Consider the following 246,850-nt stretch of genomic DNA (forward strand, 5'->3'; position numbering starts at 1 on the left):
GCCTCCCTCGAGATCATTATAGACACTGTTTCCAGACCTCGACCTTTGGGGATAGCTAATGCCTTTTTGGTGTTTTAGACGTGTTCTGCTTCAGTTGAAATAATCAGACTAACTTGAAATCAATGAAAAGTTTAGGACAGTAGGAAGTATCTGTAATAACCTTGAGTGAGGTGGTCACCCTAATTAGTGAATGCATTCTGCCTTGAACCTGAAGCTGAATGTTGAATACCAGATTTACCAGGCTACACATTTACAAGAGCACACCCTTTTGAGCAACCAGAATCTCAGTATTGGAAAGTGCTAATGGAAGTGCTCCTCTTATTACTTACAGGTAACTTCATTACTACGAGTCCCCCTCTCGCTTATTTCCATTAGACAGCAAGGCACAGAAGCCTCAATGTGTAATGAAAATGAGCGAGAGGGACGAGGAGGTAATGCACTTCTGTATCCTTAGATACCAGTGATGGTTAGCATCAATCTGAGATTAGAATCTGTATAAACTCAACATTATTAGTAGTTAGTATGAGAAACAGATGGTACAACGCGAGCAGATGCATGGTTAAGGCAGTGCACAGTCTAGCTGCCGGAATGGGTGGAAGTGGGAAGGATCGGGAGAGGACACTGTGAGGTATGTCGGGCCAGGTTTTGGGAGGGTCGGGGTAGTTTTCAGGGCTGGAGGGGTTGGGTTGCTTCCAGGGCAGGAGGGTCTGGTATGTTTTTAGGGCTCGGCGGGTCGGGTAGTTTCTAGGGCTGGGGGATGTGGCGTTTTTAGGCCTTGGGAAGTTTTTAGGGCTCAGGGGCGTTGGGTAGTTTTTTAGTGCTTGGGGAGGACAGGGAAGTTTTTAGAGCTATGGGGAGGGTGTTGGTTTTCAGGAGAGAGGTGGATAATGTTAGGTCTCAGGGCGGTGACTTGGGAGGCCATTTTAGAGGTCAGGGCGGACAGCAGGGATCAGGGTACTTTTTAGGGCTTGGGAGCAGGGAAGTTTTTAGTGCTCGGAGGGAAGGGGTTGTATTGATGTCTCAGGGCAGGGGCTTGGGGGCCGATTTAGAGCTCAGAGCGGGGCAGGGATCTGGGTACACTTAACTGAAAAGGTTTAACCACGCATATGTCTTTGCCATACATGCTGTTACAAAGCATATTGTGTTGTAAAGGCAAGCGTGATAAAGGTGTATGCATGGTTAATACTTGCGTGGTTTAGACCACGTGGAACCTGCATGCATGGTAATTGCATGTATGGTTCCATCACACAACCGTGAGTACTGCCCACCAGAATGATGAGTTCTTTTCCCCCTAGCCATGGCAAAGAGTCCTTTGCGAGGACCAATGTTAGACAAATATCTGCTACTATAAATTATCCTCCCAGTTACCATAACAAAATATGAGTATGAATTACTTATTTTCAGGTTTGTAAGTTTTTGTGAACGCATGATTTTTACAATATGCTTCCATAGAAATTATATGTAAGTGATGATTACTAATGCTCTTAGGGCCATATGTAGGTAAAAGTGAAATTCCAAATTCATAATACCGAATTTTACCGATTCGGTATTAAGAATTCAGAATTTCCGATGTAGGTAAGTATTCGGTAATTTTTTCCGAATCGGTAAAATTCGGAAAAAAATTACTGATTTCTCAATACCGATCGGTACTTACCAATCTGTAATATCGAATCGGTAAATACCGAATCGGTAACCGAATCGGAAATTCAAAACACAAGCAAATGATAATTCAGCCAATCCTGTGCATCCACCCCACCTCCCAACCAGGAAGTGGCCACACCCATGCAGGTGCACTGAATCAGAACCTTCTGGAGAGGCTGGGAGTGCAGAGGAGAACAACTGAGCTACTGGGTGAACTTTTACTGCAAAACCTGCACAATGGTTAGCAAGGACACAGACAGAGAAGGAGTGGAAAGGAAGAGGAAGCTGAAATTCAGAGAAAGGGAGCTTCATGTCCTGGTTGAGGAGGTGGTAAAACAACATACCAAGTTGTTTGGGAAGCAGTCCCTGCAAGTGGCTGAATCAGAATAAAGGAAGATCTGTCTGGGAATTCAGGCACAGGTGAATGCCATATGAGTGATCCCCCGGGACATTTAAGTACTCAAAAAGAGGTGGTATGACACCAGGAGCATCACCAAAAAGAAGATGGCGGAGATCAAAAAACAAGCCAGCCAGACCGGAGGAAGAAGGAACAGGGCACCTGCCCTGACTGCACTTGAGCAGCTTGTGGAGTCCACCATAGAGCCAGAAAGTGTCTGCCGAATCGGGGATGCAGACAGCTCAGCCAGAGCTGCCACCAAACAAGGTAAGAAGCATGCACACCAATCTGCACCCCCCTCCTTCCCTATCCCCATTCCCCAATGAGGCTGTGTGAATCCCACTCCAGTACAGGTTTTAGTGAACACCAGTAATGCATTATGGGAGATGTAGTCAGTGAAACATGTATCATGACCGTCATCACACTGAACAACAAGGCATGTGACAAGCAAGCAGAGGACATTAAGATAGTGTGCCATAAAAATGAAAATGTATTATTGCTCTGCAGGGCTGCCGGACTACTGAGCTAATGTACAATTTCTGTCCACAGGTGAGACATCGCACAGGTCTCCTCAAGACAAGGCAGGAAGGGCACCCCGGAGGGAAAGATCAGAGGAGGCCAGTGCAAGTGCAAGGCACACCACACCACTACCACCAACATCACCACCACTGCCTGCCACACCACCACTGCCAGCATCACCACCACTGCCAGCGTCACCACTACTGATAGCATCACCACCACTGCCAGCCTCAGAAGTACTGCTAGCATCACCAGCAGCAACACCACCTGCAGTGGCAAAAACCAGGAGGCATGTTGTTGCAACACTCCAGGAGATGGAGTCATCCTTGGAAGACACCAGGGGGGGAGCTCAACTGTGCCAGTGGATGGCAGTAATGCTGGGTCGTAGTCCACCTCAGAGGGAGCACACACAGGTGCCAGACGCCGCAGGGTTCAGGAAACCAGTCCACCTTCCCAGGCTGAGGAGCAGGGTGTCTTCACAGTGCTGGAGGCAAACATGGTCAAGGTGCAGCGCTTGCAAGGGAAGGCAATTCAGTCTGTACAGCGGCAAATGAAACACCTCAACAACAACATGGTGAACATTTAGAAGGGCATCAGCACTATGACCTCCACACTGGCTGAGGGCATGAAAGAGATGGCTGAGGGCATGAGGAGCATGTCCCAGTCAGTGTAGCTGCTGTGCAGCAAACTTGAGGAGGACAGGATGGCACGGTGCAGGGAGAGGCAGAGGATGGAACACCACACAAAGGCAGTGAACCGCCTATCAACTGCCACTTCTCTGCTCTGCAGGTGCTCCGTGGGCATGCAGAAGGGGCTGGCACACTGCAGCTGTGATGTCTCTAGGGGCTGGTCAAGGTAACAACTGCACTTGAAGTGCTGCTGGCAGCTCAGTCTGCCAATACTGGTGCTGTTGATGTGGGGGAAAGTGAGGAGACGACCAGTTGCAGCAGCATTACCCCCCCTGCAACTAACACCCGGAGGAGCAGCAGATGGCATGGGGCTGGCACTGCATCCACAGCCAGTGAAGATGCTGATGGCATCCAGTAGTGTTGTGCGTGGCCGCAGACGCTGATGCAGCCCACACTTTGTGCACTTAATTGGGTGAAGTAACCCATGACATCCTCATGGGGTTGTCACGATTTGAACTGGCAAGTTGAGCCATTAGTGTAGTGGCGTAGTGCCCTAATATTAAAACTATGTCATTTACATACAACAACTGGCTGTGTCTCCTTACTTACTTAAAAATAGTTGTATGTGACCTCTGCCCGTCTTTGTCTACCATCTGGTGCTGGCGCCACTCCTGCTGCGTTGGGCTCTGGCTGCGAAAATTCATCATCATCGTCCTCAGTCAGTTAATTCAACTTCTGTTCCTTTCTTAGTGGCAAGGTTGTGCAGCATAGCACAAGTTGCAATGATTTTGCAGCAGATGGTGGGTGTGTACTGATGTGCGCCTCCGCTTTTGTGGAGGCAGCGGAACCTGCTTTTCAATAGTCCAAACGTGCGCTCCACAACATTGCTTGTTGATTTATGGGCCACATTGTATCGTCTCTCACTCGGGGTTGATGGGTTTAGGTAGGGAGTGAGGATAAATGACTGCACGGTATATACGCTATCGCCTAGGTGAGAAAGAGAGTGCCATTAATTACCTACACCAACACATTCATCTGCAGTATCTATCAGGGTGTGTCACAGTGATTTACCTAGCAGGTATCCTTCTCCAAATTCTCCCGCAGCCAAGCGTGTGTAGATCCCACTGTTCTGGAAGATGTATGAGTTGTGGGTGTTCCCAGGAAATTTGGCCACAATGTCGGTGATTATGTTGGCAGCATCGCAGATTACCTGCAAATTTATGGAGTGGGTGGACTTTCTGTTCCTGTAGATATACTCAGTGGCTGCAGGTGGGCAAATTGGAATGTATGTGCCATCAATACACCCTATGACATGTGGGAACTGTGCCATTTGGTAAAGTCTGTCTTGGTTTTCAGCAGTTCCGCCTGTGGGTTTGGGAAGCTAATGTAGTGATGTATTCTCCGCATCATGGCATCCAGGAACTTCTTAAAGAAACGGGACAGGCAACTCTGTGAAACCCTACCTACTGCAGCTATCACCCCCTGGTAACTGCCAGATGCATGTAGGTGTAGGCTACAGAGCACCTGCACATGTGGTGGTATGGCATGCGCTCTTGGTGTTGGGTGCTCCAGGAGTAGGGGCAGGTCCCTTATCAAGTGTAGGATGGTGTGGGGGTGTAGCCTGTACCTTTCATGGATCTCAGCCTCAGTCAGTTGGAAGAGTGTGATGCACTGTCTGTAAACGCGCTCCTCCCGTCTCCAGATCCTCACTTCTGCTGCCTGTAGCGGTAGCCGCCTTGCAATCACATAGAAAGCCGCCATAGTGATCACACTGTTGCATTTTAGGACTGCTTATATACATTGCAGCCGATTACCACCTTCTTTCAGTCAGTGTTAATTACCGACTCCTAAATACCGAATTTCATGAAATTCAGTATTTCCGAATTTTCCTAAATCTCTTTTATCATTTTTATCATTTTTACCGTTTCTTATTTACCGATTCGGTAAATTAGGAATCGGTAATTCAGATTTGGTAACTTAGAAATCAGTAATAAGGAATCAGTATTTACCGATTCCTTTTTACCGAATCCTTCCCTACATCGCGCATGCCTATTTACCGGTCGGTAACGGTGAAATTTACCGAATTTCACCTTTACCGACCGGTAATGGACCACCTACATATGGCCCTTAGTGAGCAGTGAAATGTACAGGACAGTATTGTGGCTGTAATGTGCAATTCACTCACCATTTTCTCATTACTTCTTTGGTACAAGAGCAGGTAATTTCGCATTGGGCCTTATGTTCGTACAGTGCATTTGGTAAAAGTGGCCGCAATTTATACACCAACTTTTACTGAATGCATATTTTTTCCCTGAAACCGACATATGTTGAAAGATGTTGATTCACAAAATTCCAATTCTTAGGTGGTCGTGATTTGACCAAACTAATTAATATGCATGAGGTAGGTCGTAAATTGCTGCCCACTACAAATTGCTGCTATCGCAGGGAGTATGGCCTGCTGGGTTCAGCAGACCACCATGTCTGTGATTGCTTTTAAATAAAGCAATTTTTTAAACCCACTCTGTTTTCCTTGAAGAGAAAAAAAGGATGCATTAAAAAAAATGTTTCACACCGCTACCTTACCCCCGAAAAAGTTTTTTTACAACATTTACAAAGGAGAAGGGATCCCTAAGGGACCCCATTTGCAAGTGGGTTACCACCTCCTTTGAGGTGACGATAACCTATCAATGATTTGCGGCCACAATTGGGGTCGCAAGCCTTTGATACAAACTGTGGGAAATTGGAAGGGATGCCCTAAACACGCCTCTCTCAAATTCCGATTCTGTAGGTATTTTGCAAACCTATTTTGTATTTCAGTAACAAGTTACTGAATCGCAAATTGGGTTTAAAACATACAAGCCATTTTGCAGTTGCAAAGGCTCCAATTTTGCGCATCATGGCCTTTGCAATCGCAAAATAGTTTTAAACATAGGCCCATGATCTTTACCCGCTGCAACAGTGTATAAAATGTAATTCAGTAACTGCTAAGGGGAACAGAAGAAGATGCTAGGGGCACCGGGATGCTCCGAGGAACATGAAACCGGAACATTGCAACATGAGACCTAAAAGAGGCGAGGGCTTGTGGATATTTTTCTAAACATCAGCAGAACCGATCATGCAGGATTATAGCACTCCGTTGTTAAAATGTTTGGTCGCTTCTTTTACTTATTGCTATCTTGATTCTTGATTACACGCCACTTTCTATGTTCTGGGTTAGTGTGTAATAAAGATTTGCAACTATATTTTGGTGGTACTGTTTGGTTTCTCAGAAGCCAGAAAGAAATAACCCTGAGGTTCTGACCGGTTCAGAGTGATTCCATACATGCCCAAACCTCCCAATTCAGGCAAGATATTACCAATTTCAAAGATAGTCTCCTGCCTCCTGATTCCTGCATGTAAAAGCCTGATTACTCTGCAGACTTCTGTGAAAAGGACTGGGCTTGAGAGGCTCGGAGTGTGCATTACTATAACTTGTTCAGGCCAGTGCAGTCACGCTTCTCCCTGTCTGCCATAGCACTTTCTCCGTGCTCCTGACAGGTAAAGAAACAAAAAAACGTGTATTTGTATTTTTGATATCCGATCCGATCCTGCAGCAGCACACTTGCAAGTCCCACGCTGTCAATAGACCCGATTCAGGCCTCAATAGAAGTCAACGGGGGAAATACATTCTCCCGAATATTATTTTTAAAAACCTCCCACTTTCCTCTTCTAAAATGTTGGTCATTTCGATACTGTGGCTCTTTGATGGTAGGCAGGTGCTCATTTGGGTGGGTGTTGGCTATTAGGCTTAGCATCAAAGGGTGGTCCGTTTGAGCCCGAGAGTGACCTCCATCCCATTTCCAGCACTTCATGCTGCACGTTAACAGACTATCCTACAGTGTAGTGTAGAGGTGGGGTTGAATGGCACACAATTACGATTTAAATTGCGTGGCATTCAGTTACAGGATTGGCACTACAGCTCTACATACATGTGAACCTTTCCGACACTAGAATAGTAGTGGTGACTTTAGAAGCCCCTTATCTCACTTTTTCCCATATTAAAAGTGATGCGCCAAGCCCCTCGGTTTCCATGTAGAGACACTGGAATGTGAATGGAGTGAACACAGGAATGGCAATGGTACATTGCATATTGGGGGTCCATGTGTCTTATGGAATGGCTGGGGGCACTGTGCATTACAGGTATGGCAAAGGTCTGAGGCAATATGGAAACGGCTATGGAATGTATCTTTTATATAATAATATCTGGCTCAAGTATCTGTGACCTGGGGCCGTACAATGAACACCCTGAGAGTAATAAGCTATTGCATCAGTCATCGCATCGGGTAAAAGAGTATTTACACCCTGAAAAGCCACAATGGCAGAGTGAGAAGCCCTTTACCGCACCCTTTCCTTTTGACTATCAGTGATTACCATTCATATGCTGATTCAATTTGCTCTACTCTGGCTTATTTAAGCGGCGCACATCTCAGACCAGTGTATTGGACACATGTTATTCTTAGCAGCATCCTAGAATACTTGTTGAATACCCTTTTGTGATTGGCCTCCCTCCAGAAACTTTGAATACCACTGAGAAACATAAAGCAAGTATCATAGTTTGCGGTGCCAGCACATTTGCATGTTGCTGTGTCAATTCAGATGGTATTTTTTCCAGCCACATAAATGATCATGAGTTGTTAAATGGCATTTGGAAATTGGTAAACATTATTTCATGGCACTTAGGTTACATAAAACAGAGTAGCCCTTTAATACGAAGACGCCTTGGTTTACATATGTCTCAGCAAAGCAATGAAAACGGATTCTATTTCACCTGGCGCAGGATTTCAAGGGGGTATTCGTAAGTTGTTACTCACTGTACTAAAAGGCACTTATTCTCCCATTAAATATTTTCCTGCTATTTATCTACTGTTTTATATCAAATACACGTTATAGTTTCATGAGTGATTTGCAGCTACAGAGATATAGTGTTACCTGCAAATTTATCGCACCGTGCCAAAATAAAGAATCGAACTGTAAGAACTACCTTTGATTTCCATTTTTGCCCAAAAAGTTTTGAGTAATTCAGCCTTATCCCAAGCTCACTTGCTTACTCAGTGCTAATGTTAATGCGATGCCTTTAGTCCAGCCCTCCTCGCTCCCCTATCTAGAATGCCTTGTTCCAGTCTGGGACATTGACTCTAAATCACATCTCTAATTCTTGGTCCAAGAACATAGGTGGACAACTGCTTCCTCACCTTCATCGGGCACCAAGGACACCTGCATTTAGCACCTGACTCTGACCCAGCTCTACCAGCCTTTAGAGCTGGCTCTGAAGAAACCTCTTAATGTCCGCATGCCTCTGCTCAAAGCACTCCCAGGTAACATCAAGCATGTGTGCGGTTCAGGGAAATGTTCAGACTCACTTAGGGGCTTATTTACACAGTGGCAGCTCCTCCGCTATGGCGGAGGAGTATCGCCCCACTGCTTTTTCACACTACAAGAAGCAAAAATATAAAATGGTAATAACTTTTACTTATTACCATTTTATGTTTCCTTTGCCAACCTGCGGGTAGGGGGCTGCCTGCTTGCGGAGCAGGGCAGGGGAGGAGTGGCTTGCCAACTACTGAGTGCGCAATGACTGTTTGGTCGGCTCTCTCGAGCCGCCCAAACCATTCATGCGTACTTTCCCCTTCTGCATGTAGAACATGTTCACCTTTCCAGCCCCTGGCTGAGTACTGTGTCACAGCTCTCAGACCAAATACGCCTGCTGAGCGCAGGTCATACATAATACGTCTGGCATAAAATGGTAATAGTAATAATGATAATATCAGTGTTACTGTAATAATTATTATAATGACTGTAATAATTACGAGCATTTAAATAACTCACACTTGCCACTGCTTTAACAATTAAATTAAAGCCCTTCAGAGTGTAAACAAGGGGGCGTAATGAAATTCGCAGCAGCCACGTCATAATGCTAGAGACAAAACATGTGAGGGTACAACCAGCCCATATGTCTTCTTCTTCTGTGCACCAAGGGTTTAAATCCCTATCCTCCTCCATATCAAGCACTGTTCCATTCTCACTCACTGCTGAAAGGAACTGAAGTCCCATCTCTTCAGTGAACGCCTCATGCCCCACTGTTACCAAACTTGCGTTCAAAGCCACGCCCCCAAACTTAACTTCCAGTGCGACTGCCCCCCACATGTATGTTCAATCATTCCTCCTCTGGATCCTATGCCCGTGCTTTTACTCTCCTCTACTTTTTATACCAACCTTCCTTATTATTAGCTGCAGCACGCACTGTGTCCTCCTCTTCTGCACAGACTCCAAGGTGTAGCGTACTCTTGCTATGTACGGGTGTTTGCAAGAAGTAAAACCGATGCATCGATGTTTTCATTATGCGATTCAGTGCTATTCATTTTATCCACCTCAGATGGATGAAAGTCTGAGAAGGCCCTACCAGGTTCTGAATTTGTGACCTAAAAGTTACCAATAGAGCACTGTAGCAGAATACAGGCAGCTGGGATTTATGACCACATTAACAAACTACCTGGGTGATAGAAACAAGACGCTATTTCCCAGACATGTATGCTAGCATGGTCTATGAAGGTTCCAGAACAGACACTTCTTATGTGTTTGCCATTGAGCAGTGAGTTGTGCTTTTGGAGGAAACATTGAGAAGAAGAGAAGAATTAAATAAATGTGCAGAGCTACAGTTAAATAATGGTAGTTAAATATATGGGCCTAGGCAATAATTAAATATACATTAATCAAAGGTCAGGAGCATCATTAAAGGGGTAACTAGGTGTAGCAACTGCTGCTACTACATGTGTGTGTATTCTGAAAGGCATATATATATATATTCAACATTTGTAATAAAGATCTCTATATATGTGTGTGTGTATATATATATACATATAATGTCTTTCGAATTTGAACTTTGCACTGAAGTAATTAATGTGTGAATGTGTGTTGTGTGTCTTTTGCAGTACAATTGGTCCCCAAAGCTATCTTTCTATTGTCTCTCTAATTTAACCTTTGCACTGTAGTAATAAATGTGAGAATGTGCGTTTATTAGTACAGTTGATCTGAACAACATGTTATAAGGCAACAAATATTTTCACTTCTATCGACCAACTGTAATATATATATATATATATATATATATATATATATATATATATATATATATATATATATATATATATATATATATATATATATATATATATATATATATATTATATATCTATGCATCAACAGCAGTCTCCCACCACACCGCCACCGCGATAGTGGTGACCACGCAAATCCAGCGTATTTCTTCGGCAAAAATATATTTATTAGAGTAGAGTAACTAAATCCGCCCTTGCTCACAGATATATATAGATGTGTTTATAGATATTTATTTATGTATTTTTCAAAAGGAACATGTAATGTGATGTAACTTCTGGTGATGTCACCAAATATCGAAAAATGACAAACGTGTAATATAACTTCTACTGCCCCACGACTTTGGGAAGAAGGTATCAGCCTATACTTGCTGTAGTGTAGTTCCAACACATCTTAAGGCGCACTTTAAACGCTGCCCACTCCACTCTTGAACTGGAATGTCCCTTTAAGAGGTGAGGGGCAGCGGACCCCAGTCACCTTTGCCAAACTGACTGGCTGCTGACTGCAGTGATGCTCCTGTGGGGAGAATAAAAGGACTTTTCCCCGTTCACCAACTATTTTGCTGCAGCGCTCCAGAAAACACAACAGGACTACTTGCCTTTCAGTGAATTGCTTCAGCATAGTTTGCAGAGCAAGGCGAGCCTATTTATCTCGCTTCCAGACAGGTATACTCCTCAAAATATGCCTGCGTGCCGCTTCGCCATCAACACATCCCTTGCATCTTGAGAAAATACGCATATCCTCTGGGTCCTGCTGGAAATTAGTTTCTTGGGGGTCAACAAAGCAAAATGAGTGTTTTACATATGGCAGGCTGGGGCCTGCCGGAAACTAATAGGCAATTGCGGCGAAAAGGCTTGGCGGCAAGAGCGTGAAATGGGGAGAGAAGTTATCACTGTGGAAAGAAAAATAGTCTTCATGCTGGGATCTCAAGCTGGGGGGCGCCCCATCGGAAGGAGCCGGGCATTGCCAACGCGGGGCCTCCATGTTTCTCCGTTTACACCAATGGCTACTTGGCGGTGGGTCCAGGCGTGCAAAGTCTTTGCTTATTGCATCTGTCGCACAGAATTTTTGTAATGTGCCAATGCGGCCCCCCTGAAAGGGCGTAGCCAACCACAAAGAGGCTTTTTGGGCCCAAAACAACAGGTATCGTTTGCCACATGTGACTGAACCTCCTGGCCCCTTCCTGTGCTGTGGGGTGGTGCAGCTTTTTGAACTTGTTTGTATAGGGAAAGCTGCTATGCCTTAAGTTATACAGGTTGCCGACAGGGGTGTGAGTGACACAAGCAGCCGCTGCGGCGTGGGGGCACGCGGGTGTAGTGACGGGCTGGTCAGTGTTCAGCGTCGGATTGGTAAGACGGGCACACGGGCAATGCCCGAGGGGCCAGTGTCCAGTTCCAGTTGTGGGCTGCTTTTTTGAACAGTCTGAGGGGCGATTTGGCGGTTTCTGCGTTGTTGGATGCCCCCAGCGGCCCAGTGGGAGCCTGAGTGGCCTTTCTGGAGTCAGATGGGCTTCAATTACCTCCCTTTTATCAAAGGGCAGAGGTGTCATTCCCTTTCTCTCGCTGGGCTGGCCCATTAATATATGCATATTGAGCGGGTCAGGGGGCCGGAGCAAAAGTGGCCTCACTTATATTCAGGTGTGTTTCACCAGTGTAAGCTAATCCGTGCATTTTTTTACCACCCCCCTTTTGTTTTAATAAAACTTTGCCGAAACAGTGTTTAGCAAAGGCAATATGCACATGTGGGCCACTTCTTTTTTAGCGTGCCCAGGCCGATTTCTAATCCCAATCCAACCCTGTCACTATTGTAGTGTGTATGCCTTTATCAGCCACTTCCTGAAGGTTGGCTTCCACCCTCACCCTACGTCCATCCATCACAGGTGTTGCAGGTCATGTGACCCTGTCAATAAAAGGAGCCGGGCGCATGTTCCAGATACTACGAGCCTGTATCAGTTCCACCGTGAGCATGCTGTGCCACAGTGTTGACACGCCAAATGCAGGAAGCAGTGGCAAGAGTGCTTGAGTGGCCGCCCACCTGCACCCAGGTCTGTCAGCCCGCACAAGAGGCAAGAGTCGCGGGTTGGCAGAGGATGTCTCTTACTGTGAGCCTGCTGCCGGCAGCAGGTACTTCCCTGCAGGTAGGAGATGCAGGGCTGGAGGCGAGGCCATGCCTGCACAGCGTTAGACCCCGTGCGGTCCGGGGGAAGGAGGGACTGCCAGAGAGGAAGGGACAGTTGTGGCGCCAGAGAGTGGCGGAGTGATGTGGGGCAAGGAGGATAAGAAACACTGCCCCAGGAAAACAGTTGCAGTGCCTCTGCACTCGAGGTAGCAACATGGCCAAATAGTTGCAGAGCCCCCACACTCGAGGCAGCAACCCAGCCTACCTGCATGAGTGGTAGGCCTGGCTGGGAGGTCCCGCACTGCTGCTCCAGTGGGGGCAGCCCAGGGCACAAGTCCTAAAAAAAGAAGTGGGGGGGCGCTGACGTCACTACAGGAAGTGACGTCAGGAAAGGTGGCTTTCACTCAGTTGCAGTTTATAGTTATCGAGCTCCCGGCAAAATAAGTGGGGGGACGCCGTCAACCCGCGTGGTAGCCCGACTCGAGCCCTGGGGTAGCCCCTAGCACCTGCATATGAGAGGTTCAAGCCCAAGATGTGAGGGTCAACTGCTGTGGCTGGTGCAGAAGAGTAGAGATAAGCCTCCTGGTGGCTGTGGAGAGACACCGCACTTGGCCGTTTTAAAGTGGCAGTACTAAGCAGGAAGGCCAATGGCAAAGCTGCAGACCGAAGTGACTAGACCCTATCATGTTATGTTTGCAGGAAGAGTAGCACCCCCTCTGAGGGAATGGGCGGAATGGACATCAGGGGAAAAAGATGCAGGAGTATAGAAAGATGCTGCAGTGAAACCTAGTCGCCATGAGTGTTTGTTGCAGCAGTCAAGTACCCCCGTGGAAAAAAGGCAGCAATGCAATGAGGGGTACTGCAGCCCTGAACTGCAGTGGTGTTAGCACCAAGGGAGGCTCAAACTGGCAAGGAGACGGGGCAAGTGGGTGCATATGCCACCCCATATTAGCTGACTGTAGTGGGCAGAGATGAAACAGTGCAGTGGCCCATGGCACCTCCCTTGGTGCTAACACCACTGCAGCCCTGAACTGCAGTGGTGTTAGCACCAAGGGAGGCACAAACTGGCAAGGAGACGGGGCAAGTGGGTGCATATGCCACCTCATAATAGCTGACTATAGTGGGCAGAGATAAAACAGTACAGTAGCCCATGGCACCACAGCAATGTCTGGCCAAGTGGACAGCCAGGCATTTTCAAAAGGGATTTTCTGTAAATCCCAGCAGGTACAGTCATGGACAGCCACAGACTGATTGCCCGGGAGTAGGCTGGAGGAGTGTGAGTCGGACCACGGAGGCCCCAGACCACCGAAAGGCTTCAGGAGATGAAGGTGAGTGATGAGCGCCTCCTGCGGTCATATATATCACCACTGCATTAAGGAGGAGAGCATTGACATGCACAGCACATGGTGAAAGGACAGTCATTTACAGTCACCAGAGGAAGATGTCTCTGAAAAATAATGTGCAAAAGCTTTAGAGAGAGCTATTATAAATAGTGCAACCAATGTACGCACTATCTACCCGTTTCGGATCACCACGGAGTGATGAGGATCTCTCAGGAACGCTAAAAGCTATAGTGCATTGAGTGCACCAACCATCTACTGAATGTGTGAGGCCGCCAAAAATATACCAAGTCTGTAGTACCGCTAGAACCCACTGGACAACATAGTGGGGCAGAGTGGTCCTGTCCATTTGTGTATCCTGCTATTGTGAGAAATAGTCTGAATAGCCCAAAGTATATGTGGACACATCTATCATGCTGGGTGTCTGAAAGAAACTGCAAAGTTTGGTCATGGCGAAGACCAGAATGATAATATACTAATAGTCATGTCTTGTTCATAAGACTTAGCTCTTCGACTATCAATGCCACCTGGCGGAGGCTCGCAGAACCCCAGCGCCTGGAGACCCCTTCCCCCCCTGGGGTGACAAGTCGTGCTTTACAAGACCCTCCTATTGAATGCTTGATATAAATACAAATGCTAGCCTATCCAGAAATCAAACAATGATTGTATACACCGTGGTCCTGACCATGACCATACTTTGCAACCCCACTGTGTTGTTCAGTGGGTTCTAGATTTATTAGAGGTGTGGCTATTTTCAATGGCATTACACATGCAATAGATGGTGGCAACACACAATGTCCACTGATTCCAAGCAAATTCTACTGTAACATAGTGTTCTCCTCATATGCTACTGTGTTATCAAGTTTCAAAGCAGCCTCCATGTTCGGTATGGGGAGACCATCCTCCAAACGGGACACGCGCTCTTTAGTGGAGTGTAGACCTTCTGCCCAATCTAATGCTATACTCAAGGTAACCAACATGTGGGTGGAGCCTAAGGCCCCATTTGAGTACTGTTTCTTGAAGCTCTTTGTCTGTTGATCACATAAGGTTAAACAACAGTTGCAACACCAAGCCAGAACTAAAAGCAGGATAGGGCAGGTATTACAAGCAGCTGTAGATCGTCATTCTACAAAACAACTGCCAACATCTGTCAATTATTTGAAATCAAATGTTTCTAAGGAATCCTAAACAGTCAGTTTCAACGTTTTGCCAAATTGGGTCCGAGTAATGTCGTGCTTGAAGGTACGGGTATCAAAGGTTTACAAATCACTGTGACACCTGAGGCCCAGAGGGTTCAACTATCCCTCCGCTCTCTGGCTTCCAAAACTTCAGTCCGTTGCAGCTGGCTTTTGAAAGATGTGTAGTGTGGCACAGTGATGGACGTCTCAGCCTCATCACTGCTCTAATTCCTGCCCCCATAGGACCCGAAAGCAGCTACAAAAGAACAAAATGGTAACTCTTCTTCAAATACGTTTCAGTTTGGATAAAAGCAGCTTCCTAGAGAGCCTAACAGCACTGGAAACCATGTCTGATCCCAGCTGATTGGCCTGCATACCATCGTAGCTCAGAGAATGGCACTGCATGTCACCCACTGACAAAGACTGGCACAGCTAACCACCACACACAACTTCACGAGCACTGGGCGCTTGTGTCTCAACGCAGCTGTGTTTTTAGTTCGAGCCTGGGCAGTGCATGTGTTGCTCTGAGAGTCATGCTGTATTCAAGTGTGGACTTGAAGCTCTGCCAACTCTACGCTCATATTTTTCATTGGTTTGTGTCATTGTCCCTTGTAAATGCTGGCTTCAGATTCGTTCATAGGCTTGTTAGTCCCTCTTTAGTACCGCCTTGTCTTCATTTGTAACCTCCCATGAGGACTGGCCCTTTTACTTCAGTTGTTACACGGTATGTCTTATTTAGTCTGTAAGCACTATTTTCTTTAATACACTTCTCTTACTGCAGGCATGACCAAGGGCGGCTCAAGGCTCTTGGTGGCCCTGGGCAGGGAGCATGGTAGGGGGCCCCGGAGGAGGTGATCCGGGCGGGACGGAGCGCGGCGGAGGCCAGTGAATTGGGGTCTGGTTGTTTGGAAGTGGAACAGAGCCACAGGCCACCAAACCCCGGCCAGGGGCCGCCACGCAAATATGTAGCCATCCTCAGAGGATAATTATATTAAGGATATATATTGGCCTGGTGGCCCCTGGGGTTTGGTGACCCTGTGCAGGTGCACAGCTTGCACATGCCTAAGGCCGCCCCTGGCATGACATACATGTCTGCAACTTTCAGCCTGTCATGCACGCTTTAACTTTCCAATTAGCTCGGAACAATGGAATTAGAGGTCTCGAATTTACAATAGTTTCAGCTATTGGCAATGTAAATTACAATGCCTTTTATTTATGCGTTAATTATAGAAATAGATAAATAAAAGGGATCCTCATTTACAATGCCAATAGCTTAAACTCTCACAACTGCGAGACTTATTGCATTGCAAATGCTTGTTATGAGTGTTGCTAACTGGCAACTTCTTAGTTGTACAGTTACAAGACGCGCTCAGAATGAGGCACAGCTCGAGTGCCGCGAGCTTCAATTAAAAGGCTCGAGTCATGAGTTTCACCTCTATCTCCTACGGAATCTGCATCCTCACTCAGGGGCTTCTCGTGAACGGGCGCACGCGCATTTCCAGCCAGTAGCTACAATACAACGCACGCGTTTCTCAGATAGAAGACCCTGGACCAGTTGCCAGACCGCAGCCCCCTCCATATCTGTGATTTAAAAGCACGTGTATATGGGGAAGAGCCGGACCAGAGCGAAGGGTGGGCCGGCTACAGCAACAGGCACACCGGCTCCTCCGAGAGCGGCTGTAGTCATGGCCAGGGGTGCAGAGGAGGCTGCCCTTTCAAGCCTGCATGTTGAACAGTGGATGGTCCCTTCAGCACCAACGATGCCCAGGATCACAGGCTCCTGATTGTGTCTTAAAGCTGGCATGCATTGATGCCAGGCAGGTTAAGGTCTCTCTCCATGGAAGGGAGGATTGTGCTGCTGTCATCACCTTCGAGTGAACCCCTAGAAAACTGAGCTAGTGGTTTCTTCCATGACCACCTCAATTCTTGATCACCAGTAAGCTATGGGCAGGGTTTTTCTTGCCCCATTAAGTGGCATGAGAACAGCAGGGCATCTGCCAAAGGGGTGTGGCTGGAGAAGGGTGCTTGGGAATCTTTTACAAGAGATGAGGCCTGTAAAATTGTGGGCGTGGCCTGCTTGTATCTGTGCTTTCCATTAGTGGCTACAGCTTCATTACACAACAATGAACAGACACACACCTAAAAGAAGCCAGACCTATCGGCTCTATCAAGGCTTGTTAGCCCCCCAGTGCCAGATACATAAGTAACTCACATTCTTCCCATCTCGTCGCTTTCCTACTAATTTCTCTCTCTACTCATCCTTTCTCTCTGCACATCTTTCTGAAGTCTTCCAACTATGTATCTCACTTCCTTTCCTTCCTGGCCGTTGCTGTTTTTTCACTCTCTTGATGGGCTTTCTTTTCTCTTTGCCACGCCCACATCCAGCCACTTATTCTCCGGTTTCCTTTCCTTTGGTGCTGTCCATACTTCCACAGTTGGGTATAATCAGAGTTACAAGTGGCCATTGGCCAGTGTGCTCTGCAAAGAGGCTAAAGGCTGAATGAGCATTTAGTCAGAACACCTTTATTGCACAGCGAAGGGCACTGCATACAGCATCCACTCAGGCCTCTCAGTCGTGCCCATGAACACCCATCCACACTTTGAACACACCCAGGCAGCTAGAGGTGACACAAATTGCAGTGTGGGCAACACGAGACTCACAAGCGCAACCTCTGGCTGAATAAAACAATCGTAGTAAAAAGGGTCACATATACCATGCAACATGAAGCAATACATGAATGTAACAAGAGACTGCAGAACTGACATGCATAACCTTGAGGGTTCTTGCACACACAGTCTGAAAAAATCAATTGTTTTTATTCTAGTTAAGTACATGAACACGGGGTCTGGTCCGGATCAGATTCAATGTTTTATGTTCAATTACTGCCAGTGCTCCTAATTACCTGTACCGGACCCAGCCTAAAGCTCTGGTTTCTCGTACCTTGCTGGAATGTCTTCCTTTACCGTTTGTCACTGTGCCCTCAACATGCAGCCCCACACTGGCAAATGTAGGTAGTAAAGCACACATGATGATCTGAGGACGTTTGTCAATGATTTTGAAATCTGTCATCTGGACAGAAGGAGCGCTGTGTCAGTAGGGTTCATGGATTCCTTGCCGGCCATTTTGAAAGGATTTCTGCAGACTGCCTGCAGATGGTTGGCTTGCTAAAAGGGCTTATGTATCCAATATCCAATGTTCTGCAGTTCATCAACTCCCAAGAGATCCTAGGGTTAGGACCCTATGCTATTGTTCAACTGGCCTGTCCGCTGTATAACTCTTGTCCAATCTTTTTTACTCTCCAGACTGGACTACTGTAATTCTCTTCTTGGAGGCCTCCCCGAGAACCAATTGTGGCCCTTGAAATCCATACTCCACTTGGCTGTGGGCTTCTTCTAAGGGGCCAAGAGTAATGACCCTATCACATCTTTGTTGATAACTTTTTGCTGGCCTCCTATTGAAGCAAGAACCATATACAAGACTGCTTGCATCACTCATAAAGCCATTCACACCTCCACTCCCTACTACCTAGCTAACAAACTCAATTTATCAGGTGGCTCTAGACCAGCGGTCTTCAAACTTTTTATTGCAGCGCCACCCCAGTATAAAAAAAATTATTGTCCCCCCCAAATGTTTCACAATTATTCTATTGAATTTGCAATTTTTAAATATATCTAGACTTATTTAAACACTACAGCCATGTTAAACCTTTTAATAATGCAATCAAATGCATCATTGCCAAACATACTATTCTGGTTAGCTAGGCCTTACTAACGTGCAAAAGTATACACAGTGTGTATTTCCAAAATGGGGCGGGGAGGTTTGAAAAATATTTGGAGCCCCTTCCCTTTTCGACACATACTCCCGCCCAGATATACATTACACGAAATGCTGAGAATCTGCTGCTCAACCTCCAAATTTCAAAGGCACAGTCGTTCTCAGGTAATGCTACTAGAATTTGGAACTTGCTCCTTCCACCATCACCTCTTTCTGGGTCTTCAAAATAGATCTCAAAAGTTAAAACTCTTCTCTTCCATAGACCTTTTTCACAATAACACTCCTCGCCAAGGTCCCCACAAGGCATACGCCCTCTCATTTGATGGCATGACCAGGACTGTTTCATAACACCCATGAGAGCTATAACTCTGTAGCTTAACTTGCATTTAACTCAGTAATATTTATCTGTGTAACCTAAATCACTTTAATTTTCTCAATTTGTAACCTCTTGTAGGAAGCTGGCTCTGTATATACTATACCAAAGTACGGTATATAGTGCACAGAGTCCAATGGATCCCCAGAGGCTAAAGTAATTAATATCGTACTCTCTTTTGTGGTAGTGTGGTTGAGCAGTCAGGCTTATCAGAGGATAGTGTTAAGCATTTGTTGTACACATTCAGGCAAGAAAAGATTTCACACATTCAGAGACTGAATCCAGACTAATGGTTTGTATAAAAAAAGTTGTTACTTTGTTATTTTTATTTCTAGAACCAAGATTTACTTAGGAGCAGGTAAGTGATACTTTCAACACAATTATATTTTTCAAGATACAGTGTGTGCTGTTCTTGCAGTAGAAAAAATGGCTAGTAGGCACTTTAGAATACTTGTAATTACTTTTAGATGACTCTGTAGTTACTTTTCTAGTTTGGAGTGAAACAAACTAATAACACAGTCTAAGCATCACAGTACATCAGCAAGCAGGTTAACTCTTTTGAAGACAGGTAAGTAAACGGTTTTGGTAACTGAGTTTTGGGGGGTAGAACTAAGGTTCTCCAAGGTTCAGGTTAGCACTCCAGGTGCACCATCAGCAGCACTAGGGCAGCCTGGTGCAGAGTAATGGGTGCCAATGTTAGCTAATGAAGCTAGGGGGCACCTCGGTTGGGGACTGCCTCCTGGGGTTACTGTGAGGGGAAAAAGGGGGTCTCAGGTCAGCACCAAAACTATACCACCAGCGGGGCTGGGGCGGACGGGTGCAGGGTGCTTGGGAGGTGTTGGGAGCCCAATGCGTTCCTATGGATATTGCCCCTTGAGGAAAAAGATTGCAGGCTGGAGCCAGAAGACTGGATGAATGAAACCAACGACTGGAGGATAAAGTAGGAGAGTTGCTGGACACCAGGACAGTGCCAGTCAGGCACCTCATTATTGCGGGTGTAGGGGTGTCTTTTTGTTTCAGGTTCTTCTAATCGGTTCCAGTCGCAATAGGTGGACCCTTTAGGATGAGGCTGCAAGCATTGAGGAGAAGGTCGTAGGAGGTTGTTCTCCACTGGATCCCAGATCAGGATCGCTGGGGGGACCACCCTGGGGTGCTGTGCCACTTGGGCCATGGGTGTTGGGCACAGAGAGGTGAGGACTCACATTTCCACCTGGATATGGAGTTCTGGCTTGAGTTGCTGTTGGACAATTTCAGTGTCCACTGGCGATCAGAGTCTTTTGGGAAGGCAGGGCAGGTTCCCAAGATTTTTGGAGGCTGCTGGCTGCAGGTCGGGCTGGTTTCAGCTTGCAGGGGTTCCGAAGCAGGAGACAGGCCGGGAGGACTGGGGCTAAAGGAGTTGTTATCGTCCTCTTCTTCTGCAGCATGGCTCTTCAGTCCTTCTTCTTCTCGTTGATTCAAATCTGAATTCTGGGTTCAGGGCTGCCCCTTGAATACAGTATTTAGGAGCGTTTTAGAGGTCTCGAGGTAGTAGCAAATGGGCTACTGCCCTTAGGGTGCTCATCCCACGTTGGGGGGGACCATCCCTATCCCTGGTTGGGGGTGCCTGCCATCTACAAGATGGGCCCTAAAGAATGGGCTTCACCTCACCTCCCCCACCTGAGAGGTGGGGTCGGCAGAGGTGGGCACACCTTCCGGGCTGTTCTACTTTTTCCCTCCTGTCTTCCCACAGAGAAGAGGGTGAGACAGGAAAAGCGCTGGCTCAAGATAGCAGGAGAGGCTGAGGGTTGTGTTGCAAAGGTGGCAAGGCCTTTGAAGCTACCCTGCCAACGATGGCTCTTCCTGACCTGGGGGAGGTGTGAACACCTTCACTCAGGATTTGATTTGTTTCTGGGCCCAGGAAATGAAGGATTCCACCCCAGTCACAAAACTTGTCTTGTGGTGGCAGGTTGGTGTTCACCAGTCAGAAACCCACCAGAGGTTGTTTTGGTTCAGGGGTACCCTCTAGAAGGGACCCCTCAGTGCAGGGAATAATGACACTGGAATCAGTGCAGGTTTATTATTCTGAGATGTTTGATACGAAACATCGTAGGATTCAGTAAAGCCATTATGGTGCTAGGAAACTTGTTATGACCGTTTCCAGACCATATACTCAGGATAGCTTTACTAAGCACTTATAATATCTGAGATTAGCCTTAGATATTATAGGGGACTGTCTGCTCCTGCAGATAGGCCCTCACATGAGACATAGTGTACCTTACCTTAATGGTGACTTACCTAGGCCTTATGCAGTGCTGGGCAGGCATGGCACACAAGGATGTGACTCTTCACTTTTAGCTGCACCAAAACATGCAGGCTGCAATGACAGTGGTGCATGTCTGTGGTGAGAGGTCTCTGAGGGTGGGATAATACATGCTGCAGCCCTCAGAGGCCTTTCTCTGGCTACCATGCTCTTGGTACCATAGGTACCCCTTATAGGGGCTTACAGGTGGGCCAGAGTTTTGCCAATTGTGAAAACAATGGTACATATTAGGGAAAGAATGAATGAATGATCAGCAAGAGTGTCCCGACGTTAATAGTCAATAGTACTAACCAAGCACACCCCTAACCATGGAATAACCAGGTTTTTAGTCGTTTCTCAAAGACAGCCATGTCAGTAACAGATCTGAGGGTTACCGGGAGCAGGTTCCAAGCTTGGGTTCCCAGGAACTTGAAGGAACTCCCTCCCGAACGGGTTTGGCATATTCTAGCAACGCAGGACAGGCCCATGGAGGATGACCTCAGAGTTCTGGCCGGCATGTAATGGCTTACTCTCTTTCTGAGATAGCAAGCGCCCCTGCCTTGAAGAGCTTTGAAAACAGTACCAGAGCCTTTAATCTGATCCTCTTTCTCACAGGAAGCCAATGTAATGCCTTCAAGTGTGGGGACATATGAGTCCTGGGCTTAAGCATAAGTACCAGTATGGCAGCAGCATTTTAACCACCTGCAAGAGGTGGAGAAGAAACTCTGTGAGGCCTAGCTACAAGACATTGGCATAGTCCAGTGTGGAAGTAACCAATGCCTGGACCACGGTTTTCCTGGTATCCAATGAAAGTAGTGGAAGAAATGTCCTAAACATTCGTAATAGGACAAAGCAGGTGCCTACTACGGACTGGACTTTTGATCTCATCGATAGAGCACTATCAATATAGATATCCAGATTTTCTACTGTGGTTTGAGCTGAGAGTGGAGGAGACATATCCTCAGGCCACCAACGTCCCCACTCTTCGGAGGGCAGGGTGCTAAAAAAGATAATATCAGATTTCTCTGAATTGCATTTCAATTAGTTCCTCCTGAGTCAATTGAACACGTTAGTGAGGCAAAATCTAATCTTATCACCCTCAAAGTCAGCTCCCTTATCACAGGTGAAAATCAGCCAATATCATCATGGTATGACATTTTTTTTGCCCCACATGCTTCCGCGAGTGGTACATGGGGCGACATATATAGATTGAAAAGGGCGGGGCTCAATACAGATTCCTGTGGGACCCCCACTTTGAAACTAGGAATGGAGGGTGCAAAGGGAGGAGTTCAATTTTCCTGACTTCTGTCCTCAAGAAAGGTAGTCAACCATTCTAACGCAGAATCGCCTATTGCAAGGTCCCTCATTCTATCCAGGAACCTGTTGTGAGGGACCGGCCCAGGAAACCTGTTTGGCAGCGACCCAGGGCACACTCAGTCAAATGTAATCAGGTATCTGGCAAAAAAAGTTAAGGGCAACCATGCAGAAAGGGCACTTTTAAACACCTGTAATTGATATGTAATTTGTAAATACTTAACTCTCACCATGAATAACCGTAGTAGCTATACATATTGTCTCCTACTACCCGGTTACTTTCAGTTTCTCATGTAACGTGCGTATCTCTATTGTTAAACGCTTTGACACCTCGGGGTAATACCCATGCTATATAAAATAGCATACATAAATAAATAGATGATATTTACTTGGTTAATGTGTTTACATAATGCGGTCATAGGAATATACCAAGAAATCATTGATACTCCTACATTTCCTTGTCAACTCTAAACACAAAAATATATGCAATATCTTACAAGGCAAATACAATGTTAACTGTGCAAATCTGAGACAAATATCCATTTCCAAATGTCACTTTTCTGTTTGGTTGTCAAAAAGAAAATATTTTACACATGAAGAAGCCGGTTTCCGAGAGGACATGCACAAGCTCCTCTCAGCCAAAATTCCAGTGGCGGCTCCTACACATCCTTTTATTTTTCATTTGCCTGCTCAGAGCCAGCTAGTGCATGGAGGGGCGGGGCATGGGAGGGGGGAGGAGGAGGGCTTGTGCACTCCCTAAGTGCACATATGCATTTGGCCGGCCATCGCAGGTCAACCAAAACACACATGCGCACTTAGGTTTCTCCAGCATTCAGCGGCTGGACTGGAGAAACCCCATAGACTCCATGACTTGAGTGAAGTGTCTTTCCTGCCCGCCCAGGCCAATCCCTGCACTGCTCTGCCACACAGGGATTGGATGGGAATCTCTCCCAGGGCTTGCTAGGACCAGAAAGAGGACATCAGGAGCGACGCGAGAGGTGGCCGGCGGCTCCAGGTAAGTAAAAAAAATATTATTAATGCATCCCCTCCGCACACTCTCCCCCCTGCGCTCCCCCCACCCTTTGCTAGTGGCGGCTGCCACTGCAAAATCCCCACGAGGAAAGGCCTTAAGGAAGGCTGCTTTCTCATTCCATTGCTTTTCAACTCACACCTTGCAGATCTGAGCATCCATCTTGATGCAGCCGACTCACACCCTCTCAGAATGGCCCTCCAGTCGGTCACTTCATCTGAGCATGCACACAGCGTTGTCCTCTTAAGCTTAACGAGGGTCGGCCTTCAAAAGCGCTAAAAGGGCTAGGCTTTTATTACAAAACAAAACAAATGGCTGTTAACCAGGGCTGGACAGGGCGTAGCCGGCACCAGGCGTTTCCCCAGTGGGCTGCCAGAGTGGGGCTGGTTTTGGACCCCTGGGGGCCGTTTAGGTTACTGGGGGGCGGTTTTGCAGCATAGCTGCAATATCGACCCCTAGTAACAAAAGCAGCTGCAGTGTTTTACATGCGCTTCCCACCTCCCACCCCAAGGCTGTCCCGACTCAATTGCCAGGGCCGGTTTGCGTTCCCATTTTGGCCCTGCTGTTAACCCTGAAAAAACAAAAACAGTTGTTTTTGGAGGAAAATTAAGAAGAAGGGCTGCTAGCATTTGAACGAAAAGTGACTGGATAAAAGCAACATATACAAATACTTGGGGTCTGACTTGAAAATCGAGGGAGACACTTACTGCATTTGATCTCAGTTCAACAGAGGACAACCTCTTTACTTTTTGCTTGCCTGATTTTTCAGTGCGGGACTAACAACCCTGCCAATCCCCGAAGTCGAAGTGCCAACACCAAAGCTTATCCCAACTGCTGTATACGGCACAAAGGCATTTCACAATAACTTTGGGCCTTTTCTAAACATCACTAACAATTCAATATTACACTGGCACTTTTTTTAAGTTCCCTCAACACTTGTCATAGGCACAGATAAGATTAGAACTTGACTTAATGGCTCAACAAATAGTCTGGAAATCAACATTTATAAACTACATGTATATATTAAAACATGCCCATAGCTCGACGCTGAAATACCCTAACTGGGAGGAAACTATATCAGGTCTAGCGACCAAGAGGAACACATGGCTCAAACTTAACTGGGAGCAAATGCCATGTGGGATCAAGATCTCCTGTGTGCCCTTTTAAGAAACTAGTGAACGAACTGGTTAAGCAATATCTTTAGCAGTCAACAAATCAACTTTTAGCAAAAGAATCCAAGCATGGCTAGTAATAAACATTCACAAAGCACTCCGGCCACAGAATTACTGGGCAAAAACATTTAGGGCCATATATATGACCTGGTTTGCTTTGCTCATTCACCATGCAATGTGGTGCAGGAGCGACGCAAACCTTAATTCATATTTTTATAAGTCAAACAAAGCCACTTTGCATGGCTTTGACTAGCGCCAAAAATATGGAGTAATACACCGCAACACAAATTGCTTAATTGAGTTACTCTGCCCTGCGAAGGCATTCCATGAGTGTTGCATGTGTGTTCCAACGCAGTTCCCATGGTTTTTGACACATTCCCAGATTCACAAGACCATGTAAACATGGGAATGCACCAAAAAGAAAGGCCTCCCAAGGGGAGGTGTAACAAGGAGAAATGTGTTTATTTCTCCTTGTTTTTAGGTTGAGCTTGTGCAGCGCATGTGCTGCTCTGCAAGGCATGCTGTATTCAGGAAGGGACTTGAAGCTCCGACCATTCTCGCCCATATTTTTCATTGGCTTGTCTCATGGTTCATTGTAAACAGTGGCTGTTCATTGGTCAATAGGCTTAGTAGTCCTTCCTTAGTATCGCCTCGTCTCATTTCGTCACCTCCCATGGTGACACCCCCTGTTTTTGTGTTGTTACTCAGTAGGCTTTAATTACAGCCGCTGAGCACTATTTTCTCAAATAGCTTTGTCCTGCCTGCAGCACATTTGCAATGCAATAGGTCTCACATTTGTGAGAGTTTAAGCTATTGGCATTGTAAATGAGAATGCATTTTACTTATCTGTGTTAAAAACAACACATAAATAAAAGGCATTGCCATTTCCAAATGCCAATAGCTCAAACTCTCGTCAATGCAAGACCTATTGCATCGCAAATGCTTGTTTCCTCTTTCTATGTGTGCTGAATTCTTCAGCACACACAGAAAGAGGAAAACCCATCTCGGGATTATTATTGTGGAGGAAGGTGCCCCTTACTACACAAAAACAATTCTGCTTCCAACACAGGCACCCTTGCACCAGGGTGCCTGCGTTGGCGCTAGATTGCCAAAACGGCGCCTGAGCAAGAGAAAAGGCCATAATGCGTTTATTGGATTAATGCAGCACATTCCTGTACTTTCCCAGTGACCCAGGACAGTGCAGCAAGGTGACTAAAGTCGTAAATATGGCCCTTAAAGTCTATTTAAAAAACAGGCTCGTGCAGTTTCACTTTGGGTTTCTGCCACAGCTGGACTTTATGCCGAAATGGATGGAAAACCACCCACGCAGGAATGCCGGCTCTGTAATAAACCAAAGGAGACTCTGGCACACCTGCCGTGCACTTGCACAAGCTTGCTTAACGAGCGCAGACTGCGGCCACGAAACGTTTCCCCCAGTTCGGCACCCGTACCTGTCGTCATGCTATCATCGTTTGCTTGCTGGGAGCCCACCTGCAAGCAGTGACTCGCCTCATTAAATATATCACGCAAAGAGGCAGCTGGCGAGGATACCAACTCCCTCGACCCCCTGACTTTTTGGTATGCCACAGGGACTACTAAAGAACTGCTCTGCTCACAAGAGAAAGAGTAGAAGTGCGTTTCGACCCGCTATCCTGTCACCCTCTTTCTAAAACGACTTGTGCAAGTAATCTTCTTGTATGTGCATGACAAAGGATTTTAATCCACTGCTACTTTTTTTAGACTGTTTGTGATATGCGAAATGGTTTTAATTAACCGAAATGAAATAATTACTTATGAACTAAAAATTGCTTACAAGTGTGAATCCCGGCCTCGGCACAAGAATCAAAATCGTGTGACTGGGCAAATCCCTGAACCTAAATATGTGTAAAATGTACTTGTGTATTCGCTCCGTTGCTTTGCAGCTAGGCTCGTGCTATATTTGTGCCCTCGTGTAACGCAACCGGTGCTGTGTACAGCGCTCTGATACACGATACCGAGTCAAGCTCGCGCTATATAAAATTCCGTTAAAAAAAATATATATATATATATATATATATATATATATATATATATATACCAGTACATACATATCTATTAAAATGCGAATCTGGCTGTGAAGCAACCAAGCGTTGTACATTGCAAACACTTACTCCTGTTTTAGATGGGAGTACATTTGTATGCACGGAGAAAGGTTAAGAATGCCCATATATAAATGAGTTCCATGATTGCTCATTGTCTTTTGCAGATAGGTCCACCCGGAAACGCTTACAAACCACCCCCGGTCTCAAAGGGCTGGATTTGGAAATGCAACGAAACTGGCAACATTTCTGAATTCACAAATGTACTTAATGCGCACAATTTCGCCAATCCGTATTCTGTGACTCAGAATTGGGAATATACTGTACGCGTATTTTGCACCGAAATTCACTCTCTAAACATGCACTAGGAAAATAAACAGCGGCAAAATCATGAAAGCCAGTCAAGACATTCTGATGTAAAAGAGCACATGCCCAGTTCAGAACTGCTGGACACTGTACATACACTATAATTACACACTTTCGAGTTTCATGAACCGATAGTACACCGTGAGTGCATTACAGATTCACAGTTCAGAACCCATCGCCTCTGCAGTCACGTTGTAATCACGGCTTCTGTTTAGCTTCCTTCTAATAACCTGTGTGACTTTGGGCGGCGCTTTATTCTCTCTAGTTCAATAACACACACTCAACTCCCAGAAGCCCCTGGGAGGCGCGCTCTCTGTTCTGTCCCTTAATGTATTCACGTCTGTATCAGAAACGGAAGCAGGTCAGAGCGGGCACTCTTTGCCGAGCGATTCATACACATCGGTATTGGAAAGCCTGCGTTCAGCAGAATAAACATATAGCGTGGAATCTATGGTGATGCTAAATAATGCATAGATCAGAATTCAGCATTGCATCTACTGGGGATTTAAAGCATAGATATTCAATGAACTTTGATGGCTCGGCGTGCATACATTAAAAAAGTGCAGCGTGGAGCGAAATATGGAATATCGACTGCAAATCATAGCCAAGAATAGAGCATCATGTTCCACAGGGGACAGAAGTGCATCTTCTGAGACCTTGATATATGAGCACATATGATCCGAGCAAACATCAAAATGTATGGACTTCACAAGAACCGTGCATTCAGACAAACCCTTGCAAATAGTTGTAGGGTGTTCAAGGCCAAAATAAACATCATCTGGAGACCTACGCTTTGTTGACCCATGATTCTTTTTGAAGTATTCTTTCCTCAGTTAAATCAGGGTCGCCATTGGACCAGGCACCACCTAATATTTTAAAATTGGTAGTGCCTACAATTACCCCCACAATCATTGGCCTGATTAACGCTTCCCTCGTATCAGGTATAGTCTCCCCGAGTGGAGAAAGGCAATGATAAAAACATTGCTAAAAACACACATTTGGATCCTGCGGATCTGGGCAATTACCGTCCAATCTCGCTGCTCCCAGGAATTAGCAAAATCGCGGAGAAACATGTTAATCACACACTCTCCGCATTTCTCGAGTTCCACAGCCTGCTCTATCCCTCACAAACAGGCTTCCGCCCGTCAGGGTACAGAGACCACCTTATTAGGGGTTGTGGAAGAATCAAGAAAGATCCTGGATGCAGGAGGCTCTGCTGCCATAATTCTCCTCGACCTGAGCGCAGCCTTTGACACAGTGAACCATCAAATTCTGATTCACCGTCTCAGGAGTATCGTTGCGACCGGCACTGCCTTACTATGCCTTCAATCTTTTTTTGAAGATAGACTTGTCCAGGTTTTCGAGGGCGACACCTGCTCAAAACCCATCCCCCTTCGGTGTGGAGTCCCCCAGGGCTCATCCCTGAGCCCTACCCTTTTTAATGTTTATATGTTCCAGTTGCCGGATATCACCTCCCCCTTTGCGATTCATATGGTAACATATGCTGATGACACTCAGCTCATCGCATTGAACCAGATCAACCAGACGTCCACTGATCTCCATTACTGCCTTGAAGAAGAGACCAAATGAATGAGTTTATCCCATCTAAAACTCAATGGTGATAAAACCAAACTGCTGTTTTTAGGCAACCATCTAAGCTGTAAATCAAACACCATGTGACCATCCTGTATGGGGCCGGCACCTTCCCCAAACACAGAGATCAAAAGCCTAGGTATCTGGTTAGACCAAGACCTCTCATTCAAAACCCAAGCCAGAAAGACGGCAGCATCTTATTATGGGCTTCTAAGAATGATACGTAAAGTGCTTCCTCTCCTACCCAGTGAAGCCAAAAAACTACTGGTCCAAGCTTTAAGTCTGTCTCGGATAGATTATAGCAATGCCCTCTACTTGGGTGCCCCAAGTTCAGTGAACACAAAACTACAGATCGTGCAGAACTCCGCTGTGAGGCTGCTTGTGGGGACCCACAACCGCTGCTCAGCAAAGCCTGCTTTGCGCGCTCTCCACTGGCTCCCGGTGCAAGAAAGAATCCATTTTAATGCCTTGTGTGTTGCCCATAAGTCCCCAGGAGGGAGCGGACCACCTATAATAAAAAATATGAGCCATCCTTACAAGGCCAACAGAAGACTACACTCAGATGAGCTCCACCTTGCAGCAATACCGAAGATCAAGAAGGCTAAATGCGGGGGACGGCTCTTCTACAACGCCGCCAAACTCTGGAACGCCCTCCAATTGGACCTTCGTAAAGAACCCAACCACCTCACATTCCGAAAACATCTGAAGACCTGGCTCTTTCCGTAGAGGCTCACTTCAACTCTAGTTACTGTCACAGCGCTGGGATGCCTCCGGGTAGCCATGCGCTTTATAAAAACTCTTTTAATTGAATTTCATTTTGCATCGTAAAACACAAAGGTGATTGGTGGAATGCTTCGATTGATCTCAGCCATTGATAATTGCTCTGAGCCATATTCCAATCCATCTAGGGTGACCAGATTTTGGAAACAAAAAAACTTGGCGTTCCGCAAAAATAGAAGGACTACACTTTTACATCAACCCGGGTGTACAGAATGATAGCGCTCATCAACATGGAAACACAGACACAAATGTGATATAGGAACAAAATACCACTTTTAAACCCAGTATCAAATATGTCAATTCATTTGCTTTCTGATAAGAGCTACTCACAGGTCCTGCCTTAGAACGCATAAATATGTGCCTCTCAAAACCCGGAGTCCAAGCATATCCTGGGCATCTGGTCACCGTAAATACATCATATTTTTCTGCTCCCTGAATACAAAGAAGAGGCACCTTCCAACCCCAGCACATGCTCAATTCAATGTACCATTACGTACAAATATTTCAAAAATCCCAATCTGTGTTGCAATCTTTTTACTCAACCTGTCAGCCTCTTCTTTCTTTTTTAGCCAACACATGTTTAGTAATTTAGGGGGCGTACCACATAACTACATCAGGGCTAAAGAAAACAGAAAACAATTTTAATTGAAGTTCTGCACATTCATGTACCATATTTTTTATATATCCAACCCGATGTCTAGATTCGTATCTATTGAAATTTTTATTGATGATAATCCATGGAAACCCATGCACAAGAAACACATTTATTTCTAATAATTTTCTTATATAGCATATCATGTACATTAAAGTTCTAAGGTTCTTGTGACACCTCAATTACTGTGTACTGCCATCCTTGATGCCATTAGATTGTGATTAATGCCAAGCATCAACCTATGCGAGTTTGTCATAGTGCAAACCAACATCTCACTCTACCACCAGTTTCCAAGACCATATAAATGAGGTACCTTTACTAAACAGTGTTCGTCCTACGCGTGCGCCTGCAATGAGAACAGAAACTATCATGAGCAACTAAACATCTCAAGAGGTAGACTGAGTCCTTATTGTTAACTACAGGATCTGCCTACCTCAGTGCCGGTTGTAATTCTGTCCCGGATAAAATTAACAGTCTAATGCTCACAGTCGTTTACCTGTATTTATTAAAAATAGCCATCTGAAGTTTATTGTGAACCCACGTAAACTTGGGTGAATTCCAAAGCATTTCATAAATTACTCACCAATAAATATGGCCAAGCATCCTAATCCCATATCTTGTATATTCTTCAAAAATAAAGCTTCTATAGGTGTCTCTTGAATTCAGAGATGACCTCTTTAATATCTGTTGGTACTGTAAAATGAATACAATATCAGGATACCACATATCCAAAGAGAGCATCTCTCCTAGACTAGCCCCATAAAATTCACACGTTAACTCAAAAGATTTACAAGATCACCGATGTCTCCACAGTACAAGCGAGTAGGCTCTAGTCTCGCCGTTCTGCACAAGCGCCATTGCCGGCACTGGTATTTCAGTAACCTAGGGCATACATCAAATGTGAAAACGATTAACCCGCACTGTCCAGTTATTACTTCACCAATTATTTCCTCCCATACGACTGTCATATTTGAGAGTTTGAGAGCCCTATTCAATTAACCCTCACAAGACTAAAAGCAAAAAGAGCCACTCTCACGCAAATCAGACTTTGTTATGCTCCAGAAGGAATAGTCTGCCCAAACGTGGGGTCCCCTCTAAATGTGAAAAAAAAAGCTTTTACGTGGTCAGGATAGGCCTTGGTAAGAAATTCCAGCAATTACATGCTCACATTTCTTAAGTTGCCTTCTCTTTTAAACACAGTGCCTTTTGACATACATTTGCATGTGTCATAATGCAGGATAACATTCTCTGAATCTGCATTGCTTGCATTCCCACTTCGTAGGGGCGCTATAACAACACCTTCAACATTCAGTATAACGTTCACTGACCAAATATCATCATTGTTATTGTCCAGTAGGCGACAAAATTGTCAAACTAGAATAAACAATTGCGACCTGACCTGACTGGGGTTTCGACATGGACACATGGGTGCTGTTTATTATATATACAGAAGCACTTCCTTGTTTAGATCAGAGGAGCACTCAGCTGACACTGTGAGGTGACTGCATCCCAGAATACGAGCTCAGCTGATTCAGTTTTTCCTGACACACAGGATGTCCAACTCTGCACCAAGACGGACAGCCTGATGAAACTAGCCTGCAGGTAAAGGGGTAAGTTAGACGACCCGGCAGGGATTTGGCAGATCACCCACCCTAGGCAAAACTAGGTTCGGGAGCGCTAAGTTGGAGTACACTACACACAGTATTTTTATGTCAGCAAATATTCACTGCTTTAGCATAATGGTGCAATCATTCATCTTTTTCACTATTCTTATAATGTTAATTACAAAACTCTTTCATTCTACTGATTGTTGCAGTGCACAGTCAATACAAGAATTACAATGCTTTAATAAATATTGAAACGCCTTGAAGAGCATTCCTTGTGTATGTCTTTCGGTATGCATGAGAGTCCAAATGAAAAGGTCTAGACCTGTTACCACAATTTCCTTGGGGAGAAAGGGTTATCATGTTCTAAGGTTGCACACACGTGTTGCCCTGTAGGGTTAGGTGTACAGATTGTGCACTGTGGACTAGCAGGACTATATGCCAACATTTCCTGTTGGGGTTGAACTATTCCTAGTGGAGTAGGACAAAGACTGATTTGCATATGCCTCGCCTCTGTCTAGAGTAGCACAGTAGATGAAAGATAATAGACTGGAATATTGCCAGTGTCTGAGATTAATTCAAACATTTCTTCTCTTTATTGTTTGGTTGAGCTCATACTTTAAGTGCAACTGGCACACCCAGACATGGGTCCCACTCACTATACCACAGGACTCAAGCTATTCTTCAATGAAGAGGCCAAGGTAAGCTGGGATTAACCTGCTGTTGCTTGTGTTCCCACCTGAAGGGGACCTAGAAGTTTTGCCAGACTGTCCCTATCGAAGCATGAGCAAGCTGATTTGCAAATGTCTTGCCCCTGTTTAGAGTGGCACTGTGGATTAAAAACAATGGAATGGAATGTGCACATGATCCCCCATGGCTGAGATTAACTCAACCATTCCTTTAATAATTTCATTTTTTTTGTGAAGTGTGTATAAAGAAACAAACTGCATGGAGAAGTTACTTGCCTTTGACAATGCTGTTTCTGTTGGATGCTCTATGTAACTGCAGATTACTCACCTTGTGATTATACCCACAGGCACCAAACTGGATCCAGAGGTTTTTCACAGCATTGCACCCATTCACCAGCAGGTGGGGTCATATGGCTCCAGGTCTCTGTCATCCTGCCCTGGAAGAGACGCCAAAGCCACAAATATGCAACACCCCTGTGCGCTGACATCAATTTCTTTTGTGCCTCTGTCCGCACCTTCGGACACAGAAATTACTAACTGGTCAGCTATAACAGTGTGCAGCACTACAAATTGGGATCTTCTTATGTGTGTCGAAAAGACCATTCCACAGACCCGGTATGGATGGAAGATAGGGAGGAATCTGCGGTTGGATAGACTATCTACCAGAAAGAGTGTTAGTGAAGATAAGTAACTTGTTCTTTTGAAGCATACTTCTAACAACCAACTCTTCCCCTTGTAAACATAGCAACGTAGTACCTCCCAAGGTGGTGGGTCTGTAGAATGGCTCAAACCAGAAAATCTAACAGGGCCGAATGGAAAATGTAGCCCACCTGCCTCACTTGGATATCAAAACACACAAGGTGATGGACGGAATATTGCACATTGGCAAAACATTCACCCCCAGTCAATGATCTGGGTTTAATCCATCGTTATTTTGCTCACCACGCCACCCCAATTCAGACATGGCCATATGCAAATCAGTCTTGACCCTGTGCCTCATGGAACAGTCCAGCCCGAACTGCCAAGCCATGTCTTCCCTGGACCAGAATCAAGCTTCCTAGGACCGGTTTCTGGCTATCAGCCGTCATCAGCCAGGATAGCTTGACTCCAGTGGTGTAGTGAGCATGGGACTCACGTCTGGGCATACCCTTCCCACATAGGGCGAACAGCAAAACACACAAGGTGATGGATGGAATGTTGCACATTGGCAAAACATTCACCCCCAGTCAATGATATGGGCTTAATCCATCGTTATTTTGCTCACCAAGCCACCCCAGTTCAGACATGGCCATATGCAAATCAGTCTTGACTCTGTGCCTCACCTTGTGTGTTTTGCTGTTCACTTGGATATCAAGCCAGTAGTGCTTTGTGAACGTATGGAGTGATGCCCACATCACAGCCTGACAGCTTTCCAGAACAGGCACGCTGTATGCTAATGCAGTGGAAGTAGCCTTAGCGTTGGTCAATTAACCTCTCAGACCAAACAGTGACTGTGTGTTGGCTAACTAATAGCAGACGTTTATGTGGAGTTCTATCCACCGTGATAAGATCATTTTCTGCACTGTCTTACCCTTCTTCACCCCAATAAAACCCACAAAGAGCTGATCGTTCTTCCTATGATCTTTGGTATGATAGATTAAAAAGTTCAAAGCTCTTTTGGACTCCAAGCAATGGTGCTTCTCCTCCTCTTTAAAGAGGTGAGATGGAGCAAAAAATACTGGAAGGGTAATGGATTGACTGACATAAGAGGGCATCATACCATTTGGGAAAAATTCCATCCTAGTCGGCAACACCAGTTTGTCTGAGAAAAAGGTGGTGTACTGATGTGTAGTTCCTATATAGCCTATACAGAATATGCACGTTCGGATAAAATACGCTGTAGGATTGGTGGCAGACTAACTCTGAGCAACCCCACCGAGTATGTTAGCCTGTTTGCATTAGCTAGCTCACAGTGACACTAGAATCTCCTCTTATCGGGGAGACAATCGTTTCTGGCAACCTTAGAACATGACAACTCTGATCCCTCAGAATCATGGAAACAATGTACTACTTTTCGCTCAGTCACTCGTGCTTACTTACTTGGTCTCAGAGAGTTACACAGAAGAAACAGTTGGGCATGTTATAATAAGAATTTATTGCACAGTTGTTCTTCTAGTGTAAAATAGATGTGCTGCGCAACCGTTAAATGGAGGCAGATATATATGATTAACAGTACAGTGAATATAAAAGGATAGTACAGTTCTACCATCTTGCAATGATCATAAATACATACATGAATATAAAATGCATGATAAAAAAGTGCATACTCCTACGATGCCTATTACCTAAATATACCTAGAATGTGAGTTGGTGTGAAGCCAAGAATCCCGCTAGGTTTAGTCTAACCTCCTTAGCTGAAGCAAAGAGTGTGGGATCCCGTCCTGGTCTCGAGTTGGAGACCCCGCGAAAGATGTGTCAGACCACTGTCAGCTGTTGCATCTGCATGCAGGAGCCTCAGCGTCTCTGGTCAGTGTGTCGGCCTGGAAGTCTTTGTTCCCTCATGCTAACACTAGCAAGATGTGCTGTATGTATACAGAAATTATCTAGGGTTGCTTTGTCCCTTGTTTCTTGTATTAGCCATTGTTGGATTTGAAGATGACGTATGGGATGAACCTTGTAGGTAGATATTATGCAGGTGGTGTAGTCCCTGCCTGGTTTCCAAGAACCCTTATAAAAATTCATTCATACTGTATGAGTCTATTGATGAAGTTATAGGACTCTATTGTTCAGGACAAACCCTCCTTCTGCACCCAGGCCTAGAACTAGGTAAAGGTACAATCCTAAAAGGCTTGTTACTGTATAGTGTAGGGGAGGTAATGTAGGTTAAGGGGTATGATATTACCCTGGCCCATATTAGGGTACCTATATTAAACTTAACAGTACCGTGGATGAACAGACAACTTGTATCACACTCATTCAAGAAACTGAGTTTATCGCTATGAAGAATAGTGCTTTGAAAGTCAAAGATGCACCTGTGCATCAGCTCAAACGGGATACACATCAAGAAAGTGAGAACCAAACGAAGGAGCCATTGTGGCATCACAAAAGTATGGTTAGAATGAATCTAATATGTTGTTTAAACTATCTACAATAAACAAGACCAGCTTGTCATTTACTAAGTTTATTCAAACATATTCATGAAAACATAGGCTTTGGAACTTTATTTAACAAGTATTAGAAAATGTCATTAAAGAAAAGTTTATTCAGCATTTATAAAGAGAGCTTGATTTAAGAAATATTATTCATTAACAGAAATAAGTGAAAAAGAGCATTTCCAAACCCTAACTAATTCCCTGTCTCTACCCTCATTGCCTGAAAACAAACGGCCACATGCATCATCCCGGCCGTTTGCGAATTCCAAATTGCGAAAAATAGGGAATCGCAATTTGGAATTCGCAAAATGGGATGCATGTATATTTTCGCATAATATTTGCGATTCGGTAAAAATCGCAATTTTTACCGAATCGCAAATATTATGCGAATTCTAATTTGGGATTTCGCATTTCCCATTGATTCCTATGGGCCAAAAGGCCCATAGGAATCAATGGGAATTGTGAATCCGCAAATTAGAATTCGCAAAATGTTAATGCATTCCATGGGAGCAGGAGGGGGGCCAAAGGGCCTCCCCCCTGCATCCCTGAAATGTATTTTAAAGTGGATGTTTCACACACACATGTCCTAAGGACATGTGTGTCTGTAACATGACAGTGTTAAAAATGCTAATTTGAGCATTTTAATTCTTTTTCGCAAATTACCACGAGGTTCACCCTCGTGGTAATTTGCATCCCCTAATTGCGAATTCGCAATTTAAAAAAAAATCATGCATTGCTTTTAAGGAATCGTAAATTTGCGATTCCTTAGAAGCAATCACAATTTTGTAAATCACTAAAAATAGCGATTTTGCCAAAAATGATTGATGCATACTAAAAAAGATATTTAGGAATCGCAAACGGCCGATTTTACCGAAACGCACCGTTTGCGACTCCTGAATACCTTGATGCATGTGGCCGAAAGTCTTTAAAAAGTCTCCTTTCCTTACGTGCGTTCGTCAGAACACGACCCTCTGGAATCAAGAAGCGTAGGCAAAAAATCTGCTCCTTGAGCCAATTCTTATAGCCTAAAACTAAGGCTAAACTAACTATTTTCACATTCCAACAGCTGAATTCTGGCTCCCCATTGGCTGAACCAGCTCATGCCACAGTAAATTGTGACATCTTCCACCTCAGGTCCGGGCTTTTACACAAAGCCATTGTTCATGCACAGAGTCCTGGCGGCACACCCTTAGGCTGCTACATTTTGTAGCAAAGATGTTCATGTAGTGCACAAAAATGCCACGACTCACATCCTGGCCTTGAGCCCGTCCGTTCTGAGCTTCTCGTGGGCACAATAGCAAACCTCTCCACAGTGTCGAGTCGCCTTTTGCAGTTCTTTTTCAAAACTTTTCACAATAAAAGTTTATAGGCTTCTCATCTTTTTCAAAATAAGTTTTCTCTTGTGGCTTTACTAAGTGTGGGCGGCCAGCTACGCTCCGTTTGCGGAGTGTGCGTAGTGCCGCCTACTCCGCATTTTGCGGAGCCGGCGGAGCCAGGCGGCACTACGCACACTCCGCAAACGGAGCGTAGCTGGCCGCCACCCGCCTCCCTCCCGCCCTCCCTAAATACTTTAAAGTAAAGGAATAAATTAATTTAAAACGCACTTACCTTGCCGGCCGCTGCCCGCCGCGTCCCCGGGGCTCGCTATCTTCCGTCTTCGTCTTCTTTCGTAATGCGCATGCGCGGGCGGCCGCGCATGCGCATTTTCTCGTGAGAAATGCGCATGCGCGGCCGCCCGCGCATGCGCATTACGAAAGAAGACGGAAGATAGCGAGCCCCGGGGACGCGGCGGGAAGCGGCCGGCAAGGTAAGTGCGTTTTAAATTAATTTATTCCTTTCATTTAAAGTATTTAGGGAGGGCGGGAGGGAGGCGGGAGGCGGGTGGCGGGGCTGGCGGCCGGGTGGTGTTTGCGGAGTGGGGCTACGCGGAGTGCGGAGGTGGGCGTAGTTTCTCGCCCACTTCGCGTAGCTCCGCGAAGCCCCACTCCGCCAACTCCGCCCAGGGTTAGGCTTTACATCAGCAGGCCTCTTTTCAGAAAGCGCCAATTTTTCTGCGCGACTTTAGCTTGCGTCACTTTTTAAAAATGCATTATTTTTCTGCAGCCAACTCTATGCTTCTTTTGTAAACTATTATTTAAACAAACACAAAACATCAATTAATTAAAGAATTGACTTTTGTTCTGTTACCCACCCCCTTTGCTAAATGTTAACCCATTAATTATGTTACCTAGCAAAAGCACATTTAAGCAGCATATATTACCTTTGATGAACCAATCCGATCTGGAACTGCATTTATGACAGAAAAGGCAAGACAAAAGCACATTTAAAAAGCACATGCTATTATTTTTGACAGCAGCAGTTAATATATGACAAAGACAATAGACAACAATTATTGTATTATTTCTTTTGCATTTTGCACAAATAAGCATAATGTTAGTTCCATATGTTCATGTTGCACAGTTTATTGTAGGTTGATTTAATAACATGCAGCAAACATATTAGTTTTATTAAAACATTATGGAAGACTGACTTCACAAGCCTGAACAAAATATTGTTCATTAACCCGCTCCATCAAGGTCTTAAAAAAACATATCACAACAGGTGATTTAATTAGGGACGGTTTCCGGGCAAAAACAAAAAGACGAAAAGGGCCAGCAAATGACTTTTAATGGTGCTCACAGTAAGTTCTTGGCTCAGTTAAAGTCTGTACCAAAATCACATCCGACAACTTTGCGTATAAAGGATATATATGGCAGGAATTACAGCAGGCCACAAACTTATCCGAGCATCCAGCATAAAAAAGTTTTTGTAGATGGATGCCTGGCTGCTAAATTGGCATCCACTTTGGGAAGGAGATCAAAGGCAGTCAACTGTTGCTGCTCAATCTCCACGCATAGAGATGTGTGTTGTGCAGGCAATGGTGCAGTACCCTGTCTGTTGCTCCAACAGAAAATCCTCCCGAATCAACAGCCTGATCAGAAGACAGATGCTCATGCTCAGCAGTTCTTGGTATCACTTTCTCCTGGTCCAAGCCAGAGACACTAAATGACTTGGGCACAGTCATTTGTGATCTTCGTCAGAACACAGGGTAGGCATACATGAGGCCTGTGCTCCATTCCAGGTGGAATGCGACCCCGAGAGAGTCTTCTTGTGAACCCCAGAATGCAGACCTGATGAAGCTGTGCATTCTCAGCACCGGTGAACAACTCCAGCAAGGGCACTCCCAAATGCTGGAAGATGCCCTTTCCCCACCTCCATATGTAGCTGTCATCTGCGATCCACTAGGCATCGCCATCTGAGTTTGTCTACCCTGGCATTCAAAGAATCACACCAGGTGGTTTACAATGAGAGAGATGTACTATTGATTCAGCGAGTTCCAGAACCCAAAGCCTCCTGACACAGGAACCAGGACCAAACTCCACTCTGTTTGTTGCAGTACCACATGGTGGTGGTGTTGTCCAAGAGAACTGGAGCCAGCTTCCCTTTGACGAATGGTAGGAACACCTTCAACACCAAGCGCACGGCCCACAACAGCGACAGGGTGATGTGGAGGCATGTCTCTGCCAGAGACCAGAGTCCTATGATCTCCCCAACCCAACAATGATGCATCTTTCACCACCGATAGCTCTAGGGAGTGGGGCCTGCAACTGGTTTAACTGCAGGGGATCAGCCACCACTGCAGATCTTTTGTAGTCTCCTTTGAAACCTGCATGGAATTTGATAGGTCCCTTTGGTGCTGACCCCACTGAGACTTCAGATTCCACTGCAAAGCCAGCATGTGCCACTGGTGTAGTCAAAAGACAGGATGCCAGAGGCAAAGAATTCTGAAAGTCACTTTCATTGACACCAAGGATGGAAGTTGAAACATTGGGATCATGGCCTGAATGTCGTAGACTCATCAAACCTGAGGAAAGGCTGGAAACGGCACCATATCTAGGATGGGTTAGATGAATGAGGGCTTCTACGAAGGAGTCAGGTGTGACACATTGATTGAGAACCCCGAGGATGTTGTGAATGACTGGAGGAGGTCTAAGACTGGCTGTGGTGAGCCTGCCTTCGATAGTCAGTTGTCTACTTAAGGGTATCCACAGCTTCTGAGGGTGCGCTACAATCACAGCCATCACTTTTGTGAACACTCGAAGGGCACTATTGAGGCCAAAGGGGAACACAAAGATCTGCAAATGCTCTTTGCCCACCTTGAACCACAGGCAATGCCTATGGGATTGCTGGACGAGAATGTGAAAATGGGCATCCTGCAGGTCCAGCACCACCATCCAGTCTTCTGGATCTAGGGCAGATAGAACCTGAGCCAATGTGAGCATCCTGGTTTTGCCCTTTTTTATGAAGCAATTGAGAGGGTGAAGGACTGAAATAGAATGAAGGCCTCCATACCTCTTCAGTACCAGGAAATAACATGAGTAACATCAATCCCTATTTCTGCTGTCCGGACCCTCCTTTGTCCAAAAGAGCTTTAACCTTTTGTCACAAAATGGTTAAATGGTCCTTCAAAAGCCATCTTGATGTACATAAAATATTTGGTGGGTCTAAAGGAATGGTAGGCATAACATTGCTGGCATTTTGAAGCACCATTTGTCAGATCCTTTGGGGGACTATCAGCAAGACCTCGCTGACCATATCCCACAATAATATTGAGTGCCGTTCCAGAAGGCATTTGGCATTTACTGAGCAGACAGTGAGACTAGCAGAGAAGACCATCCTTTTCTCTAATGCCTCCAGGTATTTAGATTACATATTGGGAGACACAGTAGAGAAGAAGTTGTTTTTTTTGCCCAGTTATCTATATTGCACTTGATCCAAAGGAATAAGAGCACTTTACATGAGCACTAGTTACATTACACAAGGTCACATTAATTTTTTTAGGCACTGGGAGATTACACGATTTACCCAGAATCACAGGATGTTGAGCTGACGCTGAGGCTCGAACCTGGGTCCTCAGTTCCAAAGTCAGAGGCTCTGGCCGTTACGCCACATCCTCAGTTAGAATTGAGCATACTTGTGGATACCTTGACCACCAAGCTTTCAGGCATAGGGTGGTGCATGATGTAAGGATGAATAATAGGGGCAGATCTCTCTCTTATGACAACCTATCTGTTAACTGGCGGGCAAGAACAAGGTTTGGCCCAAGTGCCTACCAGTGTGTCCGTCAGGGCTTCATTAAAAGGGAAAAGTAGTTCTGTGGAAGTCTGCCCAGGTTGCAAGACTTCTGTCAGAACTAGGGGTGGGCGCAATTCACGTAATTTTCTGTAGTTCAATAACGCTAAATTACAGCAACATTATGTGAGAATATGCAGAATTGAGTAACATTGGTTACATTGTGGTGTTTATACCGCAATACCTTTACAACGCGGGTATTACAACGCAAGTCAGTACAATGACTTTCGGTGGTTGTCGCTCTAACCTAAGGAATGGTATGATTTACTATTCAAACACCTTCCCTACTGTACATAGACGGGAGTTGGAATAGTAAATCATACTATTCCTAAGTCCAGCGCCCTCCAACGCAAGTCGTTGTAACGACTTGCCTTGTAATGCGTGCATTGTAAAGATATCACGGTGTAAACACCACGCTATAACGTCATAAATTCTGCAGAATTATGTGAAGAGCGTAACCCAGCATTTACTCTGTTTTCATATCACTCAATGCATCACTTTGTTCAAAATGGACCTGAGGATTCATTTTGCACTAAGAAAATAGAGCTAAACGTATTTAATTTAATTAATTAATTTATTTATTTTAACAACTTATAAAGCACACAAATACCCGGAGGTGTCTCAGCGCTATATGCTGGACAGGTCGGCTGGGGGGCAAAGCCTATTGCTTAAAAAGCCAAGTTTTTATTTGTTTTCTGAATGACCGCCCGGACTCGCTCCTGACCGGTTGCTCCTTCCTTGCTCCTCTCCCTGTACTGCTGCTATCTTGCTGGGGATCGCACTGCTACATTCAACCTCACGGTATCGCCTGCATTATTTATTTATCTCAGTGGTATCGCCTGCATTAGAGTAAATAGCGCCGTGTTTAAAATCGGCTCGCCTGCTTTTCTCAAACTTGCGCAGTGTTTTGTTTTATCTCATTGCTATCAGCGCTTGTGACTATAGCGCCGCCCGCCCTGCACTGCATTCCACCTGGCAGCAACGTGCATTATTAGATTAATTTTATTCGCTGGCGACCTACTGCCCCTGCCTCGCCTCCCCTCTGACCTCCATCTTGTCTGCTGTTGTTGTTTTCCCTGCCCCTCCTCCCCGCTACCGCCTCCCAGCTGCTGACCCTCCCACCCACGTTCACAGAGCCTACCTCGTCCTCTCAGCCCCTGTGACCGCCCGGACTCGCTCCTGACCGGTTGCTCCTTCCTTGCTCCTCTCCCTGTACTGCTGCTATCTCGCTGGGGATCGCACTGCTACATTCAACCTCACGGTATCGCCTGCATTATTTATTTATCTCAGTGGTATCGCCTGCATTAGAGTAAATAGCGCCGTGTTTAAAATCGGCTCGCCTGCTTTTCTCAAACTTGCGCAGTGTTTTGTTTAATCTCATTGCTATCAGCGCTTGTGACTATAGCGCCGCCCGCCCTGCACTGCATTCCACCTGGCAGCAACGTGCATTATTAGATTAATTTTATTCGCTGGCGACCTACTGCCCCTGCCTCGCCTCCCCTCTGACCTCCATCTTGTCTGCTGTTGTTGTTTTCCCTGCCCCTCCTCCCCGCTACCGCCTCCCAGCTGCTGACCCTCCCACGCTCCGCCCCCTCCACCCTCCATTTATGGCCAATGCCTCCACGCGCAGCGTCCACGCGCTACGTACACGCCGAAGGTGCGCCAAAGGTAAGCCCGTCTACGCCCGTCCGCGCCTGCACCGCGCCCAGCGCCAGACCCCCTGCCCCTCGCGCTCCACAGCCCTCCCGCATTACCTATGATGCCGCCACCCTCCTAGCCCTTGACCCCGGTCGCGCCCCCAACTGCGTCCAAGCCGCTCCTGGACGCACCCATGGACCGTTCTCCTGCTTCTCCTGCAAATTTAGCGGCACCAACAACATCTCCGCTACGACCACACCACAGATTCCCGACCCCAACCACCTAGAATGCATCCTTCTCAACACCCGCTCGGTCCACAGGCACGCCATTGACCTTTGGAACCTACTAGACACCATCTCTCCTGACGTCGCCTTCCTAACGGAAACATGGATGAACGCTTCCTCCGCCCCTGACATCGCCATCGCTATCCCTGATGACTATAAGATCACGCGCAAGGACCGCACCGACCATACAGGAGGTGGAATCGCTATCGTCCATAAGAAATCAATCCGCATCTCAACCAGCTCTGACGCCAACCTCGCTAACTCCGAACACCTTCACTTCCAGATCCACATCGACCCCAAGACCACACTCAGAGGCACCCTCCTCTACAGACCACCTGGACCACGCGCAAAATTCAGTGAAGACATCACGGACTTCATCACTCCACACGCGCTCCCCTCCAAAGATTACATCCTTCTGGGAGACCTCAACTTCCACCTTGAAAAGATCAACGACCGCAACACCGCCACCCTCTTGGACAACCTCGCCAACCTCGGACTTAATCAACTGGTCACTTCCCCCACCCACATCGCAGGTCACACTCTCGACCCCATCTTCACCTCCAGCAACCATGTCTCCTTCAGCCACACTACGGATCTCCTCTGGACTGACCACAGCTGCGTTCACTTCATCTACAACAAGCCGAAACCCATCAACCACCCCCAACCAACTCTGCAAAGAAACTGGAACAAAATCACCACAGAGCAGATCTCCACATCACTCCTTCAATCCTCCCCAGCCCTCTCTTCTAACGCCAACGAAGCCGCCTCCAACCTCACCGTTTGGTTATCCAACACCGCCGACAACTTAGCACCACTGAAAAAACGTCAACACAAACTTGGCTTCAAGAAGGCCTCATGGTTCAACGACGACCTCAAGAAATCCAAGAAATTGTGCCGCTCCCTTGAAAAGGCCTGGAATAAAGACCCATCCACCAGCAACAAGGACGCCTTCAAAAGCGCCATCCGTACTCACCACCAACTGATCCGAAAAGCCAAGAAAACAGCATTCAAAGATCGACTTGACAACAACGCCCACAACAGCAAGGAACTTTTCAACATCGTCAAGGAATTTTCCAACCCCTCGGCCAACTCCAACGACATCACCCCCTCTCAAACCCTCTGCGATTCCCTAGCCTCTTTGTTCCACAACAAGATTGCTGACATCCACAACAGCTTTGACAACCAACCCGGAAGGCAACCCACCCTACCATCAGCTGACCATCCTCCCCCCGTCAACACCCTTAACGCCTGGAACCCAATCTCCACTGAGGACACCATCCGCCTGATGAATTCCATCCACTCTGGATCCCCCACAGACCCATGCCCTCACCACATCTTCAACAAAGCAGACTCCATCATAGCACCGCACCTCCGAGACGTCATCAACTGCTCCTTCAACTCCGCTACCTTCCCAGAAGACTGGAAACACGCTGAACTCACCGCCCTTCTGAAAAAACCAACAGCAGACCCCACCGAACTCAAAAACTACCGCCCCATCTCACTTCTTCCATTCCCGGCCAAAGTCATCGAGAAAGCTGTCAACAACCAGCTCTCCGCCTTCCTCGAAGCCAACAAATCACTCGACCCCTCACAATCTGGCTTCCGAGCCAAACACAGCACTGAGACCGCACTCATCGCAGCAACAGACGACATTCGAACTCTACTGGACAATGGAGACACAGTCGCCCTCATCCTCCTCGACCTCTCTGCAGCCTTCGACACAGTCTGCCACAGCACCCTTTTACAACGCCTCAGAAACATCGGAACCCAAGGAAAGGCACTGGAATGGATCACCTCGTTCCTCACCGGAAGAACCCAGAGAGTCCGCCTCCCACCATTCAAGTCCGAGGCCTCTGAAATCATCTGCGGCGTACCACAAGGATCCTCACTCAGTCCCACCCTCTTCAACGTATACATGAGCCCCCTCGCGGCCATCGCCCGCCAACACAACCTCAACATCATCTCTTACGCGGATGACACTCAACTGATCCTATCTCTCACCAAGGACCCCAGCACCGCCAAAACTAACCTACACAAAGGAATGAAAGAAGTCGCCGAATGGATGAAACAAAGCCGTCTGAAACTGAACTCAGACAAAACAGAAGTCCTCATCTTAGGTAAATCCCCCTCTGCATGGGACGACTCCTGGTGGCCGGAAGCCCTCGGAAATGCACCCATCCCGACAGACCACGCACGGAACCTTGGCGTCATCCTGGATTCTTCACTCTCAATGAACAGACAAGTCAGCGCCGTATCCTCTTCTTGCTTTAACATTCTTCGCATGCTCAGAAAAACATTTCGCTGGATCCCCTCCGAAACAAGGAAAACAGTCACCCACGCTCTAGTCACGAGCCGACTGGACTACGGAAACACCCTCTACGCAGGTACCACCGCTAAACTCCAGAAGAAACTACAACGAATCCAAAACGCCTCAGCCAGGCTCATATTAGACATCCCACGCAACGAACACATCTCTGGTCACCTTAAAGACCTCCACTGGCTACCCGTCAATAAGAGGATTACTTTCCGACTGCTTACCCACGCACACAAATCACTCTACGACATCGGACCAGATTGCCTCAACTCGCGAATGTCCTTCTACACCCCCTCCCGCCAACTGCGCTCTTCCAGCCAAGCCTTCGCCACTGTACCTCGCATCAACAAGACCACCATGGGAGGCAGATCCTTCTCATACCTGGCTGCCAAAACATGGAACTCACTCCCCGCTTACCTTCGCCTCACCCAGAATCACCTAGCGTTCAGAAAGCAGCTTAAAACGTGGATATTTGACAAATAATCCACCTCCCCTTCCTAAGCGCCTTGAAACCCTCTGGGTATGTAGTGCGCTATATAAGTGTTATGACTTGACTTGACTTGACTAGCAGCATGGGGCAAGCCTTGATCTGCATGGGAAGATAATTCCATAATTTGGATGTGGTAACTATAACATTCCTGTTGCCCCAGTTTTCTTTTTTGGTTTCCAGGGAAAACCAGAAGTTTAGCATCTGCTGAACGAAGAGATCTGATTGGCGTGTAGGCCAAAAAGGCTGCTAGTGTGCTGAGAACCACCAGAGATGGTGAGCTTTTCTGCGAAATAAGCAGGGTTTCTGGTCCTGATGGCTTAGTAAATAATGGAACTGGTTTTGAGGATGGTATAAGCCAGCATGGGGCGCCAGTGAAGTTCCATAATCATGGGGGTGATGTGAACATATTTCTCCAGGCTCTCGATGAGATATTTTGTGTCATGTAGGATGTCCTTAAGGGAAGCCAGTGTGGAGCTGGGAGGCCATGAGCAGGGCGTTACTGCTATTGAGATGCAAAAGTACGAGGGCTTGAACAGCAGTTCTGATGTCACTTTCTGGAAGATATGTTTCAATTTCTTTAGAAGAGAAATCTTGAACCACCGGCGTCTTTGTTTTAAAAAAAAATATGTTCCTTGGAAGTGAGGTTGGTGTCCAGGATGAATCCAAGGGACTTGTCATTAAGTGAAAGTTGAGGGTCGAAGCAGTCAAGGTTCATCATTGCGACAGATTTGTACTGTTTATTGTCTGTTGTTCTTGCCACATAACCCGAATTTTGTCTTTTTTGGGCTGAACCTCAGACAAATCGGTGAGGTAACAAAGGCATCTGCAGCACCTGCAGTGAGGGTAGGGCCCCGGAGCTCCAGGAGACCCCCTCAGCACTGCACCTGGGTCTGAGAGCTCATAAGCGAGTCCAGAGAGGGGGGCCCTCCCTGTACGTTGCAGTGGGCCCCCTCAAGTTTCCTTACACCACTGAGGTAAATGCTGGACATGTATGTGTGGATGACGTGCAGGCAGTATCTGAAGCAAGGGAGGCTTTCATGTAGAGTGGTGTGTCATTGGTAAACTGGTGAATCTTGATGCTGTAATATATTAATAAAACTTGTGAGAGGGTTAAGGCCCAGTGTAAAGGTTGAAGATGACAGGAGACATTATAGAACCCTTGAGGCTCCTCAGGCGATAGGGATCTTTTGGGGCCTGGAGTTGCTCGTGTGAACAAATTGGTGCTGGGCTGAAAGGTAGAAGGAGAACTGGTGAACCCATTCATTACTCCAAGATGTGTATGAGGTGGGATGGTCGGCAGTGTCAAAGGAAACAGAGAGGTCGTAGCAATATTAGGAGGCAGAGGTCATCATCATTTGCAGTCAGGAGGGCATCATATACAGTGTGTCAGATGGTGTTTGCTGGGCTGCAGTGTGATCTGAAACCAGACTGCTAACCATGCTGGGAATGGTTATAATTTATGTGATCTAGAACACAGACCAATTTTTCAAAGATCTTGCCACGGAATGCTAGTGAGTGATGGAGCCAGGAGTTGGCAAAGTCATCAAGGACTAGTGTAGGTGTCTTTAAGGAGTGGGACGATCTGGCCGGTCTTGTGAGCTTCTAGGAAGATGTCTTGAGTAAGGGTGGCATTGACAATGGTAAGTAGGGGAAAGAGAGCATCACCAGATTGAGCTTTGAAAATGTACGAGGATGAGACTTCATCTTCATAACAAGTGGATTTGCGGGATTTGAGCATGTCGGTGAGATCTGTGAGAGATAGGGCTTTGAAGGCTGACCATTGTAGGATTCTACGGGAAGGGATGAGTGTAAGAGTTGAAGTGGGCATGGTGTTGCCAATGTGTGGTCAGGTGTTCTGTATTTATTCATTGAGAAGAGGATGATGGCATTGCACTTTTCTGAGGAGTGAGAAATAAGAGGATTTGGCACAGGACTGATGCATTGCTCGATTTTCTTGAAACACATTCTTCTGTTGGTGGCTTCATTGATGAAATTGGTACAGTACTTTGCTTTGGTTGATGTCATGAGCTGTCTGCTTGTTGCATGGAATGACTTCAGTTTCATGAGTTCATCAGTTCTGCTTTACTTTAATTTTTATTTGGGTCTGTAGATGGACCATTTATTGTCAGCAAGGTCTTTAGAGTACCAGACTGATGAAAGCGTTGTCTTGAAATTCTGTGTTTTAATTGTGATGTGTTTGTTCACATTGTTTTCTAAAAGGTGTTGAAGCTGTTTAGAATGGAGTTGGAGATGATAGGGTAAGAGATGAGTTTAAGCATTAGGCTGTCGAAGAAGAAGTCCTTGAAGGAAAGGAAGGTTTGATATTCTCTTTTTGGTTAATCTTAGTTTGTTGGTAGCATATTGAGTAGGGAGATAGTAATATAAAGTGTTCAGAATGTGCTTGTAAAAAATTACATTGCCTCAAGAGTAATATAATGCCCTTGTAAATACTGAGCAATACGTCAGCTGTGAAAAGATATGTACTTGTATAGTTGTAAATACTCAACTTCTCTACTGCAGGGCATGTGTGGTAGTGTAGTTGTAAACATGTCACTGTGCTTGCAGAAGAATGTGCAAAATTTGAGACACTGGATTTTTTGTATCAAGTGGAATGTGCTGTACTTATAAATACTGTTGCAATTTACAAAGATCACTGGGGACCTTGGAACCTTGGGGAAGCACATGTCCAAGAAACACTGGTCCCACAGTTAAAAACAATACAATCAATAAAAAGAAGCCCAAAACAATGAGAACGAGGGCTGAAAGTAAAAATAATAAACCAAGTTCAGAAATTACAGGGTTACATTGCGAGGTGCAAGTCTTTAATATTGGGGGCCAGATTTTCTAACCTTTCACGCAACACAGTGCAGCGAGGCAACTTGGTGTGCTGCATTGAGGGAGAGGGAGAGAGCAAAAATGCACCATATCTATTAAGGTATGGAGCACTTCTGCTCTCTCACAGCACCAGTGCAGTGCATGTCAGGCAGCCTAGCATCAATGCAGGCACCCTTGCATCATACTGCAAAAGCGCTGGCATTCCAACGAGTATTGTTTTTGTGCAGGAAGGAATGCCTTCCTGCACAAAAACAATCTCTTGAGACATTTTCCTCTTTTCATGTTTGTTTCAGATTGCAGCACACAGGAAATAACAAGCAGAAAAAAATGTGTTCTCCTTGTTACGCCATCCTATGGGAGGCGTTGTGATTTCACACAATCTCAGATTTACAAACCTTTGTAAATCTGGGATTGTGTGAAATCCATGGGGGGATGCATGGGATCGCCCATGTTCTACCCATGTAACACCGCCCAGAATGAAATGAAATGAAATGCAATGCAGCGCAAGCCACTGCATTAAGTTACATTGTTTTTTAACAAAGCCACACAAGGCAGCGCAAATATCTACTAGCATGTTGCCCCATGGATGCTCTACAAAAATGATGCAACCATGACGCAAAATGTTAGTAAATGTGGCTCAGAATATATATTCACAGAGTTAAGATTCAAAGCTTATTTGGGAAAGAAGGCGGGTTGTCCCTAAAATAGAGATCAGTTTTAAATATATAGCCGCTAGGAAAGAAGTGTGGAGAACAAGCTGTACCCGAATCCTGGTAGGTCTAATGAAGAGGTAATAACATTGTAACTGTGATGTCTGTCCCACTGGAGTATGGCTGAAAAAGACAATTATAACAAGCATTGGCATAGCTAATAGGTCTAGCCTTTGGGATATTATAAGTGTTTAGCCAGGGACTTTGGTAATGTTTTTAAGGTATGGCAAATTACGGCCAGTACACAACAATAAATAATGCAGCATAAAGCCCGGCTCTGGGGCCCGATAGTTGTTTCCAGAAACAGATCGGACAAACAATGAGGCGCACTTCTGCACAGCTAGTGGCAGGAATCTATCAGTATGCCATGACAACTGACCTATAATAAGTGTAGCTTCAGAATCATCAAATACCAAAAAGTCAACAAGACAGCTTTAACTGAAGCCCAGAAAACCCATCAATGCCGATGTAGAGGGCTTTTTTGCTGGCTTCAACCCAGGTGCTGGCTGCAGGAACTTTCGCCATTTCGGTTAGGAAACTCCATTAAGGATTAGACATCTATGTATAAGTCTGATCTATATATAGCGAAGAGTTCTTCTATATTTTCTTTTCACAGATCGTCAAATAAGCATGGAGTAAATACTGGGTGAAGAAGAAGGAATGATGGCATGGAGAGTGTATTTCTCAAAAAATACTCTGAATACTTGGGGGCAAAAGTGGCAGGCTCTCTCAATCACACCTGCACATGCCAAAAACTGGGGCACAAATGCATGCAGGAAATAAACAGCCTGGTTGCACTAAAGTTGCATGGGAGGACCCGTTACTACTGCGGAGATAGTAGTAAACCCTCTGGCTGCTGGCTCTAACCCTACAAGCAGACGAGCTGCAAGCACTGCCGCGGGGATTTGTGTGGGGCGCCATGACAAGACAGCACAAGTTTGCTTTGTGTGTCTGATAACTAGCATGAGCAAACATGCTTGTTTTATGTTTATTGTACTGTGTGAGCGGTTTCATACTCCTGAATCCAGCTTGGAGGGCTTGAATTAAGCAAGTAATGTGGCAGGAGGGTTGAGGGGCAGGACAGGAGCTCCGGGAGGGGCTGTGATGCCTTATGGCTCCACGGAAACTAGGAGCAATGAAAAGCTGCGAAAAGTAGAACAATGTACAACTAAACTCATGCTGTGAAATTAACTATTTCTAACCCCACGATATTTACAAGACGGGCCCTTCTAAAGAAGAAGACATGAGCTCAGACCTTTCAGTGCCACTTCAGGAGCAAGAGCTGCTACATGTTCACTGCGCCATGACTGAGCATGTCTCCCATCTGGAGAACCCTTTAGGAGTGCATGGACTCCTATAGAGCTCTCAATGACACTCAGAGCACTTTGCAGCCTTGTCAGTGAAGCGCTATATCAATATGGAAATACATGACCACATGAAAGTTTCTGATACCTGTTCCTCGCCAGCCTGCCTAATGAAAGTGTGTGTCACAGAAGCAGCTAGACACCAACGCAGAATATGCAGAGCTTAGCAGACTTTACAGATAATGAAGCGCACTTTTAGGTCAAGCAATTGTTCATTCTGTGCACAAATGGAATGTCCAATGCAAACAACGCAATCCCCTGTATTCACCTGCGCACAGGTAGATAATGCGGTTTAGGATGTAGGACGCCTGAGTTGTAATCATGGCTTCCCCATGTGCCCATATTGTGTTCTCCGTGTCAAATCACTTAAGTGACTACAGCTTCCCCACATCTGCTAAAATGAGTAGGCTTCAAAAAGGGGCAGACCAGGGGACTAAGGGATGTGTAAATACTGGGCAATCATGTCTCGTGATACCCAATAATTATGGAAAAGAGTACCAATTAGATTAATTTATCTTATATGGCTATCCTGAAAACAATGCCTGGACGTGCACTGGACTTCACTTTCATAACTGTATTGCTCAAAATGAAAATGGCATTTTCAGAAACAAATTTGCAAACGGGGAGATCACTTTGAACTCTTGGCTCCACGCTCTGCTCAAAACGGTGTTAATGCTTCCCCTGCCTTGAACCACGCAGCTGAAAGGTGGGACATAAAATATGGATATTAGCGTGGGCTGGAACAAGCGGCGATGAATGTGCTGGACTTGGCCAGGCGCGCGTGCTAATCAAGGGAGCACAAGCCTTTCTTTTCTTAACATGGTGCCTAAAGTAAATAAAAATAAAAAAAAATAAAAAATCCACAAAAAACAACAAGCGCAGCCGCTAAAGTGAAAGCTACCATGTTTAATTAGTAACCTGATCCACAACGAGGGTGGAATGCAGCTGCCAGCCTGTGCGCCGCTGCTCGCCCCGAGAGCAAAATGCAATGGACCTTCGGAGGTGGGACATGCACTAGCCTTTGGCCATTGGCGTGCTGAAGGACTGGGTTATTTAGAACCCAGCGGTGCCAGGGCACAACACCTGAAACCTTCGTGGGTAACCTGCTCCGGCGTACGAATCACAGAGACACGGGACACTTCCTTCGGCGTCAAAGATTCAAGGTTTATTTGCTGCAGGGAAACACACAAATCACGGAAGTACAACAAGTGTAGTTCAGAGTGACTGCTTCAAATTGGTTCTGTGGATCGCTCCTTTTATACACGATTTTCCCATAGGTTTGCATAGCAGACAAAAGTTTACAACCCGGTCCCCACAATTATCCCCCAGAGGGGTCGTTTTGGTCACTTTGATTCACATAAGGTCCGGAATATAAGTGCGAAAACATTTGGCAGTTCCCAACTGTAAAAACCCATCTTCAGTACATTCCAATCAGCAGTAAAACAGATCGTAATAGGAACAAGGACAGGTGCAGAGGAAGATGGAGACAGTGGGGAGATCGGAAAGGGTGTAAAAGGGGAGGTATCGGGAAACACGAGATACAGGCATCAAAGGGACATGCCTAATGAGATGCACGGCTGAGACAATAAGCCGGCCGCTCGAGATGGGCCTCGAGCGGCGCCATCTGCCTTACAGTATCATCCCCCTCATCATAAAGACACTTACAAGGGACATGTGTCTTCCGCAAATATCTTGGGAGTCCCAGGGTCGCGAAGCGGACAACGTCCGTTCGCTGGCTACTTGAGGGCAAGAGACAAAATGGTTGCCATATCTAAGATGGAACCCGTGGGTACAGATAAAAATACCCACGTAACAGACGAACGGTTTAGGTTAGCACAGCGAAACTGCGTACACCCATTAAACTCGTCATTTGCGGTTCATAGATACCAGACTCGACTATATTCGTGCAAGTCGAAAACACCACTTACAATTGTCACGGAACCTCAGACGCTCCTTTTGCCCTCATGTAGGCAAGCACTAGTCGGAATCATACTCGATATTCATCAGACCATCTAGGTGTTGCTGTAGCATAGCTCTGTCCAACCGAGTTCCATTGGTAACAGGCGGCTGTCTCATACACGTTGTAGCACAGAGGCCACATAAGGCAGGACCGCACTGCACACAAAGGCAACACGTGAACAGGAACGCCACGACAACTCCGACGATCATCAGAATCTTCCAACCCCAAGTCGACATCAGGCCCCAAAACCACCCAAGTAGCGTCCAATCCCCTACATCCACGTGTATGGATTCGGAGATCTTATGCAACTTCGAGATGGCTTGATAAACGGTCGGAGCGTTATCAGGAATGAAAATACAGCAGCTCGAATGGATCACCTTACATACCCCACCTCGATCTGCTAAGATCACGTCTAAAACCATACGGTTTTGTAACGTCATAAGTCTATCCGCCTGAAGTTCTGTGGTGATATTACCAAGGGCACTGGCAGTAATGTTAGCTGTCGATTCTACCACTCGAGTCAACTGTCTCAGGTTCCTACTATTAACCATAGGTCCCCAAAACGGGAGGAAACCCTTGAAAAAGTCTCCTGCCTCTTGACCGGCAGTATCCTCTTCGCTAATTACGCCTCTCACAACTCTAGTCTTGTGATAATCTGCATCTACAGTAAACGTCGGGGGCAACAAATTTGCGATAAAACATGAGCCCATGAAGTCAGAGGGCAACCATGCATACGCACGATCATGACAGATAAAGTATGTACCCTTGGCAGCCAGAAACACAGGGGACGAGACCATCGGCAGAATGTAATTTTCAGTGCAAGCACTCTCTCCAAGTCGGGCTTTCGATCTTCGGCCTCGACCCATTAGACAAAAATTACCAATGTGGGGTACGACCCATATCGGAGGCGAGCTTTTGAGCTGTTTTTCACTAGTGAACACACTATACTCGCCTCTACTCAGGACCCTATAGGCTTGTACCTCTTCTTCTGGAATAAGCGAGGGATCATAGATATCGCTATCTAAGTCCTCTATTGCTATAGACAAAGGTTTTTGATACGAGCTAGGACCCGAGTAGGGGGAACGTGGTTCCCGAATGGGGTGGAAGCCTAGTGCGCTTCGAAACATTGTTTGAAATGCTCGAGCAGACCCTTGGGAACTATACGGTAACACCAGATATGGAATTCCCTTATCCGTAGTATGTGGCATCAACCCGCACACCCAACAATTAGTAGTGTTAACCACTAACTGATGCTGGTGAAGGAGCTGAATAAAGGAATTGTTGCGGAATTCTGCACGTCTAGCCCGCTCGTGTTCGGGTAAGATGTGAAAGGAATGAGGAGAAACAGTGGAGGTAAGTTTAGGATCAGGGATAGGAGTAGGTATAGCAGAAGGTAAGAAGTAAGACATCGTGTAATACACCCCACCTGCCAATAATGCAGAAACAATCAAAAATAATACAAATATTTGAAACATAAAACATTTGGTACGACTAAGTTGTTGCAACTTGAACCTTTGCGCCTGAGCTTCTTCCAAGTCCATCAGCTTTGAAAACGCCATCCCCTATGACCGTCCGCAACGTTTCTTGACGCACTTCGTTCTGTGTAGCAGTAGTCAATTCCCAGGAGTTCCCAGGAACCAACGGTCTTTAACCTAGCGTCAAGACCTACTAACCAGAAAGAAGTACGCGCGCGGCCCTACGGCCTTTATTTATAATCAATGTCTCTCAGCTGTGGAAGCAAAAAGTATAAGGAACAAAACTCAATATATATATATATATACAAGAATAATCACAATAATACGAATGTTCAAACTGATCACGGAAAGCGGGATAATGCAGTTGTCAATGAATCAACGCAGGATCTTTTATTAGTCTTTAGTGCTAGATCGCAAAAAGTATCGGGTTTTCCCAGGATGTGTCTGTTCGTCGAACAAAGGATCCTTTGAAGAGACAACGTCCTGCTGATCAGTTGAGTGTTCTGGTCTTGAGTCTTTTGATGACAAATGTACAACAGTGTCTTTCTGCTGCACTGAGGATTCTCCGACAGGTTGTGCGTCGCTAAAAGGTACAAACGCCGGCAATCCTTCGGTTTCAGTTGATGCAATGCCTCTCCTCACCCACGGGTCTGCCGGCAAAGGGATAGGGACTTTCTTCGTGTGGGTGACGTGCACCCAGTTCTTCCGTCCCTCAAGACGAACAGCAGTCCTCGTGGCGAGGAGAACCTGGTAGGGTCCAGTGAACCTCGGATCCAAATTGTTCTTGCGCGAAAAGTTCCGCGTCACCACCCAATCTCCGGGCTGGAGCTGGTGGCCTGGACCCTCCGTCTGCGTCGGCAGTGCTTCGTAAACCTGTTGGTGAATTAACCTCAGTTTAGCTGTCAAGTCATGAAGATAATCGATCAACATTGGATACTCAAGATCACAGAACGCACCAGGTCTAGGAACCCCCCAAACATTCGCAGGACGACCGAACACTATTTCATAGGGACTAAGCCCTACTCGGGAGTGTGCAGTCGCCCTAGTTGACAATAATGCTAAGGGTAAAGCGTCAGGCCACGAGAGACCAGTCGTAGCCTGAATCTTTGCCAGCTTTAGTTTAAGGGTGCCATTATACCCTTCAACCAAACCAGCTGACTGGGGATGATTGGCACTATGGATTTTCTGATTAATTCCAAGGCCCTTGCACACACTCTTCATCACACTCCCCACAAACTCACTTCCGTTATCTGACCACACGACTCTAGGCATTCCGTACCGAGGAAAGTATTCCTTCAGTAGGATTTTCGCAGTAGACAAAGCAGTATTGTCTTTGAGAGGATAGGCCTCAATCCATTGGGAGAACGCGCAAACCACTACTAAAACGTATTTCAGGTTATTGCATCGCTCCATATGGATGAAGTCCAATTGAATCACCTCAAAGGGACATGAAGGGGGAGCAAAACTGCCAGGAGGAGTTGGGGTTCCCTTACCAGGATTATACAACATGCACATCATACAATTCTTAACCAAGCGTTCAGCACATTTCGTGATACCATCATTCTTCCACACAGGGGACAGCAACTTACAAATACCTTTTGCGCTAATATGTGCTAACCCATGCGCCATTGTCACAACGGCCAGCACATACGCATCAGGCAACATCCATCTTTTCTGATCCGATAGATCAATCCAACAACCACTTGTATCCAGCTTTCCCGTACTTTCTTTCCACTTCGTCTTTTCAGTCTCGGTGGCCTCATTCTGAATTTCTTTCACACTCTCAATAGTGTCTTCACACATACCCGACTCTGCAGGCCACCTAACCGAACTCGTCACATACATTCGAGTGAAAGGTTCCGGGCAGTCTCCTTAGCAATCTCATCCGCAAACGCATTACCACGACCAACATCATCCGTCACCTTACGATGCGCACTACATTTAACAATTGCTACCTGCTTAGGCAACGTCAGTGCATCCAAGAGATCATTCACAAGCTGGCCATGCTGAATCTTCGTACCATGCGATGTTAGAAAACCTCTCTCTCTCCACAATCGTCCGAAGCTATGGGCGACGCCAAACGCATATTGGCTGTCGGTAAACACATTCACACGTTTCCCTTTCGCTAACACACACGCTCTGGTGAGAGCGATCAGCTCTGCAGCTTGGGCAGAATTCTGATTCAATCTTGCAGTCTCAACAACAGTATTCAACGTTACAACAGCATAAGCAGTAGTCACATCGCCGTTCGGCAACTTAAAACATGAACCATCCACATACAGCGTTCCATCTGGGTCTTCCAATGGGGTGTTTTTAAGGTCCACTCGACCTTTTGTTTCCTCTTCTGTCCTCAAATAACAATCATGTTCTGTTATTTCATCTGACTCTGAGCTAATTGGTAACAAAGTCGCCGGATTCAGAACATTGCAACGTTTTATTTGGATATGACTTGCCAGCAACGTCAACTCGTACCCAGACAATCTCGCACTCGTCAAGTGCTGAGTTTTCGTACGATTCAGAAGAGTGTCAACTGCATGCGGAACCATCACCGTAAGCATATTATCCATGACCAATCCTGCTGATTGTCGGATGGACACCGCAGCTGCCGCTGTTGCTCTCAAACAACTCGGCAATGCTCTAGCTACCGGGTCCAAGGTCGAGGAAAAATATGCACATGGATGTTGCTTACCACCAAAAGGTTGCGTTAAAACACTCAAAGCACAACCTTCTCTTTCGTGAACATATAATGTGAACGGCTTACTGTAATCAGGGGTACCTAACACAGGGGCCGAACACAATGAATCACGCAATTCAGAAAAACTTTTCTGACATTCTTCCGTCCATGGTAAAGGAGTTGAAACATCCTTGCACGTAAGGGCCACTAATGGTTTCGCTAGCAATGAAAAATTAGGAATCCATTGCCTGCAGTACGACGTGATACCTAGAAAGGCACGCACATCTCTTTGGGTTTTTGGCACAGCCATTCGTGCAATTGCAGCAATCCTCTCTGGGGTCAACCGCCTTCCCGCCTTTGACAATAAGTGACCTAGATAGGTTACTTCTTGACAACAATATTGGAGTTTAGAAGGTGACACCTTGTGATTTAACTCACAGAGATGTTGCAGCAACGACACCGTAGCAATTTTGCAAATGTCCTGAGTATCAGCAGCCACCAATAAGTCATCGACGTATTGGATTAAGGCCGCACCAGCCGGCAACCTAAACGCATCCAGTTGACCCTTCAAGGCTTGACTGTAAATCGATGGACTTTCACAGTAGCCCTGAGGAGCGCGTTTAAACCGGAAGCTACGTCCACCGAGAGAGAAACCGAAAAGGTCCCTGCTCTTCTCTGCAATCGGGATGCTGAAGAACGCATTCTTCAAGTCAATCACCGAAAACCACAATGCAGAAGCTGGAATCAGAGTCAGTAGCGCCGTGATGTCAGGCACAACGGGGAACTGAGGAATCACAATTTTATTTACCTCCCGTAAATCGATAACAAAACGATAAACAGGTGGCTTCGAAGGATCAGTACATTTAAGAATGGGCAGTACAGGGCTGTTGCACACGTTTCCCCGAGTCTCCTCAATAACGTCTTTCTCGATCAGATCATAAATGATCGCTAACAGTGCACGTTCACCATCAAGGGAGATACGATACCGGGGAATACGTGGCAACCGCACATTAGATTTCAACTGAACAACATAAGGGGAGATGTCAAGCAGGCCCACATCATTGGGACCCGTTGCCCACAAAGACGCAGGAAGAGAACTCAATTCCGGTGGAAGCTTATCGAGAGATAAGTACATAGGAGAGACAACCCTCTCTCCCAACGTAAGCTTTACACCCGCAGGAGAACAATACAGAGTTGCATACAAACGTTTAAGCAAATCCAGGCCCAAAAGATTTTCACCACAACCAGTAGTCAAAATCAACGGAGCTTGGAGCTCTCGAGGCCCAATTTTAAGGGGCAAAGGGCGCAAAACTGGATTGCTAACAGGGGCGCCAGAGAATCCAACGGAAACATTTGTTAAGCCAGACAAAGGTGCGCCAGGGAGTTTCGTATGCATAATAGAACTTTTCGCTGCACCAGTGTCCAACAGAAAAGGCTCAACGACGCCCGATGTAGCAACTGCGACGTAAGGCCCTCTCTGATCAACCGGAACTGATACCACTCCCTCTACTTGTCTTTGGCTGTCCTAGTAATTACTGCCGTCAGTTCCCTGATCGACGTAATAATCGTCTACATTGTATTGCGCGGATCGTCCTTGCGATGATCCACGTTGATCAAAACAGTTATTAGAATTTGCTGAGTTATCTGAACGATCATTCTGAGCACCACGACCTCTACCACGTGACGTCTGCTGTGAACCACCACTACCTCCTCTAGATGAATTACCACTATTGCGATCGTTCAGAACAGGACAATTGAATTTGATATGACCCTCCTGTCTACAATAGGCACATTGATTGTACCCTAACGAGGATCTTTGGGAAGAGGAGTCATTACGAGATTGTGATCGGTTCGACTGCGGCTGTGATCTATTCTGTTGGGGTGCATTCTGATTCGAACGTGGGGGATAGGCCTGCTGTAACAACACTTTAGTTTTAAGCTCTTTCGTCTTTTTCTCAGCACGGTCGTTCTCCTCTTTCTCTCTATTCTCATAATATTGTGCTGTGGCCAATATCTGAGCTGAGGTAGAAACGGCCCACGCACTTTCTGAATTCTTTAATTTGTTGCTCAAATCGGGCAATAAGTTTGAAACAAACTTATCCACGAACAACCGCTGACCACCCTCAGTACCCATATCCTGTCCACTATGATCAATGAATGCCTCCTCGAACCTCGTAAAGAAGTCAGAGACACTCTCGTCCTTCTTCTGTTTACAAGCTGACAATTTGTCCCAGTTCACCCTCATAGCTGGCATAAGAGTTTTCATTAACGTTATTATTCTTTGGGGAAGATCGGCAATCAACTGCTCGGGTTTAGCACCACCAGTTTGTCGACCATCCGCCGCTACAATGGCAGCCCAAGCACCACCTAATTCATTGGGATGGTTTTCCTGACGAATCTTAGCCCATACCGGTTGCGGTACGACATTGCCGAACAGCATATCAATATCGGCAAGATTCATTATCGTAGCATCTACGAGCTGCGATAATTCCTTATAGTACCCTGTAGGGTTTTTGCGAGGGTCAGGCAAAGATTGCTTCACCTGTAACACTTCTGAGCGTTTCCATGGCAGATGTATCCACACTCTCTGGAAATGTGCCAATACCGGGGGGTTCGCCCCAGGATTAGCTGGCATCCACACTGGTGGAACCTCTCGCATAGGAAATTGACCAGACTCATCTGACTGTCTTTCAACATCCTCAACAAACAAGGCTTGGGGTATAGGAGTGGGACGGAAAGATAGCAACCGCTCAACAGCACGTCGAACGTTAGTATCCACTATCAGTCCAGTCGAGAACTGAAGCTGTAGATCAGACAAAGCGGTCAGCACCTCGTCAGGTGCGTCGGCCGATATCTGATCACGAAGGGCCTTACACATTTCCTCGAACACAAATCTCTGGGTTGGTATATTGAATTGACAAAATGTGTCGAGTACGACACGGGAAGGATTTCGAAGAGGATGTGTCATCCAACCCATCGCCATATTGTATAACGAAGCGCGTTCTCTGTTACCAGGAAGCTGACTACGTCTCTGAGGACCATCGGAACCAGCGGACCCAAAAACAGGTCCGAGCGAATGAAAGAAGCTAGCCGCAAGAGGAGAAGTACGACTAGGAGTAGAGGGAGAAGTATAAGACACAGGACTAACAAGTGATGGGGTAGAAACAGTAGCAACAGCAGGAGTTAACAGAGCAGGAGCAGTAGCGGGAGCAGGAGTATGTGGAAGCGGAGGGGCAGTAGGGATAGCAACGGGCAAAGTAGCAGGAATAGTCGGGAGAAGGGGTGCAGATTGAGGAACAGGCAAAGGAAGAATAGGTGGAAGAATAGGTACAGGAGGAACCACAGGAACTGCGGCACCCTGTACGTACGGAGGTGGCGACTTCATAAGATAGGACATTAAAGAATCCTCAACTGCCTCTTCCTTCTTTTCCGACTCCGTAGGCAAAGTAGGATAACATTTATCTATGGACATACGCTGTAGCCTATCAAACACTTCCTTTTCCTTATCCTCCTTATCACGCTGAAATTGCTCTGCTTTCTTTACAATGGTAGCAACACCATCTCTCTGATTTCGTTTAGTCTGTCTGATTTCTTTCTGTCGGGCTTCTTTACGCCACAACCGAAAGGCATCAAACATGACTTTTTCTCGAACAATTTAGCCTCTAGATTATCTAAGATTGGAGTCTCAAAGCTACCATGAGGTGGCCAACTAAGGACACCATCCTTCTTAGTATACCGAATCCAGTAATCATTAAAAGTAATCGGGCCCAATCCGTGCTTACTGTACAGTTCATAAGTGGGAGTTCCAACCGGAGGTATCGGACACGAGTCCTCCAGTCGGGAATCCGTACCACAACGTCTGAAATAACTAAACAAAGTACTGCGACTAGGCATCTTGCACACTAGCCGAGTTTCACAAACTTCAAGGGTTACGGGATTTACCAAGTCCCTGTAAAGAACAAAAACCCTCGGTTTTTGGCGGCTGCAGTCGTCAAACAACACAACAAAGGACCAAGAACTACAAATGCAATGGAACCATGCAACCACTAAGCAACCACAACCAAGAACTCTGGGAGCGACCCACAAATACTTAACTCAAAGATCGATGGCGTCACCAGGAAGGCCCGTCAATCGTCTCGCTCTACCAAGGTCTACGCCAGGCGCCAAAACAGGTCTACAGTCAGGGCAGCAGTCCGTCGCAGCCGTCGGGAGGCGGGAATCTTCGCGGGAAAAGTCCTCGGGCCACTTATTTCGACAACAGGATCGATGAAGCGGAGTGCACCTTCCCTCGGAGATTTCACACGAAGCTCCTCACAATCGTCGGGCTTGGACCGGTACCACTGATGCAGCCCCACGTTGGGCGCCAACTGAAGGACTGGGTTATTTAGAACCCAGCGGTGCCAGGGCACAACACCTGAAACCTTCGTGGGTAACCTGCTCCGGCGTACGAATCACAGAGACACGGGACACTTCCTTCGGCGTCAAAGATTCAAGGTTTATTTGCTGCAGGGAAACACACAAATCACGGAAGTACAACAAGTGTAGTTCAGAGTGACTGCTTCAAATTGTTTCTGTGGATCGCTCCTTTTATACACGATTTTCCCATAGGTTTGCATAGCAGACAAAAGTTTACAACCCGGTCCCCACAATTATCCCCCAGAGGGGTCGTTTTGGTCACTTTGATTCACATAAGGTCCGGAATATAAGTGCGGAAACATTTGGCGGTTCCCAACTGTAAAAACCCATCTTCCCATCATTAGTACATTCCAATCAGCAGTAAAACAGATCGTAATAGGAACAAGGACAGGTGCAGAGGAAGATGGAGACAGTGGGGAGATCGGAAAGGGTGTAAAAGGGGAGGTATCGGGAAACACGAGATACAGGCATCAAAGGGACATGCCTAATGAGATGCACGGCTGAGACAATAAGCCGGCCGCTCGAGATGGGCCTCGAGCGGCGCCATCTGCCTTACAGTATCATCCCCCTCATCATAAAGACACTTACAAGGGACATGTGTCTTCCGCAAATATCTTGGGAGTCCCAGGGTCGCGAAGCGGACAACGTCCGTTCGCTGGCTACTTGAGGGCAAGAGACAAAATGGTTGCCATATCTAAGATGGAACCCGTGGGTACAGATAAAAATACCCACGTAACAGACGAACGGTTTAGGTTAGCACAGCGAAACTGCGTACACCCATTAAACTCGTCATTTGCGGTTCATAGATACCAGACTCGACTATATTCGTGCGAGTCGAAAACACCACTTACAATTGTCACGGAACCTCAGTGCTTTTATTATTGAAAGACACACACAAAGGCTAATCCAATGTGTGGGAGGAATCAGACCCACACGGAGAAGTTTGGAGTAAGTTTGGAGTGCTCACAAGAAGCCTCCCATAGTGCAGGGCATGCGCGCTGCGCTGGGCTCGACCTAAAAAAGGAGGAAAAATGTCTTCAAGTGCCCTCACTTATGAGAAACTTATCTCAAAAGAAATCCACGACCTTCAACAAAGAAAAATCTTCACACCATACAACATTTTCCTAGATGAACGCAAGACTGAGGGCCACATACATCAAAGAATGAAATTGCAATTCCTAAATAGCGATTTTTAGGGAATCGCTATTTAGGAATCGCCATTCCTTATGCATATAGGAATCGCCCAAAAAATTGTGAATCCTACAAATTCCTTAATAGCAGCTCACAAATTGCGACTCACTATTAAGGAATGCTTTTCCATTCATTCCTATGGGCCTGGAGGCCAATAGGAATGAATGGGAAGTCATTTGCAATTTACGAGTATCAAATAGGTACTTGAAAATTGCGTATGCTATTTGAAGGGTGGTAGGGGGCTAAAAGGCCACCCCGCTGCACCCCCAAAATTTGCATGTGTGCACATGTGGCGCACACATATACCCTAAGGGCATATGTGTGTGCCACATGGTACTTAGAACATACAATTGCAAAAACGTAATTTGCATTATGAACTTTCCTTCTGGATTAAAAAGTTTGGAGGGTGAAGATAGAGTATGAAGCAAAGACCTACACCATTCTTCGGCATCTCAAAATTATGGATGCAACAGCCAGTTCTGATCTCTGATTCCGGCATCCTCTTGAAGCAAAGGATACACAAATGATGGAGGGAATGCAGAACAAATAAAAACATTCACCCCCAGTCAAGAGATCTGGGTTAAATCAATCATTTGTTTGCTCACCATGCCATCCCAGTTTAGTCCCAGCCATATGCAAATCAGTCTTTACCCTGTTCCTCATAGGAACAATCCAGTCTGAACGGCCAAGCCAAGTCCTCCCTGGACCGGAAACCAGCATCCTAGGACCGGTTTCGGGTTTACCCCTAATCAGCCAGGATAACTCGAATCCAGTGGCACAGTGAGCCCTCCTTATGGCTGCCTTAGCCAAGAGCCTTACTTCACCTTAGAGTATGGACAGGTGGACCTCCAGAAGGTGCTGAGGTATGGGTGGCATAGCTGGTGGAAAGGCAAGTAGGGAGGGAGTAACCATGCTCCACAATTTGGACCACCAATTGGTTGGATGTGATGCTCCTCTATCTCGGGAGGTGAAAGGCGCTGTGCCCTCACACAGAGTAATTGTGTAAAGGTGAGATGACCGAACATGGTTTTGCGGCACCTGTTGGAGGTGGCTTGTGTTTGGGTAGATTGTTGCCCTTTGGGGTCTGGACACTGTCGGCCTGATCTCCTGCCTCTACCTCGAAAGGACTGAGCGGCCCGTAGTTGCAGGGCTGCATTCTCTCCTGAAGCCTTGAAATGGGTGAGTTAATTGGGGGTACTACCAAACGGGTAGAGCTTCGCCAATAGATCAGGTAATAGCCTTGGTCTTTTTAAGCCTCTCACAAGGCTGAGTCTGCTTTTGCTACAAAGAGCCAACAGGCATCAAAGGGTATGTCCATTAGAGTTTGCTGGGCATCATTTGAGAAGCAAGTGAAGTTAATCCAAGCTTGGTGCCCACGCTCCATACTAGTTTGGCTGCCCTACCCATACAGGTGGCAGTGCCCAGGCCTAAAGTATAGAGGGCTTCTTGACCATCCCATAAAAATGTTTGTTAGGTTTTCGAATGCCCTCAGGGATAGATGGCAAGATGTCTGCCACTCTATCTCACAATACATGCAAGTACCTTTACAGAAGGTAGCCAGTTTAGACTGGCCAAAGGGCAAGCCTGTTAGAGAAAAACACGTGTTTGGCAAATGTTTCAAAGCATTTTGAATCTCTATTAGGTGAGGCAGTTGGAAAAGCATTAGGTATGATCCTGTTCCTGGATGTCTGCACTACCAAGCTTTCCAGAGTAGGATGTTGCCAGAGGAAATCTGGGTCTTGGGGACAGGTTTATGTTGCCTCGCTATGTGCCTGTTGACTGCCATGCATGATCCTGGTTTTGCCTAGGTGCCCATCAGCATATCAGAGAGAGAGCCTCATTAAAAGGTAGAAGAGGTTCACAGCTCGTTTGTCCTGAGTTAAGGATCTCTGACGGGACCTATGTTTTTACTTCTGTAATGTGTAAGCTGAGGTTTAAAACTTCTGTTGCTCTCCTAATTACTGTTGCAAATGAACCAGAATCCTCTCTTACCACTGCAGTATTAGGAAAGAAAAGGCCAGTGTCCAGATGGGTACCAAAAATCTGGTCCATGGCCAAACTCAGGTTACAGAGCTTTTGTGACCTCGCCGATGGACTGGGATAATCAGGAGTAGGGTTTGAATTGGTTCTGAAGTAGAGGAATGTATCTGCAGCCTACAGGTATCTTGGGCATCATGCAATTCCGAATAGTGGAGGTGGAGGTATGAGGGTGAGTCGTGTTTGAACTTCTTTTCTTTTTTGTATTATTTTTTTACTTACTTGAACCTCGTGATTTCAAAGACAATTGATCGCAAGACCGCCCTCGCAAGTGTAAGGACATCTGTGCCCTTTGCTTCAACCGGGACCAGGTCTTCTTTTACTTCCTTTAAAGTTCCCCATTAGAAAGTTTGGCTTTGCAGTTGGGGATGGCCTTACACTCCATCTTTGCACAACACTCACACAAATCTAGTTGTGCTTGGAGCTAAAACACCAGAAGCAGCCATAGTGGGTGTCCATCAAGGACATCTGGTGATGACAGTCCCTTCATGGTCTAAAACCAGTGGTTTTAAGAGGGAACATTCCTTGCATACAGAGAAATAATTTGAAAGAAAATAATTCTGTTAAAACTGACAGGGTAGCTCCAGATAGGAGTCGGATGGCATGGAACAAAACGAACTGATGTCATACGAAGAGGTGCTTCAGATATAGTGGTCCGACATCACATCTTGTGCGGAATAGATCTGACGCAAAGGGGCACCACATCACCTACTGACATGCAAGGCAATCAGTATTTAAACATTTCGGGATCCAGTCTCTGGTACCAGGAGATATTCACAAGGTGAGGAATCTGAGGTTAGAAGCCACTATCAGAATTGTGAAAAATACACTGTTTACAGAGGAACAAAATTATTAATTAGCTGCAAGGGTTAGTGCAAAAATATGTAGTGCACAGTACTTTCAGTATCCCCTCATAAACAAGAATAAACTAAACAGTGTCTCTGCGGTGGAGGCATGCACAGAGAAGTGTGAGCTAACCCTCTGCAAGTGATTTTTTCATAGCTCACTAGGCTACACTGGGATGCATTCACACAGAAAAAAATTACTCATCTAGATTTAGACACATGTAAATCTACTCCTGCATCTAGCTTAAAATCTACACTTTCTCACTATTTGAACATTTTGAATGTAAACGTACATGTTTCCACCTTCTCATTACAGAGGGTGGATCCATCAAAGACTGAATTTGTGAGTGTAAAGTTACCACTAATAACATTTTACATGTAGGCCGAGATCTCTGCCAGAAGGGCAAAGATCTTCCTGTGGCAAAGTGTAGGGAAAAATAATAAAGTTTATTATTATTTTTTTTAATACAAATATTTTAATGTTAAATAAAAATGTACATTAATTTAAAATAACCACTATTATTCTAGAACTAATAAAATAAAATGTTACTGAACATTCACTCATCAAAATACAGGTTTATCAAATAATAACAGGATTAAAATATAATAATTTAACAGACATATTTTCGGATAAAGATGTAAAAAAACACACTAACATTTTAATATTTAATTAATATTTGGTCACGTGAATTAAAAGTTGAGTTTTTTGTATTCATTCAAAATTTTACATTTGAATTACGTTTTAAACTTTTTTTTAAATTAACTAAATTATTACTTTTTAAAATCATAAAATATTTAACTGTTAATTTTATCTAACTTTTAACACAAACAATTCCATATACATAATTAGTTTAAAAGCTGAAATGATTTAATCTCTTTAATATTATTTCTGTTGGGGCATTTATATTAAGTCCATGTCTCCATTATTTTCTATAGGAGTGAGTTGCATTACCACAAAATGGCCATGTGTGGTACAAGACTTACTCCAAGGCTCGGCTGGAGTAGATTTACTACACTTTTGTGAGGGTTTGGGCTATACTAATTTGTGAATAGCAAGGGTCTTACTCTTTTGAGTGTATGACTATAATAGCCTGCTTAAAAGCCCACCTTATCCCTACCTAAACCCATATTTGTTCCTCCCCAAATTGCTCCCACATAGTAGTAAGTATTCACCATTTTCTAGCCACTCCTCCTTCCCCTCCACAGTTGCACCTAAATCCTAGGTTTACATGTGTGGAGATCTCTTCCATTTTGGCAGAGACCTCCTCAAAGAAAAGATTGGAAAGGCAGAGGTAAGTAAGTACTACTGCTTTACTACTACTTTATGTATTACAAAATGCAGTTTATAAAGAGGCCATACTATGCTCAGAGGTCACAGACAACAATCACAAAGTGCATGTGCAAGTGAAGACAATCCAGGGTATGGAGTGGCCTTTTCTGCTGATGATCCTTGCAGAGATATGAATACGGTTTTCAGAGGCATGCGCTATGCATGTGAATATGGAACCATGTGGTATTTGTGGTATAAATACAGTCTGAGCACCCATAACTGACGATCTTCAGCTAATAACTGAACATGCTATGAGAGGGCAAGTTATGCTGGCAAGCTATTGTTATGAAAACACACACTAGGTAATAGAGCATAGAGTTAGGATTTCTTTTGGCTGCAGCTTGTTGAGGAACCATCAATTTCTAGCTGTAGTAGCACTGTGACATTGTCAGATATAGGGGTCGTTGACCGCATGGAAGGCAAAAAGAAAACCACTAAAAAATATAGTTCCACACATTTTATTGTTCTGTTTATACACAACAATTACAGTTTAGAGGACTGCCTTTGTGGACTGTTTCCGTCGTCACCAAGAGTCTTTCTGAGTGTGGGGAGTCTGCTCTTATCTTCACCTTCTGTCCTTGGCGTTCAGTCTTGGTTTTAGGGAGCAGCCCGAGCACAAATAAAGAAAACAACTAAACAAAAATTAAATCGGGTCAATGCTTAGGAAGTCAATATTTCCTTGTTCAGGGAACAGGAGAGAGGGAAGTAGTCACTGCCAGTCCGTCACCCAAGTGGAGCCCGCCGTGACCTCCCTCATTACATACCCCTCCCTCTCCCGTGCCCCTTGAGCCCCTGAAATGTCGCCCGTGCCATAGCAAGCCATCCTCTTCCTAGAGAGTGGCTGGGCGAAGTGCGGTCTTGTGGACCTCCCGGCTGGAGCTCCTCGTACACAGCAGTGGCTCTGGGTTTGGCATCCTTCTCCAGGGGGATTCTTACGGTCTCCTCTGTTATTCCCCTTCCTCCTTCCTTGCCAGTCCACGCCACGAGCTCTTCTCCTTTGCGAGTTTCAGCTCCAGTTCGCGTTCGGAGGGTCGGCCCTCTTGTTTTGCCCGTCTGCTTCTCAGATAGGTCGGTGTTGAGTCACATCACGGGCCACGCCTCCACAGATTCTTCTTGTGGTTTCTTAAAGGGCTCCAGACCTGCCTGCATAGAGGGGGATACGACGTCTGTAATTGCAGTGTCCGTATCAAAGGGCAGTAGATTTAGAAGTTCATTATCGGAATCGTGACACACGTCCCCCCCTGGATTTCCCCGATTGGGGGAAGAGGGAACCGGGACAACTAATCCGCATTACCCTGTTCGATGCCCTTACGGTGACGTACCTCAAAGTGAAAGGGCTGAAGTGACAAAAACCAGCGAATGACCCCATCATTAGTACCCCTATTTCTTTGGAGCCAGGCAAGAGGGGCATTGTCTGTATACAAAATAAAGGATCTTCCTTCTAAGTAGTACCTGAGCTTTTCTACACTCCACTTCAGGGCCAGACATTCCTTCACTATGGTGGAATACGCTGTTTCTCTAGGGAAGAGCTTTCCACTGATATACAAGTTAGGGTGTTCCAACCCCTCACTATCTAGTTGAGAAAGAACAGCTCCTAACCCCACCCCTGAGGCATCTGTCTGAAGAATGAATGTTTTTTGAAAATTCGGAGTGAGAAATACAGGTGATGTGGTCAAAGAAGTCTTCAGAGCCCTGAAGGCCTGGATTTCTTGTTCAGAGGGGTTCTTGATGCAGTTAGCTGTAGTGGACTTTTTGAGTTGGTCAGTAAGGGGGGTAGCGGTCTGAGAGAACAGGGGAATGAACCGCCTATATTAGCCGACATGGCCAAGGAAAGCCCTCATCTCTTTTTTTATAGTGGGAAAGGGAGCGTCTTGGATTGCCCTCACCTTTTCTGATAGTGGTTCAATCAGTCCTTTTCCCAACAAGTATCCTAGGTACTTGTCCTTCTGAAAGGCAACTTTAGATTTCTTGGCGTTAATATGAAGGTTGGCCTCCCTCAATTCAGTAAGATTGGCCGTAAGGTGGGTCTGATGTTCTTCCCACGTTTTGCTGAACACAACAATATCGTCCAGATAGACTGATGAATACCCCAAGTGGCTTTTCAGATGGGTGTCCATGAGTCTCTAAAAGCTAGCAGGGGCACCATGAAGACGGAAGGGCAATACTGTGAAATGAAACAGGCCATCCGGAGTTGAAAATGCCTTTTTTTCTTGGTCTGCCGGGTGGAGTGCAATCTGCCAGTAGCCCATGGTGAGGTCGATGATAGATATATATGGAGCCTCACCCAGGAGCTCAATCAACTAATCCACTCTGGGAAGGGGATACCCATCTTGTTTAGAGGTGCGGTTTATGGCTCTGAAATCAATACAAAAACAGGTGCTTCCATCAGGTTTTGGAACAAGAACGATTGGTGAACACCAGTTGCTCTTGGAGGGTACTATTATACCCATTGCTAACATATCTTCCACCTCTTTCCGTAATGCCATGTGACAGGCCTCGGGGACCCGATAGGGTTTTTGTTTAACTATGACACCATCAGGGGTAGGTATTGAATGAGTAGTTAAGGAGGTTTTGCCAGGTTGATTGGAAAATAATGTCGGAAAACGAGAGGAGAAGAGCCTGTAATTTTGCTTTCTCCTTCGTATTCAATTCGGGACTTTATACAGTGTCTTGGACTGAGCTTTGAGCTTGAGAAACAAAGGAAACGTTACAAGGCTTTTTGGGGGTCGGCACAAACCATTTCTTTAATATGTTAACATGATACATTTGAGTTTTTTTTTAGGAAAGACGTAGTAGGTAAGTGGTCTTTCCGATTTTTCTTGTAATCTCAAAAGGACCCTGTCATTCTTTCCTTAATTTGTGTGAGGAGGAAGGAAGAAGGACCAATACCCAGTCACCAGCCTGAAAAACCCTTCACTTTATTCCTTTATCATATTGTTGTTTGTGCTGTTTTTGTGCTCTTTCTATATTGTCTTGGGCTAAAGCTCTCCGTTTGTGAAGTCTTCCCTTCACCTGATTCGTGTAATCTAGTAGGGCTTGGGCTTCAGAAACACCCTATTCTTCCCAACTCTCTTTCGTGATCTCTAGGAGGGTACGTGGCCGCCTCCCGAATAAGAGTTTAAATGGGGAGACACCCAAACTGGACTGAACTGTGCTTCGCAGAACGAATAATGCCAGAGGAAGAAGCTGATCCCAATTCCTCCCATCCCCAGACAAGAGTTTTTTTAACGTGAGCTTTAAATTCCCGTTATACCTTTCTACCAGACCGTCTGTTTGGGGATGGTACACTGATGTTTTATTGTGTTTGATATCTAATTGTTTACACACCCCCTTCATGAGACGGGATACGAAAGGCGTGCCCTGGTCCGTGAGTATTTCTTTTGGAAACCCCATCTTTGAAAATACCTCGATCAGCTTCTGGGATATGATTGTGGTAGTGGTTGCTCGTAATGGAAGGGCTTCAGGGTATCGGCTAGCGTAATCTACGATCATAAGGACGTATTGATGTCCTTTAGCGGACTTGGGAAGAGGTCCTATTAAGTCCATCCCGATACGTTTAAAGGGACGTCCCATAACGGGTAGAGGTTGTAAAGGAGCTTTCGGAGGGATGAATGGGTTTCTTTTTTGACATATGTCACATTCCTGGCAATACTTTTTAATTTGTAGGTAAATGCCAGGCCAGTAGAATTGGTCTAAGATTGCTTTACTGGTTTTCTCAGCCCCCACATGTCCTGCCAATAGATGGGAATGGCCAAAAAAAACCCAAAAAAAGGACTTGATCCGTAAAACATGTGGGTACTAATAACTGAGGTTCAGCCCCTTCCTTGGCGATTCGATGCATGTCTAAGGGATGCATCATTTAATTGGGCCCCCCTGAAATTCTTATCCATAGCCCAGGGTTCTAAAGTTAGTAGGGTATCATGAGGATTTTCTGACGGAGTTCCGGGTTTAAGGGCACTGGCTAAGAAGAGAGGATAACCGGGATTGTCCCCCCCTACAATCAATGGCTCAGGAAGGGATGGAAGAACCCCTACAGTAATAGTGGTCTGTGTACCCGTCTTAGAGCATACAGGTAATTGAGCTACAGGATAGACCTTAACATCCCCATGGACACAGCGTATACTAACAGTTTTCCCTGGTTTGACGTTGGAGATAAGGACCACATCCTCCCGGGCTACTGAATGCTTGCACCTGGAATCAAGGAGGGCTTTTATTTCCTTGTTATCCACTATAAGACTTACATAGTACATGGGTCCAATCTCTTGTGCATATAGGACCGATCGGGGCGCATAGCTGACGTACATAGGTTCGTCCTCGGTCCTCTATCTCTTCTTCCTACAAAAGCGGGCTATGTGGCCCCTTTCGCCACACTCAAAACACTGGGGGCTTCCTAGAGAGTGGCTGGGCGAAGTGCGGTCTTGTGGACCTCCCGGCTGGAGCTCCTCGTACACAGCAGTGGCTCTGAGTTTGGCGTCCGTCTCCAGCGGGATTCTTTCGGTCTCCTCTGTTATTCCTCTTCCTCCTTCCTTGCCAGTCCACGCCATGAGCTCTTCTCCTTTGCGGGTTTCTGCTCCAGTTCGCGTTCGGAGGTTCGGCCCTCTTTTTTGCCCGTCTGCTCCTCTGATAAGTCGGTGTTGAGTGACGTCACAGGCCACGCCTCCACAGATTCTTCTTGTGGTTTCTTAAAGGGCTCCAGACCTGCCTGCATAGAGGGGGATACAATGTCTGTAATTCCAGTGTCCGTATCAAAGGGCAGTAGATTTTGAAGTTCATTATCGGAATCATGACAGACATCAAACGGTAAGTGCCGGATTAGTACAGACGTTTGGGAAATCACACAAACAACGATGTTAACGAGTTGCAAAATCAGAAGCTTTGAAACAACTGTATAGATATACATGTGGCAAATGTATCAATTTAAAATTGCCAATTTCTAGCTTGATCCCAAACCCTGCAGCCCTACAATTTCAGCCTTAGCTGAATTAGTTGAGAATTTATCTGCATCCTTCGAGGACAAGATCTTTTAATATCCAAGCTGGCTTTCTACATCAATCAGGCCAGGCTTGTAGTGGCAATCAGAACTTTGAGTGCTGCCAGGCCTGCTTGCGCCATGAATAAGGTTGCTCCTATTTTCATAGAAGAAACTCAGCAGGCCTTTCTACAGAGCACATCATGGTCACCTCGTGACCGGTGTCCCTCAGCCATGCTTCTTAAATCAATACTTCCACTTCTCCACCAGCCTAAACAACTCGCTAAAGTCAGGAGTAGTACCATCTTGTTGGAAAAGGGCCAAAGTGACCCCCTTCTGAAGAAACAGACCACGAGTCCATCAGTCCTCTCAAATTATCAATATCTCTTTGCTCCCCTCAGCCTTCAAATTGCCAAAAAGGTTTGTAAATATCCAGCTGTTCGCTTGTTTGAAAGACAACAAACTCCTTCACTACACTCAGTCGGGATTTTGCCTCTGTCTCAGCACGGAGATTACTCATTTATAGGTTATTGAGATGATAAGTGCTAAGGTAAGCGCACTGCCCTGATCCTGCTGGGGCTGTCAGCGGCATTCGATACAGTGTCTCACTCTATTCGCCAACAGCGCCTGACTGAGATAGGCATTAGAGGCAACATATGCAGCTGTGTAAAGTCATTCTTGGGTTGCCCCGTATGTTTTTACCAGCAAGCAGTTAGCTTTTGGGGTCTAGCAGGCTCTTCTTTGAGCCCTACATTATTTAACATCCTTAGCTACACAGTCATATGGTTTTGAAGCCATTCATATGCCAGTTATAACCAATTACTTCTCATGGTTTGACCCTACGTCTACAGGCCAACCTGCTACTTTTGCATCCCGTCTGAATGACGTCTGAATGATGTTCTGCATTGGCTGTGTGAGAATCATCTGCAATACAATGTCATGAAAACAGATTTTCTTTATTAGCTAGCGAGAGAGCACTGGCTAAATACCTGCTGGCCTAATGACCTCCCCGCAAAGAACATACAATAATGGCTAAGAAACTAGGAGTTATGTTAGATGATACACTCTCTTTACAACCCTGGACCCAGTCTATAGCTGGGACCGGTTTTACCCCGCTCCCTTCTACGAGAAGGTTTCTTGAGCTCCACCAGTATGCGACATGTAAGGCGTTGTCCAAGCATAGATAAAGCGCCAGGTTAGACTACTCGAACGTTCTGTGATTTGGTCTTCCAGAAAAATTGATTACTAAACTCGAAGTGGTACAAAATACAGCCGCCCATTTTATCTTGTACATAGCCAAGGGTGATGCCATTTCACATGATCTCCGTGATCTGCACTGGCTCCAGGTTAAGAAAGGGATCCCATTTACAAACCCTACCACCATTCATTGAGCCTTTTATAAGCGTGGTCTTAAGTATCCTATGATAGAGTTGTGCTTTCTTAGCCGCCTAGACCTCTGAGGTAAGCATCTGCCTTATTAGTCCATATTCCCAGGTGCAATTGTGCTAGATAGGGAGGAAGTTCCTTAACGGTCCTTGCAAGTAAAAAATGAAATTGGTTCCCACTGTCACTTTGCTCTATATCCCATAAACGCTCATTTTTAAAAGCACTTCTCACTTGTTTGCACCATATTGGCAAAACTATTTGCTCTCTTCTGCTCAGTCGCTGCAGGCAAGACACTCTATGGAGTAGCCGGGCGCTCTATAAACTACGAATTACTTATTCAAGTGCAAATGCATAATTCGCCAGGAACATACCAGAAGGTGCTACTTTTCCTAGCAAGAGAGGTGACCCATGGGAGGGGGGGGGGGGAAGCACAGTGGACAGCTGGTGCTCAGAGATCACTGCTGGTCTTTATATATCATTTACTGAGAGATAATGACAGTCTAGTAGCATGGGTGTCATGGATAAGCTTGTAAAGAAAAATGTCCCCCTCACCCCAGGTTGGGTAGAATAATAGCAATGACAGTTGAGTTACACTCAGGGCCTCGTTTGCCATTGCACCTGCTGCACCATTGATAGCTACTACCCTGGGGAACTGCCTCTGGTTGTATCAGCCCCGGCACAGATCTATCTGTCCGTAAGAAGACAGTAAAAAAATAGTCCCATGTCCACTCTTTCGAATGACAAGAAAGCTCATTCCCTTGAGCCCAAGCAAAGTCAAATCAATGTTTTACCATTCTTGGTCAATGAAATGAGTCCCGTTGAATGTAGAAATATGGAAAAATGTAGCTTTATGGTGACTGTTGGAAATACAAGCACTGCACAATACAAGTACTAGCAGGACTGGCATTGGATCCGAGCCGCTGGACTTTGGCAATGCTTGTTTTGTTTTGTCATGGGCTTTGCAAAACATTGTTGGGGGAGCTGCTGGGACACTGTAAATTACCAATGGCCAACGGCAAAAATATGGTCTGTTTCAAAAAATGTACACTGCTATAGTAGCCGCTTGTAATGAAGGGAACTACATTGTGTGTGCATGTGCTCCTTGTAAAAGGGAAAAATGTCATCTCTCAGCAGTGAAGTTAGCCATTGACAGTAGTGGGGTGGCCCATTGCACCATGCTGTATGCTGTAGTGAGTGGAAGAAAAATATCTCTGACACAATAACGGGATGAAGAGGGCTGGCTGAAAGCTCATAAAAGGCGGCATATTATATGTATCATTTTAGTAAATTCAAACGTTGTGGCTAGCTCCAGACCTAAACAAGCACTGGCAAAGCCAACAGGTCTCGCCTTTACGAGTCATAGTAGCTTGAACATGGCCTAAAGTAAAAAAAAAAAATTAAGGACGTTATGACGCGACTGACTAAGCCATGTTGCACAGAAGCCTGCACTGCAATACGTTAAAAAAAAAAGCAAGAGGTGTAGATGCAACATGCGGAGGGAGCAGAAATAACAGACACTGGGAGAAGATGAGGTATAGGGAAAGGAAGTGAGGGAATTGCGGGGGAGGAAAGAGGGAGTAGATGAGGGAGGATTGAGTGGAAGAAGAAATAGTACTTCAATCACAGCACGAACAGTGGACGGGCACTAATTTAGTTGAATCAATCTGTGCTTGGTCCGTGCTCCACAAAAAGGAATGGAAGTGATGCATGGCCTGCCCTGGCCAAATAGAGTGACACTGAAGCCAACAAATGGTAAGTAATTGACTGGCTCCAAACCCCTTATTGTAAACAAAAGTGTCTTGCAAGCTAGGGCACCTTTGCTGTAGCAGGCTCGAGCTAAAAAGGAGATGGAGCGCAGCATCAGGAAGCTATTCATTTATGCTATCAGTATTTTCAGCCCTCTTTTCCGAACAGAGCACCATCCTCATATGAAGAGAGTAGTACTGGCAGAATGCATCTATGGTGAACCAGCAGACGTTCTGCATATACATCGGTTTGGTGAATGCCATAACCACCACATTCGGTCTGGTGGAATATACTTGGCCATTCACAGCAAGGGATTTCCCCCTGAAAGAAATAACAACAGCATATACAGGAGATATTCCACCAGATGGTTATAGCAAAACTAGGTCTGCATCTAGGCTATCAAATGTGACAAACAGCTGACCAAAAGAACGAACATCCATGACTGTCCCACAAAGAAAATAAAAATGTATTTGCTATTGATGTATTGTAACACCTCTGCAGGTGAGGAAAAGTTCACCAAAAATACTTGATATATACATCCCCATTTAATCAAACTCCAGTAAACACTTTCAAGACAAAAGAAGAGCGAGTCGAGAGTCCACAATGCCTTTGCGGAAAATTGTCTTCCAGTTGGCTTATGCACCTAAACAATGTGGTGGTGACCATGGAATACTATGGCTGAGATACCCGCCACCCCCTCTCAACACAATCCCCAAGGATGGGAAACCGGAAACAGTTCTGAAGTTTTTGGAAGACGGGAGGGAGTGACCCTCCCGGCCGTATTTATTAAAAATATGAAACAAAATTAAAACATTAAATCAACAGTTTCATATTATGTACAATTTCATTACCACATTGCGATGTTTGGCTAACCTTAACATATCCTCTAATACAAAGGTTCTCCTAGCCGAACTAACATCCTACCAACATTTACTTAACTTTTGAAATTGTACATCCTAACGTTTAAGGGCCAACGGCAAGGTCGTAACCGGTGTCAAGATCCCTAACCCAGACATATCCCCCTCACTTGTGAGGGGCGGCACGGAGGCATACCTCAAGTGCAACTACCAATTTCCCTTGACTTGACGGGGGCCCCAATAAAACTCGACGCCACTTAAAGGTCGTACGAGGACTCGTGTGAGGTATCTAGAAGGTAGCGTAGACCCCCCCCCAAACCCCACACAACTTACCACATCTGCCGTCGCAGACGTCCTGGCCCCGGGAAATTCCCCAGGAGGGGGCTGTAACCCCTCCTACCCATGAAGGGGCCTTGACCGCCTTCCCTTTCCTTTCGGCGACCCATCCTTAGAAGGGACCGCCTCCCCGTTGAGGGGCCAATGGCCACCTCCCCCGAGCGCCCCCATCCGTAATGGGTGACGCCCACTCATAGGGATCTTCCAATTAGTGCTCACCGATCATGACCTTACCGCCACAGGTCCGGATAGTTGACTGGCTATCCGGACCCCCCACCACACTCCTACCTAAAGGTCATGTTTTAACGCCTTCAGCCAAGCTATGAAGTCTCCTATGAGTAACTCATTCCCCACCCGAGACAAATGAACACCATCCCCCAAGTACATACTGTCATCATTAATACACCCATGCGAAATAGAATGCAGTGCATTGGAACGGAACAACCTACTCACTTTGTTATTAATTTTTCTCACAGAATGATTCACAGCAGGAACAGAAAAAGCCCCCCGCCACACTTTTCGTGGGATCATATGGGACCACGCAATTGTGCACCCTGGAACTCTCCTCGCTAACCAACTTACAGTGGAAAGCATCGCCTCCAGGAGAAGTCGTCTACCAATGGTGACCAAATCATTGCCCCCAAGATGTACTATGACTACAGACGGCGGTGACCTCGTCCGCCCTAGCAAACCCTCGAAAAATGATTGAAACTGGTCAATACAGAGACCGCCCTTTCCGTAGAAGGACACACTGTACCCGTATTCCCCAGCCACGTGCACCATGTCACCTGCCTTGAATACGTCCGCGGCACGCCTCACGTATGAGTGGCCCACGACCCACACCTCCTTTTTCACAGCCGGTGATGCCTGACCGCTGGCCCGGTGTTGGGTCGACTGCATAGTCCGCCCCGCCTCGTAGGCTTGCGTAACTGAAAACCAAACAAAACAAGAAGCGTGAGTACATCATTACAGCTTCACAACATGTGCAAACGCACATACCTTTTATAACAATTGGAGGACCAACGCCCCACACGTTTAACTTGTTCCACATTCAGACCCCTGGCTGTAGCCTCTGTAGCAGCCCCTATCCAAAAGGAATGGGTCCCAAACTCGCCCGGGTTCAAGCCCGCAGCTGTAATCGACATCGCAAGCACCCGCTGAAACTGAAACCTTGTCAGTGGGGTGGCGTCCGCGTGTCTCAACAAGGTCCCCCCCCATGATGCCACCCTTCGTGTTAAATAATCCTCTAAACACTTCACTGGGCACATGGACGACCCGGGAATCCTGCGTATAATTATGCAGTCACCCATCCCACTCTGATCGGTCTTGGACCTCACAAACGAGACAGTCATTGTCTCCCCTCTGATCTGAACGTGCTCTGCGCACAGTCCTCCCGTCACATCCTGCTTGTTCCTCGCCACTAATTCGCTTACCCGCATAGCCCCATGAAATGCCAGCGTAAAAGCGGCTCGGAATAACACCGTCTCAAACTGAGATGAACATGTTGTAGGGAGTCTGGATAATAACTGGGCCAACCTATCCAAACCTATCGGGCGCCTCTCATCTACTCTGCGACCCTCAAGGCGTTGCCACCCACGTAGCGCTTTTTGCACAACGAAAGACGCTGTCGGGTCCTGGATCCCATGAGCCCTAGCAACAAAGGAAATGGCAGCCCGATGCCTCTGGGCCGTGGCCACCGATTTCCCTGCCAGATGTAACGACATCAGAAAGTTCACTACCCATTCCTCCTGGCCCCAAAGCTCCTCTCTAGCAGTCCCCAAAAAGGCTAAATAGGACCGGAACGCCCCTTCATATGCCTTCCTCGTCCTGGGTGCTAAACTCTCTCCCACGAGGTTACGAAGTTCGGGGCACCGAGAGACCAAAGAGCTTCGGGAAAGGGTGCTGGCTCCGGGTCCGCTGTGGGAAGAAAACCCCAGAAGGCCTGCATACGAAAACGAGAAAGGGCATCAGCCGCCTGGTTCATTACCCCCGGGACATGTCTTGCTTTGAATAGCACATTCAATTGCATACACAGTAATACGATTTCCTTAAGCAGTCTCAAAATCCATTTGCATCGTGCTGCCTGGCTATTGATACACTCAACCACAGTCATATTGTCAGACCAAAATACCACAGAGTGATCTCTGAACCCTTCGGGCCACGTTCTCAGGGCCACCAAAATGGGGAAAAGTTCCAGGAAAGAAATGTTACTTGTCAGTCCACTGTTATGCCACCATGCCGGCCATTTTTGTGCAGACCATCGAGTGCCGAAAATGGCACCAAAACCCATGCTCCCTGCCGAATCTGTCCACAGCCCCAGCTCCTCAGAGGACACGGCCGGTTTGTTCCAGACGACTCGACCATTGAAATCCGCCAGAAATGCCAACCAAATGCGCATGTCCTGGCGGACCTCTGACGAGAGCCTTGTGCGATGATGGCCCTCCCTCAGTCCGACCATGGCTTGAGCGATCGAACGGGAAAAAGGGCGGGCCATTGGTATAACTCTTAGGGCGAAATTCAACTGTCCCACTAACTGCTGTAATTGATGCAGCTTAACCTTAGATTCACTCATACACATTTGCAGGGATGCCCTGAATTTTAACACTTTATCACCTGGCAAACGGAAACAACCTTCTCCGGAGTCTAACTCGATCCCCAGAAACTCAAGGCAAGTCGAAGGACCCACCGTCTTACCTGGTGCCAATGGCACGCCAAACTGATTCATTAAAACACAAAATGCAGCCAAAGCTTGCCCACATTCCGGATCCCCGGCCGCCCCCAGGAACAAAAAATCATCGAGATAATGCATCACATGTTGGAAACCCGTCTTCTTAGTGAAGACCCATTGTAGGAAACTACTGAATTTCTCGAAATAGGCACAAGATATAGAGCATCCCATCGGCATACAACTATCCATGTAATACTGACCCTGAAACATGAATCCCAGGAGACGCTGATCGTCTGGATGTACCGGGAGCAACCGGAACGCTGACTCGATATCAGATTTTGCCATCAGCGCACCGGGCCCCAGGCGATTCAAAATGGCTACGGCCTCATCGAAGGATGCGTACCGCACCGAACACATTTCCGGGTCTATCGCTTCGTTTACAGACAGACCACGTGGGGCTGACAAATTATGTATCAGCCGAAACTCACCCGGGTCCTTCTTGGGGACCACTCCTAAAGGTGAACAAACAAAGTTAGCAACCGGGGGTACACTAAACGGACCGGCGACTCGACCTCGAGTAACCTCCTTCCGGATCTTTGCCTGTACCACAGTCGTATGCTGCAAGACCGATATCTGATTTTTGCATTTCTCCACACCCTGAAAGTCCCCCACTGGGATGCGGAAACCATATGAAAACCCGTTCCGCACCACCCCAGCGGAAGCACGATCCGGGTATTCACTGAGCCAGGGAATCATTGCCAAGGTATCAATCGGGGTAGGTAAAGGCGCCCCTCGGACTATGTTAGACCTGTTTGGCACCTCCTCTACCCCCGTTATCACCCGTTTTGGCTCTGCACGTGGACTCAGGATGGGATGATTGCCCACACCCACTACATTCGTGTCTAAATTTGCACGACCCCTGGGGCCTAGTACATTTACCCCTGTTAAAGTTCCAACAAACCCCCTTTTTACCTGTATTACCGGTAGGCCTCGAGTGATTGTCGGTACCCGTACCTGATCGAAAGGGCGTCCCCGCGTACTGACGGGAGGATTCGCCCACGTTACTCCCTACCAATGGCAATTTCAACATACCAGTGTCCTTCATTTTGGACCAGGACACAGAATCATAACAATCCCAAGTTAAGTTTTTATCATGTTCTTTTGCTTTTCTGAAAATATTATCATAGCAGAACCAATGATTACCCTCGTGTGATACAGAGTACCCCATGATCCGTGACTGATAAATCGGCAATTCGGGTAGCAATTCGGGCCTTCGTTCTCCCAAGATCGATGTGAAAACCCCCCACGCCTTGCCCCAATTGCCAATGTTTTCATTTACCTTAAAGGCGGCCATCTTTGCGCGCCAAACACTCGGATGCATGAGGTCCTTCTGACCTTTAACATGCTCCATCTCATAATGATCAGTAAGCAACGAGAAGATGTTTACATACTCCCCTGCCCATATCTTTTCCTTAATAGCTAAAGGGACATGCTGACCCAACTTCTCCCTTCGAGAGGGTGCCGACTCCTCCCTCGCAATCGGCAATGGCCGCTTACCTGAACCGGACGCTGTGTCTGTGACTGAAACCGTCCCCTGTGGCTTCTCAACGGCCGCAGCCGGCGTGGATACCCTCGCTGCTTCCCGTGTTTCACGCAGTTGCTTCATCAACACCTGCGCGTCGACAGCCGTGGCGCCCTCGCTACCTTTACCCAACCACGCTGCTAATTGTGCTGCCAGCTCGGGCGGCATATCTTCCCCGGACACGGGGGTGACCACAACGGGAATCGGATTCCCTTCCTCCGGCACGGGAGTGGGTGCCTCGAGCGGGACACTGGGACCCGGGATATCTCCCCCAGCTGCTCCCCTCCTGGGCCTCTTGCCTTTTCCTCCCGGGGCTGCTCCCACCAGAGGACGTTTCGGCCCCCCTTCATCGTCCTTATCCATTCGCCTCTTTAGGTCGGTCACCTCTTTCATGAGAACACGCAGCATCTGGTCGGTAGTCATTCGCTTTCCCGCCTTCTTCGGCATTCCCCAACAGAGTATCTGGAAAACAAACAAGAACGATTACAACGCTCAAAATTGGCTCTTCATTCCGTCTCGAGCTCACGTGCAGCGAGGAGGTGCAGCTTCAGAGCACAGGAACAAGAGGATGCTTTCTGGTCTTGTTCCTCCTTTTATCCGTCTTCAGGGCGGGCGTAAACCGCCCCTGCCTGCCCCAAGGGCGTGGCCAGCCGCGTCAGTGTCTAGGCCAACCCACTCCAGGGCGGGAAAAGGCGCGCCCCGGCTACGCCGCTTCGGGCATACCAGCCGAGACTCGCCTCCCGCCCAAGATGGCTTCCCGGGGGGATCGTGGTACTCTGCCATACGTTCGGGGGGACCGATTGGTCGCCCCTTTCCAATTTTCTCTTACAGTAATCTTATGGTGCAAGATGCCACTGGTGTGAATGGTTTGCACAGCAGCCAGGCAATAGGTTTGAGGTGCTACTTGGGTGCCGGTTTTCTAAAAAATAAACATTTGCGAACCTTTTCAGCAGTCCCCAGGCAGACAATGTTACTGGGTACAGATTTTAACATTCAGGGCCTTTTTACTAATGGCGTCTTAGGGGTTTACCTTATTATTGAAGCCACAACTGAACACCAAGTATACCCAATTAGCACTTAACCCTCAGTATAGAAAGTCTAACATGTCCAAGGCTTTCTCAGGAAGGTGGTGTAAGGTAGAAACTCAAAACTCAGTGAAACATATTATAATGGTTAATAAATTAAAGCCCGCACAATGTGTGTGCATTTAAGAATAAACACTTAACTAATGTAATGCTGAACACATTGGGGCCTACTCACAAACTGCCTTTTATAGTACATTCAGTAATACTACAATAGTTCTACTAATGTACCACAAAATACTATTCACAAATTAACGTGCAGCGGCAGTCTCTTCTATCTTTTATGTGCAGAGATCTCCACACAAATAGGTATATGTTTATAAATGTTGGAGGGACGGGGGATGGCTGGAAAATGGGAAAGATTTAGAGCTACAGGGGAACAATTTTGAGAGGAGTAAGAAGATTGAGTAAGGAGGGGTAAAAGGAGGTCGAGGGAGGGATATGCACCCATCCATAAAAGACTATGCCCCTTCATAATAGCAAACTTAATTTCTATTGTTACTACAGGTCCAAAAATGCCCAAACAGTGGTAAATTTGCTACAGTGCAGAGCTGAAGTAATAACAGCACAAAACATGGCCACTCTCAGGTACTGCAACATCCTCCCATTGAAAATAATAGTGGAAGGGATTTAAAATAAAATCCCATAGAAAATATTGGTAAAATAAATTATTTGTTGAAATTTTTTATAAGTACATATACAAAATGGTTTTAATGTAAAAAATTAAATATAAGTTATAAACACATTTTATTTTAAAATAATTTAAAGACCATGTTTAATTATAAAATAAACGTAACTATTATTTATTTGAAAATATATACATTTATTTTATACATAGCTTTCGGTAAGTTTTCATATATAATAAATAAATATAAAAAATGTATTTGAAATCTAAACTATTTATATAAAATGTATTTACATTAACAATTAACTTAAAAATATTTAAAAGGCTTTTTTAAACTAGAAAACGATAGTCTATACTTTACCACAGGGAGATCTCAGACCCAGTTATAGAGGTCTCCGTCGAGTGTGCAAAAGTAAAATATGGTTGTAAAGTCACTAGTAGAAACTTTATGGTCATACATGACGTTTTTACTGACTCCATCCCCTGTTTCAAGGGGTGGAGAGTTTTTACTGACTCCATCCCCTGTTTCAAGGGGTGGAGAGATGTAAGTTTACACTTTTGAGTAACTTTACACTCTGAAATGGTGACTAGCCAAAAGTAGTAAAGTTACTCAAAAGTTTATGATGTACTCGTGTAAATTTACCTTTGTAAATAAGCCCCAGAAAATTCAGAGGACAGACAAGTGGCATACAATGGTCAGGACAACAACTGCTGTGTGCAGGAGCAGCTAGTTTTAACTGAAAGTACTCTTCAATTAGGAGGTCTTGTAGTGAAATAAAGTCAATGCAAGGTATGATAAACTGCCCTTCAGGGTCCAATGAAGCCATTCTGGCTGTTGCATGCCCTTCTCCATTGTCAGTCCTGGATAGGTTCTTGATAGAAGAGAAACAATGTTCCCAACAGCTTCTATTACTCCATAAAATAACAATCGTGCACTACACCTTGCTGTTCTTTTTGCAGTGGGTCGGCCTGCTTCTGTTGGCTGAGTGCCGGGGCTGCGCAACTACAGGCAGTCTGTGTTTTGTGCACCCCTGCAGGAGCAGACACACTTACTCAGCCTACACCTGGCTAATGCTGCTGGTATCTCTGGCCTAGTGTGCAGGCGCGCTCTCTAGTAGAGTAGGCAAGGGAGCACGCACACTGAAGAGATGGAGGTGGCGCAACACTGGCATTACCAAAAGCAGGTAGCTCCTTACTATGGTTCTTCCTCGAGCCAAAACAAAGTGAAGGGCCCTCCACATGTTGGTGATCCAGCAAAGGACGATGGAGCCCACTTGTGGTGTGCAATCTGATATTAGCGCCAACCCTCTCTAAGCTTGTTGGTTTCTTGTTGATGTGAGCACCGAAGCCCGCTCTCAATCCTTTGAGCACCATGCAGTCGCAGGCGCTTCACCTTGTTAATGGAAGACTTCGGGATGTGGTTGCAATCTCTAGGAGTGCCATCCTGTAGTAGATACTTCATCCTCTGATATGGGTCCTACAGTGTATCAAAAAGCCTCACCATACTCCCTGCAGTGCAGATCCTCCCCTACTGTGAGTTGTCTGTCACTCCTGCCACAGCTCCCTGTCGAGTCTTCTTCATGCAAAGGCGCCTCCAGTACCACCCCTGAGCAGTCATTCAGCTTCTTCACTCAAGGCAGGCCCAGGGCAGCTCCTCCTGGCAGACTGCAGAGCTTCCATGTTCCTGTTCCGGAACCTAGTGAAAGGGAGTAGGCAGTCGGCGATGTCAAGACTGGAGCACAAACCTGTTCCTGCATTGCCATTGGTGTGGGACCCCGGATTATGATTGATAAATATAGGCAAACCGACTGGTAGTTTCTTCACCATTCTTAAGTTTGACTTTTGCGTACTGTGCTCGGGATGGTCCAGCCACAACTTTTGTCCCACCTTGTAAGCAGGTAGGTGAGCTGAGTTGTGAGTCTCCTGTCAACAGAGAACCAAACTGCTATTGTCGAATCTGCAGAGGCAAAAATCAGAAGCCCAACATAAACTCACCATAGGGAACTCAAATCAGGGGTTCATGCACTCCATAGCCATAAAAGAGATCGTTTCCATCTCAACATGAGGGAGCAAATGCAATCATCCACTCCGTTCTAGGGCTGGTAAATAAGTATTACAAATACACATTGGATTGAATTGATTTACTGGTCGAGTTAAGCGCCTGTGAATGGCTCAGTAGCAAAATGTAAACTGATTTTGTATTGGGACCTTGTGGTCGATATAATGGAATACAAGATCACATGAAGAGTGCCACACAGGCCTAGATAGGCGAAGTCTACATCCACAGAAACTGGGTGGTCAAGCTCAACGACAGTAGGGAGGTAAGGAAAAATCTCCCTCATGAATAGATAGAAGGAACTGAATTAAAGGGATGGTTCCCCTGAGGAGGTGGACCCTTGGAATCAGGAAAACTTGGGGAGAGAGTGATTTAAGCAGAGTTTCGCAAAGGCTAGAGATTGAGGTGGATCCTACAAAACAGATTGGATGCACCAGCTTGCCTGGAAGATGTCCTTACAAGGTAGTCCTTCTTGTATGGGGAGGAAGAGACCTTTTGCTTTCATATTTTATATATTATTGCAGGACTTCATTAAGTCCAAAGGGTGGTGTCTTGTACTTGAAGTTTGTCTGACATTGAGCTGAAAATCCTGTGATCTGGATGGATCACTACATAAAATAATGTATCCTGCAGATCAACGGAGGATACCCATTAGTTGTTTGAACCCATTGCTAAGACTTGGGGCAGAGACAGCATTTTCAACTTCAGAAGGTGGATGAATCGATTTAAAACACCTAAATCTCTTATAATAACTACAATTTCATAAAAAATAACTTATGCAGCATCATACCAGAGATTCACTACTTCTAGGCACTGCACATAATATTATTGTAACCCAACTTATTGGCACGCAATGCAGCTGCCTCGGGTTGGCGAAACGTTTGTATGCACAGCATTCAGCTGTCAGCATTTAACCCATTGAGCCATCTTGCCAGCTCATGGGTGGAATCGACTTTTCTTCTTAATCAGAAGTGGGCGTTAGAATCCTGCCCCTTCTCAAATGGCTATACAAGTTTCAAGACCTTTAATATAAGGAACCTCACCACCTACGAATGGAGGCAGAGGTGGTCTCTAAATTGTTGGCATTGGAAATTGTACAGCATAGCCTTTATTGACCTCTTGCAGCATACAGTGGAGAAGTGTGGCTCAATGATTAGAGCAGCAGACCCTGAGGTCTAGCCTGGGACAAGGGTTCAATTCCCCGCCTCGGCGGGTCTTGGGCTCAAAAATTCCATGGACCTGATAATTCTCGCCTCTGTGCCTATTCCAATCATGGAGTCCCACTCTGCAACTCTGGGCAATAGCTTGCTTAATCTCCACAACGGCCCCCACAACGCTAAGGATGCCTGGCCTCCACCTTGGGGGTGCCCAGGAGTGGACGCCTCACAGGGAACAGGATGGGTTCCACAGCGGTATTCTTACAAGGGCCTTGAGACCCTTGCGGGTGAGTAGTGCGCTATACAAGTATCAATTTACATTTACAGCTATCTTTGGAGAACTGGGTACAGTGACGGTAGGAGAGTTAAAATTTCAACACCCCTCAGGATACTGTTCACCCACTGAACTGCAGCAATGGGGCTGCCAGGCCTCAGAGAAGTAACAGACTTTTTGGTCACATTTTGAAGTCTGTGGGCTGGCTTAGGATTCTAGACTTTGAGATCAAGGCACAGAATATGAAAAGCTGACATTATATTTCGTATACTTCTATGCCTTTTTATACAGTGTGAACAAAACCTTATTGGCTCATTTTTGTCCCCAACTCTTTTTATTGGTTTTACAACATAGAAAGTGTTCACATACATCATTCTAAGCAGGTCATTCTTGGTGCAACCCGTCTCATGTTAGACATATATACACAACAAGTAACAATTATTAGGTTTTCACGTATATAAGTTCTGGGACTAGGATATCCATGTCTCTCAAACCTGCCATGTTTCGGAGGGCAGCCTCTTTATTTATATATGCGTTCTTCTGTCTTGGCACAGTAGTCCATGCCGTTAGTTCAGATACTCAAGGGGAGGGGGTGCTCAGGCCTCCAATGCCAGGCTATGTCTCTTTTGGCGAACAAAGTCGATGGCCAATTTTAGCGTAGTGCATCTTCCACTCGCACCCGCCCAACCCCCCCCCCCCCACTTCACTCGCCAGCAGCATTTTAGGCTCTGGTTTGACAGGACGTACCACCACCTTGGATAGTATACTGCATATTTTGGACCAATAGCTCTGTATCACCAGATATTCCTAGACAGTATGGAAAAAGGTCCCCAGTGACATCTGGCACCTGAGGCAGTGTGGTTCAAGGTCCGGTACATTTCACTCCCTTGTGATGGGCTGTAGTATACCCGATGGAGGTACTTGAGCTGATTCAGCTGAAGTCTCATAGAGACTGGTAGGACTTGGGGGACCAACCTGGCCTCCACCCAGTCTTTCTCCTCCTAAGTGCTTACACCCTCCTCCCAACGTCCCCTTTATGCTTTCATGGTGCTTGGATGGTGTTCAAAAGAGTTTGGTTATCTCTGAGATCCCTTTCTGTCCTGGGGTACATTGTGACATGGGCTTCTATAGGATTGCAGCTGGGACTACCTGTAGGGTGTGTCAGTGATGTTTGAGGGCAAATAGTCTTTGCAGGTAGCAGTAACATTTGAGCTATGCATTTCGTAAGTGTCTTTGAGATGCTGAATTGGATTCCTGAGAAATCCCAGGTCAGTAATCCATCCAAGGTAGCTGCGTGTTTTAGCTATGTGCCATGCCACTTAATCCACCTCAGTGCCTGATGCCAGCTGGCTATGGACGACTCTTTCGTGGGGGAAGGTCAGTGCGATTATGTGATCCATATAGAAGGCCCAACACATTATACCACTCAAGGTATCGAACTGGGACATTTTGAGTGTTTTTCTCAAAGTTGAAACAAAAACCAGAGGATACCAAAAATGCATACATTTCAGTCCACATGGATCACAGGATGCCAGATTACAAGTATAACCAAAGAAAGCCACTGGAGACAATTTAAGAGGCATTACATTACACAGATGGGACTAAAGAGAAACGAATACAAAAAGAAGTATGGTAACATCATAGATCTATACATCCAAGGGAGGGTAACTAAATGACAGCAAAGACCGCAGGTATTCCCATATTTAAAGCAATTCACGTAGGCAGACCCAGGACATAAGGATCAGATGGACAAATGCCACTGCAACAGAGGTGGTTTCATTTCACTTTGAAGGCATCGTACAAAGGATTTGTTCGGATGGTAGAAAGCATGGACTTCCATACCTTGGGTGCACCTCCTGAGAATGCTTGTTGAGGCATTCACTTGTTGCACTTTGAGTATTGAATTATGAGGGTGTCAGAGCTCTGCAGTTGTTGTCTGCTTCAGAAAAGTTGTCTGCTTTAGAAAAGTAATTTGTCTGGACTAAAAAAATCAATCAGATTCCTAAAAAGTAGTGATTTGTGAATAATACAGGGCAGTTAGAATATAATTTTAGTCTCAATCAGAAGCCCCTATAGACCCATCAGAATTGGTGCCATGTAGTCGCATTTCCTGACCTCTGGCCGCTTGAGTAGGGCTGCTTTATGAGGAGCAAACTGTTATTTGTCATTGCTTTTTAGTACGGAGAACCCTTGGTCCAATTTTGATCAGAAGCTTCTTTTTTCGTTTCCAGAAGAGTTTGATTCCTCGCAGGAGCCTCAACTGATATTGTGTCCCTTTTGTTAATGAATGATTAGAGCTTGAGGTTCTTGTCTTACATGAAGCCCATGGGCTGTGCACATTCAACCATGAACAGGGAACTCTCAAATATGTCCACTATATTAAGGCTGAGTTGGGTATTTGGTTGGCAAAATCAGTAGGCTTTCAGTTTGGGGCACAAATATCAAAACACTATAAATGTGGCCAATGCCAAGCTTGCCAATTTACTATGAAGATCCAAAACTTTTCAGATTAAAGACCAAACACACAAACTGCAGATCCTCTAATGTAAATATGTGATATTGCCACTAGCATATATATTTGGTAGACATCATAAATGACAAAACAAAGGCTCTGCCAACATCACCCTCAACAGAATACATTGTGCCGTTGTTAGACCCGTCTGCTTCTGAGAGTCCCCTCACCACTATGATTTCTTTTGTTCCCCCGTACCTCCCAAAATTTGTCGTTTTTCTTTGTCTGCCAGGACTTTTTATGTGCTGATTCATGGGGCTAGATGTTCCTTGACGCCCAGTTGCTCACAAGGTTTTTGGCACCTATTTACAAGGTGCCTGGCAGAACCTGTGGCATTACAAACTGGGGTTGTCAACCTGTATGAGTGGCCCTAAAATGGTGGACACCCTTTTCCCTCATGTGAGTGACTCCCATTGGAGCCTCCCTGAACTCTGGCCTTTTGAGGTTTTGGCGCCCTTTGTTTGACGTACATTCCTGATAGGAATCCCTTTGTTTTCCTCAGATACCCAAAATGGCTGCTATAGAGCCACAGTACGGTGGCTGCTAGTGGCTAAGATATACCTCAAAAGTGCCAAGGCATTGTCACAGGCAGAGAAGGTTCTAGAACCTTCTGGCTCGTGCCAGCACCCCAGGGCACTGGCTACAAAAGGCCCAGTCCCTGGCTGCCATTTTAGAAAGAAGAAAAGAAGAAGGAGATTCCAGACTTGACACCAGATTGACACCTGCCCTGTTGACCCCCTGAGGTGGCTGGTAGCGTAGGCAGAAGATTATTTGTGCGCAGTCACACCAGCCGTACATACCAAATGCTCTTCTTTTGGAAGAGGATTTAACTTAGAGTCACATTGAATAGAATCAAGAAAGCAGATTATAGACAGAAGGGTGGCATTCTAGCTCAGCTACTGTCCATCAAAGAACGCACTGGTTTGATCATCTACCTTCCGTATGCGACAGACCCAATGAACCTTCTGAACAGCATAACTTTGCGCCGATATGGAATCATGATGTCATTCATTTCACATGGACTACCCAATTCGGATTATAATACTGAAAACGGTATGCTAATAGATGTTAACGACATAGGAATTATCTATTGGAATATTCACCAATTTTACTTCCTCGCATGCTTGGTTATAATACTGCTGTACGAAATTATTTTATGGGGATTATACTTTTCTACCCATACATGGTTTAGTTGATTTTTTCCGCTTCATAAAATTTATGTAATACACTATTAAAGTTCAATAAAGATTTCATATACGCATATCTAGTGGGCAGTTCTGCACACCATCACACAATATTTGTCCCGTAGCATAATGTATCTTCTGCAGTGCACAGTGTGGCTTTGTAATACAGCTGGCAGGGCAATCAGTTATTTGTCCCTAAACGTGCAAAAGATATGTTAAAATATGACAACTACATAGAACTGTTCATGTGAATATATAACTAATTGGCCTTTTCATATTGGAGAATACACAACATCTAAATTTTTATATAGATAGTTACACATGGTCATTGTTTTTTGATTGTATAAGAGCAGACCTTTTCCCAAATACATAGAATGACTCCGTTGTTCCATAAGAGTGCAACCTTGGACATTTAATGCAATCAAATGCCTTCAATGTGGGTAATGCGTTGACATGGATTATTTATTATGGGTGGCATGAATATATGTTGGATTGTGGTATATAGCATGTGATAGTATATTTTAATAGCCACTACATCATCATGTGTTTGTTTGTCTTTAATTCAACAAAACTAAATAGATAACTAAATAGATGTGTGTTGGAGATCTGAGCTGGTCAATGCACATTAGCTGAACCCATACATTAGAACCCATACTCTTATAAGCATGGAACCAGAACAAAAACAACGTGAGCACTGACCGATTGCGGGGTGTAACAGCATTAAATAAAATGTAATCTTGCTTTTCTCGGGATGCCACTTAATGTCATGATGACAGTGAACTCACTATGCACCATTTGCTTAAATGACGGTTTTGTCAACTACTCCTTGTCAAAATAAAATTGGTTCTGGGCCACACCTCGTTTTCATTGTGTGGCTCTTCGATAATGTTGACTGAACTGCCTGTATGTTTCAGCTAACATCCTCGTTGTAGTGAACAGATCACCAGGATACGTGCACTTTTACCCCAGATACTGAGCGGCTGATAACGTTTTGCGCATTTGCACGTTTCTTACTGATTCGGGAAATCTCTCTATCATTCAGGTTATGGGGACTTGGGCACATTACGGCCGATTATCTTGGACACGAGACGGCCTTAGCACGGATTCAATTTGTCAATATGCTTGTCAAAGTATTCGCTGGAAATATCCACATGACCAAACTGAGTTCATGAGAACCATAATTATTACTGACCATGTTATGTTATTAACAATACTATGAAACTCCCATTCAAACTTTTTGGTTTATACGCAACGGCCGGAATTAGAACCAGTGCACAGGTTGCAATAACTTTGTAGACAGCCCTGAAAAAAATCATCAGGTACTCGCTCAGTGACAAAACACGTGGTTATAGAATACAAGAGAAGAGGCCTATGGACCAAAAACAATAAAAAAATAAATTAAAAAAAAAAAAAAAGAGTACAAGAATTTTGACAAAAGAAACAACTTTGATCATTTTTCTACAGTACTGGATATATAGGCATTAATTGATACATTGCATGTGCTAGAGTCTTGTTGGTCTAAGTCTGATCCTTGAGGTATCGGGTACGGGAAAGTAGAGTGATTAACCTCCTCCTCTGTAAGCACTGCTGGCTGATACATATTCAAATCAATGCATATAGTGTGAACAGTCTACAAGCTCCATATACCCATAAAAATCACTCACTAAATGCCGCTTCCTTGAGTGAGACGAGAACATGTGTCTTACGGTTCCAGGACTCTTTGTTAGCCTATTTACAAATAACTGGTGGGCAGTTTCACTTTCAGTTTAATGGACAGTTTGTGATTTCTAAAATGTATTCCTTTTAGAGCTTGACAAACTGTGTGTCCGCACAGCTCGTGGGATTAGTTGGCTGCTTTAGTGAAGTCATATCTTATCTTTTCTATAATTCATCACTACAGATATCATTCAATTCCACATATTTCATTTTTTAATTTACTTCCAGCTCTTCACCTGTGGACCGTTGCGATTTAGGTGAACATCTTGTGGTGTCCTGTGTAGTCTAGGGGGTACTCTTCTTTTTTTTCTGGATCACTTATCATATTCATTTTATTTTAATTTCTCCAGAATATACAAATTATATCTGAAGCTGTATTACTTAACTAGATGCGAAAGAGCTTTGAACTTATAGAACTTTTACCATGAGTAAAATAGAAGGAGAACAACAGAAATAGAATGCAGAGTAGAGTAGCTGTGAGGGTGCCATCACAAAGTCTGGCAGCTCAAAGAGAAGGGCAGCACCTGCGCCTTGTGAGCAGAGAAAGAAGTTCACACCAGAAAGCCTGTCATTGTGTTCCTTAAAGCAAAACACACAAGATGATGGACGGAATGTTGCACAATGGCAAAACATCCACCCCAAGTCACAGATCTGGGTTTAATCCATCGTTATTTTGCTCACCAAGCCACCCCAGTTCAGACATGGCCATATGCAATCCAGTCTTGACCCTGTGCCTCATGGGAACAGTCCTGCCCGAACTGCCAAACCATGTCTTTCCTGGACCGGAATCAAGCATCCAAGGACCGATTTCTGGCTATCAGCCGTCATCAGCCAGTATAGCTTGACTCCAGTGGCTTAGTGAGCAACAGACCCACATCTGGGCATGCCCTTTCCACATAGGGTGAACAGCAAAACACACAAGATGATGGACGGAATGTTGCACAATGGCAAAACATTCACCACCAGTCACAGATCTGGGTTTAATCCATCGTTATTTTGCTCACCAAGCCTCCCCAGTTCTGACATGGCCATATGCAAATCAGTCTTGACTCTGTGCCTCATGGGAACAGTCCAGCCCGAACTGCCAAGCCATGTCTTTCCTGAACCGAAATCAAGCATCCTAGGACCGGTTTCTGGCTATCAGCCGTCATCAGCCAGGATAGCTTGACTCCAGTGGCTTAGTGAGCAAGGGTCCCACGTCTGGGCATACCCTTCCCACATAGGGTGAACAGCAAAACACACAAGATGATGGACGGAATGTTGCACACACAAGATGATGGACGGAATGTTTTTGCATTTGTCACCCCGAGTGGGATGGGTATGCTCAGACGTGAGTCCCATGCTCTCCACACCACTGTAGTCAAGCTATCCTGGCGGATGACGGCTGATAGCCAGAAACCGGTCCTAGGATGCTTGATTCCGGTCCAGGGAAGACATGGCTTGGCATTTCGGGCTGAACTGTTCCCATGAGGCACAGGGTCAAGGCTGATTTGCATATGGCCATGTCTGAACTGGGGTGTTGTGGAGTGCAAAAAAACGATGGATTTAGGCCCAGATCTCTGTACTGGGGTGAATGTATAACATTGATCTGCATTCTGTCCATCAATTACTGTTTTTGCATTTGTCACCCCGCGTGTGAAGGTTATGCTCAGACGTGAGTCCCGTGCTCTGCACACCACTGAAGTCAAGCTATCCTGGCTGAGGACGGCTGATAGCCAGAAACCGGTCCTAGGATGCTTGATTCCAGTCCAGGGAAGACATGGCTTGGTAGTTCGGGCTGGACTGTTCCCATGAGGCACAGGGTCAAGGCTGATTTACATATGGCCATGTCTGAACTGGGGTGGTGTGGAATGCAAAAAAACTATGGATTTAGGCCCAGATCTCCGTACTGGGGTGGATGTATGACATTGTTCTGCATTCTGTCCATCAACTGTTTTTGCATTTGTCACCCCGAGTGGGAAGGGTATGCTCAGACGTGAGTCCCCTGCTCTCCACACCACTGGAGTCAAGCTATCCTAGCTGATGACGGCTGATAGCTAGAAACCGGTCCTAGGATGCTTGATTCCGGTCCAGTGAAGACATGGCTTGGCAGTTCGGGCTGGACTGTTCCCATGAGGCACAGGGTCAAGGCTGATTTGCATATGGGCATGTCTGAACTGGGGTGGTGTGGAGTGCAAAAAAAACGATGTATTTAGGCCCAGATCTCTGTACTGGTGTGAATGTATGACATTGTTCTGCATTCTGTCCATCAACTGTTGTTTTTGCATTTGTCACCCCGAGTGGGAAGGGTATGCTCAGATGCGAGTCCCGTGCTCTCCACACCACTGGAGTTAAGCTATCCTGGCTGTTGTGGGCTGAAAGCCCAAAACCAGTCCTAGAATGCTTGTTTCCTGTCCAGGGAGAACCTGGCCTGGCAGTTCTGGCTCCCATTGGGCACAGGGTCAAGACTGATTTGCATATGGCTGGGTCCAAACTGGAATGGCATGGTGAGAGAAAAAATTATGGATTTAGGCCCAGATCTCTGTACTGGGGTGAATGAACGACATTTGTTCTGTATTGTGTCCATCAATTGTTCTTTTTGCATTTGTCACCCTGAGTGGGATGGGTATGCCTAGACGGGGGTCCTGTGCTCTCCATGCCACTGGAGTCAAGCTATCCTGGCAAACCATTTAGAAACCAATATACCAGCACCTTTCAAATGAGTGGACATCTCATAAACCACTTCAGGGTGGCACACATGGCATCTGTTGGTACTGCAGATGGTGCCCACATAGATTTTTGCTCAATAATCACAGGGAAGCAGCAGCTTCTTTTTTTGCTTTAATCCTGGTTGTAAAACAGGCTAGCTGCTTTTTCTCTTGAGCACCATGCCTAAACAAGCATTGGCAAAGCTGGGCCTAAATCCATATTTTTTTTGATCACCATGCCATTCCAATTGGTCAGTCACACTGTGTCATACGAAAAAGTGAACTGTTGTACACAGCCCGGACAGAGGTTCTGGATAAGTTAGCATGTGTTGCCAGTTTGTTTCCAACAGGACTGTATTACGGAGCAATCAAGGAACTATAAAGTACATGTCTCCTTTCTTTTATGAAGAATTGGAGAAGATAGTAATAGAAGTTATATTATTCCCTTTAATCCAATGTTACCAGGTGTAAGGACTCCATCCTTAATAATGTGCATGCCATTCAGACTATGTGCTAACCATTCATAGTAATACTTGCAATTTAATAATTTACATATATATTTGACATTTGTGGTTAGAAGGGTGCATGGAGTTTTGGATCATGTACATATGGCTTTCTACAGTTATATGGCATAAAGAGTTTTTCACTCATACAGGTTTATACACGCTGCTGAACTGATCAAAGATGTTTCATACATCCACAGTGTAATATGCCGTTATTTGCAGTGCTTTATGAGTGTGTAAAGCTATTTTCAGTAGTAGTACTTAGGTGTTACGTAATGACACAGATTATGTAATTGGTGGAGGTGAATGCTTCTATCATGACTGCACTTTTTCATAGTTTGACAGAAAATGTGGAAAGAGCTGCTGGCAAGTAGGGTGTTGTGTATTTTTAAGTGCATAGTTTGAGAATTAAGCATAGAATCGTAGTAAGTTGAAGGAAGGAGGAGGGTAGCGGGGTGCTGAATTAGGGAGGAGACTGCATTTCTGTTTTTATTGTTGAGTTAAAGGGAGGGGTGGTATCTGTATTATTTTGCCTTTGATGTTGATGCTTAGCTTAACCCCTTGCATTTATGTCTCTGTGACAATTGTGTCATCTGGAGAACCGCTGACATGGTGAGAGTGGCCACGCAGTTGGCTGAGCTGGTGATGGTGTGGACTGGTGGGCCCTTATTATATCTTGTCCCTATCCATTGCCTATCAGAAGTGTTCCCTCTATCAAATAAAGAGTCTACCGAGAACCTGCAGTGTATTTCTACAGCATGCATATTCTTATATGGCTTGCAGCACAGTGTAAACAACATTATTTCTATCGCTGTTGTATTAGATCACAGTATTAAAGTCTTAAAGTAACACCAAGCGACTTCTTTGCTGCAGTGACTACACATTGGGAATGAACATCACTGCAGTGACATCAACGTGGAAGTGGCTCTTACTACAGTTAAATCACAGAGTGATGCCCTAACTCCTACTACAGTGAGAGTTCTCTACGTCTTTCCATACCGCAGACGCATCAATCACTCCATGACTTGGAAGTTACCACAAAGTAGACATAGGGGGAAAAAAAGTTTTCATAAAAAAATAACTCTATAGTCTACAGGAAACCATTAGTGTATTTTTTTTATTTTGGGAACACTTGTCAGTTTTTTTTTTTATGGAAGACATCTGTACAAACAGCAGATCACAAAAATTACATATATTGGCTGATCACAGGGGTTTACTCGAGCAAGAATGTACCCTGCCTAAGATTAAGGGTTCAATGTTGACCTAGCCAGAGAACCAACAGTACAGCCTAAAGCCACAGCATAGGTTTGTGAAGGCCTGTGTAGGCAGCAGCAAAAAGAAGAGCTAGCGCAAGCATGCTTTTTGGTATCTTAAGAAGAGCTGCTATAAGAAAAAATTACTTATCTTGGTTAAAGCTCTTTCTGTTGAATTTTCTATCTAACTACAGATTCCATTCCTTAGAATATCTCCCAGGTAACAGACTGGATCCAGAGATTTTTTTGGAACAGGGCTCCCATGCACCCAAGCTAACGTCCTTGGTTCGCGTTGGCTCCACACCGAGGAAATAAGAGTTTGTAACTAACCTGCATCTTTCCAAGCCCAGTAGCCTCTCGATAGCAACCTTGGAGAGCAGCAAGGGCACTTACTGTAGCAGAATGGACAGATGATCCTCTGAAATTATTTGCGAGAGGATAGTTGGTGGGAAGGAGTGATAAGGCAGGACATAGGCTTTATGGACAATTTGTAAGATCAGTCTGTCGGACATGATGGATCATAAGCCCAGTAGGAAAAGGTGAACTCAGCTTCCCACTGGTTGGGCATGCGCCACCAGGGGCAAACTACAGCGGTTTATTGGCTGTTGTAGCAGAAGAAGAATTGGAAGATTAGAACACTGGTGTCCTTTCTACCAATCATATTGCCTGCCAGACCAAAGTCTGTGACCGCGAAAGGACTGGGTTGTCTGTTGCATCACTGGCTGGGAAGTCTCTGTTTATATGCTAGCCCTTTGGAACCCACTCTGAACTTCCTGGACTGAAGCAGAAACTGTGTGGCAGGGGCCAACAGTTCCAAGCAAAGTGCTGTAGCTCTACAGTCTTTAAAGCTTTCCAATATTAATTTTGCCTTTTATTACTAGTGATGCGAGACCCTTCAAAGAGCCTGTCCATTAGGGAGGCATGTATATTGCCAGGGAACCCAGTGGACCTCATCCAGGTATGCTTATGAAGGGCAGCACTGGTACCAACCGTCCTACTCAGGCAATCCACGCAGATAACGTACTTGGTGCCCTGCCCATCATGTATTGTCTAAGACAAATAGACCTAAAGATTTCCCAAAACCACTGGCAAGATCTCACTGGCCATGTCCCAAAGGGCATGTGTGTAGAGGCCCAGCAGGCAGACTTGTGATAGAAAACATTTGTTTGCCAAACGTTTCAATACACTTAGATTTTCTATTCCAAGGAGTGGTTGGAAATTCACTTGGATTCGTTGTAATGGTCTAAGCTTGCACAATAAGGCTCTTTGCAATGGTGAAAAAACCCATGTCACTAGGTGTCAGTCTATCACATCTGGCCACCTGCCTATTCACACGTGGGGAAAAACATTGTTTCAACCAAGCAGCCATCAAAGTATCTGCGAGGGCACCATTAAATGAAAGTAGGGGCTCAGATGTTGCTGGCCAGGTGGCAGAATTTCTGTCCGAACATTTGTTTTAGTCTCAACGGAGAGATGCTGTAATCCTAGTACCTCAGCTGCCCTCCAAACAACCACTACAAATAAGGCACTCTCTTCCATTGGTGGCCCATGTGGCGAGTCAAGCGAGAAAGATCCAGCCCAATGGCATTCTGCAAATCAAGGTCTGACATCTCCAGTATAATGAGGGGCGGAGGGCATGTTCTTCACCATTATCAACAACCTGAGGTGCACCCTGTTCTGGCACAGGGTCTGAGTCAGAACCAATAGGGATAATGAAGTGCCTGCTGACAGGTGTGATGTGGTAGAGGCACATATGATTAGAGCTTATGTAATTTTGTAGGGAAGCATGAGTCGATCGCAGGCTGAAGTTAGTTTTGGGTGGGACATGGGCATCGACACCTGATCATCTTCTGGTGTCAGTGGCATTTGCACCAGTGTTGGGGTGGCAAGAACAGGCTTGGGGCAGAGTGGACGGCTGTACCAGAGTTAATAAGGAAGGGTGCTTTAACAGATCCCAATGGGACAGACTGCAGATAAATCAGTAACACAACTTGAGGCCCCAGTGGTTCCATGGGGCCCAAAGGTACCCCAGAGGGAGCAAGCAACACACTGAAAATTTGCAGCATGACCTCTATGGAGTCTTTGATTTGCTGCAGGGTCCATGATGGGCCAGGAAATTTGAGGCACATCTAGACCAATTGAGGAATCGGTTCCATTGCTGGTGAACTTGAAGGATTTTGACTTCCATCATGAAAGTCTTGGGCCTTCTCTTTGGAGTTACAGTGGCTGAATGAAGGCAAGTTCTACTTTGCATTCTTATGCTTGCATTTGGACTTATTGGCGGCCTTTGTGCACAAAGTTGAACAGTCGCAGGAGTGGTCCCAGGACAGACACCAGGTCCAGACTCATGACATGGCAAGGGAGGGGGATATACGTGAAGTCAACAATTTGTTCTTTTGTTCGCTGACATACAACTTCACCTCCAGGTCTCGGAACACCTTTGGTTGCATTACTGCATGTATCACAACTTCGATTCCTGTCCCGAGCCCAGATGTCAAAGACACACCTGATGCGAGTCCATTACCTACATCTGTATCCTTCGTCATGGCCAGGGCTTGAAACCTGCTCTTTTCAAGGGGGATATCATATCCTAGCACATTATGAAACATTTTGGACGCTGACAAAAAACTGATAAATTAGGTAGCAGAGCTCTTAATTCAGCATCGGAGGCATGGAAAAGCCAATCAGTACACAGTGGTGGAGCTTATATGCAGCTCCACTACTTCACTTCCAAGGTGGCGTGCAGCCAACAGGGAGCTGCACAATGCCACCTTGCGGTGCACAATAGAGAAGTGTGGCTCAATGGTTAGAGCAGCAGACCCTGATGTAGTTGTCTGGCCGGGACCAGGGTTCAATTTCCGCCTCAGCGGGTCTCGGGCTCAATTTCCTCGGACCTGATAATTCTCGCCTCTGTGCCTATTCTGATCATGAGCCCCACTCTGCACCTCTGGGCAATAGCTTGCTTGATCTCTACAATGGCCCCAACAACGCTGAGGATGCCTGACTTCACCTTGGGGGTGCCCAGGAGTAGGCTCCTCACAGGGAAAGGCCAGGAAGGGTTCCTCGGCGGTATTCGTACAAGCGCAGAGATGCCTCCGGGTAGTCGTACGCTAAATAAGTGCCTAATTATCATTTATTTTATTATCACAATAGCACTGCTATGAAAATCAAAAATCAGGATCTAGTTTGACGCCTGGGGATTTTCCAAAGTCAAGAATCTGCATGTAGAAGTACCTATCAGAAAATGTCCTCATGAATAACTGTGCATGCCATATCTGGCTACATTCAAAACTACTAAGTCACATGTAGCTAACAAAAATTCCCAAGCAAGTAGTGTAAAATACAAGGATGTATCCTGAATAAAAAGTGCATGTACCTTTTAGTCATAAAACAAATCTATGGAAAACATAATATTAGACCCAAATGAATAGTGAACAAAATATGATCAATTTCATTTTCTATAGTTTAGGAGGACGGGAAGGGGCAAAAGGAAAAGTGCTGTGGAAGAAGGGAAACAGAGAGGTTTACAATAGCTAGTCATGAGGCACTTTCCTTCTCTTGCGATGGCATAGGTAGAATGGCATGCATAGAAAATGTAAAGTACATGTCACTCTCTGTTTTACCAGGTAACTCCATGTTGTCAGGCACACCCAGTTCACATTTCTGCCCTCTTTCCTTTTTTGAAAACATTGCAATCTGGTTCTTTTATTCAAAGGGTTGAACTGTAGTGAACCCAGAGTAGAACTCCTATCAAGTGCTTGGGTGCTAAATGGCAGTCACCTTGGTGCTTTAGCATACTTATGTCAACGTTGCAGTCCCAAAATACAAAGTTTCTGTCACCCAGAAGGATGATGTTAAATGTGTTTCCACTTTCCACTGCACCCTGGCATTCAAGTATTCTGCAGCTCCAAAGCTGGAAAGAATCACTTACTTGAACTGGTATTTCCTCCAAAAGTGTTCCGTTGAGAAATAGAGGTGAGTGGAGAGCTGGATCCTCACCCTAATAGTTCAGTCCTACATACCTGCTTGGTCAGCAATCGTAAAGTCTCCAGAAAATTAAAGCTTGAGCAACATGACTGTCATCGGTCAAGTATCCCTCAGGGACTTTCGTGGATCATGGGGCCACTGTGGCACCCAGTTTTGAGTAGCAGGTACCCTTTCTCCAACGCCAGACAAAAATAATTTCCTGATTGCGAAAATCTGAAGCAGGGTTATGCGCTTAGTACGCAATCGTTCTGTCTGACAATCTGCAGGCACTACTACCATTAACGGAAGCAAACGTATGAAAGCTTACAGCCAAAGCCCTTTTGAACAAAAAAATGTGTACGCAAAACCACACACTACTGATCCCATATGATTAGTCATGCTATAAAGGTCAAGAATTCTTATAAATACTTCATTGTAGAACAATAGTCCAATCACAGCAGCTGTCGGTAACAGGCACATGTCCAGCAGAGGCAGTCTAGTGGCCTAGTCAGGAATAACGGATCATTTCTGCGAGGCAGAAGCTTCTAGCTCTTGGTATCTTAGCCACGTCATACAGGGCAGCACTGGGAGTCACCCATGTCAATGGCTGGTGGACCTGAGGTGCAAATGTCAGGATACAGAATTATGTTTAACCATAATATTTTTAATGCCAAGACTAACCTCAGACTCCTATAACAAACCATACACCTCGCCCTGCAATTATATATCCACGAATCTGTCACCCATCTCAGTTTTTGTACCGTGTATCCCTTCCTCCTAAATCCCACTCTTAGTTCTCGCCAACTCGGAAAAAGTTCAACTTTTACAACCAGTTGGCTAAGTCGTTTGCTTCAACAACAAAACAGGTCACCTAAGTGAAACAAGACTCCACATCAGGAGCAATGGGCACAGTCTGTCACAAAGGGGTGTGTGCGGCCACCACCAGTCCTGAAGCACTGGACACCATGTTGACTATGTACCGTATGCACACGAGACACAAAGAGGACTCATTAGGCACATTGGTCCCGCTGTTCACCATGCCCAGAAGACCTAGGCATGCTTCCAAGTGTATACCTTAGTCCATCCCAGGCTGCGGATTTCGCCATAAATGAAACCAAAAAACAGCCTCAATCAAAAGACTGAAGAGATCTCATACAAAATATCAAAGGAGTGGAAGCATGAAGGGCTCATAGGGCCCGTTTCTCCAAGCAATTACTAGCTTTTAGAGAATTTGCCTGCCCGGCGAGCCCGCTCATAGGGCACGCGCAGGATACCGGGGGTCTCCTCCATCACCCGTACCAGTAGATCATCAATGTAATCTTCCAGCTCCCTGATGTGTGTGTCTTTCTTTTTCAGGAGTTCCTTGTGCTTGAGCAGCTCCTTCACCACCTCCTCGTGCGTGAGGCTGCTATAGGCAGTAACCGCTTCACTGTTGAACTGGTCCTGTAAAAAAAGATAAAAATACTCTCAGAAATTATAATCACGCAGTGTTATCTCTACTTTTATTTAATGGTGCAGAACAAAGAAGGGGTGCCGTCTGGAAGAGTTCGGAATTATCAATAGAACCCAAGGGATCAAATCAGCTTGATGCAGAAGTCAGTAGCGGGAAGGTAACAGCCTCATAGGAGTCAAATTTGTTCTCACAGTGTTCACAAACAAGGTGACTGACCATTTTCAAATGGCCTTACAGCACTGGGGCAGCTATAGCAAGTCACCAACTACCCACCATGGAGAACCTACATTTTAGAGTGCTTTGTCTGGGCGGGTCTGCAGATATTGGTGTTTTTCCAGGAGCAAACACTGAACTTTGATTTTCAGATGCTCTACATACTGGTCATTCAGTGTTATAAGGACTAATGTCAGAATTCTCACCATAGAGCGGGACTTATGCACCTTGCAGGTCTTGTTCTTCTACTCCCCTGATACACACTGTCTAGGGGGGAAGAAAAGCTATCAAATGGGGCATCTATTAGTGGAGCTTAAAGAGAGGAGGAGCCGACTTTCCACGCCCTACAGCAGCATACAACTACGTCTGTGACCCAATCTTGTCATGGCATTAACACTGATCCAACAACATCCCTTTTCGCTATAGTGTAGATCCGGGGTCTCCAACCAGTTGATCGCGAGCTACCGGTAGCTTGCGGAGACCCCCAGAGTAGCTCGTGTAGCCCTTCAGTAGTATTTGGTGGTATTTTGGGCTATTAGCCTTTCTGGCTCCATTTGCCAACCCTCACCCAAACCAGCTGCTCGGATTGGAGCTAAGCTGAGGTGGGGGCGGGCGAACAGGATGACGCTCCTCTCCTGGAACTGCAGACTCCTCTCGTGAGAGTCTGACTCTTGTGACGTCTCCTGGCGTTGGAAGGCAAGTCTCCTGGCTGCTTCCAGCGGTGGAAGTCACGTAGGAGATGTGACTTCCACCACCAGAAGCAGCCAGGAGACGTGCCTTCCAACGCCAGGAGACGTGCCTTCTACCGCAGGTAAGCTCAATTGTGGAATTAGGATCCTGTGGGAGTGATGGCTGATAAAGCGTCAGAGAGCGCCGGTTAGGAAGGAAAAATGAGTGGAACAGAGGGCAGAAAGGCACAAAAAATGAGTGGAACAGAGGGCAGAAAGGCACAAAAAAAGAGTGGAACAGAGGGCAGAAGGGCACAAAAAAACGGTGGAAAAACAAGTGGAACAGAGCTCAGAAAGGCACAAAAAATGAGTGGAACAGAGGGCAGAAAGGCACAAAAAATGAGTGGAACAGAGGGCAGAAGGGCACAAAAAACAAGGAGAAAACGAGTGGAACAGAGGGCAGAAGGGCACAAAAACGAGTGGAACAGAGGGCAGAAAGGCACAAAAAAACGAGTGGAACAGAGGGCAGAAAGGCACAAAAAAACAAGTGGAACAAAGGGCAGAAGGGTACAAAAAACAAGTGGGAAACGAGTGGAACAGAGGGCAGAAGGGCACAAAAAATGAGTGGAACAGAGGGTAGAAAGGCACAAAAAAACGAGTGGAACAGAGGGCAGAAGGGCACAAAAAACGAGTGGAACAGTGGGCAGAAAGGCACAAAAAAACGAGTGGCACAGAGGGCAGACGGGCACAAAAAACGAATGGCACAGAGGCAAAATACAGAATATAGAAATATAGGGGCAGCTAAGAACAGAAGGCAGAACGGGCAGAGAGGCACGGGGCCAGCGAGGGGAACAGAAGGGAGAACCGGGCAGAGACACAGGGCAGCGAGGGTACAGAAGGAAAGACCGGGCAGAGAGAGCACGGGGACAGTAAGGGGAAAAGAGGAAAGAAGAAGGGGCATGGACCACGTACAGGCAGCGGGGGAAGACAGACAACAGTAGTCACAGACACAACAATGATAATACAGGCAATACAATAAAAGCAATAAAATTTGTTTTGTTCAAACCACAGTATGGGCTCTGATGAAATTAGGCTTAAAGTCAATGAAAATGGGCGTGGGGGGGGGGGTCTCTCGGAAAAATGCGCAAGTTGCTTCGGGTTCAGTAGCTCACGACGATTTTCACTGGCCAGAAGTAGCTCTGACTACACAAAAGGTTGGAGACCCCTGGTGTAGATAAAAGTGATCAATATAAAGTAAATTGATATTTTGAAGGCAATGGGATACAAGGCAATCTGATTCCTATACTGCAGGGCATTTCAGCGGGCAATCACAATCTAATTCTTTTGATTTTCCTCCGGATGTGGGCTTGGTTATAGGAGTCTTTCTAGATATGGAAATAAATATGTGGGAAGAAGTATCCATTAGAAGAACACATTACGGACCTTTAGTTAACACTTTTTCATTAAATATTCCTGGTCTACACAATTGAAGTGTATGACTGGATTAGTGCGATTGAACACTCTGGTGCCACTATGGTACCAACCGCAAGTTCACGACTCCTGGAAATGATGTTGCTGCTCCAAAATCGTGCAGCCCATGCCTGTGACATCAATTGCGCCTTATCTGCCTCACCTGCCTCACCCACAAAGGTCCTTATGAAAACATGCCATTATCTAGAGATATTCAGAAAGATAATTACCAAATCATTACTTCTTCAAATGTGAGGGCAATAAGGAATCTCCATAAGACTAGAGTTTTAATCAGAAACCGCATTACTGAGACTCTTAGAATTCTGCCCAAAACTTGTTGCAAGCAGCTTGCCCAAAAAAGCCTCACTCCTGGAAGTCAAGGCAACAACTCTTGTTAAATGTATGAACTCATGGCCAGACTGCTGCCCAACAGAAGGTCGAGAAAGGCACACCTCTTGAGTGTGCGAAATAACGCCCATAAATATTGCACATAAAGCATTAATACCTTCTGATAGTTCCTTGAAAATCAACGCATAGCTGACGTGTTCCTGAGCCAACACGTTTGGAGATGGTCTCCTTCCTCTTCACATTTTCAGGTTAAATAAAACATTAAAAAACGTGTTATGCTGTTGACATTTCTATTACGTAACACCTGCAAACACTGTGTGCAAAGTGCGTAATGCTCTCTTGGGTTGCTTTAGTACGCAATTCTCAGGCTGAAGTCCGAGTCATCCTGTGATTATATGTTCTGGACATGGTGGACTTTTCCATCTCTGACTGAGGGGCTGGTAAATGTTCAATGAGCTATTGATCCCCAATGTTGGGGTCTAAGAGTTCTGCTGGATGCCATTTACCAGTTATTCTTACATCTCATGGGGAGTTAACGTGCTCCTTGTCCAATAATTAGGGATAGTCTAATAGTCTAGGCCTGGAGTTGTTGGTTGTGCGGTTGTTTCTGCCTCGTGTCTTGGTGGCAAGTGCTGTTGGATGCAATGTGATAGCCTGCTATATGGCTTGTCAGCAGTGTAGTCAATGTATGTGGGTTGTGTGTCTAAACTTGCATTCTGCTGGGTGGGGGTGGCAAACCTGTATTTCTTGCAATGATTAACATAAAACTATGAAGTTGTTTTGGGTCAAGTTGATGTAGGAAAGAGTACCATGGCCAAGGTCCACCTTTATCAGGCAGAAAATGTGTACACTGATACTTTATATAAAAACTGGTAGTTGTTCAACCCTTCTTTCTAAGAGAATGGTGGTAAGAAATACCTGCAATGTGAGCAGCCACAATCGACAAGAGAGTAGGCGATTACAAAGAGACCCCATTAAATGTGTTAGCACCAAATTAAGGTCCAACATGGGAACACTAAATGGCATAGGTGGGACGTTGTTTAGGAAACCTTTAAGAACACTGACAACAATCAGTAACTTAAAAGGATTCCTGTTCTGGGGAAATATCCCTGTATGGTACCCGCATTTCACTTCTAGATCTAGCCGCCTGGAGGATTGCATCCCTGTCTCAATAATTAAATATTTTTGCGATAATCGACCGAGGCGGGGGCAATGAAGTTCTATGTGCTCTTTCAATTGAAACAAATTTTGAAAGTCTTTTTGGTTGGAGCTTGTTCAAAATGAAATCTTCCAGGAGAGATCAACACTGTGGCCCTCCAGTCACTCTGGGACCCCCACTACTTGAATGTTATTTCTCCTCGCTCTCCCTTCTTGATCTTCTTCTAGTCTTGCTGCCATATGTGTGGCCTGCTGTGTCAGTGCGAGTATGTGTGACTCTAGGCATTTTGTTGTGGCTTGCAGCTGGGTGATGTTATTTTCGGCTGTGGAGACTATCACTGAGCTTGGAAAGGTCCGCTCTGATTAACGTAACATATACATATTGAATCTATTTTTGGCTCCAGCACTCTTCACATCCCTTGTCGCCGCCTTTATGGCAGTTAGGGAGGGCTCTGCCTCTCCCTCTGGAACTTTGGTAGGGCTGGGGACAGCATATTTGTCCATTTTGTTTGGTTGAGGGGGGGCCTGCTCCCTCAGGCTTCACCATCCTTTCTTATCCTGGTTTCTAGAGCTCGACAGGGCACTTCCAATCCCACGCGTGCAGGAAGGGAGATGGAGACAACAGGTAGGCCATGTTGAGCCCAACGCAGGCGAGCAGATATGCAGTCTCTCCCCAAAGCACTGCTGATTGTCATCTTTTTTCAGAGTTCCCAGCCTACCACGCCTCCATCGAACAACCCAACTCGTGGAAAATGTTTCACAACGGGCCTCACTCCCCCCAGGACCCAGGCTGCTTGGGGAGGGGAAAGCAGCAATCCTGGGAACAAGAAGGGAGGGATACCACCTGCTAAATACAGCGCCAGGCTCTTGATCTCGGCCACTGCAAAAACACTGAGACGGCCGGCCTGTCTCATCTTGATCTATACTCTTCCTCCTTGTGTTATGCCAAATCCTACTCCTGCGGTCCTTGTCTGCTGCCCGGAAATTCACTGAACACACCCTCCTGCCATGGCCCTTCTCATCTCCAGCCTGTGGCCCCTCGGCGTGGGTGGGCGCAACGTTGTCTAGAAGGCCTCACTCATGGCGGGCCTACGCAGTAATTCTTCTCCCTCATCTGCTACCACCGCTGGCCTGGCCCGGCCCCGGCTTCCTGACCGGCCAACCACTCATGCCTCTTGAATAGGGCAGGTTGGAAAGGAGAGCACCATGAATGTCCCTTGGCTGGCTACCAGTCTACCCCCGCAGGTCTCGGTCTCCACTTCAGACCTCCTGAGCACGGCCCTGCTCTCTGCACAACCCAGGCCCATCAGCAGCTTCAAATCTCAAGGCGCCCCAGGCTGTCCCCCGGCTCCTCAATCCTGATAGGTGTGAGCCTCTTGCAGACACCCCCCACACGCCATCCAGTCTCTGCGGATGGCAGCTCCAGGCAGCCCTATTTTGGGCAGAGTTCATGTTCCAATATTCCAGGCTCGTAAGGCATTGCACCACCGACAACACCTCAGGTTCCTTGGACGCACTGTGTGGTCCACAGCACCAAAGTGGGGCCTCGGGGTGGGGAGGGAAAACGGCTCCCACACCCCTGCTCTTCACCTGCCAGTTACTGTCATCCCTCGGGACTCTGGATACTGCCGGATTACAGGGTTCGGTCTGGAGCTCCACTAAGATGAAGCCATCTAAGTCTGCCATCAAAACACGCCCTCTCTAATTATTTTGTACACTGTATAGAATTGAATCTGGTAAAATTAAAACCATAGTTGATCTTTTGGCAGTTTTAAGTCTTTCACTGATTGGTGAAATGGTTGCCTCATAAGAATCTTGTCCAATACGTACTATCACATTTCCCCAAAGACACACATTGGGTAAAACCCTTTGATACATAGCCCCCTTTTCTAACAAGTCAATATTGATAGCAGGTCACCTACCAAACACCCAAGGCTTTAAACAGTCAATGCAAGTTGTAGTGACAAGTACCTATGTATAGAGTGCTGTAACCATGCACATTAGATAGTGATTATTGAAAACACGACAGAAGGCTTTACATTTGCCAACAAAATTCCTAGCTACAAGATGTCCCATTCTTATGAGTGATACCACCTGCTCTTTACTGCTGCATTTATTGAGCCCATAGTTAGTGTTAACATCAACATTTTGAGTACTGAAAAGTATGTCATGTTCATTGCAAGGTCAGGACTGACTTAAAGTGAGAAAATTGCCATTGGGACATTTGGCAGCTATAAATATCTACACAACAACAGCATGACCACTTTATTGCAGTCAAAGAGTTCAGAAAAGCACTAGCAAGCATTTTTAAAAAGCATCAAGTTTCATGCGACTTTAGGTGCAGGGCTACAAATGAATCTGGTATAATTCAACGTTTTAAAGATTTCACAAGGTACGATGCTATTGGCAGGGTTGATCAACCATACAATATCATAATATTCAGTAAGGAGTAGGTGATTGACCCCTACCACGGTCGAGAAATGTGTTTATTACTCATTTGAGTATACACACTAACTTTTTTAATCCATATATACTCTTGTAAACCAGACTGAGGCTTGACGCAATGGGTAAGGTAATGAGATGTGAGAAGGTAATGAGATGTGAGCGAGTACAATACATAAACTTTCGATGCTTAAAACAGTCTAACATTAAGTCCCTTAGACACACTGCCAAAGGGAAGATACTAAACACCCTTCTTTACCTCTTCTTGAAATTAAATATGTGCTTTATAACAATCACTCAAAAAAACATGTTTTGCAAATACGGGGAAAAACACAGTTTTTGTACATTTTGAGAGTTTGGAAGCTGAATAAACACTGAACGGCACGGACATCAAAGGGATTGGAAAACACTCAGAAAACACCACTAAAATCCACAAAACATAAATACTGAAAACAGGACAGCATACTCATGTGGCAAAGCTCTGGCTCCAAGTCAAAATGCCCTGGTTGATACCCAGGCCAGAACCTGTTACATTGTATTCATCACACACTTAAAAAGTTGTGGAAAAGTGAACCGCACGTGGAGGGAGGAGCAGTGTTGCAAAATCTGCCATTTCTCACAATGTGTTTGTTCCTTTTTTTTTAGTTTAAATTTGTTTATTGGGTTTTAGTTTGCAGTTTACAATCAACATGACCGTAATTATGCAGTACATTCGTACATGTCCGTAGGTATACAGTATCAGTACACGCCGAATAGCTTTCCTCATACAGTATTCATGGGTTTGTTCCTTTTGCTAGCAGAAAAGAAACGTTGGCTGTCCATAGTGCCATATTCCTCCACGTAAACTCTTTTCTTCGGTGACATAAATGCGCTTTGAATCCCCCTCTGGAAGAGTGGTCAAGAAGACACTATGAGGATGAGGCAGAGGGTTTTTGTAGCACCTTAACAGTAGGTATGCAGTAAGGAAGTTGGGATAACCAGATGCCTATTGCTGTTTCTGCATTCCTGTCATTTGTGTCCAGTAAGCTTTAGATCCAGTGCATATAATGCCCTCCTAATAACCCATAAACAGAAGCCCTAGCTGTCTAATGGAAGTGCAGTCAGAATAAGAACGCCTACAGGTGAAGTTTCTATGCCATGTGCATTTTGTCAGTCTGTTAGCTCTTGCATACCTGAATTAAGGTAGAAGTAGGTCGGATGCACTATCATCCTCCTTCTTATCAATAAATGCCTCAGGAAATGTAAGAAGGACAAAACGATATGACTAATGCATGCATAGGTCTCTGGGTAGGCACCTTTTTGGGTGAAAGGTCATCATCAAAAAAGTTAGCTTATACTCTCCTTTTGTTAGTCTTCAAAATGAGGTCAGTGAAATAAGTCACAAGAATGGTAGAAGCTACCCCCCACAGGCAATGCACCCAAACACCGATACCACCACAGTCTGTGTCATTCCCTGCACTGATGATAGCATAAGTGGAGGTCAAACTTGCATTGAGCCCAAAGCCAAAATAGACTCTCGTCTTTCCTGGTCGATCGGACATTCCAAGTAACTGCCCCTCCTTTCTCCTCCCGCACACACCCACTATGCTGCGGTGTTCCTCAGGGGTCAGCTTTCAGCCCTAGCTTATTTAATGTCTACGTGAGACCACTGGCGCTGATAGCCAAGACCACTGGCGCGGATAGCCAAACCCTGCGGCATCTCCCTGGTGTCATATATAGATGGCACCCAGCTGGTGATCACTTTTTTCAACAATCCCAGCTAGGATGATGCAAAATTCAAAGAAGATTTAATGGCCACCTCGAAGTGGATGACTGCTAAATATTTTCAATTGAATTCAGCCAAATCAGAGATCCTTCTGGTGGGCAAGGACTCCCATCTCTGGGACAATGAATGGTGGACTCCTGAGCTCAGAGTGCCTCCAGCATCCAAACCTGTGGTAAAGAACTGGGCATTATGATGGATAAAGAACTCACTCTGGAGCTGCATGCCAAATCTGTGGCCGGGAAATGCTTTGCACTGCTGCGAGGTCTAAACCCCATACTTGTTTTTTTTTTTTTATCTCAAACGAGTCAGCTGATCATCCAAGCTTCCACCCTGGCCAGATTGGACTATTGTAACGTGTTACTTCTGGGTTCCAATAAATCTGTGTTTAAAAGACTGCAGCGTGTCCAAAACACTGCAGCCTGCGCTATCTTTGCCTTCCCTAAACACTGTCATGTTTCCAACCTCCTCTGCCGCCTACACTGGCTACCCCTTTAACAAAGAGTTTGTTACAAAGCATTATGTAGCACACATAAGATTCTCACAGGCATCGGCCCAGGAATCCTGAGTGACCTATGCGCCTATTATATACCCACACAAGCGATACACTCGGCAGACCTGCTCCTTGCCAGAATCCCATGAATACGGAGATTGAGAACGGGTGATCGTTCTTTTAAGAGATTGGCTCCCACCTTATGGAACTCCCTCTCTCTACATATTCATAGCAACCCTGATCACCAGACCTTTGGAAGGCTGGTGAAGACCTGGCTCTTTTCCCACTGCTAATTTTTCTGCCCTTCCTCCTCACTCTGTGTTCTGCTTCAGCGCTGGGACGCCTCGATGCTAGGGCAGCCATGCGCTATGCAAGTATTTTAATATAACATAACATAACTTTAAACATGAAGGGCCCAGACTTGAGACTAAAGTGCGCGCCACTATTACTATAGGCAAAAGCATCATTTGCAAAGTCTCAGGGACAATGGCAACACCACGTACAGAGGCGAACACTCACTGTGATCAAACATTTGTAACATGGCCTCCTGGAAGGCCATAACCAGCAGAGGATGAAGAGAAGTAAGCCAGTGGTTTTGCATGTAACTTCTCGAAGACTGGAAGCATCTCTGAAGCGGACTGTACTGGGTTAATTGGGGTATAACAACAATGCCAATGGAGCAGCCCTTCAGATTAAGATCAGGATTTACAAAGGGGGAGGAGAAAGAACGGTGGCAATTATTATAAAGTGTGGAGAGATTCATCCTTAGATGGAGAACACTTTCGTAATGTGGTCATTTAACTGTGGAAAGCACCCTGATTTGAACAGAGTCTGCTTACAAGAAAGTACCAAAACAGTTTAAGCTTCCCTTTCTCTCGTGGAGTTAGCATTCCCCTTTCCTCAAAGATCACAATATCCCAAGCCATTCCAAAGACATTGACATTTGCCTACATTACACACATGGCTAGAAGCAGGTGGTCACCAGAACTAGCTTGCTAAAGATCATCAACAAAAACAATATGTTTCATGTGGAAATGTTTTAAAAAGAAAAAAAACAGAATCTGTGGTACACAGAAAAAGGAATTTTTGCCACCACTTCACTTTATTTGTTTCTGTAGCCACAAGACCACTTTTGGCAAAAAAAACTCTTGCAGATATTTCTAAAATGGCGCTAGCAAAAGAGAATTAGCAAGAAGAGCGGTCCGCTTTATTTAAAAATGTCACTACCCTAACCATCATAACTCTGGTATCCCCTAGCACAAGCATGTCCAAACTAGAGTGCTTAGGATTTCACATCCGCCCAGGTTACCAGGTTGCAGTTTTTCTTTGACTAATTGGTGTCTTTGTTACCCGATTTTCTAAATAACTGTGGCATGGCAAAAATAACCACCAGCTCACTAATAACCCGTACTCTCCTTATCAACGCCTTTCAGAGACCAGACTTTTTTCGGTTGGTAGTAAAAAGGACAAAAGAGAGTATGATCAGCTCATCAATTCTTTGCCAAACGCACCCCTCTCTAGTTTGCATGCCCAACCTCCTCCAACTGTGCAACTTGTAGCTTTCCCAGTATGAGCTTTGTTTAAAATGTCTGGCATTAAGGCAGGGTTTGAATTGAAGGGGAGTAGCAGATGGAATAGATTTTGATAGCTTGCGTGGTTAACACTCTTGGATAGTCAGTTGTTGCAGGTATTGATCACATAGAACCTAGGCTGCAGTGCGTAGCGATCCCTCATTGCCACATCCCAGAGTAAAACATTTGAGGGAACATTGCTTATCAGCAATAAGTGAAGGCGGCAGGCTTGCGCCATGGTTTTATTTCTAATGTCCTTGTCATTATGCACTAATCCTCCTTCCACTCTTCCATTATGTAAAATATGACTTTACGATCAGTCTTGCAGATGGGAAATGAAATTTGTAATTGCATGCTCGGAGCACTCTCTGAATAAGAGGCTATTACAAACCCTAGTTAAGGTCCAATGTGGGATGCCTGAGATGTGTATTACTGAGTGGATGAGTGGATTTCTCACCCATATGCTACTCCTTTCTTGCCATTTTCCTAAACAGTCAGGCACGCCTATGAAACTAAAAAAACACGCATCCCCTCCCCTTGGCATTGCTAGCTCGTCCTGAGAGTATCTGGAAAAATCCTCTGGGGACAGTGGTGCTGGGAGAGAGTCACACACACACACACACACCTGGGCACAGGGCATGGCCTGTAGGGAGCTCTCGTGATAATCAGTATGGGCCAGTCAGCCTCGAGGCAGAGGGACAGCGCACAGGTGAAAGGCAGGGAGAGGCGAGATAAGCAGCATGGCTGAAGGGGGTACCTCACCTATACCCTGATGGGCGGGAGGGCGCAAACATCCCCGCAGACAAGGGGGCATTCAGAAGTCAGGGAGAGAGTGGGCAGGGTGAAAAGGATTCGGTGAGCCACGGCGCTGCGGTTGATAACCGGGAGAGGCTCTTAAAGAGGCCGGGTGAGCAATGGGTCCGGATGAATTACCTGCTCCAATATCTAACTAGGTGGAATTGAGACGTGGTGGAGTGGGGGCAACAAGGAGGCCAACGACCCTTCAGGCTCGATCGCTTGATAAGTGGGAGGCCAAGCACGGCAGGACTCGCACACGTGCTATCGACTGGCCACGGTCACTGAGCTCCAAGTTCTCCTTGACTTATTTTCCACTAAACGCTTATCACGACATTATTATTTTAAACGGCCTTAAGTGCAGGAGGATGAAAACAAGCTGCAAATCCCAGCGCGCCTGCATACTGAAAGCAATCGCCTCAAGCACCCATTCCACTGGACTAAACGCAGATTAGCGGGGGAGGGAGGGGGTCCAAACCCGCCAAGAACCCCTTCAGCTGGAGTGCGGTATAGCAATGGAACTACCTGCTTCAGAACTGACACCTACGTTCTGATGCTGGCAGACCACTTGATCACATTGTGCGATCCTGGGCATGTATGTTACATGCTAACACCTTTTTTAGCATGAGAAACAGGCGGCGACAGCATGATAACCAAGTGCTTACAATTTCTTCTTTCCAGGCGGCTCCAGGTGAATCCACCAAATTAGAGGGTCACTGCATTTACTTTATTAAATTAAAAATCCTACTGAGACCATAAGGGAGATCCGGTGTCCCAACTAATTACTGCGAGCTTTTAATGCAGTACTTAGCAGAGGGAGGCGTGGTAATGTGTGACACGTTTTAACGTATCCCTTCCAGAGATGGGCTAGCAATATTTAAAAAAGACAGGCCCAAGGCGGGAAGAATACAGGACACATACTTACTTCCAAGTCCAACTCTGTATCTGAAGATCACGTCACCAAAGACATACGGTTGCTGAAGGGTGCATGCGTGTGTTTGTGTGAGAGGCTGCCTGCCCTTTCAAAAGGAAAGAATATAAGTGGGTGGACACATCAAGCCCTAAAACTAGAATCTTTGAGATCGATCAGACAATAACTGGTCGCGTAATGAGTATCAATTTATCAAACCCTCAGTTCCAAGGTTCAGGCCACCGATCCCCTTTACAGTTAAGCTAGTAGGAGTCTCGTGAGAGGGATGGTATACGTCATTGCTCCAGCGCTGGGGTCAGTGTTTCAAGTGACACACGAGCGGAGCATGGAGCAAAATGTATTCCAACCGCGAGCTCCAGGAGAGGTCTGAGGCAAGGGCCCTGCTGTTGCTGCTGCCCAAGTGATGTCTGAAGTGACAAATCTCACCAGCAAGAAGTACAGCAAATGCATGAAATCCGGCACAGCACCTCACACAAGGTGGTGCCTTGGGGAGCTAGGGAAGTAGATTTGCGCATGGGAAGTAGCACGGCTGCTACATAATCCCCCCCCCCCCAATAACATTCACAGATATAAATAATATGCATGAAGTAAAAATATGTAGTTTCTAACATTTACACTGAATTCGTGCCAAACGCATATTTCTAAATATCCCGGATAGCTGAATTACAAAGATGCCAAGAAAACACATACACGCCAGAGATGACTGGAATCACGTACTCCCGCTCTCACCTGCAGGCAACACAGCCAGGTCATTGGTAATTGCATGGGGGGGCTGGGGGTGGGGAGATAAAACCGGGACTGCAACGTGCTTGAAGGGTGCAGTTACCCACGTAGCCTAGAACAGCCTGGTACAGACTGGCACAGGGGGCACCTCGCGACGACTGGCTTTGGCACGCGCAGCTTACTGGTGCGCTAATGAGGAGCACCGGCGCGGGGAATATTATGCCGGCTCCTCTCACATCTTACGCCTCCCTGTCTTTTATCTTCTACCCGAGCTCTTTAATTAGGCTGCCAACGGATCACCGTGCCCTTTCAACTGGCTGCTGCTCCGGCCCGCGCGCCCAGACAGGTGTTGGCACCAGAACAGCAAGGCGAGAGAGGCCTAATTGGTAAATGCTAAAACCAAAGAGAAAAAAACAGAAGGGAAACGGGCTGTGTGAAAGTGTGGGAACAACCTCTGCACCTCACGTGGAGGGCTCAATTAAAACAGCGACCCTGCTGTCAGACGTGCCCATCTCGGAGGCGCGGCTGGCATGAAAGCTTGTCTTGGAGGCAAACTCGGAGTCCTATGCGATGCAATAACCGAAACCAGGTCCACATGGATCTTGTACGTCGGAGGCATGGTCCTCAAGAAAACAGAGCTATAAGGCCCAGCCCTCAAGAAAGCCCAACCCTGGAGACGTCTAATCGAGGTGCGTTTTGCTCGGAAGCCTACCCACCCCTGAAGCTTGTTTGGTGGGAAGACCTAGCTCAGAGCATCCACGGAGCTGAGACGTCACTAGAAAGACTGTCCCACAGAATATCTAGCTGGAAGGCTGGATAGAAGGCCTCACTCACTGCACGGACAGGCAATACATTCTTTCTAGAGGTGTGTATCTGGCATCACGTCCTGATGGACAGGGCTAAACAACAAGAAGGCCTAATGCCAAGAGTCAGCTGCCAGAAAGAGCAGGGCCTGAGACTGGCTCTCAGTAAGACCTAAGTCAAAGACACAGCTGACAGAAGGACTTACCTCAGTGGTCTGGCTCAGGATAGGGTGTGCCTTGGAGGACAGCCTCAGCAGAGTGCTCAACTCATAGAACCCAGCAACGAGAACGAAGGTTTTACCTAGAATACAGACCCCACAGCAGCTTTCTCCACTTATCATACAAGGTGATTGGTTAGGATTTCCCTGGTTTTCATATAAGACGGCCCACGTTGATCAGGATTTTTGAGAAGACTCATTCTAAACAACAAGCTACTTAACTTCGGTAACACCTTATCTAGCAGAGACTAGCCGCAGATTCCTTATTTTAGAATAGTCTCCAGGCATCAGACTAGATCCAGAAACTTTTTGAGCAGTCCCATTGCGTGCCGATAGGTGGCATTGTTTGGATCTGCGTGGCATCGTCCACAACGGAAGCAAAGTGTGCAGTGCCTACATAGGTGCCAACAGAGCGCGCTGACCTCAGTTCATGATGGTTTGTCCACACCAGAAGGACTGAGACAAATTGAGGTGGAACGACCATTGTGCCAAAGATCTCTGATGTGAGAAATACAGTTAGCAGAATGAGTAGGAAGGGAGGTCGGTAAGGAATCTGCAGCTAATTAGTCTCTACCAGATAAGGCATTACCGAAGGTAAGTCACTTGCTCATCTGACAGGGACTAATAGTTGATGATTCCTTACCTTAGAATAGATACCAAAACAATTTCTCCACACAGATGGGTCTGCGGACTCCTACACTAAAAAGTACTGGAGGAGCAAATGGGCGAAATGCACATCCCACCGGACCGGACTGTCTAAGAAGTAATGTCTGCCAAACATGTGCAGCTATGCCCACATAGCTGCTTGATATATGTCCAAAACTGGGCCTCCTCGAGATAGTGCGATAGTCGCAGCTTTAGCTCTGGTGGAATAAGCTCTCATGCCCTCATGGGGTTGTTTCTTGACCATTGTGTAGCATATTTGATGCAGAGGAAAATTCATCTGGAAATGGTTCTCTTATGGACTACCTTTCATTTCTTCACACCCACAAATCCATCAAAGAGTTGATCGTTCACTCAGAAGTCTTTTGCTTGATCGATGTAGAAAGAGAACGCTCCTTTTTGGATCCAAGCGGATTAACTCTCTCCACTACCTTGGTATGAGGATATGGGGTGAAGAAAGTATGAAGTGATGTTCTGCCCTATGTTAAAAGGTGTGACTACCTTTGACAAGGAGGTGGCACAGGTCTTAAGGGCCAGCTTATCTGGGAAAAAGGTTGTGTAGAGGAAAGCGCCTTTAATTTGCTAACTCTTATAGCAGATGTTATAACCACAAGGAAAATTGTTGTGATGGTAAGCAGTCTCAGTGGGCAGCTGTGGAAAGGCTTAAATGGCGAACACATTAAAAAGGTGAGAACTAAATTCAGCTCCCATTGCAGCATGATGGAAGGTGTAGGGGGAAACATGATGGAACCCTTTCAGGAAAAAAAGAGTCACAACAGGTGACTTGAACAGGGAGAGATGATCTGGCAACCAGAGGAAGGCCAACATGGCGGAACGGTTCCCTTTATCTGTGCCCAAGGTAAGGCATTGCTGGGCAAGCAATAAGGTAAACAGAAGGACTTTAGACCAGGGTGTAGACAGAGTTTCAACAGATTTGGCAACACAACAAGCCACAAATTTGTCCCATCGGCAGGGATAAATCATTTTAGTAGAGGGATGCCTGGCTGCCAGGATGGCATCACACATTTGGGGAGGGAGGTCAAATATTCTCAACTGTCGCAGCTCAATCTCCACGCATGTAGATGGAGTGTGTGCTGGTTCGGGTGTAGGACCCTGCACACTTGCTGCAACAGGAGATCTTCCTGAAGGGGCAACCTTATCAGAGGACAGATGCTAATGCTCAGGAGTTCAGGATACCAGACTTTCCTTGCCCAATCTAGAGCCACTAAGGTGACTTGGGCCTCGTTGTTCATGATCTTCTTGAGAACGCTGGGCAGGAGGGGTATCAGCGGAAAGGTGTACAGGAGTCCTGAGCTCCACATGAGACAAAATGTGTCTCTGAGCGAGTCACCCTGGGAACTTGAGTCAGTAAAATTGCTGTCATTGTGCATTCTGAGCGATAGCGAATAGATCTAATGAAGGTTCTCCCCAGTTTTTGAAGAGACCTAATGACACCTCTGGATAGAGATGCCATTCGTGATCCATGGGGCATCGGTGTCTGAGTTTGTCAGTTCTGGTGTTATGAGATTCGATGTTGAACCACCAGGGAAATGCCCTGAAGTTCTAGCCAAGTCCAGAGAAGCAGGTCCTCTTGGCATAGGGTCTAAGACTCCTCCTATCCCGGTCTGTTGCCATATCACATGGCGGTGATGTTGTCTGTGAACGCCAAAGCCAGCCTTACCTTGATGGAAGGAAGAAAAGCTTTCAATGCCAGGCGAATCAGCCTCAGTTCCAACTGTTGATGTGGAGCAGAAATTCTGCCAGAGACAAGAGTTCTCTGATCTCCACCTATTCCAGATGGCTGCCCCAACCCAGAAGTGATGCATCTGTCACTAATGTGAGCTCTGGAAGGGTAAGGAAGAGGCGTTTGCAGCCGACCCAATCACAGTCCGTGACCAACCACTGCAGACCTTTTGCAGTTCTCTCTGTTATCTGGACCAGGTCACAGAGGTTCCCCTGATGCAGTGCCCACTGGGACTTCAGAATCTACTGCAGAGCCCACATATGCCAAAGAACATGATTTACCAGCAGGAGGCTATGAGACCCAACAGGCTCAGAGTCAGTATCACTGCAATGCATGATAGAGGCTGAAACATAAGAATCACAGCCCCTATATCCTGGACTTGCTTTTCCGGAGGATAATCCTGAAACTGCACTAGATCCAGATTAGCTCCAATGAAAGGGAGCATTTGAGAGGGAGTCAAGTGTGACTGTGACACCCTGATAGTGAACCCCAGCAAATGCAGGTGGTCTGCCGTAGTCTGGATGTGGGAGACAAATGTCTGGTGCGATCCAGCCTTCAGCAGTCTGCCTCGAAGAAGGGGAAGACCAGAACCCCTGACCTCAGCAGATGTGCTGCAAACACTACCATTACCTTGATAAACACCTGAGGGGCACTGGTAAGGCCAAAGAAGAGCACAGCAAACTGATAATGTTCCTGGTCTACCATGAACGGCAGGCAACACCTGTGGGCAGGCATGATGGGGATATGGAAATAGGTGTCCTGCAATTCCAGCGCTACCGTCCAGTCTCCAGGATCTATGACAGACAGTACCGGAGCCAAAGTGAGCATCTTGAATTTTGGTCTAGGAGAGAGGCCTCCATTATTTTTCAGCACCAGAAAGTTGGGGGAATACCAACCACGATCTACTTCTGATATAGGCACCCTCTTAGTGGCTCTTTTGGCCGGAAGAGCCAGTACTTCTGGTCATAAGAGGAAAAGGTGGTCCTCCGTCAGCCAACTGGGGGGGGGGGGGGGGGGGGGGGGTTTGGTAGGATCTGTTGGGAAGCCAGAGGATCGCCCCTCTGGACAATCTGAAACACCCATTTGTGCAAAGTGATCTCCCGCCACTGGGGCAGCTGGTGCCAAATCCTGCCACCTACCAGGTGCCCATAATAGTCTGAGCACAAATAAACACTGGCACTCAAAGGTATCATTTCACACAACAATATTAATGTATTTGGGCAAATAGCCCTCAGCAATAAATGCTATCTTTCCCTAGTTAAAATTCAGACTACCATACTAACTGTATTCATTTTTATCAAAGGGCTCTCGGGGTGGGGTGCTGTGTGAGAAAGGCTGGATCTCTAGTGGTGGAATGATGGCGGCAGGAGATAGTCCTGTGCACAGGAGTGCCTGTGCATGGCTTGGCCCAGGCCACAAACAGGACATCAGTGAGGTCTTCATCTGGGAGTAGGGGTTCTGAGGGGGGGGGGGGGGGGGGGGGGGGGGGACCCTGGGTTAAAGCACCTCTGTCAAGACATTGGTCTTGACCTCAACTGTCGTCAGCTGAAGGTCCGGGACCTCAGCCTCTCGTCGGACCATCATTGCAAAGGAAGCCACAGTCGGGGGAGGGAGGATGCCCGTATCTGGTGAGATGTCCACCACTGGCATCGGCTAAGTAGTCATACCAGGTAACGTCGGCCATGGACTCTGCACAGGGGATTGAATATCTATAGGGATCCAAAGAACCACTCCTTCTTTGGTGTTTCTCAGACAGTCCTTCAGGGAAGTAGGGCTCCATCTCCAATTCAGGCTCAGTGGGTCTGGTCAGCGCCGGAACCGATGTCAGGCCACGCCGGCCCGGCTCCATATCAGAGCTTAGACTCATGATGGATTTGGCACTACTGATGGAGGTCGGCATGCTGGAATCAGCACCACTGGAACGGTGCCAACAGGAGGTCGCGTAGTCGGGGTCACGCCAGTCCAGATCCATCAACAGATCTTAACGGCCTGTCTGGCACCAAGGACAACCTATTGGTGGAACCCCTGTCAGAGTCGCTCCTGAATCCATGGGGCCCGAAGATGCTCCAGAGGGATTTGATCGCCCCAACTCTCCAAGTTGGGTGGGGTCACTCTGGCTCCAGGAAACTTGAGGAAGCGCAGAACAGACCCAGTGTCAGGCACAGGCTCCACAAAGACAACCTGGGAGTGGAGCCTGGACTTCTGGCGTCGTTCCCGAGCCTCATCCGACGAATGCGACTGGCATGGAGAAGTCAGCAAATGCTTTAACTTCTTCCTGTAGGACTGATCTGAAGAAGTCCGGGATCGCGACTATGATCGATACAAGCGACTCTGAGAGCAGTCCCGGAACCTCCTTTGCAAACAGGAGTTAGAGTGGTACAAAGTCGCGTGATGAGCTATCAGAAGCTTCAGGGCCTACTTGCGGATTGATGACTTTCGTGCGGGGCGTGGAGTCATGGTCCCGTTACAGGAACCATAGACACACCAAAAGATTGTCTGTCACAGACATTTGCCCATGACAAGCACCACAAGGCTTGAAACCAGTCAGTTTTTTGGAGACATAGTACATAACAGGTGGAAAAAAGCAAACTGTTAAAATTCAACAAAACGGTTGAAAAGTTCAGTCAAAAACTGACTGAGGCGAGCTCATCCAGATCCATACTGATGATGCGGAAAAGGAACTGAGGTCAGCACACTGGGGTGAAGCCTATATAGGCACTGTACACGCCACTTTCAGTGTGGACAACGCCACGTGGAGCCAAACAACGCCCCCTACTCGTCTGTTAGGGGACTGTTCAAAAAAGTTCTGGATCAAGTCTGATGCCTGGGGAATATTTAGGATAAGGAATCTATGGATAGATGTCTCTATCAAATTAACCTTTTTTAACTTTCACTCTATGGCAAAATAAAAGAAAAAAAAATACCACATAGGTCATCATTGCACGTGGCTTCTTAAGTCCAATGGGGCAGGTAACTAGAGTTATAGACTCTGCAGACCTTGTGACCTTCACTCAGAGATCCCACCTGCTTACAACAGATGGCATTTCCAGGTGAAATACTGTGGAAAAATTAGGATTAGAGCAAGGGGAACTGGGTCCGAAATTATTGATTCTATGAGTAATTCCTAATTTCTAAGGAGATTCTCATGGTCCCACTTACAGTACTTAGTAACTCCACTCTACCCCGCCCCCCAACAACACCCGCCAACCCAGAGTTGTCAAAGTATTGTTTACTCCAGCAGATGCATTGCTCAGTCAAATTCCAAAGCACTCAGCCTGAGAGATGCGGTTAAGGCCTTCTGCCAAGTGGGTTCAGTCTAGTGGCAAGCGAAGATCAGACAATACAGACAACTAGATTCTGCCATTAGATAGCGTTAAGAACTCAGACGCCACACTTCCCCCATTGATCAATTAAAGAGAGTACAAGTCGAGATTGTGCTTTTACAGAAGAATCTTACTTAAGAAAACCCAGCCTCATGTTCAATTCTGGCCTATCCTCGTTGAAGGCCAAACTGCCGAATCAGGAATGCCTTCGGCAGCGCTGCCGCTAGATGTATGAATGTCATGTATATTTTAGACTTTGTGATTCAAGATGCGATGAGAAAATATGCCTTGCAACATTCATTAAACGAATACTGGTAGTGTCTCTAGTAGTGAGATTCATTATGCCTTTACCATAACACCAGGCACACCCACATTGTGCCAGCCTAGGAATTGGAAGAGTTTTGCCAAGTAAGGCAACAATTCTTTTGGCATGGCTACCAAAATGCTTGGAATTTATTTATTTGTTTTGTGACAGTTGTTTACTCTTCAGCACTGAGGAGTGCCCATGGCAATTCTCGATGAGTACTTGTCCCTGTCCTATATGAAACAGTGAATGAAGTTGTAGATAGACATGAAGCCAGCAATTTCAGTTCTGATCTTTGGCCAGGTAATTTGTGCCATGTCTCCTCTTGGCTGGTACGGCCATCATTGTTCTGGAGATGCCCACCATGAGCGAGGCATTGCCACCGCTGTGACAAATAAGAATGTCCCTCATAGGTTAAGGGATGGCCAGCTCTGCCCCTGCACAGACTACTACTGTACCAGTGATCACCAGAATAAGCAAATTATTTACATGATTTTGCTAATAAAGCACACAATATTTCAAGTTTTGCTTTAATGCAAGTTTCTTTCACTGTTATGCTTGTTCTGGTCACCATTATCACAGGAAAACAAAAATGTGGTGGATGGAATGCTCAAATGAATCCCAGCCACGGATAATTACTTGAGGCCTTATGTCAATCCATATGCTTTTGTGGCCCACTATGCCACTCAAGACACAGACCAACTAAATGCAAATCAGTCTTGTTCGTGCTCCTTTGGATAAAATCCAGCCTCAAATACCAGCCAGGTCCCCTCTAGATAGGAACACATGTTGTGGTCCAAGTGAAGGCCAGAAGATGAGTTTAATCTAAGCATTCATTCCATCACCTTGTTGTTTGTTATCCTTGCCTCAGGAAGTGCCATCATGTGGCACTTAGGTGAGAGGGGCCGTCAGTGAGGGGACACACACACATATATATGCTCATATAACATCAGCAACTGAGGCAAACACCCTCCAACATATACTGTGAATCATACACACCCACGCTTGCAAACACAAATAAGTACCTTCAACAACCACAGATGTGCCTATCTATTTCCATTACTGGCTTGGTCAAATTACAGTGACCGTGATGTGGGATAAACCTCCAAAGAGGAAAGATGGCAGTGGGCCTGAACTTTCGTGTGCTCAAAGAGGCAGTTTACATCAGCATGGTGCTTACTGTAAACACTAGGATATCTAATGGGAACAACCCTGTATTCCTAATAACCTGGCTAATTTAAGCAGTTACGTCAACACTCGTTCCTTTGAAGATATAGGTCTGTGACGTTCTCATGTTAAATATGCGCAAGTGTCAAAAATGTATAAAACAAGCAAACAGATTTTGTAGACATGGTGCTCCAGAAAATAAGTGCACTCGAGTTGTGATGAAGTTACTAGGGAGACCTAAAACAACTCATTGCAACAAAGTTATTCGCTGCAGTACCCAATGTTAGCTTGGACAGAGTTCTCTTTAAGCAGTAATGTCCCTTACAATATTTTTGTAAATGCTTCTCCAAAACTAGGAATTTGGTCGACCCTCACAAATTCAAAACATGGCCATAGAAGTCTCTGAGTTTCTCATGATGAATTTCTTCTTTTAGGTATACGTATATTGATAATCTATTCAGTGGTTATATGAGATTATGAATGACTTTGAAAGAACCATGTATTGCATAGTGTAAGCAGTAAGGCACTTTCCTGCAATCCGTGCTGTTTCTCACTGCAATAACATTTTCTGAACGAGTGCATAGTTTGGCTTGGCCAATCAATCATAATGTCCCCTCTTAAGAAGTAGCAACACTGCGATTGGCTGGACTGCAAAGGCACAGAAAGAAATATGTGACCTCTGAGCAGTCCATAGATCTCACCCGCCCATAATTAGCAGAACCTGCATGTGATTTAGGCTACTTGGTTTATCGCACAAATGCTGTAGCAAAGACCAGTCAACAACACTCGGAGGGCGTCAGAGATATGCAAAATGGCCTCCTGAAATGGGCAGGAGGTGGTGTAGATATGTAGATAGCACCAGTCCCTCTAATGCCCCTTGGGCCAAGTGGGCTGTGGCTTCTCCTGAAAATCGATGGGGCTCCTCCACAAAGCCAATGCGGAGGAACTTTCACAGCAGTTAGGCATGGAAAAAGAGCAAAGCAAAAAAAGGTATACATAACATGCGTCACCATTAGTAACTGGTGTAAGATGGTGCAGATCCTTCGTATTCTAGATTTTTGTTAAACTGATTTTCCCAACAATAAATCACCCTTTATAAAGTTAATTTATCATAGAAGTGAATGGGAATCCTCACTTCCAAGCCATTCACTCATTTTACTTGTTGCCATTTTTCAGATTCCTTAGGTTCAGGGTTCTATGCGATCAGAGGCAAACATTTCGAATGTGCTTTGTCACAGGTGAGTGTTTAATTCATTCATTAGCCACCCAGATTTTTAACAAGAAAGAAAAATGCAGACTATTTGTCTTTTCTGCACCGGAGACGTTACTTCATGCTTTGCTTGAGCCTCCGTCAGACATGCAACTGATATAGCATGGGGACAAGAACAGCGCATAGCCTCGAATTCGTTCTCTCTCAATCTCACTGTCCTTTTTCCCTATTCACCCTGCCCCTCTTCATCGTTCTCTCCCACTCGGTCGCTGTCTCCCCATCTCTAGTTCAATGTTCCACCACTTAGATAGAACAGGTATGGTAGATACAGGAAAGCAGTATATTCTTTTATCACAAGTTAATGATATGAACTGCTATAGACATCAAAGTAATTCTTTTCGTGACTGGTATAGCAGCTAAGTATGAAGGTTGTTTCTCGTTGGCTGACATTGCAAGTCCACCTTTCACTCAGTATTCAGTTTCCCTATTCGCACTTTCAAGATTTGCACAACATTGACAATATCTGAAGGAAATTATGTTAAAAATGCATACTTTACATAATCAATTTCTTAAACCCACTAGCTGGTCAGATGTGAGCTAATACTAAAAGACCCAATGAAGTGAAAATTTGAAGAAACTTGCCGGTAAACACCATAAAAACCTTAATGGAATTCAGAAATACAGTCTGAAAACACCCACTGCTCTTTTGTTTACATGTGATTATCCTACATATAAAAGGAAGCACCGTAAACAAGATTTATGCACTTCTAAAAAAAAAATCAAAACATCATTTAAGTCAACTAAATGTACTTACAAAATAGGATGCTTTTAGACGGGAGTGAGACTGAATACCTACCAACCGACTTATCTTTTTAAATTTCATATTTTAACTTAATAAAACAATTAAGGAATCAGTCCTAATGAAGAACAGTGTAAGGGCTGTGATCTTTCGTTTGTTGAAATAAGTAAAGGTCATACGTGGTTGGAACTCTTTCTGTTTCTGCATAGCCTATTTCTTAGTACTCAAAACACAGCCTATTGGATGGGAATGCAACAGTTTCATTCATTAGGCGATAAAGTATTAACGAACTACTTGGCAACAACGTAAAAAGAATGTCTCAGAGCCTCTGCAAGTCTAAACGTGTCTGAATGTGTCCACCTTCTGCACGTTTTCATAGGGTTCAATGCATCATGAAGATTTGTATTCTATCCTCTGTATTGATGAGCTCAAATATTTGCTGCTCGTGATTACCACTGATAGGGGTAGAGGTTAAGAGGGAAATTACTAGTGGGAGTAAACCCTACATAGACCCTGCTACCTACTTTGTCCTTCTGGCCTTGCATCTGCCTCTGTAGGGTACGTTGTCGCTCACTCGACATAGCCGTGCCCAGATCCTCAGTGCTGGAAGGTTTGGAGTGAAATCTGCAGGGAAAGAACAAAAGTAAACATTTCAGCCACTGGTCACAAAAGGGACACTTGGATAGGGCATTTACACTTAGAAAGATAGTTTGACGCAGAGCTTGGATATGCTCATTACATATATACAAATAGCTTGCACACATGCCTTCCTGCTTTAAAACTGGAATTTCTACTTAGGGCATTGGTTGAGTTTAGGCTGGCCAGTCAATGTTCAAACCTTTTTTCCAAATGAGGTTTATTTTTTTTGCCAGAGTGGCTTCTGACAACATGGCAGCCCCAGAGGGATAAAACGGGATGCCCAGCTTTGGAAGGGCAGCCCCTCTGATGCTCCTTGCAAGTTTTCCAGAAGGAGGAGCCGGTAGCAACTGCTTTAGGCAAACCAGCACTACCCACAATGTAACTGAGGCAGGAAAGGAAAGAGGTGGAATAATGGGACAGCCATTAATTTTACGTAATTCTGTCCCCTTATTGTCTACCCCTTAATAAGACTTACGCCTCGATTACAAGTGCCTTGGTATCCATGTGCAATTTATTGCACCTGTTAAATACCAAAAACGTGGGATTTGGGATTTAAATAGCACCCATTACAAGCTCTACCCCTTGAAATGGGAAATAGCATGCAGCTTTTGGGGTTTTACCCAAACAACAACATGTAAATGTCCTGAGATTTAATGGCCCTTTCCACCTATTAAAGACCGGCTAACTTAATTTGCAGACAGCCACCTGGAGAAAACTCCAAGAAGTGCGGAAAACTCCAAACCCCTGGCAATTGCAACACCCAAGCAAAAAGGTGTTTGAATGGGTGGCCCATTTTACCGAGGCTCTCAGAATGCCAGTCCTGTCTGTGTTTTCACACTAGGATTACTTCTTTGCAACTCTCACGGGTCTTCCTACAACTTGTTAGTGATCTTGCACAAACACTCCTCCACCCCCCAATTGTATTAACTGGAATCAGAGGAAGAGGAATAAGGAACGTTGAGCACATGTTTAAGTGGTGCTACTATGCGCATGCGCAGAATATGTGTGTGTGTGTGTGAAGTCGGGTTTAATGGCAGACGCCACTGAGCTGTCCTGTTTTCCCAGTGCTTGGAGCACTGCACTTCATGATCAATGGAAATAAGCTCAGCAAATTAAAATATACCATTGGGTTTCTTTGCCATGTGCTCTGCATTGTTGGCCTCTGTACCATTGTTATCTCCTGGGCCTTCTGACTCCTTGACTGGATTATAATGCCAATATCAGACACATGAAAGCATTCTATGGCACATAATAAAGATACCTGGCGATAGAAATCAAAACTGGGCATAAGCAGCTTGGAACCAGCCATGCCGACACGCCGATAACGCCGAAGAATACAGCCCTGAAGAAACTCCTTGGTAGGGAGTGAAACGCGTTGGCTGAATTCGTTGTTTACTACTTGATGATCTGTATTTTAATGATGGACAAAGCCAAATAAAGAAAAAATAAATTCTATTTACTATCTTTTTGGACTTCTATTTGGTGCGCCCCCATGAACATTGAATAAACCGCACATAATAAAGATACCTGGCGTTAGAAATCAAAACTGGGCATGTAAGTGTGAGTCTTAGCAAATGATAGTTATTCCTAGCTTTTCATGGCATAACCTGGCCTGGGGAACAGCATGTGGGTCAACTCTTAGTACAACCTGTAAAGTGCACATAACTGGAGCAATGTAACACTAACACAGCAATTTGGAAACTGGAATGGCGGTTTCCCGGAGCAACAATGTGTGCTTCGCTAGAGCAATATGAAACTGGTTATGGCAATGTGGAAACAGAATGGAAAATTTCAGGGGCAATGAAGAAACTGCTATGGCAATATTTGCTAAACTGTGTGAAAAGTTGGCCTGGCATATGCTGTCCACTATTCTAGTGGGCACCTAGCACTAGTCCAAACGACCTTTATTGATGGTAGGTTTAAAGACAACCTATAGAAAGCTATCCTAGTGGTAGTTGTGGAGAGCAGCATTCAGGCTAAGTCTCGAAGGAATGTAAAGCTGCTTGTTTTACCAGTGTATAATCTCATGAATGACCAAATGAAAGGAGAACCACACCAGGTATATATGTATTTATTCTAAACACATCCCTCTAGTCTATTCATGAGGCTAGAGGCAAAAGTACATTCAGTAAACTTATTTAGCACACAGTAAATTAGCACAATATACGTTGTGTCCTAGCGGAGTACCTTGACAAGCTATTACTTTGGGAGGGCCAAATACAAATAAATAATCCCAGAAGGCTTCAAGGAGGTATTTGTTAACCTAGATAGTTAATTAGTTTAGACGAAAGAACAACAGTGGAAGATTCCCAAAGGAACAGCACCTAGTCAAAGATTCTCCAAAAAATATTTTTCTTTTGGGCCCACCCTCTAGTACATGGGGCAGTCTGTGTGCACACTTCAAAACACCCACCGTTACAGTGTAGGTTCAAAACATGAACTGTGAAAGGATTTGAAAAAGGTCAAGGTGCACCACTTCAACGTTTTTAGAAACTGTTAACTCTGATAAGGTCAACAGAAATGATCACATCGGCTATTTCTTGTATTCTTGAAAGTTCTTTATTCAGTTCAGTTGAAAAGAAAAGCTATACACAGGATCTACAGCCGACGCGTTTCGTCCTCAAGGGACTTCTTCAGGGCAAAATAGTCACTAAAGATTATGTTCTTGGATCTTCTCCCGTTGTTATGGGATGCGTAAGTGTATCCGTAAAATTATATTGTGGTACAAGTGGCATATCAAAGTGAAGATAATAATCCAATAGTAATGGAACCAGGGTAGAAAAGGTGGAAGGGGAATTCCGTCTGTCGTCTACTATTATTTTCTTGTTGTTGAGGGAATATATAATGATCCTATTGCTTAGACACTCTTGATAAAGTGAGCTGCAGCATCCCCCGGTTCCTACGTGGCCTGATGAATCAGCGTGCAAAACGACGTCCTCCTCCGTCAAGTACCGGCCTATATAGTTAATTACTTTGGGGGACCAAACAAAAAATTCAGAGGGCATCAAGGTGTCATTTGATAACCTGGATAGACAACTACTTTGGGTTACCAAGTACAATTATTACATCAGAAGGCATAAATCGAGGCAATTTGCCTTTTATATAGGCCCAGGTGAAAATGTATACATCAGGGTCCACTGGGAAGGGTCCTCAATCTTTCAAAATCCAACTACGACTTGTACATAGACTTGTACGGAGCACACAGCTGTTTACCTACACTACACATGCTCTCCGCTGGGTCCTTATCTACTCACCTTGGGTGGTTTCTTGGGGTTCCAGCAATTCTACGTCCTCTTGACATTGTCCTGACTCGAATCGTGGTCCTTATACCACTTTCTTAGTGTATGCTTTGGTCCCCGTCCTCTCACACAAAACATATAGCTAAAAATAAAAGTGGTAATATCAGGAAAATCTACAGTAAAAACTGGCCCGCCTGGCAATAAAACCGGCACACACACTGATCTGTCTGACCATCCATTGGGCACTGCCTGAATGCCCTATAGGCCAGCCCTACCCTGCATATATAGCCTGGCACAACAGAAAAACAGTAATATTTTAAGAGTGCGGTACAAACAAAGGTTTGCATGTCGTGTTGGTTGAGAATGCAAGTACCATTCAGCATTGCAATTACTGTTACTAAGAAGTATCTGGCTTTTTGATTGTACGAAGCGGTGTTTCCTACTTAAAATGACAATTTCCCCTAAAAAATAGGCTCGAAAAGTTCGAAGCGGTGAATGAACTTTGAGACATTTTGATGTTTGAAAGACGTATCCAATCTTACTCCAGATCGTGAACTCGTTCATTTTTGGAAAATTGAGGTCTAGCTTAATTGTAGGCTCCTCAGCTGCTAAGAAAGCAAGTGCAGCAAGTTCAGACATTGCATAAAATACACCATACATGAGACACCTAACCTCTGGAGTGAAGTAAGAGAACAGTGATAAAGTGGCAGACTTCTGAATACAGTGAAACAACTAGACTACTTCCGGAGGGAAAGAGTTCCAAATGTACACCACAAAGGAATTATGAAGAACTGCGCCGGCTGTAACCGAGAAAGATGGTACCTGCTCCCAAAACATGTTGCTGCAGACAACCACAAAGGCTTCCTTTTCGGCTGCTCCTCTTTAGAAGCTGGAGAAGCATTTAGGGTGGGTGGCGGGATTATCAGGACACCAACAGCAAGGGAATTAACACTTGCATTTACTGAAGGCTTGTCAATTTCTGCTTTTCTTTCTAGCGCTCTGATGAATGCAATTTATACAACTCTAAACCTTTGTCAAATCCTAAAAAAAACACGGGTTTCCTACCTGGAGAAAGCTCCTACTGATCACTTTAACTATTCCCATGTTTTCATTTTACCTTCCCGACCGGGCCAAGATTTAGGGGTCAGTCCCAAGCAGAGATTCTCGCACTGAGCCCCTCTTTACACCCCAGTAGGTAGCACTCTTCCACAACGAGCTTTCGGCAGATCGTAGCCCCGGACCAGACCCAGAGTGGTTGACCTAGTAACATTGAGGGTAAGGTTAATGACAGACTGCCCAGCTCACTCGTCGTTGCCCCGACCAGACCCAGGGTGGTTGACCTGGTAACATTGAGAATGAGGCTGATGGCAGACTGCCCAGCACCCTCACCGTTGCCCCAAACCAGACCCAGGGTGGTTAACCTGGTAACATGGAGGGCCGGGCCCAGCGCCCTCGTCGTCAAGCTGAGCTACAGCAGACCCTGTTGGAAACCCAGGAGCGAAGAACCCTTCCGCTGTGGACAGTCCGCCACTTTCTGCCATTCCAAAGGCACATCCGCGCGCCTCTGCGTTATGAAGTTCGCTGGAATAGCCTCTCCTGTACAGCAGGGTCGAAGCTCCCCCCCTCCTAAAGAAAGCACAAGAGACCTGGCCAACAACCCTTCAGCATGTGCACTGCACCCGTCTGCCAAGTGCCAGTCTGCAGACAGACCGAAGGTGTGTCCTATCCTGTGGCCGCTGCTGCCTACCGGGCTAATTACCCAGGCACTCACTGCGGGTCAGACTAATTACCCATCGCCAGTGTCACGGACCCTCATTAATAACGCACCCGGCATCTTCCACAGAGCTTCCAACAACACCTTCAAATTAAAGATACTTCCTCCCTTTCACACCTGCCAGAGCCTGCAAATTGGCAAAAGTGCACAAGCGGTCCCTCGGCCAATGGGTGGGCGTCATCTGACAGACGATGGCATGCTTTAATATCCTCGGGGGTCTTGATCCCACTGATCTTCCTTATTTCCTCCGCATTTCAGACATCCTCTGTGGCTGTCCTTGTGGGAGATGCATAGAGATGCACGGATGTGGGTACCAACAGAGCAGAAACTAAGCAACAACTGGTGCAAGGGCAGGAAGGCGGACTACATGGGCTAATGCGTGTTATGATCTTCGAGCCGCAAGCCTTGGGATGCAGGCTAGGACTGTGACTAGAGTGCATGGCGACAGTGACCTGTACAGGAAGCCACAAAACAAGTGTTAGAGACAGAGGTGTGGGGTAGGAATGTGAGTGTCACAGGAACAGTAATGTGAGGGGACTGGGGCCAGTCATGTCAAAGTGTGAGACTACATGGAAGTGCATGAGGCCAGAGGAGCAGAAGGGAGACCTCAAGCAGGTCGGTGAGAAAGGATACTTAGGCATCCATAAAGTACACAGAACAAGTATAGTTTCAAAGGTGTGAGACTCCATTCAAGTAAAGAGAGCCTGTGTTGGGATAACGAATCAGACTCCATCCACGTGCACAGGGCCATTGATTTAGAAGTATGAGACGTTAAAGGCTATGGGTCCAAATGGATGTGGTTCGAAAAGGAGGAGTATAAATGGAGGTGTGTGGGGCCAGAGAGATGGGGAAAGAGGGAGACTACAATACAACATAGAGCCAGAAGAAGGTGGTGAGACTGTGTACACACAACAAACGGTCCACAGTCACCAGGTAGGTCGCCCCCACAGCCACCACACGGTCCTCCTGTGTGACGATAACCCTGCTGCTGCCACTCGCTGTGCCCTGGTTCGTCCTTTGGTTTCCTCCGTGTTTATTTCATTTTTGTTCATTTGTTTACTGTGTGCCCATTGTTGCTGCCTGTCTTTCTGCCTGCCCCGCCGTATTTTGTGCCCTTTTGCCTTCTGTGCCACCCTCCCACTCCCCCCTCGCTCTTTCCCGCCGCTGCGTCCCCGCCCCATGGTCCCACCATTCGCCGCCCCGCTCCCGCCTCCCAGCTGCTCCTCCCTCCCTTTTCCCCTCATATGGAGGCCGCACAGTGGCTGCGCCACTGGCGCGCCTAAGGCAAGCCAGTCTGCGCCCGTCGACTGCGCCCAGCGCCAGGACCCCTGGTCCCCGCCGAAACCAGGAAACCAGACTGAGATACGACACCGCCGCCCTCCACGCACTCAACACCGGCCGACCATCCACCTGCTACCGAGCCACCCCAAGGCACACCCACGGACCCTTCTCCTGCCAAGCTTGCAAATTCACCTGCCTCCGAACCTACACCCCGCCCTCCGGACCAAACAATAACAACCACCTCAAGTGCATCTTACTCAACACCTGCTCCGTCCACAAGCCGTCGTCGAACTCTGGGACCTCCTTGTCACAACAGCACCGGACGTCGCCTTCCTCACGGATACCTGGATGAACACCTTCTCAGCCCCGGCATCACCATAGCCATCCCAGAAGGCTACAAGATCACCCATAAAGACCGCGTCAACCAAACCGGAGGAGGAATCGCCATCATTTACAGGAACACCATCAGTCTCACGACCAACACCGGAGATACCCTCACCACCGCCGAACACCTACACTTCCAGATCCACACCGACCCAAAGACCACCCTCAGAGGAACCCTCATCTACAGGCCCACGCACACAATTCAGTGAAACCATCGCCGATTTCATCAGCCCGCATGCCCTCGCCTCATCAGACTACATCCTCCTAGGGGACCTGAACTTCCACCTGGAGAACAATAACAACAACAACACCGCCACTCTGCTCGCCAACCTCGGACTCAAGCAACTGGTGAACACTCCCACCCACTACGCCGGCCACACGCTCGACCCAATCTTCTCCGCCAGCAACCACGTCTCCTTCAGCCACTCCACCGGACTACACTGGACCGAGCACAGCTGAATCCATTTCACCTTCAAGAAGACTACATCCCACGACCGCCCACAACAGATCCCCCGCAGAGGCTGGAGTAAAGTCACTACAGACCAGCTAACCACGTCACTGAGCCAGAACCCACCAACCGACACCATTGACACCAACGAAGCAGCCCGCAACCTCACACAGTGGATCACCAACTGCGCCGACCCCCTTGCCCCACTGAAGAACCCCCCAGGCAAGACCAACAGGAAAGCCACATGGTTCACCAATGCCCTCAAAGAATCGAAGAAATCCTGCCGAACTCTCGAGAAAACCTCGCACCACGAACAGACGACGGAAAACCTGACAGCTCTCAAAAACGCCACTCGCAAACACTACCACCTGATCCATACCACCAAAAGGACATCATACAAAGAGCGGCTGGACAACAACAGACACAACAGCAAGGAACTCTTCAGCATCGTAAAAGAGCTCTCCAACCCAAGCGCCAGCAGCAACAACATCACACCATCCCAAGACCTCTGCGACTCCCTCGCCACGTTCTTTCACCGCAAGATCGCCGACATACACGACAGCTTCGGTGCCCAGACTCCGCCTCCAATCACCAAAACAACGCCCCCTACCACCACCCTCAGCGCCTGGACCCCCATCAGCACTGAAGACACCACCCACGTCATGAACACCATCCACTCCGGCTCGCCCTCCGACCCATGCCCTCACCACATCTTCAACAAAGCCAACACCATCATCGCACCCCACCTCCGGAACATCATAAACAACTCCTTCACGTCAGCCACCTTCCCAGAGAGCTGGAAGCACGCAGAGATCAACGCCCTTCTGAAGAAACCCACAGCGACCCTGAAGACCTTAAGAACTTCCGCCCCATCTCTCTTCTTCCCTTCCCTGCAAAAGTCATCGAGAAGAACGTCAATAAACAGCTGACCGCTTTCCTCGAGGCAAACGTCTCCCTCGACCCATCCCAGTCCGGATTTCGAGCCAACAACAGCACCGAGACTGCCCTCATTGCAGCCACCGATGACATCAGGACCCTGCTTGACAAAGGGGAAACAACCGCCCTCATCCTCCTAGACCTCTCAGCCGCCTTTGATACCGTCTGCCATCGCACCTTAATAACCCACCTCCACAACACTGGGATCCAAGGAAAAGCCCTGGACTGGATCACCTCGTTCCTCTCCGACAGAACCCAGAGAGTCCGCCTCCCCCCCTTCTGCTCCGCGGCCACCAAGATCATCTGCGGCGTACCCCAAGGCTCTTCGCTCAGCCCAACCCTCTTAAATATCTACATGAGCCCCCTCGCCGCCATCGCCCGCAAACACAACCTCAACATCATCTCCTACGCCGACGACACCCAGCTGATACTCTCCCTCACCAAAACCAACCTCCAGGAAGGATTGAAAGCGGTGGCGGAATGGATGAAGCTCAGTCGTCTGAAACTGAACTCAGACAAGACGGAGGTCTTCATCCTCAAACCATCCCCATCCGCCTGGGACGACTCCTGGTGGCCCACAGTGCTGAGCACCGCACCAACACCCGCGGACCATGCATGCAACCTGGGATTCATCCTGTACTCCTCTCTCACGATGACCAAGCAAGTCAACGACATCTCATCCTCATGCTTCAACACCCTGCGCATGCTCCGGAAAATCTTCCGGTGGATCCCTACCGGAACCAGAAAGCTGGTCACCCAGGCCCTCGTCACCAGCCGATTGGACTACGGGAACGCCTGATACACAAGAACCACAGCCAAACTTCAGAAAAGATTCTAGCGCATACAGAACGCTTCTGCACGACTCATCCTCAACATCCCTCGCCACAGCCACATATCCGCCCACCCGAGAGACCTGCACTGGCTCCCAGTCAGCAAAAGGATCACATTCAGGCTCCTCACCCACAAAGCGCTTCACAACATGGGCCCCGAATACCTCAATCGCCTCACGTTCTACACTCCGACCCGCCAGCTCCGCTCCGCCAGCCTCGCCCATGTCCCACGGATTTGCAGAACCACCACCGGAGGAAGATCGCTCTCCTACCTGGCCGCCAAGACATGGAACTCCCTCCCAGCCCACCTACGACTGACCCCGACCATCTCACCTGCAGGAAACACCTCAAGACCTGGCTATTCGAGCAGTAGCAGCACCACCCCCTCCCTTCAGCGCCTTGAGACCATCACGGGTGAGTAGCGCGCTCTATAAATGCACTGATGTAATGAAAAGTATAAGATGAGGGTTGTATCAAATTTTAAATGAAGCAGAGCCATTGTGTTGTGCTAACATTGTGTTGTGCTAACATTATGTTGTGCTAACAAATCCTGCTTCGTTAATGTTCATGCGGTCAGTTATCTGAGAGCACGCCAGGCTGCAGTGAAGTGCATGGAGCCAGTGGTCTGTGTGAAATTATTAAGTGTCGTTGAAGTGGAACAGAGGAGATCAAGCTATTGTGGAAGCATATACGTAGTCATCAATGGTGGAGCAGGTGCAGTGTGGGCCAGGGATGTGAGGTGCCCACTGCACCCCAATTATAGCGGTCTCTATTTCCAAACCATAGATACCCAATTGCCTTGCCTGCGCTGGGTCTATGGCACCTTTGCTGTGTCACTGAATACAAGTATGATTTCAGTCCCTATCTTGTAGCAGGTCATGCGCCTAGAGACCTGCCTCTACTGTGCACAATGTGTCCTTTTCATGTTCGCTCACTGCAGCAGCAATCGTTCTAAAGCAATGTCTTAGGCCTAAAACAGTAAAAACTCACCCAAACCTGGAAGACATGGCCCCGGTGATCTTGAAGTTGGTCGCAAAAGGGTTTGTAGAGTCGTACTCTGCACTGCTGGACTGGTTGTCGCCAGAGAAGCCAGGGGATTTGCTGCTGCTGGAACCGTCCGACCCACCATTGCTGAGTTTATGCTCCAACCTCTTGCCCTCTTTCTTTCCAGTCACACGGTCAGTCACACGGTCGAAGAGGCTGGCTTTCTCCTTCTTCTTGAGCTCCTTCTTGGCCTCGCCAGGCTTGGAGAACCAGCCAGCAGTTCCAACGTCCCCGTCCCACGCCTCGGGGCCATCTTCGAAAGGATTCCGCTGCCTTGGCAGTGTGGCGAACTTTTGGGGCAAAGCAGTGCTGCCATTGGTGAAAGGATCACTGTGGGATGATGTGGCAGATCCAGGCTCCTCGGAGGAGCCTTCAGACACACTGATTTTAGATGTGTCGGCACTCAATGTCCTTCGGTGAGGAGATTTCAGACTTCCTGCAGAGTAAAGTGGTTATTAGTATGGCATTCAGTCATGTTGTGTTGTGTAATGCGGAGTATAGCACGCACAAATTAAAGTGAATCAGTTTTGGCATAGTAGAAATTATACAATTAGACTAGATTTATTTATTCGTAGTATTAGATAGCGCAAACTTGACACTTCAGGGTATAAGAGCTCTGTACATATAGTAAAAAGATCATACATACAGGAGAAAAAGTAAGAAGGCATATGTACGAAGTAATAAAAATACAGATATAAATACATTACACCAATCGTCCTTGTAGTTATTTAACAGTTTTTGTAGCACCATTATGCTTGTTCATAATCAAAAAATTAAAAAAATAAAAACACAAGTTAATTTAAAAGTAAGCTGCAACAGCTTCATTATTCAATTGGAATGAAATATTATCTTAGGCTCTGGAACGCTAATAGTAAACAACCGATCCACCCTTTTGCTTTATCCCGATGTCACAAAAAGGACTTCCTGTGGCGTTGCCCTGCAGCTAAAGTGTGTGATAGGCAGTTGTTCGTGTTCGTTTTTTTTTCTTCAACCAGCTAAGTACGGAAGTAGAGGGCCACACAGGCCCTCACCCAAGAAAGTGTTATAAAGAGCAACAAAGGTCGATCTCCTTTCAATAAAAGTGCTCCTTATAGCACCATTTACATTTGAATTTTTCAGGTATTGTGTTTTTTTGCCAGCTCCTCTAATAATGTATTTGAATATTTGGAATGATGTAAGCATGAAGAGGAGATGGTGCACAAGTGTTTCTGAAGCACAGTAGCCTGCATTATTACATGGATCCTTGAGCCTTGCATAGTTTCTGGAACAGTGGAGAGTAAAAATGAGAGTGAGAACAAGGGTGAGTGAGTGAACAAATGAGCATGTAGGCCAAAGGTAATGAATGCATGGAGGGTTAAGTAAAATTAAAATCCGCCACCTGCCTGTAGCCCTCCTCCGTAGGGGAGCAGCTTTGTGGATGGAGTGGGGGTTGTGATGTTACACCCACCTAATACATTTATTTTCAGATGAATAGTTGGGTACAGGTACCTTCAGTCAGGTATGGTGAGGTGTCTGCCGGATTTCAGCTGGGATTTTTGCATGCACACACTGACAAAAACTAAGCGTGGGCGTAAAGTCCATTTTGCAGGCGAATTTGCGGATTTTTGATGATTTTGCGATCCGCGCGAATTCGCCCAATAATCCGCAAATTCTCAAGCTACAAATTATTTTGCTTGGTCGCGCTTTAAAAATACAATATCCCGCATGCGGCGTTGACTTAACGTGATTCTCAGTCTGCCGAGTTGTTTTTCTCCCAATTTTGCGTGTGCTGCACCATTTTCGATCTTGCTGCGTGATCGTGCGAGAGTTTTTCGAACGCAATTACGTTATCGCGGCTTGCCATCTTGCACAGCGAGCGTTTGACAACGCGAGTACGTCATAAAGGCCCGCGATCACGCATTGCGGGAGTAAACAATGCCGAACACGTAGATGCGGCGCGCAGCTGACTTCCGGCGGGAGATTTGAACAGCTTGCGTTCCCGAAATTACAAAAATTGCAATTCTGCACAATAAATCCACCGCAGGAAGCATAAACCTTGTGAAAAGGAGGATTTTCATCAGAATAACTCCTCAGATTGACATTTGGCTGCACTTTTTGGTGCAGGAGTCCATTTTTTTGGGGTGGGGTGGGAGGAAGGAAGTGCCCCAGAGTCTCCAACTTCCTGTTCCTGTCCAGCAGGCTCCTCCCAGTGCTTTGTCCATGTCCTGGTCACTTTTCATTTGGCTGTGGAGCTGGAAGGATTACTTTTTGTGACTGCTGCTGGATATTTGTATTTGAGGACTTTTTGGACTTTGGATCACTTTTGGACTTGAGATTTTACAAGTAAGTTGGTGTTGTTTGGGGCATTGCAGTTGAGGCAACTACAGTTCTAAAACTTTTTTCACAACTTTAACAAAATATATATTGTGGTGGGTAGCCACAGTATCCAGTAGGCCCAGGGTTAGTCGTGGGTGCATGATACAACTGTTTCTGTGATTTTTTTTAACTTAATTCTCATTTAGGTCATGGAATTTTAGCTGACTGTTATATGTTGATTAAAAAAAAAAATGTGGGGTGCCTGTAAAGCCTCACTAGCCAGTAGGCCCAGGTGTAGTGAGTGGTGCATGGACCTAGTCTTTCTGTGGGGTGTCTTGAATTTAAACATCATTGAGGGCATGGATGGCATTGGATTGTGGTGATTTTTGTTTGTTTTTCGACTTTTTGGGGTGTTGTTGGGGCCTGGCCATGTGGGTGGGAGCCTATGGCTTCTGAAGGTTTTTGGACCAGTAAACGCTCCGGGTGCACTGCCCGTATGTACGCACACAAATATGTATAACTCTTGTTCAGGTGCAATTACGGCGAGTGGAGAAACCCTAACCACTCAACAGAGCAGCAGAAACTACTCCTACACAATGAACTCAGTTGCCGATGCACTCAATGGTATACAATGTTAAGCCCTGAGGAATCGCGAGTGCGATGAAACACGTGTCGGCTGGCTGTTCACTGCATTAAAGACTCCAAGACTTACCCTTCATGAGAGTTTTTGTTTAGACACTTCTGTCATTTGTTACTTGTTACTGTATATTGTTACTTAACATTGTATACCATTGAGTGCATCGGCAACTGAGTTCATGTGGGTGGGAGCCATTTTGAGGCCTGGTACAGGCAGGGCCTGGCCATGTGGTGTGGGGTCAAGGGGCTATTTTGAAGCCAGGCAGTAGGCTCAGACCAGCACCCAGTTTGCCTTGCTTTCAACCATTATGCCCAGGGGTACTCAGTGGTGCATGGGCCTAGTCTTTCTGTGGGGTGTCTTGAATTTAAACATCGAGGGCATGGATGGCATGGGATTGTGGTGATTTTTGAGTGTTTTTCGACTTTTTGGGGTGTTGTTGGGGTCTGGCCATGTGGGTGGGGGCCATTTTGAGGCCTGGTACAGGCAGGGCCTGGCCATGTGGTGGGGGTCAAGGGGCCATTTTGAAGCCAGGCAGTGTGCTCAGGCCTGCACCCAGCTTGACTTGCTTTCAACCATTATGCCCAGGGGAGCTCAGTGGTGCATGGGCCTAGTCTTTCTGTGGGTTGTCTTGAATTTAAACATCATTGAGGGCATGGGATTGTGGTGATTGTTTAGTGTTTTTCGACTTTTTGGGGTGTATAACTGATGTCCCTCTGGCTTCCATTGCTTTTAGGTGCACAAGAGAACCACCAATGCCAGGAAGAAGTCCTGCAGCGGTGTGTGCCGTCAAGTGTCGCCACAGACAAGACAACTCTGCAACTCGTGCAACTGTGGCCTGCTGTTCTGCCATCTCAAGAAGATGGCCCCAAAGAAAGTTGGCCGAAGCGCCTCAGTGACGAAAGTTGCCAGTGCCACTGCCAGTAGGAAGGAGCAGAAGAAGCAAGTGGCACCACCTTGCAAGGAGACTGTTGTGCTCACCGACACCTTTTTTTGGGGAAAAAAACCTACGCCTGCAGCAGCAGCGGTGTCCGCCGGGGACCAAGCTGGAAGCAGCACCTCCGCTTCATTGGGCTCAGTGCCACCATGCCAAGTTAGGTCCAAGACCACCATGAGTGCTGCTGCGGCAGCCACTTTGGTTGTTCAATCACCATCGACCAGTGATCTTGGCTCATCACAAGAAAGTACCATCCAATCAACGCTGGGTGTAACTCAGCTGACGAGTGTTCAACAACCACAGCCAAAAACACAGGTGCAACTAGTACAAGCGCAAGTGCATGGGCAAGGAGAGGCGCAAGTAGAGCCTCAAGTAGAGCCGCAAGGAGAGGCGCAAGTAGAGCCGCAAGGAGAGGCGCATGGACAGGTGCATGGAGAGATGCAACTATTGTATTGTATGTATTGTATGTGTACTTATATAGCGCGGTCCTGTCACCCCAAGGGCATCCTGGCGCTTGAAATCAACGTTAACACCACATACGCTGCTAAGACAACCCTGGTGAAAAGATGAGTTTTCAGGGCTTTTCTAAACGGGAAGAAGCCCCTTTGGCTTCTTAGGGACAGTGGCAGGGAGTTCCAGAGCTTGGCCGCTGTGGCACTGAACGAGCGGCCACCCATCCTCACTCTCTGGAATCTCTGTACCACAAGCAGCTGAGCCGAAGAAGAGCGTAAGGACCGCGAAGAGGAGTACCAAACAAACATATTCTGCAATGGAACCGGGCCTTGTCCATGCACCGCCCTAAACACTAAACATGCAGCCTTATAACAGACGCGTAGGTGCACAGGCAGCCAGTGTAGATCCCGTAGGGCTGCTGCTGAAGAGCTATGATTAGGGCGGGAAAGAGCCAGCTTGGCGGCCAAGTTCTGCACCCGTTGCAACTTCCCCAGCAGTGTTTTTGGAGCCTCCAGAAGTAGCGCATTACAATAGTCAAGACGACTCAAGATGGTACTGCGCACTACTTCAGGCCTGGCCTGCTCGGGGAGAAGGGGCAGAACTTTACCCAACCTGCGTAGCAGCATCATGCACGTGGATGTGGTCTTGTTCACGTACATATCCAGCTGCAAGTTGGGGCCGAAAATCACCCCCAGGTTGCGTGCCGACTCAGCAGCTGACACAATCTCGGGGAAGGTCGAGGGCCAGAAGTTCTCCGGGAGTTCACGAGGAATCCGGTCCGTGGAACAATACAACACCTCAGTCTTTGTACTATTAAACTGCAAGGAGTTGGACCGGAGCCAATCCGCTGTGGCAGACATGCATCGGTGGAAAGCCTCCAGCGGGACCGCGTTCTTCCCTTCCAGCGAAAAGACCAACTGGGTGTCATCAGCATAATTAAATGCGGAGATGCCAAATGATTTAATTAGTTGGACCAGAGGGCGGAGGTAAAGGTTAAAGAGTATAGGGCTGATGGCCGAGCCCTGAGGTACCCCTTGCCCTACTCTCCGCACCTCCAAACTGAAAGGAGGCAACGCCACCACCTGCTGCCGATTGTTCAGATAAGAGACCAGCCAGTCCCTTGCACATGCCGTGACCCCGCACTCCTCCAGCCTCCTGATGAGGGTACGATGGCAGACCGCGTCGAACGCGGCCGACATGTCGAGCAGCACCAAAAATGCTGCCCGCCCACTGTCGACCCGCGAGCATAAGTTGTCAAACACGGTCACCAGCGCGGATTCCGTCCCGTGTGCTGGGCGAAAACCAAACTGTGCCTCATCGAACCAGATGTTTTCTTCCAGGAAGCCAGACAGAAAACGGGTCACTAACTTCTCCATGATCTTAACGGGGAAGGGGAGCAAGGAAATCGGTCTGTAAATAGACCAGCAGGACGGGTCCAAGGTGGCTTTCTTAAGGAGAGGAGACACAGCTGCCAGGTTCCAGCACTCCGGAACCGTTGCGGTGTCAAACGACTGGAGGCAGATGGAGTACAAAGGCTGGAAGAGTTCGTCCTGAAACACTTTCCAAAATTTAGGTGGCAGTGGATCAAGAGGGGAGCCAGATGATACCATTTGTGCCACACTACAAAACTCCTCAAAGGAGGGGGTAGGGAAACAGCTCAGCTGGGGTTGACTGGGCACAGCGTCCGGAGCTCCCAAACTGAGGGCATGTCCACTCAGCTGGGGTCGACTGGGCGAAGTGTCCGGAGCTCCCAAGCTAGAGACAGGCCCGCTCCGCCGGGGTCGACTGGCTGAGACGTCCAGAGCTCCCAGACTGAAAGCGTGACCACTCAGCTGGGGTCGACTGGATGAGACCCCCGGAGCTCCCGAGCTAAGAGCACGGCCATTCGGCTGGGGTCGACTAGGTGACACGTCCGGAGCTCCCAAACTGAGAGCAGCGCCGCTCAGCTGGGGTCGACTGGGCGAGCCGTCCGGGATTCCCAGACCGGGGGGGGAGGTGCTGGACTCTGTAAACCTTCCGAGATTTTAGCAATCTTCTCTTCGAAGGCACTCGCCAGGGAGTCGCACAGAGCCTGCGACGCAGGGACATTATTGGCCGCGCATGAAGGATGGGTCAGGTCCCTGACAATTTTGAACAGTGCTTGCGACTTGTTGGAAGCCTGATTCAAGGTGGCTTAGCCACCTTGATCTGTGCCTTGTATTCCTGCAATGACTGTCTAAAGATGGCCTTCAAAGAGTCAGAATACTGCTTCCTCCACGCCCTTTCGGCGCATTTACAGCTCAGTTTTAATTGCCGCAGGTCATCCGTGTACCAGGGGCAAGCCCGATTCAGCCTACCCCTAGACCTGCGGAGTGGTGCTATTTTGTCCAAAGAGTTCGAAATGGATCGGCATAAGGCGGTATAGCTCTCCTCAGCCGAATCTCTCAGACTAAAATTGTCCGGTAGTAGGCTTGGCAAGGGCGCTGATTTTAACAGTCGGGACCAGGGCCTGCCCAACTTGGCCTGTCTGGACCCGGCCTCCACCGATGAGTAATCCTCCAAGTAGAGGGAAAAAGCAACCAGTGAGTGATCCGTCCAGTACTGACAGAAGATGTCATTTACCGTCACTAGTTGAGCGATACAAGATCCAAGGCATGACCCTTCCGATGTGTGGCAGAATGGACAAGCTGTTGCAGCTGAATTTAATTGAATTTGAATTTAAAATACTTGTAGAGCGCAGCGTTCACCAGACGGTTTCTTGGCGCTTTGAAGGCACAGTAAGCAGGAGCGAAGCAATAGATGGATTACTGCGGGAAAGCCGGATTGAACAGAAAAGTTTTCAAGCCCCTACGGAAGAGAGAGTAGTGTTTGGTCGACCGCAGATGGTCGGGGAGGGAGTTCCAGAAGGTGGGTGCCAAAAATGAGAAATTGGCCCCTCCCCACTTTTTTCGCTTGTAGCGGGGTACCTGTAGAACGGATTGAGAAGATGAGCGAAGCTCTCTGGCGGGGACATATTCCTTTATCAGGGAGATGATAAAGGCAGGGGCTGATCCCTGGCGTGCCTGAAAAACCATGGAGCCAGTTTTAAAGAGGGAACGTTCCCTGACAGGCAACCAGTGGAGCGCCTTCAGTAACGGATTTGAGTGGTGGGAGCGGGGGAGGCCGTCCACTAGCCGGGCCGCCTGGTTTTGCACCAGCTGGAGCTTTTATAAACTGTAGGCTGGAATGCCGTTGTACAGGGCATTGGCGTAATCCAGCCGGGAGATCACTAAGGCAGACATGATCAACTTAAGTGCCAAGGGGGGAAAAAAACGGGAGACAGTGCGAATAGTACGAAGAGTGAAAAAGCAGGAGACGACAGAGCTAATTTGTGAGTGAAGGGTGAGGTGATTATTCATTTTGATGCCTAAGGTCTTAACTGTAGGGGAGGGTGTGGGAGGGGAACCCAAGGAAGAAGGCCAAAATAAAGAGTTCCAGGGACTGGAAGAGCCGCCAGTGAGAACCAACTCGGTTTTATCCGGGTTCAACTTCAGGTGGTTGTGGCTCATCCAGTCCCTGATGAAAATCATAATAGTCTGAAAGTTAGAGATAGAATGGGAAGAAGGAGAAAGGTTGAAGACGAGCTGGAGGTCATCCGCATAATTGTATACGGTGACCTCCAGCTAGTGGAGTGCGAAAATTAGAGGATAGATGTAAAGATTGAACAAAAGAGGGGAAAGAGAGGAGCCCTGGGGAACACCACAAGTGATCTTGAGTGGAGTTGCCATGAAATCCCCCAACTGGACAGCCTGGGTGCGATCCCTCAGGAAGGACGATAGCCAGACCAGGGCTGAGCCCCCGATTCCCGCCGCTCTGATACGTGAAAGCAAGATGGAGTGGTCCACCGTATCAAAAGCAGCGGAGATGTCATTACAGGCTTGGCACAGAGTGGAGAAGGCACTGTCCAGTGGACCACCCGGCCACAGATTAAAGTCCCCTAGGACCACCAACTTAGAGTGGGTGTTCGAGAGGTCGTAGATCAGGTCAATGAAGTCGGGGAGGGAGGGTGCATTGCCTGGCGGACGATAGCACAAGACACCCGAGCAGAGTGTCTTCTCATGACCTTTGAAGGCAAACCCCATCAGCTCAAAACCCGATACCTCTCTAATCTTGAGCTGGTAGAGAGCTAGCGTGTCTCTAAAAATAAAACCAATCCCACCACCCCGGTTCTTCACACAAGGGGTATGGTTGATTTTGAAGCCTGGAGGGCAGGCCAAGCCCAGTTCGACCTCACAATCCTCCCGGGTCCAGGTTTCCGTTAGGAATAGAACATCAAGCCCCGCGGACTCAATGAGGACTAGAGGTTCATGGAGAGGCACAACTGCCTACAACGCTTGTTCCTCCAGAAGTAGGGGCACATCAGGAAATTGATATTCAAGAGGAGGTATCATCCGAGGAAGCCACTCCTCCGGATGAGGATTATCCATTGTCTTCCAGATCCCCAGCAAGAAAAAGGTCAAGGAGGGATACTAATACTACTACAAGGTCTTCTTCAAGCCCCCTTCATTCTGATGACCTTGATCGTGATTGGAACCCAGCCATGCAGTCTGAGAGTGAGTCACGCCATGAGCAGACAAAGGTAGCCAAGCCTAAAAGGAAGGCTCCAGCAAAGCTTCGACTTATGGGTGATGACGACGAACAAGAAGTGATGTCTTCTGCTGCTGATGTACAGTCTGACGACGACCCAGTCATCACAGTCGTCACACCAGCCCCAGCGGGCGTGCAGCAGACACACATTTTGACCCTATCCCGAATGGCTGCTGAGCGGGATATGGGTGGCGTGGCACTGGTACCACCACCGTTAACTAATACACAAACACGACCTACAGCTTCCATCTTTTTTAGTCGGAAGGGCCAGCATGGACCTCCATCCAGCTCGACCTCAAGTAGTGGTGCTGTAAGTGAACAACAGAAACTAATTCAGCCACGCCCATCCTCCACATAAACCGGCATTGAAAGTCAAAGTAGCACCTCCACCTTCAGCAGACATCACCAGTCCCCAGTTTGGGGCTTCTTTACTGTTAGCGCAAAGGCAGAAAACATGGTTGTTTGTTCGATTTGTAAAGTATTCGTTAGTCGAGGTAAGCTTGGTACCAACTATGGTACCGGAGGCCAGAGAGGTCATCTCAAACAACACCACACTATCATTTGGGAAGCACACATGAGGAAGATCGAGGAAGGCAAAAGAAAAACAAATCCAAATGTATCCCTTAATATTGCATCGGATGATGACGAGAGGCTGATCGCGCGGGGGTTGGGGGGGGGGGGGGGGGGGGGGGGGGGAGTGAAAAAGCGACAGACATTTTTTCTGGTACACCCAGTACTGCTGGCAGCAGCACTGCAGTGGTATCGCCCACACCCTCTTCCCCTGCAACATCTATGAGGCACACTAAGTGTGGGAGAGACACCAATGCAAAAAACGACATCACTGGGCCCAACTGGTTTGAAGGCGTCATCATCATCATCACGTAAAATGATTCAGCCCACCATTCGCGGAATGTTGTGGTCGGAGGCGCCATTTGAACGCAACCACCCAACGGTACGTCTGTATAACGCAAAGCTGGCTAAAATGCTAGCGCTGGACCTTCTCCCTTTTTCTTTCGTGGAAGGGGTGGGGTTTCTAGAATTAGTGGCAACAGTCTGCCCTAAACGGAAGTTTCCTAGCCGGTCCTATTTTGCCAGAGTTGCGGTTTCAGCACTACATCAAGATGTGCTTGAGGTGATTGGGGAGGTTTGCAGAAGAGTGCTGTTCACACTATCCACTTGACAACAGACATGTGGACCAGTTGCCAAGCCCTTGATTACATGTGCCTCACTGCACACTGGGTCTCTTTTGCAGGGGTTAGAGACGAGTCAAGTGCAATTGTTGACCTGGACACAGTTTTTCAAGCTACTTGGAAACATCCAACATTAGCCATGTTTGCCATGGAGAAAACTCATACTGCAAAAAACATCTTGGAGGAGTTTAACAGCAAGGTCTCTGAATGGCTGCAACCAAGAAATCGCATAGTTGGTTATGTTTCCACGGATAATGGCAGTAATATAGTTAAGGCCATGCAGGAAGGTGAATATTTCAGAGTGCCGTGTTTGGCGCACTGTATAAACCTGGTTGTTCAAGATTTCTTGAAAAATGAAAACACAGTCAAGAAGTTACTGACCACCTGCCAAAGAATCTGCACACATTTCAGCCATTCTTTTAAGGCCCGGAAGGAGCTGAGGAGCATTCAACATGAACGTAAAGTGCCAGTCAAAGGACTCATCCAGGAGGTGACAACACGTTGGAACTCAAACTTTTACATGCTTTAGCGTCTGTTTGAGCAGTGCATGGTAATCAAAGACTATGTCTTTCAACTAGGTTCTACTATGAAAGACATGAGGCTAGAGTTGGAGGAATGGCAGCTAGTTAAAAGCCTGACAGACATGCTTCGTCCTTTTGAGGTCTTCACGCGTGAAGTCAGCAGGGAGGACTGTTCTTTGAGCAGAGCTATCCCATTGTTGGTCATGCTAGAGCACCAACTGAAGGCGGGATCTTCAACGTTCAGAGATGATATTGGAAAGCAAGATGCATATCTGTTGGCTGAGAGGTTATTAAGCCGCCTAGTTGCCAATGAAAGGCTTAAAAACATACATACAGAACAACATTACATTAGTGCCACTATTCAGGATACACGGTACTTAAAGGCTGTGGCCAGCAAAGCATTCATTCCTTTTGATGAAGCAGATGTTTCAAAGTACAAACATTGGCTAGCTGTGTCAGCCAGTCGGTTCCAAAAAGATCGGAAGAAAATTCAAGGAGCCGTCAGAAGTCCAACTGAATCAGCAGGCCATTCAGCGTCAAGTTCCACTTCTGAATCTGTGGGCGAAGGGAGTCACATTCCCTCACAGCCGTTAACGACACCAGCAGCAACCGTATCATCATCCTCACCTGCACCAGGCCCAGCCATAATATTGCCGGAAGCGGATTGGCTAACTCATCAAGGGTTTGCTTGTTCCAGTGCTGAGAAAGCCACAGATGGTACGCAAAGTGGAGCAACCATGGAGAATCCATGAGTTGATAGTGCAGGCCTATCTGGAAGACCCAACACAGGTCTTTGTTAATACGAACCCATTGCTGTATTGGTACAGGAAAATGGCTCTATGGCCACTGATCACCAACCTGGCTATAAATGATTTGTCTTGCCCACTCGCAAGCGTGTCTTCTGAACGTGTTTTCAGTGCTGCTGGTGCCAATGTAACTTCAAAAAGGACCCACCTCTCGGCCAAAAATGTGGAGAGGTTAACACTGATCAAGATGAATCAGCACTTGATACCACCAGATTACAAAGTACATGAATGCACGCAGGAAGAAGAGGACACCGACTTAGGTGACGGAAGTTCTTCTCTGTTAACTGACCTACTCCCGTCTCAATTCATGGAGTTTGAGGACGAGCTCTACTTCCCAGACACAGAGCCCTGAAAATGACTTCCTTTTTTTCGTCCTTATTCACTTTTATTCCTGTGTGTCTTTATTTGTTTTGCAACTTTTACCACTACAAAACTCTAATCACCTAATCACAACAAGTCCATCAGCAGCACTATCTTCATCTTATATTCCTTATTGATTTGAGGGTGCCGCAGTCTGCATTCCTGAGGTTCACAAGTTCACAACTCAATCATGCTCCTTTATACTCCTCCTCCAGACTCCCCCCTATCCATTTTCCTCAAGGCAGATGGATGGATTACGACGAGTCCCCTTAAGTGGGACTGAAATTACTGACTGACTACATGCTTGCTGATTGCTGACAGAGTTACTTCTGATATTGACAGGAGAGGCTGCCCTGTGGGCCCTCACTTTCCGAAGAAGATGCGGACAAAAAGTAAAACAGGTCATGAATAATTGAGAAGATGGCATGCAGTGGACAGCAATGGCTGTCTGGCTCTGATGAAACCAATTTCTGTTTGTTTTTTGTGCATGAAATGATGATTCATATGTCTTGTCTTAGTTATTATTTAATCTTTCACAGTAATTGTAACTCATGTCAACAACTGTTTTTTTACCTTGTTTAATTAAAATTGTATTTCAAATTCAGGGGCCACTATATTGCATTTCACAAAATATGCAAAATGTCCTTGGAGAGGACTCACTTGTCAATATACCATGATGATTGATTAAATAATATATCTTTTTTCTTTACAGTCACTCACTGGGATGGATGGATCATCAGCGTCTGTTTACGGAAGAACTATGGCCAATTCGTGAGTGGCAAACAGGTAAACCAGTCTACAACAACTACTACAGCAGGACTACATTTCTGTCTATTCGTGGTATGTATTGGTCGAGGGCGAGGTAGTGTACTGTTGTTGTTATGCCAGGCAGAGTCCACTCCAGACAGCAGTTCATGTAAAATTGGGGCTATGTGGCTTGCTGCATACATTTAGATATGCTTTGTCTGTCTGACAAAGAGCCTAGGTATGCTACATCAGGTTGCTTCACTCATTGGTGCCTGCCTTGATCCTCTGCATGGCACTGCCTCAAGCTTGGGCCAAACATCCGTTATGTTTGCAAAATTTGCTGTTTTTAGGTATTTCGCAAATCTCGCAAAAGTACAGAAAAATCGCAAATTCTTGAGCGGAACGGATTTTTGGCCCATACTTGCGGCAGGGCCATGCAGACGGTCAAGGCAGGCACCACTGAGTGAAGCATCCTCCTGATGTAGCATACCTAGGCTCTTTGACACAGACAGACAAAGCAATTCTACGGTTTAGGGTTCAGTGCGATTTACTAGGGTTTTGGGGTTTAAGTTGGTATGGTTCAGGCTGATTCTAGGGCTTGGGGCCCAATGCAGGCTCGTTCATAATGATGTTGGCAATGTTTTAGGGAGATTTGGTGTTCTTTGGTCCAGAATTGGCAGAATTTTGGCCTTTTTGGGTGTTTTGCAGGCGCGTGTGTTTGGGTGAAAACTAGTTGTAGTTCTTCTTCTTCAAAGAGCGCAGTGGTTCGATTTTGTTCTGCCTTGCTGAGATTCTTGTGAAATCACTGGAACAAGTGACTGCCAAGTTAAGTTTCAAGAGGATTGAAGTAGTGGAAGTGCTGAAAACAGCAATGTTTTGTGAACAGCGCAATTTGCCATGTTTTGAATATACCAGTATTGCATGTTTTTGGGGGGCTGTTTGGGGGTGTTCTAGATTTGTGGGGGAGGGTGTGGGGGTCTGGGAGCACTGCTGGGATAGCATAATTTTGATTGGAAGTGATTTGAAGGAAATCCATGGTGGGAAGAGGAGTTGGGGCCTAGCTGCGGAGCGCGTTTGGACCGATGTTGAGTGGTTGGCTGAAAATTTTCCAAGTATGAGTTTTTGCATTTTTGCTTTTTGCCTGTTTAGGGGTGTTCTGCTTTTTTGTGGGTGGCTGCAGGGGTCTGGGGGCATAGCTCGGAAGGTCTTATATCTGAATCAAGTGTTTTGGACCAAATCCATGGTGGAAAGTTTTTCCGTTTTTGCTCACTTGCCTGTCTTTGGGGTGCTGTTTGGGGGGCTTCTAGGTTTTTGTAGGTGGGTTTTGGGGTCTGGGAGCACTGCTGGCACAGTCTAATGTTGATTGCATTTGTTTTTCAGGAAATCCATGGTGGAAAAGGAGAGTTAGGGCCTAGCTGCACAGTGCATTTGGACTGAATTCCAGGTAGGCCCGAAATTTGCTAAGTCTCACTTTTTGCGGTTTTGCTTTTTGGCTGTTTGGCGGTATTAAACTGGTTTCCGCCTGGGTTTACGGGTGTGGGGGCATTGCTGTGAAGGTCTAATACCGGATAAAAGTGGTTTTGAGAAAATCGGAGGTGAAAAAGTTTCCATTTTCAGACATTTCGCTCACTTTAGCATTTTCGGGGGGTTCCTGGTGTTTGTGGGGGGGTTTGGGGTCTTGGAGCAACGCTGGGTATGGATACTTTTGATTGCAAGAGGTTTGAAGAAAATCCATGGTAGCAAAGGGGAGTTAGGGCCTAGCTGCAGAGCACGCAAGGAATGATCTGGGAACTAGGCATAAATGTCAAATTCCCCATTTTTGCATTTTTGCTTTTTGGCCGTTTAGGGGGGTTAAACTGGTTTTCGCCTGGGCTGACGGTTCTGGGGGCATTGCTGGGAAGGTCTAATACCGGAGAAAAGTGGTTTGGAGAAAATCCATGGTGGAAAAGTTTTTCACTTTTCAGAGTTTTCGCTCACTTTCATGTTTTCAGGGGCCTGCTTGGAGGAGTTCCTGGTGTTTGTGGGGGTGGGGTCTTGGAGCAATGCTGGGTATGGATACTTTTGATTGCAGGAGGTTTGAAGAAAATCCATGGTGGCAAAGGGGAGTTAGGGCCTAGCTGCAGAGCGCGCACGGAGTGATTTGGGATTGAGGGCTAAATAATTCTAAGTGTCACTTTTTGCGGTTTTGCTTTTTGGCTGTGTTAACCTTGTTTCCTCCTGGGTTGACGGGTCTGGGGGTATTGCTGTGAAGGTCTAATACCGGATAAAAGTGGTTTGGAGAAAATCGGAGGTGAAAAAGTTTCTCAATTTTCAGACATTTCACTCACTTTAGCGTTTCAGGGGGGCTGTTTGGGGGGGTTCCTGGTGTTCGTGGGGGGGTTTTGGGGTCTTGGAGCAACGCTGGGTATGGATACTTTTGATTGCAAGAGCTTTGAAGAAAATCCATGGTGGTAAAGGGGAATAGGGCCTAACTGCAGAGCACACACCGAGTGATCTGGAAACTAGGCATAAATTGTCAAAGTCCACATTTTTGCATTTTTGCTTTTTGGCTGTTTGGGGGTGTTAAACTTGTTTTCGCCCGGGTTGACGGGTCTGGGGGCATTACTGGGAAGGTCTAATACCGGATAAAAGTGGTTTGGATAAAATCCATGGTGGAAAAGTTTTTCACTTTTCAGAGTTTTCGCTCACTTTCGTGTTTTCAGGGGCCTCCTGGTGTTTGGGGGAGGGTTGGGGGGTCTTGGAGCAACGCTGGGTATTGATACTTTTGATTGCAAGTGGTTTGGAGAAAATCCATGGTGGCAAAGGAGAGTTGGGGCATAGTTGAAGAAAGCATTTGACACTATTTTTAACTTAGGGCTCGTTAGGGTTAGCAGTATTGCATATGTTTGGGGGTGTTCGAGATTTTGACAACTGGCTTCTGGGGTCTACTCTTGGAGCACTTGTCGAGAAATGTCTAATTTTGGTTGCAAGTGGTTTGAAGAAAATCCATGGTGGGAAAGGGGGGATTTGGGCCTACTTTTAGCATCTGGGTTTAAGTGTCTGGGAGCACTGCTGGGAAGGCCTAATTTTGTTCTAAAATCGTAGTTTACAGTACACCTAGCTTGAGGGGAAAGACCCGCAAAATTCACCCATACATATTTATCCTTCAAAAGGAGACTCAGAGTACGCCCTTTCGAAACTATTGTACTGTCGATTCTTAAACTGAAAGTGTGACTTTTTGCACTACATAGCGTATGTACCTTATATTTTTTTCTCAGTGGTGTTTTAATATCACTTACTGTTTTTCCATCAACATTCACAGGGCGGCTTTCACCCTGTGCAATGGAAAAAAGGATGAAGTCAGGCTTCACATTAGCGAGCCACAATTCAGCATACGCCAGGCAGGCACTGGACAGGGTGTCTTCTGGTCATCCAACATTGATCGACGGAGCGTCAGATGGAACGGAGAAGTACCGCAAATAAGAGGAATGGCTGGATGCATGCAACTTCCCAAATTCAACAGGAAAAGTACAACAACATACAGTAACAGTATCCATTCTTTTCTACTTACCTTTTAGGTAATGTTATGGCTGTGAACTTTGAGTGTGACTCTGCATTTCTTTGCTCTCTGCTTCTAAATTCATCCCTCCAGCCATTGTATAGTTTTACTTTGCTATTTTTCAAACTAATTTAATGAACAAAGTGTTTCTCTGAGTGCAGAGATAGGCAAGTGAAAACGCATAATTACTGCAGCCCTGTACTGTTGCATTCTTTCATTCATTAGAAAGTACTACTTAGTTTAAGTAACCTAACCATCCATTTAGCAATCAACTTCATGCCTGCAGTAGTGCATGCACTTCCTTTATGTCCCTTAAAATATTTATGGATATCTTTGTATCCAAAGATTTGTTGATCTTTTTTTTTTCCTCTCTCAACAAAACTTTCCCAAAAAACCCCATTCCCATCCAATTTCCAAACCCTAACCCTCTTCCCCCGGGCTGTGTGGTTTTCATTGATGTGTGAGTAAATGACAGCAATAATTCCACACACTTGCTGGGGAGGATAAGGTCATAGCAACTGAAAATGAATTACACTTCAAGGCTGGTGAAGGAATCTGAGGATATATTCTTACTCAGCTTGACACAGACCCATGACTATTGGCAAATCAAAGCAGATTTTCATGGGCGCCATCAACTGGATTGATCATGAAGAACATCCTCCTCCTACACGTGGCAAATGATTAAGCTGCTGTGTCCTTCACCTTCAGTACTATTTCTTGTAGTAGTAGCCAATGTCAAATTCCACGCAAGTAGTAGTTACACTTTCAATAATTTAGCATTTGAAAGGCTACAATATGGCACTGTTCTAGTGTACTGTCACGTGCTACAGTATCTATCGTACCGTTCTAATGCTCCGCTCAGGCCAATCAAGGTTTCAATTTCTTTTTTTTCATATGCTGCAACTGCCACTGTGTACCACCGCAATGATGCCATTTCAACCGCCCAGGATTGCCAACCTTAATCGCCATTTGCCATGCAGCCAGCCCTGTGCCTAACCCTATTTTCAAACACGAATTACAGGTAAGATAAGCGTTTGGGGGGAGGAAGAATAATGGAGTAGTAGGAGAGACGAGAGACTGGCGGTAGTACTAGTAAAGTCCTAGGACAATTGAATTCACTAACTCTGTGAGAAGCACTTACTTTTGTAAACATTTGGGCAATTACTTACACAATTTGAATCAAGAAGCCACTTAAGTTTCAGGAAAACAAACTTACAGTTAAACCCCCCCCCCCCAGCCTCAACTGCAGTAAAAACACATATGCTATGTTTAAGTTGAAAGTAATAATTATTTATATCCCTAACAAAAATAAACTATCCCGCAAAACCCGACCCACCCCCCCCTACCTACCTAACCCCAAAGAATGTCGGTGAAATAAAAAGTCCCCAAAGTCCAAAAAACCCAACTCCCAATTCCCACCCCCCAAAAGTCTTTAAAAAAGGGGCAAGGGACAGTCTCTCCTCCTCTAATGCCGCAGGCGGTGTACTTTTTGGGCCAGGTGGTCATGCTCCTTGCGGAGGTTCTTGAGCAGGATTCTCATTTTCTTCTGCTCAAGGTAGGACACCCTGAGGGTTAGGCAGTGCACGCGTGCCTTGCACCTGCTGTGGGGGGCAGCTGATTTTTTGGCTGCTTGGCGGGTGGCTGCGGTACCACGGCTCCATACCGCTGGAGGCCTACATTGTCTGGCTGACCCAGGGAGCGTGGAGGAGGATGCGGCTGTCGATGTGGAGGTCGACTGCGTGTCCTCCCCCTCCTGGCCCACCAGCCGCCGATATTCGGCGACAGTCGCCTCCAGTTTACGTTGCCGGCCCCGTCCAGCCAGCTCCTTCTGTGACAGTTTGGAAGGAGCATCTATATGAAGAAAGAAAAACATAGTCTGTAACCAATGCTCTTTAAGATTAACACAAAATAATTCAGCAGAAAGTTGTGTCACAGTAGAACTAGCAACTTGCAAGCACAGTACATAACATTTGTGGCCTGTATCTATCTAACCTCCCACTTCTTCAGCCTTGCTCTAACATTAGTGGGAGTTTCAGGAATCAATTCTACGAGCACTATGGACTCACTACATTAGAGTCGACTATGACAGTACACCCGTCTTATTCTTATTCTTCTCTCTTGTTTAGCGAAATTGGTACGTAAACTTGGTACGTGACCCACTTGTGGGACACCCCCGCGCCGCATGGCCACCAGCTGCTGCGTGTGTTTCCCTCTGCCTGCCTTCTGCCTCGCCGCCGGCCTCGCTGACGCCTTGGCCGCTCCCCTCTGGTTTTCGCCAGTTGTTTTTGCCCAATATTTGTGCTTGTTTTCTTTGTGCCGTCTGATCGCGTTTTTAGCTGTTTTCCTTTGTTTTGCCTGTCATTTGTGCCTGTATTTCCTTGTGCCATAACATCGTTTTCCTTTGTTTTTCCTTTATTCTGCCCTCCATTTGTGCCTGTTAATGTAATTGTATCCTCTGTGCCGTGTCCAGTTTCCTTCCTGTTTGCCCGCCTACCTCGCCGCCCTCCGCTCTCCCTCCCCGCTTCCCGCCAACGCCTGTGGCCCGCCCCTTTTCTCTTCTGTTCCCTCCCCGCTCCCGCCTCCCAGCTGATCCGCCCACCCGCGCACTTCGCCTTAAATGGCGACCGTGCGAGCGCGCAGCGGTCACGCGCAGCGGGCGCGCCGATTGTGCGCCGAAGGCGCGCCAAAGGTAAGCCCGTCTGCGCCCGGATCGCGCCCAGCGCCAGGACCCCTGGCCAACGAAGACCCCGACCGACCCGCCTGACGTACTCCGCCGCCACCCTCATCGCACTGTGGCCCGCCCCTTTTCTCTTCTGTTCCCTCCCCGCTCCCGCCTCCCAGCTGCTCCGCCCACCCGCGCACTTGGCCTTAAATGGCGACCGTGCGACGCAGGTGAGTGTGCCCAATATTTGTGCTTGTTTTCTTTGTGCCGTCTGATCGCGTTTTTAGCTGTTTTCCTTTGTTTTGCCCGTCATTTGTGCCTGTATTTCCTTGTGCCGTAACATCGTTTTCCTTTCTGTTTTTCCTTTATTCTGCCCTCCATTTGTGCCTGTTAATGTAATTGTATCCTCTGTGCCGTGTCCAGTTTCCTTCCTGTTTGCCCGCCTACCTCGCCGCCCTCCGCTCTCCCTCCCCGCTTCCCGCCAACGCCTGTGGCCCCGCCCCTTTTCTCTTCTGTTCCCTCCCCGCTCCCGCCTCCCAGCTGATCCGCCCACCCGCGCACTTCGCCTTAAATGGCGACCGTGCGAGCGCGCAGCGGTCACGCGCAGCGGGCGCGCCGATTGTGCGCCGAAGGCGCGCCAAAGGTAAGCCCGTCTGCGCCCGGATCGCGCCCAGCGCCAGGACCCCTGGCCAACGAAGACCCCGACCGACCCGCCTGACGTACTCCGCCGCCACCCTCATCGCACTCAACACCGGCCGACTCCCAGAATGCCATCAAGCCACTCCACGACGCACCCACGGACCTTTCAGCTGCCACGCCTGCAAATTCACCTGCATCCGGACCTGCCTCGCACCAGCACCCGCCAAGTCGAACACCAGCAGCACCCACCTCAAGTGCATCCTGCTCAACACCCGCTCCGTCCACAGACACGCCATCGAACTCTGGAACCTTCTAGACGCCACAGCCCCGGACGTTGCCTTCCTCACGGAGACCTGGATGAACGCCTCTTCAGCTCCCGACATCGCCATCGCTATCCCAGAGGGCTACAAGATCGTCCGGAGGGACCGCAACGCCAACCAGATGGGAGGAGGCATCGCCATCATCCACAGGAACACCATCCGTCTCACGACCAGCACCGACAACACCCTGACCACCACCGAACACCTGCATTTCCAGATCCACACCAGCCCGAACACCACCCTCAGAGGCACCGTGATCTACCGACCCCCTGGACCACGCACACAATTCAGCGAGGACATCGCCGACTTCGTCAGCCCGCATGCCCTCCCCTCTGCTGACTACATCCTCCTGGGGGACCTCAACTTCCATCTGGAGAACAACAACGACCGCAACACCAGCACCCTGCTCGACAACCTCGCCAATCTTGGACTCAAGCAACTGGTGTCCACCCCCACCCACCTCGCCGGACACACACTGGACGCAGTCTTCTCCTCCAGCCCAGACATCGACTTCAGCCACGCCACAGAGCTTCAATGGACGGACCACAGCTGCGTCCACTTCACCTTCAAGAGAACGACGACCCACCACCACCAGCAACAGGCCGTCCGCAGAAGCTGGAACAAGATCACAGCAGACCAGCTCGCCACCTCCCTGAGCCAACACCCTCCTGCCAGCTCAGCGAACCCCAGCCAGGCCGCCGACAACCTCACGAAGTGGATCAGCAACTGCGCGGACGAGCTCGCCCCGCTGAGGACCCCGCCCAGCAGACCCGGCAGCAAGAAAGCCCCGTGGTTCACCGACGAACTCAAGAGCTCCAAGAAGAACTGCCGAGCCCTCGAGAAAGTCTGGAGAAGGGAACCTACACCGGACAACAGGACCTCCCTCAAGCTTGCCACCCGGAAGCACCACCAGCTGATCCGCGCCGCCAAGAAAACAGCATTCAAGGACCGGCTGGACAACAACGCACACAACTGCAAAGAGCTCTTCAACATCGTGAAAGAGCTCTCCAACCCCAGCGCAGGAAACAACGACATCACCCCATCGCACGACCTCTGCAACTCCCTCGCGTCATACTTCCACAACAAGATCGCGGACATACACAACAGCTTCAACAACCAACCAACGCACACCATGACCGAACAACCACCCCCCACCACCACCCTCCACGCCTGGACCCCGATCAGCACCGAAGACACCATCCGCACAATGAACTCCATCCACTCCGGATCACCGACCGACCCCTGCCCTCACCACGTCTTCAACAAGGCCGACGCTGTCATCGCACCCCACCTGCGGGACATCATCAACACCTCCTTCGACACCGCCACCTTCCCCGAGAGCTGGAAACACGCCGAACTCAGCGCTCTCCTCAAGAAACCAACAGCGGACCCCACCGAACTCAAGAACTACCGCCCCATCTCGCTCCTCCCGTTTCCAGCCAAAGTCACCGAGAAGACCGTCAACAAGCAGCTGGCCGCCTTCCTCGAGACGAACGGATCCCTCGACCCCTCACAGTCCGGCTTCCGAGCCAATCACAGCACCGAGACCGCCCTCATCGCCGCCACCGATGACATCCGAACCCTGATGGACAATGGAGAAACAGCGGCCCTCATCCTCCTAGACCTCTCCGCGGCATTCGACACTGTCTGCCACCGCACCCTAGTACAGCGCCTCAGCAACGCTGGAATCCAGGACAAGGCGCTGGAATGGATCATCTCCTTCCTCGACGGAAGAACACAGAGAGTCCGCCTACCACCGTACAAGTCAGAGGCCTCCCAAGTCATCTGCGGCGTCCCTCAAGGGTCATCTCTGAGCCCCACCCTCTTCAACGTCTACATGAGCCCCCTCGCGGCCATCGTACGCAAACACAACCTCAGCATAATCTCCTACGCCGACGACACCCAGCTGATCCTCTCCCTGACCAACGACCCCGCCTCCGCCAGAGCCAACCTGCACGAAGGGATGAAAGAGGTAGCCGAGTGGATGACGACCAGCCGCCTGAAACTGAACTCTGACAAGACGGAGGTCCTCATCCTGGGTTCTTCACCCTCCGCCTGGGACGACTCCTGGTGGCCCCCCGCCCTGGGCACCGCACCCAAACCGACAGACCATGCACGCAACCTGGGCTTCATCCTGGACTCCTCCCTCTCCATGACCAGGCAAGTCAACAACGTCTCCTCGGCGTGCTTCAACATCCTACGCATGCTACGGAAGATCTTCTGGTGGATCCCCACCGAGACCAGGAAGACCGTCACCCAGGCCCTCGTCACCAGCCGACTGGACTACGGCAACGCCCTCTACGCCGGTACCACCGCCAAGCTCCAGAAGAGACTCCAGCGGATCCAGAACGCCTCAGCCAGACTCATCCTCGACATCCCACGAACCAGCCACATCACCGGACATCTGAGAGACCTTCACTGGCTCCCCGTCAACAAAAGAATCACCTTCCGCCTCCTCACCCACGCACACAAAGCCCTACACGACCAGGGCCCGAGCTACCTCAACAGCCGAATCAACTTCTACGCTCCCAAATGCCACCTCCGATCAGCCAACCACGCCCTCGCCACCGTCCCCCGCATCCGAAGAGCGACTACGGGAGGAAGGTCCTTCTCCTACCTGGCCGCCAAGACCTGGAACTCCCTCCCAACCGACCTGCGCCTGACCCAAGACCACCTCTCCTTCAGGAAGAAGCTGAAGACCTGGCTGTTCGAGCAGTAGCGCCCCCCCCCCCCCCCTCCCCCTCCAGCGCCTTGAGACCCTACGGGTAGGTAGCGCGCTATATAAGTGTCACTGATTGAAACTTCTAGAAGCCGGCAAAATGCCAGCGCAGTCAACTTGCACCCGAGAAAAACAGACGCACGCCATGATGACACAGGCTTGCATTACTGTACCAGTCCAGTACATGCAGGTGGTGAAGCTCTTACTTTTCTATTATGGGTGGCACTGAGAATACTCAGTTACAAGGGCTACTGCTTTATTAATTTAACTTTCACCCTACAGTGCCAATGACTACTAGAAAAGGAAAATGAAGAAGATAATTAATATGATTATCTATCCCTTCCCAGGATATGTATTTGATTACATATGGGATGACTTTAGGTGCTTTGTTTTTTATTGAGTGAACACGGATAGGCCACACATGAATGACAGAGTTGTACTAAAATTATTAAGAGAGGTAGTGAGTGGCCCCCGTAATCGCCGGATATATGCTGTGCTTGCAATACAAACTACTGCTGCTATTCATGGTAGTATTCAGAAGAATTACAACTTCTTTTCCTTGCCTTTCCTACACTGGAACGGACGTGCGGGTGCGGTGTTACATGCTCTTCAAAGTAACATTTAGTTCATCCAGTGACCGTCTACTCGCTCTACATACACATATGCTATCTATGAGTCAGATAGTACCAGGATCCAGGCATCCATACATTCAAAGTAAATGTCAATCATTCTTCTTAATGTCTCAACTGGACAAACCTTACTTTTTCTCACGGGAAAACAACATTTTCATTTTATTTTGGAAACCGCAAGCCATGCATCCGTGCTTGACTTGCATTTGAATTTCAACCAAAGGAAATATTGCGCACACATACAGTTTCTGTTTCACCCACCCAGGCAGTCCTCTTCCCTTTCACCTTCCACCCATCCTTGCTTCATCCTTCAACCAGCCATGCATCATATTCCCAGCCACCTCGGGCAGCATTCAAAAACACGAATCATTCTTTGCCAGTCATCATTACTTTTAACTCGCTCGTCCTTCCACACTTACTTACACCCTTCTTTCCCTTTTTGTTCATCCCATCCATTAAGTTCATCTCTGATCTGACTTGGATTCTCGAAAAAACTTTCACAGCTGAGTTTAAGTCAATTTAGAGGAGGCTACTACCTGGTTGATAAAAACTTAGTTCTAAATTTGTAAGTCTTCTTAACAGTATAGTATACTGGTAATGTACAACATATACACCCGTGAGGAGAGCACACTGCAGTCTGCAATCTCAATAAGTAAGGAATATAATAACTTACCACTGTCTGCCACTACCGTGGCATCCCCCACAGCAGTTTCCGCTGGCTGTTGCACCGCCTCCGCCCCAGGAGTGCCCACCTCCGCACTGGCCCCGGCATCGGTGGATGGTTGTGCCAATGTTCCGCCCAGTAAATACTTCAGGGAAGGGTGTTGTCTTGCTACACTTTTTGGCACAACTGATGAATGCTTGCTTTTTAACATGCACCGTTTTTCTCATAACAGACAGAAGCTTCCCTTCTAAGAACAAGAGCAAGATCAGATCATCATCACTAGGACGGAGTCAGCAACGATTCAGCACCACAAAGAAGATTTGAACAAACTTCCAACCAGGTGAGGGCTCGCCCAATTAATGTGTGAAATCACTAAGCATTTTCAATCCACCGTTTATGTTGTATGATGAACTTGATTTTAATAAATGTTTTTACTTTTAATAAAGCTTTAAAACTTACACAGACTCTGTGGTTTTTAGTCATGAGTGAGCGAAAGGGTTTGCAATTTGCAAGCATGAGTCCGTGGCTCTGACAGTTCTGGACTCTGACTCCGTAGTCTTATGTCCTGGGTTGGATAATCATCATTGGGGATCAATCATCGATGAATTAGGGAGCTAAATGACTGTCACACTAGCTAGTCAATAAGGAGATTGGGGGTTCAAATTCTGTTATGACTGAGGTATGTGGAAAGTCTAACTGCGCCTATTATAATTGATAAACAATGCACTATTTAGTGTCCATAGTTATGTTTGTGCAGGATTGTTCTTGCAACAATAGTAGTATGGATTGTCCTCCTATCCAATCAAAAAGCAAACTAGTATCTTATTCTTTCTTGGTGGTCATTGACAGTTTATTGTTGGGAATTGTCAAAGCATAAACATTTAGAAGACTTCAAATGACATTATGGACAACCCAGAGGACTGCACTCAGTGCATAGAGCTATTGCTGAATAGAACAGGATTTTTGTTTAGCTACACAGACTGACTAATAATAATAATCTAGTAGTACCACAGGGAGTCATAGTAGAGGCAGGATAAGAATTTAGAAACAGTCTACAAGAAGATCAAAGACAATTTAGAAAAAAAACGAATGAGGAACGTTAGTAAAAAATAGGTACTCTAAAAAGATAGGGAAGTATAATTATTAATATTAACATGAAAACTTACTGGGGCCAGCAGAGGAGCCCTCGCCGGACCGATCCTGGCCTTCCTGGTCCTCTTCCGCCGGCGCTGCTACCTCCTCCTCTGTCCTCTTGCCCCTGGGGGAAGCTGATGTACAACATGAAAGAAAGACCCAAACATGGATGATTGTTGTCAACCAAATCAAACATTTCAAAAGAACAATAACAAATTATTTCAGGGAAATAGCAAATAGACAACAATTGCTCTACATTTATTGACCTATCTGATGTGGTCTACTAGAATATTAGTATTGCTGGATTCGCAGACCGTCGACTTGGAAAGTTATGTAACTCACTAAACCAACTACAAAAAGGTTCGACTAGGACTGGCAGGCAGCACTACGCAGCACGCGAAGTGACAAAGTCCATCGTGATTGCAGACCAGTGAGAACACAAAAAAGTAAGTTTCCTACTACATAACCAGTCATTAAAATACTCAAACTATCAACCCACCACGACTATCTCTTCGTAGTGGCAGGTGTACAAAGGAAGGACTGTACTTGAGTCTCTAGGGGCAGATTTACAAGCCCCCTGCGGCTCTTTTGCTCCATCGTTGTGTGACTTTTGTGACGCAGCGGCAGCGCAAAAGAGGCGCCATGGTGTGGGGTGTATTAACAACGTGACGCATCTGGGAGATGCATCACGTTGTAAAGCCCTGCACCATTAGGGGGCGTTCCCGCGCCAGGGAGTGCGTTCCTGCGCAGGAACGCATCCTAAAAGTGGCTGAGTGAAATCTACAAGATTTCACTTAGTCACTTTTAGGCCAATGCTGCGTCACTCAAAACCCTGCGCCTGCTTGAAGCAGACGTACGGCTTAACGCAGCATTGGGGAAATAGGGCACCCCAGATCATTGCTGGAGCTGCGTCGTGGTTGCGACGCAACTCCAGCAATTCGCTGACTGTAGGGCACAGATGCGTGACGCTTCTTGTGTCGTTTTTGCCCCATGGTGCGCATTGTATGCGGCGCACCATGGGTGGTGGAGGCGTGGCGCACAATTACTGGCGCATCCCTGCTAATTTGCAGGGATGTGCCAGTAATTGTAAATCTGCCCCTTAGTGTCTAGCATTTTGCAGTTCTGTAAAGTACACTCATACATAATTACTCAGGCCAATGAAATGAGCACAAACAATCGAAAACAAATAAGCATAGTAGCACCGCCACTGAGCAGGAGAGCCGTTCACCTGAAATGCAATCACAGAACATTTTGAAACATAACTTACCTACAATCTAATCAGCAGCATTATTGCTCTTCGGAAAAAACAAAAATTTGAAATATGATAACACATAGAGCAGGAGAAAACAGAGTAGTGATTAAATAGCTACTACTACTCACCAGGCCCGGGGATCTTGATGCCTAGCAGGTCGTGTTCACGGACCAGGAGGTCGGACCACCAGTGCGTGGCCTGGTTGTAGGTGCGCCGGACCCGAGAGTGTTTATACATGGCCAGGCACACCTTCTCCCACGGCTTCCGACGCTCCCGGAGCCCCTACCCGCTAGCGATCCTGCCGCAATGGTCTTGGGGAGGCGGCGCTGCACATAGTAAACCAGTGCGACCACCTCCTCCGCGCTGAAGATCTCCCAGGCTGTGACTTGCTCCCCCGCAATCGCCCGCATGGGAGCCGGGTACGGGGTGCGGGACCCTTCCCCTTCTCGGCTCCCTTTGCCATGGTCCTGGACAGGAATGGAAATAATAAATGGGAAAGAGAATAGGGAAAAAGTGAATACACGAAGAGGCAAAACAAGTAGTTTTATAGTAACCAAAAGTAGAAGAAAACACAAAATATAGATCTAGAAAAATAGAGGGATAGATCAGAAGTAAAAAAGATAAAAGAAAACTTCAAACTAACAAACAAAGGATGGCAAAGATTGAAGCTTGATAGGAAAAGCATGCCCAGAACCATAGCAATGAATGAAAAACAAGATTGCCGCGCCCATTGAGGACCGCGTGGGTAAGTTTGTGCGATATTTTTCCCGCGAGTACGCAAAAACACCTGCGAACTCGTAATACCGCACCGCACACAACAAGAGATTGCCAATAGCGCCCGGAAACGCGCACAAGATGGCCGCGCCCATGTATGACCGCATGGGTAACTTTGCGGTCTTTGCGCTGCAAGCGGCCCGCGAAGACGCAAAAAACCCCGCGAACACGCAAAAAAAAAAACAATCCTCAAATTTGCACGAATTTGCGGATTGAGAGTTCGATTTCACGCGAATGTCGTGCCCGGCGAATCTCGCGAAATTGCAGAAAAATGAATTTTGCAAAACTGAAAGCACTTAGCAGGTGCAAAAGTTCAAGCTAATTTGTAACCATTCCCTGTAGTGCTTCCTGAGGGGCCCCTCCAGAGTTCAGTTGCCTACTTGCAACTATTCTCTGACCCTGCTCTGACCCTCAAAGCAGGGTCAGAGAATAGTTACAAGTATGGCACAATGCTCCTGTAAAAAATTAAACTGCAACAGGAAGCACTTACAGATAAGGAAGCAGGTGCCAGACCTGAAGCTAAAATTCAGTGACACATTAACCAGCCCCAAATTAATTCATCTCAGTTGAGGCTGGGCAGGTGTGCTTTCCCCCCATAATCTACAGTGGTGAACCAGAGGGTGGCAGAGATGAACCAGAGGGTGGCAGGGATGAACCAGAGGGTGGCAGGGATGAACCAGAGGGTGGCAGGGATGAACCAGAGGGTGGCACTGGCGAACCAGAGGGTGGCACTGGCGAACCAGAGGGTGGCAGTTGATGAACCAGAGGGTGGCAGTTGATGAACCAGAGGGTGGCAGTTGATGAACCAGAGGGTGGCAGTTGATGAACCAGAGGGTGGCAGTTGATGAACCAGAGGGTGGCAGTCCGGAACCAGAGGGTGGCAGTCCGGAACCAGAGGGCGGCAGTCCGGAACCAGAGGGCGGCAGTCCGGAACCAGAGGGCGGCAGTCCGGAACCAGAGGGCGGCAGTCCGGAACCAGAGGGTGGCAGTCCTGAGCCAGAGGGTGGCAGTGGCGAACCAGAGGGTGGCAGTGGCGAACCAGAGGGTGGCAGTGGCGAACCAGAGGGTGGCAGTGGCGAACCAGAGGGTGGCAGTGGCGAACCAGAGGGTGGCAGTGGCGAACCAGAGGGGGGCAGTGGCGAACCAGAGGGTGGCAGTGACGAACCAGAGGGTGGCAGTGATGAACCAAAGGGTGGCAGTGATGAACCAAAGGGTGGCAGTGATGAACCAGAGAGGGACAGTGATGAACCAGAGGGTGGCAGTCTTGAACCAGAGGGTGGCAGTCTTGAACAAGAGGGTGGCAGTCTTGAACAAGAGGGTGGCAGTGATGAACCAGAGGGTGGCAGTGATGAACCAGAGGGTGGCAGTGATGAACCAGAGGGTGGCAGTGATGAACCAGAGGGTGGCAGTGATGAACCAGAGGGTGGCAGTGATGAACCAGAGGGTGGCAGTGATGAACCAAAGGGTGGCAGTAATGAACCAAAGGGTGGCAGTAATGAACCAGAGGGTGGCAGTGATGAACCAGAGGGTGGCAGTGATGAACCAGAGGGTGATGAACCAGAGGATAGTAGTGATGAACCAGAGGGTGGCAGTCCTGAACCAGAGGGTGGCAGTGGTGAACCAGAGGGTGGCAGTGGTGAACCAGAGGGTGGCAGTGGTGAACCAGAGGGTGGCAGTGGTGAACCAGAGGGTGCTGTGATGAACCAGAGGGTGGCAGTGAAGAACCAGAGGGTGATAGTGATGAACCAGAGGGTGGCAGAGGTGAACCAAAGGGTGGCAATGGTGAACCGGAGGGTGGCCGCGATGAACCACAGGGTCGCAAACAGGCTAGACACGTAGAAACAACATGATCGCGACCGTTGCGACCACACAAGTAAGTTCGCGTTCCCGAACGTGTAAAATACCCTTGCGAACTGGCAAAAACCCTTGCGAACACGCAATAAAAACAAATTTGCACGAATTCGCAGATTTTGCGAATTGCGAGTTCGCGGAACGCGAATTCGCACATTTCGCCCATATTTAACAAAAACACACACACTAATCTCTGTTTTGAAAGTCCTAAAAAATGCTGACTAATATTGAGTTTTTCACTTGGTATCCCAACCAATCCCCATTCCTCTTTCTTTCCCTGTCCCTTAAGCCCCCCTCATGCACCCTGCTTGTCCTATAACATTCTTTAAACATGATATGCCTGCAGGATTTATTTATAATGTTTTTGTTGGGACATCTGATGCTCACCCCCACCCTCAATCTTACCGACCAAGCTATGCCCCTGCTCCCCTGGCCAAACGTAATTCTTTAATCAATAGTCTGGAGCCCCTTGAACGTGATGCTGAAGGTGGCTGTCTAGTATTTACTTGCATAGCACCAGGTCTGCGAGTGGAAGAGCGATTAAACTCTTTTGAATAGCAACACTGCTCACCATCTCTCAGTACTAGACCAGCTGGATACTGAGAAGGAAAAGATAATATCTATTGACATCGTTTCTAGAAGTCTCAAAACTCTAGAAGTGACCCATCAACTTATGCTATAGAGATTAGGGGGGAGGATGCTTCTGCAATAAGTCGTGGGATGTGACATCTTCCGCCAGACACAGGGCATGAGTGGCACATTTTTTTAAAGATTAAAGTGGTCTTTACCAATAGTGTGCTCACACAGTGACGCAATTGTCTAAATCTGAGGTGCACTGTGTAGGTGAAGGAGGTTTGGAGTCTAGCTGGGCTTTGAGTTTCACCACTCCCCATGCAAATTAGCGCCACAGGTTAAAAGGGATGGCATTTATTAATTAGATAAAAATAGATTCCACGTGGCCCACTCACGCTGGTCTCTCATAGGAGTTAGTTTGCGAGTAGTCCAGACTGTGGCGTGCAGCAGGGCTGGGACAAAGTCATGGGTCAGACCAGTTTTGGTATCAATTTGCTGGCCCCTTGATGTTTCTGATGCAGGCCTTCATAATTAAGACATCTGCTAGGAATTTTTGGACCATTGCTTTGTACCAGCTGGATAGAGTGCACTGAGCATCCACGATATGTACATGCATTTCAAAATACTGGCACAATACATGAGCAAAAAGGCAACAATAATGAGCCAATGTGACAGTCGGACCAGGGTACGACATTATATGAAAGTGGTCGTACTCACCGCTGTCCTCACCAGAGATGACAGAGTCTAGCTGCCGCTGGATGGGTAGGCTCTGTCCAACACCTCCAGGCCTGGACCCTGGTGGGACCATCAGATCTGACATGGAATGCGCTGCGGATAGCCGCTGCGGGCCCAGGAGGAAAGGTTTCCGGGGTTTGGCCTTTGACTGGGGTTCAATAACAGGGTCAAGTGGACCCACTAGGCTGGCATCGGGTGTGGAGCCACTGCGACTGGGAATTATAGCGGAAGAGGTGTCCGAGAAGGTGCCATCATGCTTACGGAACTTCACCTTATCCTTCAGCTTGGAAAAGGGTGAGCGGGACTTGTCCTTCATGGACAGGTCAAACATGCTGGCTGTCATGTTGTTCCTTACAAACTGGATGCTGGCCTTGATCTCACCACGGTCCTTTGACTTCTTTCCTGGTTTCGACTCGAGCTTGAACCATCTAAAACAGAGGAGAAAATAAAGGTCATATGATCTAAAGTCAGTGTCCCAGCAGTACAACTTCAATGATATAGGTTGCAGTATTTCCGTTTTTAACTCTCATCTTATAATGGAGCACAGGTGTTGGGAGCGGAAGTGATTTTTCCAGGTTCACCATTTTTTCTGTCAAGTGAGAAAGGTGGATTAGAACGCAGGTATCCAGCTAGCAATAGGCCATATTTCTCCTGTAGAACGCAACTCTTCCACCATCTTTTTCTTGATTTAGGAACATTAACAAGTACTAACGTTGTAGAGTTTTAGCTGCAACCCTTGAGTGAGGTCTACAGTGCCCCTTGGAGTAAACCCCCATGTAGTATCCTCTAAATGGATCTTTAGTTTATCAACCACTGGGCATTATGAATAATAAAATGGATAGTTGATAACCCTGCTCTCTGAATACATGTCTGTAGGACTACGGTTCTCCAATACAGGACCAGTCCATGACCAGTGACTCTTCAACTTGCTGGAAGTATAATACCCTTAAAATGGTAAGAATAGCATAGATGTGACTTTGGGCTGGTATATAAACCTCATCCTGCCCAATCAGAGTTCCTCAGCTTGCCTAGGAAACTGCCTAAAAGAATGTTGCCTTTCTTAAGTGGCTAGTGGCCTAAAATAAAAGACTGATTGTATTTGATTGGGTAGCTCGACCCTAATTCAGGACACAGAATCAAATATTCCTGCCCCCCCCCTAAAGTTGGGACTTTGACTAGTAACACCTTCATAAACTGGGTTAGCATTAAAAGTGACTTCCTGCACGTGGGGAATAGCTCCCTTCCCTCAGCTGGGAACAAGCTTGGTGAAGTCTTCTAGACCATAATTGGAGGGCTCGCCTACCTCAGTTGCTTGTCAAGGGAATCATCCCCCATAAAAGGAAGATGGAAGCATACACCTAAAGGCAGTCTATCCTGAAACCATGACATGCATCAACTTAATGAATTGTAGCAAGCCATGGTGGATAGCTGATCAGAATGACTGAGGATGTTTTAACGTGCAGGTGAATAGCTCTAATTAGTGACCCTGCTTGATGGGCATACTCCTCTTCTACCACTACCTGTGTAGCTTAGCTGCCAAAAGCAAATCCCACACCTTTATGCGGTGAGCAAATGCGGATCCCGGCCCGATCTCCACTCCCATCTGACCTCTGGAAGAAATTGTTACGGTCCAGCAATCAACAGCCCTACACCAGATGCAGATGTTCACAAGAATTAGGCACACTAATTTCCAACCTTCTAATGGCATGACTAATCTGCGATGCCACAGAAGCAGTAGGGAGCCTTTGGCACAGTAATAACTCGACTGCGAGGGATAAGAGATGAAATACAGTCCTCAGACCCTCTAACAAGGACGACAAAGGTCTTCGCCCAGGACACATGAAAGGAAGTACAAAACATTTCTATGGCTATTTGATATAAGGACATGGGCCATTGTTATCATCTGGTGAAAATGATACTTTGTGGTACAAGAGAAGAAAGACAGACAAAACGCAAAAAAGAAACCCTATTCCAACTCATGGGGATGGTGACATTGAATTATTCAGCTGCCCGAGCCCCATCTTTGACCATGAGGTCTGAGGTACCATGGCCTTGGTAACCACAACATCATGAAACCTTTAAAGAAATAACTACGACTTACTAAAATGTTCAAGGAGGAAATCATTATCCAACTGCTACTTCTTTAAAGTAACCGAGAGACGATTCTTTTTTTGCCACCAGCTGTGCCATTCTGAAATATTGTAAAACTTTGTGGCTGACCTTCTGTAGTCCACCTGACATATAAACTCAGTGGAGGAATTGCATGCGCTTTTGTGATGCTGTGTTAGCCTGTCAGTGCCACCTGAAGGTAAGAAAGGTCCATTTAAAACTTATGTTTGGGGGTATTTTATGGTCCCCGTAAATAAACGCAGCCTCAAGTACTTTATGGATGGACGGACGGGTGTCATTGCTTCCCCTCCCTCTCTCATCTCATTGCGAGTGGTCGCGTATGCTTGTGACCGCTTGCTTTGCGAAACTGAGCCTTCGTGTTGAGAAAGCTGCAGCTCAAGTAAAAATCTAATTGAGCGGCAGAAACGAAGCAGGGCCCGTCTGCGCTTTGCATGGTGCCATTCGTGATGATTGTACAGTGTGGTCATCACCTTGCACTAAAAATCACAGCGCACAGCATTTATCTAACTCACTCCGCCGCTAGCGGAGCTCCGTGTAGCGTGGCGGAGTCAAAAGTGTTTACTCTTTTGCATTAGGATTTCTTGTGACAATGGAAGTGGTGGGCCACACAGAGGAGATTATTCTTTTTCAACTTGTAAATGAATACAGTCGTGTCAGCTGCGCCGACCTTTAGCATTTTAAAGTTGTAGAAGAGTTCTGCGATTTAAGAAGGCTACGGTTTTGCTTACATAAACACAGCTCATGTACAGGAGCACACCCATGGAGTATTTTTTTTCGAAAGCCTGTAAATGTGTAGATTCATTTATTTTATGTCATCTTAAGTCCCTGAGCATAAAACCTTACTTCATCCTCTATCTTGCTATGTACATTTCATCTTGCACTAAGAGCTGCATGTGGGCTACTGCCAGTACAGGGAATGGAGTTTGACTCCTTGTTCCCTTAGGCCCTGTAGTCTCTGCGGTTACCCAGACTTAAAGAGCTTGTCTGGAATCACAATTGCATTTGTTAGCTAGCAACAGAAGGTAGATAAAGCTGGCAGCTGCCAATCAACTGAAACTCTAGTTACTGATTTGGGAAAAGGAGTTACAGGATAGTACGGTTTGCAGTTGTTTGTTTTTTATACTACAGGAAGTGTTTTTAAAGTGATACATGGAAAATTAAAAAAAAAGTGATAGATAGAATTCTTGAATTAATTTCAGCCACTGGTAATTACTCTAGGCCTCATTCCAATTAATCGTTTATTTGCCCACTGTGCCACCTCAGATTAGTCAGAGCCATAGGCAAATCAGCCTAAGTGCTGCTTTAACCCCTTCCCTGCGCCGCGAATTCTGCCGCAGCGCGGGGGGGGGGGCTAGAGGGTGGGCGTGGCACTCCTGTACTTATGAAGGCTCCACGCCATGAGTCACGGGCGGCATGTTCTCATGACAGCGTGGAGCCGCCATGACCCCGCCCACTCATTATTTCACCTGCACAGGCGGGGAATTTGTGCCACTTTTGAACGGAGCGACATGACGCTCCAAGCCATCATGAACACACGCCGCCCGTGACTCATGACGGCATGGAGCCGTCATAAGCACCCAAAGGGTTGATAGGAAAAATCCAGCCAAACTGCCAAGCCAGGTCCTCTTCGAATTGGAACAGAAGCAACGTTAGAATAGCTGTCATAACAAAATTGTGTTCAGTCCACAGAAAAGAGCCTCACTGATATGGCGAGTGAGTACCTTAAAAAGTATTCGGAGAAACCATTACTCTGGCAGAAAACGTTAAAAGTTTGGGCGCAATCATAGACCAAGAACTTACAGAAATATTAAAACCGTAGTTTCTTTCAACAGTATACATTGCTGAGCCCTTTCTCTCTCCTTGACACTATTGACAGAGCCTCATAAGTGGGAGCAGCCCCTAACTTTAGCCTTAATTTTCGTAATACTTTGCAAAATCCTAAAATACTGAAATTAAAGCAACCATGGCAGCTATGAAATACTGGAATTACATTGGCTTCCAGTCGCAAATATAACAGGCTTCAAAACAGCATGCATGGCACATAAATACATTCATGACCTAGCTCCCCTCCAACCTGAAAGATAAAATTCAAATTTACACTTCACCAAGGGATGCAAGATGTGTGAACCAAGTGCATTTAGTCATTCCCTGAACAAAATTGGCCACCAAAGGAGGAATGAATAAGCATACCTTGGCACATAGCCATTACATTCAACAACCATCCTTCTAATCGAGCTCTGAATAGTTTCCTCTTTAAAAGTCTTCAAAAAGCACAATAAAACGTGGCTGTTGAGGATCTTCTTGTATGCAGACCAGTCCTTAGGGATCCCATACTCTGCAAGTGTTTTCATGACATGTTTATTGCATACAATTTTTCACATGACAAAAAAAATTGCCTCCACTACTTCAGTCTAACTAAGCCCTACATTACAGGGTAAATCTATGCAAGTGGTTGTAGAGGTGTGCAGAGCAAATGTACAAATTAAAGTAGTAGGCGATGTAGTGGATGCTATATTTCTGTAGGTGGATATTGATCATATCTATATAGTGGCATTTAACCAGTGCTAACGACTTGCTGAACCAATTGACTGGGAGGTTCTCGTTCATGTTGTCCTGAGACCCATTAGCATGTACAAGTGTTTTAGTTCTAGCAGACCTCCAATACACTATTGCATTTTTTGGGGACTGGTTTCATGTTGGGGATGCCTGACGACGCCTATGTACATGTCAAACATTTTATATTGGGTGGTTGGTGGATGGGGTGTATCTTGGCATTTTGCTATGGGGAATCTGTGAGCTGTTGTGGACAAGGCAGTAGAGGGGAATTTTATGTTTAGAAAGATGCCGATAGGGGGCCTGGGAGAGTGTAGGGTACAGCGGTTCTTTACCTAGGTTCTGCAACTGTAAAAGCACATACACATAAAAACGAAAACTGAAAAGATTAAAAAGCTGCGGTAACGTGAAAGATAAGAAAGTGAAAGAAACATTTAGTTACGATCCTTTGCTTGATTCGATGGAGAAGAACAAGTACAGCAAGCAATATCTAGTATGGACAATTGGTGGCCTCAAATGAAGCACTGGTATGCAGACAAAAAGAAATGCATTAGTAGCAAAAAAGACAAAGTGATAGAGTCTAGATTATTTTTTTTCTTTTTGAAATAAAACCAAAATTTAAAAAGCTCCAAACGTCCCATTAAAATTAAAATTTCAATTGTTGTTTATTTTTTGTTTATGAATTAAATTAAATATTCTATTTATGCTTTTTTTATGTACACTTGTTTGTGTATTATTATTTTTTTTTAAAGTTAAAATCGTAGAAACTGCTAAAACCTGGACTCCAGCTTCAAATAGTGGTTCAGTCAGGGGACCACAGAAGTCAAAATGTTGAGCCAGGTTGATCACCATACTGAATACAACACATATGTGACTACTCAAGTAGGCACAGGAATTTATGTTGCACATGCACGGCTGGCAAACGAAAAATAATAAAAAGATTTGCTTTGTACAGTGCTTGCTTCCATACTCCTGCAGTTATAGAGTGCTATTAATAACAGGTTTCTTAATGGTCCATTCCACTGGAACTCTTCTTCATGTTGACCACAGAGATTGAATTAGCTGCACTGGTATCCAAGTTTTTACCTACCGTTTACACACATAGCAGGCACTTTAACCAACCTAATTATATAAATACATTTATATTCTTCAAATTTGCATAGCTGTGATACTCGTACTTTTTTTTTTTTAAATCAGAGAGAGAGAAAATTAATTTGTGTTTCTAAAGCAGACCGCATAACTGAGTCTTTGCAATGCGGATATTTGGAAAGTTTATGTAGTATCCTGCTCTGAATTCAGTCACCTGAAATGCAAATGTCGCTGTAGGATTTAATTAATCAGCCTTGCCAAGCAGCAACGAGCACCTGCGTCGCATTAACTCAGTATGTTGTCAAATTTGGATTTCAATTTTCTGAATGGTTCGTCGGTCTTAGCGTAGAGCCCACCAAAAACGGCGGCAGACTAGTCATCATATACTGGGTGTCTGTCTGCCACCATTTTAGGTGGTTTTAACACACACTCAAAGGCAGGAACCAGTGAAGGCTTTGCTGTTGGTTCGGTCTCCCTCTGCCACCATTTTAAATGTAAAAGAGAGCAAATGGAACTTCAACATTTTCCCGGAAGACTTGGTTCCGCTTTCCGGAGTGAGAACTTTAACTTGAATGTGGCTTCGCCCATTAAGAGAAGTGTTGCTACACACTTGTGCTTAGTGCATTGTTGTTTCTCTGGTCAGAGCTACCATAAGAAATTAACCAATTATCTATTCAAAATATATATCAGGTACTCCAGCCAGCTCTTGCTCCCCCCATACGTTTTGAAAGCCATATTTCTAGAATCAACTGCTGGCACACTGAGGAGTGTGATCATCACTCCTTCATATCATAAAGAGAGTTACATCAAACCAATCCACAAAAAGTGGGGTCTTGCCATGGCTAGACCGTCCAACTAGAGTCCAATACCCAATGATAATTTCTATGTAAGCGGATTCCTACTTTTGAGAAATGTATAGCTTTCTCTAATTTCTCTGGCTTCTTTGAAAAAAAAAGCCGAATCATCAGACAGAAATGATTCAAGCTGGGCAGAGGAACTCCACCAGTACTAATATCCATCAACGATGACCTCAAAAACTCAGTTAATGTGAATGGAGTCGCTACTCTAAACACTACTAGCTCAAAAAGCGTTTCCCCTCACAATGCTGAGCCCTTTCTTTTTGCAAGAGGCGGTTTGTGTTAAAGCATTCTTTACTTTTTTCATCAAACCGTATCCAGGCCAAATTAGCGTCCTTTTTCCCCCTCACATTTTGGAAATTCTAAACGTATCTAGGGTATATGGATTCCAATGGAGGAAACAATTTGATATGTAGAATGTGTGTTTTTTGCCAGCCTTCGGGAACAAGAAGAAATGTAAAAAATGTTTACCACATTTTTTCAACTTTCTAAATGGTAATCAATTTTTCATATTTTGTGGTTTTTATCTGCTTGCACTATGTGGCACAAAACTATGTGAAACTTATGGATGAACCTGCAAAGCTATACATTACATGAAAAGTAAACAAAATTCTAAATTCATCAAAGGATCACTTGTGAAGATCATTCAAAGGTTGTTCAGAGAAACTAATCATTGAAATAAAAAACAAATATACTATATTGGAGACAATAAAAAAGCGGGGACTGTAACTTTCTGCTTTGGTGGACAGTTTACCAAAGTAACATACTGTTACACTGAAGCTTTCAGACGCAGGGATATACTGTATATATTGATCGTCCAAAAACATGCAGTACCAGAGCCATCGTCCCCTTATCGGGTATGGGGGATGGTGTGAAGAAGAAAGGAAACGGGGGTGGGGGGGGATTAGAAAGTGAGAAAGAAAAATACAAGAAGTTTGCTATTCTTGCACTTGTCTCGGATCCCTACCGTGGGGGCATGCTGCACTCTGCCTCGATTTATTAGGTAAATGTGATGAATGAAAAAGGAGTACGATGGAAAGCTTTGCGTTTTTGTAAATGTGCCCAAGAATCTGGGTTTAGGAATAGTGGGGTTATCCAAAAAAACATTTGATCCAAAGAAGCAGTTTCTAAAACGGGTTCTATCTTTAACACTGAGTTCAATTTGTAAGCATAAAATAGACTGAAATTCAACAGATAACAACAACAAACATTCTATAGTCTCTGGTCCCATATTTTTCTTAATTAAAAAGGTGCCCCAATTGTGTAGGTGGGTTAATCAACCACAACAAGAAAGGCCTCCAAATGCAACACAAAGGCATTAAGGGCCAGATGTACGACCATTCCATTTTGCGAGTTGCAAATTGCGACATTCTGCAACTCGTAATTTGCGACTCGCAAAATGTTATATACAACAGTGTCTGAGACACTATTTGCGATTCTCAAATGGGTCGCAAGGGACCTGCCTCATTAATATTCATGAGGCAGGTTGCAATTGGCAACCCATTGGGAATGGCCTACAAACACAGGGATGGTGGCCTGCTGGGGACAGCAGACCCCCCCCCCCCCCCCACGTCTGCGTTTGCTTTTTAAATAAAGGTATTTTTTTTCCAAATGTAGCCCGTTCTCTTTAAAGAAATAATGGGATGCATTCCCCCAAAAATAATGAAATGCTTTCTTTAAAATTTTTAAGGGCTTTCTGTGGTCCATGGGTCACCGACTCGCAAAACAGGGTCTGTACATACTGCAGCCCTTTTTAGCGGTGCAAACAGGCAGATTTTCCGTTTACGACTGCTAAAAATGGTCACACATCTGGCCCTACGAGTTTTCCTTGGTATTTCACTCTTTGTGGCAATGTGGGGCGGGCGCTGCAGTATTTGGAACCCGCGTCAGCTAGCACACATGGAATGGTAACAACTTCAAACATTTCTGAAAAAATGGAAACCTGGAGTAATCCAGGTTGGTTTGACCTGTGTGCATCTCACCTCTTTTTCTTAACCAGAATGCCTTACACCAGAATGCCTTGCAATCATCACATTTTGTCTAAAATGCTGTTTTTTCCCCAGGTTTCTGACAAGGAAAGTATGGAAATATGCAGGGATCATAAAGTCACACAACTCAGCACTCTCCATTTTCTCCTAATACAAACAGTATCCCACTTACGAGGCTGGGCCAATCACTTGTGACAAGAAAGGTCCCAAAATGCAAGATGCAGATATTAAGATTTGCACTTGAAATTTCATTCTGGGGTTGGAGCAGCTGCGGTACTTTATCCATGGTTAAGTTGCCCCCCAAACCCCAAAGGAAAATCTACAAACCATAGATATTTTTGAAAACTAGACAATGAGGGAAGTCCCAGGTGGTCTGACTTATTTGCAATCCACCAATGTTTCTAACCCAGAATGTCTTTCAAGCATAACATTTTGGCTAGAATTACAGATTGTTCTCTCACTTTGTGAAAAGGGAAAGCTCTGGAATCTGGGGGATTCATAAACCAATAACTTATGACAGGAACACATGAAAATTGTGATCATATGACATTAATATATTATCAATGTGGCTTTTGTATGGTCACTGGTTTGGGCTGTTCTGTTATCAAGCAATAGTCCTAACCATGCACGTGGGACACCATTTTTATCAGGAAAAGTATGGAAAGACTAGTAAGATCTTTAGTAAGGTTAGTAAGAATGTTGCCATTCACTGCATGTTTCTGAGTTTTTCCTGTCACATTGTGTGGACTTTGATTTATTTACCCATACTTTGACATGTTCTGTGCAATCTGGGTAAGAAAACATGCATAGAGCCATGCAAAACATACCTCCCACACTCCCTTCAGTGTCTACTTTTCAGAAATATCTTAAGTTGGGAGGTGCCCCATGGTGTCGGCAGACTGTGTGCCCAAATACTCCAGCCACACCCTTGTTGGAAGTCACCACTCAAAGTATCTGGGTGGCTTGTTCTATTCAGAAAGCACATACATACATGCCAGCTATAAAAATACTCAGGAGAAAAGGGAGATGGATGAATGGTGTAACATTCCCATGGACGAGTAACAAGAGTATTACAGCACAGATACTAAAATCTCACTAGTGGTATACTCATGGCATTTCCTCACTTCATTGTTGAGTTATTTTATTCACTTGACTATATGAATGAAGTTGTGTAGGAACGTAGCTTCTCGCCCACTTTGTGTGGCATTTTTCATTATCAGATCGTCCCATTTAGCAATGTGGAACTTCCTTTAGTGCTGTGATGGGGTGGGTCTTTCTCCCGAGGGCCAAGACTATGTACGGGAATGGTGAGCCGCGGTCCCCCTCTCACCTACTTCTATCCCCTTTCAACAGCCGCCTACACCATATCAGAACGAGGAATGGTTTCCGGATAATGAGTCCCTATGGAGTCTAGACGAAGAAAAGGAACAAGGCTCCTTTAATTGGGGATTCCAACTAGACGACACTCCTCCCATGAACGACGTCAAAAGAAGGAGGAACCAGGAAGAAGACGGACGGCGTTTCCCAGGAGGAGGAAGGCGAGCGAGAGTGGAGAAGGAGAGCGAACCTGGAGAGTCAGGAGGAAGAAGCAGACGAGACGTAAAAGGCCCGGAGTACCATAGACGTCCACGGCAAGCCAAGAGGCCAACGACCCCATGAGTCGCCCTGCCACATTCCCACGGGAGGAGCGTGGCTGAAAGAGGTACGGGCCGGGTAGCGGGTTGGGTGGGCAGACGCAACCATCCTGCTGTCTGAAAGAAGCCCACATGTATATAGTGTAAATATTCTGTACAGTCTGAAATTCCTTCCCTCAGCACGAGCACTTGATTCACAAACCGCCGACTGCGCTTTAACACTTGAGCACTCCGTTTCCTTCACTCCCGGTCCCTCGCACTACAAGCCAGGTCGCCCGTCCTAATACTTGTGTTTGTTTCTTTTGTGTTTATATTGGTATCGAACCCTGAGGGAGACCCCGGACATACAGAGGGCCTTTAATTTGCCATACCAGCTGCAGTCCCTACAACCTGGATCCCTCAAGTAATACCAAAACGGACACGGTGGCTTTTGCACGAGAAAGACTCACAAGCAGAAGAAGAAAAGTATTAATGAAATAAAGCCATCTCTTAAAAGTACCTCTAAAGCCTCTGCCTCAGTCCCTTCTGCCCCGCGACAAGTGCCATGAGCATGGAGATTTCACAAACAGATCTGTATGCATGTATTAACAGTATAAGGGTTGAGTGATCAGTCACTCCTGCCTTGAGCACCTGATTTCTACCTAAATGAGATCTAATGAAAACAAGTCTAGACTAAGGTTTAACTATCTCTTTATGTCACTGTGTCACTCTTAACCGTGAGTAATACTGCACAGGTATACCTTTACTATCTCCACCCCATGGCAGCCTGATTAACCTTAGGAGGACTCGTCTTTCTTATGCCTTTAAAGCACTCACCATGAGTAGCAGGAGACCTCCTTGAGATGGAGTTTGGCTCCTGACCGGCAATGTGACTGCCAAAAATGTAGTAAATAACTGCCAAATTCAAAGCTTCATACTTTGTGATAGTGAAATGGGGGTGTCTAAAGACACTTGCATAATAGAAAGGTTACCTACTTTGGTTGGAACAATTTGAAGGGCTGCATAGGAACAGGCAGAGGAAGGTGCTAACTCAAACTGATTGCGTCACCTCAGTAAGTTTCCCAGAACATCACTTTTGTTTGGTATAAAGTAAAACACTCTGTAAGGCACAGGCCTGGCTTAGATGGATACCGGGGACAGTACAAGTCTCCTGTCACTTTCTTTGCCACGTACAAACTTTGAATTTGTGATATGGCTTACTCTTCTCTGTTACAGGATTACAGTCTACCAAATGTTGGTCCTGCTGCCTTGCAATGTCCTCCACAACTGCTTCTACAGCAGTAAGACCAATGATACCTGGCCACTCAAAGTCAAGGAAGGAAATTAGACTTCCGGTGGCAGTGTGACGAATATGCATTGTACGTCGTCAAATAGATCAGATCAACAACCAAATTCTTGTACTATGTGAAATTTTTAGAAGTCGCATAATATGGTTGAAGTAGTAGGTCAGTTTATCAACTTCGCTCATGTAATTGGTATAATCAAGAATACAGTTGGGCTTTGCAATCTGTCCACTGACCTCAGATAGTGACCAGGGAAGTGCTTTCATGATTAATTGTAGTGAGCCATGTAGATCCCACCTGCCTGAGAATTTCAGGCTATCAGCGATGCAAGGCAAAGCCATGAGCTTTTAGATTTTTTTTCCAACACAAACAAGCGTATGAGGAAAAACATTTGCAGTGACTTTGAACTCACAGACAGGCCACAGTGCCAGCATTGTACAGCTCACTGGACAGCTGTATTCCTGCATAGAAATTGTTGAACTAAAAGTTATAACTTTATGAAAGAGTGATTGTTCAAGATCCGACATAATCTTTTCACTAGATCCTAATATGGAAGGGCAACCTGCAGGATTTATAGTGGAGTCCTTTCCAGGGGAACACAACTTATAAAGCTTGATGCTGTATTGTGCTCTTGCATGGTATATATTGCTTGAATAGCAGCCACCCTTTATAAAGGATCAAAGACTCAACTGCTACATTCTTCCCTAGAGTATAAATCTCAGGAAACTTGGAAGAGAAATGTTGCACAACATCCTGAAGAATCTTTCACAATCTGTTTTTTTTCCGGCAATGTTGCAGAGTTATCACTGAATTGCAGCATATGCTGTAGAACATATCAAAAGATCTAGGTTCATGGCAGGTGGATGTTGCCCTAACAATAAAAGGTACTGCTGGTTTACACAATATTCTCATGAGAAATGTAAGGCTGCACCATTTTTTCCACTAACCATGTGAATCCGGAGTCTACAGGTGTGCCCAGAGCCGTCCTTCATTATTTAACTTAAGGCTTGGACAGCAGTCACCTAACTAGATGTCATATATTTTTCCTAGTTAAAAAAGGAAGGGGAAGGAGGAAGGGGGTATGGGGTGATGGGGAGGAGGGAGGAGAGAAAAAAAGTGAGAATGCAAAGCAGTGCATGTGAGAGCAGAGCACAGCTGTATTACAATCAAAAAAGTATTAGGATTTGATAATGAATTAAAATTGTATGTTGAACCACTGCAGCATCGCAGGGTTTGCTAACTGGGGAGAAGGCAACCTGCATGGGAAGAACATATACTGAAACATGCAACCCACATATCAATAAGGCAAATAGAAAAATAATTATAATAACAATATTGAAAGAAGCAATAAAGGAAAGCTGTACCAATTATGAGTGTATGACAACAAACAGTTAGGGTCCAAACTCCCATGTGGTTTCACAACAGGATTACAATTCACAAACAAAATTCACTTGACAGATGTGTTGGCACACACTTTATATTTAAACAAGAGAATGAGGGGGTTGGTTGGGGAGGCGTGGAGTTTCATAAAGCCCCTATTCGCAAATTCAAAATGGCAGCGGACAAACTTGATTAGCCCACACAAGGAAGGGAAAATGGTCAAATATGTATTGCCCCCAACAGAAGTTTCCCGTTGAAGGAAGGTGGATACCGGACTATGGTTACCCCAGATTTTTTGCCTAGTGTTTAGCTGGTTTTCGGCTTAGTTGGCCTGGGATCCTGCTAATCAGGGCCCCAGGCTATCTGCTCTCTCTGTAAAATGGACTCCATGTACCCTAGGTACATCTCCAATTGGATATTGGGTCACCTTATTAGCCCCTGTACAGTGTACTATAGGTACCCAGGGCATAGGTGCATCCAGCGCCTACCAGGGGCTGCAGCATGTATTATGCCACCCCTGGCTGGCTATCCAAAATGACACAACTGGCTGAATACTCAGCTGGGGAAAAGTGGTGTAATCACCCCTTGCTTGGATATAGTATACCTATATCTAAACCTATATCTGGACACATATGCACCTATAAGTCACTCCTATGGCAGGCCTTATCAATCCTGGAGGCAGAGTGATTGGTTTTATGTGAGATGGTGCCCTACCATGAGCTGAGCCTGTCTGCAGCTGTCGGGACCAACTCCCTCAGCTGTTCCAGGATATTGCCATACCATATACTCTTAAGTGCATTATAATTAGGGCTCCCGGTTTTATGGTATTTATTTTTTTGCCATTTCCGTCTGTATTTATCCATATTTATTTTTCGGGCATTTTTTCTGTATTTATCCACATTTATTTTTGCCGCAAGCAAAAGACGACGCTACAGCTAGTATTTTTCCACATTGATTTATATTGACAATGCACACATGTGCTCAGTTGTTATTGGTCAACACTATACATTCATCTGAAAACAACCTTAGCCATTTGCAAAATGTCCCAAATATGCTTAAAAGTGCCATCACAAGCCGTTTGTCTCAGAGCCTTGCAGTTTCTGTCATTGGCAGAGTGCCACATCCTCTCCCCCACTGAACACCATACAGCCCCACTAAGAGAAACTCACACTGCCTTCAGCTGCCTCAACAAAGTGAAAAGATGCCTCTCTTAAGTATGTGTGAAGTGATAACAGGTGTGAGCCTTTGTTTCCCAATTGTGGCATTTGCTTCTAGTTGTGAGGCTCCTGGCTGCTCACACCCAGTTCGGACACTCGAACAGATGGAGGCCTGATGACCCCTCAGAATAGGCCATTGTTATGGGCCAAGCAGGAGTCAGAATAATTATTAATGGAGACGCTTTTATGGGCAGTGATAAATAGTAATATCTTCCCTCTGACACCCCGGGCCTCCCCTTTTCCTATGAGATGAGTTAGGAATTCAGAGCTGAAAACTCTGAAAACGAAAAACATTGTACTCATCCAGCTAGCACATCTTAGCCATTAATATCCAAATTAAACTCCCTGCTGCTTGCACTGCTGAGTGAGTCCGGACTTCGTTTGACTAATCAGATTCACTGTCAAAGCAACATGTTTTGTCACTGGCTGGGATTCTGTTTTGCTTTGCAGAAGTATGGGCCACTTTGCTTTTGTTTACTCACCTACCAGAGCTTGGCGCTGCCTGATCCACTCGGGAACTGTCGGGATCGGACTTCTTCTAAGTAATGCCCAAATCCATGCATCCTTGGCCGTCCAATCAAGAATTGACGCTGGAGCTGTTACTGGTGTCCACACCCGGCCTGCAGTTACCAAAACGCGGGAAGCAGGCACCTTGAGTCTGCGCAGTGTGTCTTCAGAAATCATGATGACAATCTGCGCAGACTCGAATCTTCTGCTCCATTCTCGCCTGCCTGCAGCCTCTACCCCACCCTTTCCCACCTTCTCACAAGCAGCTTTAGAGAATGTAAATGTGGATCAGCGCCGCTTGCAGTGACACACACACACGAGACTCATTAGAAATCAATTCAACCCACAGCAATAAAGACAAGGTGCGTGTGTCTTGTGTTTTTGAATGAAAATAAAAATGAAAACGGACAAATTCAATTATTTTTAATGTACACTGACTATCCCAATGCCGACCCAGGGGGTGAAAGTGACGGGGGCGGAGCCCCCACACCCTCACACAAAAACCGCCACTGTCTCTATGCCTAATGCGGGGGTGCTGGCCCCCACTGATGTTAAAAGGTGGATTTGTGATTTAAAAGGGAGAATCCTTGCAGTTGATTCCCGGCTCCGGCTCGGCCCGCTGGGGACAGAAGAAGGTACTGCGGGCTGGGAACAAAGGTGGCACGTCTCAGGGTTTAGAGGCAAGGGGCGACGTCACGAATCCCTTGTGGCCAGCGATTCTGGTTTTTCAAAGACCTGTGAAGTACTCTGGTGAGTCTCAGCCCGGGCTGACGCCTCTTAACGCTCTAAGGAGGGGGAGACACCAGACGCAACGCAGCACAGCAAAATGTACTCATATTTTCCCGTTTATATATATATAAATACAGACAAAGGAAAACTTGTTTTCCGTCTGTATTTATATGTATAAATCCGTAAAAACGGAAAACCGGGAGCCCTAATTATAATCCTCGTGGTTACTTGCTAACTTTAACTTGGCTTTATCAAAACATGTCGTGTAAGGTGTCATACGCTTTGGAATACTACCCCCTCGCCAGTCCTGGCGACGGGGGTAGCATTCCACCCTTCTAGAGGGAGAAGACATGTTACCTTGCTTAAACGCAGTTAAATCTAACCAGAGCCCCAGCATCACAAACTGGATGCTGCTGCCACAGACACGAGTCTGGCCTTCTGCTGCTGACCGAAACTCCGGCAGGGGAGGCCTGGACAAATGGTATCCTGTCACAGGGAGTTGTTACACCACCCCAGACAGGAGATAGTGGATTGTAGCAGGGAGGGTTGAATGAAACTAGACACTGCCTGGGGCGCACAAGGCACCCCATGCATAGTCCAGTTCAAGACGGTGCTGGGGCACTCCAGCCCCAGCTCTGGTGCGAAACTGGACAAAGGGAAAGGGGTGTAATCACCCCCTTCCTGGGTCCCACCCATAGGAGGGACCTAGCAGGTGATCCAGCCCTTTGATTTGGAATAAAGGTAGGAACCGTGCCAATGCAATTTAGATCATCTTGACTCAAACTTTGAAACGAAACTCGGGACCCTTAGACATCCTACTCAACGTAGAAGACTGAAGAATCTCCATTGTGGTCAAGGAGTGGCCACCCTGTGCAAGCAGGCACCGTCAGCGCGATGAGGCTTTCTTTGCCGTTGCTCCCGGCGGAGCTCGAACGACAGAGACTGTAGCGTTCTAATCTAGGACCCTGATCGATACTGTGACCTTATGCCCCTATTCGGCTATAAATCCATGTATTCCCTATATTGGCATAACCGTTCAAGTGCAATATTCAGAAACTCGTCTCTGGCCTCACACGAACAGAGCCACATTTCAGAATAGCTTTCTCTGCCACTTCCTTTGCAACCAATTAGTGCAATGACATAGCAGAAGTTCCTAGATTAACACTCCGAGTTCTTCAACAAGATAAAAACTCAGCAACCTGGAAATCCCCGCTTGCTGTGTTTTGATTAGTAATAGAACTCTAATGAGCACTGATAGACGATCACTTCCTAGTGACATCTTTATTGACGTCTTATGTCCAAAAACGTACGTCAAACAAGGCACCTTTCAGGTATAAATACTACCAACGTTGCCTTAAGCAATAGCTGTTTGCTGTTGTGTTGCTGAAGCTAGCTGCCTCAATGCCATCGCTGCTGTCTTCGCTGAAGCTGAAGAAGCTGTCATTCTGATGATACCATAGCTGCTATCGCTACTGTTATCGCTGCTAACTAGAGAACGATGGTGTGGTGAACCTAGGAGCTGAACAGCCGTCCCCCTGCAAGAGCCCAGCAGATGCAAGCTGCCCGCGGACGCTGCCCCTCCTCCTACTCCTCGACGCGCTGAGAAGAGACGCTGTCTTTCTCCTGCAGAGAAATCCAGCTCCGGCGTTTCTGGTCTACCCTTGCGGGTGACTGGGATATCGAGCCCTGAGGGAGATACCAGACCTCCATCATTCTATTCCAGAGGTATGGTGTTGACTAAACCCTTAGAGAGAATTCTTGAAGCAAACCTTGGCAAAACCAACTTAACTTAAAGCTACTTACTTACTCCCCTCCCAAGTATTAGGCTTAGGTCAGGTACACTGGGGTAGGCGTAGTTAGAAGCACCAGTTGAGTATTTTAGCCTAATGTATATATGAATGTATATATGTTTTATTCATTTTAAACCATTGTATGGCTAAGAAACCATATCAATGCTTTTACAGTATTATTTCGCAATACTTATCTTACTGTACGTACTTTTTATAATAACAAGTCTTGCAATTGTGGCAATTCATTTCTCTTGAGAAGAAAGACTGTTCAATAAATGTTACCCTTTATTGACAACGCCCGTCTCTCTATTCTCTACATATTGTGAAAGTAATCTGCACCAACCTGACTGAGTAAAATAACTGTCTATTGTTTCACACGACCCTAGAGATTGACTCTTGATCTGAGGAGCAAAGTTGTCATGTTGCACGGTTGTTGGAAACCTGAATCCCTTCTTGTCTGTACCAGGGAAGCTGATCACTTCCTATTCAGAGAAGAAAGTTTCCAGTGACCTCTGAGCTAGTTGGTAACAAACCCAATTAAGTTTAACATAGTCAGTGGAGGCCTGGAAGATCCGCACTTCTACGTCGATACTACTGTTTATGTTATTCCATGCGCAGGGCCTATTGGGAAAATAGGAACTACACTACAAGACCGACAAGACCTGGACTCCCAGACTTCCAACAGCCCGATCCACAGTCTTAGCAAAGCTTAGACCCGTGGAGGAGACGAGAGACGTGGAACCGGCCATCTTGAAAAGTCAACTAAGTGCTTCCAGCGCAGCCCCTGAGGTACCTTTGACGCAGTGCTTTGGGGTTTGAGAAGCCCCAGCTCCGAGCAGCCTGGTCTCCAAAGATCACCTCTCCACACACTCTGAGTGCTGCGTGGGGCCCTTTTGCACTTTTCCTGCTCGACGCGTTGTCAGGTAGCTTGCTCGTTGGCTAGTGGCCTCTGTAACGACGAAACACCGAAACTGCACTGCTGGTCTGGTTGCTCCAGACTGGCCCCAGCTCCCCTGAAAAGGAGCCATCGATCTGACCTTCCCGGTCCGATTACGACGACATCTTCGCATCCTGCGTGGGTTGCCTTTGCCAAGGCTTGGTGACTCTGAATAGAGTACCGACACCGCCGACAGCAAGAGCCTTCGTGGGAGAGCTCATGTTCACCAGCTGGTCATCCTCGATCCTTCCTGGTCCACGTGGCAGCAGAGACAAACACCTCGACAGCACCTGATTACAACCAGACATCGCCTGGTTCCTCGCTGGTCACTGGCTAGTGACCTGAACATTGTCCCCTCTGCTTTCAGGTACTCTACATCTTCGATCCACCCTTGGATCCAACTGGACTCTTCTCTCCTGGCCGCCTGCAGCATCTTCATCTACAGGCTCCATAGAACTCCACGGCGAAACCCGACACACTTTGGCACCTATGCACCTGCTTCCCGTGGGTGAGGTAACGAGCTAACTCCGGCGCTCCCATAGGGGATTACACCTCTAGTGTCCTAGTTTTAAGTGGCTAAGTTCTAGTCCAGTCGGAAGTCTCTGAAACCTATAACTTTCTGATTTTTATGCACCATTGACTTGTATGGTAAACGCGGTTGCCTATAGACTCTGCACCCGTATCCTGTGGGCCTCCCGACCTAACCTTCGTTAGTCCAGTGTAGGCCCAGCGATTCCCAAGGCCCTAGGCCTGTTCATTGTTTGTGACGTGGTACTTATACCACTTTCTTAATATATGGTTTGAGTGACCACCCGGCCTATCCATAATTGTGCAGCTTATTGTATGTTATACTGTGTTCTTTGTTTAACGCTTGTGCTCCTGTGCTCATAAAGAGTTAAGGGGATTATTCTAGAAATAAATACATATATTTTATAATATATAACTTGTGTGGTGTCCTTTCATTTGGTATTAAAAGGGATTGCATATGGTAAAACAGCTGGCTTCACATGCCCTCTTGAGTTTAGCCTAAGACTGCTTTGTCCACGCGACCATTAGGATAGCTGGTCTATAAGGTTGACTTACAACCAATCACCATAAGGGTCGTTTGGACTGGTGCAAGGTGCTCACTAGAATAGTGAACACTATATACCAGGCCAACTTCTCACACCCTTATACCAGGGAGGCCAACCCCCAACCTAAAAAATATAGTTTAGTGGAGGATTACTGCTCAGGGATCACAGCCCAGCAACAATCCCAGTGGCCATGATAAATAACAGGACTTCTTACCATAGAGGCACAACTGGAAAGGGGAGGCTCTCTCCTTTTTTAATGGTGCCCTGCTCTTCAAAAACATCACCCGGTGGGGTACAAGGTCACAGGGTTTAAATACAAACACTACAAAAGGCCACTGCCATTTTCCATTCCATGTGGGGGAGGGGGGCAATCTAGGGATCTGCCTCCCATAGAGTAGGGAAAATGGCCAAATATGTATTGGCCCACTGTAAAAAAACATCTCTGATGGTTTAGAGGTGTGTTTTTGCTTTAAGGAGAGGCACCACGGGAAAGGGGAATCCCTTCCAACATCCTGCAGGAGCTGCATCATCCAGTGCATCAATGACATCAGCGCGCCTCCACCATCACTGATGCGGAACAGCAGCAGCTGTCACAGAATACCGTCCGCACCAGCCCCTTTTGTGGTCAGAAAAGTGAGAGAAGCACCAGAAGCTTCCCCACACCTCCTCCGGAGGACAAGATATTCACGCCCTCCACACTCAGGAGGTTGTGAGGAGGACATAAATGTCTCGTCCCCCACACTGAAAGGGTTTAATTGCTAAAGTCCAAGATTCATGATAGATCACAAATTATCCGGTACCTCTGGTCATCTTTTCATCTTTGACTTGCTGGGTGAATGTCAAATAGGGCTCAACAATCCCCGACTTCTATTCAATGTGTACATATCAGTTCTTTCCTAACTCATCAACTCCTTAAAGCTAACCTGCTACAACTATGCTGATAACAGGCCGATCAAATTAAAGCTGGAAAGACCATCAGAGTGCAAGACATCTGGACTGAGCGAATATCTACCGGCAGCTAAACAATGAATGTGAAAAAATTATTTTAAAATGAACTCCTTCAAAACAGAAATACTCACCTATGGATCATAGAAAGATTATAATATTATATCTGCCTGGTCTGTGAAGATGAGGCTATCACAAACCACATCAGCTGCTGTGAGAAACATCCCTGTGATCATGGACTCCAACCACTCACTGACTACATATGTTCCCTTACTTAAGGCAGCGCTCACAACATGCACAAGGCACTAGTGATATTGAATCTGAAGACAATTAATCAGATAGCAGCAATGAATACAGAAAGCTTCAGCCAGAAATGTCCTGAAACATAGCATACAGAACACATTGTTCTTGCACTCTAAGACAGTGGCTACTCCTCTGCTGAGGCAAAGGAACATCGGCCCACTCATTTTTAGCAGTGGAAAAAAGGGAAAAAAACGATAACATGCTGTTATTATCATTTTATTTTTTCTTACTGAGGCAGTTTTACAGGGTGGGGAAGGCTAGGGGGAGTGGTTCATGCACTTAAGTACGCATGACGATTTGGCTGGCTGTCTTGGGGCGGCCAAACAGTCATGCGCATGATCTCCTCCGGGATGAATTGCACAGCCTGGGTGGAGAACATGCACAGGCTCCTAATCCCAGTCTGAGTACCGAACCACGGCGCTCAGACCAATCACGGTGCTGCGGTCATGCTGGTGACAGCAGCGTAGGGATTGGCTTAGGGGAGCCTGTGTGCTTTCCGCTTCCAGAGGAGAGACGACGCCAGAGGAGAAGACAGCCCTGCAGAGGAGGTAAGTGAGATTTTTCTTTTTTTCTTTCACTTCTCCTCAAATCCCCACCCTGCCACCCCTATACCATACCTGCCGCCGCTGCTCTAAGCTCCACGTTGGTTAAAAAGTTGCAAGACAAATCTCCTTGATAGTCCTATGCACTGCACACTGGGCATTCCATGAAACATGACCATTCGACCTACAATCTAAACTTAGACTGTACATCCAAAGAACACACCCCAGATACAGATTGGGTCCAGTCCTGATAACTCCCACTTAAACAAAACCTGCATAAGTCGAAGCTCCCTCACAATACTGCCAGGCAAGATATGGAATATTTTTTCAAAAAGAATAAGAACCATCACCAACCATCTAGAATTCAGAAAAGCAATTAAAACCTGTCTTTTCCTAAAATGAGGACTTAGGTGACTTTCAGACCACACCATTCGCAGGTTTGTTTATGAATCATGCAAAGCTATCCCTTACTTACAATTTGATTTATACAATGCTGCTACACTCTGTCGTGCTAAGCCTGAAACACACTTTGCAGGCCACACACAACATTAACAGATGAGGCATCACCCAAGACCCTTCTCTCATGCATTTAATTCATATAGAGCATTTGCGTGCTTGATCAGCTGGAACGTGCGGTGGGTCCTTGGTTTGTATTAGGAAAGTGCTATAGAAATGCTTCAATACACTCTTAAAATACTATAGCACAATTAACTCTCAGGAATAATAAAACTGCTTCCTTCAATTTTGATTGGTGTGCTTGAGAAAAAGAAAGACCATAGCTTATCACAGATAGGCCACCAGAGCACCATTTTATTTAAGTGCCTTCTCTTGTATACTGAGCCCCAAAGGTTACACATAAATGACCTCGACATGGAAATTAGGCCTACAAACCAATGCACCTTTCTGTGGCCACAAGGAATGCTGCTTCCACCAGGTCTCTATGATGGCAATTAGGCGTGGGATCTTGGAGTTATCAGGGCGGAGCTTCTTCTGTTGGATCAACCCTAGAACCAAATTGGGGTTGTATCTCAGGAAGCTGAATGAAGGATTTTTTGCCGCTCTGCCTCTCTTGTTATCATGTGGGAGTTATCCAAGTTGGAACTTTCACTCAGAACGAAAATTACCCACCTACTGCAGACATTCCTGAATGCTACAGCAGCAGTGAAAGAGGACTGAGCCTTTCGGAAAATGGGGAGATTTATCAAATAGGCCACCTTCAGTTGAAACCCAGCTAAGAGGAATTCCTTTGACTTCAGTACTTAGGGGCCCTTTAGGATGGCGGGTGGATCGCCCCCGCCAGGCCGGCGGAAGCCACTGCTGGCCCGGCGGGGGCGATCCTAACGCCATCCATACCTAAAAGACCTACCACCGGGTGGGGGGGGGGGGGGGCTGAATCTTTAAACAACATGCAGAGTGGAGCTGCAGGGGCTCTTAGAAGGGGTGAAACAACAGCAAGGACTCATTAACATGCAAATGGTCTTTTAAAGACCTGTGAAGTGCTCGGGTGCGGCTATGTGTGTGCCCGGGAAGCGGTCTCATCCCGGGCTGCCACACACGACGGGGGGGGGGCTGAAGCCCTTACAGTCCAATGGCTGTTGCGCGCCTGGTCCGCGGTGGATGGAAAGACCGTCCGCCGCTTTTCCGCTGGTCGACTCGTCGACCGGGTGGAAACATGTATAATATGGTGGCAGTGTCTGCTTCCATATTATGATGATTGCGGAGAGCAGCCCTTCCATGGTGGCGTTGCCGTCATGGAAAGGCATGCGGTTTCTGTATTTGGGGGCCTGTTGCAGGCCCCCAGGGTGTTGGGGCTGCACATGGGAAGGTACCTATGGTACCCCCTGCATTTGTATACACAAGGTGGCAGGCACGGCGCAGTGCCTGTCACGTTGTGCATGCAAATAAATGCACAACATGCATTTCTTGCATTGCGGCTGGTGCTGATGACAGCACGGCCCGCCGCAATGTAAGAAATGCGAGATGCACCTGCCAGTATGGCGGGGGCATCCTAATTAGAATGGCGGGACTGCCGCACCTATGGCGGGCGGTCCCTTTAGCCGTTGCGGTGGCGGGTGGACTTTGTCCGCACGCCATCGTAATAGACCCCTTAGTAACTCTAGGTCTGGTTGTATCTCGTGGCAATTTGTCGACTTCTGTTAAGAAAAACTGTAGTACATTAGTGGTTATCAAAAACAGCTCAAACATTGTGTACAATCCCTGGCTGTACCAGCTTCTCAGCTATTTGTTCAAGTAATCGGTTTCTGACATTGAGGGAAGGTTACTGGGGGAAGGTTACCTACCCTGACAAGATTTCCTCTTGCTTTATAGCTTACATATGTGGGTATCATTACATATGAAGACTGAGCATGGGACTCCAATTCCAAAACACAGACATGCAAAACAAAGTTAGATGCATTAAATTGGAGGTCCATGCCTTAGGATACAAAGTGTTTCAAGCAGGGAATTAGGACATGAATCTTTTAACACAGTGCCATAAACACAAGACCAAACCACCTCAGAAAAATGAAGAAGGTGAAGCTGCCAGGAGCCTTCCAAATTACCCTCCAAAAATAAAAAAAATCCACTTGAGACCAATCTTTTATCTGGGCAATGGTACTTTTGTGCAAGGAAGAATTACAAACTGAGGCAGGATATACTTAGTCTTGCAATATGAAAGAGACAAATTACAGGAATGTTATGCAAATAAACTTTCTGTAGCACACTTTGCGGCAATGATGCCTAACATAAATGTCCATGCCTGAGAAGTTTTTTTTAAATGTTAGATCTGGGGCAGCAGTCTGTATGGCCTATGGTTACCAATATCAAAGAGTGATTTGTGGCTCCACCCAGAGAAGTATTACTCTTTCACCTAATGCTATTCTCCTACCGGTGTATTATTCCACCTACTAAGGAGCACTTCCATTACTAATAGCAGTGAAGTAGTGTGGCTCACTGGTTAGAGGCGGCAGACCCGAGAGCAGAGGACGGCCCGGGACCAGGGTTCGATTCCCGGCGCGGCAGGTTTCTGGACCAGGGTCAGCGGACTCGATAATTCTCTCGCCTCGGTGCCCACTCTGATCAGCGATCACACTCGGCAACTCTGGGCATTAGCTTGCCTCATCTTCACTAACGGCCCCACCAGACCGCCGGGGATGCCTGGCCTCACCCTGGAGATACCCATTAAGGGACCATCTCTCAGGGAAGCCAGGAAGGGTTTCGCAGCGGTCGAAGCGCCTTGGGACCCTACGGGTAAGTAGTGCTCTATATAAATGCCAATACATTTACATTTACATTTACATTTACATTTACATGGGCTTTATGCATCAACAGTCATTTTTTAGTCAGGATTCGAAATGCAAACCAGACCTATTGGCTTTGCCATAGCTTGTTTTAGAAAACTATCTAGAACTCACTCATGGCCCTCTATTGTTCGCTTTATATGCAGAGGATTTTCTGTTGTGCATTCGCCACCCACAAGTCAATCTATCCCCTCTTACACAGGAGATTGTTTGGTATGGTAATCTGTGAGTACTCTGGATTATGTGGCTAAATTAGAACTCTTACCTTTGACCGATTCTACTCAACCAGCACCTGTAGACTATACTCTTAGGTGGGTTGCAGACAATACCAAGTACCTTGGCATCCAACTCCATAGAAACAAGGACCAAATTATACAGCTTATGGTCCTGCAATGGCGAATCTTGCTACTCAAGTGGACCGTGGGGTTAAATTGTACCTCTCTTTAGCTGGGTGTGTGGCTATCATTAAAATGGCCACACTTCCCAGTTACCTATACCTTTTCTTAAATATTCCCATCCCCCTGTCACAGACCTTCTTCCATTCATTGGGCAGTCTTCCTTTGCGCTTGATCGGGGCTGGGAGTCGTTCTCATGAGAGGTGGGATACTCTCACTTACGAATGCAGGGGATTTGGGGTTCCTGATCTTTATCTAGATTACCTTACTGCTCAGTGCCATTATACCCATTGATGATATCACCCAGATGCACTTGTTCCATAGCTTAGACCAGAACAGGATTAGTTGGATGGACTTCTTCATTCATAGATATTGCTAAAGGACATCCCACTGGATGCCAACGATGTCCAGACCGTGTGCACGACTACTCAGGCATGGAGCAGAATGCGACACATCCTGGGCAGTGGTCCATTCTACTATACTGCTCTCCTTCATCATGGTAATCTGTGGCTCCCACTCACACTGGAAAAATGTGTGCAAAGCACACTCCACCAGAATAATTTATTCACCATGGGGATCTTATTCCTGACGATCAGGTTATACAACAAGCTGCTGAGCCCCGCTTGCAGGTCATACCCTACATTGACCTCTTTTTTTTTTTTTCTTTTTTTTTTTTTCGATTTCTGTAATTTTTTATTGTATATAAAAAAATATATATTTACATGGAGCATACATGAGTGGCGGAAAGAAAGAGGAGAAAAAGAAAGAAGAAAAAAGGGAGCGCCGGGGGGGGGGGGGGGGGAGGATAATAGTAATATTGTCCTGCAATAGTTTGTTCCTTGCCATGGTACGTGGGGTCGGATAGTTCTACTAGTCCAAAAACAAGAAGAAGTCCTTTTTCCTTGTCTTGCTTGGCGTGGTCTTCTTTCCCCCCTTTGCGCTGCCTGGTGGGTATAGCACCCCGGACGATAGAGAGGATAGAGAGGGATAGAGGTAGGAATGGAGATAGGAGAGTGTTCTTCCTCGCAGGTTTCTTTTGTTAGAGTGTGGGTCCCTATATAGTGTGTCCCTTGATGGCTGTCTAGTGCCTAGTGTCTGCGCCTAGGGTGGTTTATGTGATGAAAGGTAGAGGTCTAGGGGCTTCCATATGTTTGATTGCCTGTGTGTTTTCGGTGAATGTTTCGCTGTAATGTTATCTGCCCCTCTTAGGAAAGTGACCCAGTTGAGCCACGCCTGCGGTGTAGCTTTTGTGGTGTCTTTCCAGTTGCTTAGGATTATTTTGACTGCAGCCGTCAACAGTAGGTCAATGAGGTCACGGTCTTCTGTTGTTGTGATGGACGGGGATGCAAAGCCCAGGACTAGACTTGGATAATCTATGTGTATGGCTACTCCAGTGATGTTATTGATAAGCTTCCCCGTTCTTTCCCAGAAATCCTTGATCTGAGGACAGCTGAGTAGGAGATGCTCTAAGTCCCCCCTTCCACTGTCACAATTCCAGCATGTATCGCTCTCTCGGATCCCCAGGGTGGATAGGCGGGCCGGTGTCCAGTATGCCTTGTGCACTAACCAGTATTTGGTCTGATTTAGTGAAGCAGTTATCTTTTTCCTAGTGGTCGATCTCCATAGTTCTGCCTTTTCGGTCTCGCTTAGTTCCTTCCCTGCTAAAGCCCCCCAAAAGTTTGTGATCTTATCATTGAGTTTGGTGTTTTTGGGGCGTAGGGCTCTGTATAGGTGTGCTATTTGGTGTCCTATTATGTTGAGATTGGCTGCAAGCTGTATGAGTGAAGGTGTCTGGCTTGTAAGGTTTGCCTTCCTAATTGCTACTTTCATTTTCAGGAAGTTGTATAGTTCTATGTTTTGTAGGTTGTGCGCTTCCTTGAGTGTATCGAAAGTTGTGTTCTCGCCGTGTCTTTGGAGGTCATGGGCCGTGGATATGCCATGTCTGTACCACTCAGGCATGTCTAGAACCTGATCTCTGTATTTTAAAATGGGGTTGTGCCAGAGGGATTCAAATTGGCCTCCCCTGATGCTTGTTGACAGTATTTTGTCAACGCTCAGAAGAGCTGTCTTTGTGTTCTTGAGGACGGGGTTATCCTTCACTGCTGGGTGTCGTGTGGCTGTCCGGAGGGTTATAGGGTTCATGCCTTTTAGTAGTCCGTGCTCAAATGCTAGCCATGCCGGGGTGTATTCCTGTCTTGGGTCTAGCCAGTGTAGTCCCTGTCTAGCTATGCATGCCGTCTGGAATCGCTTGAAATTCGTTATGTTCAGGCCGCCCTGTTCTTTTGATAGCCTTAGCTTGTGTAGGCTTATTCTGGGTTTTTTTCCCCTCCAAAGGAAGCTGTTCAGTATCTTGTCAAGTGTCTTGTGGAAGCTCTCTGTGTTAGTCAGTGGGAGCATGGTTAGCATATAGTTGACCATCGGTGTCAGCATCATTTTTATTGCTTCTATCCTCCCCCACCATGTTGTGAACTTGGGGGACCACCCTTCTACTTTGTCCTTGATTTTCTGTATTGTTGCGTGTTCGTTGTGTTCCAGTGTCATTCTTAGGTCTCTCTCGAAGAGGATACCCAGATATTTTATAGGTTTTGGTTGCCATGTTAGTCCTGATGTTCCTAATACTGTTCTTGTTGCGTGGATGTTTAAAGGTTTGCATTCAGATTTGTCTCTGTTGAGTTTGTACCCCGAGACCTGGGCGTAGTTGTCAATGGTGTCAGTCAGTGCTTTTATGGATCTCTCTGGGTCTTCTGTGACTATTAGTACGTCATCCGCGTACGCCGCTAGCTTGAAAGTCTCTCCCCCTATTGGTATCCCTACAATGTCCACATTGGTTCTGATCATCGTGAGGAGCGGTTCTATGGCTAGTAGGAATAGGGCTGGTGACAGGGGGCAACCTTGTCTAGTTCCCCTTCCCAGGTTGAGTATGTTTGATGTGCCTCCGTTGACCACCACCCTTGCTTTGGGGTCCTCGTATAGGGCCATCACCATCTTCCTATAGTTTGGACCTAGCCCGAATTTCCCCATACACTGATCTAAGAAGGGCCATGAGACTCTATCAAAGGCTTTCTCAGCGTCTAAGGCTATCATGACTGCTGCGTTGTCGCTACGGGAGGAGTGGTTAATTACGTGGCATAGAAGTCTCGTGTTGTCGTGTGACATGCGGTTTTTAAGATAGCCTACTTGCGAGTTGTGTAGGAGTTTCGGAAGGTATGCGTTGAGTCTGTTGGCTAGTATTTTTGCGTAGATCTTGCAGTCTACATTAATGAGGGAGATCGGTCTAAAGTTCTTCGCCTCTGTTGTGTCTTTCCCTTCCTTGGGTATCACTATTATGTTTGCCTCAGCCATTGAGGGTGTCATGTGTCCGCTCTGGGCGCATGCTGTGAATACCTCCTTCATTGTTGGTTTGAGTATGTTCAGGTACTGCTTATAGAAGCCAGCTGTGAAACCGTCTGGCCCCGGTGCCTTGTTATCTTTGAGGCTTTGCGTGGCTCTCTCTATCTCATCCCCCGTTATGGTCATTTCCAGGATGTCTCGTTCTGTGTCCGACAGTGTGTGTGTGGTGATGTTCGCTAGTAACTCTTTTCCCCCATCATCATGCAGGGTATCATCTTTGGTGTACAGTCCCTCGTAGAAGTCCCTGAAGACTTCTAGGATGTCTTTGTTCGAGGTCTGGGATATGCCGTGTTTGTCTTTGATGGCTCCTATTGTGTGGTGTTTCTGCTTCCCTCTCAGGTAGGATGCTAGGTTTTTGCCCGCTTTGTTTGCGGTACAAAGATTAATAGATTTATATTTATTGATCCAAGTGCCCGCCCTCTCGCTCAGTATTCTGTTCAGTTCATACTTTAATTTAGTCAGGTCTGTGAGTGTGTTCTTGTCCTCTATTCTGGCTATGTGGCTGTTCTCAAGTTTTTTAATTTCTTTCTCTAGGTCTGCAATTCTCTTATTCCTGTCTTTGTTCATCCTTCCCTTGACTGTTCCCCGGATGGTGGCCTTCAGGGCGTCCCATAGGACTTCCCTGTTTGTGTTTGGTTTATCGTTCAATAGTAGGTATTCTTTTATCGCCTCCTCGATCTTGTTTTTCGCTGGGGCGTGTTGGAGCAGACTGTCATCGAATCGCCATCTGCGGGTCGGCTCGTCGTTGTGCTTGCCCGATAGTGTTAGGCTTATGTGTGAGTGGTCCGATACAGTTCTGGGTCCTATTTCTGTGTGGTCTATGAGGTGGGTGTGTGTTTCTGACATTAGGATGTAATCTATTCGGCTATATGAGTTGTGTGGGTTGGAGTAGAATGTGTACTCCCTGGCATCTGGGTTGCTTATGCGCCAAGGGTCTCTTAGACATAGTTTGGAGCAGAGGTTCTTAAGGATGTGGGGATTGCTTGTTGATTGGCTTGGTCTGTATGGATGCTTGTCAATTGCTGGGTCTAGGACTTGGTTCATATCCCCTGCGACGATCAGCAGATCTCCTAGCGGTAGTGAGTACAGTTGTGCACCCACCCCCTCCCAAAATGATCTGTCATCACTGTTGGGTCCATATATGTTAGCTACATGGAAATGTCTCCCCCGCTCTTCTGAGTGTCGTTATAAGCATTCTCCCTTGCGTGTCTGCTTGAGAGTCTACAACTTCTATTTTGGAGTGTTTGCTTACAATTCTTACTACCCCATTCTTCTTATTCTGTGCTGGTGAGCCCTGCACCTCACCTATCCAATTGGCCCCTATGCGGCTGATGTCTTCTGCTTGTAATCTCGTTTCTTGGAGCACATATATGTCGCTCTTAAGTTTCCTAAGGTGTTCGAGCACTTTCCTCCTTTTCACCGGGCTATTCAGACCCTTGACGTTTAGGGACACAATTTTAATGTCAGACGCTATGCTACTCTGGTTGCTGTTTGTCATTTAAACTGCTCTGTTTTCCGCATTTGCAGTGGCCTTTCTCTGCGTCTTTTCGGTCTCTGGGTTGTGTGTGGGACCATCCCCCTTCTCCTGCGTGTACTGCTCCCCCATGTGACTGTAAAGAGAAAGATAAAGTATAGAGAAGACAGATGATAGTAAGTCGGCCCATGTATGTGCTCCCCGCTCCCCCCCGGTTCCTTCGCTCCCTCTCCCCCGCCCGTCCCTCCCGCCTCCCCCCCTCCCTTACTTGCTGAGTGGGTGTGCGACGACAAAGTTCCTTCGCTCCGCGTCTTTTCCCTGAGGTAAAGTTGGTTTTCTTCCTTGGTGTAGCTTGATTTGAGGTGAAAATGGGACCAAGGACAGAGCAAGGCACCATACTCTGTTACCGCTTGATTGTCTCGTTCAGATAGTGCCATGGTTGACCTTGGGTTTGTTGTACTCGCTACCGGCTGCTAGCTGCTGGAAGACCTTGATCCATAGTCCTGGATCTGCAGTCGGGTTCTTCGTTCTGATTATAGTACTTTTTATTTCCCGTCTTGGGTTTAATGAGGTAGATATGTTTTCTTGTGCCATTTGGTGGTTTTGTTCCTTTTCTTTTTCCTTTGGCGTATATAGTGTTCCCTTATTCAGAGCGGCGAAAAGAAGCGCCTCACCGGATGAGAACGCACACCCTACATTGACCTCTTCATCTTCCGGAGACTCCATAATACTTTCCGATCATTTCTTCCCTCTTACCCATTGTCCCCTGAGGATATTCCATCATTGACACTAGTGATATCCGTCACGGATGGTGACCATCTGACTGCTATATTATACTGTCAGTGTACTACTATGAAACCAGACACTACCACATGGGTGCGAGGGGACTGGGGGACAAAGCTGGGGATTTCTCTCACAGATAAGATCTAGAAATATTGTTGTTCGCAGATTCAATCTATCCAGATTAACCATAGGCGTAATATTGCATTTTTAAATTCATCCACTGCAACGATCTCCCTCTCCGGTCGGAAATGATGAAATTCAACCACACTAGATCTGATCATTGTCTTGAATGTCATGCACGGGGGGCGGGTTTTGTACACTTACCTTGGATGTGCCCACTGATTTCGGTATATTGGATTTCTATATTTTCACTATTTCTGCCATGATGGACATGGAACTCACATCGGACCACCCTTACCCTTTTAGGATACACCAAAAAAATAGCATGCCCTATGCGTCAACTCCATGGCCTTTTTACTTGCCAAACAAGAGATTGTCCTCCACTGGGGCAACAACAAACCACCCACTTCCTTGGAGTGGATCAAAAGCATGACCTACTGTGTTAGTGAAGATTATACCTCTCTTCAGCCGCCCACGTCTCGCCCTCTAGATATCTGGCTGCCTTTTCATGAATATCTCTGCACCCTTGAACAGGAAATTACTGAATAGCACACATTTCCATTTGACATTCGTATTTACTTTCTGCTGCCCATATTCCAATTCTTTATTGTGTATAGTTCTGCATCATGTTGCCACATCAGCTTCTTGTGAGGATATTTCAAAACCGCTAATGTAAACTCTATGATTTGCCTTGGTGATGTGATTCTTGATAGCCTTCTAATGTTGTTTGCTAAAAAAGAAAAATTAATAGACAGAAAAAAAAAGAAATATATCTAGAGTCTTTCAGCAGGTAACATATTTAGTGGTATCAACATAAATCCAAGACAGTTATGGCTTTAAGACATGCCAGCTGGATGTCAGATAAAGTGTGTTCACACTGTATGGCAACTGAATTGTCATTGCAAACAAGCACCCCACACAACAGTGTATCAGATAAACAGAATGTGTGGCTTTTGTGCATCATGGGTGAAAGTTTAAAAAAAAGTGAACTAAAGCGGGCAGAGTGGACTGTGTCACGGCACGTTGTTTTGTTCTTTTAGCCATGCTGAACAGAATGGCTAAAAAACATGGATAAAACCAACAGATCTTGCAAGGGCCAATGTTTGTTCCTTTATTCCAGAGGTTCACATATATTTTCCCTTTTTAATTTATTTTGAATGCCCCGTAATCCCAAGGAACTCCTCAAACTGCAAAACCAGTGCTTCCAAAGGACACCCCTGGTGTTCTCTGAAAGGGAAAATACTAAACTAATCTCCCTACCATGGCATTCAAGGGGTACCTCTTGATTCCTTTGCCCAGGTCCTGACTTATGAACACATTGGTTAAGATTTTGAGGTGCAATAGCTACTTCCATAGAAGAAATATACTGATCTCCACATGTAAATAAAATGCGGAGACATCAATAAAACTGGACACTTATTTGTACTCATTTTTAATAAATGTGAATATTCACAACTATTTTCTATACTAAATTTGCAATAATGAACATCAGAAAAAAAGCAGAAAGGAAACTGATGATCACTTTCAGTGCACAAACGTAAATCATTGCCTTGGCGTAAATATAATTTCAAGAGAAGGAGTGAAGAGGTTCAGTAAGTAGTGGGCTCATCCTCCTCTGTGAATCTTGAAAAAACAAAGAGAGTCCACCCTTTTCAACAGAATGAGAATATCCTTCCTAGATCAGTTCTATGGCGACAAGAACTGTACGTTTCCCTAAAAATGCATAGGAAAACATAATTTTTTGTTAAAATAACTCTCACCCACCAAAAGGTCCCTTGGTGGCATGCTTCATCATCGTGTTCTTCCGCCTCACTGCGGGACGGGGCGTGCTGCGACCAACGAAGAAGTGGGAGCACTTATTAGTGAGGTAATGCATGTGAGCATGGTGGGTCAATTCAGGAATGTCCGATAAGTCATGGAAGAGAACTAGGGGGTCTGAAAGTGGCGAGGGTAAATCTATATATTCTCGGAGCGGAGGCTCTACTGACGTCCAGAAAGAGTGTACGGTGGGACAGTCCAGCTCAATATGAATATCACAGGACATGACAACATCACCAACAGGCAGAATGAGGGAACAACCCTGCAGCCTGGAGACATGCCGGGGTTCAGTACCAGCTCGTTAGGATCTTAAAAAGACTGAGATTCATCTGTGCCTCATGGACTCCTTGTTCTGGGGCCTTCAAAAGTTATGTCAGGTCTTCCTCATCATATTCCACCTGCAGATGAGCCTGCCAGGACTGTAAAGATGACAAATCAGGAGACTAGCCTCGGTCTGCGGTACAAAAGAGGGTGGTGATGGACGGAGCATCTGAATCAATCAAACACTCACACCCAGTCAAAAGATCTGGGTTTAATCCATCACCGTTCTTTAGCCCACTCTGCCACCCCAGTTCAGACATGGCTATATGCAAATCAGTCTGACCCTGTGCCTCATGACTAGCCTCGGTCTGCCCTGAGAAATCTCCGGAGAAGAACATGGGCACAATTGAGGAACGGTGAGCGGGCCCACCCCCCCTGACTGCACCATATTGGAGGGGAAAGTGGCCATGGTGAAGTGAGCACGAAGGGTGCCTGAATTGCTGCATGAGCGCCCGAACTGAACCGGAGCCCACCAGCTTTGATCCGAGGTCTGAGCTCTGGGTTTATGTGGTTTTATAGCCCAGATTCTGTAGCATGGGACTCCCAAACAGTTTATTGCAGGGCCTGAAACAACCTTGAGAAACCGTTTTCTAGCCGATGGTGAGACTGTCCCGGACATCTCCGTCAGCACATTATTGGTTGATGATGGGGGGTGGGGGAGCCATGACTGACTACGGCCTACTATTAACCTCCCAGACACACTGTGCAAAGTGCAGAACACCGCTAACTCCTGGGACTGGGGCAATACCTGACGGGCAAGACAGTCTGGAGATATTGGGCCACTGACAAAGCCAAAGCCTGACCACACCAAGGGACCACTGTGTGGGCGACCGCAGCCATAAGGTCTTAAGCTACTTTGGAAACTCTAACACGGGAGACGGACAAGAACTAGGGCATAAACAGCCAAAGGAGAATATTGGGCTGACCCGCGATGATCTCTTGGCCACACTCAGACTTTAAAAGAGAGCTGCGTGACAACATTAAAGCTAACATCAGCGCTTCTCTTGATGGCTTCAAATCTGCCCCTTACCCTTCCTTGCACAATCCACCTTGTTCCCTATGTTCACCTTACCCTTCCTTGCTCCATCCACCTTGTCCAGTATGTTCTTTAAATGTTTTTCTTGATAATTATGTAACTTTTAACTGATGTAAATTGCATCATTATTATTCCTCATGTAAAGCGCTCCGATTCCTTCGCGTCTAGCCAGCGCTATATATAACTCATTAATTAAATATGTTCCCATTTAGTACCCTTTCTCTTTGTCTTCTTCCCTAGCTCTTATCCCCTATCCCCTTGCCTGCTACTCTGCCTAGCCCCCTGTCCTTTGTGCCCTTTGACTAAGCACTCCTTCTCCCCTTGTTGGGGAAAGTTCCAATATTTATACTCTGGAGTCTCAGCGAATCCGCTGAGAGATTCCACTGTGCCAAGGGAGCCACTTACAGCTGAGGAATGGTATGACACCCCTTGCTAAAGCACTCCCTCTCCCCTTTTTAGGTCTCGCCTGCGATTACAGCACGAAAAGCGCTGTCTCGCTGCGAGACCTATAGTCACTGGCTCAGCTTCCCAGGAGACAAGAGCTGGCCACGCGCATCTTCAAAAATCGGATCAGAGCGGGCCGCGCGCGCGTGAACCAGCGCTCTATTGAGCATTAGCTTACAACAAGCGCTTAGACTTAGCTTTCAGGTACGTTCTTCCTGGGAGCAGAGAATCTCAAAAGCAATCCCACTCATTCAGGGCCAGTGTGTTCATCCGCTATAATAAGCAAAGTGATGCCTGCACAGCAAAGGGTAGCTGCCCTGCTGAGGGTGCATGCTTGCTAGCCCGGCCTTCCCTGCTTGTTTTATTTTGCTGATGGAAGGATGTCTGTCCCCCATACACTGGCGCGTAAGGGTTGCGCAGTAGAAAGTTTGCAAAGACGGTGCTTACCTGCAGTCTTCCAGCCAGGTCGCGATCTTCTCGTTGGGAACGTGCCCAGGCCCGCCAGCTCCCGCGGGTGCAGCGAGGCGAGTCTTCGGAGGCCTGCCAGGAGTCCATGCTCTGCGCCCTGGCCTGCCTCTTGTTTTTTGTTGCTTTGGCGGCCCCCGACCAGGGATGCGCAGCACTCCTCAAAGACAGCGGTGAAGACGCAGACGCCGCACTGGGCACGAGCCGCAGGACACGCCGATGTGCACGTTCACGGCGTACCTACAACGTGCACATTGCTTTCTTTCACACGTGGCTAAACTAAAAGGCAGGGTGCTGCTAGTGCGCGCTGCCCAGGGCACAGAGGCCAGGCTGGAGGCACTGACACCCTGGAGGCCTGAGGCGCTTCATCCAGACGTAAGCCGAGGGGATGACATGAAAGGCCGCTGAATCCGAGCAGGTTTACTCAGCCCCGGCCTCTCCTTCCGCCAGCCCCCAGCCCACTACACCCACCTCACCCCCCCCCCTCTGTGGCTCCCTCGGGCCCGCACAAGGGACGGCTTTAAAAGGCCGGGACGGTCCCGCCTCACACCAGATGGACAGAGCAGCCGAGATGAGCCTTCGCCACACCGTGAACAGGAGCATCGCACGCAGGAGCTAGGTGAGTGTGCTGTGAGGGCAGGGGGGGGCTACGCAAGGGGGGGGGGTCTGTGCAGAGGGTCTCTGCAGAGAGGGTCTCTGCAGAGGGTTTGTGCAGGGAGAATCTGTGACACCATCACCCCCCAGCCCCATACCAGCCGCCACCCGGCCACCACCACCCCCAGCCCCATACCTGCCACCACCTGGCCACCACCCACCACCCCCAGCCCCATACCAGCTGCAACCCCCCAGCCCCATACCAGCCACCATCACCCCCCAGCCCCATACCAGCCACCACCACCCCTCAGCCCCATACCAGCCACCACCACCCCTCAGCCCCATACCAGCCGCCACCACCCCTCAACACCATACCAGCCACCAGCCCCATACCAGCCCCCATACCAGCCGCCACCCGACCACCAGCCACCACCACTCCCATACCAGCCGCCACCCACCAGCCCCATACCAGCCGCCGCCGCCAGCCACCACCCCTCAGCCCCATACCAGTCACCAGCCCCATACCAGCCGCCACCCGGCCACCAGCCACCACCCCCAGCCCCATTCCAGCCACCCCCAGCCCCATACCAGCCACCACCTGGCTCCACCTTCATTATTCCTAGTAAAAAACATTAGAAAATCACAGACAAAGTTGAAACATTAAATATAGCAGTAAGTGTGATTAGCATGCACAGGAAAGTATATTCCACAGTTGCCCTAATGACTTGACTGCTAATTAAATAAACAAGCACTTGCAATGCAATAGGTCTGGCGTTTGCAAAAGTTTAAGCTATTGGCATTGTAAATTACAATGCCTTTTATTTATGATTTAAAAACGAACACATAAAATAAAGGCCTTGTCATTTACAACGCCAATAGCTCAAACTCTAGTAAATGCGAGACCTTTGCATTGCAAATGCTTGTTGGAGAAGGATCCAGTATGTAGGCCTTGGAGTCTCAGAGACCCCTCTGAGAGTGTCCACTGCGTAAAGGGAGCCTCTTGCAACAGATATAGGGAAGGGATACCACTTCCCCTGGGATCACAGCTTACTGGACTTTGGACGCTGCTTCGACTAGTCTACCGGTTTGTGTCCCATCGCCCTTCCCCTCCGCTTTCCATGCTTTGTCTCTCACCCTCCCCTCCTCTTTCCCGCCTTCATTATCTACTTCCCCTGCTCCTACCACCCCGTCCCCTGAATCTCTCCCCTTGCCTGCTTTTCCCCTTTCGTATTTGTGCTTATTGTTTATCTTGACCTTACAAGTAACTATCTTGCCATGCTCCAATAACTGTGTAACCTTTGTAACGATGTAACCTGTATCTATGATCGGATACTCATGTAAAGCGCTCTGATACATCCGGGTCTAGCCAGCGCTATATAAAACCTTTAAGATAAATATAATCCAGACATTGCACCTTTAAACTGACCCAAAGTGCTGAGGAAAGAGATCACCGGGTAACAGGGAATAGTCCAGTGGTGGGGATTCAATTTGCTCAGCAGACAGTGACGTAATTGTATATATCGCCACTGCTGGGTATGCGGTAAGCCAAATTAATTTTGTAGCATCTCAAAGGACTTGAGCTTACCACCAGCGATCAAGTGCTTAAGTCAGAATCCCAGCTCCGTGCCATGGGACCCAGTTAAGAATGGTCCCTCTTATGTTACTGCCTGCATTATTCCAGATGGGAGCTTTGTCATGAAGATACGTGTCCACTGAAAAAAGCCTGTGAGCCCACATCCAGGCAGCATACATAGCTTTCAGCATGGGAATGCGGGAGTTGGCAGCAGGAAGGCCAGTAGGATAGAGGGCCTAAAATCCCAAAGATGCCTCTTCGAGTCTGCGTATGATTATAACCCACAACCTGGGGGTGCATATATGCCATTAATGCCAAATGTAGGGCTAAACAGTAATGTTACACAGCGGGCAGGCCTAATCCCACTGCTGTTCTGTGGGCAATAGGTTTCTGAATTGCCAGAGGTGGTCTTGCTGTGCCCCAGATGAAGGCCTTAATGGTCTTATCTATCCGACGGAGGGTCGAGAGTGGTATTAATTGGGGAAGCATGCCTAACACATACGTGATTCGAGGAAGGGTAACCATATTCATTGCTTGAGTCCGTCCCCAGAGACAGAGATTTTGGTGGGACCACTTTGCAAAGTCTAGTCGCATTTGCTCCATTAATGGGTCCAGATTATCCACCACAATGTGTGACATACCCAGATCAGCCTCCAGGGTAATAGGTGAAAGGTCTAAAAGTGCGCACTCTAATTTTGAGGTCTCGCAGACAACAGGAATTAAATGGAGGCCATCAAGAAAAAATCCAACATTGATTGCATACCATGGACTATTTATTTATTAAGGAGTTTTATGTAGCGCTAGCCTGACCCGAGGGTATCGGAGCGCTGCACAACAGTTTTTGAGCAAGATTCATACAATAAAGCAGTATTCTACATATAGGTTCGGAAGTCCAAGTGTGCTGAGCAGCATTGAGGTAGTCCGTGAGTCCTGAGATAACCTCATAGAGTGCACGTTGTCTTGGGGTTGAAGCACTTAAGGGCGGGGGAGGAGCAGTTCAGGGTCAAATAGCAGGGAGGAGGTAAGTCTAGGACTAGGGAAAATATGTGCATTCTTGACCAGTCAGATGCAAAAGATGCCATACGTTGCAGAGGTCATGATCAGCTGCAAGTTCTCTTAACCCCTTCGCTGCGGGGGTTATTTTCCCGCTGTGCTGGTGGGAGGGGGGCGCGCACGGCGCCCGCATTCTCATGACGAGCTGAGCTCGTCATGAGGCACAGCGCTCCTCTGCTCATGACGAGCTCAGCTAGTCATGACCACACCCGTTCCCGTGGAACGCTCAGCACAGCAGGGGAATTATCCCCGGATGCGAGCGTTCCACGGCTCATGACGAGCTGAGCTCGTCATGAGCACAGGAGTGCCGTGGCTCATGACGAGCTCAGCTCGTCATGAGCATGGAAGGAGTTAAGAGGGCTCTGTACGCATTATTAGATACATCAATTGGACCAGTGCAGTCTTGTTGCTGGAATTATGCTCAGGAACAGAGCTATGCTTGGAACCCTAGAACATCAGCATGTAGGGACTGAGTCACCATTCCACATCAATGCCGCTGAGCCAAAAACCAACTAGCTTCTAGTGCCTCAGTTGCCCTCCTACCTCCCCCGAGAGACAAGTGATTTGGTACCCCACAACTTAACACTCTCGCCCCTCTTAGGCATTGTGGTAGCAGGTCAACTCATTTTGCTCTCACTTGCACTTGTCCACAATAAATAGAAAAGACACACTAAGGAAGCTTACAATATTTATGTTAACTATTGTGCTCTAATATGCAATAATTGCACCACAATGAGAACACAAATACAGGTCAATGTAATTAGCATAATTAGCCTACCATATACAATGAAAAGGCCTGTCACATTAGCTAACAGATTTGCCTAAACCCACTCTCTCTACAGACGCTAAGTGATTATAGATAAAAGTAATTCTGAAGGAGATTTTATGAATAAACACATACTTTCAGGAAGTAATTATTTTGGAGTGTACAGTGTATACTTAACTGGATAACCATTAGGACCCACAAAACTTTGTTGAATTATTAAAAATATTACTTTAACCTGTATAGGAGGATAATTTTGATACGGGAGTAACTGATTGTTATTATCCTGGGCTATTAAGTTTAGAATGGATATAGGCAGGTCATTGTACAATAATGGATTTGAATTGCTTCGTGTATATAAGAGTAATGTTGATTTGTGCACTTTGTCTTTTCAGCCCTGATGACGTCCAGCAAAGTGACGAAACGCGTTGGCTGTCAAGATCTTTGTATAGTGAATATGAATATGTGTTGTTGAACATATTACATTTTGGCTGTCAAGATTATTGTATAGGGAATAGGAGAATGTGCTTTTGAATACATTGGAATAAAAGTGAAATAAGTTGATTTCAAATTTGCAACATGGCCTGTAGATTGTTTTTGGGACTTATGTAATTGAGACATTGTATAGCATACAGACAAAAAAAGACGCTCCTTTGTCTTTATTATCAATTTTGGATTATGGAAAAGTGGCCTATAGCGGTGGACAACAGAGTTGTGCGTCAACACCACGAATATTAGAGCACTTTAGGTTGTGACTAGTGCAAACGTGAAAAACCCTCATTGCAGTTGTTGTATTAGGTTATAGTGAGTATAGATCTCTGGGTTTACTGGTGGACCACATACCTTAGCATACATACATTGTGGTTTCACATCTTAGCCAACACAGCCCTCTTGTCTCAGGACCTATGCTCTGTCTGCAAGTCTCCGCTATGAATGTTTCAGAACGACACACCCGGGTTATGTGACAAACTATATATGTTCAAAAACAGAAGCTGGGTTTCTCTATTATGGCAAGTATCTGACCACAGAGAATAACAAGGAGCAATGTTTTCTTACATGGCCTAGGCTGTTCCAGCTAAACCCCAAGAAAAGAACAAAATACAAAAACATGTGCTAACTATGTGGTATATACAATGTGGCACTGAAACAAGTATGATATCAGGTATCAAAGCAAACGTGGCCTACAACGTGTATAGTTAGGCTAACATAGGGAAAATTACAATGGGCTATATAGGAAACACACAGCAGTCTAAGACTGCATCCTGGGCCAATTTCCAGTCTCCGCCTATTAGGATGTTGACTGTATCTATCTCCATCAATACGCGCTTGAGTTAAAGGAAGGAAGGTACACTTTGAACCCGTGGGCGCATACACTGAACCAATGCATAAAACCTTACCATTAATCTTTAATTTGGCGAACACACAGCAACCCTCCTGATCAACCCATGTCTTAAGCACTACCTGGGATAACGTTTTCCCAATCAGGATGGATACACCACATTTCCGTGGAGTTGGTAAGTCATCTGCAGCTCTCTGAGGACAACAAAGGTGTACATCTTTGCCCACTCAATCCCGCAGTAGTGTCTTCACTTCTATTTTGGTAATGTGCATCTTCTTTAGAAGAGGTATGTTGGCGTGTTTTAAGTGGAGATAGGAGAGCACTTTTTTACGCTTGACGTAATGTGTAAGACCACTGACAATCCACGAAAGAATGCGCATGTGTCTGTTCATGATTATGGAGATCACACAATTCAGAGAGAGTCAGAGGGTCGAAAGTGAGTGGGGCTGTTAGCAGTCTACGTTGTTGTTGAAAGGATAGACCAGAGCAGAGAAGGGGAATGGGAAAGGAGGGGGGTAAGCAATAAAGAAAATACGCAAAAGAAAAGATGGGAAAAGGTGGTTTAACCAAACCAGAAGAGATGAAGGAAAAGGAGGGACATAATTAGGGTGGTGAAAGAAAAGAAAAGAAAAGAACAATGCACAAATAAACACAATACTTTGTGAGCCAGAAATCAATTATATAATCAGTATAACTGCTGCGCTGTAGTCAACGGGTCTACACCTGAACAGCCATCGCATAAGGAAGGGTCCGGAATTCATTGAAAAAAACATGGTATGGGAGGATAGACTACCAAGTGTTCAGGATGTTGGTAATGACAAAGATCAGATAGAGGGTGATATTGACACAGAAGAGAAAGGAAGCAAAACTTGTTCGTATGTGTACGAGCTGAGTGGAAGGGCAATTGAATGAAAATAGACAAACGGTGTCTCTGTGTTAGGTGATACAATGCTCGATAGGAGTTTACATTAGAGGGGTAAAAAGAGTAATAATGGGTAAAAGGAGTATAAAGGGGTAAAAGGTAGGGACTAGTACTTGAAATACCAGTATTTGTGAAGAGCACAGCTACCTCCGAAGTGGTGTCCCGGCGCTGGGGGCCCTCAGGAAGATTACGCCAGCTATTGCCCAGAGACAAAAGGTGCTGGGCTGACCATCCACCGGTGCCGGGGATCGAACCGTGAGCCCCAGATTCCAGCGTCAGTTGCCCTGGCCGCTGCGCCACACCTCTTCCACAAGAAGTGTGCCATGTTGTTCGTATTCTAAACCGTGAAAAGCTAAACCAAGTGGAGCATGACTTTGCATGCTATTCTATGCGAGGGGAGAATAAAAAGGAAATGGTTTTTTTTGCCAGACTCACAACAAGTAGACCCCGGTATCAAACATTTAATAATAAACAATGTATCAAAGACAAACAAGGAGAGAGGTGATCCCACCAGTGACAAACATGCAGTCTACTATAAGCAGTCTGCAGGTTGGGGAAGTTCTGTGGGACCAGTATTACGTCCAATACTTCAGCCATCAAACTGCAGGCGGATTTGGCTTACATAGTAATCGGGACTGGTATCGCACTCTGTCCGGTGTGTGTTCCGCCACCGCCTTTCGTATCTTCTCCTTTTTACCTGTGTCAGTTGAGAGTGTGGCCAACATGCCTCACCTGGGAAAAATTAAGCCATTAGGTGAATGCTCAGAACCTTGCGCTGGCATCTTGTGGATATGTCAAGTGCACATGTAGTGTGTGTTCTATGTGCCGTAGTAGGGCTGTGTGTGAATGAGCCGATTACTGCTTCAGAGAGGCAGATGACAGCCAGGTGCAGAAACCTCAAACTTCATTGTGTCTGTGTGGTGGGTGATCCTGTCTGAGTTGTCTGAGGACAGGATGGCATTTCTGGTTGTCTGCAGTGTTTAAATGGCTCCCCCTCAGCCACCTCTCCCCTCCTGTTTGGAGTCCACTCTGTGAGACAAACCAACTTTGTGAATTTTTAAAGTTTCTCAACTTTGCTTGTGTGTTTGAAGTCTCCACCTAGGAGAGTTTTGCAGAAGACGTTTATGGTGAATCATTTTCAAAGGTAAATTACCCTTCATAAAGAATGTTTCGTGGAGCATTTCTCCAGCAAAAACTTACATTTTCTGGATTTTTCAGCCACCTTTTGTTTTGTAACTTTGCCAAAGTCACCCACTCCTAATCCTTAGGGGCTAGATTCAGGAATGTTTTACAATTACCTTAACTTTAAATAGTGGTTAATACTTCGAACAACCACTGCATGTATTTTAACTGGTCCAGTAAACTGCAAAATGCAAAACAGTTTAGTTTTTTTTACATTTTTTCTGTCCTCGTTTGCCTTTTCTTCAATAAGGAACATACCAACCACCTTGCACGGCTTGTAGACGTGATTTGATATATTGGTAGTAGAGATGTCCCATAAGAAGAATTATAGATGTTTTTTTACTCAATCTAGGTATCTTTCAACCTGTAGGACCTTTAACACGACTTGACTGACCCTGGTCCAGGAGTATGAGAGGCAGAATCATTGGACCCGGGGGAAAAAAAAAAAAAAAAAAAAAAAAAAAACCCGGGTTTATCTCCAGTTAATTAAAAGGTTCCAAAAAACCATATGCCTCTTACCAGTTGTTCTTTTAAGGTCCATTTTAGATGTTTCATATAAGGAGGAAAGCCACCGAGAGTGTAATGGAGGTGTTTTCTCTACCCAATTTATACAAATTTGTCTTGCCAATCCTTTGATGTTATCTTCCAATCCAAAAATGACGAGAGAAAGGGTTATTTCTAAAGATGTATTTAAGATAGAGTTTAAAGTTTCCTTCACATCGATCCAGAATTTTTGGATGTTTGGACATTCAAAATACATATGTATGTCAGAGGCCCCGGGCCAATTGCATTTATTGCATTTTTTATTTGGTAAGAATTTAGATAGTTTTAGTGGGGTTATATATGCACGATGTATAGAGAATAGATGGTTTTGTCTTAGCCATGAAGGCTTTACTGTTTTGTATAGTAGAGAAAAAGAGTTTGCCATCTTATCTCACATGAGGTACCAATTGCCGTTCTCCATAGATCGTCTGGGAGTTGAAATTCCCCATCAATTTCCTCCAACAACTGCCAATACTAGGTAGTTACCTCCTTTCCCCCCATAGCTCTTTCCACCAACTTTTGCTCTGTTAAGCTTGTTTTCCCTAGGTTCGCATCAGTACGAATCTGAGATCTCACCCAACTATTTAGTTGAATATATTTAAATCTTGACAGCCCTACACCAACCAGTTCGTATAACTTATCCCAGGTTATAAGGCTGCCTTCTTTGAGTAGTTGACCCCATCTTATAATACCGGTTTGTTCAATTATGGTGGAAAGACTATCCCTCAGACAAAGTGGCAATCCTGGTGAATCCCAAATGGGGGCGTAGTTGGAATAATATGAGAGACACCGTTTCTTTCTGATGTTGTACCAGATTTTTGCCCATGATTGTACGATTTTTAATTTAATGTTTTTGAAGTATTTCTGACATCCAAATTTAAACATAAAACTATCCGATGTTAGATTAGCCCCGATTAGCATAGCCTTATACATGGAGTCAGTTGCAAGATTAGATGGCATCTTCAAAAGCATTCTTGAGTGTGATAGTTGGAATGCCCATGAATAATACAATAGATCTGGCAGTGCAAGGCCTCCTTTCTCTCTCCTTCTCCTTAGCTTTTTCCACGCAATTCTTGTGGTTTTGTAGTTCCATATGAAGGAGTTTATTTCTCTTTGTGAATTTTCAATCATTTTTGAGTCAAAGGCAGTAGGAATAGAGTTGAAAATAAAGGTGAATTTTGGGAGGATACACATTTTAACCAGGTTCACCCTGCCTATAGTAGAAAGTGGAAGATGTGACCAAGATTTTAAAAGCAAAACAGTTTAGTGTAAAACGTACAAAGAATGTACTTAAAAAATGAATGAGTAATCACCGTAAGGAGAGTAAGAAGAACTTTAAAGTACAGGTGGTTAGTTGCAGTATAACTAGTAGAAACGGAATCCCCTGTTATCACTGTGCACTAAAGTAGCAAGGCCTCTTGTGCAGTACTGGGTCTTTTTGTGGAGGTCACATCCCGATCTAGATCTACTTTCAAAAGGGGAGTTCTATCTCTGGTTCTAAAATATACAGCTGGGGGCTGAGTCTACATCTGGAGTTTAATTTATGATGCCGCTGGGAGAGTATTGATACCTCACGGTTAGAGGATATCTGAGCAAAAACCCATTTGTTGGACTCATTAGTTAGAGAGAACCTTTGTGCAGAATGTTAAGTTACATAGTGAAAATAAAGGTTCTATGTATTGATAGAGTATGTTATCTATAGCTGTTTAGCATGTACAATCCATGCCAATGGCCTTCTGGCAATATAGGCTTTGTGGATTGAGTGTTTCCATAATCGCTATTGGTGGTCAGAATTGTTAATTCACACCAGCCTCTGGCACGTATGGGTGGTGAATTGCCTTACTGATGTTAGATTCATGAAGCTCATGGTCAGACATTGCGGACAGTGGATGTTGCGTTTATATGGTATGGTATGTTGATGGTGTTTTATGTGTCAACAGTTTGGGTGTGTGTGTGTGCAACTGCAAACGCACATTTGGTGTACACCCCTGGAGTTTTGCCCATTCAGTGTAACATGTTATGGATTTAGCAAACACATCAGTCCCTGGTTTTGGTTTGGTGTTATCGTGGTAAAAGTAGTTAGCAGAAAGGGAAGCTTCATGGATACTGTGATGAGAGATGTTTTTTGTATCTTCAGGATTTGTAAAGCGCTTGTATGACTCACCCTGATGATTACCCATTTGCAGCTTGTTGGTCTTGTATGTAGGAACATGTCATTGTTTATATAATCATGGCTAGACTTAGTAGATTGAACTTTGAATGAGTCCATTGCTTACACGAAGACCTTTGGTTTACATGTGAAATGAAGATGCAAGTACACCCACTGTTCTATAGGTAACTGTTATTTGAGGGAGCAAAGGTTGAGCTGCTCCGTTTAGTTCTGTTTGGTTTCTTGCTTTGCATCTGTGCATTGCAAGCAGGATTTTGCCTGTGTTCGGTTTTTGCGGATCTTCTGCCTATACAACGATTTAAGGAATATGCGACGCAGCACGATGAAGCATCGTTTTAAATCTGGTTAGGTTTTTAGTTTAATTATCAGTGATGTATTGTCTTGCTTTAGTCCACCTCAAAAGTAAATATTTGTTATGCGGTGAAAGGCCTTCCTGTGTTCATGAAAAAACGGTTGAATTCGACATTTTTGTTCCGCCTCCACTCCCTTGAATTTTTGGAGTTATTTCAGAATAACTTAATTTGAGGATCAGTACTAATTACAACCTCCTATCGAATCTCATAAAATCATGATATGATAAACGTTCATACAAGCTCGCCATTTCAAAGCACATCTGCCCGTCACATCTGGTTTTTATGCGCTTATAACCACAGATGTCCCTTTCAGCTAGGAAGAACGCTCGATTTATGGCTTACCTACGTGAGAGTTTCTTTCCAAGTCTGCAGTCAAAGAGCTATTTCATAGCTGGGCTGTCGGCAGAATGATTGCTAATAACCGTGGTCGGGGAGATGGATCAACTGGCCAATAAACTAAGCAGCATTTGTACAGAGACAGTTTTTGGGATCCGCCGCCTGCCACTCCAAGGAAGACCGAAGATAAACCCACTGGTTGGTCTGTAACTAACAAGCAACTGTAAAACAGTCATCTGCGTTTTTAATAGTGTTGCTAAATCAGTTGTCGTCAGTAAGTAGTACCAGCTCACTATTTGCTTATTTTATGATCTCAGATGGACCGAAAGGAAGAGTCTGCATGTATGGAATTCAAACCTGCAACTGCAAATGACACACAGGTCTCAGTGCCATGTAAGAGAGGAGGATCTGTGTGAGGAGTCTAGAAACCCTCCTGCCTGCTGCACGAGGGAAGAAGTGACCTGAAGCAAAAAGCTCCAAACCGGTCCAGAAGCCCCAGCATGCCATAAGAAGACTAGGCCTGGAGCCTGCAACTTTTGCAAGTAGAAGTGGCGGTCCACAGCCAACTTGGTGAGCCATTGTTGTAGCATACCAGTGCTGCTGAACCTTGGGGCTACTGCATCAGCCTGCACCAAAAGTCAGGCTTGTAATGAGCGCCCTGCTCAAAGCAGTATCTGCAGTGATCTACAGTTCACCCCAAGAGGTGCAAAGCCACCCACGCCAGCCACACAGCCCTGAAGCCTGCCAATCACCAAAAGGCAACTGTGGTGCTAAACTATACATGGACAAAAGAACGAATGAGACACAGTGGCAAATCCCCCATGACCGCCTGAGACTTTTTGGTACAAAACCTGCTAAAAAATTGAAATGAGTTGCACACTTCACTTGCGAGAACTTTTGCAGGAGGGTAGACGGTTACTCAGGAAGGAAAGGGAAGTGTAGCGCCTCCTGGTTAAAGCGCAACTTATGACAACCTTGTATGATATATTAATTGGATTATGTATTATTTAGTTCTACCCTGAGATTATAAGTAGTGTCTAATTCACAAAGATAAGCACTGGGCAGGTCATACCAATATAAAATATATGTTGTTTGATTGTGGAGTTATGTGTACCTCCCAAAGGAGCACGTGACTGCTCGATCTCGCTAATATAGGTTTAAACCACAGAAAGGTTTGTACTTGGCCCAGCTTTAAGTGCCATGGCAGGACAGCCTCGGTCTCCGCTGGCAAACAACTTCATCCCCTATGGCTGAGGCCCATTTGGCCCTGTGGCTACCGAACAGGATTTGAAAGCTGCTGCTACTTGGGAGGCAGTAAAAGGATTGAACCAAAGGGCCAGGGTTTCAGCAGCTTTGCTATAAGTTACCAATATTGGTTAGGTTATTTAAAATAAATTGAATCTGCAACTCTTGTATACAACATGCAGCTCATTTCTGAATGACATTCTGGGACAGCACCAATACCGTGATAAGAAAGAAATCTCTTGATAGTACCGTTGAGATCTGCCTTCACTAAACGTGCAGGCAAAGCAAACACAAAGTAAGAAGAGCGGAATACCAACTATATAAAACAGTGAAAACAAAGATGGCTCTAATGCCAAATTCCTTTTTTTCTGAACGTTCGTTTTCTGACAATTCACAGTCATTATTGCAAGTCCATTTATTTAGTGCAGTGCTAAAGAGATCAGAACAGGAAAGGGCAGATGAAAAGCAATCCATCGTCAATACATCACTGGGCATTTTAAACCACAAAGCAGGCTTTTGAAGTGACTAACATTAAACTAAACGATTTGTTTAAACAAACCACAAGATGATTATCTCCGTGTTTGTTTTTCTTTTTGTTTAATTTTACTGTTCAGACACTCAACATTGTTTCAGTTCAATTACAACTACATTATGTTCCAAGAGGAAACGAAAATACCAGCAAGATAATAGACTGCACTGTCTCAGGTGAGTGAGCAACTACTGCACAATCACGAGCCAACTGCCCTCCATATGTCATCTTACGCTATTTTTCAAGGCCACTCTGTCTCGAGGTTGTCTGAAAATTCGTTCCGTTTTTCCTGCTTTTTTATATCCAACACAACTCTGCGAAAATATTAGAAATAAAAAATATGCAATTTTGCGGCAGCATTTTGTTGGAAACTAATGCACCTCCTACTTTTAGCATTAGCAAATTACGTTTCCTCCAAAAACATCTGTAGCACAGATTGCAATATTTTATTTTCTGAAACCTCTTTATTTAAATCTACCTACCGTATTTCCAGGACTGTGTGTTATAAGAAATACAATAACCAATTCGTCCTCACAAGTCTATATTCTGTAGTCCATTTCCATATTCGGTGGTAACTTTCAATATTCTTATTACAGACAGTTGGGAGTATATTTTCCTAAATACTGTACCCCATAGCTTAAATACCAAGCATTGACAAAACCATTAGGCTTGGCTTTGGCAAGCTGGTGCACAGACACATTTTCAAATGTTTATTTCAAACGTATGCCGTAAAAAATAATAACAGAAAAATACGCTTAAACATGGTGGCCAAATGTGTACAATAAAAAAATTTTTTAAAAAAGTTTACATTGAAAAATTAACCACTGCTTATAAAAATTTTAAAGAACGGTATGGTGCTTCCTATAAGGCAGATGTACTTAGAGTACAGTTATATAAACCTTTTTTTATTTTGTTTCAATGCACATCACAGGAAATAGGATTCAGAAAACCATAAAGGAAATGTATTACTGGCTTTAAATCCCTATAACTCCATATTTTAAACACACATGGATCACAAAGATTCTTTTTTTATAGGATAAAGAATGAAAAAAGCATTCGGAAGGTAAAGTTTCGCCCCATCAGCACTGATAAGAGTGCATTTTTGGGGGGATGGGTGTCCACATGTGAGCTGACAAAATGGCAGTGCGAGAGATCCAATGGCTGACGTGGGCGACTCAGGCAGCTTGCTGTATTGGGTGGAACAAAAATGTGAATGACAGTTGAAGCAGACAAATGGAAGAAGACTGCTGGCCAAAAGAGCTCCTCTACATACTAATATATGTATGCACTTTTTATTTATTAACTTTGTTGACGAGATGAGGCGGCAACCAGAAAGTTAAATCTGTAGTTGTTCCCTCTACGTCAGTAAGCCCAGGTCAAAGAAATCAATACACATTACATATATAATCTGATAAAATAAAACCTTGGTCTCCATTATTCTTGTGTTTGCTTTCGCATACTCCTTTTCTTGACTTCTAAATTAACTTCCTCTACAATCCCTGGTCACACACTAGAGGTGACGTCTTCACCCTCGTGTGACACAACTAACCTCATTAAAATATGCTACACACTAGTCAATTAAGGAAAATGACAGTCATGTCCTTGACTAGAAAACATTGTAAATATTCAAAAGAGAATCATAAAGGCATGTACTGAACAGGCAATGTAGCCAGAGCCCCTAGCATCATGCTGCTGGAGAGAACCACATTATGTGGCAGTATTGACTAAATTATGCAGCAAGAAAAGGCTAATTTTGTGGAGTAATGCAGCACATTTTGTGATAGTATTATTTTATCATTTTTGTAACCATGTTAACACTGCCTTAGCACAGGTTTTACCTCATTAGTATAACTTTAACACCCAAATACAGCAATAAGCTAATGAGCAATGACTATTTAACCTTTGTGAAGGGCCATCAGCTGCGCAGCAATACATATCGGTGCTTTTTTAGGAACTTTTGATCTGTTACAGATAGAAACAACATGTATGTTATTAAAATCTGCAAATTATGAAGCATATAATGGCAATTCGGCAGATCCAGTACTATGCAAAAACGTTGAGGCTGCAGAATCACATAATTCCATTGGCCATGAATGTAGCTCAGTGGGGTAATGCATACAATGCACAGCTGACCAAAAGGTCAGAGTTTACAAACCATTGGGTCTGCTCGGCCTTTTATCGTTCTAAATGCTATAACACGAATTCCACCGAGTTGACTAAAAACAGCATATGCTCTAAACGTGAAGAAACTGGATTTAGTGTTAAAAATGCTAACGTTGAAAGATAAAGATGTGGAAAATTCTCTATGTAGCCTGAACACATACTGAAATAACACGAACTAAGGAAAACAAAGAAAATACTACACTTCGTGAATTTCAGATCTTTATTTTTAAGTGGGCACTACAGTGAGAAAGTCGCTACTTGGATGGTGCTCTCTCTCTCTCTCAAACTAGCATCAGCTTGGTGAATGAGAGGTACTGCAACGTACACGATATCCAGGTGCGTTATCAGTCACAGCTTGCATTCCCACAGCTAGACGACGGATTTGTGCCAGATCTGGTTTCCCAAGGAAGCTCAAAACAAAAAGAAGAAAAATTTCCCTGAGTCAAGGACTGTAGAATGAGAAATGGTCACCCCATACTTATCACCCAAGAAGATGCTCAAAAATAAGCTTACGAATAGAAAAATTAAGTTTTTTTAATTTCTAAAGGTTTGGAAATATCACATTTGTTTGGAGTCCCTTGAAAATCAGCAGCCATCTGTCCTTATTAGGTATCACAAGAGAGAGCTTTGTGGCGGTTTGCTGTCTAAGAACCTTTGTGTACAATACCGATACTTAGAGTGGGCTTGGGTCAGCCCCCTGCTTACCATTTATTGGTTTTCTTGTCAATCTCATTTGCTTGCATTTCATTTTAGGACTTTCCTTCCACTTGTGTTTGACTCTACCCTACACCACAGCTTATTAACCATCCCTTTGAATGGATGGCTTGAATGTTTCCATGTCCAAACATCAGGGAACTACTGGTTTTACTTTTTCGTTAGGAACTCTGTGGGAATGCAGTGTTTCAAGCCCTCTTCCCACCTACTACCACATGCGGCATTGGCCCAGGTTGTCATGTCCCTGGTTCTTTCCCGCCTGGACTTTTCTAATTCCCTTTATCACGGACTCCCATGTTCTCTTGTGGGCCGCCTCCAGGTTGTGCAGAACCAGGCAGCCCGTCTTATTTTCAAAGTCCCAAAATGGCAGTCTGCGAAGCCCTTGCTTCATAAGCTCCATTGGCTGCCAGTAGAACGGAGGGCGGCCTTTAAGTTGGGCTGTCTTACGTTCAAATCCCTCCACTGCACCAGTCCTGCCTTTCTTAACTCACTGATCACTCTGTACCAACCTGCACGTAACCTTCGGTCAGCTCATCATCACCTACTTGTCACTCCCAAAGTCAAAACCAGCAAGGTTGGGGGCCGTCGCTTTGCCCACCTCGCACCTAAATTCTGGAATTCTCTTCCAATGGTCATTAAATCTAATGGTTCCTTACTTCAATTCAGGAAGCTTTTAAAAACTTTTCTGTTTTCCAGCACCGGTTAGTTTCTGCCTTGGGATTCTGTTTTTTGTTCTGTCAGTTAGCTCCAAGAAACCTCTGGTGTTAGCGCGCTTAAGAAGTTTCACTTAACATAACATAACAGCATGATACTTCGCCCCAACATCCCCATGCCCCAGACTCTATCTTGCTGTCCCACCCAAGTTTGTCCGAACCTTTCCTGTCCTGGGCCACTGCTTTCAAAACAAGATGTTTTCAAGCACTTTTTATATTTTTACAAATTGCTGTTCCAAAATTGGCATTAGTTATTCTTGGAATGATAACCTAAAAAGAAAAAAAAAGTAGCCACAGCAGCATAATGATGCATACGCGCATAGTGGCAAATGCATGCCTATAGCTCATCACGCTGGGGCCACTGTAGCAACAGGATGCATATGTGTGCATGAATAATGATGGACACGTGTGTATACATAATCACTGCAGACCATTTCATTTTTTTTTTTTTACATTTTGCCGATGAAGAAGAGAATTCAGCTAAAATCACTGGCAAAGCCAAAAGGTGAGACCCATTTGTTTTGGCAATGCTAGTATCTGATGAATGGCCATTAGGGTTTCCTCTAAACATACGTGTTTTGAAAGCGCTGAGTTTTTATAATTTTGGCTCTGCACAACTGGCTATTTTTTTCAAAATGGACACTTCCACTGGCTCTGTTCCACTTCATCCGCGATTCAAAGATTTTTTGCCAATTTTTTCTGATATTTGACTTGTAGATAGGCACACATACAAACTCAAATGAAAAAAATAGTGGCACACACGTTGTTAGGGGACTAGGCAGCTACGCCACAACTGGCAGTATTAGTGGACGGGTGCGTAAGCCTAAAGGAGGTAGAGAACAAAAAGGTGTCAACGCAGAGAAACTGCATGAACCCTGACCAACTGTTTAAGTTCCAGCAGCCCGAAGTGCAAGAGAACAAAGTGGAATCTATCCAGTATCTGCCAACGAATGCTACCTTCAGGCGCAAGCTACAAGCATCACCGGCAAGTTCTTGAACAAGCGGTTATCCCAGTGATCCTTAAGTGCAGGTCCCCTATCATCCAGGCGCATGGTGTCTGTACACAAGAAGAATTTAACAGACAATGATTGTATCATTGTGTACACATACTCCCTATGAATAAATGGCCCGATGAGTTGAGAGGCACTGATGAGATTACATCACAACTGATTTACAACCGAGATGGCCCAGAGCCAACTCTACATTTCAAAGCTTCCCTGGTGTTCTCTCATGTATCCCCCAGAACATGTACCTCTCTATTGATGTCAGTGACACATTTCATCACCATGGAAATGTTGCCCACACGTAATCAGTACTATCAGGGGATTCTGACAGTATCCTTACTCTCCCAATGAGGGATGACAGAAGGCTGGATTTATTGATGACCAGGTCAGATGGTGCTGAGCAACTGGAGGATGAATGTTTCCCTTCACAATTAGTCTAGAACCAACAGTAACTGAGATACAAGTGTCTGCCTCTCAGTGAAGTAGCAGTGCACCCAGCGTGGACTTGGGTTTACACTGATCCGAATTCCAAACATCGGGCAGTAAAGGAGATGCTCAAGGAGGTTTCCTCAAAGGGCAGGCTGGAAGGACAGAAGCATGTGTAATGCAGAGGATTCCTTTGAGACGAGAGGCAGGTGGTCCCTCTTACGACGGAAAGACAATGGTGCTTAGTGTCCCTTCTTCATTGTATTGCACAATAAGATCCTTACTCTGCTTGGCTATTTCTGGAGAATGTTGTGATGGAGTTTTTAGTTTTTACTCCCCCGCCTCTCAAATAATGATGTGGTTGGCAGTAGTATCTTTTATCTGCCAGAAACCCATGCTTTACAATGAGTATTATTTAACTCAGAGAAAGTTGTTCTGATGCTTTGCAGTAGCATTAAGGCATCATCCCTGAGGCCATGATGTAGCTACAAGTCTGCTTTGAAATTGAACTGAGAAGTGTAGCACAGTGCTCACTTGTGAATCTACCTAGTGCAGAGTATGTCAAAGAGGTTTGATATGTGTAAAAGAAATTATATTGTCAAAGAGTAACTTCACTCACAATTTACCTTTGGAGTTTCAAGTTGTACATCTGACAGCAAAACAGTATTGGGTAATCCATTGTTCCTGGATTGTACATCTAGTACTAATGTCTGTATATCATCAATGAATTGTAGCAGCTATTTGTCGCACAAGTGTTCGGGTGCAGCGGTCATTTTAAGTTTAGGTTGTGCAAAAGAAACGATCAGAAGAAAAGAAGCGTATCAGAAACGATGCACCTACAGCTATGTTATACTGCCGTTAACTCCCATTAATGGGCTGATCCCTTTCAAACCAGTAGTGGCTTAACACAGTATACACAAACCACATATGTATACACAGTCTGTAGTGTCTGCCTAACTTCAAAGAGGTGACAGTCAGAACATGGTCACCATAGGTTATGTTGCAGGTCGTAGCAGGAGCCTTTGTTGAATACATGACTCAAAGGATTTTTGTCAGTGCAAATAAAGTCAAAGCTGGGCTTCAATGGGGCACCCTCCCCTCTCTGCAGACTTTGCTGTAGGAAGTGAATGGTTCTGGAGAGATTTGCAAGGTGCGCGAGTGAAAGGATTATGGGCCACATGTACGAAAGGACTGAATCGCAAGTTCGGTCCGTTAAGAAATGCTAGATTGCCTTTCCATATGTACAAAGGCAGATGGGGAATCGCAAAATGTGATTTCTACACAGTATAAACCACATTTTGCAATTTCCTAAATAGAGAATTGCAAATAGGGATTTATGATTTACGCTTTCCTAAGCACATGTACAAAGCTTTTCTTAAATGCTAAATGGGTATTTAGAAAATTCCATTACCATCAACCCTAAGTCGATAACCATGTGCCATTTTTAAAAAATGCAGTCAAAATGCACATTTTTAAGCGTCATGTAGCACGTTTATGCCCCCATGCCATTTGTGCACTTTACATGTGCAGCACTTTTTTTTTAGGGTGCATCAAGGGGAGCCCTTAGGCCCATGGGCACCCTTGGTTTTGCATTTCCTAATTTGCGATTTCCTACTGGAAATCACACATTTGGAAACACTAAACCATTCAGTCCTATGGGCCATTAAGCCCATAGGAACGAATGGTTAAGTATGTCCAAGTAGCGACTTCCTAACAGAATCGCTATTTTAGTACATTCCATTTTGCATTTCCTAAGTAGCAATTTCTTAGAATTCGCTATTTAGGAAACGCAAAAACTGAATTACGCACATATGGCCCAAAGTCACCAAAGCAAAGAGCACACTAATCCCCAGTACAACTGTGCCAATTTTAGAAAGGATTTGGCCTAATGGCGAAGGTTTGTGAATCAAGGGCACTGAGACCACTGACTGCTATATAGACAGGGCGTCTTGCCATGACCAGGAAAGAAGCAGTAGAAGCAGGTTGCCTTCTTTCTTCAATACGATATGTATAACCTGCTTCAGTCAGGCAAGAGCATCACCGACATTCAGTCCCAATTCAATCGCACCTCAAATACTGGCCCTCAGATAATTTCCCAAAGGACCACTATCCGCCACCAGAACATGAAAACAAATAACCACCAACGACTCCACCCATCAGATATTCAAGTCAGGAACAGCTTGTAACTTGTCTGCCTGCAGCTGGAGCCACCAAAATTCCCAGAGGTCGCAGACGGAGGATAGTAATGGAAACGACACAACGGCTCAAAATGTAAGGGTGTGGTTGGTATTCCCACCCCCTACAAGTACCAATACAGCAGACCCTGGTAATTTAGAGTTGCAGAAATACCAGCCTACTACAAATATACCCCTGACAAACAGAGAATCACATATGGGCCATCCTTTTCCATATACTTTCTCGAAGTCATCATTGGGGAAAGGTTTTCATCTGCTTTGATTAGGTTAAATGTCCCCATAAAATTTGTTAGAAGCAGTGATATTCATGTGATAATTGGAATTTCCAATGCGCTAGTGTAAAGGGGTGATAGTGAGAGGCTGTAGGCTTCGTTTTGGTAATGCAGGTTTTATTTTCACATACAGCTTTTTACGGCGGAATGTCAATCTTTCCCGGGTGAACTCTGAGGGATCCGCTGTCTCGGTTGTATTACGCCTGTTTTGGTAGCCGCCCTCCTGGCAGTTCCTTGGTTGGAGCCCTCTCTCGACGTGGCCGGGTAGGAAAAACACAAACAGAAGGACCGTTAAACTCATGTCCTCATACCGTGTCAATCCCGAGGGGAACCGGGGAAGTGAGGGACACCGCTGACTGGTGCTATATACGGCAGGCAATAGTGGAGGTTTAGTGGTGGGGAAAGCGTGAAGGGGAAAGGAGGTAGACAAGGGTGACGGGTTCAGGTATATTTATACTATGTACAGCTATGTACAACCGGGTGTAATGTAACAGCAGTATTTCCAGTTTTATGGCGGTACTGAACTCCTCCTCCCCGCCCAACTTGAAAGCTTCTGCCGTACCTGCTTTAGCCTCACTCCTCCCTCGGGAGCGTGGCACGGCGAAGCGTGGATCCGTTGGCCTCCTGGCTCGTCTTCTCCCGCACTCCTCACTCCGTCTCTTCGGGTGTCGTCACACACCGACTGGTGTTCTTCCTGGTCTTTACCCACTGCTGCGAGGTCCACGTCACGCTGGGGTGGTTCTTCGTTTGTAGTACACGCCCACTTAAAGGCGCCACTTGGAATTCTCTCCCTTTGCGGTAGTGGTTGCCAAGGTTCCTGGGAGTCCTGAAGAGAATGAGGGGAGGAATCCATGAGCCACCATTCAACCCCTGCGTCCAGTGTTTCCACTCGCTCGTGGCGGTGTACCTCGTTACAGCTAGGTAATTCCCTTTTTTCGCCACATCAGGAATTTATTATAGGTCACTCGTTTTGAGCGCCTTGGTGGAGGCGAGGCAAGCATTAGTATAAACTTGCACTAGCATACTCTTGATGCGAGCATTACTGAATTCAACACCATATTTACAAGTCACTTAAGGCAACGCTTGGTATCCCATGCTTCCCACTTGGTCCCCTTATTGGATTCCCCACTTATTACAGGTAGCGGGCATTGTACAAGATGGTTAGCTCTAGTTATACTCAGTTTGGGTATCCTGGCTTGTAGTACCGACAGAAAAGCAGACGTAAAGCCTCAACATAAATGTGGCAGGGAATAGCAATACTTAATTTTAGGAAAACTATAATTACTTAAATGTTAATGTTCGTTTTTATTTAAATAAAAAGGGTTAACAGTCAATTTACCTAATTTCGTTTAATATACTTTAATTGAAAGGAATTAAGCGTTGGTGTATATTATTTAATTTAAATTAATCTAAATTAATTAAGTATAAAGTATAGGATATAAATCATATATAGTTTAACTACTATAAAACAGTTACGTGTGAGGGTAAATAAATAGATGTGTTTTAGTTCATTATGGTTAGGTTTGACATTTGAGTTAGGGTTAAGTTATTTTAAAAAGACTGCAATACTTATGGGTAATAATTTAACATATTCAAAATTAAATCTCTCAAGTGCAGCTCTCTGACACGAGATTCAGTCGCATTTCATTAAATTTCCTGCAATGTATAAATGTCTCGTCCACAGACACAGCACTCATTGCCCATTATAGTTTGTATTGTTTCATATCATGATTTTATTAATATTATTAACAGGTCACGAATGCCAAAGGGCAATGGAGCCCTTATCTCATCATATTAAACAGTGTAGCTTAAAACTCCACTGTTGGTAAATCTCATCATATTAAACAGTGTAGCTTAAAACTCCATTGTTGGTAAATACAGTAATGGACTGTTTTTTATATAAATAAAATAAACAGAGGAAAAAAATAAAAAGGGAGGAGGTATCTGTATTCAGGAAAGACACGAAGCAGGTAGGCTGGCTTTTCTGAATTCATGCCTGTCGACATTCCTTAAGAAATTAGTACAATGTTGCTTCCGGTGAAGGCGGCTACAGCCACAGTGGTCTGCAGAAGACGAGTCAGTGGACACATGCTATACTGCGCCTGTGCAAGATGCGTTTGGCGACAATCCCTTTAAAGGTACATGTTACTCTCGGTCTGCATGGGTTTCAGTCCTTGCTGTTGGGAGTCATCCCTCTGCGGTGTTTACCGGTTGCCAAGGCAGGTCTGGAGGTATTCCAGAGCGCAGCCAGTCTGTGGCAGCTAGGTTGGTTTGCCAACAGGCTGGATAAAACAGGTCGGCGGAGCTTGTTTGCATACAACCTCGCCAAACAGGCCCTACCTGTCGCACCTGAAGGGACAATAGTTCCGCTGTACACGGGACCCATTGTGTATACTTGGATACAAATAAGCACTGTGGGTTCAGCGAGTGCTGCTGAGAACAGCGTGAGGGCCTGCAAGTGGAACGATCTAATTCCGGCACAGAGGACTCATCCTTTCAATTTAATAAAATAGGCACCGCAGAGTTGGGTGACAACAATACTAGTTATTTATATTATTAAGCATGACATGCGGCACCAAAGTGCAATCATAGCAGGACCCCTCGGACATTTACCTGGTAGCCAGCAGGCTAGTGGGCTGCTTTCAGAGTTGAATTGATCGCCAAGACCTAACAATGTTCTATCACTCCATTCTAATCACGACTCATGCATTTTGGGGCTGGTTTAAACATTTTTGCTAGAGCTAATTTTGGTTTAAAGTCAATGCCGTGAATTTCTTGATAAATTCGAGTTTATCTAAGTCTGTTGGCCTGGGCCACAATTCATGAGGAAAGATTAGATCTGATCCAAAGGGAGGCCAGACTTCCTCTTTCATTTCCACAAGCGACTAAGAAAAGTCTGGGGTCTACCAATCTGTAGGCTTTAGAAGCCTACAAGATCAGAATCCAGCACCATATTACCTATGTAGGTGAAAAGATACTCCTTTATTAACCAATGTGACTCATCCCATTCGTGGACCTGAAGCAAGAAAAGCGGCTGTGGAAACAGTTGTATACCTCTACAATTTCTTTGCATACTTTGCATTTGGCGATCTTGCTACCATAGTAGTTTTGAAACGAGCCAATAGTTCGTACGCTTGGTTCTACCCTCCTGTTTTATGAGCACTGGTGCAATTATATGGTGTTTTGGTGGTTTCAGTAGGTGCCATTTATAAAACACAAAGATACATATCTGTTGGTGTTCACAAAATATGGCATATGTTACAAAACTAGTTCTAAATGTGATAGGGGAAAACAACGTAAAGGAATGACGGTTTCCAGTTTTGGGCAAAGCTTCACTTGATCAGAGTGCATAGTTGAGCAAGTCAGACCTACTAAGCAAGTAAAGTGGTCCCTGACCAGGTTAGAATAAATTTAAACCTTATAAAAAACAATCAATGACAGAAATATCAACAGCACACTATTGTTTATTCACATATTTCACTGTATTTTTTCTTTTAAGTTTTTCTTATACACATATAAATAACATTTTTACAGTGCCCACTGTACAGGGAAAAGGGGAAGGGTATGTGCAGTGATCGGGATTAGTGTGGGAAGGTGAAGTGACAAATCAATAGCAAATTTCTTTTAACAATTGAAAATGCCTTCTCAAGAGAGCCATACAGGAGTACATCCAAAAATCAGTTAGCATTCCTGTAACATCATATTCAACAGGTGTTCAAAATCACACTCTGATTATGTGTTCCCGTTAGATGGTCAACGTTTCGACCCTCGTTGTAGGGATGTTGCCCCTTACATGGTGGGTCTTCTTCAGGACAAGGGGGAAGGGGTGGGCGTATCCTTATTTCGAAATGCTGGAGCTGCCGTAAAAAGGCGTTTGAGAATCACCGATTAAAATCACGTTCCTTGTTAAAGGGCGGTAGGTCCTCATTAATGGTAGGCACCTGCTGGTTGGCGTTCTGATCTAGGCCAGGGTCCTAGTTTTATTCGGATTCGGCCGTCCTACAGTAGGAGGATGCCGGGGACGAGGATTTCTGACCCGTTTCCCGCAGCGGCCGAATCAGAATAAAACTAGGACCCTGGCCTAGATCAGAAAGCCAACCAACAGGTGCCTACCGTTAATGAGGACCTACCGCCCTTTAACAAGGAACGTGATTTTAAACGGTCATTCTCAAACGCCTTTTTACGGCAGCTCCAGCATTTCGAAATAAGGATACGCCCACCCCTTCCCCCTTGTCCTGAAGAAGACCCGCCATGTAAGGGGCAACATCCCTACAACGAGGGTCGAAACGTTGACCATCTAACGGGAACACATAATCAGAGTGTGATTTTGAACACCTGTTGAATATGATGTTACAAGAATGCTAACTGATTTTTGGATGTACTCCTGTATGGCTCTCTGGAGAAGCCATTTTCAATTGTTAAAAGAAATTTGCAATTGATTTGTCACTTCACCTACCCACACTAATCCTGATCACTGCACATACCCTTCCCCTTTTCCCTGTACAGTGGGCACTGTAAAAATGTTATTTATATGTGTATAAGAAAAACTTAAAAGAAAAAATACAGTGAAATACGTATTAACACTATGTGAATAAACAATAGTGTGCTGTTGATATTTCGGTCATTGATTGTTTTTTATAAGGTTTAAATTTATTCTAACCTGGTCAGGGACCACTCTATTTATATCACTAAACTACCCAGGTCCCTCTGACCTTCTGGGTTGACCCCCATACTGTAATCCTACCAAGCAAGTAAGGCTGGTTAACTGTTCATTAGAAAGCAGTATTTCATCATGAAAAATTGCCAGGTTTCCAATCACTGGACTCCAGTACTGGGGTTCTATGGTTGGGACGGAAATTTTGAGTGTAAGAAGCAATCATTACCTATTGATTTTCTTAGCCCACTCCTAAAAATACATTCACCACAATGCATGAAAGTAGGAGGGACCATTACCTATTGAGTTGTGTTGCCTAACTCTCTCAATTTCATGTCAATGCTAAAAGGAATGTGTCTCTAGCCACCAAATATCATTTTTTTCATTAGTATTGGCTGTGGTAGTTCGACTTTTACTAGGGGTTTCACATATCTCCTTCATGTGAGGGAAATTGAGCTCCTTCGTTACTTTACAACCATTTTGGGAATTGACCCAAAAACACAGGATAAGTATTTGTTTGCCCTAGAAAACAGAGGAATAAAGCTTGCATTGGTTTTCACCAACATGTCTCCAACAGCACTGAATTATTTGTTGACTTATTTACCTAGAAGCCATCGCCAACCATGCTTAAGCAGCCACACAACACTGCCAGGTCCTACTAACATTCCTCAAATAAAAAAACCAAATAAGAATATTGGAAAACCCATTGTAAGCAATCTCAAACATTCCCCAGTTACCCTTTTCTCCATCCTTCTCAGTTTCACATTCATTATAGCCAAGTCTGAGGGAACTGGTAAAGTAATATAAAGCAGCAAATAAGATCAAACTGTCTAGTCTTGCAGTGGAGCCATGTCCAGCACCTTACATCAACCAATCCTCGATAGTACTTGCTTCAGATATTGAAAACCTAATAAATGCAGGAAACGGCGTATGCCCTCCAATGTGTAAAAACTTTGACTATGTAAAAACTATACTTAAAGGGCTACATTCGCTCATGGCACACTATAGTAGAGAAACTAAAATTATGTTTGCAGTAATCAAGAAAAAGGATACAGGCGAAAACCCTCCAGCTGTACACCATTATTTTCCAAAGTGGAATCTGAAATCTGCCAAAGCACAGGCCTCTTACCAAAGGATGCTCAAATCGTATATAAGCCTGGGCATCGTTCGCGAAGTAGCGCTACGCGTAGCTACGAGAAGTGCACTACGTGAACTACGCGTAGCACTATGCGAACTGCGTAGTGCGCGGTTTGCGATGACTGCACAGTGCCGGATGCTTGTCTGCACTGTGTAATCATTGAAAACAACATCTTGCAGAGTGCGAGCTGTCTTTTATTGCCGCTCGAGTAGATTTTTACTCGAGCAGCAGCTTTCTCAACGCGGACTAGTAGTTTCTCATCGCGAGCATACGCGTCCACTCGCAATGAGAAACCTGACGTCCCCGCATTGAGAATCTCGCCGGGAGGTTTTTTTCCACACTCGCGATCAGCAACTTGATGTTGCTGATCGCGAACCAGGAAAAAGTCTCACCGGGATGTCATTTTGCTTGCTCGTGGTCGCCAACTTGACGTTGAAGACCGCGAGCAACCACAAAATGACCGCTACACGTGTTTGCACTGTGCTACGTGAAATTCGCGAAGTAGCGCAAACTTCGCAAACTACGCGAGCGTAGCATAGTGCTTTGCTGAGGTTTAATCGTGAAGACATGCGGGCAGACCCAACTGAGAACAGGGCCACATGTTGTGAAATGTTACGAAGTCATCAAGCAGAGCGCAGCGAACTTCGGAAATGGGAACTTTCCAAACAAGTCTATAAGGGAACTTGAACTACAAGATGCAAGCTCTCAGTTGTACTATGTTACTTATATTAAAAATGCTAATAAACATATTTTTTTTTTAAAAGAAGAAGATGCAAGCTCTCAGTAACGTGCAATGGCTAAGCTCCTAAGGTTCACGGTCCCAGTACAAATTATATCACCACTAGCCCAAATACTAAATAAAACCTCCAAACAGTGGCATAGCCACGTCTACTCGAAAATACAGATTGAGAATACAGAGGTTAGTTCTCCACCCACATCAATATTCACTAAATGCAGTGCTAACCCTGTTCACAACTGTTGCACGTCAAAGCAGTCTGAAGTAATCAGAAGGTAACAAGAGACTAGCGAACAGGTCTAGAATAAAAATAAAAAACATTTTTCCATTAAAATGGCAGTACAGAGCAAGTGCTTTGTGTTGCAATGCTTAACAAAATCAGAGCTCAGGAACGGGGAGGGCACATTTAGAGATATTCAGTTTATAGAGGGATCCATGGGGTAGAGATGGATTTTGGTACATTGTATTCTTAGAGAGAACAAAAAGGTATGGAGGGATTTGGGGGCATTGAGTTTATACAGAGAACAAATGGGCACGGAGGGACTTTGGGACATTTAGTTTATGGAGGTATCACAGAGGGATTTTGAGGGGCAGCTGCTCAGATGGGTGATTTAGCCCTGCAGACAATCCGACAGTGTAATACTTGGGTCACCTGTGGCCCCCATGTTTGAAGCACGTGAGCTCCAGAGGTGCAAGGTCACTACACTTAAGGATCGAACATTGGAGCACGTCTTTTGAGGTTTGAATACATTTACTGCAGATACAAAGTAAAGTGCTCCTGTGACTGGAGATGGAAATGTGACATAAAAGAGGAACGCAAGTATGAGATTCTTCAACGCGGCCACTCCTACTTAAGCACTCCGACAAACTGTCTTGGCCAACCTGCTCCATGCGGGTAATCCTTAACTCTACATTCCACATTGGGACTTAGTTACTGTTTTGATTTATGCTCAAGTGAGCCATTCATTGCTTACCTCGGTCCAAATTTCTTGTGGTATATCCTAGAGAGATCAAGTTCTTACTGGTTACTGTCTGGGTTAGACTGCGAGTTCTATGCTTTAGATCATTTAAGTCTTATTTTGCCAATTATCTGGACAGTGCGTTAATGTTGCTGTATGCAAATGCATTGCTAAATAAATGTTTCAGTTATCTACTGACTCACATACCTTCACTCTGCCACCAAACAGCAGTGGCACATTTCTGTAGACACGGTTCTCTGCTTCAGCAGGACTCATTCAGGCTGATTTGGTGCTAAGGGTGTATAAATCTAAGGTCCAAGGGCGTCAAAACCTAGATCCACTCTGCCACTTAATAAGGGCTGACGAAAGACCCTAACAGTGAGAGACAAAACCAATGCCTTTTACTGACCACAAATATATTTATTGTGACAGGAGGAGGCGTCACTTTCGAAAAAGCTTCTGTGTAATTTGACACCTATTTGTAAAAAGGACAGATAAATGTGTATAGGGGTGAAATAAGGGAGAGGGAATAACGGAGAAGGTTTGTGGCTAGAAAGAGCTGGCCTAAACACTAATATCACAACGACTAGCGGAGCGCCAATGTATAATGGGTACAAAACTTTAGTCATCTGGCTGCAGAGGGAAGTGGAACAGGTAAAGTCGGGGCAGAAGAAAAGAGGACACTAGCGACAAGGATAGGAAAGACAGCAACGAAGTAGGTAGTGAGTAGCACCAACGAAAAGGGGGCAGTATCTGTGAAAAGAATCAAGTCCTGGTGGAGAGAGAAAAGTTAGGGTAGCCCAGTGATGAGTAAAATAGAGTTGGAATCCAGTGAATGTGGAGGAGGGGGGGTTACAAGGGCTAGAAGAATTCCAGGAGCTTACAACATGGACACCTCACCCCTCTCTGACAATGCTCAACATGTGCCTTTGCTTGATCTTTATATTTATCCGTGGAGTCCACAAGCTGAGAAGGAAGACAGTGTTAGTTAAAGCTAGAGGCAGGTGGGATAAGTCACCTTCATTTCTAAAGGAGGTCTAACTTCTCAGATAGTTCAAGAAAGAGTGATTCAAGAGTGATTCTCACATTTCTGAGGACAATGTAATATCACAGGCCTTCATAGGTGACTGCTCCATGGAAGTCTCATTTCTCTTGGGCCAATGAGGGGGATGTGGGGGGGGGGGGGGCTATGCGGTGCAGACTCAATACCTTTTCACTCTAAGAAATCGGGATCTTGGACTTCAAGGAGACAGTGGGCCAATGAAGGAGTGCATTTTGTGTCTGGGGAACTCGGAGGAAAAATATAACCGGAGTGCCTAAAGAAGCATTATAGCATATTAAAGTGGGAGCAAGTGAGTACCTAGGGAAGAGAGTGGAGTGCTTACAGGGAGCAGCAGTTAGAGGAAAATGAAAATGCTAAAACGTTTCAGAGCAGCAGCACTTACTCAGTTTTCTTTCTTTGCTTGTCCTCGAAGATGTCATTGAGGCTGATGGCCGCCTGCCCTAGGAATTTGTCAAGGCCCACCAGTGAGCGATGCATGACAATGAGATGTAAATCATACCGCTCTGGAGTGCCCGGGACCAGCAGCCCTGGAAGCTCGAAGGACGCCTCCTCCTTCCATATAGGGCTCAGGCTCTTCTCAGCCACTGAGGTTGAGTACTTCTCCTTGCCCAGCTGAATAATGGTGTAGGCATCATTGGTGGCTCCCTTACCCTTGGCTGGAAGATTGCGGGACTCCAGGACCGTCACCTGCACGTGGGTGGGGAACCACTTCTGGGTCTGCTCCGCTAAAGACATGGTGGAGCGTCCTATTGGGTCAACAATGAAAGCTGTCCCAAGTTAAATCAATACTCCATGGAATCAGCCAGAAAGCTGCTGCAGAACCTTACATTTAGGCAACAATCGGGTGGTCATCCACCTTTAAACCCACAGCCTGGCAAGCAACTAACCAACCGTCCGTAAATTTCACGGACATCCCGTAATTTCGGCCGTCTGTCCGTTGTCCGTGAAGGTTTCTTTAGCGGAAGCCATTTGTCCGTAATTTTACCTGCTGTTTGGTGACCAATTGTTTGGCCAATCATGTGCCTTTCTATCACCAACCGTTCCTCCAATCGTTGCAATGAATAACAAAACAAAGCGATCTAGGATTGGCTTGAAAGCCATCAGCCAATCCTAGAGCTTGTTAGTACACTGCAGGAGTGTTCTTATTGGCCTGATGCGTCAAGGGCCACGAGAACAGCTACGGTACTACCGGACATGCAGAGCACGTTTTGAGCTTTTAGCTTTTGCGTTTTTGAATCACCAGTCTGCCGTGGACTAGCCGTTTCACAGCAAACACCTACTTATTCTTATTTGGTGATCGGTAAGTTTAGTTGTTGCTTTCTTTGCCTCATGAAGCGTGATGTGCGTTTAATTGCAGTGTATGCTCACTATGCCTCACTCATTCCGGTTACCAGAGACTAGGCATAGTCTTCTGAAGGGGAATCAATCACGGTGTTTGTGAAATCTACACAAGGAAACGTATGTGTTCGAGATGAATCTCCGTGCGGCATTCAAGGTTGTGTCCAGTGGTGAAGAACTAGTTTTGGGGCTGTCTGACTAGAGGATTTTTCCTGGAAAATAAACCTGAAAACTTTATTTTATCTTAAGTGAACGGCACCGATTACCACTCATTTTCACTACTCCACCTTATGTTGTAAATGAGAAGTCCCCGTTGCAGATCATTTCATAAATACATATCCCTTCTACAGAGATTAAACTGCCCCTCGTGGTATAAATATTTAAAAGAAGATGTACATTTGGAACCAAATGAATAAAAGACACAGGTCCATCCTGCAGCTGAAATGGACTCATGCCTTGCCACAATGTTAATATTAACTCGGACATGCTTCCTGGCTCACGTACACTTATTAGATATACGTGCATGTATTCCCTGGAGAGATTCCCATGGGAGAGATGAGACGTTCGTCCACTATCTTTACAAAACCTTCGTTAATGGGTTGCTCTCAATTATGTAACCTGTAAAGCAGTAATATGTGTGATTACGACAACACCATGTTATAGGCTGTTCTTAAAAGATCTACCCCCTAAAGAACGAGAACCAGCCCCCCTCAACATTTTTAGTAAATTCCTCCTATTCATATGTCTTATTATTTAAATGCTAGGAGGCTGATAACGCAGAGGTTTTATCCAATCTGTTTTAGCACTGAGTATGGAAACAAGCATTTGCAATGCAATCTGTCTCGCCTTTGGGACCTTATAAGTATTTAGTGATGCAGCATATTATCGCACAGTAGTGCAATGTAGATCTCTGTGGCTGTAAATGTATCACTGTGTAAGCGCTCTGACAAAGAATCAGATGCAGCCCCCTCTAAAATTGTATACCATGAAGTAGTTCAGTGGCTAATATAAAGTAAACTTGCACACCCATAGGGAGAGTAAATAAAGTGCAGAGGGGCTGTTGCCAATGTTAACAAGAGCCAGCTTTAAAGGGGCACTTTTTGCATGTCAAAAAGTAAAGAAAAATGGAGCTGACATCAAACAAGAAGCTTTATGCATGCCTGTTGTTGATGATCTTTAGAGAAGCAGGGCTGTACTAAGAGGTTTAACATGATTTCAGTGGAGTTTGGCCTGTGGTGAAATCCAGCAGCCCAAATTAAATACTTGAACAGATTGTGTGTAGGCCACCGTGCTTGTGCGCCCCAGTACCGATCTACATGCTTTTACTGAAAGCTTGCAGAACGCCTTGTAAGCTCTGATTACAACGGTTTCTGTAATTCTTCGTATGCGCATGTCCCCCGCCCCTACCCTCCCAAATAAAAGTAAAGTTTGGATTTAGTGAAGCTGACAATCAACAAGCAGCGATATCTGATGGCAGCTGCACCCTGATGGCAATTTAATGAAGTGTTTCTGCTGGTAGGGAAAAGATATAAATATATCGCTGTGTGAGCGCTTCGTCATGATCACAAATGTCAAGCTATGTCACATTTTCATAATTTATTCCTGGCAACAACTTGATGAGTTTGACATATAAATGACAGCACCTTAAGAGTGCATAGCTTTTGCAAGCAATCACTCCATTCATTTCTTAGTTGCAATTTAAGGCATTGTAGATGGTACAGCTGTTCCCTATTCCAACAAGCATCTCTTCCCATTCCACAGCAGGTTATGTAAGCCATTTTTGTGTAAACAGAGGCTCAAGAATTGCTTCAAACTGTCAACAATCCACTACATAGCAGGAATAAGTGGATTATAAATTAACAGAGCACCTGGTTGCCTTGAGGTTAGCTACAATCTCTCTAAATCTACATACATGGATACACACACTTATCAATGCACTGTATAATAGAGAAAATAAAAAATATATTAAAAAAATAGGTAAATATATACCTACAATTGGATAATTTTCTAATGCGCCCCCCTCCAAGTTCCCTCTTCGGTCCAATGCATTCAAAAGGAAGTCGATGCAGAGCGCCTGCCTCCGTGTCAGTACACCTTTAAAAGGGGTGTTCATGGCTGTTTGTCAGTGTAAATGTCAGCGCTCTCAAGGCTTCTGATCTTTTAGTCCTGTACTTTTATTTCTGGTATGTTTTTTTTTTTTTTTTATTCGCGCACACACACCCTTCAAGTGGGCCTGGTCTTGCCGGTGTTCAGCACCAGCAGTTCTAAAAAGCAGGTGATGAGACTGGTCCCTTCACTGTCTTTCATGTGAGTTTCAAGGAGAGTTGTTCTTTTATAGTGTTATCATTTCAAAACCGGAGCATTTTCAGTATGCTATACTACGAAACCATGGCTATTGCTTATTCATGTTGTGCAACTTAAACCCATTGACCAAGCCAATAGTACTGGCTTGTTGTAAGGGTAGTGTTACTTGCTGAATTGTATACCTGGATGTAATGACAGAAGTTCAAAATTGCCAGTCGGATGGCAACCTGAGAAGCTAAGCATAGATTTTCATCTTGGGTGCTTTTAAGCCGGAACCTTAATTACGTTAGTGACGCCACTTTGGGAGACCCCCCCCAGTTTTACCATCTCACTTAAAGCCCTGTGTGTGTGTGTGTAAATATATATTTTGCTCTGTAAATGCGTGCCTATGGCAGGATCGCCAGCCTGAGCCCCCGCCCTCCTCCCACTCTGTCTCCTCTGAGCATGCAGCCGGCCTTTTCCTGCGCTGCTTGGAAGAGGCAGATATATTATTTCCAACGTTAGAAGTGCCTGTAAAAATTCTGGAAACATGAGCAGAAATTTCAACAGGGCTTTGGTTTGCAGGAGGACTTGACCTTTGTTCTAAAAACCGAGATGTACTTAACATGAAGAAAAGCTTCGGGACAGTACTCTGAAATCCGCGACAGTCCCGGGAAATCCGGGACGTCTGGTCACCCTACCACAAACAACGTCCATACCACCACCACGTCCCTCTTCAAGGGTGTCCTTCCTTACCACTCATACTGAAGCCCTTTGTAATAGCAAATGTAATTTAAAAAATACGAACTTGCACTTGGTGTCATCGCTACCTGGTTACTTTTATAAAGCATCAACAACCTCCAGTAGAAGGGGGTCCGAGGGCAGGTTTAACGACCCATATTAGATATATGCCCCGACTGAAACATCAAAACATTAATTATATCTAGTACTGCTTTTAGTCGCCACTTATATCTAGTACTGACATCACATCACCTGTAGTGTCTTGGAACAGCCTCAATAACATCAACAGGCTGTTTTTTCTTTTTTAGGTCGAGCCTAGACGGAAGCAAAGCGAAGCTTTGCTTGCTGTCTAGGTCGACAACTTATGTCGCCACTTTCAGGGGAATGTGGACAGCAGACTGTTACGAGCGTCTGCTGCCGGAGATTTGTGCTCGTGGGCGCGCTTTGGCACCTTGGCTGCTTGTTGCGCTTTCATTCAGGTCTAACGTGCGCGTGTCAGTTTCGCTTTCATTTATGTGAAAACGTGCTCGCACTCTACAGCCCCAGAAGCCACACCACATGTGAGGATTCCACAACGCGGAAAAGGCTTGAAGGAAACGTGCTGGCACTCACCAGAGAGGTCGGCGCGGGCCCCGCCGAGCAGCAGGAGGCAGGCGGTGATCAGAAGCGGCGGCTCAATGGCGTGTGTCTGACTGCCGGCGCGTGCCCCCTTTCAGCCTCCTATACAAAGCGAACGTGGAAAAGGCTTTAAGAAAACGTGCTGGCACTCACCGGAGGGGTCGGCGCGGGCCCCCGCAGAGCAGCAGGAGGCAGGCGGTGATCAGAAGCGGCGGCTCGGGCCCCGCCGAGCAGCAGGAGGCAGGCGGTGATCAGAAGCGGCGGCTCCATGGCGTCTGTCTGACTGCCGGCGCGTGCCCCCATTCAGCCTCCTATACAGATGCGTAACATAACAAGGACCAGTGCGTCCCTCCTGCGAACTGAGCGAGCGCGCGCATGCCCGCCCCCCGCAGAAAGAGAGTACGGACAAGGACCCGGATCTAATATCAGCTGCGCACGACCCCAGCCTGAGAACAGCGAGCAGACCAGGGCCATGGAAGTAGAAGAAGGACAATGGCCGCGGGCCCGCCTTCGCTCGTGTATCGCTTTGTGTGAGCACAGAGGCAGTCTACGCTGCCAGGTAACAGTGAGTATTCCCAATATTCGGCGTTGCTTTGGGGGTGCCCAGACACTCGTCTCCCAAGCTCGGGTGTCTTTTCGCCGCAGCTCAGGGCACTGCTTACACTTTTTATTTTCAGTGCGCACTTTGATTTTTTTCAGCAGCCCTGCATCCCTGTGCTATGGCAGTAGCCGCCGCATACACCGTGACATGTGCAGAGACGGCGCCAAGTCCACACTCACAATCTCCTCACTGCAAAGGGTATCATTTTTTATTTAGTTATTTATTTAATGCGTTTTTATATAGCGCGGACTTTACCCGAAGGCGTCAGAATGCTTCACAATAGGAACAGAACTGATACTTGTATTACTACTTGCTACTACTTTTCCTTGGTGAACACGTCGCCAAAAGCGCATGCCTTTGAAAGGAATCCCCCACTTCCCAGTCCCTCCACTGTGCTCTGACAGTGATCGTAAGATAGCTCAGCGGGCTGTGCGCCTGCCAGGGTAATCCAAGTCAGAGATTGTTGGATTTCCAGCTGGCTCTGTGTAAAAAAGGGGTTCCAAAGACAACCGGTAACCAAAGACCCTTTTTATGTTGCCCGGCGGTATCGCCTCTATGACCCACCAATGTTAATCAATGAAGAAGCAGGCGCTGGAGACTGGAAGGCAGGAAACGAGGATTTTATTCTCTCCGGAGGAGAACACATCAATTCAGACAGCAAGTATCGTCACGAGGTGCTCTAGCCACATCTCTGAGGCCTGGCCTCTTATACTAGGGTTTATGACCTTTATTGCACATAACACATTCTCGCAACACATTGATAGTTGAAAGAACATCCTCGGAATCTCCCCTTCAGGCCCGTTCCCACATACATTTACAGTTGGATTCCCCACCCCGGTCACAACAGGTGGTGGTTGTCGTGCAGCAGGGCATTCCGCCGATTCACGGAATGCGTGGAGTTGATCGGATCTCATAGGGTGGGGGCTTTGATCGGTTCGTGGGTCTTTTGATGGGGAGGGGAAGCTTCCTACTGTACGGGGTAATAAACAGTATCCGCAGGGCCAGGTGTCGGCCTGGGAACAAGGAAGACAAACGGGGACACAGGAAAAAGGGGGTTTGCATCAAAAGGGTCTGAGGCCATGAAAGGAATGAGGGGAGGTGTCGCGCTGGGAACAGGATGGGATTCAGTGGTGAAGCTGCGCTGAAGAGGGGTTTATGACCCAAGGCATGAGAGAGCGGGGGATGTCAGTGCGCGGGGGATGCTTGCAAGGTTAAGAGAGAGAGAGAGACGCGCTGGCTATCAGCGAGGGGCAGGGAGGCCATGGTGTTCAAAATGGCTGCCGCTTACGCGCACGAATGGGCTCGAAAAGGGGCAAGATGGCGCAGATAATGTTCACCAAGCTTGTACTAATTTTCCACATCTGCAGCTCAGACTTCCAGTCTTCACAGGTACCTGAAATGGTAATGCATTATTAGCAAGCACTTGAGCCCACTTTAGTTTTTTGTGATTTAGCCGTGCATGAATAGTGATGGCGTGCAAAATGTGCGTGTTGGTGCTACGAACAGTGCACGGCCCCTGCCTGCTTGGAGTATCACAGCGCCTTCTCTTGGCCATAGGCAGGCTCTTGTGTCGTGATGTTTGTTACATTTCCGTTGGGCAAGCGAGGTGAACACGAAGGACAGGCTGTTCGCTCACCTGGCACTCCCCACCAACTGCTTAGAACTCTACAGAGGAGCTGTGCAAGTGGAAAGCAGTTCGAACGGTGTGCTCTTGTGCAAAGGAAGAAATTCTCCGACAGCCCGTGTCTGGAAGGCCATTAGGACAGGGGCGGAGTCAGACACTTGTCAGGCGAATCCCTGGTGCCTTGTATCAGAACCCCCCCACGCAGATGCCAACAGTTATTGCCGAAGCCTTGGTGAAGAAAGGGTGTGCCCCAGTGGCAGACTAAGTTCAAGTCTGCGATCGCTCTCCTTTTCTCTCTCTGTGTTTCTCTCTCTTTCTGACTGTCACTCTCTTTTTCTTTTCTATCTCCACTTTTGTTTCTCTTTTTGTCCCTCTATAGTTTCTCTATCTCTTTAGCCCCTCCACTGTCACCTCGCTTTCTTTCTCTCTCTTGCCCCTTCTCACCATTTTATCTAACTCTCTCTCTTGATCTTTCTATTACTCACAACCTCTCTTTCTTGCTAGCTCTTCTCCATTCCCTCTTTCTAAATCTCTGCCCTCTCCTTTCTCCCATCCGCACAAACAAACCGATGCGCTAAAGGCCAATAAACTAGATTTATTAAGATGTACTTGCATTTTCTTTAATTCGACAGAATCTAGCCTATGAGCTCCTCATTTACATAAAGTACACGCGGCGGATTTTATTCGACTGGAAAACTGTTATGGCAGCTGGTTTCAGTGGACATAAATCAAATGCAATAATGTTGTTGCAGTTTTGTCCTGCTTGAGCGGACTTTGAAGTAGAGTTAAAAGTATTATGCCTCACAAACTGCACTGCCTAGCAGTAGCTGCGCCTCCTACATTTGAATGACAGGTTTGCGAAATTACGTGATATTCCCCTTGATAAGGAGGAGTCAGGTTGGGCAAAGTACTGTGAATGAAACAAATCGACTCATGAGTGAGGCTTTATTATTTATTGCTATCATAAACATTTGAAAAATGTCAAAAACATATTCTTTGACGAACGCTGGACCGGTATTAGCTACAATAGAATTTAACACAAGTTAGTGCACCCGGAACCAATCCAGTGTGACACGCCAGTTACCAGGAGGTCTTATGAAGCTTGTAGATGGATCTGGAAGTCTGCACAGAGATGGGCCATTGACAAGGGTAAGTGTTGGTTGCATTAGTGTCTCTCTCTCTCTCTCTCTCTCTCTCTTTCTCTCTTTCTCTCTTTCTCTCTTTCTCTCTTTCTCTCTTTCTCTCCTCCCCTCCCCCCCAGCACGGAATACAGTACAACTGTGATCACAAAATTCTTAAGCACCCTGCAACACTGGGGATTTACAGGAATCCAAACACCAGCGTAAAGTACTCGAACAACGATGACGTCTGTCTTATAAATGTCACAAAAAGATGTTAATATTTCAATTCTGTTCTTGGATTTTCGTGAAAATACAACACATATTGCATTACAAAAGCTATAGGTGTCACATTTGTGAAAGTTAAAACTATTGGCATTGTAAATGACAAAGCTATTAATTTCGGTATTTTTAAAACCAACGCATAAATAAAAAATGTCATTTACAATACCAATAGCTCAAACTTTCCTAATGCGAGACCTTTTGCATTGCAAATGCTTGTTGTCTCCTGGGCAAGGAGAACCCAAATGATGTCAACAAGGGCGGTACAGAGTGGCTACTGATGGGAAAATTTACCCATGCCCTAGAGCTTTAGCTCACACATTTGTGTCACACTTGTGTGCATGCTTGGGTCTGCATTAACACACCTTTTGTTTTTCCATGTTGAGGCTTTGGTTTCACAGTGAGTTTTGTTGCTTTTTTGACTCCTAGATATAATTAATGTTTTGATACTTTTATAAAGCACCTTGTGCCTAAGTGAAGCATCGGAACGCTTTAAAATGTAGGTCTGGTGCGATAGGGATAAGTACAAGGAAAGCAGGGAGCTCACCAGGTAAGAATCAAATGGATGTTTGTGTAAGGAGACTTTCAGCAGGTTTCTTCATTAAGATGCTTCATTACGAAATAATATAAACGCGGATAAACATCCAGAGAGGATGTGTCCCTGTAAAGGTAACTGGTGCCTGTTTCAAGCACTCCAAAATACAACTGCCCATAATCATAGAATGTTGTTGGGTCGATGCAGAGACTCGATTGCGAGGATGTGACTTAATGGCCAGAGCCGCCAACTATGGCGATGGGGAACCAGGTTCAACTTTCGGCATCAGCCCAACATTCTGCTATTCTGGGGAGATCCCTTCATCTCCCTGTGCCTACCATAAACAAATGCGTTCTCATGTAAAGCAGTCCATTACCTTCTGTTGAGTTACCACTATGAAAAAAAATAAGGGTTAACAGATCTTTTCTCGCTCCCCCAGGTTGGTATAAACTGTGGTGGATATCCCCCTTGCAGTGTCCCCATGACCCCGAAGAATCTCGAACCACAGACCATTCGCTCATGGGGCTATATGTAAAACAGCTTTTTTGAAAGTATAAATCAAAACAGCCAATTAGCCTATGCTTGGACCATCGGGTAACTAAAAACACAGTACCTTTTGTGAATAATTGTAGAAGTTATTTATACAATAAACATGCCCTTCGACTATTGACTCACTTTTGGCCAGTAGAGACCTCCAAGATCCTGCTGTACCTCTGTCCGCCCTAGTACTTCCGGGTCGTATCGTGGCCAATCCCATGGCTGAAAATTTTCTTGGAGTGGGCACAACTCGAAATGTAGACTATGACCTAGGATTGGAGAATTTTTGGCACCTCAACCAATCTTAATGCGCTGTGTGAAATTCCGATGTGCTTATTTGCTGTGTCGTCCACGCGTGCCTCTGAGGTGCAGAGACAGTATCTGTCTGACCCGTCTTACTATATAGCTGACAGGTGGGCTTCTGAGTGGATGTGTTCCCAGTTGGAAGTTAGCCTCTGTTTCTGCCAGAAGCCTAGCTGTAGGTTGACCGTAAAATCTTAATCGGCTGGCATAATTTTCGCAGTCAGCTTATGTAGTGGTGTGCACGAGCGCTGGAAACCAAACGCCCTCCTATCCAGATCACTTCCTGATTTTCCTCGTGGAGTGGAAGACTTTGGGCGCATGAGCCCGATGTAAGGCAGCACGCGGGTGTTAGTGCGCAATACTTTAAAAACAAGCATTTGCAATGCAATAGAACTCGTATTTACGTGAGTCCTATTGCATTTGAAAAGGGGGTGCGGGCAGGCTAAAAGGCATGAATGGGAGGGGAGACAGAAAAATCACAGACTGCGGGAGTGGGGATACAGGAAAGAAAATAGTGTTTCGAGTAAAGGGGCCAGTAGCCCTGAAGGATACAAACTACTGACATGGCTGTCATGGGGCCCGACTAAGGCAGCATTTATAACCTAAGCCAATGAAGATGATCCGGAGAGAAATTGCACATGCCCAGGATCAGACGATGTTTGCAGAACCCGGGCAGGTTTCATAAATACAGGAGACAGTATTCATTTAAGAATATTTTAAGATATTGGCACCATTAAGGTGAAAACTTTAAATGTCCCTGTAGGCAAGTCCGCCTCTGACTCCTTATTCCACGTTTGTTTAAGTTAGTTTAAACATTTCAGTTTTACAAATGCTGTGCTTCTCCTATGCCTCGGTCTCTGGTGACCATATCAGCCTAAAAACAGCTGACTCTCCGGTCCCAGTATTATGTTTAGGCCTAACTATGTTGTGTGATAGTAGCATGCACAAGTTGTGTTATCATATCCAAACATAACTCCACATACTGAGTGCCACAATTTCATCTTACCTGCAACCAAGCTTCCAGTCAGAAGTATCAAAAGTAAGTAAGTAATTGCTTGCTTCATCATAATGTGACATGGGTTTTATGTAATTCTTTTACACTCTTCTTGCTTTGTCACACTCTAAGACTCCCTAACTGAATAGGCGAGCAATCTAACAATTTTCTGTTACTTTCTTTAAATGTGCAGCAGTGTTTACCAAGTCAGGTTGCCTTTACCGTGCTTTTCTCACTCTGTTTATATTAAGAGCACGTCATAATTGCTTTTGGGTTACCAGCCGACAATTTAGTTTAAATTTGCAGTTCTAAGCCCCATTGTGGCCATTGTTTTCTTCACCGATGGAGATTTTCTTTGCGTGCTTATACCTTTTTTGTGTATTTTTTTAAAATTTTATTTAACATTTTAGGTCATAGCTGCAGAGGTGACTCTGGTGTACCATGCTGTGAAGCATCACATTTCCTACCGCTCCCTAGATTGTGGCATCAAGCTAAGCAAAGTAATGTATCCAGGCTCATCCATAGCAATGGAAGCATCTTGTGGCCGCACAAAGGCCTCGAGCATCACTCTAAATGTGCGTGCACCTCTATCGTTGCAGCGAGCACAAGAGGACCTAAAAGATGGATATTTTTCCGTTTGCAGTGACGCCTCAAACAAAAGTAACTTTAAACTCTATCCACTTTAGTTGCTGAACTTTAATTTCACCTCCGGTGTGGCCTACACTCTGCTGGATTTCTACGAGGATGCAGCAGAGACTGCTACAGCTACTGCACAACAGATCACAACAAAATTAAATAACCATGGTTTGAAAATGGAGCACGTCGCGGCATACTGTGGAGACAACGCAAGTGTTGACTATGGACGACATTCTGTTCCAGCATTTGAAGGGACGACATCATTCTGTTCCAGCATTTGAAGGGAGCAAATGGAGACCTTCTGCCTGCAAACTGTTCTACCCATATCCTGCATAACTGTGCTAAACAATCTATTAATGGACTTTCAATGGATGTAGAATCCTTTGTTCTAAAAGTCTACAGCCATTTCTCTTCTACAAAGCGGACAGCGGGGTTGAAAGGGTTTTTCACTTTTGTGGTCCTAGAGTGGCAGCCTTTGTTTCGGCATGTCCCAACACAGTGGCTCACATTGTTCCCAGTCACTGCGCAACTGTTGAAGTGCTGGGCAGCACTAAAATCCTATTTCCTTTCCCTTGGGCCAGAAAAAACACCCAGAGCAATATGGGATTTTCCAGGACTTGAAAGTGGGGAGGCCGCTATGTCACTTATTTTGACTTGTGCTTATGTTGTCTATTTACTCACATACTATTGCACAACTTCATTTGTAGTGTCAGTAATTATTGTCCTGAATTTTGACCCTTTGTCCTGAATTTTTACACTCCCTGCCCTGAATTCACACCCATGCCAGTTTGTCACTCTACAAGCAACTAAAATCGCAGTCCCCCTGTGTACTTAGGTTCACCCTCGCAATCAACCACACATCTGGTAGTCAGCCTTCACTAGACACCCAACAGTTCATAAGCTGTCCTGTCAACTCTTACCCCACCAGTCACCGCACTACACAGTCTAAACACTGCTATCCAGTCAGCCTATATACCGCCAATCACCCCACTACCAGCTGATCAGCTTATCATGTTACTATAAACCTCAATTGTGCAGAAGCCATGGAAATAGGGTTGTCTTTATTTCATGAACAGATTCCGGTCAAATCTATCAGAAACAGTCACTACATATCTTATTTGGTTACCTCAAAGAACTAGGGAAGGCAAAGATTAAAATTTTAGTGACCAGGGTTTTATTGACACGAGACGGCAGTAGGGTGGTGTTTTGAAGAAAGACAAATATACGTCATTGGCAGGAACACCAATCGCTATTTTTGGAGTGTGGCACCCTCCTTGGCGCAGAGCCTTCCGCTTAAAGCAGCATTTGCTCGTACTATAGATGGCAACACTACATTCCGAATCCAGAATTATGGCTTTAAAGGTAATCGCCTTGACTATGGGAAGGTGGGGTGACCCGCAACTTTATTCAGTGTCGAACAGGGTTAGCTTGCGAAACAAACGGCTAGAGTCAATTCAGGTCACTGAGCAAGATTCCTAAAGTGCACTCACTCACCCAGCAGCGCTGTGAGACCGGGACGGCATACAAGGTAGCATATGCTTGACATCAGGGGACTCCCAAGCAAAACAGGACAAACACGGATGGGGTTTGTCCTACCGTCCTTGGGCGTCACCATCCCCACTAGATGAGACGCTCTGCCCCTGTGCTGGAAGAGGCCCCCTCTCACGTCCCTTTCTAGCTCTAGGACTACACCTGGGCCGTGCTCCCACATCTATGATCTATCCCTGGCATCTATCTGTCTTCCAACTCACACCTCTGTCCTTGGGCTGTAACCAAAGATAAAACCAAGGTATTCATGCCTGGTCCCACCACGTCTGTTCCTGTTGTCTCCACCCTCAGTCCCTTACGACCCTGTGCTGTCACCGGCCCCCACCGCAATCCTATTGTTCCTATTCGTCTCTACCTCTGTCTTATCGTCCGCCCCACCCTCCCCTTCAGTCCAGATCCCCACCGGTCTCCCACCCCTCTGTCCCGAGGACACCAGTTTGACCTCACTGTTCGAACACAGAAAACCCCCCACTGGACCCCTCTCTGCACCACCAACCGCCTCTGTCACCGGTCACTGAGCTGTCAGCTGGTGCACTGTCACTATCTGCAAGCAGCCTGGATGCCTGCACTTTCTGGTCCCATTCAAACACCAACTTGCGCTAGTTGTAAACCTGTCGTTGATTGGTTGGTCGTCCAGGCTGTCCCTGCTTTCCATTGGTTTAAATCCCATCTCCCAGCCCACTTGGCCGTCATCCTCGAGCTCCCTCTCGGTGGAGGTCGGTTCTCCCTCGTGATTGGGTGCCTCGGCGCCGCTGGCAACCGCAGTATAGTGAGATTAAACAGGCATTCCAGCCTCGTGCCAGCGCAGCAAGGGCAGCCTGTGTTTCACGTTCAGGAATTCCACTGGCGGATCCAGTGGTACCTCCTTACTGTAGAATTCAGATGATTGTGCAAACATTTGACAGGAATGCAATGGCAGCCTGTGCACAAAGGAAATATAAATACGAAGAATGTTATTAAATAATTCTGATTTGCCTGGATTAGTTTCAATTGCAAAAGCTAGATTGAAGTGGCCATACGATAACAGTGCAGCTCTGTAGAAAACACCACAATTAAATAAATACATTGTAGACAAGTGCTTTTTTTTTATGGGCTTCGACCATGAGAAGGAAATTACACTGGCCTAAGTAATTTGTGCGTTACTTTTGGTTTCCTTTGCTTCACTTCATTATGTGGCAAATAACACTTTCTAGACTGGTCCCTCTTCTATCCCCCCATTATCGTTTTCACTCCAAATAACAGACTCACATGTCCACCGCTCAAATGTCACTAAACTAATCCACCACTGCGGCCCCCAGGGGAAGTGAGGTTGGCAGACCAGTCTTCCCCTGGGGAGTTCGCACGAGACGGACAGGGTGTTGGGTAGTCTAGGGGGTGGCTTTTAGGGGGTGGGGTTAGGATAGTGTTTAAAAGGGGACAGGGGAGGAAGTTCTTCCTCTTCCTGTCCCCAGCACCTCAGTGATTATGTTAAGGAATTTTGACCACCCTACAAGTTTCTAGGAGTGGGGAAGGGGTGTCTGTTTGTGTTCCATAGAAGCATGCCAGTTTAGGACGGGTTGAAGGGGTGTCTTTGTAGTTCTTGGGAGGGGTGGGGAGTCCATAACGAGCATAATCACCCTTCCGGGGAGGGGGATGCAGGTGCAGGATGGGTGTGTGGCAGGCAGGAGTGCGATGGCTAGATGCTGGGGGAAGTTTGAAAGAGAAGTGTGGAAGAGAATGGTACAAGTAAAGAGGTCGTGATGTGAAGTGGGAGTGAGTATTTGGAGTACGAGAGTGGTTGATGGTTAGAAGACATAAGGTTGGGGATTGTTAACTGTTTATTAGTGTTATGTTAAAATTGGTTGTCAACCCGGTCCTAATAAATGGCCTTTTACGCTAAACTAACAGCGTGGGGTGGGTGTTATTGCGCAATAATCCTTTTTGTGTTCCGGAGTAGCGCTCTACTTGCCGAAAGGCGCTTCGACGCATTGTCAGGGGTAGAAGGCGCTATATAAATTCAATTACAAGACAGTACAATGCAATAACTGCCAGAGCTCCCGACTTTGTAACGGAGGAACTGGGTTCCACACTCTGCGTTGGCATCCTTTGAGTGGGCAAATCACCTAATGTCCCTGTGCCTACAAAAAATGAATGTGTCCTTGTGTAATTTAACTGGTGCTCATCTAAAGCGCTCCAATACCTTTGGGTCAAGTTCGCACTATATAAAACAAAAAATGTGAATCTTGTAATGTTGTCAGCCAGTAAATGACAGCTGCAGTTCCCAGGAGCTGTCCACATTATTTGGCAATATAATACACTGAAGTCTTCAATGAGTTTATAAAAAGTGCTTATAATGTTCTTATTACAGTCTAGCCGTGACTTCAGTAATCACCGGCAATAAGCTAACCCTGTAGTTTCTCAGCTGTAAAAAGTATTAGAGTTGAGTTATGATGTCATAATACCTGCTGCAAGCACACAGTGTGAAAGAAAGGTCATAGAGCAGAATCACAACTGCTGTTTAAACAATGAAAACAAAAAATGAAGATTTTCCAAAATTTCTTATTTTTTCCCCAACTTAATTTTATTGTTCACAGCCGATACAAGATTGATGCCTCAATGGGCACCAACAATATGTATATGTGGTGATAGATGATATCAACATTTTCAATGATATTATAGCATCATTTATAAAGGAAACATTTTATTGAATAACTTTTTATAAAAACGAATAACAGCGCCACACTATGGGGCACATTATGATGGCGGATGGACCTGAGTCCGTCCGCCACCATAGAGTAGGAGGGAACCTCCGCATGGGCTGCGGAGTTCCCTCCTGTGCAATTATCTATTTTTAACATTGCAGCGGGTGCTGCTTCAAGCTGCACCTGCAGCAATGTTAAAAATTCACGCACCGTCACCATATTAGTGCTTTTCCGCCGCAGTTGTAAGCCAACCGCGCCAGAAAAGCTGCGGACGGAAACCAGGACCCACCAGCCATCCTAATGTGGCGGTGGGTCTTTGGTGGCTTCCGCCGGCCCGGAGGATGCGGAAAATCCTCCATCCTAATGAGGCCCTAAGTCTGCATGAGAAGTAAATACATCTTATATATGGGGGGAAGGGTCCAAACCACACAGAATCATGACTAATATCCATATTGTTTGAGTCGATTTTCCAAAGCTTTAATGCGAAAAAAATAATGATTTTTTTAAAGACACAGAGGGTAATATTTCTGTGTATGGAAGGAATAATGGAGTCATGCATAATATTGGCCTCCTTGCCTTAACATAAAATAGCCTTTCATCCCTTTTGATTAATGTCCCTGGGATGAACAATTATTAGTTTCATGAAAGCAAGTTTTTGTTTGCAGGGGATTAGACAGAAAAGCAGACATCTGTCTTCATGGTATCAAGCATCATGATCTCTAGCACATTTCCTAAATTGGTTTACCTTAAACTGAATATATTTTTGCAACAGATTACTAGCAAAATATTGGGTGAGCTTAATTTCCCACTACAGAATCCAGTTTGTTTTTCATAAAAGTAGAGGAAGGAGATGAAGGAGCACAAGATTAATATTTAAGTATTTTGGGGCAAGGATAATATTGTGAACATGCATTAATAGAAATAAAGTACCCTCAGTCATACATTAACAGGAAATTGCAGTCACTTTGGAGTACATTCACCTTATAAAGAAAGTCACCCATCAGCTTTGTTCCTCTGTTGTCATAGAACTCCGAAATGACTTGCAATATCCTTATGATTAATGTCAGAGCGTTTTTTATCCCATTTCTTCATTTATTTTCAACAATAACAGATTGGGAGCGTGGCACATGCAGGTTTTACCTCCGGCTCACGAGGAGGAGGCATTCTAGTTAAGAACTCATTCCCCTTCACAGTAAAGGCCACATGGCCAGACACAACGGGTAGATTTATCAGGGTCTCCGGTGTGTGGGAGGGAAAGACAGCCACATTTGTCTCACTATATGTTCCACCTGGCCTTCAACCTGACACTTTCAAAGATATTAGCACCATACTCATGTCACTCCCAGACGGCCTTCTAGTAATAGGAAGAGACTTTAATGCCGTGATGTCCGGTGTCCTTGACCGATATCCTCAGAGGGACCTCAGACCAGTTCAGATGTGGTTGCCAAACTTTCTTGAGTCCATGGGGCTGGTGGATGCCTGGAGCACATACAACCCAGAGAGGGCCCAATACACTTACCTATTGGGAGCTCATCGTAGGCTCTCACGCATTGACTATATGTTAGTACTGGCAGCGCAAGCTCACGCTATTCGTCACCTAGGCCGCGGCCTTTCAGATTATTCCCCGGTCTGGATGACAGTGATACTGGGACAGTTGAATGCCGGGAGGGTTGCACCCATTAACTCATGGTAACTAAAGGACCCAGCTACCCGGAAGACCATTGCCTGTGCTACGAATAGTTACTTTTGGGAAAACGTGGGTACGGTCGAATCAGCTCAGACAATATGGGAAGCCTACAAAGCAATCATTCGGGGGGGAAACCCTTTCCTGATTGCCAGAAGAAAGAAGGAAAGACAGGCAGATCTTGTGCAGGCCGAGGAAGACGTACTAAAAGCTGAAGATGCGGTGGCCCAAGCAGCGATGCCCGAAAGAAACCACCTTCTGAAGTTGCAGGACTGGGAGGTCCAGAGTAGGAAATATGAACAAGGGGATAAGGCAGGAAAGCTAATAGCATGGTTGGACAAATGGGACGGGGCATCTCGCCTGGTACCGGAGCTGCAAAGCGAGGGCTCTGCCCCATAGTAGATCCACAGGGAATAGCGGATGAGTTTGGTGCACATTATCAGGCGGTTTACCACACAGCTATGGATACACAGAAGATGACAATAGCGAGCTACTCTGGGATATTAGGCTTCCCAACCTCTCAGACGAGAATAGAGCTTATTTAGAATCCCTGCTAACGGATGACGAGGTAGCACAGGCAATAGGGGGGATCAAATCAGGGAAGGCGTTGGGCCCGAATGGCATCCCCATTGAACTGTACAAGCTGAAGCCCGATAAGATCACTCCTCATCTCCGCTCCATGTTTGGGGAAAGTATTGACAAAGGAGTACTACCGTACGATCAGCGGGTCGCAAATACAGTTGTCATACATAAAGAAGGCAAATCAAAAACGGAATGTGCGTCCTACAGGCCTATATCACTGCTGAATGCGGAGCCTAAGATTCTTCCAAAAATACTTGCAACACGCCTCATTAAAATTATCAACACGTTGGTCCACCCTGACCAGTCTGACTTTATGCCGCATCGTAATACGGCACTTAATCTGCACCGCCTGCACGGGGTACTAGGCAGAGTATCAACCATACTTGAACTGGCTATACTAGTATCCCTGGATGCCACCATGGCTTTCGATATGGTGGAATGGCCATATCTCTTTGCGGTGTTGGGCAAATTAGGATTTGGTCCTTCGTTTGTAAGCTGGGTTCGCCTTCTGTATTCCAGTCCCATGGCCCGTAGTAGTGAGGTAGTGAATAACCGTAAATCTCCACATTTCCAGCTAAGCCAGGGTACACGTCAGGGATGTCCCTTGTCCCCGCTCCTGTTTGCTCTCGTGCTGGAACGCCTGGCGGCTTGGATCCGGCAGGATCAAGTAATTCGCGGAAGGCGATGGGCCCAAGGCTGGGAAGACAGGATTTTGTTGTACGCGGACGACATCCTTCTTTATATGACTTCTCCGAGAGCCTCATTGATTGGTCTCTTCGATATTCTCGCAATCGTCGGGAAATTCTCAGGTTTTACCATCAACTGGACAAAGTCCGTTGTCTATGTCCTCCGGGCAGGTCCACCAGCCCTACAGAGGAACTGTCCGATCCAGATAGCGGCAGAGGGCTTCCGATATCTCAGTATATATGTAACGCTGAGTCCGGAACTCCGCTTTGCACATAATTTGGAACCACCTATCCGGAGACTAAAGAGAGATGTCAGTCATTGGAAGTCCCTTCTTCCCCTTTCCTTGCTGGGCGGGGCGGCCCTCTTTAAGATGATGGCTCTGCCCCGCTTTCTGTATGCTCTCCAGAATGCGATGGACCCAGTCCCCACATCCTATTTTAAAGAAATAGAAAACCTGCAAAGAGAGCTCCTTTGGGACGCCAGGCCCCGAATAGCGTTCTCTAAATTGACGCTCAATTGGTACGACGGGGGCATCACCCTCCCTGACATCAGGAAATACTACTGGGAGGCACATCTTGCGGCAATTAACCATGAGATATATGGTCGACCTGACGATCCCGGTTATGCTATGGACAGGTGGTTGCTCCCAGGGGGTGAATACAACAGAGCACTGTATGCCAGCCCCCATAGATTCCCCCTTTCTGGACCAATGGCACACTCTATTCATATATGGCATGTGGCCAATAAACAACTAGGATGGAATAACAAATTTACACTGGCTACTCCATTATGGAGTTTCGAGAGGTTGGGGAGCTTGTGGAAAACCAAGGGGCTTGACAAGTGGGCCTTAATCGAAATCTCGCAAATCAAGGACATCTGGGGGGCGGGGACGATTCTCCCTTTCGCCACTCTTAAACAGCAATACAGCCTGGCGGACACTGAATAT

At 46.0% G+C, this 246,850-nt stretch overlaps 1 protein-coding gene and 1 long non-coding RNA gene across 2 annotated transcripts; one reads left to right on the forward strand and one right to left on the reverse strand.

Moving 5' to 3' along the window:
- Positions 1-94,979: 94,979 nt before the first annotated feature.
- On the reverse strand, positions 94,980-228,122 carry RAB11FIP2 (RAB11 family interacting protein 2). The gene is made up of 5 exons (XM_086922920.1): positions 227,495-228,122; positions 163,954-164,399; positions 133,880-134,369; positions 123,883-123,982; positions 94,980-100,543 (listed from the first exon to the last, which is right to left on the reverse strand). Exons 1-5 carry the CDS (start codon positions 227,845-227,847, stop codon positions 100,316-100,318), a joined length of 1,617 nt encoding a protein of 538 aa, XP_086779046.1. The 5' UTR covers positions 227,848-228,122; the 3' UTR covers positions 94,980-100,315.
- Positions 228,123-228,277: 155 nt separating this feature from the next.
- LOC147712144 (uncharacterized) lies at positions 228,278-242,150 on the forward strand. Its single transcript, XR_015295981.1, has 2 exons — positions 228,278-228,412; positions 238,497-242,150. It is a non-coding gene; the product is annotated as an uncharacterized LOC147712144 (long non-coding RNA).
- The last annotated feature ends 4,700 nt before the right edge of the window (positions 242,151-246,850 follow it).

The sequence above is a fragment of the Lissotriton vulgaris genome, chromosome 5 (assembly GCF_964263255.1).
Source record: "Lissotriton vulgaris chromosome 5, aLisVul1.2, whole genome shotgun sequence".
Taxonomy (NCBI): Eukaryota; Metazoa; Chordata; class Amphibia; order Caudata; family Salamandridae; genus Lissotriton; species Lissotriton vulgaris.

Coding starts and splice junctions, on each gene's coding strand:
- RAB11FIP2 (XM_086922920.1), bottom strand. CDS start 227,847: ATGTCTTTAGCGGAGCAGACCCAGAAGTGGTTCCCCACCCACGTGCAG. Junction 164,400..227,494: donor AAGCAAAGAAAGAAAACTGA/GTAAGTGCTGCT, acceptor CCTCTGTTTTAG/ATGGTTCAAGCTCGAGTCGA. Junction 134,370..163,953: donor CATCTCTGGTGAGGACAGCG/GTGAGTACGACC, acceptor TTTACTCTGCAG/GAAGTCTGAAATCTCCTCAC.